The 288,358-nt window shown below is 46.1% G+C and overlaps 2 protein-coding genes across 5 annotated transcripts; both read left to right on the top strand.

The window, feature by feature from the left end:
- The first annotated feature begins 70,183 nt into the window (after positions 1-70,183).
- On the top strand, positions 70,184-196,273 carry golga5 (golgin A5). Of its 4 annotated transcripts, XM_059962843.1 has the most exons (14): positions 70,873-70,897; positions 71,061-71,119; positions 98,615-99,228; positions 112,608-112,835; positions 127,158-127,377; positions 133,109-133,232; positions 135,722-135,925; positions 139,086-139,256; positions 141,321-141,449; positions 168,141-168,239; positions 171,269-171,491; positions 172,354-172,456; positions 172,626-172,689; positions 195,907-196,273. In XM_059962843.1, exons 3-14 carry the CDS (start codon positions 98,655-98,657, stop codon positions 195,991-195,993), a joined length of 2,226 nt encoding a protein of 741 aa, XP_059818826.1. In that variant the 5' UTR covers positions 70,873-70,897; positions 71,061-71,119; positions 98,615-98,654; the 3' UTR covers positions 195,994-196,273. The 4 variants fall into 4 exon arrangements, with proteins under 4 accessions (XP_059818830.1, XP_059818841.1, XP_059818835.1 ...); XM_059962847.1 differs by lacking the exons at positions 70,873-70,897; positions 71,061-71,119 and adding an exon at positions 70,184-70,339; XM_059962858.1 differs by lacking the exons at positions 70,873-70,897; positions 71,061-71,119 and adding an exon at positions 70,343-70,425.
- A 17,925-nt stretch (positions 196,274-214,198) lies between these two features.
- On the top strand, positions 214,199-272,931 carry LOC132404146 (ice nucleation protein-like). Its single transcript, XM_059988211.1, has 2 exons — positions 214,199-214,392; positions 270,255-272,931. The coding sequence occupies exons 1-2, from the start codon at positions 214,199-214,201 to the stop codon at positions 272,929-272,931; spliced, it is 2,871 nt and encodes a 956-aa protein (XP_059844194.1).
- The last annotated feature ends 15,427 nt before the right edge of the window (positions 272,932-288,358 follow it).

Raw genomic sequence — 288,358 nt, 5'->3', positions numbered from 1 at the left:
CACCACAAACTTCCTCCGTCCAGACACTGACCAAATTAATAATCACCACAAACTCCCTCCGTCAGACACTGACCAAACTCATCATCACCACAAACTCCCTCCATCAGACACTGACCAAACTCATCATCACCACAAACTCCCTCCGTCCAGACACTGACCAAACTCATAATCACCTGAAACTCCCTCCGTCCAGACACTGACCAAACTCATCATCACCACAAACTCCCTCCGTACAGACACTGACCAAACTCATAACCAACACTAACTCCCTCCGTCCAGACACTGACCAAACTCATAATCACCACAAACTCCCTCCGTCCAGACACTGACCAAACTCATCATCACCACAAACTCCCTCCGTACAGACACTGACCAAACTCATAACCAACACTAACTACCTCCGTCCAGACACTAACCAAACTCATCATCACCACAAACTCACTCCGACCAGACACTGACCAAACTCATAACCACCACAACCTCCCTCCGTCCAGACACTGACCAAACTCATAATCACCACAAACTTCCTCCGTCCAGACACTGACCAAATTAATAATCACCACAAACTCCCTCCGTCAGACACTGACCAAACTCATCATCACCACAAACTCCCTCCATCAGACACTGACCAAACTCATCATCACCACAAACTCCCTCCGTCCAGACACTGACCAAACTCATAATCACCTGAAACTCCCTCCGTCCAGACACTGACCAAACTCATCATCACCACAAACTCCCTCCGTACAGACACTGACCAAACTCATAACCAACACTAACTCCCTCCGTCCAGACACTGACCAAACTCATAATCACCACAAACTCACTCCGACCAGACACTGACCAAACTCATAATCACCACAACCTCCCTCCATCCAGACACTGACCAAACTCATAATCACCACAAACTTCCTCCGTCCAGACACTGACCAAATTAATAATCACCACAAACTCCCTCCATCAGACACTGACCAAACTCATCATCACCACAAACTCCCTCCGTCCAGACACTGACCAAACTCATCATCACCACAAAGTCCCTCCGTCCAGACACTGACCAAACTCATCATCACCACAAACTCCCTCCGTCCAGACACTGACGAAACTCATCATCACCACAAACTCCCTACGTCTAGACATTGACAAAACACATAATCACCACAAACTCCCACCGTCCAGACACTGACCAAACTCATCATCACCACAAACTCCCTCCGTCCAGACACTGACCAAACTCATCATCACCACAAACTCCCACCGTCCAGATACTGACCAAACTCATAATCACCACAAACTTCCTCCATGCAGACACTGACCAAACTCATAATCACCACAAACTCCCTCCGTACAGACACTGACCAAACTGATAATCAACACTAACTCCCGCCGTCCAGACATTGACCAAACTCATCATCACCACAAACTCCCTCCGTCCAGACACTGACCAAACTCATAATCACCACAAACTCCCTCCGTCCAGACATTGACCAAACTCATCATCACCACAAACTCCCTCCGTCCAGACACTGGCCAAACTCATCATCACCACAAACTCCCTCCGTCCAGACACTGACTAAACTCATCATCACCACAATCTCCCTCCGTCCAGACACTGACCAAACTCATCATCACCACAAACTCCCTCCGTACAGACACTGACCAAACTCATAACCAACACTAACTCCCTCCATCCAGACAATGACCAAACTCATAATCACCACAAACTCACTCCGACCAGACACTGACCAAACTCATAATCACCACAACCTCCCACCGTCCAGACACTGACCAAACTCATACTCACCACAAACTCCCTCCGTCCAGACAATGACCAAAGTCATCAACACCACAAACACCCTCCGTCCAGACACTAACCAAACTCATAATCACCACAAACTCCCTCCGTCCAGACACTGACCAAACTCATCATCACCACAAACTCCCTCCGTACAGACACTGACCAAACTCATAACCAACACTAACTCCCTCCGTCCAGACACTGACCAAACTCATAATCACCACAATCTCCCTCCGTCCAGACTCTGACCAAACTCATCATCACCACAAACTCCCTCCGTCCAGACACTGACTAAACTCATCATCACCACAATCTCCCTCCGTCCAGACACTGACCAAACTCATCATCACCACAAACTCCCTCCGTACAGACACTGACCAAACTCATAACCAACACTAACTCCCTCCGTCCAGACAATGACCAAACTCATAATTACCACAAACTCACTCCGACCAGACACTGACCAAACTCATAATCACCACAACCTCCCTCCGTCCAGACATTGACCAAACTCATCATCACCACAAACTCCCACCGTCCAGATACTGACCAAACTCATAATCACCACAAACTCCCTCCATGCAGACACTGACCAAACTCATAATCACCACAAACTCCCTCCATGCAGACACTGACAAAACAGATAATCACCACAAACTCCCACCATCCAGACACTACCCAAACTCATGATCACCACAAACTCCCTCCGTCCAGACACTGACCAAACTCATAATCACCACAAACTCCCTCCGTCCAGACACTGACCAAACTCATCATCACCACAAACTCCCTCCGTACAGACACTGACCAAACTCATAACCAACACTAACTCCCTCCGTCCAGACACTGACCAAACTCATCATCACCCCAAACTCACTCCGACCAGACACTGACCAAACTCATAACCACCACAACCTCCCTCCGACCAGACACTGACCAAACTCATAATCACCACAAACTTCCTCCGTCCAGACACTGACCAAATTAATAATCACCACAAACTCCCTCCGTCAGACACTGACCAAACTCATCATCACCACAAACTCCCTCCATCAGACACTGACCAAACTCATCATCACCACAAACTCCCTCCGTCCAGACACTGACCAAACTCATAATCACCAGAAACTCCCTCCGTCCAGACACTGACCAAACTCATCATCACCACAAACTCCCTCCGTACAGACACTGACCAAACTCATAATCACCACAAACTCCCTCCGTACAGACACTGACCAAACTCATAATCACCACAAACTCCCTCCGTCCAGACAGTGATCAAACTCATCATCACCACAAACTCCCTCCGTCCAGACATTGACCAAACTCATCATCACCACAAACTCCCTCCGTCCAGACACTGGCCAAACTCATCATCACCACAAACTCCCTCCGTCCAGACACTGACTAAACTCATCATCACCACAATCTCCCTCCGTCTAGACACTGACCAAACTCATAATCACCACAAACTCACTACGACCAGACACTGACCAAACTGATAATCACCACAAACTCCCTCCGTCCACTGACCAAACTCATCATCACCACAAACTCCCTCTGTCCAGACATTGACCAAACTCATCATCACAACAAACTCCCTCCATCCAGACACTGACCAAACTCATAACCAACACTAACTCCCTCCGTCCAGACACTGACCAAACTCATCATCACCACAAACTCCCTCCGTCCAGACACTGACCAAACGCATCATCACCACAAACTCGCTCCGTCCGGACACTGACCAAACTCATAATCACCACAAACTCCCTCCGTCCAGACACTGACCAAACGCATCAACACCACAAACTCCCTCTGTCCAGACACTGACCAAACTCATAATCACCACAAACTCCCACCGTCCAGACACTGACCAAACTCATACTCACCACAAACTCCCTCCGTCCAGACACTGACCAAAGTCATCAACACCACAAACTCCCTCCGTCCAGACACTAACCAAACTGATAATCACCACAAACTGCCTCCGTCTAGACAGTGACCAAACTCATAATCACGACAAACTCCCTTCGTCCAGACACTGACCAAACTCATCATCACCACAAACTCCCGCCGTCCAGACTGACCAAACTCATCATCACCACAAACTCCCTCCGTCTAGACACTGACCAAACTAATAATCACCACAAACTCCCACCGTCCAGACAGTGACCAAACTCATACTCACCACAAACTCCCTCCGTCCAGACAATGACCAAAGTCATCAACACCACAAACACCCTCCGTCCAGACACTAACCAAACTCATAATCACCACAAACTCCCTCCGTCCAGACACTGACCAAACTCATAATCACCACAAACTCCCTCCGTCCAGACACTGACCAAACTCATCATCACCACAAACTCCCTCCGTACAGACACTGACCAAACTCATAACCAACACTAACTCCCTCCGTCCAGACACTGACCAAACTCATAATCACCACAAACTCACTCCGACCAGACACTGACCAAACTCATAATCACCACAACCTCCCTCCGTCCAGACACTGACCAAACTCATAATCACCACAAACTTCCTCCGTCCAGACACTGACCAAACTCATAATCACCACAAACTTCCTCCGTCCAGACACTGACCAAACTCATAATCACCACAAACTCCCTCCGTCCAGTCACTGACCAAACTCATAATCACCACAAAGTCCCTCCGTCCGGACACTGACCAAACTCATCATCACCACAAACTCACTCCGACCAGACACTGACCAAACTCATAATCACCACAACCTCCCTCCGTCCAGACACTGACCAAACTCATCATCACCACAAACTCTCTCCTTCCAGACACTGACCAAACTCATCATCACCACAAACTCCCTCCGTACAGACACTGACCAAAGTCATAACCAACACTAACTCCCTCCGTCCAGACACAGACCAAACGCATCATCACCACAAACTCCCTCTGTCCAGACACTGACCAAACTCATAATCACCACAAACTCCCTCCGTCCACACTGACCAAACGCATCAATACCACAAACTCCCTCCGTCCAGACACTGACCAAACTCATCATCACCACAAACTCTCTCCTTCCAGACACTGACCAAACTCATCATCACCACAAACTCCCTCCGTACAGACACTGACCAAACTCATAACCAACACTAACTCCCTCCGTCCAGACACTGACCAAACTGATCATCACCACAAACTCCCTCCGTCCAGACACTGACCAAACTCATCACCACCAACTCCCTCCGTCCAGACACTGACCAAACTCATCAACACCACAAAGTCCCTCCGTCCAGACACTGACCAAACTCATAATCACCACAAACCCCCTCCGTCCAGACATTGACCAAACTCATAATCAACACCATCAACTCCATCCATGAAGTCAGTGATTAACCTCAAACCAACTCACCTAATCTCCCATTTCGCATTTTACCCTCCCCCTCCTACTTTCAAATCTGTAACTATCTTTCCTTTCAGTTAGTCCTGACGAAGCGTCTCGGCCCAAGACGTCAACAGCACTTTTCCCTATAGATGCTGCCTGGCCTGTTGTGTTCCACCAGCATTTTGTGTGTGTTGCTTGAGTTTACAGCATGTGCAGATTTCCTCGTGTTCACCTAAACTCCCTCTGCCCATTCGCTGAACAACCTCCACACTGCAAACTCTCTGTGCAATCACTGACCAAAACCAACACCTCTCCCTCTCCAACCCCTCAGCCCTCTCCCCTCCCTCTCCAACCACCAGGTTCTTTACCCTTCTTCTCTCCATCAGTAACTTCTCAGCCCCTATCCTCTCCCCTACTCTGACCCCTTGGCCCTTCTGTTCTCCTCTCAACCCCTCGGCCCCCTCTCCCTTCCCTCTCAATTCCATGGGCCCTCCCCTGATCCCCTCGGCCCCTCTGCTCCACTCCCTCTTGGATCCCCTCGGCCCTTCTCCCCTGCCTCTCAGGCCCCTCAGCCTTTCTCCCCTCCCCTCCCCAACGCCTTCTCTCCCTCTTCACCAAAGCCTTGGTCACTCTCCCTTCCCCCTCCAACCCCTCGGCCCCCTCTCCCTTCCCTCTCAATTCCATGGGCCCTCCCCTGATCCCCTCAGCCCCTCTGCTCCACTCCCTCTTGGATCCCCTCGGCCCTTCTCCCCTGCCTCTCAGGCCCCTCAGCCTTTCTCCCCTCCCCTCCCCTCCCCAACGCCTTCTCTCCCTCTTCACCAAAGCCTTGGTCACTCTCCCCTCCCCCTCCAACCCCTCGGCCCCCCTCCCCTTCCCTCACCAACGCTTTGGCTCGTCTCCCCTCCCTCACTGACCACTCTGCCCTTCTTCTCTTCCCCCACCAACCACTCGGTCCCTCTCCTCTTCCCCTCCCCCACCAATCCCGAACGCTCCTCGCCCCCTTCCTTCCCTCAGTAACCTCTCAGCCCCTATCCTTTCCATCCCTGCCTTTCTCCCCTCCCTCTCCAACCCCTCGGCCCTCTCCCTCACCAGCCACTCTGCCCTCCCCCAGTAACTCCTCGGCCTCACACGACCCCTCGGCCCCTCTCCCCTCTCACTGCTCTCTCCTGTCTCTACCCGACTATGCAACGTCCCTCTCTCCGCCAATCCACGTTTGCAGCTCAGTTGCTAGGGGGACGGTGAGATCGACGTAGATATTATGCATCACCCCGTGTTGCCACGGATACTGTGACGTTCATGAACGGATGACGTCTGAACGCACCTCCCGGTTTAGCTGTTGTTAGGGTGCATGCGCGGTTGCTAGGGCTGGCGGTCTAAGGGTTGCTCGGGCAGTGAAACTGGGTGAAAATAGAGGGAAGGAGGGAGTAGAGACGGGGAAGGGATGCAGGCGAGAGGTTGATGTTAAGGGTGGAGGGGATGACTGAGGGAGCAAGGGAGGGGAGAGGTCGGGTGACTGGAATTCTGGAGTGTAAGGCTCGAATTCTGGAAATACGAAATAAAATCGGAAAGTGCTGATGTCGGGCAGTGTGTGTAAGAGAGTGGAGCAGAGTTCGTGTTTCAATCTCATGGCTTTCTCAGAACTGGATATCTGTGGGTTCCGCTGCAGAGAATATACTAGTTATGTTACTTCATTTAAGAAGAGCACAGGGAGGAAGCAAGAGAGCATAGCATTGCTGTAGAGTCATAGGAAAAGACAGCACAGAAACAGGCCCATATAGTCTGTGGTGAACCATTTAAACTGCCCACTCCCAACAACCTGCACTTGTATGTGCCCTCCATACCCCTACCATCCACGTGCCATACCAAACTTAAATGTTGAAATCAAGCTTGCGTGCGTCACTTGTGCTGGATCACATCTCATTTGATACTTTCACAAACTGAGTGAACAAGTTTTCCCACATCTTCTTAAATGGAGCTTAATGTGCACGGATACACTTTGTATCAAAAGGACAGGAAAGTAGGCAGAAGGGGTGGCATTGCTCTGTTGGTAAAAAAATGAAATCGAATCACTAGAAAGAGGTGGCATAGGACCGGAAGGTGTTGGATCATTGTGGATTGAGTTAAGGAACTGCAAGGGTAAAAAGGCTGATTGAAGTTGTATTCAGACCCCAAAAAGTAGCAAAGATGTGGCCTATAAATTACAACGGGAGATAGAAAATGCATGTCAAAAGGGCAATGTTACTATAAACATAGGGGGGTTCAATATGCAGGTAGATTGGAAAAATCAGGTTGGTGCTGGATTCAGGAGGGGGAATTTCTACAGCCTACGAGATGGCTTTTTAGATCAGCTTGTGGCTGAGCCCACTGGGGGATCAGCTATTCTGGATTGGGTGTTGTGCAATGAACCGGAATTGATTAGAGAGCTTAAAGTAAAAGACCCTTAAGGGACAGTGATCATAATGATAGAATTCACCCTGAAATCTGAGAAGAAGCTAAAGTTTAATATATCAGTATTACAGTGGAGTAAAGGGAATTACATAGGCATGAGAGAGGAGTTGGCCAGAACTGATTGGAAAGAAACACCAGCAGGGATGACAGCAGAGCAGCAATGGCTGGAATTTCTGAAAGCAATTCAGAAGGAACAGGATATATACATCCCAAAGAGGAAGAAAAGGAAAGGTGACACAACCATGGCTAACAAAAGAAGCCAACATAGAAGCCAAAGAGAGGGCAAATAATCGAGCAAAAATTAGTAGAAAGTTAGAGGGTTGGGAAGCTTTTAAACACCAATAGAGGGCAACTAAAAAAGTAAGAAGGTAAAGATGGAATATACTGTAAAAGTAAACTAGTCAATAATATTAAAGAGGATGCCAGAAGTTTCTTCAGATACATAATGTGTAAAAGAGAGGCAAGAGTGGATATTAGACCATTAGACATAGGAGCAGAATTAGGCCATCTGGCCTATCGAGTCTGCTCTGCCATTCAAGCATGAATGCAATGTTAGCATTCATTTCAAGAGGGCTAGAATATAAAAGCAAGGATGTGATGTTGAAACTTTATAAAGCACTGGTGAGGCTTTACTTGGAGTATTGTGAGCAGGATTGAGCCCCTTATCTTAGAAAGGATGTGCTGAAACTGGAAAGGGTTCAAAGGAGATTCATGAAAATTATTCCAGGATTGAATGGCTTGTCATATGAAGAGTGTCTGATGGCTCTGGGCCTGTATTCACTAGCATTCAGAAGAATGAGTGGTGACCTCATTGAAACCCATTAAATGGTGAAAGACCTTGATAGAGTGGATGTGGAGAGGATGTTTCCTATGGTGGAAGAGTCTAAGACCAGAGGACACAGCATCCTTTTAGAACAGAGATGAGGAGGAATTTCTTCAGCCAGAGGGTGGTGCATCTGTGGAATTTGTTGCCACAGGCAGTTGTGGAGGCCAGCTCTTTATGTGTATTTAAGGCAGTGATTGATCGATTCTTGATTGGTCAGGGTTTGAGGGTATATGGGGAGAAAACAGGAGATTGGGAAAATTATATCAGCCATGTTGAAATGACGGAACAGACAATAGGCCAAATTACCTAATTCTGCTTCTGTCTCTTATAGTCATTCGGTCTAAATATTTCTTAATCCAAGATCTTTGCAGTCCCACCCAATCTCAGTGGGAAAAACTCTGCTTGCATTTACCCTATCTATACCCTTCATAATTTTGTAAACCTCTATCAAATCTCCCCTCATTGTCCTACACTCTGGGGAATACAGTACTAACCTATTCAATCTTTACTGATAACCCAGGTTCTCCAGTCCCGGCAACATACTTGTAAATTTTCTTCTGTCCTCTTTCAACCTTGTTTACATCTTTCCAGTGGCTAGGTGATAAAAACTGCACACAATGTTCCAAATTAGGCCTCACCAACATCTTATTCACTTCAACATAACATCTCATTTCCTGTACTCAATACATTGATTTGTGTAGCAAGAGGTCCAGTACAGCAAATTTGTTTGAGTTTTTTGAGGAAGTCTTGATTATTATTGAGGGTTGAGTAAAGGATGTGGTCTTCATGAACTAGGTCTTCTCTGTAGCAGTTGACGAGCTCCCTCACGGTAGGTATCTGAAATGTTAAGTCACATGTTGGATACAATATTGGCTTGGCTGTAGAAGATAAAGGGAAGTGATGTGGTGACAAGAGGTCTGTGACCAGTGGTATTCTGCAGCGATGAGCACTGGGATTTCTGTTGTTTGTGATATATGATCTGAACAAAAATGTGAGCTGTTCAGTAAGTTTGCAGGCAACAGAAAAAATTGGCAGAGTTGTGGTTACTGAGGAAGGTTGCCAATTTTTATTGATACACCATAGAGAGCACTTTGTCTGAATGCATAATGTCCTGGTATGGCAACTGTTCTGAGCATGACTGCAAGAAACTGGAGAGTTATGGACAAAGCTCAGAACCTTCTGTCCATAGACTCTGACTACACTTCCCATTGGCTTGGTAAAGCAGCCAGCATAATGAAAGACCCTCCCCACCCCAGTCATTCTCTGTTCATCCCTCTCCCATTGGCCTGAAAGCATGTACCATTGGGCCCAAAGACAGCTTTTGTCCTTTGTTATGATCTTATATCTTTTGTTAACCCCTACTGCACTTTCTCTGTAGTTATTACTGTTTATTCTGACATCCTGATGAAGGGTCTTGGCCTAAAAGATTGACTGTTTATTTCCCTTCACTGTATTTTGATTCTTCTGACAATAATAAACCAATTTTCCCTGGGCAGATTATAATGGGGCTTCTGTGGTACAGTTGATAATGATGGAACAGGCTCTTTGGTCTCATCTATCCATACCTCTCCCATCTATGAACCTATCCAAATTTCTCTTCATGCTCGATTCCACACTCTCACTACCCTCTGAGTGAAAAGATTCCCCCTCATGTTCCCCTTAAATATTTCACTGTTCAACCTTTGACTTCCAGTTGTAGTCTCACCCAGCCTCAGGTGAAAAACTCTGCTTGCATTTACCCTATCTATACCCCTCATAATTTTGTAAACCTCTATCAAATCTCCCCTCAGTCTCCTACACTCCAGGGAACAAAGTCCCAACCTATTCAACCTTTCCCTATAACTCAGGTCCTCAAGTCCTAGTACCATCCTTGTAAATTTCCTCTGCACTCTTTCAATCTTATTGATATCTTTCCTGTAGATAGGTAACCAGAACTGCCCACAGTACTGCAAATTAAGCCACATCAACATCTTAGACACTTCAACATAACATTCCAACTTGTACTTAATATCAATGTTAAACAACAACAAACCCAGCACTGATCCCTGTGGCACACACACCACTAGTCCAGGGTCTACTCAGAGATAACCCTCTACTATCTCTCTGTCATCTTCTTGCTAAGCCAATGTTGAATACACCCTGAATGCTATATGATTTAACCTTCTGGACCAGCCTCCCATGATTAAAGATCTTGCTTAAGTCCATGTAGATCTTGGATTCTTCTTCCCCTTGTCTGCTAGAACAATTTCATGCCTTCTCGCCCCCATGAGTTCCCTATTGAAGTGCACTCTTACATTTGTTATATTCCTCAAGCAGCTGCTTGCACTTTCTTTTTCAAAATATTGTACATTTATTATCAAAATATCTATGTATTAAACAATCTTGAGATATTGCAGCCACAAACAAAGAAACCTTTAATAAAGAAGACCATTAAACACCCAGTTTGCAGAGGAAAACAAATCATGAAACAATAAACACAAGCAAATAACATTTAGAACTGAAGTCTGTCTGCCACAGAGCGGAGTAATGGTCATGAAGCAGTGACCTGTACTGGCCCATCCCTCGCCTTGGGCCCTGACACCTGGTGCCTAAATCGTTGTCCAAGCGTCCAGTTCAGTCACTTCAATACACACTTATCATCTGGCATTATCAATAGGATCACTTTATCTGATTGTAAAGCATTTTGAACTACATTGTTTGTATGAAAAGTGCTCAATTAATATTATTATTAATAGCCATTGTTAGGGTTAGTCTCTCGAAACCAAGGTTCCCTAAAGCTGTTATTCTTGCCTTTTATTCTAACAGGAACATACAAACTCTGTACTCTCAATATTTCACTGTTGAGGGCCTCATACTCACGAAGCATCCCTTCGCTGGAAGGCAGTCTGTCCCAATCCACATCTGCCGCCCAATTCAGATCATTGTTAAGACTCTCCTGATGCGAGTGCTGCCTGTTTGCCCATGTCTGATTGAAACATATAAGATTATTAAGGGATTGGACACGCTGGAGGCAGGAAGCATGTTCCCGCTGATGGGTGAGTCTAGAACTAGAGGCCAGAGTTTAAGAATAAGGGGTAGGCCATTTAGAACAGAGATGCTGAAAAACTTTTTCACCCAGAGAGTGGTGGATATGTGGAATGCTCTGCCCCAGAAGGCAGTGGAGGCCAAGTCTCTGGATGCATTCAAGGGAGAGTTAGATAGAGCTCTAATAGATAGCGGGGTCAAGGGATATGGGGAGAGGGCAGGAACAGGGTACTGATTGTGTATGATCAGCCATTATCACAGTGAATGGTTGTGCTGGCTAGAAGGGCCGAATGGCCTACTCTTGCACCTACTGTCTATTGTCTGCCTGTAGCCCAGGCCTTAAGGTGAGTGGGATGCATGGTGAGTTAGCCATGTGGGTTCAGAACTGGCTTGTCCGCATAAGACAGAGAGTAATTATTCTGGCTGGCTGCCTATGATCAATAGTGTTCCAAAGGGGTCTGTTCTAGGACTCTGCTGTTCTTTTGGAAGAAGACAGCAAGGCTTTGAGAGGAAGTGCGGTGGCGGCCATTTTCAAATTGCTTCTCAGATCGGAGTTCTGAGAGGTGGGACTGCGCAGGCGCATGAAGGAGGCCTGGGAAGGAGGGAAGATATAAAAAGAACGCAGCCTTATGTGGTTCCATTGTTTAAAAAGGGTTCTAGAAGTAAGCCTAACGATTATAGACCTGTCAGTTTGACATCAGTGGTGGGTAAGTTAATGGAAAGTATTCTTAGAGATAGTATTTATAATTATCTGGATAGACAGGTTCTGATTAGGAGTAGCCAGCATGGATTTGTGCATGGAAGGTCATGTTTGACAAACCTTATTGAATTTTTTGAAGAAGTTACGAGGAGTGTTGACGAGGGTAAGGCAGTGGATGTAGTCTATATGGACTTCAGCAAGGCCTTTGACAAAGTTCCACATGGAAGGTTAGTTAAGAAGGTTCAGTCGTTAGGTATTAATGCTGGAGTAATAAAATGGATTCAACAGTGGCTAGATGGGAGATGCCAGAGAGTAGTGGTGGATAATTGTTTATTGGGATGGAGGCCGGTGACTAGCGGGGTGCCTCAGGGATCTGTTTTGGGCCCAATGTTGTTTGTAATATACATAAATGATCTGGATGATGGGGTGGTAAATTGGATTAGTAAGTGTGCCGATGATACTAAGGTAGGCGGTGTTGTGGATAATGAGGTGGGTTTTCAAAGCTTGCAGGGAGATTTATGCCAGTTAGAAGAATGGGCTGAACGTTGGCAGATGGAGTTTAATGCTGAGAAGTGTGAGGTTCTACATTTTGGCAGGAATAATCCAAATAGAACATACAGGGTAAATGGTAGGGCATTGAGGAATGCAGTGGAACAAAGAGATCTAGGAATAACAGTGCATAGTTCCCTGAAGGTAGAGTCTCATGTAGATAGGGTGGTGAAGAAGGCTTTTGGAACGCTGGCATTGAGTACAGAAGTTGGGATGTAATGTTAAAATTGTACAGGGCATTGGTAAGGCCAAATTTGGAATATTGTGTACAGTTCTGGTCACTGAATTATAGGAAAGTTATCAATAAATTAGAGAGAGTGCAGAGACGATTTACTAGGATGTTACCTGGGTTTCAGCACTTAAGTTACAGAGAAAGGTTGAACAAGTTAGGTCTCTATTCATTGGAGCGTAGAAGGTTGAGGGGGGATTTGATCGAGGTATTTAAAATTTTGAGAGGGATAGATAGAGTTGACGTGAATAGGCTGTTTCCATTGAGAGTAGGGGAGATTCAAACGAGAGGACATGATTTGAGAGTTAGGGGGCAAAAGTTTAAGGGAAACACGAGGGTGTATTTCTTTACTCAGAGAGTGATAGCTGTGTGGAATGAGCTTCCTGTAGAAGTAGTAGAGGCCAGTTCAGTTGTGTCATTTAAGGTAAAATTGGATAGGTATATGGACAGGAAAGGAGTGGAGGATTATGGGCTGAGTGCGGGTAGGTGGGACTAGGTGAGATTAAGGGTTCGGCACGGACTAGGAGGGCCAAGATGGCCTGTTTCCATGCTGTGATTGTTATATGGTTATATATATAATTGTCCTAGATGAAAATGTTGATGGGTGGATTAGTAAGTTTGCAGGCAATGTAAACATTGGTGGTATTGTGGATAGTGTAAAAGACTGGCAAATAATACAGCATGATATAGATCAATTCAAGATATGGGCAGAGAAATGGCAGATGGCGTATAACACAGTCAATAATGAATGTGGCATTTTGGGAGATGAAATGTACACGGTTGCTCTCTGAATTAGAGGGCATGAGCTATAATGAGAGGCTAGACAAACTTGGGTTGTTTTCTCTGGAGTGGCAGAGGCTGACGGGCTATCTGATTGAGGCTTACAAGATTATGAGAGGCACAAATAGATTGGACAGTGGTGTCTCTTTCCTATGGTTGAAATGTCCAATAACAGAGGCCATGCATTGAAGATGAGAGGGGTCAAACCAAAGGAAATGTGAGAGGCGAGATTTTGACAGAGTGGTGGGTGTCTGGAATGCGGTGCCTGGGATTGTGTGAGAGGTAAAAACATAAGATGGAGGCATTTAAGATGCACATGAATGTGCAGAGAATGGAAGGATATGGACATTATATAGGATTAGTTGATTGGGCATTTAATTACTAATGTAAGTAAGTAGTTCAGCCCAACAACTGAAGGGCTTGTTCCTGTGCTGTATGTTGTAACTCAGTCGCCCTGCCCTGGGTCTGGTACAGCATCGACGTAACAGCAGATTGCGACTCAGCCCAGTGAGGGTGGTGAGCTAAAGAGGAAGGAAATCTCCCCTTGTGTAACGATGAACCAGCGTCAACCCCAGCTCCCTCTGGCCGGAAGTTTGCAAGCTGTGGGGGTTGTGTAATCAGTTAAGAGTGCTGTGCGTAGGATGCTGATATAACTTCACAACAACCGGGGCTGGTCAGCACCGTGAGTAGGGTCACCGTACGAAATGGGGCTGGACAGCACCGTGAGCCCACTCGTTTACAGCAATCCCTCCAGAATCTCCAACCCACTGACATCGTTCTGCAGATGCACAGTGCAGAGCACCCTCGCAAGCTGCATTACGGCCTGGTATGGATACTGCACTGCGGCAGCAGGAAAGCTCAGAACACATAGCCAGAACTGCCCAAAGCATCACCTGCACCAGCCTACCCACCATCAAGGGCATACATACAGAAAGGTGCCGGAAAAGGGCCAGTAACTTCATGAAGGATCCCTCCCACCCACCCGGCCCATGGACTGTTCCTTCCTTTCCATCAGGGAGGAGGCTATGAAGCATCCACACCAGGACCACCAGACTCAAAAACAGTTACTTCCCCCAGCCGTGAGGCTGATAAGTACCCCCATCCACTATATTATTTCCCATCTGTTACCTTATGTACAGCCTAGCATCACTTTATGGACATACAATCAATCTAAATGTTAAAGCTATCTTATGTATTTATATTTATTGTGTTCTTTATCTCGTTTTTTTTTGTGCTGCGTGGCCAAGTGGTTAAGGCTTTGGTCCAGTGATCTGAAAGTCGCTTGTTTGAGCCTCAGCTAAGGCAGCGTGTTGTGTCCTTGAGCCAGGCACTTAACCACACATTGCTCTACGACGACACCGGTGCCAAGCTGTATCGGCCCTTGCCCTTCCCTTGGACAATATCGGTGGCATGGAGGGGGAAGACTTGCAACTGCTGGTCTCCCATACAACCCCGCTCATGCCTGCGCCCTGGAAATCCATGGTCTCTCGAGATTAACAGAGGCCTAATTAGTGCTGCATTGGATCCAGAGTAACAATTATTTTGTTCTCCTTTACACTTGTGTGCTGGAAATGATAGTAAACAATATTGAACCTTGAACTCCCCATTTTCCAGCCCTCACCCACATACCAGGGACAATTTACTGCAGCCAATTAGCCCTACCCCTAGAACCCACGTATTTTTGGGACGTAGGATGAAGTGGAAGCAGCTGGGGTGCCCTCAGGGTAATTGGAAGAATGTTCATTCATTCTCCACACTGCCAATGCCTGATATTGGGATCAAATCGATGCCTCCAGGGCAGAGAGGTTGTGACTCTACTAACTGTGAGTTGGTCACTGTGCTGCCCTAGTGATGGAGGGTCACAGGGTTAGAGGGTAATGGGTTAACATCAGAGCGGATGGGGTGACTGGGGTAGGTTGAGGGTCACAAAGTCACCGGGGGCTAGTTGAAGGTCACAGGCTTACTGGGGTTAATGTCGGAGTGTACGGGGTTAGTTGTGGGGTCATAGGGTCACTTGGGTTAACTCCTTTGCCCTGACCCTGAGGACAGATGACACCTGATTCCTCAGACTGTGCTGACGTGCATTGTGCACTCTCTACAGGCATCCTCACAAGCTCCAGCCAGCCGGCCACTGCTACAGACGGGGAAATGTGTATCCCTGCACCATCCACTCCATTCAGGCACTCATCACTCACACAATGAAACGTCCACTTGGGTCTTCAAACACCGCTGAGCACCTGGGGTCTTGAACCAAAAGTGGACTCAGTACTGGACAGGGTGAGCTGCCTCAGTGACAGTTGCCCAGTAGCACTCACATCTACTGTGCTGAAGTGCTTCGAGAGGCTGGTTACGGCCAGAATCAACTCCTATCTGTTGCAATTTGCCTATCACCACAATGGGTCTACAACAGATGCAATCTCACTGGCTCCCAACTCAGTCTTCGATCACCTGGGTATTAGTAATACCTACATCAGACTGCTTTTTATTGATTCAACACAATCATACCCTCAAAACCTTGGCCTCTGGAGCTCCCTGTGCAACTGGATCCTCACCGGAAAACCACCATTTGTGTGAGTCAGAAATATCCTTGTTCCTCGCTGACAGTCAACACTGGCATACTGTACTTATTCCACAGCTTCACTCTCTCTACACCCACAACTGTGTGGCCAGGAACAACTGCACTAAAGCAAGCACAAGGAAAACTGCAGATGCTGGAAATTCAAACAACACACACAAAATGCTGGCGGAACGCAGCAGGCCAGGCAGCATCTATAGGAAGAAGTACAGTCGACGTTTCGGGCCGAGACCCTTTGTCAGGACTTCCTGACGAAGGGTCTCGGCCCGAAATGTTGACAGTGCTTCTCCCTATAGATACTGACAACTGTACTAAATGTCAGTGAGATCAAAGAACTTCAGGTAGGGGAAGTCAACGGAACACACAACAGTCCCCATTCAAAGGATCAGCAACGGAAAGTGTGAGCAGTTTCAAGTTCCTAGATGAAAGCATCTCTGAGGATCTATCCTGGGTCCGACACATCGATGCAGTTACAAAGAAGGCTATCTTTCATTAGGAGTGTAAGGAGATCTGGTATGTCACCAAAGACTCACGAATTTCTGAAGAGTTTGCTAACTGGTTGCTTTACTGACTGGTGTGGAGGGAAGGGGCCACTGCTGAGGATCAGCAAAAGCTGCAGAAAATTGCAAACTCAGCCAGCTCCACCCCAGAAGTAAGGACACCTTCAAAAAGTAATACCTTAAAAAGGCAGCATTCATCATTAGGCACCTCCATCACTCCGGTCAGCCACTCTTCTGATTGCTATCAACAAGGAAGTACGGGGTCTGCAGACACAAAGTAATTTATAGTTTTTATAGTTATGTACGCCAATGTACTTTTGCCACAAAATAACACATTTCACAACATATGCCTGTGATTCTGATTGACAAGTCCCTGTGGGTGCCAGACCGAAGCTGAGATTGGTGGAAAAGGTGCTGGAAATCCACACACAAAATGCTGGAGGAACTCAGCAGGTCAGGCAGACCTATAGACATGAATAAACAGTCGCCATTTCGGGCCCAGATCTTTCTCAGGATCGGAAAGGAAGTGGTGGGGGGAGGGGCAGGGAGATGCCGGGCTAGTTAGTGTGGATACTGCAGTTAAGCTCCTGGTGTTTGGCTGCAGGTTGGAAGGGAGAGGTATCTCTGGAAGGGAAGTTTAGAGGTAGTTTTCCAGGTACTGGGGAGAGATACGTGCGTTGCTGGCCATACATCCAGTGGAACTGCGTGGAACAGAAGCACTGACGCAGGAGTCACTGAACAAGTTGGGTCAGTTCCTTGCTGCAGTCTGGGCAGGCGTTGCAATTTTCACACACACACTTGTGACGGATCTGTTAGGGTGGGTTGTCCATTCCTGCCCCACTGCGTGGTGGGGTACAATCTGGGAGATCAGCACATTCCTGACAGGATCAGATTGACATAGTGTCCTGGGGGAGGGGGTGAGTGTGTCCCTGGGGTCAGAGTGCACAGTGTCCCAGTGTGGTGTGATTGTGACCCTGGGGTCAGAGTGCACAGTATCCCAGTGGGGTGTGAGTGTGACCCTGGGGTCAGAGTGCACTGTGTCCCGGGGATGTGATTGTGACCCTGTGGTCAGGGTGCACAGTGTCCCAGTGTGGTGTGAGTGTGACCCTGGGGTCAGAGTGCACAGTATCCCACTGGGATGATTAATTTATTGAGATTTAGCATGGAACAGGCCCTGCCAACTCTTTGAGTCGTACAGACCAGCAACCCACCGATTTAACCCTAGCCTAATCACAGAGCAATCTACAATGGCCAATTAACATACCAACCAGTATGTCTTTTGATTGTGGGAGGAAACCAAATTCAGAGAGGAAACTGATATGGTCACGGGGAGAACTTACCTTGTCCTTACAGACAGAATTGAACCCGGGTCAGGAATGAGGTACAGGAACCTGAAGACACACACAATGTTTCAGGAACAGCTTCTTCCCTTCCACCATCAGATTTCCGAATGCACCTCATCTAAGAAAAGATGTGCTGGCATTGCAGAGGGTCTGGAAGTGTTTCACAAGAATGATTCCAGGAATGAAAGGGTTAACGTATGAGGTGGCTCTGGGCCTGTATTAACTGGACTTCAGAAGAATGAGGGAATGTAATTGAAACTTTTCAATTTTGAAATTCCTGGACAGAGTAGATGTGGAAAGGATATTTCCCATGCTAGGAGAGTCTAGGAAAAGGTGGTACAGCCTCAGGATAGAGGGATGTCCATTTAAAACAAATGCAGAGAAATTTCTTTAGCCAGGGGCTGGTGAATTTGTTACCACAGACAGCTGTTGGATCTATTTAAGGCAGAACTTAATAGGTTCTTGATTGGACATGGCAAAAAAGCTACACAGGAATGTCTCAACAGCAAGAAAGTTAATGTCCTGGAGTGGCCAAGTCAGAGTCCAGACCTTAATCCAATTGAGAATTTGTAGCTGGACCTGGAAAGGATTATTCACTCCTGATCCCCATGTAATCTGGCAGAGCTTGAGCAGTTTTGTAAAGAAGAATGGGGAAAAAATTGCAGTGTCCAGATGTGCAAAGCTGATAGAGATCTATCCACACAGACTCAAGGCTGTAATTGCTGCCAAAGGCACATCTACTAAATACTGACTTGAAGGGAATGAATACTTAGGCAATCAATTATTTTGTATTTTACATTTGTAATTTATTTAGATCACTTTGTAGAGATCTGTTTTCACTTTGCCGTGAGTCTTTTTCTGTTGATCAGTGTCAAAAAAGCCAAATTAAATCCACTGTGCTTCAGTTGTAAAATAATAAAACAGGAAAACTAGCAAGGGGTTGAATACATTTTATAGACTCTGCATGCCAGTGGTATGAATCCTGACTTTGAGCCTGATTCTGTGGTGGGGGTGTGTCGCTGGTTGTGGACTGCCTGTGTTTCTGTAAGCTGCCACTGACTGTTGTCTGACGCTATCTGCACTCTGTGTTTTCCAATACATATCCGTGTTTGCAGAGGATGAGGGGAGGTGCCGTTCCGAGGGTTGGTCTGAGTACGTTCGCTCTCTGTTCCAGACGCGCCCTGTAGGCCATGACGTGAGTGTCTGAGGCTTCCGGTTTCCTGCAAACAATGTTTGTTCTCTCTCTCTGTGTCTCTTTCTCACTCTCTCTCTCTCTCTCTCTCTCACTCTCTCTCTCTCTCTCTCTCTCACTCTCTCTCTCACTCTCTCTCACTCACTCTCTCTCACTCTCTCTCACTCTCTCTCTCTCTCTCTCACTCTCTCTCTCTCTCTCACTCACTCTCTCTCTCACTCTCTCTCTCACTCTCACTCACTCTCTCTCACTCTCTCTCTCTCTCTCTCTCACTCTCTCTCTCACTCTCTCTCTCACTCTCTCTCTCACTCACTCTCTCTCTCACTCTCTCTCTCACTCTCTCTCACACTCTCTCTCTCACTCTCTCTCTCTCACTCTCTCTCACTCACTCTCTCACTCTCTCTCTCACACACACACCTGCACCTGTTACAGCACCAAACACATTCCTTGGCGTGAGCCCCATGGCTTGCCATCCAGCGATGTGCTTCTTGGGTTTTTGAGCATCTGAATTTACTCATCAGGATCTTACTTAGAGTTGTGAAGTCTGTGTTTTTGGTTCATTGTGACTGGCAGATGTTTCCCACATTCTGTGATTATTTAAAGATGACTGTCATTCAGTGCCTGAATGTTGGAGAGAATGAATTGTCTCGTGTCACACTTAGTTGCTCCATGGAGGCTCTGTTGGGATTCCCATGTTTAACCTCTTGTTTTAGCCTCTTCCCGGAGATCCTGCTGTTCCTCCACACCTGAGAGCAGTCCTCCAAGAGCGCAGCATGACATACCTGAACCTGTTACAACACACACCTGTTACATACCTGAACCTGTTACAACACACACCTGTTACATACCTGAACCAGATACAACACACACCTATTACATACCTGAACCAGATACAGCACACACATGTTACATACCTGAACCTGTTACAGCACACATCTGTTACATACCTGAACCAGATCAGCACACACCTGTTACATACCTGAACCAGATACAGCACACACCTGTTACATACCTGAATCTGTTCTTCTTCGGTTGTCCATTGGAATCCGATGACGATGTCCACTCCTTTAACGGTGAGATCTTTGATGACTATACAGTCCTATCCTGGACCCACAAGTTCTATTGCAGATGGGGCATGTATATGTGGTAGGGGTAGTAGTGATGGCAACCATGGCTGCATTTCTCCTGGCTCTCTTCTGCTGTCTTCTCGTTGTTCTTTCCATATCCAGAATATGAACCCCGTCCCTACACAGCTGTCGCCAAGTGTTACGGTCAGCAGCAACTTCCGCCAGGTCCTCAGGTCTGATCTTGCACTTCCTTAAAGCATTCTTCATCTAATCCTTATAGCTCTTCTTCGGCCCTCCAGCTGAGTGGCGACCATGATGTAGCTGGCTGTATAACACTCTGCAGGGTAGCCAACATAGGGGCATTACCCACACACACACCAACACCTGTTACACACCTGAACCTGTTACAGCACACAACTGTTAAATATCTGAACCTGTTACATCACACACCACACACTGCTGCCTGGCACAAGGAAAGGGTAGCCCTTGTGGGGCAGGGCTCTGACCTGCTGGTGTCTGGTTTGTCTTCCTGTGTTGAAGCTAATGAGGGCAGACTCACTGGATGTGGGAGAATGACCCAATCATAATGGTGGGCTGGGGAGCTCAGGGTCACCGGGTGGGGGTAGGGGTAAAGATCCCAGGGGAGAGGGTCATGGTCATGTGGAAGAAGTGAAAACTAATGTTAAGGTCACTGGGTCATGAGAAGGGAGTTGGGGAAGGTCAAAATCACAGGGAAGGGGAGGGAGGGAAGGTCAGGCTCACATAGAAACATAGAAAATAGGTGCAGGAGTAGGCCATTCGGCCCTTCAAGCCTGCACTGCCATTCAGTATGATCATGGCTGATCATCCAACTCAGAACCCTGTACCTGCTTTCTCTCCATACCCCCTGATTCCTTTAGCCACAAGGGCCATATCTAACTTCCTCTTAAATATAGCCAATGAATCGGCCTCAACTGTTTCCTGTGGCAGAGAATTCCACAGATTCACCACTCTCTGTGTGAAGAAGATTTTCCTCATCTTGGTCCTAAAAGGCTTCCCCTTTATCCTTAAACTGTGACTCCTCGTTCTGGACTTCCCCAACACCGGAAACAATCTTCCTGCATCTAACCTGTCCAATCCCTTTAGAATTTTATATGTTTCATTAAGATCCCCCCTCAATCTTCTAAATTCCAGTGAGTATAAGCCTAGTCGATCCAGTCTTTCTTCATATGAAAGTCCTGCCATTCCAGGAATCAATCTGGTGAACCTTCTCTGTACTCCCTCTATGGCAAGAATGTCTTTCCTCAGATTAGGGGACCAAAACTGCACACAATATTCTAGGTGCGGTCTCACCAAGGCCTTGTACAACTGCAGCAGAACCTCCCTGCTCCTGTACTCAAATCCTTTTGCTATGAATGCCAACATACGATTTGCCTTTTTCACTGCCTGCTGTACCTGCATGCCCACCTTCAATGACTGGTGTACAATGACACCCAGGTCTCGTTGCATCTTCCCTTTTCCTAATCGGCCACCGTTCAGATAATAATCTGTTTTCCTGTTCTTGCAACCAAAGTGGATAACCTCACATTTATCCACATTAAATTGCATCTGCCATGAATTTGCCCACTCACCTAACCTATCCAAGTCACCCTGCATCCTCTTAGCATCCTCCTCACAGCTAACACCGCCGCCCAGCTTCGTGTCATCCGCAATCTTGGAGATGCTGCATTTAATTCCCTTGTCTAAATCATTAATACATATATTGTAAACAACTGGGGTCCCAGTCACAGCGTTATAGGGAAGGGGAAGGTCAGGGTCATGGGGTTATAGGGAAGGGGAAGGTCAGGGTGTTATGTACACTCAACCCTGTAAAGGTATCATCAGCAATAGAACACACCTGGAGTCTGGTCCTGCTGTTAACAAAACACTGTTTTATTAGTAACTACATCATGTAGTAACTTAAACCAGGTAAATCAAGAGTAAACAGTGTTATGCATATGTAGGTGTAAATATATAAACCCACAAACTTCTTCAAGCTTAGGTGGTAAGTGATACAGTCTTAAGATGGTATGTCAGTAAAGTTCAGTTCAAATGTACAAGTTAATTAATGTGAGATGTTTGTATTCCAAAGGCGAGTGTTATGAGAAGGCAATTACGTCAATATTCCACAGATTCCATGACAGCAATACAAAATAACAATAGCAGTAGATTTTATCTCTGAAGTTGTTCCACTCCACACACAAAGTATCACCGACAGAGATCTTCAATGAATATCCTTTCAACACAAGTGGAACCACACCCGAATTCAGCTACGGGACATCTCAAAGTGGTGGCCACAGGATACTCAAACAGAATCCACGTATGGATTGTCACCAACAGTAGCTCATCACAAAAGGGACCCTCTTCAAGGGAGCCACCACCCAGACAAGGGTCGACACACCGGTAGATTCCACACGGTTACCTCAATCACACAACGTGATAGCCACTTATCCAGTTCCACGACATACAAAATAACTCCAACAGCAATTTGTCTCAGTGTCACACACACTTTCTTCAGTGAACTACCGCACCCAAACAAAGGGTAAACAAACACGTGGTATTCACAAAGGTTTTCCGCTCACCAGAGAATTCACCCCTGTGGGTTAACTAAGTGACAATCACACTTTTGTAGCCAAATGGAAACAAACTCACCCTCACGGGCTACTTAGAGAGAGAGTCCAAATAGCGATCTCTTTGTCACTAGGTTCCTTCTGTTTCAAACCTTTCTCTCCTCTCTCCTCTGCAAACAACTTCTAGTTGCAGAAACTTGTGAGAGTCATTTATCAATACTCTGGATCGATTGCAACTCACTCCTTTTGGGCTACTGAAAGTTTAAAACAGCAACCAACTCACTGGTGACTTTCATTGACCAAATGCATCTTGACTCCAACTATGTTTGCCCTTGTATATTCAAAACAAGCTGCAGAGAAACTAGAACATCCGATTGTCCATCAAATCTCTCACGGGGAAGGGGAAGGTCAGGGTCACTGGGTCACGGGGAAGGGTCAGTGATGGTCAGAATCACAGGGAAGGGGAAGGTCAGGGTCACTAGGTCACGGGGAAGGGTCAGAATCACAGGGAAGGGGAAGGTCAGGGTCATGGGGTCATGGGGAAGGTCAGGATCACAGGGAAGGGGAAGGTCAGGGTCACTGGGTCACGGGGAAGGGTCAGTGATGGTCAGAATCACAGGGAAGGGGAAGGTCAGGGTCACTAGGTCACGGGGAAGGGTCAGAATCACAGGGAAGGGGAAGGTCAGGGTCATGGGGTCATGGGGAAGGTCAGGATCACAGGGAAGGGGAAGGTCAGGGTCACTGGGTCACGGGGAAGGGTCAGTGATGGTCAGAATCACAGGGAAGGGGAAATCAGGGTCACGGGGAAGGGGAAGGTCAGGGTCACTGGATCACAGGGAAGGGGAAGGTCAGGGTCACTGGGTCACGGGGAAGGGTCAGTGATGGTCAGAATCACAGGGAAGGGGAAGGTCAGGGTCACTAGGTCACGGGGAAGGGTCAGAATCACAGGGAAGGGGAAGGTCAGGGTCATGGGGTCATGGGGAAGGTCAGGATCACAGGGAAGGGGAAGGTCAGGGTCACTGGGTCACGGGGAAGGGTCAGTGATGGTCAGAATCACAGGGAAGGGGAAATCAGGGTCACGGGGAAGGGGAAGGTCAGGGTCACTGGATCACAGGGAAGGGGAAGGTCAGGGTCACTGGGTCACGGGGAAGGGTCAGTGATGGTCAGAATCACAGGGAAGGGGAAGGTCAGGGTCACTAGGTCACGGGGAAGGGTCAGAATCACAGGGAAGGGGAAGGTCAGGGTCATGGGGTCATGGGGAAGGTCAGGATCACAGGGAAGGGGAAGGTCAGGGTCACTGGGTCACGGGGAAGGGTCAGTGATGGTCAGAATCACAGGGAAGGGGAAGGTCAGGGTCACTGGGTCACGGGGAAGGGTCAGTGATGGTCAGAATCACAGGGAAGGGGAAGGTCAGGGTCACTGGGTCGGGGAAGGGGAAGGTCAGGGTCACTGGGTCACGGGTCACAGGGAACTAATGTGAGGCCATTTGGCGTTCCATCATAATTGATTTATTATCCTCTCAGCCCCATTCTCCTGCCTTTACCTTGTAAACTTTGATGGGACCCATGTCCTCAGGGGCAGGTTTGCTAGAGCTGTTGGGAGTGGTTTAAACTGATATGGCAGGGGGATGGGAACCAGTACGATAGAACTGAGGATGGGCCAGCAGGTTTACAAGTAGATGATGGGTGCAACATGAATTTAAAGAAGGACATCCAATGATTAGATACAAATGCCGACAGAGCTGAGATAAATTGTACCACAGAGGCAAAATTCAAAAAGGCAAAGAACACAGGACTGAAGATGGTGTATTTAAATGCACGTGGCATTCAGAATAAGGTGGAAGAACTTGTGGTGCAGTTAGAGATTGGTCGGTATGACTTTGTGGGCATCGCTGAGTTGGGGCTGAAAGAAGGTCATAGTTGGGAGATAAACATCAAAGGATATACTTTGTATCGAAAGGACAGGCAGGAAGGCAGAGATGGTGGTGAGGCTCTGTTGGTAAGAGATGGGATTACATCTTTAGAAAGAGGTGACACAGGATCAGAGAATGTTGAATCTTTGTGAGTGGAGTGAAGTAACTGCAAGGGTAAAAGAACCATTATGGGAATCATATATATGCTTCCAAATAGTAGCCAACATGTGGGGTTGATATTGCAAAGGGAGCGGGAAAGGGTATTTAATAAGGGTAATGATGCAATTGTAAAGGGGGATTATAAAGTCGCAAAGAGTAGTGGGAGACTGGAGGATTGGGAAAACTTTAAAAAGCAACAGAGAACAACTAAACAAGAAATAAGGAAGGGGGAGATAGAGTATGAAAGTAAATTAGCACAAAATATTTAAAAACAGATAACAAAAGTGTTTATAAATATATAAAGCGGAAGAGGGTGGTAGGTCCCTTGGAAGATGATAAGGGGAAATTGATATTGGGTGATAAGGAAATGGCCGAGGCATTGAATGACTATTTTGTGTCGGTCTTCATGATGGAAGATGTGTCTAATGTGCCAAAGAAGGATGTTATGGATGAAATGGGAGGTGAGAACCTCGAAAAAATCACTGTCACTGAAGAGATAGTGATGAGCAAACTAGAGTGCCTGAAGGTGGATAAGTCCCCTGATCCTGATGGGATGCATCCCAGGGTGCTGAGGGAATTGGTGGAGGTTATAGTAGACGCGTTGGTAATCATTTACTAAAACTCTCTAGACTCTGGGCAGGTCCCAGTGGGTTGGAAGACAGCCAATGTCAGGCCACTTTTTAAAAAAGGACGTCGGCAAAAGATGGGCAACTATAGGCCAGTTAGCTTAACATCTGTAGTCGGGAAAATGCTTGAAGCTGTCATTAAGGAAGAAATTGCGAACCATTTAGAAAAGAGTGGTTCCATTAGACAGACGCAGCATGGATTCAGAAAGGGCAGGTCCTGTTTGACAAACTTACTGGAGTTCTTTGAGGACATAATGAGTGCAGTGGATAGAGGGGAACAGGTGGATGTCGCATACTTGGATTTCCAGAAGGCATCCGATAAGGTGCCAAACAAGAGACTTATAAATAAGATACGGATGCATGGAGTCAGAGGAAGTGTATTGGCATGGATAGTGGACTAGTTAACCAATAGAAGGCAGAAAGTTGATATAAATGTGTGTTTCTCCGGTTGGCAGTCAGTGGTGAGTGGGGTGTCGCAGGGTTCGGTGCTGCAGGTGCACCCTAATGCAGCTGTTCACCATTTACATTGATGATTTAGAAGAGGGGATTGAGTGTAGTGTAGCAAAATACGTTAATGACACTAAACTGAGTGGAAAAGCAAATTGCACAGAGGATATGGAGAGTCTGCAGAAGGATGTAGATAGGTTAGGTGAGTGGGCCAAGGTCTGGCAGATGGAATACAACATTGATAAATGCGAAATCATCCACTTTGGAAGGAATAAGAGAAGAGCAGATACTAATCTGCTGATTTAAATGGTGAAAGATTGTAGCATGCTGTTGTGCAGAGGGACTTGGGAGAGCTTGTTCATGAATCACAAAAAGTTGGTTGGCAGGTACAACAGGTGATTAAGGCGGCAAATGGAATGTTGGCCTTCATTGCTAGAGGGATTGAATCCAAGAGCAGGGAGGTCATGCTGCAACTATACAGGGTACAGGTGAGGCCACACCTGGAGTATATAACAATCACAGCATGGAAACAGGCCATCTCGGCCCTCCTAGTCCGTGCCGAACTCTTAATCTCACCTAATCCCACCTACCCGCACTCAGCCCATAACCCTCCACTCCTTTCCTGTCCATATACCTATCCAATTTTACCTTAAATGACACAACTGAACTGGCCTCTACTACTTCTACAGGAAGCTCATTCCACACAGCTATCACTCTTTGAGTAAAGAAATACCCCCTTGTGTTTCCCTTAAACTTCTGCCCCCTAACTCTCAAATCATGTCCTCTCGTTTGAATCTCCCCTACTCTCAATGGAAACAGCCTATTCACGTCAACTCTATCTATCCCTCTCAAAATTTTAAATACCTCTATCAAGTCCCCCCTCAACCTTCTACGCTCCAATGAATAGAGACCTAACTTGTTCAACCTTTCTCTGTAACTTAAGTGCTGAAACCCAGGTAACATCCTAGTAAATCGTCTCTGCACTCTCTCTAATTTATTGATATCTTTCCTATAATTCAGTGACCAGAACTGTACACAATATTCCAAATTTGGCCTTACCAATGCCCTGTACAATTTTAACATTACATCCCAACTTCTGTACTCAATGCTCTGATTTATAAAGGCCAGCGTTCCAAAAGCCTTCTTCACCACCCTATCTACATGAGACTCCACCTTCAGGGAACTATGCACTGTTATTCCTAGATCTCTCTGTTCCACTGCATTCCTCAATGCCCTACCATTTACCCTGTATGTTCTATTTGGATTATTCCTGCCAAAATGTAGAACCTCACACTTCTCAGCATTAAACTCCATCTGCCAACATTCAGCCCATTCTTCTAACTGGCATAAATCTCCCTGCAAGCTTTGAAAACCCACCTCATTATCCACAACACCTCCTACCTTAGTATCATTGGCATACTTACCAATGCAATTTACCACCCCATCATCCAGATCATTTATGTATATTACAAACAACATTGGGCCCAAAACAGATCCTTGAAGTACCCCGCTAGTCACCGGCCTCCATCCCGAAAAACAATTATCCACCACTACTCTCTGGCATCTCCCATCTAGCCACTGTTGAATCCATTTTATTACTCCAGCATTAATACCTAATGACTGAACCTTCTTAACTAACCTTCCGTGTGGAACTTTATCAAAGGCCTTGCTGAAGTCCATATAGACTACATCCACTGCCTTACCCTTGTCAACATTCCTCGTAACTTCTTCAAAAAATTCAATAAGGTTTGTCAAACAATTCAATAAGGTGTGCAGGTGTGCAATAAGGAGTACTGTGTGCAGTTCTGCTCTCCATACTTGAGGAAGGATATACTGGCTTTGGAGGCAGTGCAGAGGAGGTTCACCAGGTTGATCTGAGAGATGAAGGGGTTAACTTATGAGGAGAGATTGGGTCACCTGGGACTATACTCTCTGGAATTCAGAAGAATGAGAAGGGATCTTACAGAAATATACAAAATTTTGAAAGGGATAGTTAAGATAGAAGTAGGAAATTTGTTTCCACTGGTAGGTGAGACTAGAACTAGGGGACATAACCTCAAGATTCAGGGGAGTAGATTTAGGATGGAGATGAGGAGGAACTGTTTTTCCCAGAGTGGTGAATCTGTGGAATTCTCTGCCCAGGGAAGCAGTTGAGGCTTCTTCACTAAATATATTTAAAATACAGATAGATAAATTTTTACATAGTATGGGAATTAAGGGTTATGGGGAAAAGGCAGGTAGATGGAGCCGAGTTTACAAACAGATCAGCCATGATGTTATTGAATGGCAGGGCAGGCTCGATGGGCCTGATGGCCTACTCCTGCTCCTATTTCTTATGTTCGTATTTCAATATGCAAGGGGATTGGGAAAATCAACTTGGTGTTAGATTGCAAGAAAGGGATTCATTGAATGCCTACGAGATGGCTTTTTAGAGCAGATTGTGCTTGAACCTACTTGGGGAAAGGCCATCATAGATTGGGTGTTGTGCAATAATCCAGATCTTATTAGGGAGCTTAAGGTAAAGGAACCCTTAGGAGACAGCAATCATAATATCATTGAATTCATACTGCAATTTGAGAGGGGGAAGCACAAGACAGATGCAACTTAATAAGTGCTTTGCATCTGTCTTTCTTCACTGTGGAAGACACTAGCATTGTGCCAGAGGTCCGTGAGTGTCAGGGAGCAGGAGTGAGTGCCATTGCTATTACAAAGGAAAAAGTGCTAGGCAAACTGAAAGATCTTAAGGTGGATAGGTGACCTGGACCAGATTGTCTAGAACATAGAAATTTGCAGCACATTACAGGCCCTTCAGCCCAAAATGTTGTGCAGACCACGTAACCTGCTCTAGACACTGCTTAGAATTTCCCTAGCACATAGTCTATTTTCCTAAGCTCCATGTACCTATCTGAGATGTTCTTAAAAGACCCTATTTTATCTGCTACCACCACTGCCACCAGCAGTGCATTCCACGCACCCACCACTCTCTGTGTGTAAAACCTACCCCCGACATCCCCTAGGTACCTATTTCCAAGCACCTTAAAACTATCCCCCCTTGTGTTAGCCATTTCAGCCCTTGAAAAAGACTCTGATTATCCACATGCTCAATGCCTCTCATCATCTTATACACCTCTATCAGGTCACCTCTCATCCTCCGCAGCTCCAAGGAGAAGAGGCCAAGTTCACTCAACCTATTCTCACAATGCACACCCTCCAATCCAGGCAACATCCTTGTAAATCTCCTCTGTACTCTCTCTATAGTATTCACATCCTTCATGTAATGAGGTGACTAGAAGTGAGCACAGCACTCCAAGTGGGGTCTGACCAAGGTTTTATATAGCTGCAACATTACCTCTTGGCTCTTGAATGCAGTCCCATGGTTGATGAATGCCAATACACCATATGCCTTCTTAACAACACTGTCAACCTGCGCAGCAGCTTTGAGTGTCCTATTGACCTGGGTCCCAAGATCCCTCTGATCTCTACACTGTCAAGAGTCTTACCATTAATACTATATTCTGCCTTCATATTTGACCTACCAAAATGAACCACTTCATGCATGTCTGTGTTGAACTCCATCTGCCACTTTTCAGCCCAGTTCTGCATCCTGTTGATGTCCCACTGTAATCTCTGACAACCCTCCACACTATCCACCACACCCTCAATTTTTGCTTCATCAGCAAATTTACTAACTTGCCTTTCTACTTCCTCAACCAGATCGTTTATAAAAATCTCAAAGAGGAGGGGACCCAGAACAGATTTCTGTGGAACACCACTGCTCACTGTCCTCCATGTAGAATGTGAACCATCTACAACCACCCTTTGCCTTCTGTGGGCAAACCAATTCCGGATCCACAAAGCAAGGTCTCCTTGGATTCCACGCCTCCTAACTTTCTAAAGGAGCCTTGCAATGGGGAACCTTATCAAATGCCTTGCTGAAATCCATATGCACTACATTCCCAGAGTTCTGAAAGAGGTTGCTGAAGAGATAGCAGATGTATTGGTTATGATCTTTCAAGAGTCATTTGATTCAGGCATGGTCCCAGAGGACTGGAAGATTGCAAATATCACTCTAGTCTTTAAGATGGAAGGAAGGCAAAAGGGGAAACTATAGGCCGGTCAGCTGAACCTCAGTGGTTGGGAGAGTGTTGGAGTCGATTATTAAGGATGAGGTTTCGGGGTACTTGGAGACTAATGATAAAATAAATTAAATTCAGCATGGTTTCTGTAAAGGAAAAATTTGCCTAACAAATCTGTTAAGAGTTTTTTGAGGAAGTAGCAAGCAGGGTGGACAAAGGAGAGGCAGTGTGTGCCATTTACTTGGATTTTCAAAAGGCATTTGATAAGGTGCCACACAAGTCTCCATATAACAACATATAACCATATAACAATCACAACACGGAAACAGGCCATCTTGGCCCTCCTAGTCCGTGCCGAACTCTTAATCTCACCTAGTCCCACCTACCCACACTCAGCCCATAGCCCTCCACTCCTTTCCTGTCCATATACCAATCCAATTTTACCTTAAATGACACAACTGAACTGGCCTCTACTACTTCTACAGGAAGCTCATTCCACACAGCTATCACTCTCTGAATAAAGGAATACCCCCTCGTGTTTCCCTTAAACTTTTGCCCCCTAACTCTCAAATCATGTCCTCTCGTTTGAATCTCCCCTACTCTCAATGGAAACAGCCTATTCATGTTTAACAAGATAAAATCCTACAGTGCTACAGGGAAGATACTGGCATGGATAGAGGAATGGCTTAGAGGCAGGAGGCAGTGAGTGGGAATCAAGGGGGCCTTTTCTGTTTGGCTGTCAGTGATTAGTGGTGTTCCTCAGGGGTCACTACTTTGGGACCGCTACTTTACACATTGTTTGTCAATGATTTGGATCATGGAATTGATGGCTTTGTGGAAAGGTTTACAGATGATATGAAGATAGGTGGTGCTGAGGAAACAAAGTGATTGCAGCAGGAATTAGACAAATTGGAAGAATGGCCAAAAAAGTGGCAGATGGAATAGAGTGATGGGAATGTATGATAATGTATTTTAGTGAAACCTACCAAGGTGAAGCCTTTGATCTAAATAGGAAGAATGTTCAAATATCAGAGGTACTGAGGAACTTGGGAATCCTTGTGTAAGACTCTTAGAAGGTTAATTTACAGGTTTAGTCTGTGGTGAAGAAGGCAAATGTAATGTTGGCAGTTATTTCATGGGGAATAGAAAGAGTAAAAGGATAGTAAGGGACAGAATTGGTCCCCTAGAAGATCAGAGTGGTTGTCTATGTGCGGAGCCTCACAAGATGGAGGAGATCTTAAACAGTTTTTTTGTATCAGTATTTACTCAGGAAACTGGCATAGCGTATATGGAAGGAAGGGAAACAAGCTGCAATGTCATGGAACATATAGAGATGAAAGAGGAGGTGGTGCTTGCTGCTTTATAGAGAATAAAGGTAGATAAATCTCCTGGGCCTGACATGATATTTCCTAGGACTTTGAGAGAGATTAGTGTAGAAATTGCTGGGGCCCTGGCAGAAATATTTTAAATGTCCTTAGCCACGGGTGCGGTGCCGGAGGATTGGAGGGTAGCTCATGATGTTCCGTTGTTTAGGCAATAGACGATAGACAATAGGTGCAGGAGTAGGCCATTCGGCCCTTTGAGCCAGCACCACCATTCAATGTGATCATAGCTGATCATCCACAATCAGTACCCTGTTCTTGCCTTCTCCCCATGTCCCCTGACTCCGCTATCTTTAAGAGCTCTATCTAACTCTCTCTTGAAAGCATCTAGAGAATTGGCCTCCACTGCCTTCTGAGGCAGAGCATTCCACATATCCACCACTCTCTGGGTGAAAGTGTTTTTCCTCGGGGGTTCCGGTGATGTCATCGTTGAGAATGGCAGCTTAAGTCACTCGCTCCTCCGGAAAAATGCGTATTAAGTCCCGTTAACCCTCAAATATAATATTTTTCAAAAAATATTTGAACTGAAAAGAGGGGCAAGAATGGGGAGAAGAAATGGAAATTAAAAAAGCGACACTGCGAGCCTGTGTCTGAGAGAAGTGCAGCGAGCGGCTCCCCGACCCAAACGCGCGCGAGCGAGGTGGCTGCTGGGCCTCATTCAGGCGAAGTGGAGAATATCTTCGAAATCCTGAAAGAAATAATGGAGGTCCAGAAAGAAATAAAGCAGCAGCTCCGGGATATTAAGGCAGAGCTCGCCAGCGTCAATCAGAAAATAGTGGTGGCAGAGACTCGAATTGAGAATGTGGAAGATCGTGTTCAAAACATGGAATGGATACTGAGTAAGACAATAAAAATATTACATCACCAAGAAGGTAAACTGCTTGACCTGGAAGGAAGATCACGGCGGAAAAATATCAGAATCTACAACGTTCCCGAAGGAGCGGAGGGCTCGTCTATGATGGAGTTTGTCGAAAAGTTACTGTGGGATGCGCTGGATCTTCCCTCGGCTATGGAGCTGGAAGTCGAAAGAGCCCACCGCGTGTTAGTCCCAAAACCGACCCGGGATAGAAAACCACGCTCAATAATAATTAAATTCCTGCGGTACAGCACCAAGGTGCAGATTCTACAAAGGGCCTGGGGTAAGAAGAGAGAGTTTTACGATGATAAATTAATATATTTCGACCAAGATTACCCCCCCTCCCCCACGGTCCTGCAGAAACGCAAAGAATACTCTGAAGTAAAGCGAGTACTAAAGTAAAACAAGATTAGATTTCAAACTCTGTACCCTGCTAAACTTTGAATGTTTTATGACAACGGGACGCGGTTGTACCAGACAGTGGAAGAGGCGACTACAGACATGAGGCCCAGAGGGTTGCCCGTTAGCATGACCAAAATGAGGGAAAGCCTGACTGAGGAATTATCCTTCTCCTCTTGGGAAATAGTATGAGAATTGAGAAGGCAGGAGACAGGAGGCTGAGAGAAATATATCAGGAAGAGACCGGGAGTTTCCCAAAGACAGTCCTCACCCCCTTCAGAAGAGCCATAAGGTTTGGCCAACTTTAAAAATGTTGAGATGCTAAACTGAAGCAAAAGTAGACGGTGATATACCTATCTTGAGAAATACTTATTATAATGTGGATTTTATATTACTTAGTTGTTATTCCTTATTCTCTCACTTACTCCTTTTTTCCCAGCAAAATGAGAACAGATATATGTGTATGTAATGTGTGTGTGTGTGTGTGTGTGTGTGTGTGTGTATGTATGTATGTGTGTATATATATGTGTATGTGTGTGTGTGTATGTATGCATGTATGTATATAGGAGGAGTACACAGGGAAATCTTTTGTTCACTGACTTTTGTGAATACTGCATTGGGGTTCCTCAACTCACAAGTACGAGGGGTTATCCCCCACAGCTAGACATTTCCTCTAGCTCAATGCAGGGTTATCTACTAGAGACCTCAGCCTTGGAATCACACATTCGTTGCCATTTTTGTTGTTATTTGCGTTTCTTGGTTCTTATTTGTTCAGGGAGTAGATCGATTAAGTTTTATTCTAATTTCAATGGTACATCGACAGATAAATACAGATGGCTAAGGACAAGGTAAAATTCATTTCTTTTAATGTCAATGGGCTATTAAATCCAATCAAATGTAAGAGAATTTTATCCAATTTGGAACAATTTGATTCATACTGGGAAAATGGTTTAACTACATAATGCCTCATAGGCCTGATTTTATTCTCACAAATCAATGAATCTGTTGTAAAAAAACAGATCACTCCCTACTTGTACATAGTTCTTTCCTTTTGCTTGTTTTTTAATTTCCACTCTTTTCTATAAGTGAACACCTCAGATAAATACTTTGTGGAGAATTGTGATATATATGATTATATGATATATATGTACAATGTCTGAAATACATCTTATGGAAATGTTTGATGATGAACTTCAATAAAAAATAAATTACCAAAAAAAAAGTTTTTCCTCAACTCTGTTCTAAATGGCCTACCCCTTATTCTTAAACTGTGGCCTCTGGTTCTGGTCTCCCCCAACATCAGGAACAATTTTCCTGCCTCTAGCATGTCCAATCCCTTGATAATCTTATATGTTTCAATCAGATCCTCTCTCATCCTTCTAAATTCCAGTGTATACAAGCCCAGTCGCTCCAATCTTTCAACATATGACAGTCTCGCCATTCCGGGAATTAACCTTGTGAACCTACGCTGCACTCCCTCAATAGCAAGAATGTCCTTCCTCAAATTTGGAGACCAAATCTGAACACAATACTCCAGGTGTGGTCTCACCAGGGCTTTGTACAACTGCAGAAGGACCTCTTTGCTCCTATACTCAACTCCCCTTGTTTTGAAGGCCATTAGCTTTCTTCACTGCCTGCTGTACCTACATGCTCACTTTCTAGGACACCTAGATCTCATTGTACTTCCCCTTTTCCTAACGACACCATTCAGATAGTAATCTGCCTTCCTGTTCTTGCCACCAAAGTGGATGACCTCACATTTATCCACATTAAACTGCATTTGCCATGCATCTGCCCACTCACCCAACCTGTCCATGTCACCCTGCATTCTCCTAACATCCTCCTCATATTTCACACTGCCACCCAGCTTTGTGTCATCTGCAAATTTACTAATGTTACTTTTAATCTCTTCATCTAAATGATTAATGTATATTGTAAATAGCTGCGGTCCCAGCACTGAGCCTTGCGGTACCCCACTAGTCACTGCCTGCCATTCTGAAAAGGAACTGTTAATCCCCACTCTTTGCTTCCTGTCTGCCAACCAATTTTCTATCCATGTGAATACCCTACCCCCAATACCATGTGCTCTAATTTTGCCCACTAATCTCCTATGTGGGACCTTATCACAGGCTTTCTGAAAGTCCAGGTACACTATGGTTACTACATCCACTGGCTCTCCCTTGTCCATTTTCATAGTTACATCCTCAAAAAATTCCAGAAGATTAGTCAAGCATGATTTCCCCTTCATAAATCCATGCTGACTTGGACCAATCCTGTTACTGCTATCCAAATGTGCCGCTATTTCATCTTTTATAATTGACTCCAGCATCTTCCCCACCACTGATGTCAGGCTAACTGGTCTCCCTTTTTTCTCTCTCCCTCCTTTTTTAAAAAGTGGGATAACATTAGCTACCCTCCAATCCTCAGGAACTGATCTTGAATCTATAGAACATTGGAAAATGATTACCAATGTGTCCATGATTTCTAGAGCCACCTCCTTAAGTACCCTGGGATGAAGACCATCAGGCCCTGGGGATTTATCAGCCTTCAGTCCCATTAGTCTACCCAACACCATTTTCTGTCTAATGTGAATTTCCTTCAGTTCCTCCATTACCCTAGGTCCTCTGGCCACTATTACATCTGGGAGATTGTGTGTGTCTTCCCTAGTGAAGACAGATTCAAAGTACCTGTTCAACTCGTCTGCCATTTCCTTGTTCCCCATAATAAATTCAACCATTTCTGCCTTCAGGGGCCCAACTTTGGTCTTAACTAATTTTTTCCTCTTCATATACCTAAAGAAGCTTTTACTATCCTTCTTTATATTCTTGGCTAGCTTACCTTCGTACCTCACCTTTTCTCCCCGTATTGCCTTTTTAATAATTGTCACGTACCCCGTGACTGGGTTACTAAACCAGCAGAAATGGAATGATACGTTGGAGTCTGGTGGCACTGTAACTAAAGGTGTTTATTAGTAAACTGAGCAATACAGTATCAACAATGCAAATATACATATAAAACAGGTTAGCAATGATATATACAGAAGTATAGAAATAAGAATCAAAACCAAGCTCTATCGTAGTTTAGGGGTAAATGAATAGTCTTAGGATAATGCAGAGTTCAGTTCAGTGTAAGTCGAGGTAGTTGCTGTTGTGACGTTGGAGAGAGACAGAGAGAGAGAGAGTGAGAGAGAGAGAGAAAGAGTAATTGCTGTTGTGATGTTGGAGAGAGACAGAGAGAGAGAGTGAGAGAGAGAGAGAGAGAGAGAGAGAGAGTAATTGCTGTTATGACATTGGAGAGAGAGAGAGAGTGAGTGAGAGAGAGAGAGTGAGAGAGAGAGTAAATGCTGTTGTGACATTGGAGAGAGAGAGAGTGAGCAAGATGTGAGCAGCTGTAGCAGGCAAACCTTCCGTTGTCTTCTTGTTCTGTTGTACTGATGTGGTCATTCGGTTATGACCCCTCCGTTCTCAGCTAGACTGTTCTTCTGTGGTGGACTCGTCACTCTGGCGTGAGTGGACACACACAAACCCCTACCGGTCCTGCCATCCCACTGTGAGCTTTGTGACCGATCTCTGGATTCGGTCCTCCAAGCCCCCACCTTCCTGTGGGTGCACAACACTCTTGCAGTGTCTCGTGGTGTGTCTGCAGGTGTCTCAGCAGACCCGTCTTTCATCTCCCCTGATGGGGTATCAGCCATCCATTAACTCCATGGCCATCAAACTGACCACTCCCTCCTGCCTCCGCAGGCACCTGGCATCACTCTGCTGTGTCAGCAGGGATCCACACAAACAGGCCAAATGTCCTTGACATTAAAGTCAACAATTAATGAAGAAGCCATTTTACTAAATGATCATTTTAATCCTTCTCTCTCTCTCCCTCTCTCTCTCTCTCTCTCTCTCTCTCTCTCTCTCTCTCTCTCTCTCTCTCTCTCTCTCTCTCTCTCTCTCTCTCTCTCTCTCCCATCTGCAACAGGATGCCCCCACTCCTTTAGCTCTCTCTCTTGTTAGCAGCATAGTTCACAGGGGGGTCAACTCTGGTCCCCATCTCCAACTGGTTTTTTTCATCACACATAACATAATCTTCTGTTGCTCTTTAAAAGTTTCCCAATCATCTGGCATCCCGCTCATCTTTGCTATGTTATACTTCTCCTTTGTCTTTGACTTTCCTTGTCAGCCACGGTCGCCCCTTACTCCCTTTAGAATCTTTCTTCCTCTTTGGAATGAACTGATCCTGCTCCTTCTGAATTATTCCCAGAAATACCTGCCATTGTTGTTCCACTGTCATCCTGCGTTTAAAAAAAGGAATCAAAAGTAAACCAGGTAATTACAAGCCGGTGAGCCTGATATCAGTAGTAGGTAAATTGTCGGAAGCTGTTCTGAGAGATCAGATATACAAGTATTTGGACAGCCAAGTGCTGATTATGGATAGTCAGCATAGCTTTGTGCATGGTAGATCGTGTTTAATAAATCTTGTAGAGTTTTTTTGAGGATGTTACCAAGAAGGTAGATGAAGGAAAGAGCAAACACGAGTAAATCTGCAGATGCCGGAAATTCAAACAACAACACACACGCTGCCTCCTGCACACATGCTGAGCTCGTTGACTTCATTAACTTTGCCTCCAACTTTCACCCTGCCCTCAAATTTACCTGGTCCATTTCCGACATCTCCCTCCCCTTTCTTGATCTTTCTGTCTCCATCTGTGGAGACGGCTTATCTACTGATATCTACTATAAGCCTACAGACTCTCACAGCTACCTGGACTATTCCTCTTCCCACCCTGTCTCTTGTAAAAATGCTATCCCCTTCTCACAATTCCTCCATCTCCGCCGCATCTGCTCTCAGGATGAGGCTTTTCTTTCCAGGATGAAGGAGACGTCTTCCTTTTTTAAACAAAGGGGCTTCCCTTCTTCCACCATCAACTCTGCTCTCAAACGCATCTCTCCCATTTCCCTCACATCTGCCCTCACCCCATCCTCCCGCCACCCCACTCGGGATAGGGTTCCCCTTGTCCTCACCTACCACCCCACCAGCCTCCAGGTCCAACGTATAATTCTCCATAACTTCCACCACCTCCAATGAAATCCCACTACCAAGCACATTTTTCCCTCCCCCCCCTTCTGCTTTTCGCAGGGATCGCTCCCTACGCGACTTCCTTGTCCACTCTTTCCCCCCATCCCTTCCCACCGATCTCCCTCCAGGCACATCCTTATAAATGGAACAAGTGCTACACCTGCCCTTACACTTCCTCCCTCACCACCATTCAGGGCCCCAGACAGTCCTTCCAGGTGAGGCGACACTTCACCTGTGAGTCGGCTGGTGTGGTATACTGCGTCCGGTGCTCCCGGTGTGGCCTTTTATATAATGGTGAGACCTGACGCAGACTGGGAGACCGTTTCACTGAACACCTATGCTCGGTCTGCCAGAAAAAGCAGGAGCTCCCAGTGGCCACACATTTTAATTCCACGTCCAATTCCCATTCTGATATGTCTATCCATGGCCTCCTCTACTGTCAAAACAAATCCAAACACAGGTTGGAGGAACAACACCTTATATACTGGCTGGGTAGCCTCCAACCTGATGGCATGAACATTGACTTCTCTAACTTCCGTTAATGCCCCTTCTCCCCTTCTTACCCCATCCCTGACATATTTAGTTGTCTGCCTGTTCTCCATCTCCCTCTGGTGCTTCCCCCCTCCTTTCTTTCCCCCGAGGCCTCCTGTCCCACGATCCTTTCCCTTCACCAGCTCTGTATCACTTTCGCCAATCACCTTTCCAGCTCTTAGCTTCATCCCACCCCCTCCGGTCTTCTCCCATCATTTCGGATTTCCCCCTCCCCCCAACTACTTTCAAATCTCTTACCATCTTTCCTTTTGGTTAGTCCTGACGAAGGGTCTCGGCCTGAAACGTCGACAGTACTTCTCCTATAGATGCTGCCTGGTCTGCTGTGTTCCACCAGCATTTTGTCTGAGATGAAGGAAAGGTTGTGGATGTTGTCTACATGGACTTTAGCAAGGCCTTTGACAAGGTCCCACATGGGAGGTTAGTTCAGAAGGTTCAGACACTAGGTATCCATGGAGAGGTTGTAAACTGGATTTGAAATTGGCTGTGTGGGAGAAGACAGAGAGTGGTACTGGATGATTGCTTCTCAGACTGGAGGCCTGTGACTATTGGTGTGCCTCAGGGATCTGTGCTGGGACCATTGCTGTTTGTTGTCTATATCAATGATCTAAATGACAATGTGGTAAATTGGATCAGCAAGTTTGCTGATGACATTAAGATTGGAGACGTTGTAGACTGCAAGGAAGGCTTTTAAAGCTTGCGGATGGATCTGAACCAACTGGAAAAATGGGCCAGAAAATGGCAGATGGAATTTAATGCAGACAACTGTGAGGTGTTGCATTTTACCTTGACAAATCAAGGTAGGTCATTCACAGTAAATGATCGGGTACTAAGGAGTGCGGAGGAACAAAGTTGATCTGGGAGTTCAGATACATAATTCCCTGAAAGTGGCTTCACAGGTAGACAGGGTTGTAAAGAAGGCCTTTGACATCCTGGCATTCATAAATCAAAGTATTGAGTATAGGAGTTGGGATGTTATGGTGAGGTTGTATAAGACATTGGTGACTCCAAATTTGGAGTATTGTGCACAGTTCTGGTCACCTAACTATAGGAAGGATATCAGTAAGATTGAAAGAGTGCGGAGAAGATTTACTAGGTTGTTGCTGGGTCTTCAGGAGTTGAGTTACAGGGAAAGACTAAACAGGTTAGGACTTTATTCTTTGAAGTGTCGAAGAATGAGGGGGGATTTGATAGAGGTTTACAAAATTATGAGGGATATAGACAGAGTAAATGCGAATAGGCTCTTTCCACTTAGATTGGGAGAGATAAATAGGAGAGGACATGGCTTTAGGGTGAAAGGGGAAAGGTTTAGGGGGAACATTAGGGGGAACTTCTTCACTCAGAGAGTGGTGGGAGTGTGGAATGAGCTGCCATTTGACTTGGTAAATGTGGGCTCACTCTTATGTTTTAAGAATAAATTGGATAGATACATGGATGGGAGAGGTCTGGAGGGTTATGGACTGGGTGCAGGTCAATGGGACTAGCAGAATAAAGTTTCAGCACAGACTAGGAGGGCTGAATGGCCTGTTTTCTGTGCTGTAGTGTTCTATGGTTTTATTAAAGCAGGGACATAAAGCTGAGCCATCAGAAGACTCTAGTCAGCTGCACTTGGAGTATTGTCAATAGTTCTGGGTCCCAAATCTCAGAAAGGATGTGTCATTGGAGAGAATCCAGAGGAGGTTCACAAAGATGATTCCGGGAATAAAAGGGTTAACATATGAGGAGCGTTTGGCGGCTTTGTGCCTGTACACATTGGAATTTAGAAGAATGCAGTTTGAAACCTACCAAATATTGAAAGGGGGGATGTGGAGAGGTTGTTTGCTGTGGTGGGAGCGCCCAGAACGAGAGGGAACAGCCTCCAAATTGATGGGCAATCCTTTAGGCCCCAGGTAAAGAGGAATTTGTTTTAGCCAGAGAGTAGCGAATCTATGAATGCTCTGTCACAGACAGCTGTGGAAGCCAAGTCTGTGGGTATACTTAAAGCGAAAATTGATAGTTTCCTGTTTGGTCAGGGCATGTGCGAGGAGGCAGGTCTATGGGGTTGAGAGGGATCTGGGATCAGCTGTGGTGGAATGGCAGAGCAGGCTCAATGGGCTGAATGGCCTAATTCTGCTCCTATGTCTTATGGTGTTATGCCCCTGACTAATCAAGAACCTCTCAATCTCTGCCTTAAATATACCCAATGACTTGGCCTCCACAGCCGTCTGTGGCAATGAATTCCATAATTCACCACCCCCATGCTAAAAAAGTTACTTCTCATCACTAACAGCCAGAGGTCGTGGTATATATTGGTACCAATGACATGGGCAGGAAAAGGGAGGAGGTCCTGAAAGCAGACTACAGGGAGTTAGGAAGGAAGTTGAGAAACAGGACTGCAAAGGTAGTAATCTCAGGATTACTGCCTGTGCCACATGACAGTGAGAATAGGAATAGAGTGAGATGGAGGGTAAATGCGTGGCTGAGGGATTGGAGCAGGGGGCAGAGATTCAGATTTCTGGATCATTGGGACCTCTTTTGGTGCAGGTGTGACCTGTACAAAAAGGACGGGTTGCACTTGAATCCAAGGGGGACCAATATCCTGGTGGAGGGTTTGCCAAGGCTGCTGGGGAGAGTTTAAACTAGAATTGTTGGGGGGTGGGAACCAAACTGAAGTGTCTGGGGAAGAGGAGGTTGGCTCACAAATAGAGAAAGCTTGTAGATAGTGCAAGAGGGAGGATAGGCAGGTGATGGAGAAGGGATGCGCTCAGACCAATGGTTTGAGATGTGTCTATTTTAACGCAAGGAGTATTGTGAACAAAGCAGATGAGCTTAGAGTGTGGATCAGTACTTGGAGATATGATGTGGTGGCCATTACAGAGACTTGGATGGCTCAGGGACAGGAATGATTACTTCAAGTGCCGGGTTTTAGATGTTTCAGAAAGGACAGGGAAGGAGGCAAAAGAGGTGGGGGTGTGGCACTGTTATTCAGAGATAGTGTCACGGCTGCAGAAAAGGTGGACGCCATGGAGGGATTGTGTACAGAGTCTCTGTGGGTGGAGATTAGGAACAGGAAGGGGTCAATAACTTTACTGGGTGTTTTTTATAGGCCACCCAATAGTAACGGGATATCAAGGAGCAGATAGGGAAACAGATCCTGGAAAGGTGTAATAATGGGAGATTTTAATTTCCCAAATATCGATTGGCATCTACCTAGAGCGGGGGTCAGCAACCCGCGGCTCCGGAGCCACATGTGGCTCTTTTACGTCTGTGCTGCGGCTCCCTGTTGCTTTGGGAAATAATTGGTTGTGGCGACCCTTTTCCTGGCACATCCGAACCGACTCACAATTAGATAGCCTACGGGGGTTTGCGAGCACAGAGCTTTGGAGCCTCTGCGCCATGGGGGGCCGGTTGACAGAGGCTTAAAAGTGAGGCTGAAGATTTCGAATAAAGTTTTTTCCTTCGACTGCAGTTACCGACTCCGTGTCGTAATTTTAGCGCTGCGTGTAGCACACCGCTACATGGTCAGTATTTAATTAAAATGTATTTTATGTTAGTTTGTTAGTTTTTGAAATGTAAATCTAAATTCGAAGATTATGGTGATCTTGTACAATCTAAATAAGACGTTGTGGCGACCTATTTCCTGACACATCCGAACCGGCTCACAATTAGCCAGCGTTCAGGCTAAGGGAGATAGCCTACGGGTTTGTGAGTACGGGTTTGTGAGTACGTGTCTTTTGCAGCATCCGCGCCCATGGGGGGTGGGTTGAGGGAGGCTTAAAAGCAAGGCTGTTTAGTTCGAATAAAGCTATCTTTGACTGCAGTTTACTGACTGCGTGTAGCAACCGCTACAACGTGTTTTTATCGCTGGCTGTCCAGAGGGGAGGTGCTGAAACGCTTTGTCGCGTGTCTGGAAGAAGTGAAAACTTTCCTGGGCAGCAAAGGGCTCAACTTTCCTGAGCTGGAACAGCCAGAGTGGCTGGAAAAGCTACACTTCATGGTAGACATGACAGCGCACCTGAACACGCTGAACACAGCTCTTCAACGGGGTAAGGACGTACAGCCCTGCACATATTGGAGGATGTTTTGGCATTCGAGCGCAAGTTGACGTTGCTTGCCAGAGATTTACAGAAAGGCACATTGTCTCACTTCCCCAATTTGAGAGAGTTCAAACAATGTCACGACATGATAAATTCGGAGTATTTACATTCTGCAATCATCGCAATGCAAACATCGTTTGGGAAACGCTTCTGTGAGTTCAGAGAGGAAAAAAAACACATTATCCTTCCCGGTCACTCCCCTAAGCATCGATCCATCCCTACTGAATACGACTGCATTGTCAGGTGTGAGTCAACCTGAACAAGTATGATAAATATTTTAATTGCCTATTATTTTGTATATTAATATGTTTTCATTGTTCAGTGAAATAGTCCTTTTATTTTTCAGGTTGACAGCTGGCTGACGTTATTTTTGGTTTGCTCCTGGCGGCAAATTTAAGTTTGGCGTTTTTCATAAATACAAGAAGGACTCAAATAGACGTTGAGTATTTTACTTAAAAGTAACCTTCAACCCAACGTCTTTTTTTCGGAGTTCAAAATGTTTTTGTTGCATGCAGAAATGTAATTTCGTTTTCTCTGCAGGAGTTCATCAATTTCATAAATGCAACACATAGCATAAAGGCAAAACAAAACGTTGTATGCAGTGTTATTTCATTTTAAATGTCAAACGGGTTTTGCGGCTCCCAGTGTTTTCTTTTCTGTGGGAAACGGGTCCAAGTGGCTCTTTCAGTGGTAAAGGTTGCTGACCCCTGACCTAGAGCAAGGTTTTTAGATGCGGTGGAGTTTGTCAGGTGTCAGATCTCTTAGTGGGAGAGCATTTTGGAGATAGTGATCATAACTCTGTCTCCTTTACATTAGCATTGGAGAGAGATAAGAACAGACAAGTTAGAAAAGCGTTTGATTGGAGTAAGGGAATTATGAGGCTATCAGGCAGGAAATTGGAAGCTTAAATTGGAAACAGATGTTCTCAGGGAAAAGTATGGAAGAAATGTGGCAAATGTTCAGGGGATATTTGTGTGGAGTTCTGCATAGGTACAATCCAATGAGACAGGGAAGTTATGGTAGGGTACAGGAACCGTGGTGTATAAAGGCTGTAATAAATCTAGACAAGAAGAAAAGAAAAGCTTACGAAAGGTTCAGAGAGCTAGGTAAGGTTAGAGATTGAGAAGATTATAAGGCTAACAAGAAGGAGCTTAAGAAGGAAATTAGGAGAGCCAGAAGGGGCCATGAGAAGGCCTTGGTGGGCAGGATTAAGGAAAACCCTAAGGCATTCTACAAGTATGTGAAGAGCAAGATGGTAAGATGTGAAAGAATAGGACCTATCAAGTGTGACAGTGGGAAAGTGTGTCTGGAACCGGAGGAAATAGCAGAGGTACTTAATGTATACTTTACTTCAGTATTCACTATGTAAAAGGATCTTGGCGATTGTAGGGATGACTTTCAGCGGACTGAAAAGCTTGAGCATGTCGATATTAAGAAAGAGCATGTGCTGGAGCTTTTGGAAAGCATCAAGTTGGATAAGTCACCTGGACTGGATGAGATGTACCCCAGGCTACTGTGGGAGGTGAGGGAGGAGATTGCAGAGCCTCTGGCAATGATCTTTGAATCATCAATGGGGATGGGCGAGGTTCCAGAGGATTGGAGGGTTGCGGATGTTGTTCCTTTATTCCTGAAAGGGAGTAGAGATAGACCAGGAAATTATAGGCCAGTGAGTCTTGCTTCAGTGGTTGGTAAGTTGATGGAGGAAATCCTGAGAGGCAGGATTTTTTGAACATTTGGAGAGATATAATATGATTAGGAATAGTCAGCATGGCTTTGTCAAAGGCAGGTTGTGCCTTATGAGCCTGATCGAATTTTTTGAGGATGTGACTAAACACATTGATGAAGGTAGAGCGGTAGATGTAATGCATAAGGATTTTAGTAAGGCATTTGATAAGGTACCCCATACAAGGCTTATTGAGCAAGTAAGGAGACATAGGATCCAAGGGGACATTGCTTTGTGGATCCAGAACTGGCTTGCCCACAGAAGGCAAAGAGTGGTTGTTGACGGGTCATATTCTGTATGGAGGTCAGTCACCAGTGGACTGCCTCAGGGATCTGTTCTGGGACCCCTACTCTTCGTGATTTTTATAAATGACCTGGATGAGGATGTTGAGGGATGGGTTAGTAAATTTGCTGATGACACAAATGTTGGAGGTGTTGTGGATAGTGTGGAGGGCTGTCAGAGGTTACAGCGGGACATTGATAGGATGCAAAACTGGGCTCAGAAGTGGCAGATGGAGTTCAACCCAGATAAGTGTGGTGGTTAATTTTAGTAGGTCAAATATGATGGCAGAATATAGCATTAATGGTAAGAATCTTGGCAGTGTGGAGGATCAGAGGGATCTTGAGGTCCGAGTCCACAGGACACTCAAAGCAGCTGTACAGGTTGACTCTGTGGTTAAGAAGGCATACGTTGTATTGGTCTTCATCAATAGTGGAATAGAGTTTAATAGCCAAGAGGTAATGTTGCAGCTATATAGGACCCTGGTCAGACCCCACTTGGAGAATTGTGCTCAGTTCTGGTCGCCTCACTACAGGAAGGATATGGAAACCATAGAAAGGGTGCAGAGGAGATTTACAAGGCTGTTGCCTGGATTGGGGAGCATGCCTTATGAAAATAGGTTGAGTGAACTCGGCCTTTTCTCCTTGGAGCGATGGCGGATGAGAGGTGACCTGATAGAGGTGTGTAAGATGATGAGAGGCATTGATCGTGTGGATAGTCAGAGGCTTTTTCCCAGGGCTGAAATGGTTGCCACAAGAGGACACAGGTTTGAGGTGCTGGGGCGTAGGTACAGAGGAGATGTCAGAGGTAAGTTTTTTATTCAGAGAGTGGTGAGTGCGTGGAATGGGCTGCCGGTGGTGGTGGTGGTGGTGGTGGAGGTGGATACGATAGGGTCTTTTGGATAGGCACATAGAGCTTAGAAAAATAGAGGGCTATGAGTAAGCCTAGTAATTTCTAAGGTAGGGACATGTTCGGCACAACTTTATGGACTGAAGGGCCTGTATTGTGCTGTAGGCTTTCTATATTGTAAATGGACTTTCCTCTATTCTGATTCTATGCTTTCTGGTCCCAGACTCCCCTACTATAGGAAACATTTTCTCCTCTTCCACTCTGCTTAGGCCTTTCAATATTAGTGCATTAGTGCCATAGAAAAGTACAACACAGAACCAGGCCTTTTGGCTCATCTAGTCAATGCTGAACCATTTAAACGGTCGACTCTGATTGACCTGCACTGGCACCACCACGTGTAGGCAGTCGAACTTTTCTCAAATGATGAAGTCGAGCTCCTATGCATTACTTACGCTGGGAGCTTGTCCCACACTCTCACCATTGTCTGAATGAAGTTTCCTCCCATGTTCCCCTTAAATTCTTCAATGTTTACCCTTAACCCATGAACTCTAGTTATATCCCTACCCAAACTCAGTGAAAAAAGCCTGCTGGCATGTTTCTATCTTCTTGTGGCCTCTGTCGGTTGTGGTCGACCATAGGTTTTGTGATGCACCATCAATAACTCACACTGAGACGTAAGGCGAGATATCGGCTTTTATTGACTGGAAGAAGGAACCAGGAGTGAGTGTCCATCATACTACGTCCTGGAGACTGAGGCCGAGCGTCAGGCCTCAGATCGCCTTTATACAGGGGCCTGTGGGAGGAGCCACAGGAGCAGTCAGCAGGGGGCATGTCCAGACAGGCACATAGTTCACCACACTCTGGTAGTCACTGGTTTGTCGAGCAGCATCGACTCTGGCTACTGAGGCCGATCCTGGAACGATAGGCTCTGCCACAGTTGCTGCATGTGTAGGGCGCTGTGGAATTGTTATCCATTGTGCTCTCTGTTTAGCTCTCTGCTCCTCAAACTGACTCAGGATCACTCTTTTGCCTTGCTCTAGATGTTGCTGAAGAGTACCTCGCCATTTGTTGCGGTCATCTGCTATATCCTCTCAGCACTCTGTGTTGATTTTTAAGGCTTTCATGTTGCGCTTGCAGAGGTCCTTGAAGCCAAGCTTGGGTCTTCCAATGTTCCTTTTGCCTGTTGCTAGTTCTCTGTAGAGGATGTCCTTTGGCAGTCTACCATCCTTCATACGATGGACATGGTTCAGCCAGTGCAGTCTGCATTGTCTTAAAAGCGTGAATGTTGTGGGAAGTCCAGCGTGGGAGAGGACCTCAGAGTTTGGGACTTTGTCTCTCCAGGAGACACCGAGGATGCAGCAAAGGCTGCACAAGTGAAAACTATTGAGTTTCCTCTCCTGTTTGGAGTAGATTGTCCAAGTTTCGCTGCCAAACAGGAGAGTGCTGATAACGCATGCATTGTACAAGGCAGTCTTGGTCTTTGTAGCGAGTTTCAGATTCTCCCAGACCCACAAGGAGAGTCGAGCAAGGATTGATGTTGCTTTGCTGCTACGCCTATTGTTTTCAGCATCAAGGGAGAGAGTATCGCTAATGGTTGACCCCAAGTATGTGAACTTGTGGACTACTTCTAGATCGTAATTGTTGAAGGTAATGACTGGTGTCTTCACCACGTTCTGGGCAAGGACATTTGTTTCCTTTAGGCTGATGGTAAGCCCGAAGTCCTTACATGCCTTACAGAAGCGGTCCATGAGAGTTTATAGTTGCTGTTCCATGTGCAAGGTTATAGCAGCGTCATCGACAAAGAGCATGTCACATATCTTTCGCACCTTTGTTCTTGCTCTCAGGCATGCAGGGTCGAACAGACGCCCATCAGACCTGGTGTGCATGTAGATGCCTACTGTCAACGTCCCAAACGCGTGCTTCAATAGCATAGAGAAGAAGATGCAGAATAATGTTGGGGCCAACACGCATCCTTGTTTGACTCCACTATGAATAGCAAAGGGTTCTGATGAGCTCCCATCGTACTGACCAGTAGCCTCATGTCATCATGGAATGACTGATGACACTTTGGAGTTTTGGGGGACAGCCGATCTCGAGGAGAACCTGAAGCCTAAGGTAGTCACAGCCGGAGGGTGGTGGTGGGGACGAGTTCCCATGCTCCTCATGGCGTGTGTCTCAAACAGCCTCTGACAACCAAGTCCAACTCCTGGCCTTCACGTCTGGCATAGTTCTTATGCCCAGTGGAGCTGTTCTCACTGACAGGAGAAGGGGCAAAGGTGGGTCACTGGCACCTTAAAACCAGTTGCTCTGGGCAGATGGGGCTCATTAACCATGGATGGTAGCTCATCTAAGAGAGGGAAACTCCGATTACAAACCTACGCTGCCTTGCGGCTATACTCACTCACAGGAAAGGCTTTGGGAGTAAACCCCGAGGAAGAGTCTGGAGTCGGAGTCCCGAAGGCGGCTGACTGCTGTACCCAGCACCGGCACGGCAACTCCTGCGATGCACCAAACCTTATCGATTTTCGACGTTCCTTCGGACCTGGGGTGGGGGGGTCCTACCGCAGGGGCAACAGACAGATCTCCTCATCAATTCTGTCCTGGCTTGCGCCCTGGAGAGGCCACTCCAGCTTCGCTGGGAAAAGAAAAGAGTTGCTCATGAGGGGTGGCATTGGTGGACGTACATAACAGGGAGCGGATAGAGTGGAGTGCCTCTGGGAGGACCTCCTGCCAGTGAGAGACAGGCAGTCCCTTTGACCTGAGGGCTAAAAGTGTGGCATTCTCTCTCTCCACCTGGCCATTACCCCGGGGATTATAGCTCGTGGTCCGACTGGTAGCAATGCCCCTAGCCAGCAGGTACTGGCACAGCTCGTCACTCATAAAGGAGGACCCTCTATCACTGTGGATATAGCAGGGATATCTGAACAGAGTGAAGAGCTGGCGCGGGGCTTTTATGATTGACATGGCAGTGATGTCGGGGCAGGGGATGGCAAAGGGGAACCGCGAGTACTCGTCGATAATGTTGAGAAAGTAGACATTGCGGTCGGTGGAGGGAAGGGGGCCCTTAAAGTCAACACTCAGTCGCTCAAAGGGGCAGGTGGCCTTGATAAGTTGTGCCTTGTCAGGACGGTAGAAGTGCGGTTTGCGCTCAGCGCAGACTTGGCAGTCCCTGGTCATCGTCCTGATGTCCTCAAGGGAGTAAGGCAGGTTCCGGGCTTCCACAAAATGGTAAAATCGGGTTACCCCCGGGTGGCAAAGATCTGCATGGAGGGCATATAGCCAGTTGAGCTGCACGCTGGCACACGCTCCCCGGGATAGGGCATCAGGGGGCTCATTGAGCCTTCCAGGCCGGTACAGGATATCATAGTTGTAGGTGGAGAATTCTATTCTCCACCGCAAAATTTTATCATTTTTGATTTTGCCCCGCTGTTGGTTGCTGAACATGAACACAACCGAGCGCTGGTCGATCAGCAAGGTGAACCTTTTGCCGGCAAGATAGTGCCTCCAGTGCCTAATAGCTTCCACTATGGCCTGGGCTTCTTTCTCTACCGTGGAGTGCCGAATTTCAGGGCCTTGGAGGGTACGAGAAAAGAATGCTACTGGCCTGCCTTCCTGATTGAGGGTAGCAGCCAGCGCGAAGTCGGAGGTGTCACACTCCACTTGGAAGGGAATGGTCTCGTCCACCGCATGCATCGTTGCTTTGGCAATGTCCTCTTTAATGCAGCTGAAGGCCGCGCGGGCCTCAGCTGAGAGGGGAAAAGTGGTAGACTTGACCAGGGGGTGGGCTTTGTCTGCGTAATGAGGCAACCATTGGGTGTAATAGGAAAAGAAGCCCAGGCTCTGAGGGTGGTGGGAAGAGGGAGTTCTAACTGGGGGCACATACGGTCTGGATCAGGGCCAATGACCCCGTTCTCCTCAATATACCCAAGGATAGCGAGTCGGGTGGTTCCGAACACACACTTGTCCCTGTTATAAGTAAGGTTCAGGGCTTTGACCACTTGGAAAAATCGTTGGAGGTTGGCGTTGTGATCCTGCCAGTAGCGACCACAGATGGTGATGTTATCCAGATATGGGAAATGTGGCCTTCAGTCGGTACTGGTCCACTATCCGGTCCATTTCCCTCTGGAAGACAGAGACACCATTTGTGACACTGAAGGGGACGCGCAGGAAGTGATAGAGCCTGCTGCCCGCCTCGAAGGTGGTGTAGGGGCGGTCCTCTGGGCGAATGGGGAGCTGGTGATAAGTGGATTTCAGATCTATTGTCGAGTACACCTTGTACTGAGCTATCTGGTTGACCATATCCGCAATGCGGGGTAGGGGGTACGCGTCAAGCTGCGTGAACCTATTGATGGTCTGGCTATAGTCCACGACCATCCTATTTTTCTGCCCGGTCCGAACAACAACTACCTGGGCCCTCCAAGGGCTTGTGCTTGGCTCAATGATCCCCTCCCTGAGCAGCCGCTGCACCTCTGACTGAACGAAGGCCCTGTCCCCCGCGCTGTACCTCCTGTTTTAGTTGCCACAGGCTTACAGTCAGGGGTCAGGTTGGCTAACAGCGGTGGGGGAGGGATCTTGAGGGTGGAGAGGCTGCAAGTGGTGTCAGTAGCGTAGCTGTCGGCATGGCTTTCATTGGCTGGAAGAAAGAACAAGCAGCAAGAGACCACCACACAACATCCTGGAGACTGAGGGAGGAGCAGTGCCTCCAATCACCTTTATACCGGGGTCTGTGGGAGGAGCCACGGGAGCAGTCAGCCGGGGGGGGGGGGGGGGGCCCTGTCCAGACAGGTATATGTAGTTCACCACAGGACGGGAGGCCTCGGGAGAAAGAAGAGGGGAGGGGAGCACCAGAGGGAGATGGAGAACAGGCAAGCAGTGAGTGTGAGAGGGGCAGAGAGAGGGAAAAGAAGAAAAAAGGGGAAATAAATAAATAAATAGATAGATAGATAAACAAGGGATGGGGTAAGAAGGGGAGGAGGGGCATTAATGGAAGTTAGAGAAATCAATGTTCATGCCATCAGGTTGGAGGCTACCCAGCCAGTATATAAGGTGTTGTTCCTCCAACCTGAGTGTGGCTTCATCTTGACAGTAGAGGAGGCCATGGATAGACGTATCAGAATGGGAATGGGACGTGGAATTAAAAGGCCACTGGGAGATCCTGCTTTCTCTGGCGGACTGAGCGTAGGTGTTCAGCGAAATGGTCTCCCAGTCTGTGTCAGGTCTCACCATAATATAAAAGGCCACACCAGGAGCACCGGATGCAGTATACCACACCAGCCAACTCACAGGTGAGGTGTCGCCTCACCTGGAAGGACTGTCTGGGGCCCTGAATGGTGGTGAGGGAGGAAGTGTAAGGGCAGGTGTAGCACTTGCTCCACTTACAAGGATAAGTGCCAGGAGGGAGATCGGTGGGAAGGGAATGGGGGGGGGGGAAATGAGTGGACAAGGGAGTCGTGTAGGGAGAAAGCAGAGGGGGGGGGAGGGAAAGATGTGCTTGGTAGCGGGATCCCGTTGGAGGTGGCGGAAGTTACGGAGAATTATACGTTGGACCCGGTGGCTGGTGGGATGAGGACAAGGGGAACCCTATTCCGAGTTGGGTGGCGGGCGGATGGGGTGAGGGCAGATGTGCAGGAAATGGGAGAGATGCGTTTGGGAGAGGAGTTGATGGTGGAGGAAGGGAAGCCCCTTTCTGTAAAAAAGGAAGACATCTCCTTCATCCTGGAATGAAAAGCCTCAGCCTGAGAGCCGATGTGCCGGAGATGGAGGAATTGTGAGAAGGGGACAGCATTTTTGCAAGAGACAGGGTGGGAAGAGGAATAGTCCAGGTAGCTGTGAGAATCCGTAGGCTTATAGTAGATATCAGTAGATAAGCCATCTCCAGAGATAGAGACAGAAAGATACTTCATTAATCCCAAAGGAAATTTCAGTGTTACATTAGCCTTCCAAGTGCACAGATATCCAAATATTAGAAGAGAAGTAAGAAAGAATAAAAATTAACTTACCTCAAACATTCTAACAGGAGGGGTCATCACTTCCCCGGCTATAGGTTAACTGATTATAGAGTCTAGTGGCCGAGGGTAAGAATGACCTCATATAGCACTCTTTGGAGCAGTATAATTGATTTAGTCTATTACTGACCGTGCTCCTCTGTTCGGCCAAGGTGGCATGCAGAGGGTGAGAAACATTGTCCAGAATTGCCAGCATTTTCCAGAGGGTCCTTTGTTCTACCACAGCCTCCAGTGTGTCCAGTTTGACCCCTATAACAGAGCCAGCCTTTCTAATCAGTTTATTGAGCCTGTTGGCATCACCTGTGTTGATGCCATTGCCCCAGCACACCACTGCAGAGAAGATTGTACTGGTGACATATTATATCCTTGCTCCTATATTCCAGTCCTCTCAAGACGAATACTAACAATGACATACTCACCACTGATTCAACCTGCAAGTTAACCTTTATGGAATCCTGCATGAGGATTCCCTTTCCAGCATTGTGTTTGGAATTTTTTTCTGTTTAGAAAATATTCTTCACCTTTATTCCTTCCACCAAAGGTCATGTGCATACACTTCCCGACTCTATATTCCACCTGTCACTCCTTTGCCCATTCTGCAGTCTCTGCTTTCTCAACACTACCTGTCCCTCCACTTATATTCATATTGTCCGTAAACTTGGCCCCAAAGCCATCAGTTTCTTCACTTTGAACTACCCTGGTCCTTTACCCTGAACTACCGTGGTCCTTTACCCTGAACTACCCTGGTCCTTTACCCTGAATACCCTGGTCCTTTACCCTGAACTACCCTGGTCCTTTACCCTGAACTACCCTGGTCCTTTACCCTGAACTACCCTGGTCCTTTACCCTGAACTATCCTGGTCCTTTACCCTGAACTACCCTGGTCCTTTACCCTGAACTACCCTGGTCCTTTACCCTGAACTACCGTGGTCCTTTACCCTGAACTACCGTGGTCCTTTACCCTGAACTACCCTGGTCCTTTACCCTGAACTACCCTGGTCCTTTACCCTGAACTACCCTGGTTCTCTTCCCTCTATTCTCTTATTTCTGAGGCAGGTTTTCCACACGAAACACTGACAATTCCTCTCCCTGCACCAATACAGTGCTGAGGAACTTCCATTCAGTTTGTAACTAGCACTGCCCTCTGCTGTTTGAAACAGCAATAGCAGTTCTCTGTCTGTCCTCCCCTCTCGCTCACTCTCTCTATCCCACTCTCTCCCCCTCTCTCCCTCTCTTTCTCCCCCTCTCTCTCTCCCCCTCTCTTACCCACTGTCTCTCTTCAGAATCAGGTTTATTATCACCAGCATGTGTCGTGAAACTTGTTAACTTAGTAGCAGCAGTTCAATGCAATACATAATATAAAAGAAAAAAAGTAAAAATAAATAAATAAGTAAATCAATTAGAGCATACATATATTGAAGAGATTAAAAATTGTGCAAACAAACAGAAATAATCTATATTAAAAAGGTGAGGTGGTCTTCAAAGATTCAATGTCCATTTAGGAATCGGCTGGCAGAAGGGAACATAGAACATAGAATAGTACAGCACATTACAGGCCCTTCAGCCCACAATGTTGTGCGGACCCTCAAACACTGCCTCCCATATAACCCCCCACCTTAAATTCCTCCATATACCCGTCTAGTAGATTCTTAAATTTCACTAGTGTATCTGCCTCCACCACTGACTCAGGCAGTGCATTCCACGCACCAACCACTCTCTGAGTGAAAAACCTTCCTCTAATATCCCCCTTGAACTTCCCTCCCCTTACCTTAAAGCCATGTCCTCTTGTACTGAGCAGTGGTGCCCTGGGGAAGAGGCACTGGCTGTCCACTCTATCTATTCCTCTTAATATCTTGTACACCTCTATCATGTCTCCTCTCATCCTCCTTCTCTCCAAAGAGTAAAGCCCTAGCTCCCTTAATCTCTGATCATAATCCATACTCTCTAAACCAGGCAGCATCCTGGTATATCTCCTCTGTACCCTTTCCAATGCTTCCACATCCTTCCTATAGTGAGGTGACCAGAACTGGACAAAGTACTCCAAGTGTGGCTTAACCAGAGTTTTATAGAGCTGCATCATTACATCGCGTCTCTTAAACTCTATCCCTTGACTTATGAAAGCTAACACCCCATAAGCTTTCTTAACTACCCTATCTACCTGTGAGGCAACTTTCAGGGATTTGTGGACATGTAACCCCAGATCCCTCTGCTCCTCCACACTACCAAGTATCCTGTCATTTACTTTGTACTCTGCCTTGGAATTTGTCCTTCCAAAGTGTACCACCTCACACTTCTCTGGGTTGAACTCCATCTGCCAATTCTCAGTCTACTTCTGCATCCTATCAATGTCTCTCTGCAATCTTCGACAATCCTCTACACTATCTACAACACCACCAACCTTTGTGTCATCTGCAAACTTGTCAACCCACCTTTCTACCCCCACATCCAGGTCGTTAATAAAAATCTCGAAAAGTAGAGGTCCCAGAACAGATCCTTGTGGGACACCACTAGTCACAACCCTCCAATCTGAATGTACTCCCTTCACCACAACCCTCTGCCTTCTGCAGGCAAGCCAATTCTGAATCCACCTGGCCAAACTACCCTGGATCCCATGCCTTCTGACTTTCTGAATAAGCCTACCATGTGGAACCTTGTCAAATGCCTTACTAAAATCCATGTAGATCACATCCACTGCACTACCCTCATCTATATGCCTGGTCACATCCTCAAAGAACTCTTTCAGGCTTGTTAGACACGATCTGCCCTTCACAAAACCATGCTGACTGTCCCTGATCAGACCATGATTCTCTAAATGCCCATTGATCTTATCTCTAAGAATCTTTTCCAACAGCTTTCCTACCACAGATGTAAGGCTCACTGGTCTATAATTACCTGGACTATCCCTACTACCTTTTTTGAACAAGGGGACAAAATTCGCCTCTCTCCAATCTTCCGGTACCATTCCTGTGGACAACGAGGTTAAAGATCCTAGCCAGAGGTTCAGCAATCTCCTCCCTCGCCTCGTGGAGCAGCCTGGGGAATATTCCATCAGGCTCCAGGGACTTATCCGTCCTAATGTATTTTAACAACTCCAACACCTCCTCTCCCTTAATATCAACCTGCTCCAGAATATCAACCTCACTCATATTGTCCTCACTGTCATCAAGTTCCCTCTCAGTGGTGAATACCGAAGGGAAGTATTCATTGAGGACCTCACTCACTTCTACAGTCTCCAGGCACATCTTCCCACTTTTATCTCTAATCGGTCCTACCTTCACTCCTGTCATCCTTTTGTTCTTCACATAATTGAAGAATGCCTTGGGGTTTTCCTTTACCCTACTCGCCAAGGCCTTCTCATGCCCCCTTCTTGCTCTTCTCAGCCCCTTCTTAAGCTCCTTTCTTGCTACCCTATATTCCTCAATAGACCCATCTGATCCTTGCTTCCTAAACCTCATGTATGCTGCCTTCTTCCACCTGACTAGATTTTCCATTTCACTTGTCACCCATGGTTCCTTCACCCTACCATTCTTTATCTTCCTCACCGGGACAAATTTATCCCTAACATCTTGCAAGACATCCTTAAACATCGACCACATGTCCATAGTACATTTCCCTGCAAAAACATCATCCCAATTCACACCCGCTAGTTCTAGCCTTATAGCCTCATAATTTGCCCTTCCCCAATTAAAAATGTCCCTGTCCTCTCTGATTCTATCCTTTTCCATGATAATGCTAAAGGCCAGGGATTGGTGGTCACTGTCCCCCCGATGCTCACCCACTGAGAGATCTGTGACCTGACCCGGTTCGTTACCTCATACTAGATCTAGTATGGCATTCCCCCTAGTCAGCCTGTCAACACACTGTGACAGGAATCCATCCTGGACACACTTAACAAACTCTGCCCCATCTAAACCCTTGGAACTAATCAAGTGCCAATCAATATTGGGGAAGTTAAAGTCACCCATGATAACAACCCTGTTATTTTTGCACCTTTCCAAAATCTGCCTCCCAATCTGCTCCTCGGTATCTCTGCTGCTACCAGGGGGCCTATAGAATACCCCCAGTAGAGTAACTGCTCCCTTCCTGTTCCTGACTTCCACCCATACTGACTCAAAAGAGGATCCTGCTACATTACCCACCCTTTCTGCAGCTGTAATAGTATCCCTGACTAGTAATGCCACCCCTTCTCCCCTTTCCCCCCTCTCTATCCCTTTTAAAGCACTGAAATCCAGGAATATTGAGAATCCATTCCTGCCCTGGTGCCAGCCAAGTCTCCGTAATGGCCACTACATCATAATTCCATGTATGTGTCCAAGTTCTCAGTTCATCACCTTTGTTCCTGATGCTTCTTGCATTGAAGTACACACACTTTAGCCCTTCTACCTTACTACCTTTACACCCTTTATTCTGCTTCTCTTTCCTCAAAGCCTCTCTATATGTTAGATCTGGCTTTACTCCATGCACTTCTTTCACTGCTCTATCGCTCCGGTCCCATTCCCCTTGCAAATTAGTTTAAACCCACACGAACCATGCTAGCAAACCTACCAGCAAGGATATTGCTCTCCCTCGATTTCAGCTGCAACCCATCCAATCTGTACAGGTCCCACCTTGCCCAGAAGAGATCCCAATGATCCAAAAATCTAAAACCCTGCCCCCTGCACCAACTCCTCAGCCATGCATTCAACTGCCATCTCCTCCAATTCTTACCATCACTATCACGTAGCACTGGCAGCAATCCTGAGAACGCCACCCTTGAGGTCCTGTTCTTCAGCCTTCTGCCTAGTTCCTGAAACTCACACTTCAGGACCTCATCCCCCTTCCCTCCTATGTCGTTGGTACCAACATGTATCACGACTTCTGGTTGCTTTCCCTCTCATACCAGGATGTCCGGCACCTGGTCAGAGACATCCCAGACCCTGGCACCCGTGAGGCAATAAACCATGTGGGTATCCTTCTCACATCCACAAAATTGCCTTTCTGCTCCCCTGACTATTGAGTCTCCAATGACGACAGCTCTCCTCTTCTCTGTCCCGTCCTCCTGCACCACAGGGTCAGACAGTGCCAGAGGCCCTGCCACCTTGGCTCACACCTGGTCGGTCGTCCTCACCAACAGCATCCAGGACGGTATACTTATTATTCAGGGAAATGGCTACAGGGGTACTCTGCACTACCTGTCTACTTTCCTTCGCTTCCCCCCTCGGACTGTCACCCAACGACCTGCTTCCGGCAGCCTAGGTGTGACTACCTCCCTGTAGTTCTCATCTGTGTCTGCCTCATTCTCCCTTATGAGTCGAAGGTCATCCAGCTGCTGCTCCAGATTCCTCACACGGTCTTCCAGATCACCCAGCTGCATGCACTTCTGGCAGATGTGACTCTGCAGGAGAGGGGAGTTCCTCCAAGACTGCCACATCTCACAGGAGAGGCACATCACCATCTCAGGAGGCATTGTAAAGCCTAACTGGGAACAAGCTCATCCTCCGCCTCTTCTCATCGAAGCCTCAAAGCTCCACTCCTTCACTGGCCCACTCACTCACTGAAGAAGCTGTTCCTGTATCTTTGTGTGTACCTTCAGGCTTCTGTATCTCCTACCTGATGGTAACATTGAGAAAAGGGCTTGCCCTGGGTGCTGGAGGTCCTTAATAATGGACACTGCCTTTCTGAGACACCGCTCCCTGAAGATATCCTGGGTAATTTGTAGACTAGTACCCAAGATGGAGCTGACTAACTTTACAACCCTCTGCAGACTTCTTCAGTCCTGTGCAGTAGCCCTTCCATACCAGACAGTGACGCAGCCTGTCAGAATGCAGCAGCCCCTCCATACCAGACAGTGATGCAGCCCATCAGAATGCAGCAGCCCCTCCATACCAGACAGTGACGCAGCCTGTCAGAATGCAGCAGCCCCTCCATACCAGACAGTGATGCAGCCTGTCAGAATGCAGTAGCCCCTCCATACCAGACAGTGATGCAGCCCGTCAGAATGCAGCAGCCCCTCCATACCAGACAGTGATGCAGCCCGTCAGAATGCAGCAGCCCCTCCATACCAGACAGTGATGCAGCCCGTCAGAATGCAGCAGCCCCTCCATACCAGACAGTGATGCAGCCTGTCAGAATGCAGTAGCCCCTCCATACCAGACAGTGATGCAGCCTGTCAGAATGCAGCAGCCCCTCCATACCAGACAGTGATGCAGCCCGTCAGAATGCAGCAGCCCCTCCATACCAGACAGTGATGCAGCCTGTCAGAATGCAGCAGCCCCTCCATACCAGACAGTGATGCAACCTGTCAGAATGCAGCAGCCCCTCCATACCAGACAGTGATGCAACCTGTCAGAATGCAGCAGCCCCTCCATACCAGACAGTGATGCAGCCTGTCAGAATGCAGCAGCCCCTCCATACCAGACAGTGATGCAGCCTGTCAGAATGCAGCAGCCCCTCCATACCAGACAGTGATGCAGCCTGTCAGAATGCAGCAGCCCCTCCATACCAGACAGTGATGCAACCTGTCAGAATGTCTGCTCTCCACGGTACATCTATAGAAGTTTTGACTGTTTTTGTTGACGTACCAAATCCCTTCAAACTCCTAATGAAGTATAGCCGCTGTCTTGCCTCCTTTATAACTGCATTGATATGTTGGGACCAGGTTAGAATCTCAGAGATCTTGACACCCAGGAACTTGAAACTGCTCTCTCTCTCCACTTCTGATCCCTCTATGAGGACTGGTTCATGTTACCTCGTCTGACCCTTCCTGAAGTCTACAATCAACTCTTTCAACTTACTGACATTGAGTGCCTGGTTGTTGTGATACCAATCCACTAGCTGGCATATCTCACTCCTGTACACCCTCTCATCACCATCTGAGATTCTACCAACAATGGTTGTATAATCAGCAAATTTATAGATGGTATTTGAGCTATGCCTACCCACACAGTCATGGGTACAGAGAGAGTAGAGCAGTGGGCTAAGTACACACCCCTGAGGTGCACCAGTGTTGATCGTCAGTGAGGAGGAGATGTTATCATCAATCCACACAGATTGGTGCCGAAGAAGTCTTCAGTGTCCTGCCTCAATGACTCCCATCCTGTTGCACTTACATCCATCATCATGAAGTGTTTCGAGAGGCTCTTCATGAGGCACATCAAGACCCTGCTGCCCCCCTCACTGGATCCCCTGCAGTTTGAGTACCATCCCAACCGCTCAACAGATGACGCCATTGCCATCACCCTCTACCTGGACAATAAAGACACATACGTTCGGATGCTGTTCATAGACTTTAGTTCAGCATTCAACACAATCATCCCTCAGAAACTGATTGGAAAGCTGAGCCTACTGGGCCTGAACACCTCCCTCTGCAACTGGATCCTAGACTTCCTGACTGGGAGACCTCAGTCAGTCTGGATCAGGAGCAGCATCTCCAACACCATCACACCGAGCACGGGGGCTCCCCGGGGCTGTGTGCTCAGTCCACTGCTGTTCACTCTGCTGACCCACGACAGTGCAGCAACACACAGCTCGAACCACATCATCAAGTTCACCGATGACACGACCGTGGTGGGTCTCAAATCAAGTCAAGTCAAGTCACCTTTATTGTCATTTTGACCATAACTGCTGGTACAGTACACAATAAAAACGAGACAACGTTTTTCAGGACCATGGTGTTACATGACGCAGTACAAAAACTAGACTGAACTACGTAAAAAAAAACAACACAGAGAAAGCTACACTAGACTACAGACCTACCCAGGACTGCATAAAGTGCACAAAAACAGTGCAGGCATTACAATAAATAATAAACTGGACAATAGTCCAGGATCTGGGTTTTGAGAAGTCTGATAGCTTGGGGGAAGAAACTGTTACATAGTCTGGTCGTGAGAGCCCAAATGCTTCAGAGCCTTTTCCCAGACGGCAGGAGGGAGAAGAGATTGCATGAAGGGTGCATGGGGTCCTTCATAATGCTGTTTCCTTTGCGGATGCAGTGTTTAGTGTAAATGTCCGTGATGGCGGGAAGAGAGACCCCGATGATCTTCATCAGCAAGAACGAAGAGTCAGCTTACAGAGAGGAGGTGCACCAGCTAACGGACTGGTGCAGAGCCAACAACCTGTCTCTTAATGTGAACAAAACAAAAGAGATGGTTGTTGACTTCAGGAGGGCACGGAGCAACCACACCTCACTGAACATCGACGGCTCCTCGGTAGAGATCGTTAAGAGCACCAAATTTCTTGGTGTTCACCTGGTGGAGAATCTCACCTGGTCCCTCAACACCAACTCCATAGCAAAGAAAGCCCAGAAGCATCTCTATTTTCTGCGAAGGCTGAGGAAAGTCCATCTCCCACCCCCCATCCTCATCACATTCTACAGGAGTTGTATTGAGAGCATCCTGAGCAGCTGCATCACTGCCTGGTTCGGAAATTGCACCGTCTCGGATCAGAAGACCCTGCAGCGGATAGTGAGGTCAGCTGAGAAGATCATCGAGGTCTCTCTTCCCGCCATTACGGACATTTACACTACACACTGCATCTGCAAAGCAAACAGCATTATGAAGGACCCCACGCACCCCTCATGCAAACTCTTCTCCCTCCTGCTGTCTGGGAAAAGGCACCGAAGCATTCGGGCTCTCATAACCAGACTATGTAACAGTTTCTTCCCCCAAGCTATCAGACTCCTCAATACCCAGATCCTGGACTGACACCAACTTGCTGCCCTCTACTGTGCCTACTGTCTTGTCTATTATTTATTGTAATGCCTACACTGTTTTGTGCACTTTATGCAGTCCTGGGTAGGTCTGTAGTCTAGTGTAGTTTTTTTCTGTGCTGTTTTACATAGTTCAGTGTAGTTTTTGTACTGTTTCATGTCGCACCATGGTCCTGAAAAACGTTGTTTCATTTTTACTGAGTACTGTACCAGCAGTTATGTTCGAAATGACAATAAAAACTGACTTGACTTGACTTGACTTGAGATTATGGTCTTCTGGTTAGGAAGTCGAGGATCCAATTGCAGAGGTACAGAGGCCCAGGTTCTGTAACTTCTCAATCAGGATTGTGGGAACGATGGTGTTAAATGCTGAGCTATAGTTGATGAACAGCATCCTGACATAGGTGTTTATGTTGTCCAGGTGGTCTAAAGCCGTGTGAAGAGCCATTGAGATTGCATCTGCTGTTGATCTATTGCGGCGATAGGCAAATTGCAATGGGTCCAGATCCTTGCTGAGGCAGTTCAGTCTAGTCATGACCAACCTCTCCAAGCATTTCATCACTGTCGATGTGAGTGCTACCAGGTGATAGTCATTCAGGCAGCTCACATTAGTCTTCTTAGGCACTGGTACAATGGTTGCCTTTTTGAAGCAAGTGGGAACTTCTGCCCTCAGCAGTGAGAGGTTGAAAATGTCCTTGAATACCCCTGCTAATTGGTTTGCATAAGTTTTCAGAACCTCACCAGGTTCTCCATCAGGACCTTCTACCTTGTGAGGGTTCACTCTCTTTGAAGACAGTCTAACATCGGCCTCTGAGACAGAGATCACAGGGTCATCAGGTGCAGTAGCAACCATCACAGTGATAGTTCCGTTCTCCCTTTCAAAGCGGACGTAGAAGGCGTTGAGTTCATCTGGTAGTGAAGCATCGCTGCCATTCATGCTACTGGGTTTTGCTTTGTAGGAAGTAATACCTTGCAGTACCTGCCAGAGTTGTCGTGCATCTGATGTTCCCTCCAACTTGTTTGAAATTGTCCCTTCGCCCTTGAAATGGCCCTCTGCAAATCGTACCGGGTTTTCTGGTACAGACTTGGGTCACCAGACTTGAATGTCACAGATCTGGCTTCGGCAGATGGCGTATCTTCTGGTTCACCCACGGCTTTTGGTTTGGGAATGTACAGCGAGTCTTTGTAGGTACCCACTCACCCACACAGGTTTTAATGAAGTTGGTAACAACTACAACATACTCATCCAGATTCAAAGATGAATCCCTGAATACAGTCCAGTCCACTGGTTCAAAGCAGTCCTGTAGGTGCTCCTGTGCTTCCCTTGTCCAAACCTTCCTGGACCTCACTACTGGTGCCGCAGTCATCAGTCTCTGCCTATACTCAGGAGTAGAAGTTCGGCCAGGTATTGGCCACTCCCCACCCCGCACACTGACCCCCATAACTCCCCACCCCCCACACTGACCCCCATCACTCCCCACCCCCCACACTGACCCCCATCACTCCCAATGCTCACACTGACACTGAACCCCATCACTCCCCACCCCCCACACTGACCTCCATCACTCCCAATGCTCACACTGACACTGAACCCCATCACTCCCCACCCCCCACACTGACCCCCATCACTCCCACTGCTCACACTGACACTGAACCCCATCACTCCCCACCCCCCACACTGACCCCCATCACTCCCACTGCTCACACTGACACTGAACCCCATCACTCCCCACCCCCCACACTGACCCCCATCACTCCCCACCCCCCACACTGACCCCATCACTCCCCAACCCCCACACTGACCCCATCACTCCGCACCCCGCACACTGACCCCATCACTCCCCACCCCCCACACTGACCCCATCACTCCCCAACCCCCACACTGACCCCATCACTCCGCACCCCGCACACTGACCCCATCACTCCCCACCCCGCACACTGACCCCCATTACTCCCCACCCCCACACTGACCCCCATCACTCCCACTGCTCACACTGACACTGAACCCCATCACTCCCCACCCCCCACACTGACCCCCATCACTCCCCAACCCCCACACTGACCCCATCACTCCCCATCCCCCACACTGACCCCAAAACTCCCCAACCCCCACACTGACCCCCATCACTCTCCACCGCTCACACTGACTCTGACCCCCATCACTCCCCACCCCCCACACTGACCCCCATCACTCCCCAACCCCCACACTGACCCCCATCACTCCCCAACCCCCCACACTGTCCCCATCACTCCCCACCCCCCACACTGACCCACATCACTCCCCACCCCCCACACTGACCCCCATCACTCCCCACCGCTCACACTGACACTGAACCCCATCACTCCCCACCCCCCACACTGACCCCCATCACTCTCCACCGCTCACACTGACACTGAACCCCATCACTCCCCACCCCCACACTGACCCCCATAATTCCCCACCACTCACACTGACCCCCATCACTCCCCACCCCCCACACTGACCCCCATAATTCCCCACCCCCCACACTGACCCCATCACTCCCCACCACTCACACTGACCCCCATCACTCCCCACCCCCACACCGACCCCCATCACTCCCCAACCCCCCACACTGACCCCATCACACTCCACCCCCCACACTGACCCCATCACACTCCACCCCCCACACTGACCCCATCACTCCCCATCCCCCACACTGACCCCCATCACTCCCCAACCCCCCACACCGACCCCCCATCACTCCCCACCTCTCACACTGACCCCATCACACTCCACCCCCCACACTGACCCCATCACACTCCACCCCCCACACTGACCCCATCACTCCCCACCGCTCACACTGACACTGACCCCATCACTGAACCTGGTTTTCTGGTACAGACTTGGGTCACCAGACTTGAATGTCACAGATCTGGCTTCGGCAGATGGCGTATCTTCTGGTTCATCCACAGCTTTTGGTTTGGGAATGTACAGCGAGTCTTTGTAGGTACCCACTCATCCACACAGGTTTTAATGAAGCCAATAAAACTGCAACATACTCATCCGCTCCTGTGCTTCCCTTGTCCAAACCTTCATTACTAGTGCTGCAGTCTTCAGTCTCTGCCTATACTCAGGAGTAGAAGTACGGCCAAGTAGTCACACTTCTTGAACTGAGGGTGCGGAATAGCACGATAGGCATTCTCGATGGTGGTGTAACAGTGGTCCAGTGTTTTGTTACCTCTGATATTGCAAGTGATCTGTTCATGGTAATTGCTTAGTGATTTTTTTTCAGACTGGCCTAGTTAAAATCCCCCAAAATGATGGTGAAGGCGTTAGGGTGCGCTGTTTCATACATGTTGATCTCATTGCTCAGATCATCTGAAGCCTGATTGACATTGGCCTGAGGTGGAATGTATACTGCTACCAAAATGATCCCAGAAATCTCCAGTGGAAGGTAAAATGGGTGGCATTTAACTGTTAGATATTCCAGATCTGGTGAGCAGAATTGGGACAGCACCTGATATATTTGTGCATGAAGAATAGTTGATCATGAGGCATACCTCTGCTTTTGAGAGACTCTGTAGATCTATCTCTTTCTCTCCCTCTTCCTTATTTGTTCCCCTTCACTTCCATTCATCCGCACTCCCACACATCCTCTCTCTCTCTCCAATGCCTCTGCTTTCTGAGGAGGTTGAAGAAAGTTTGATTATGCACATCTATAATCATGTCCTCTGCAGATGTGCAGTACAGAGCTCCTAAACAAGCTGCATCACTGTCTGGCATGGAAACTGCAATTGTGCTGTATAGAAAGCTCAGTCAGATCTGCCCAACACGTCACTGTCACTGGCACCAGCCTACGCACCATCAAGGACACAAAGTGTATAGAGAAATGTATTGGAAAAGGGCCAGTAACATCTTAAAGGAGCTCAACCCCCTGCTCGGAATCAGGAAGGAGGCTACGTACCATCCACACCAGGACCACCAGACTCAAAAACAGTTACTTTTCCCAAGCACTGATCAAAACCTCCACCCACTAACCCACCCCTCCACAACCCCAACCACCACTACCTTAGCACTTCCTGTCAGTCACCTTATGTACTCCTGTGCTGAGCGTCACTTTATGGGTATACAATCAATCTGTGTGTATTGGCAGCATTGTTAGTTCTTCCCCTTGTAGGTCCTTCCAGCTCCAGTGGGCGGTGATATTGACCCTCTCAGCTCCAGTGGGCGGTGATATTGACCCTCCCAGCACCAGTAGGCGGTGATATTGACCCTCCCACCACCAGTGCGCGGTGATATTGACCCTCCCAGCTCCAGTGGGTGGTGATATTGACCTTCCCAGCTCCAGTGGGTGGTGATATTGACACTCCCAGCTCCAGTGGGTGGTGATATTGACCCTCCCAGCTCCAGTGGGCGGTGATATTGACCCTCCCACCACCAGTGGGCGGTGATATTGACCCTCCCACCACCAGTGGGCGGTGATATTGACCCTCTCAGCTCCAGTGGGCGGTGATATTGACCCTCCCACCCCCAATGGGCGGTGATATTGACCCTCCCAGCACCAGTGGACGGTGATATTGACCCTCCCAGCTCCAGGGGGCGGTGATATTGACCCTCCCAGCACCAGTGGGCGGTGATATTGACCCTCCCAGCTCCAGTGGGCGGTGATATTGTCCCTCCCACCACCAGTGGGCGGTGATATTGACCCTCCCACCACCAGTGGGCGGTGATATTGACCCTCCCAGCACCAGTGGGCGGTGATATTGACCCTCCCAGCACCATTGGGCGGTGATATTGACCCTCCCAGCACCAGTGGGTGGTGATATTGACCCTCCCAGCTCCAGTGGGCGGTGACATTGACTCTCCCACCACCAGTGGGTGGTGATATTGACTCTCCCACCAACAGTAGGCCATTGTATTGACCCTCCCACCACCAGTGGGCGATGATATTGACCCTCCCAGCTCCAGTAGGTGGTGATATTGACCCTCCCACCACCAGTAGGCCGTGATATTGACCCTCCCAGCTCCAGTGGGCAGTGATATTGACCCTCCCACCACCAGTGGGTGGTGATAATGACCCTCCCACCACCAGTGGGCGGTGATATTGACCCTCCCAGCTCCAGTGGGTGGTGATATTGACCCTCCCACCACCAGTGGGTGGTGATAATGACCCTCCCACCACCAGTGGGCGGTGATATTGACCCTCCCACCCCCAGTGGGCGATGATATTGACCCTCCCAGCTCCAGTGGGTGGTGATATTGACCCTTCCACCACCAGTAGGCCGTGATATTGACCCTCCCACCACCAGTGGGCGGTGATATTGACCCTCCCACCCCCAGTGGGCGATGATATTGACCCTCCCAGCTCCAGTGGGTGGTGATATTGACCCTCCCAGCTCCAGTGGGTGGCGATATTGACCCTTCCACCACCAGTAGGCCGTGATATTGACCCTCCCACCACCAGTGGGCGGTGATATTGACCCTCCCACCCCCAGTGGGCGATGATATTGACCCTCCCAGCTCCAGTGGGTGGTGATATTGACCCTCCCAGCTCCAGTGGGCAGTGATATTGACCCTCCCACCACCAGTGGGCGGTGATATTGACCCTCCCACCCCCAGTGGGCGATGATATTGACCCTCCCAGCTCCAGTGGGTGGTGATATTGACACTCCCAGCTCCAGTGGGCAGTGATATTGACCCTCCCACCACCAGTGGGCGGTGATATTGACCCTCTCAGCTCCAGTGGGCGGTGATATTGACCCTCCCAGCACCAGTGGGCGGTGATATTGACTCTCCCAGCTCCAGTGGGCAGTGATATTGACCCTCCCACCACCAGTGGGCGGTGATATTGACCCTCCCAGCACCAGTGGGCAGTGATATTGACCCTCCCACCACCAGTGGGCGGTGATATTGACCCTCCCAGCACCAGTGGGCAGTGATATTGACCCTCCCAGCTCCAGTGGGCGGCGATATTGACCCTCCCAGCACCAGTGGACGGTGATATTGACCCTCCCAGCTCCAGTGGGCGGTGATATTGACCCTCCCAGCACCAGTGGGCGGTGATATTGACTCTCCCACCCCCAGTGGGCGATGATATTGACCCTCCCAGCTCCAGTGGGCGGTGATATTGACCCTCCCAGCTCCAGTTGGCAGTGATATTGACCCTCCCACCACCAGTGGGCGGTGATATTGACCCTCCCAGCTCCATTGGGCGGTGATATTGACCCTCCCACCACCAGTGGGCGGTGATATTGACCCTCCCACCACCAGTGGGCGGTGATATTGACTCTCCCACCACCAGTGGGCGGTGATATTGACCCTCCCACCACCAGTGGGCGGTGATATTGACCCCCCCCAGCTCCAGTGGGCGGTGATATTGACCCTCCCAGCTCCAGTGGGCGGTGATATTGACCCTCCCACCACCAGTGGGCGGTGATATTGACTGTCCCACCACCAGTGGGCGGTGATATTGACTCTCCCAGCTCAAGTGGGCGGTGATATTGACTCTCCCACCACCAGTGGGCGGTGATATTGACTCTCCCAGCTCAAGTGGGCGGTGATATTGACTCTCCCACCACCAGTGGGCGGTGATATTGACCCTCCCAGCTCAAGTGGGCGGTGATATTGACTCTCCCACCACCAGTGGGCGGTGATATTGACCCTCCCAGCTCCAGTGGGCGGTGATATTGACCCTCCCACCACCAGTGGGAGGTGATATTGACCTTCCCACCACCAGTGGGCGGTGATATTGACCCCACCACCAGTGGGTGGTGATATTGACCCTCCCAGCTCCAGTGGGTGGTGATATTGACCCTCCCAGCACCAGTGGGCAGTGATATTGACCCTCCCAGCACCAGTGGGTGGTGATATTGACCCTCCCAGCTCCAGTGGCCTCTGATATTGACCCTCCCATCTCCAGTGGGCGGTGATATTGACCCTCCCACCACCAGTGGGCGGTGATATTGACCCTCCCAGCTCCAGTGGGCGGTGAGATTGACCCTCCCACCACTAGTGGGCGGTGATATTGACCCTCCCAGCACCAGTGGGCGGTGATATTGACCCTCTCAGCTGCAGTGGGCAGTGATATTGACCCTCCCACCACCAGTGTGTGGTGATATTGAGCTTCCCAGCTCCAGTGGGTGGTGATATTGACCCTCCCAGCTCCAGTGGGCGGTGATATTGACCCTCCCACCACCAGTGGGCGGTGATATTGACCCTCCTAGCTCCAGTGGGTGGTGATATTGTCCCTCCCAGCTCCAGCGGGCAGTGATATTGACCCTCCCACCCCCAGTGTGCGGTGATATTGACCCTCCCAGCTCCAGTGGGTGGTGATATTGACCCTCCCAGCTCCAGGGGTCAGTGATACTGACCCTCCCACCACCAGTGGGCGGTGATATTGACCCTCCCACCACCAGTTTGCGATGATATTGACCCTCCCACCAACAGTGGGCGGTGATATTGACTCTCCCAGCACCAGTCTGCGGTGATATTGACCCTCCCAGCTCCAGTGGGCGGTGATATTGACTCTCCCAGCTCCAGTGGGCGGTGATATTGACCCTCCCAGCAACAGTGGGCGATGATATTGACCCTCCCACCACCAGTGGGCAGTGATATGGACCTTCCCACCACCAGTGGGCGGTGATATTGTCCTTCCCACCACCAGTGGGCGGTGATATTGACCCTCCCACCACCAGTGGGCGATGATATTGACACTCCCAGCTCCAGTGGGTGGTGATATTGACCCTCCCAGCTCCAGTGGGCGGTGATATTGACCCTCCCACCACTAATGGGCGGTGATATTGACCCTCCCAGCACCAGTGGGCGATGATATTGACCCTCCCACCACCAGTGGGCGATGATATTGACCCTCCCACCACCAGTGGGTGGTGATATTGACCTTCCCAGCTCCAGTGGGCAGTAATATTGTCCCTCCCACCACCAGTGGGCGGTGATATTGACCCTCCCAGCTACAGTGGGCGGTGATATTGAGCCTGCCAGCTCCAGTGGGCGGTGATATTGAGCCTGCCAGCTCCAGTGGGCGGTGATATTGACCCTCCCACCACCAGTGGGCGGTGATATTGACCTTCCCACCACCAGTGGGCGATGATATTGACCCTCCCACCACCAGTGGGCGGTGATATTGACACTCCCAGCTCCAGTGGGTGGTGATATTGACCCTTCCACCACCAGTGGGCGGTGATATTGACCCTCCCACCACCAGTGGGCGATGATATTGACCTTCCCACCACCAGTGGGCGGTGATATTGACACTCCCAGCTCCAGTGGGTGGTGATATTGACCCTTCCAGCACCAGTGGGCGGTGCTATTGACTCTCCCACCACCAGTGGGCGGTGACATTGACTCTCCCACCACCAGTAGGCGGTGACATTGACCCTCCCAGCTCCAGTGGGCGGTGATATTGACCCTCCCAGCACCAGTGGGCGGTGATATTGACCCTCCCGCACCAGTGGGCGGTGATATTGATTCTCCCACCACCAGTGGGCGGTGATATTGACTCTCCCAGCTCCAGTGGGCGGTGATATTGACCCTCCCACCACCAGTGGGCGGTGATATTGACCCTCCCACCACCAGTGGGTGGTGATATTGTCCTTCCCACCACCAGTGGGCGGTGATATTGACCTTCCCACCACCAGTGGGCGGTGATATTGACCCTCCCAGCTCCAGTGGGTGGTGATATTGACCCTCCCAGCACCAGTGGGCAGTGATATTGACCCTCCCAGCACCAGTGGGTGGTGATATTGACCCTCCCATCTCCAGTGGGCGGTGATATTGACCCTCCCACCACCAGTGGGCGGTGATATTGACCCTCCCTGCTCCAGTGGGCGGTGATATTGACCCTCCCACCAACAGTGGGTGGTGATATTGTCCCTCCCAGCTGCAGTGGGCAGTGATATTGACCCTCCCACCACCAGTGTGTGGTGATATTGACCTTCCCAGCTCCAGTGGGCGGTGATATTGACCCTCCCAGCTCCAGTGGGCGGTGATATTGACCCTCCCACCGACAGTGGGCAGTGATATTGTCCCTCCCAGCTGCAGTGGGCAGTGATATTGACCCTCCCACCACCAGTGTGTGGTGATATTGACCTTCCCAGCTCCAGTGGGCGGTGATATTGACCCTCCCAGCTCCAGTGGGCGGTGATATTGACCCTCCCACCACCAGTGGGCGGTGATATTGACCCTCCTAGCTCCAGTGGGTGGTGATATTGACCCTCCCAGCTCCAGCGGGCGGTGATATTGACCCTCCCACCCGCAGTGGGCGGTGATATTGACCCTCCCAGCTCCAGTGGGTGGTGATATTGACCCTCCCAGCTCCAGCGGGCAGTGATATTGACCCTCCCAGCTCCAGCGGGCAGTGATATTGACCCTCCCACCACCAGTGGGCGGGGATATTGACCCTCCCACCACCAGTGGGCGATGATATTGACCCTCCCACCACCAGTGGGCGATGATATTGACTCTCCCAGCACCAGTCGGCGGTGATATTGACCCTCCCAGCAGCAGTGGGCGGTGATATTGACCCTCCCAGCTCCAGTGGGTGGCGATATTGACCTTCCCACCACCAGTGGGCGGTGATATTGACCCGACCACCACCAATGGGTGGTGATATTGACCCGCCCAGCTCCAGTGGGCGGTGATATTGACCCTCCCAACTCCATTGGGCCGTGATATTGACCTTCCCAGCTCCAGTGGGCGGTGATATTGACCCTCCCACCACCAGTGGGTGATGATATTGGTCCAAACAGTTGAAAATCTGCAGATGCTGAGCATTCAAGCTTCACACACAAAATGCTGGAGGAACTCAGCAGGACAGGCAACCTCTATGGAAAAAAGGACAGTCGATGTTTCAGGCCGAAATCTTCCAGCAGGAAACACTTAGGTTGGAGGAACAACACCTTACATTCCATTTGGGTAGCCTCTAACCTGATGGCATGAACATCAATTTATCAAACTCCTGGTAATGCCAAGGGAGGCGATGCTGGTCCTCCCACCAGCAGGGGCGGTGAAGTCGGTTCCCCAACCGGCTGGGGTGAGATTGTTGGTTCTCCCTGCAGCTGTAGCCGATGATGTCGGTCCTCCCACCAGTAGGGGCGGTCAACACCCTCACCGGCTCCATTTTAACCTGTCAGGCATTCTACATGGACGCCTTGCTGCGAGGTCCTGACTGAGCATTTCCGGGTTCAGCTCCACGTCTGCTGCCCCGCTCGGGCCGGGCCTGTGACAACTCAGTCCCCGTCCTGGTGTGTCCGTCTCCCCGGGCCGGGCCTGTCTGCACCCGGTGAGTGTGATCGTCGGCCGGGCCTGTGACAACTCAGTCCCCGTCCTGGTGTGTCCGTCTCCCCGGGCCGGGCCTGTCTGCACCCGGTGAGTGTGATCGTCGGCCGGGCCTGTGACAACTCAGTCCCCGTCCTGGTGTGTCCGTCTCCCCGGGCCGGGCCTGTGACAACTCAGTCCCCGTCCTGGTGTGTCCGTCTCCCCGGGCTGGGCCTGTGACAACTCAGTCCCCGTCCTGGTGTGTCCGTCTCCCCGGGCCGGGCCTGTCTGCACCCGGTGAGTGTGATCGTCGGCCGGGCCTGTGACAACTCAGTCCCCGTCCTGGTGTGTCCGTCTCCCCGGGCTGGGCCTGTGACAACTCAGTCCCCGTCCTGGTGTGTCCGTCTCCCCGGGCCGGGCCTGTCTGCACCCGGTGAGTGTGATCGTCGGCCGGGCCTGTGACAACTCAGTCCCCGTCCTGGTGTGTCCGTCTCCCCGGGCCGGGCCTGTGACAACTCAGTCCCCGTCCTGGTGTGTCCGTCTCCCCGGGCCGGGCCTGTCTGCACCCGGTGAGTGTGATCGTCGGCCGGGCCTGTGACAACTCAGTCCCCGTCCTGGTGTGTCCGTCTCCCCGGGCCGGGCCTGTGACAACTCAGTCCCCGTCCTGGTGTGTCCGTCTCCCCGGGCTGGGCCTGTGACAACTCAGTCCCCGTCCTGGTGTGTCCGTCTCCCCGGGCTGGGCCTGTGACAACTCAGTCCCCGTCCTGGTGTGTCCGTCTCCCCGGGCCGGGCCTGTCTGCACCCGGTGAGTGTGATCGTGACAACTCAGTCCCCGCTGAAGTTGCACCTCTTTCCCGCTTCCTGAGGCCCTTTTCAGTGTCCCTTAGCTTAATTTATAGGGGATCGCTGCGCGTTTATTATTCGCTGGAAGTTAGGTCCAGATTCACGGGCGAATTTCCTTTGTAAGTATTCTAGTGTGCCTGAATTCTGCAGGTTTCGGTTGAGGTGCCGGATAGATATTGTCATTGTGGTGTTGGAACTAGGCTGGTTTATTTAACACAAATAAACCCGCTGGAATGTGCAATGTGGCAGGATGTGTGGTGACTTGGTAAACACCTGCCAACCGCCTTCACTGGAGGAGTTTACATGTACTCACAGGAGACAACTGGATCACCACAAAGCTTGTCTCTCCACCAATTTATGGGAATCTCTGACCCACAACTCAGAATGGGTTTGAGAAAGTACTTTGCCTTTTCCAGGAGCACGCACGTCCAGCGGTTTTGGATCCCTTGTTTGCCATAAGATGTGTTGGCATCGGAAAGGATCCTGCGGAGATTGACGAGAATGATTTCGGTAATAAAAGGGTTAACAAATGAGGAGCATTTACAGCTCCGAGCTGTAGCTCTGGAGTTTAGAGAATGAGGAGGCAAGAAGACTCATTGAAATCTATCGAATATTGAAAGTGTGGTTGGGGAGAGGATGTTTACTACAGTGGGTGATGATGAGAATTTAGAAGACCATAAGATATAGGAGCAGAAGCAGGCCACTCGGCCCATCAAGTCTGTTCTGTCATTCAATCATGGGCTGATCCATTTCTTCCAGTCATCCCCACTCCCCTGTCTTCACTCCATACCATTTGATGCCCTGGCTAGGGTCATAAAGAGAACTTTGGGTACTTTGGCCTTTATAAATCAAGTATTGAGTATAAGAGTTGAAATGCATTGGTGAGACCGAATTTGGAGTATTGTGTGCAGTTTTGGTCACCTAATTACAGGAAGGGTATTAATGAGGTTGAAAGAGTGCAGAGAAGGTTTACAAGGATGTTGCTGGGACTTGAGAAACTGAGTTACAGAGAAAGGTTGAATAGGTTAGGACTTTATTCCCTGAAACGTAGAAGAATGAGGGGAGATTTGATAGAGATGTATAAAATTATGATGGGTAGCAGTGGTTCCCAATGTGGGGCGTACGCCCCACAGGGGGGTAATTTGATTTTTAAGGGGGGCAATTTGAGAATGAGTTATTAACAGTGAATTGTTTCTAGTAAGTCTGTGTGAGTATGAGTGTGTGTGCGAGTTAATACATATGTGTATACACAGTATGCATACATAAAAATACTTGTGTGTATGTACATGTGTAATTGCGTATGTACTGTATATATAGTGAATCACCATCATTACAACCATCAAATGGCTTTCATAATTAAATTAATGAATTGACTGATGTAGGAAGGAACGAATGAACGAGTCTAAACGCGTAAGAAACTCGTACGAGGTCGCGCCAATGCTGCTTTTTGCAGTAGCTTTCGGTTCTTGGTGGTGTGAAGGTGTGTACATTGCGTCATCTCTTTTAAACGGTGTATCTGTCTTTGTATGCTGTAGAAACGAATCGGCATTGTTTTATTTATTTATTATTATTTTAATATCACTTAATGTTTTTTTTACAATATCTTAGTAATTTCTTCCTCAGAACTTTAACAGTCCTTTGGTTCTTTTATTTTTCTCTTTCATGAATGCCATGTTCTTTGGAAGCTTGTTTAAACCAAGTTAATGGTCTTTTAGGCTTCCTCCAGGTGAATAGGAGTTCACTTTTTGAATAATAAGAATTATATATCACCACAGGGGGCATCAGGATTTTAGAGATGATTAGGTGGGGCATGGCCAAAAAAAGGATGGGAACCTCTGAGATAGGGTGAATGCAAGCAGGCTTTTTCCATTGAGGCCAGGGGAGGAAAAAACCAGAGGTCATGGGTTAAGCATGAAAAGGGAAAAGTTTAAAGGGAACATTAGGGGAAGCTTCTTCACACAGAGAGTAGTGGGAGTGTGGAATGAGCTGCTAGATGAAGTGGTGAATGCAGGCTCACTTTTAACATTTGAGAAAAACTTGGACAGGTATATGGATGAGAGGTATATGGAGGGATATGGTCCAGGTGCAGGTCAGTGAGACTAGGCAGAAAAATGGTTCTGCACAGCCAAGAAGGGCCAAAAGGCCTGTTTCTGTGCTGTAATGTTCTATGGTTCTAATCAAGAACCTATGTATCTCTGCCTTAAATGCACCCAATGACTTGGCCTCCACAGCCATTCGTGGCAACAAATTCCACAGATTTACCACCCTCTGATTAAAAGTAATTTCTCCACATCTCAATTCTAAAAAGACATCCTTCAATCCTGAAGTTGTGCCCTCTTATAACCATATAACAATTACAACACGGAAACAGGCCTTCTCGGCCCTTCTAGTCCGTGCTGACGCTTTCTCTCACCTAGTCCCACTGGCCCACACTCAGCCCATAACCCTCCATTCCTTTCCTGTCCATGTACCTATCCAATTTTACTTTAAATGACAATACCGAACCTGCCTCTACCACTTCTACTGGAAGCTCATTCCACACAGCTACCATTCTCTGAGTAAAGAAATTCCCCCTCGTGTTACCCTTATACTTTTGCCCCCTAACTCTCAAATCATGTCCTCTTGTTTGAATCTCCCCTACTCTCAATGGAAAAAGCCTATCCACATCAACTGTATCTATCCCCCTCATTATTTTAAATGCCTCTATCAAGTCTCCCCTCAACCTTCTATGCTCCAATGAATAGAGACCTAACTTGTTCAATCTTTCCCTGTAACTTAGGTGCTGAAACCCAGGTAACATTCTAGTAAATCTCCTCTGTACTCTCTCTATTTTGTTGACATCTTTCCTATAATTCGGTGACCAGAACTGTACACAATACTCCAAATTCAGCCTTACCAATGCCTTGTACAATTTTAACATTACATCCCAACTCCTGTACTCAATGCTCTGATTTATAAAGGCCAGCATACCAAAAGCTTTCTTCACCACCCTATCCACATGAGATTCCACCTTCAGGGAATTAAGCACCATTATTCCTAGATCACACTGTTCTACCGCATTGTTCAATGCCCTACCATTTACAATGTATGTCCTATTTGGATTATTCCTACCAAAATGTAGTACCTCACACTTATCAGTATTAAATTCCATCAGCCATCGTTCAGCCCACTCTCCTAACGGGCCTAAATCTCTCTGCAAGCTTTGAAAACCTACTTCATTATCTACAACACCAACTATCTGAGTATCATCTGCATATTTACTAATCCAATTTACCACCCAATCAGCCAGCCAGAATAGGATCCCTTTATTCCCACTCTCTGCTTTCTGCTGATCAACCAATGCTCCACCCATGCTAGTAACTCCACTGTAATTCCATGGGCTCTTATCTTGCTAAGCAGCCTCATGTGCGACAACTTGTCAAAGGCCTTCTGAAAATACAAGTACACCATGTCTACTGTATCTCCTTTGTCTACTCTGCATATAACTTCCTCAAAGAATTGCAGTAGGTTTGTCAGGCAGGATTTTCCTTTCAGGAAACCATGCTGGCTTTGGCCTATCTTGTCACGTGCCTCCGGGTATTCCGTAATCTCAGCCCTAACAATCGATTCCAACAACTTTTCAACCACTGATGTCAGGCTAACAGGTTATAGTTTCCTTTCTGCTGCCTCCCACCCTTCTTAAACAGTGGAGTAACATTTGCAATTTTCCAGTCATCTGGTACAATGCTAGAATCTATTGATTCTTGAAAGATCATTGTTAATGCCTCTGCAATCTCTCCAGCTCCTTCCTTCAGAACCCGAGGGTGCATTCCATCAGGTCCAGGAGATTTATCCACGCTCAGACCATTAAGCTTCCTGAGCACCTTCTCAGTCGTAATTTTCACTGCAAACTTCACTTCCCTGACAGTCTTGAATGCCCGGTATACTGCAGACCTCTTCCATTGTGAAGACTGATGCAAAATATGTATTCAGCTCCTCTATCATCTCTCATCACAATATCTCTAGCATCATTTTCTATTGGTCCTATATCTACCCTCAACTCTCTTTTATCCCTTATATACTTAAAAAAGCTTTTGGTATCTTCTTTGATATTAGTCGCCAGCTTCCTTTCATAATCCATCTTTTCCTTCCTAAGACCTTCTTAGTTTTCTTCTGCAAGTTTTTAAAAGTCTTCCCACTAGCTTTGGCTTCCTTGGACACCCTCTTTTTTGCTTTTACTTTGGCTCTGACTTCACTTGTTAGCCACAGTAGTGTCCTTCTTCCCTTTGAAAATTTCTTCTTATTTGGTATATATCTGTCTTTCTCTTCCCTCATTTTTCACAGAAACTCCACCCATTTCTGCTCTGCTGTCCTTCCTGCTAGTGTCCCTTTCCAGTCAACCTTGGCCAGTTCCCCTCTCATGCCGTTGTAATTTCCTTTCTTCCACTGAAATACTGACATACTGGATTTTAATTTTTCCCTCTGAAATTTCAGTGAACTCAATCATATTGTGATCACTGTTCCCTAAGGGTTCCTTTATCATAAGCTCTCTTATCACCTCCGGATCATTGCAAAACACCCAGTTCAGCACAGCTGATTCCCCAGTGGGCTCAACAACAAGCTATTCTTAAAAACCATCCCTTAGACATTCTACAAATTCTTTCTCTTGAGGTCCAGTACTGGCCTGGTTTTCCCAATCCACTTTCCTGTTAAAATCCCCAACGATTATCATGACATTGCCCTTCTGACACGCCTTTTCTGTCTCCTGCTGTAATTTGTAATCCACATCCTGGCTGCTGTTTGGTGGCCTGTATACAACTGCCATTAGGGTCCTTTTACCCTGGCCATTTGTTAACTCAACCCATAGAGGCTCTACACCTTCCGATCCTATGTCATCCCTCTCTAATGATTTAATATTATTTCTTATACACGGGGCCACACCACCCCCTCTGCCTACAAACCTATCTTTTCGATACACTATATTCTTGGACATTCAGCTCCCAATGGCAGCCATCCTTGAGCCAAGTTTCAGAGATGGCCACAATGTCATACTTGCCAGTCTGTAGCTGACTTTCTCGATTATGCATGTGTGTATATACACTGACTTGTCCGAGTATTTAACCCCCAGCCCTTTGTTCACATAAATAAGTATTACAACCAGGGGTTTTATCAATTGAACTGAGAAATTTTATTTGTGAATCACATGTTTCTTTTTTTCACAGCAGAGTTCAAAAATCAGGGAAGATTGTAAAGCATGAAAAACTGAAATGTCAGTAGTTTAAAAGTATTCATCCCCTTTTGATCAGTACCTAGTTGAACCATCTCTCACAGCTCTTACAGCCAGTAGTCTTTTTGATCAAATCTTTGCATAATATGAGCTTAAATCTCAGCTTTGCATAATATGATGGAGCTAGATTTGCCCAATTCTCCTTGCAAAATTGTTCAAGCTGCGCCAGGTTATTTGGGAGTAGTGGTGGACAGGAATCTTGAGGTCTTGCCAGAGATGTGCAGTTGGATTAAGGTCAGGACGCTGACTGGGCCACTCAAGGACGTCAAATTTCTATGGCAGTGTGGTTTGGATTGTTGTCCTGTTGAAAGACTAACTTCCTCCCCTGTTTAAGCTTTCAGGCAGAGGTGAGCAGGTTTTTATCCAGGATCTCTCTGTATTTAACAGCATTCATCTTCCCATAAACGCTGACCAGATTTCTAGTCCCTACTGCTGAAATATATCCTGTAGCATGATGCTACCTCCACCGTACTCTACAGTAGGGATGGTGTTAGCTGGCTGAAGCTCAGTATTAGACTTACACTACATGCCCCACTTCGTGATGAGGCCAAGAAGTTCCATCTTAGTCTCATCCTCCACAAGATCTTCTTGCACATCTTTACAGTATCTTCGAAGTGATGCTTTGTAAAGTCTTTATGGCAAGGATATGCTTTTTTTAAAGTTGGAGCTTCTTCCTTGCCACTCTTCCATGAATACTGTTTTTGTGTAAAGCCTTGGAGATTGTGGCACCATGAACTTCATCTCCTGTTGCAGCCGCTGACTTCCCCAGCTCACGTTAGTGACTGTTGGCATCATGGTAGCCTCTGTTACACGTGCCATTCTTTGGTGACTAATTGGGGGGGGGGGGGTGGTTGGTCTGATCATACTTTTTCACAATGATTTCACTGAGGTCTGAGGTATGTTCAGTGCCTTTGAGTTGGTTTTGTACACTTTCCCATATCTATGCTTCTCTCTCATTTCCTTGACTTGTCTTGAATACTTTTTTTGTCTTCATTTTGGTTTGTTCTGTTGAAAATCTACCATACTATTGGACTTTATAGACAGAGGGGGTATTTATTCTTATGAATTCATTGAAAACAGGCGATCCTCTAATTTTCTACATCAACAAATTGGGTGAGTTGGTAAGATGATATACTGTATGGTATCTGAAGAAAGTTAGCGTTGTAATTACAAAGAGGATGAATACTTTTTCAGCCTCGTGGACTTACTTGGTTTTTAAAATTTTAGTAAATTATTGACAGGTTTTGGAATTTTTCTTTTGATTTGACATGAGGCACAATGTTTTGTAGATTTGCTCAAAAATCCTACTTCAATTTTTTAAAATTTAGAAACTGAGGCAGTAAAATGTGGAAGTAGCTGTGGGGCTGAGTACCTTTACAAGGCACTGTGTGCGCATACAAACTAGAGAGCAACACATTAAGTAGTAGAGTTGAGACACATTGAATCGGAGTTTATAACTAAGCAGGGAAGAGCCTTATGCATTTAATGTTTGAGTAATATTGTAAATGTATTGTTTGAAGCATTCCTTGTTGTTACAGAATTCATTACAGGTTATATGTAAAAGTATGGGAATGGCATACGTCATTGTGACACCACGTCATATGTTTGCGCCTCACTAATGTAAAATGAAATTAACGTGTTTATCCCTGGCTCTGGTGTTTTTCTTTCTATTATATTTTGTAACTCCAAGAACTAACAGGAATCTAGGACAAGAGGGCATGACCTCAGAATAGAGGAACCTTTATTTAGAACAGAGTTGAGGAAGAATTTCTTTAGCCAAAGGGTAGTGAATCTGTGGAACTCATTGCCACAGATGGCCTTGGAGACCAGTCATTGCGTATATTTAAAGCAGAGGTTGATAGATTGCTGATTAGTCAGGGCATCAAAGGTTACGGGGAGAAGGCAGGAGAATGGGGTTGAGAGGGATCATAAATCAGCCATGATGGAATGGCGGAGCAAACTCAGTGGGCTGAAACATCGATTCGTTCAACGAAACATTCATTTCCATGGATGATGCTGCCTGACATGCTGAGTTCCTCGTGTATTTTGTGAGAGGAGCATCTATACACCTTGCTTTATTAGACTTTTGTTTTGCTATTGTAACCCTCTCACCGTGGCTCGTAACAAATTAGGCTTGTTAGCTATCTCTGGCTGACAGCCATGTGACTCAGCAATGCATGGGTAACAGTGAAACGGTCATCTCCAATAAGCAACACACGTTATGGTTCAAGTTCAACCAAGCAGGAAAGCTGGAATGTTCCCTTGAGGGAATGAAAATTATGGTGAATGTTGTGTAAATATTGTCTTCTGCGAAGTTATCATTTGCCAGGAAATGACAGAACATACACCAGCATAAACTTAAGGTGGAAGTATATTTACAAATATTTCAACTTAACAAACTGTTAACAGAGAAAGCACCCATTACAGTTAAACCAGTCTGTAATATGTACATAAACATTGGAGCTCATTGCCAGCTAGTTGGGTGCTTCGATTGAATTACTCCTGGCGCTGAACCTACGTTCTGCTTGAATGACACCAGCCACAATTCAAACTTCCTTCGAAGTTTTTGTCTGACTAACTGGCTAACTAATCGGCACTTCCTCTGTGGAACCATTTGCACAAAAAGCTTCGTACAACTGTGGCGGTGTTCCACAAGTGCTTGCCGCACCCACTAACTCCTGCCAGTGTGACCCCAAAACCAGCCAGTGTTCTCCTAGAAATCTGATGCAGCCAATCTCTCTCTCTTGTATGTTCTACGGCATCCCACTGGACAGAATGTTATCAAGACAAACCCCACTGGCTGACACAACATTCCTAAGCAGATCAAATGTCTCCTTATATTTTAATAAAAACCCAAATACTAGATGGTAAAGTTTGAACAGAACACTGCATTTTACAGAAAAGCTGTTTAAAATAAAATACTCGACAGCATAATTATAGCAATAGGACAACAGACCCCTCCAGTTCAGTTGCAAACTGTCTCTTCTGTGCAGGTCTTGCCTTCCCCGGAAGAGAGATCAATGATCCAAAAATCTTATGCTCTCCCTCCTACACCAACTTCTTAGCCAAGTGTTAAACTGTAATCTTCCTAGCACGTAGCATGAGTAGCAATCCTGTAATCACAACCCTGGAGGTCCTGTCCTTTAAATTAGCACCTAACTCCCTGAACTCCCTATGTAGAACCTCGTCATTTGTCCTTCCCAGTCATTGGTACCGACGTGAACCACAACTGTTCGAACTGAGAGCCAGAATTTCCTTGCAGCAGGAAACAAAGGAATGTAACGTTTTGTGCTTCATGGAGACCCGGCTGGCGGATGAGATACTGGATCATACCATTGAGTCCTCTGGGTTCTCCCTGTTCTGGGAGGACAGGTCTAAAAATCTCGGGGAAGAGTAAAGGAGTTGGGGTATGCTTCATGGTCAACAGTGCTCGGTGCGACCTGCGGAATGTGCATGCTGTTCCCCGGATCTGGAGTGCCTGGTGCTGCTGTGTAGACCTTTCTGGCTGCCGAGGGAGTTCATGGCTGTTATCACAGCGGTGTACATTCTGCCACAGACTGCTACTGACCTGGCTCTCAAGGAACTGTATGAGACTGTCAGCACCCTGGAGCCTGCACAGTTGGAGGCTGCCTTCATCGACACCAGAGACTTTAATAGAGAGTCACTGATTAAAGTCTCTCCGAAGTTTTGCCAACACATCCGGGTGAGCACTCGTGGAGGTAGCCTACTCCCCTGTTGCTACTCTCCCTTCTGCATTGCTTCACGTCGCCCCCCATTTGGAAAATCGGGTCACTCCTCCATCTGCTACTGCCAAAGTACAGGCGAAAGCTGAAACAATAGGTGGCCATAGTTAAAAACTGTCCACTGTTGGTCCAACAATCGGTCTCCATGTTACAGGATGGCTTTGATGACGTTGACTGGAATGCCTTCTGTGATGAGGATGTCTCTGAGTTCACGGAAGGGATCATGAGTGTCATCCAGAAGTACATCGAGGATATTGTCCCTCAGGAGTCGGTCAGGGTCTATCCAAACCAGAAACCCTAGATCAACAGTTCTGAGCGATCAGCACTAACCACGCGAGACAGAGCTTACGTTGCCGGTGTCCAACAGAAACTCAAGAAATACAGCTACGATCTGCGCAAAGTCATCAAGGCAGTGAAACAACAATCCACGGACAAGATTCAGAGTCAACTCTCCACCAAAAACACACGCAGCTTATGGCAAAGTCAACACACCATCGCAGACCTCAAAGATAAATGCAGTGGAATTTCTAACACTGCTGCCTTTCTCCCAGATGAGCTAAATCTTTTTTACACTCGATTTGATGTTGCCAACACTGAGCCCCTGAGGAGACCTACAGCTGATGTGACCTGCAGCTTGGTGATCTCTGAGGCTGAAGTATGCAAGTGTTTCCAACGAGTGGACAGTCACAAGGCTGTAGAACCCAACGGCATCCAAGAGTGAGTACTCAGAGTGTGTGTGGCACAACTGGCAGGTGTATTTACTGACATTTTTAACCTCTCCCTCTCCCAAAGTAGAGTGCCCTCCTGCTTCAAAACATCCACCATTGTTCCAGCACCTAAAAAGACCAAGGTAGTATATCTGAATGACTGGCATCCTGTCACACTCACCTCAATAATAAGCAAATGCTTTGAGAATCTGGTCAAGGACTACATCTGCAGCATGCTACCATCCACACTGGACTCCCTACAATTCACCTACCAACACAACCGATTGACAGATGACACAATAGCCACTGCTCCACACACCGTCCTTACACATCTGGAGAAGAGGGATGCTTATGTGAGAATGCTGTTCTTGGACTACAGTTCAGCATTCAACACCATAATTCCCTCCAGGCTCAACAAAAAGCTCAGAGACCTCAGCTTTGACCCTGACTTGTGTAGCTGGATCCTGGATTTCCTGTCAGATTGCTGGCAAATGGTAAGACTGGGCTCCTTCACCTCTGCCCCTCTGCACAGGTGCCCCTCAGGACTGTGTCCTAAGCCCCCTCCTTTACTCTCTATATACCCATGACTGTTGCCACCTACAGCTCCAATTTACTAATCAAATTTGCTGACAACACTACATTGATTGGCCTTATATTGAATAATAACGAGGCAGCCTACAGGGAAGTCATCACCCTGACACGGTGATGTCAAGAAAACAGCCTCCCCCTCAAAAACAAAGGAGCTGACTGTGGTCTACAGGAGGAATGGAGACAGGCTCACCCCTATTGATATCAGTGGATCTGGTGCTGAAAGGGTGAACAGCTTCAAGTTCCTTGTACACACATCATCGAGGATCTCACGTGGTCTGTACGCACTGGCTGTGTGGTGAAAACGGCACAACGGCACCTTTTTCACCTCAGACGGTTGAAGAAGTTTGGTATGGGCTTCCAAATCCTAAGAATTTTCGACAGGCACAATTGAATCAGAATCAGTTTTATTATCACCGGCATATGATGTGAAATTTGTTAACTTAGCAGCAGCAGTTCAATGCAATACATAATATAGAAGAAAAAAATCTTATTCTGTATACTTTATACCAGGGATAGGCAACCTTAAGCACAAATGATTTTCGAGCACGTGTTATTCACTAATTTGAGACAAAACATAACTAGATATATTTAAATGGATAGTTCCCATATTTCAAGTTTTTTAATTGCATATATCTGGCCCACTGTCCGCTCATTGATACGCGATCCAGCCCACAGAGGCAAAAAGGTAGCCGACCCCTGCTTTATACTGTATACGTATATTGAATAGATGAAAAACCGTGCAAAAACATAACTACTATGTACTTTAAAAAAAAGTGAGTTAGTGTCCAAGAGTTCAATGTCCATTTAGGAATCAGATGGCAGAGAGGAAGAAACACAGAAACAAAGAAAACCTGCAGCACAATACAGGCCCTTCGGTCCACAGTACTGTGCCGAACATGTACTTACCTCGGGTTACCCATAGCCCTCTAGATTTCTAAAACCCATGTACCTGTTCAGAAGTCTCTTAAAAGACCATATTGTATCTGCCTCCACCACTGTTGCCGGCAGATCATTCCACACACTCAACGCTCTCTGGTTTTACCCCTGACATCTCCTTTGTACCTACTTCAAAGCATTTTAAAACTGTGTCCTCTTATGTTAGCCATTTCAGCCCTGGGAAAAAGCCTCTGACTATCCACACGATCAATGCCTCTCATCATCTTATGCATCTCTATCAGGTCACCGCTCATCCTCCATTGCTGCAAGGAGAAAAGGTCAAGTTCACTCAACCTATTCTCATAAGGCATGCTCCCCAATCCAGGCAACATCCTTGTAAATTTCCTCTTCACCCTTTCTATGGTTTCTACATCCTTCCTGTAGTGAGGTGACCAGAACTGAGCACAGTACTCCAAGTGGGATCTGACCAGGGTCCTGTATAGCTGCAACATTACCTCTCGGCTCAATCCCACGATTGATGAAGGCCAATACACCGTATGCCTTCTTAACCACAGAGTCAACCTGCGCAGTCAACCTTTGGACTCGGACCCCAAGATCCCTGATTCTCCACACTGCCAAGAGACTTACCATTAATACATATTCTGCCATCATATTTGACCTACCAAAATGAACCAATTCACACTTAACTGGGTTGAACTCCATCTGCCACTTCCCAGCCCAGTTTTGCATCCTATCAATGTCCAGCTGTAACCTCTTGACAGCCCTCCACATTATCCACAACACCTCCAACCTTTGTGTCATCAGCAAATTTACTAACCTATCCCTCCACTTCCTCATCCAGGTCATTTATAAAGATCACGAAGAGTAGGAATCCCAGAACAAATCCCTGAGGCACACTACTGGTGACTGACCTCCATGCAGAATATGACCCGTCAACAACCACTCTTTGCCTTCTGTGGGCAAGCCAGTGATAATAGCACATTTGGAAAGAGGTGAAATCATCGGACAAAGTCAGCATGGATTTGTGAAAGGAAAATCATGTCTGACGAATCTTATAGAATTTTTTGAAGATGTAACTAGTAGAGTGGATAGGGGAGAGCCAGTGGATGTGGTATATTTAGATTTTCAAAAGGCTTTTGACAAGGTCCCACACAGGAGATTAGTGTGCAAACTTAAAGCACACGGTATTGGGGGTATGGTATTGATGTGGATAGAGAATTGGTTACCAGACAGGAAGCAAAGAGTGGGGGTAAACGGGACCTTTTCAGAATGGCAGGCAGTGACTAGTGGGGTACCGCAAGGCTCAATGCTGGGACCCCAGTTGTTTACAATATATATTAATGATTTAGACGAGGGAATTAAATGCAGCATCTCCAAGTTTGCGGATGACACGAAGCTGGGCGGCGGTGTTAGCTGTGAGGAGGATGCTCAGAGGATGCAGGGTGACTTGGATAGGTTAGGTGAGTGGGCAAATTCATGGCAGATGCAATTTAATGTGGATAAATGTGAGGTTATTCACTTTGGTTGCAAGAACAGGAAAACAGATTATTATCTGAATGGTGGCCGATTAGGAAAAGGGGAGGTGCAACGAGACCTGGGTGTCATTGTACACCAGTCATTGAAGGTGGGCATGCAGGTACAGCAGGCAGTGCAAAAGGCAAATGATATGTTGGCATTCATAGCAAAAGGACAGGGAGTACAGGACAAGGAGGTTTTACTGCAGTTGTACAAGGCCTTGGTGAGACCACACCTAGAATATTGTGTGCAGTTTTGGTCCCCTAATCTGAGGAAAGACATTCTTGCCATAGAGGGAGTACAGAGAAGGTTCACCAGATTGATTCCTGGGATTGCAGGACTTTCATATGAAGAAAGACTGGATCAACTAGGCTTATACTAACTAGAATTTAGAAGATTGAGGGGGGATCTTATTGAAACGTATAAAATTCTAAAGGGATTGGACAGGCTAGATGCAGGAAGATTGTTTCCGATGTTGGGGAAGTCCAGAACGAGGGGTCACAGTTTAAGGATAAAGGGGAAGCCTTTTAGGACCGAGATGAGGAAAAACTTCTTCACACAGAGAGTGGTGAATCTGTGGAATTCTCTGCCACAGGAAACAGTTGAGGCCGGTTCATTGGCTATATTTAAGAGGAAGTTAGATATGGCCCTTGTGGCTAAAGGGATCAGGGGGTATGGAGAGAAAGCAGGTACAGGGTTCTGAGTTGGATGATCAGCCATGATCATACTGAATGACAGTGCAGGCTCGAAGGGCTGAATGGCCTACTCCTGCACCTATTTTCTATGTTTCTATGACTTGGACAAATTGGACAAAAAGTAGCAGATGGAATACAGTGTTCGGTAATGTACCATAATGCATTTCGCTAGAAGGAAAAATAGTGCGTGCTATTATCTAAAATGGGAGAAAATTCAAACATTCGAGGTACAGAAGAATTTGGGAATCCTCGTGCAGGACTCCCAAAAGGCTAATTTTCCAGGTTGAGTCTGGGTTAAAGAAGGCTAAGCAACGTTGGCACTTATTTCAAGGGGAATAGAATATGAAAGAAACAAGATAATGCTGAGCCTTTATAAGACACTAGTCAGGATGCACTTGGAGTGTTGTCAACAGTTTTGGGCCCTATTCTCAGGATGTGTTGCCATTGGCGAGAGTCCAGAGGAGGTTCACGAGGATGATTCCAGGAATGAAGGGTTTAACATATGAGGAGCGTTTGGCAGCTTAGGGCCTGTACTCACTGGAATTTAGCAGAATATGGTGTGATCTCATTGAAATCTACTGAATGTTGAAAGAACTAGATAAGATGGGACATGGAGAGGATATTTCCTATAGTAGGTGTATCCAGAATGAGAGGGCACAGCCTGAAAATTAACCCTTTAGAACAGAGGTAAGTGAATTAGCCAGAGAAGAGCGGATCTGTGGAATGCTGTGCCACAGAATGTGGTGGAGGCCAAGTCCGTGGGTATATTTAAGGTGGAAGTTGATCATTTCCTGGTCAGTCAGGGCATCAAAGGATCTGGCAAGATGGTAGGTGTATGGGGTTGAATGGCATCTGCCGTGATGGAATGGTGGAGCAGACTTGATGGGCCGAATTTAATTCTGCTCCGATGTCGTATGGTCTTATGGAGTATTCTCAAAGTTCAAAAGTTCAAAGTAAAATTTAATATCAGAGTTCCTACATGGAACTCTAAGATACATTTTCCTGTGGACATACTCAGTAAATCTATAGAACAGTAACTCCAAACAGGATCAATGAAAGAGCAAGAGCATAGAAGACAACATACTGCAAGTGCAAACATAAATAAATAGCAATGAAATAACAAGTTAAAGTCCTTAAAGTGAGATCGTTGGTTGTGGAAACATCTCTGTATATGAGTGTCATTATCCTCCTTTGTTTAAGAGCCTGCTGGTTGTGGGGTAGTAATTGTTCTTGAACCAGGTGGTGTGAATTTTGGGTCTCCTGTACCTTCTACCAGCAAGAAAAGAGCATGGCTTCGGTGCGAAGGACCTTTGATGCTGAATGCTGCTTTACGACACAATGTTTCATGTAGATGTGCTCAATGTTTGGGAGGGTTTTACTGGGCCGTATCCACCACCTTTTGTAGGGTTTCCCTTCAAAGGCAGTGGTGTTCCCACACAAAGCGATGATGTTCCCGCACCAGGCGGTGATGCTCCCGCACCAGGCGGTGATGCTCCCTCACCAGGCGGTGATGCTCCCGCACCAGGCGGTGATGCTCCCGCAGCAGGCGGTGATGCTCCCGCACCAGGCGGTGATGCTCCCGCACCAGGCGGTGATGCTCCCGCAGCAGGCGGTGATGTTCCCACACCTGTTGGTTTGCCAAAGGTTTTGATGAAATGCTGAACTTTCCTAAGACTCAGAAGGAAATAGCTGTTGTGCTTTCTTAGCAATTACATTTATATGACAGGTCCAAGACAGGCGCTCTGAGATAGTGACATCTGGGAATTTAAAGTTACTGAGCTCTCTCATCCTCAGCCTCTGCTCGCGGAAACCTCTTGAGCCAAAGCCTTCCTACTCTGTCTCCCACTACTCCGTCACCTGCTCCGTTAATCTACTTGCTTTTTAAACTCTCCCGCTGCCTCAGGGGCTGACTTTCACACGCTTGTGCAGTCGCGCCCCCTTCAAACTGCTTCTCTGAATCTGTCAAAATCCTTCTGCCACCTCCCTGCTTCCTCCACACTACCTGTCTCTCTGCCTTGCTTTGTATCATCTACAAACTTGGCCATAAAGCCAGTTTCAGGTCTCTGGGGTGTAGACCATTTGGTACAGGTCACTTACCTATCTTCAGACCTTTCAGTTTCCCAAGAGCCTTCTCTCTAGTAATGGCAATTACATACACTTCTACCCCCTGACTCTCTGGACATGCTGCTTGTGTCTTCCTCTGTGAAAGCTGATGCAAAATACTTATTCAGTTCATCTGCCATTCTTTATCTCTCATGACTACCTCTCCAGCATCATTGCTTCCTACAAAGCGAAACCCAAAAGCATGAATGGCAGCAATGCTTCACTATCAGATGAACTCAACACAACTACGGCTGTGAAGATCCCTGCTGCACCTGATGACCCTGTGATCTCTGTCTCAGAGGCCAGTGTTAGGCTGTCTTCAAAGAGAGTGAACCCTTGCAAGGCGTAAGGTCTTGCTGGAGTACCTGGTAAGGCTCTGAAAACCTTTGCCAACCAAGTAGTGTGGGTATTCAGGACATTTTCAACCTCTCACTGCTACGGGCAGAAGTTCCCACGCACTTCAAAAAGGCAACAATTATACTGGTGCCTACGAAGAATTAATGTGAGATGCCTGAATGACTATCACCTGGTAGCACTCACATCTACAGTGATGAAATGCTTTGAGAGGTTGGTCATGACTAGACTGAACTCCAGCCTCAGCAAGGACCTGGACCCATTACAATTTGCCTATCGCCACAATAGGTCAACAGCAGATGCAATCTCAATGGCTTTTCACACGGCTTTAGACCATCTGGACAACACAAACTCCTACATCAGGTTGCTGTTCATCGACTAAAATACAGCATTTAATACCATCATTCCCTTTCTTTTTCAATCTTTTTATTGAATTTCATATATAAAAGAAACATAATATAATAATAAATAGGTTATAAATGCATAAGACTTGAAATTGAATTAATAGTAGGATAACAATACCTTATTAAAATATCAACAGAAAAACATAGTACATTATCAATCAAGCCTATAATAATTATATGAAAAAAATAAAAATAATCATCAAAAGAAAAAGAAAAAATTATAAAAATACAGGCAAAAAATATAAAAAAAATACTAAACTAAACTAACATGGGCAATAATAACAGTTTATTTGTATATGATAGTGCCAAAAACTCCGGAACTCCATACCTGAACAAGAATAAGTAAAGAGAAGGTCTGGAAGAGACCAAATTAATTCATATGAAAATGTCGAATGAACGGTCCCCAAGTTTCTTCAAATTTAATTGATGAGTCAAAAATAGTGCTTCTAATTTTTTCCAAGCTCAGAAAAGAAATAGTTTGAGAGAACCACTGGAATGTGGTAGGAGGATTTACTTCTTTCCAATTTTGTAATATAGACCTTCTGGCCATTAATGTTACAAAAGCAATCATTCGTCTGATTGAAGGGGAAAACTGATTATCATCCTCATTTGGTATATCAAAAATTGCAGTAATTAAATGAGGTTGTAAATCGATATTCCAAATTGAGGAAATGGTAGCAAATATGTCCTTCCAATAGTTATGTAAAGCGGGACATGACCAAAACATGTGGGTCAATGAAGCCACATCTGAATGACATCTGTCACATTGAGGGTTAATATGAGAATAGAATCGAGCAAGCTTATCTTTAGACATATGAGCTCTATGTACAATTTTAAATTGTATTAAAGCATGTTTAGCACATATAGAAGAAGAATTAACCATTTGTAAATTTTTTCCCATTTTTCTATTGATATATTATATTGAAGTTCTTTTTCCCATTCTTGTTTAATTCTACCTGATATTTCTGGTTGTATCTTCATAATCATATTATAAATAAAAGCCACTAATCCCTTCTGATAGGGATTTAAGGTAAAAATCATACCTAAAAAGTCCATTGAAGTTGAATTGGGGAAGGATGGTAGAATTTTATGTAAAAAAATTTCTAATTTGTAAATATCTAAAAAAGTTAGATTTAGGTAACTCAAATTTGTTGGAAAGTTGGTCGAAAGACATCAAACTACCTTCAAAGAAGAGATCACGAAAGCATTTTATACCTTTCCTTTTCCATATGCTAAAGGCTTGATCTGTCAAAGAAGGTTTGAAAAAAAAATTAAGTAAAATAGGGCTATCAAGAACAAAGTTTTTCAGAGTAAAAAATTTACGAAATTGAAACCAAATTCGTAATGTATGTTTGACAACAGGGTTGGATATCTGTTTATTGAATTTAACTAAATCAGCAGAAGGAGAAGAACCCAGAACGGAGAATAGAGAATATCCCTGTGCCTCATTGCATTCTAAATTTACCCACTGTGGGCACAATGGTGAATCCAAATCTGATTTCCAATAAATTAAGTTACGAATATTATTCGCCCAATAGTAAAATCTAAAGTTAGGTCGAGCTAAACCACCATCTTTTTTAGATTTTTGTAATTGCCTTTTACTTAACCTAGGGTTTTTATTTTGCCACACAAATGAAGAAATTTTTGAATCAATGTTATCAAAAAAAGATTTAGGAATAAAAATTGGTAAAGCTTGAAATAAATATAAAAATTTCGGTAGAATCATCATTTTAATAGCATTAATCCGACCAACTAATGATAAGGATAAGGGAGACCATCTTGTAGTAAGTTGTTGAATTTGATAAAGCATAGGTAGAAAATTCAATGTAAATAAATCTTTATATTTCTTAGTAATTTTTATACCTAAATAGATAAAGTTATCATCAACAACTTTAAATGGTGTCCTTTCATTCAATAAAGTTTGCGCGTTTAAAGGGAATAAATCACTCTTATCCAAGTTTAGTTTATAACCAGAAAAACTACCAAATTGAGCCAACAAGGATAAAATAGCGGGAATAGACCTGTCAGGATCAGAAATATATAACAACAAGTCATCAGCATAAAGTGATAACTTGTATAATTTCTCATTACGGGTAATACCAAAAATATTAGGAGATTCACGAATAGCAATGGCTAAAGGTTCTAATGCAATATTAAACAATAAAGGACTTAAGGGACAACCTTGTCTCGTACCACGAGATAATTGAAAAAAAGAAGATCTGTAATTATTTGTAAGAACAGAAGCAACAGGTTTATGATATATTAGTTTGATCCATGATATAAAATCAGGACTAAAATTAAAATATCTCAAAGTGTTAAATAAGTATACCCATTCAACTCTATCAAAAGCTTTTTCAGCATCTAATGAGATAACACATTCTGGAATTGTGGGTGATGAAGTATAAATTATATTAATCAATTTTCTAATATTAAAAAAGGAATACCGATTCCTAATAAAACCAATTTGGTCTTCTGAAATAATCTGTGATAATACCTTTTCTAACCTAATAGCTAAAATTTTTGTAAGAATCTTAGAATCTACATTTAATAGTGATATAGGGTGATAAGATGCACGTAAAGTGGGATCCTTATCTTTTTTAAGAATTAGAGAGATAGTAGCTTCATAAAAAGACTGAGGTAATCTCTTCTTAACAAATGCATCATTAAAAATTTCACATAACCAAGGGGAAAGCAAAGAAGAAAAAGTTTTAAAAAATTCTATAATATAACCATCAGGACCAGGAGCTTTCCCTGAATTCATTGATGAGATGGCCTCTCCTATTTCGGCCAGAGAGATAGGAGCATCAAACAAGCTACGATCTTCATCTGTCAGTTTGGGAATATTCAAATTGTTAAAGAAGTTATCCATCATGGACAGATCACCGTCAAATTCTGATTGATATAAAGATTTATAAAAATCTTGAAAAGTGTTATTGATTTCTTTATGATCAGTAGTCAGATTGCCGTCTTGTTTATGAATTTTAATAATTTGTCGCTTAGTCGAAATAGCTTTTAATTGGTTAGCTAATAATTTACCAGTTCGATCACTGTGGATATAAAATTGGCCCTGGTCCTAATTAATTGATTCTCAATTGAAGAAGATAATAATAAGCTATGCTCCATTTGAAGCTCAACTCTTTTCTTATAAAGTTCTTTGGTAGGAGTCACGGAATAAATCTTACAAATTTCTTTAATTTTATCCACTAATAAAGCAATATCTAAATATCTGTTTTCTTTTACCGACGGAATATGAGATAATTTGTCCACGGATAAAAGCCTTAAAAGAGTCCCAAAGTATTCCTCTGTTGATTTCTTCTGTATAGTTTGTTGAGAAAAACAAGTCAATTTGCTGTTTTATGTAGGTGATGAATTCTGGATCTTGAAGCAAAGTAGCGTTAAGTCTCCAAGATCTAGTATTATTAGAAAAGTCCGAAATCTTAATAGATAACTTCAAAGGTGCATGATCCGAAATAGCAATAGAATCATATTTACAATCAATAACATCTGTTAATAAACGATGATCAATAAGAAAATAATCAATTCTAGAATAACTGTGATATACATGTGAAAAAAATGAAAATTCTTTATCTTTAGGGTTCAAAAACCGCCATATTTCAGTAATTCCCGAATCAACCATAAAAGAATTAATAAGTGAGGCTGATCTATTCGGAAGAATTCGAATAGGTTTAGATCTATCCATTGAAGGATTCAAACAACAATTGAAATCTCCACCCATTATCAACATATATTCATTTAGATTAGGAAGGGAAGTAAATAAACGTTTAAAGAATTCAGGACAGTCAAAGTTTGGAGCATAAATATTAACTAGAATCACTTTTCGATTAAAAAGTGAACCAGTTATCAACAAAAATCTGCCCTGTGGATCAGAAATAATTTCATGATGTGTAAACGAAATTGAAGGGTCTATAAAAATAGACACACCCCTAATTTTGGTGGTAGAATTTGCATGAAATTGTTGACCTTTCCAGAACCTAAAAAAGCGTTGATTATCCTCCCTCCTAATATGGGTCTCCTGTGCAAAAATAATATTAGCATTTAGTCTATGGAATACTTTAAATATTTTTTTACGTTTAATCGGATGATTTAAACCATTAGTATTCCAGGAGATAAAGTTAACAGACTTATCCATCATACCAATATTAGTTGTGTATATCATAAAAGGTTAAAAAGACACATAACCCATAAATCAGGAAGAAGGAAAAATGATTCAGGAGCAACCGGAGAACATGACACCTCAACAATATTAATAATTTAAAGTCGGCCCATAAACTAAAAGCAAAAAAATAAAAAGCAAAAGCGTGAAAGAAGATCCCTACCCCCTCCCCCAACCCCACGGAAAAAAGCCAAGCGGCAGGCGCACAAACTAACACTAATATTAGCCCCATTTTCAAGATGGCGACTTCATGAAAAGAAAAGAGAAACTATATAACACCCAGACATAAATACAGGGTTGTAAACAAAAAGAATATGTATCAATCAAAATGAAAAAATAATATAAAAAAGCAAAAAATCATTAATAAAAAAAAGGATAACCATTGGTTTAAAATAGTGTAATATGCCTTTAAAAAAAATTCCATATTCAAATATAAGGAAATGACGTTTCAAAAACAAAGACTTATGGGAAGAAGAAACGACATTTTGAAAGGACCATATTACAAAATATAAATGTAAATTCACCAATCTTTTTTTTAAAAAAAAAGTTATCAAAATAGAATTAAAAAAGGGTTCAATAACCACTACAATATATATATAAAAAAAAAGGTTCAAAAATTCAAAACATTCATCCCATTCTCAAATACAGGCAAATAAACGCTTACGGAAAGCAAAGTCTTATGGGAAGAGGAAACAACATCTTAAAAAATAAATCATTATTACAAAGTCTTAACATGTATATCTAATCCAGAGGGAAAAAAATTAATGAAGAAAAAAGACATTATAGTAAAGTTAAAAAAGCATCTGTAAATCATGATAATAATAAAAAAACCAGGTCTACAGACCAAAATAAAAAGCTATACAGCAGCTTCATAAGTTAAAGCCGAAAACGGAATGGCGTCTTCTCTCCAAAAGTTCTTCCACATAACACATAGTTCAAGTTGGACTAGAAGAGCGATATTCTTCAACGAATTTCTTCGCTTCTTCCGGAGTATTAAAGAAACGCTGACTGTTGTCGCTCAACGTAATTCTGAGATTCGCTGGATATCTTAAAGCTTGTTTAAGTCCAATCGAATGAACCTCCGCCATCACCGGTTTAAAAGCAATTCGCGCCCTCATTACCTCGAATGAATAGTCCTCCACAATACGAAAGTTGTTGCTTCTGTGAGAAATCATACCTTTCTGACGAGCTAATCGAATTAAAAGCTCTTTCTCCCGAGGATAATGGAGACGGACAATCACAGCTCGTGGCTTGTCTTTCGCAGCCGAAAATCTCGAAACTCTGTGGGCACGATCAATAGTAGGTTTAACCCGCAAAGTGTCCTCGGCAAAAATTTCCCACAATAAATTAGAGAAATATTCAGTTAAGTCACCAGACTCGAGATTTTCGGGAAATCCAATAATACGCAAATTCTGTCTGCGAGACCAGTTTTCAAGATCGGTGATTTTAAACTTATACTGCTCCACTATTTTAGCGGTCGATCGTACCTTCTGCTCCAAAGTTTCGATTGTACGTATTTTTTCACAAATTATCTGTTCAAGAGCCGCAAACTTTTCTTCATGGCGTTCAATAACTGCTGCCTGCAATTGAAGCTTGATATCAAATGATTTAACAACTTCTTCAAGCTCCGACATTTTCGCAGTAAGTTTGTTTTCCAGACTTGCAAGTTTAGTATCCAGAAGACTGAAGATTGCATCGAGAGTTATAGGGTCTTTAGACGATTTCTTAGGTACAGACATTTTAAGTTTGAAAAAATTAAATCCAGTGTTATTTTTAAAAAGAGAAATAAATCATAAATATCAACCCATATGATTAAGTACGAAAAGATTTGATTAAAGGGTGGTTATAGCTTAAAAAATGAAGAGCGCCTAAAAGTTCAGATGTCTATGTCGCCATCTTGAAACTCCACCCCCCTAATACCATCATTCCCACGATCCTGATTGAGAAGTTGCAGAACCTGGGCCTCTGTACCTCCCTCTGCAATTGGATCCTTGACTTCCTAACCGGAAGACCACAATCTGTGTGGATTGATGATAACATATACTCCTTGCTGATGACCAACACTGGTGTACCTCAGGGGTGTGTACTTAGCCCACTGCTCTACTCTCTCTCTACCCATGACTGTGGCTAGGCATAGGTCAAATACCATCTACAAATTTGCTGATGATACAACCATTGTTGGTAGAATCTCAGGTGGTGACAAGAGAATGTACAGGAGTGAGATATGCCAACTAGTGGAGTGGTGCTGGAGCAACAACCTGGCCCTCAATGTCAGTAAGACAAAAGAGCTGATTGTGGACTTCAGGAAGGGCAAGATGAAGGAACACATACCAATCCTCATAGAGGGGAGACAGTGAGCAGTTTTAAGTTCTTGGGCATCAAGATCACTGAGGATCTAACCTGGTCCCAACATATCGATGTAATTATAATGAAAGCAAGACAGCAGCTATACTTTATTAGGAGTTTGAAGAGATTTGGCATGCCAGCAAATACACTCAAAATTTCTGTGGTTGTACCATGGAGAACATTCTAACAGGCTGCATCACTGTCTGGTATGGAGGGGCTATTGCACAGGACCGAAAGAAGCTGCAGAAGTTGTAAATTAGTCAGTCCCATCTTGGGTACTAACCTACAATGCCCTTTTCTCACTGTTACCTTGAGGTAGGAGGTACAGAAGTTTGAAAGCGCACACTCAGCGATTCAGGAACAGCTTCTTCCCCTCTGCCGTCTGATTCCTAAATGGACATTGAATCTTTGGACACTACCTCACTTTTTTTTACTATACAGTATTTCTGATTTTGTGCATTAAAAAAAAATCTATTCAATATACATAATTGATTTATTTGTTTATTTAAAAAATATATTTGTAGTTATTTCTTTCCCTGCAATATTATGTATTGCATTGAACTGCTGCTGCTAGGTTAACAAATTTCATGTCATGCCGGTGATATTAATTCTGATTTATTTTCCAGTAGTCCAATATATACTCTCACCTCTTTTACTCTTGATATATCTCAAAAAATATTTGGTATCCTTTTTAATATTATTGGCTAGCTTGCCTTAATTTTTCATCTCTTTTTTAATCCATGGCTTTTTTAATTGCCTTCTATTGTTTATAAGCTATGAAGAATCTAAAGGTATCAAAAATGTATAGCATTAAAGAAAAAGAAGTATGACAGGGCTAAGATGAGTGGGAATACAGATGATTGGGAAAGTTTTAAGGAACAGCAGACCTTAACTAAAAAAGCAATACGGAGAGAAAAAATCAGGTATGAGCTCAGTCTAGCCAGGAATATAAAAGGGGATAGCAAAAGCTTTTTTAGCTATGTGAAGAGAAAGAAGATAGTTAAGAACAATGTTGGCCCCTTGAAGAATGAATTGGGAGAAATTGTTATGGGAAATAGGGAAATGGCAACAGAATTTAATGCATACTTTAGATCTGTCTTCACCAGGGAGGACACAAGCAATCTCCCAGATGTATGGATGGGCCAGGGTCATAAGATATCAGAGGAATTGAGACAGATTGACATTAGGAAAGAAACTGTGATGAGTAGACTGGTAGGACTGAAGGCTAATAAATCCCCGGGTCCAGATGGTCTGCATCCGAGGGTTTTAAAAGAGGTGGCTCAGGAAATTGCGGATGCATTGGTAATCATTTTCCAATGTTCCTTAGATTCAGGATCAGTTCCTGAAGATTGGAGAGTGGCTAATGTTGTCCCACTTTTCAAGAAGGGAGGGAAGGAGAAAACGGAGAACTATCGCCCTGTTAGCCTAACGTCAGTCGTGGGGAAGATGCTTGAGTCCATTATTAAGGACGAAATAGTGGCACATCTAGATGGCAGAAATAGGATTAGGCCGAGCAAGCATGGATTTACCAAGGGCAAATCATGCTTGACTAATCTGTTGGAGTTTTTTGAGGGTGTAACAAGAATGTTAGACGAGGGTAAGCCAGTAGATGTTGTGTACCTAGATTTTCAGAAGGCATTCGATAAGGTGCCACATAGGAGATTGGTGAGTAAAATCAGAGCTCATGGCATTGGGGGCAGGATTTCAACATGGATAGAAAACTGGTTGGCAGATAGAAAGCAAAGGGTAGCAGTGAATGGGAGTTTCTCAGACTGGCTGGAGGTGACTAGTGGGGTACCACAGGGCTCTGTATTGGGACCACAGCTCTTTACGATTTATGTCAATGATTTAGATGAGGGCATTGAAAACTATATCAGCAAGTTTGCTGACGAAACTAAACTGGGTGGCAGTGTGACATGCGAAGAGGACGTTAGGAGAATACAGGGAGACTTGGATAGGCTGAGTGAGTGGGCAGATACTTGGCAGATGTCATTCAATGTGAATAAATGTGAAGTTATCCACTTTGGAAGCTGGAACAAGAGGGCAGAGTATTGTCTGAACGGTGTCGGAGTTAGGTAAGGGAGAAATGCAAAGAGACCTAGGAGTCCTAGTTCACCAGTCAATGAAGGTGAATGAACAAGTGCAACAGGCAGTGAAGAGGGCAAATGGAATGTTGGCCTTTGTTACAAGGGGAATTGAATACAAGAGCAAGGATGTTCTTTTGCATTTGTACAGGGCCCTGGTGAGACCACACCTGGAATATTGTGTACAGTTTTGGTCTCCAGGTTTAAGGAAGGACATTCTGGCAATTGAGGAAGTGCAGCGTAGATTCACTAGGTTGATTCCTGGGATGGCAGGGCTGTCTTACGCAGAGAGATTGGAGAGATTGGGCTTGTACACACTGGAATTGAGGAGATTGAGAGGGGATCTGATTGAAACGTTTAAGATAATTAAAGGATTTGATAGGATTGAGGCAGGAAATATGTTCCAGATGTTGGGAGAGTCCAGTACCAGAGGGCATGGATTGAGAATAAGAGGTCAGTTATTTAAAACAGAGTTGAGGAAGAGCTTCTTCTCCCAGAGAGTTGTGGAGGTGTGGAATGCACTGCCTCGGAAGACGGTGGAGGCCAATTCTCTGGATGCTTTCAAGAAGGAGCTGGATAGATATCTGATGGATAGGGGAATCAAGGGATATGGGGACAAGGCAGGGACTGGGTATTGATAGTGAATGATCAGCCATGATCTCAGAATGGCGGTGCAGACTCGAGGGGCCGAATGGTCTACTTCTGCACCTATTGTCTATTGTCTAAAAATCATTTTGAATATTACAATGAAAATCAAGATTTGGAGGATGCAATTGTCGCCTCTCATTGCTGCCATCAGGAAGGAGGTACAGGCGCCTCAGGACTCACACCAGCAAGTCCAGGAACAGTTATCACTTTTGAACCCAAGGGTATAACTTCACTCACCCCAACACTGATCTTTTCCCATAAACTCTGGGCTCAGTTTCAAGGATTCTTCATCTCGTGTTCTCAATATTTATTGTTCCTTTTTTTCTTTAGTATTACTGTTTTTCTAATCTTTCTAATTGTATATGCACAGTTTGTTGTTTTTTGCACACTCATTGTCTGCCCTGTTAGTGAGGTCTTTCATTGATTCTGTTATGGTTATTGGATTCATTACCTGCCTGCAAGAAAATGAATCTCAGGTTTGTATATGGTGACATGCATGTATTTGGAAAATAAATTTGCTTTGAACACATTGTGTGAAGCAGTCCATTACCTGTATTAGGTGTCTGATTTTGTTCATTTACAGTCATTCAAAAGAGCACAACGCAGAGAGAATTCCTCTGTTGATAAGTATTAGGAGCTAATACAGTTTCATATTACTGTAATAATATTGGTAGTGTTCTGATTTGTTCTATATTTCATTTAAATACATCATATAGTTTTTAAAAAATACTTTTGAACTACTTCCATGAAAATTTGCCTAATTGGGACAGCTGCTTACATTTGAGCCAAAATGTACTGGTGACGATATTATCCAAGTAACTGAAATCCATGGTAAGAAGATTTAAAATTAAATAGTGCAGAAAGAGATCAAACAAATGGAGTGTTCAAGGGTTCAATGTCCATTCAGAAATCTGATGGCAGAGAGGAAGAAACTGTCCCTGAAACGTTGAGTGTGCATCTTCTGCCTCCTCCTGATGGTAGCAATAAGAAGAGGGCATGTCCTGGGTGACAGAGGTCCTCAATGATGGTGCAGCATTGTTTGAGGCATTACCTTTTGAAGATGTGGGAGGGATGCTGTTATCCATGATGGTGCTGGCTGAGTTGGCAGCATTCATAAGCAAGAGGAAGTTTGCAGATGCTGAAAATCCAGAGCAACACACTCAAAATGCTGGAGGAACTCAGCAGGCCAGGCAGCATCTCTGGGAAAAAAAGTCAAAGTTTTGGTGTCTGAGACTCTTCTTCAGGACTGAGAAGGAAGGGGGAAGATGCCAGAATAAAAAGGTGGGGGGGGGGGGGAAGCAAAGGAGGCAGGCCGGAAGGTGCTAGGTGAAGCCAGGTCAAGGGCCGGAGAAGAAGGAATCTGGTAAGAGGGGAGTGAGGGAAGGACCCAGAACCCGGGGGAAATGATAGGAAGGTGAGAAGAGGTAAAATATGAAATGGTCCTATTTGTCGATTTGTTATGCAGTGCATTCCCGTTAATTGGGACCCATTGGCACCAGTATATTTTGGCCCAATTCAGCGGCTGCCCCAATTAGCAGAGGTTTCATGGAAGTAGTTAAAAAAGCATAAAAATGCAAACTATCATTAAACTCAGTAACAAATAATGTATTAGATCTAAAATTCATTATCAGAGTGCTTACACGTCACCACATACAACCCTGAGTGGGGAATGTGGTGGGAGGGGTTGCATTTGTTTACTGGAAGAGTCATTGATACTCATGCCATCAGGTTGGAAAATACCCAGATGGGATATAAGGTGTTGCTCCTCCACCCTGAGGGTGGCACGAGAGAAGGCTGTGGACTGACACATTGAAATGGGAATGGGAATTAAAATGTTTGGCCACTGGCTTTGTTTCACATCAGCTAATTAAGGTGTGTGTGGATTGTCAGTTTGTGGACTAAGATGTGCTTTTTGTTCTTTTGTTATCAGGTCATGTTATAAACCTTGTGGGCTTTCATCTCAGTTCAGAATGTCATGGTTTGCTGATTTGGCAGGGAAGGCAGAAACCTTCTTGAACAAAGTGGACCAGGGAGCAGCAGCCGCTCTGCAGAATGCACCCCTTAATGCCGCAACAGCCACACACCTGCACAGCGATGAGGCCAGTTCTCAGAGCGAGTATTCTGCCCTGAACCAGCTGAGCCGTAAATCTGATCAGCAGATCCACACAAACCCTGATTATGTCTCCTCCGCTGCCAGTAACATTAAGAGACAGAAGGCCACCCTTTTGGCTGGAGTTCCTAATGTGTCATCATCATCGAATGTTGTCACTATGGCTGGTGTACCTGCAAGCTCTTCGCAAAGCAGGCCCTCAATGCAGTTTGTACGACCAAAACGGAATGAGCCCAATGATGACCAACTTTTTGATTTTCTAAATAGTTCAGAAAAATTATTAAATGGAAAAGTGGACACTAAGCAAGAGGTAGCAAAGCCTGTCACGCCAAAGACTCATTCTCGGACATCTAGTCACAGTTCGGTAAAATTGGGCACCAATAATAAGACGGCTGAGGAGAGCTTGATCAAGGACAGTTCTGCTTCTGGATATGGTAAGAAAATGTTTCAATGAAAACAAATTATTGTTTGCTAATTTTCTACATACAATTTCAGTTATGCAGATAGAACATTTTATAGATATACTTTCTTTAGAGATACAGCACAGAAGGGGACCTTCGAGTCCAGTGAATCATGTCGTAGGGCAACCCACCTATTTAAATTTAGCCTAATCACAGAACAATTTACAATAAGAACGTAAGAAGTAGGGGCAGGAGTAAGCCATCTGGCTTGTCGAGCCTGCTCTGCCATTCAATAAGATCATGGCTGATCTGGCCATGAACTCATCTCCACCTACCTGCCTTTCCCCCATAACCCTTAATTCCCTTACTATGCAAAAATCTATCCAAACTTGCCTTGAATATATTTATTGAAGTAGTCTCCACTGCTTCATTGGGCAGAGAATTCCACAGATTCACCACTCTCTGGGAAAAGCAGTTCCTCCTTATTTCTGTCCTAAATCTACTCCCCTGAATCTTGAGGCTATGTTCCCTAGTTCTAGTCTCACCTACCAGTGGAAATAATTTTCCTGTTTCTATCTTAACTATCCCTTTCAACATTTTGTATGTTTTTATAAGATCTCCTCTCATCCTTCTGAGTTCCAGCAAGTACAGTCCTAGGTGACTCAATCTCTCCTCATAGTCTAACCCCCTCAACTCTGGAATCAACCTGGTGAACCTCCTCTGCACTGCCTTCAAAGCCAGTATATCCTTCTTCAAGTAAGGAGACTGGAACTGCACACAGTACTCCAGGTGTGGCCTCACCAGTACCCTGCACAGTTGCAGTATAACTTCCCTGCTCTTAAATTCAATCCCTCTAGCAATGAAGGCCAACATTCCATTTGCCTTGATAGCCTGCTGCACCTGCAAACCAACCTTTTGTGATTCATGCACAAGCACTCCCAAGTCCCTCTGCACAGCAGCATGCTGCAATTTTTTACTATTTAAATAATAATCTGCTCCAATTTTTCCTTCCTAAGTAGATGACCTCACATTTACGAACATTTTACTCCATCTGCCAGACCTTTGCCCACTCACTGAACTTATCTACATCTCTCTGCAGACTCTCCATAACTTTTGTACAATTTACTTTTCCACTCTGTGGGCCCAGCACCGACCCCTGCGGCACACCACTCACCACTGATTGCCAACCAGAGTAACACCCGTGTATCCTAACTACCGGTATCTGCTTTCTATTGGTTAACCAATTCTCCATCCATGCTAATCCATCACTCCCAACTCGATGCATCCTTATCTTATAGGTACTGTAAGTCTTTTATGTGGCACCTTATCAAACGCCTTCTGGAAATCCAGTAAATAACATCCATCTGTTCCCCACTATCCACTGCACTCATTATATCCTCAAAGAACTCCAGTAAGTTTGTCAAGCAGGACCTGCCTTTGCTGAATCCATGCTGCAACTTCCTGATGGATCCACTTCCTTCCAGATGCCTTGCTATTTCTTCTTTAATGATAACTTCAAACATTTTCCCAACTACTTATGTCAAACTAACTGGCCTATAGTTACCTACCTTTTGCCTACATCCTTTTTTGAACAGTGGCATGACATTCACCATCTTCCAATCTGCGGGACCTGCCCAGACTCCAGAGAATTTTGGTAAATTATCACCAAAGCCTCTACTATAACTTCTGCCATTTCATTCAGTACCTTGGGATACATTCCATCAGTTCCAGGGGACTTGTCTATCTTCAGGCCCACAAGTTTGTTCAGCACTATCTCTTTAGTGATAGCTATTGTATTAAGGTCTCCACCTCCCATTGCTTCCATATTATCTCTTCCTGGCATGTTAGATGTGTCCTCCACCTGAAGACCAACACAAAATATTCATTCAAAGCTTCTGTCATTTCCTCATGACCCAATATCAATTCCCCCTTCTCGTCCTCCAAGGGACCTACGTTCACTTTAGACACCCTTCTCCAGTTTATATAATTATAAAAACTTTTACTATCTGTTTTTTATATTTTGTGCTAGTTTATTTTCATAATTTAGCTTCCCTTTCTTTATTGTTCACTTTGTGGTTCTTTGTTGCTTTTTAGTTTTCCCAGTCTTCCAGTTTCCCACTACTCTTGGTGACTTTGTATGCACAAGCTTTTAGTTTGATGCCTTCCTTATGTTCTTATGAACCAGATATAAATAAACAGCAATGAATAATGAGCAGAGTCCTTAACTGAGTGTAGTTATACCCTTTTGTTCAAGAGCCTGATGTTTGAGGGTAGTAACTGGTGGTGTGAGTCCTGAGGCACTTGTACCTTCTATCTGCTGGCAGCAGCGAGAAAAGAGCCTGGCCTGGGTGCTGACGGCCTTTAGTGATGGATGCTGCTCTACTACAGTAACATTTCCTGTAGATGTGGTCAGTAGTTCAGAAGGCTTTACCTGTGATGTACTGGGCTGAATCCAATATTTTTTGTTGGATTTCGTGCTCAAAAGCATTGGTGTTTCCGTACCAGACTGTAGTGCAACCAGTCAGCACACTTTACGGCACACACTTTTAGAAGTTTCCCACGGTTTTTGGTGACATGCCGAATTTCCACAGACTCCCAAAGAAGAAGAGGCACTGTCGTGCTTTCTTCACAATAATATTTATATAATGGGTGCAGGACAGGTCCTCTGAGATAGTGACACCCAGGAATTTAAACTTACTGACCCTCTGATGAGTACCGGCTCATGGACCTCTGGTTTCCCTCTCCTGAAGTCTAAAATCAGTTCCTCAGTCTTATTGACACTGAGAGTGAAAGGTTTTTGTCAGCCAAATTTTCAATATCCCTCCTATGCTGATTCATCACCACTTTTGCTATGGCTTACGACAGTGCTGTTGTCAGCAAATTGGTATATAGTGTTGGAGATGTACTTAGCCCCCTGCTGCACTTGCTTTACACCTATAACTGTGTGGCTAAGTACACATCCTTGTGGTGGTCCTGTGTTAATGCAGATTGTGGAGAAGATGTTTTTGCCAATCCAAACTGACTGGATCAACAAGTGAGGAAATCCTGTATCCAGTTGCGCAAGGGGGTAAATGAAGTAGAGAACAAATTAAAACATGAATCCTGCTTCAGTATTATAAAACTACATTTTCTAATCGTTATCGAGGGAAGAATTCATCCAGTGCACACTGCCGTGTTCTTTTGATGGACTGTGAACATATCAGCTTGTGACTGTGAACAAATAATTTCAGAATCAGGTTTAAAAGTTCAAAGTAAAATTTATTATCCCAGTACATACATGTCACCACATACAACCCTGAGATTCTTTATCCTGCAGGCATACTCAGCAAATCTATAGAACAGTAACTGTAAACAGGATCAATGGACAACAAACTGTGCAAATGCAAATAACAAATAACGAGCATGGAATAACAAGATAGGGAGTCCTAAAAGTGAAACCATCGGTTGTGGAAACACCAGAAATAGAACGAATGTTGTTATCCCCTTTTTGTAGTTATCACAGGCATATGTCATGACATTTGTTGACATATATATATATATACATTCAACATTGGTTGAATGTACATTTAGGAATCGTATGGCAGAGGGGAAGAAACAGTCCCTGAATTGCTGAGTGTGTACATTCAGGCTTCTGTACCTCTTTCCTGAAGGTAGCAATGAGAACAAGGTGTCACCTGGGTGATGGGGTTCTTAATGATGCCTGTTGCCCTTTTGAGACATCGCTCCGTGATGTCCTAGATACTATGGAGACCAGTGCCTATGATGGAGCTGAGTAATTTTATCTGCAGCTTACTTTGATCCTGTGCAGTAGTCCCCCACCCCCCCACCCATACCAGATGGTGATGCAGCCAGTTAGAATGTTCTGTAGACATTTGTGAGTATTTTTGGTGTCATACTAAATCTTCTCAAACTCCTAATTGTATTCTCTGTGGCTGCATTGATATGTTGGGTTCAGGTTAGATCCTCAGAGAGAATAACTTGAAATTACTCACTCTTTCCACTCCTGATTCATAGAACATAGAAATCTACAGCACATTACAGGCCTTTTGGCCCACAATGTTGTCTGACCATGTAACCTACTCTAGAAACTGCCTAGAATTTTCCTACTGCATAGCCCTCTAGTTTTCTAAGCTCCATGTACCTATCCAAGAGTCTGTTAAAAGACCTTATTGTATCTGCCTCCACCACTGTGACTGGCAGTGCATTCCACTCAGCCACCACTCTGTGTGCGGAAAAACTTACCTCTGACACCCTCTTTAACTCACTTCCAAGCACCTTAAACTATGTCCCCTCTGAGAATTGGTATGTGTTCCTTCTCTACCATCTCTAAACCTGAATGCTTGAAACCCCAGTGAGCAAAGCAATTCAAAATTACCTTACCGCTTATTTCTCATCAACTATCAGTGACAAAAATCATGGCTTTTTGAACACAAGTACACACAACTGACGCTGTTTAAAACTGTTTGTTCTAAGCACAGTGCTTAATGGCCACACAAATGTCACAACAAACTATAGTTTGAAACTGTTCAACAATAGTCTTCTGTCCCAATTAAGTGGCATACTGTCCCAAATAAAAGTAGGGAATCCTCGCTATTTTCTTGATTAGCTTTTATTCTTTAAGAGTTGTCCCAAATAAGTGGTGTCAGATTAATTGATAGCCCAATTAACCAGAATCCACTGTATTTATAGAGCTCATATTGGAGAGGAGAGAATTCGGATGCTGCTTTAGATATATTTGTTTTCTCCTTTGGGGTGCTGTCCAGTTTAGCTGGGGTGCGCGGTCCATTGGAATTTAGGATTAAAGTGAAAGACACAAGGTAGTAATTGCCTCATTGACAGATTTGATGTATATAGTGTGGAATTGGTTCTATATTATCTGCTATTCTGACAATGTAGTCTGAAAGCTGTCAACTATGTATACATTTGCCACTTAAAATTTGGGAAAGACTTTACAAGTATTAATGAGTACCAATTCTTTGCATGTCTAATGTTACTAGTCCACAGTTTGAGTACCTTTGAGATAATTTCCATTTTGAATCCTGGCTCATTCAGAATCAGAATCAGACCAGAATCAGACATACTTTATTCAACCTGAGGGAAATTGGGTTTCATTACAGTCGCACCTACCAAGAATAGTGTAGAAATATAGCAATATAAAACCATAAATAATTAAATAATAATAAGTAAATTATTCCAAGTGGAAATAAGTCCAGGACCAGCCTATTGGCTCAGGGTGTCTGACACTCCGAGGGAGGAGTTGTAAAGTTTGAGTCCAAGATGGCATGCAACTTGGACAGCATCCTCTTTTCAGACGCCACCATCAGAGAGTCCAGTTCCACCCCCACAACATCACTGGCCTTACGAATGAGTTTGTTGATTCTGTTGGTGTCTGCTACCCTCAGCCTGCTGCCCCAGCACACAACAGCAAACATGATAGCACTGGCCACCACAGACTTGTAGAACATCCTCAGCATCGTCCGGTAGATGTTAAAGGACCTCAGTCTCCTCAGGAAATAGAGACAGCTCTGACCCTTCCTGTAGACAGCGTCAGTGTTCTTTGACCAGTCCAGTTTATTGTCAATTCGAATCGCCAGGTATCTGTAATCCTCCACCACCACCAGCTCCTTAGTCTTTTTCACATTAAGCTGCAGATGATTCTGCTCACACCACGTGACGAATTTCACATTCAGTGAACACAAACTTTGAACTTTGATTCAGTGAACATTGAATATCACATTCAGTGATATTATTCATTTGAGTAATGGGCTGTCTAATCCAGCTGGATTCTGTACTTACCAATTTGACCCTGACAGTTGCATAATTAGTTGCAAACAGAATCAGCAACAACAATAATCATATGTTGCTAAGGTTTTTTTATTCTTCGAAAAAAGCCGTAAAGCGTTAGACAGGTAACCAAAAAGAGGCAGATTGTGAAGAACATCCCCCATGGAATACGATTACGTGGGCAGTGGGCAAAATATCCGTCTATTTCATACTGGAGATGCAGTATCACTTCACCCTGCCACTTTGCTTTTGGCCCACGTTGTCATCATCCAGGACCCCCACTTACCTTAATTGGGATCTTCCTGCTCATTAACCTCCATTCTAGAGTTTAAATTACGATGGTGGGGTTATTGCGTATGGTTAGTGATTGGGGGGTGTTTGTAGGGAATGGGTGTTGTGATTGGGGGTTGTGCAGTAACTATTGGGGGGGGTGTAGGCGGGACAGGACCGGGGGTAGAGTTAGGTAATGGGGGCGGAGGTTTCACAGTGAAGGAAGGTGGGGTGGGAACTGGCAGTGGGGGGGGGAGGGGTTGGGTGGGAGGGCTAGTGCAGGACCTTGAGGTAGAGGGGATATTTCAAAGAGGAACCGAACTGCTGGTAATATTGGGTGAATTTGGCTCCCTGGGGGAGAGAGAGGGCTTGGGTTTATGGGGGTGTATTGGAGATGTCAGGTTTAGGGGTAGGGCTGAGGACTAGGGATGTGAGAGGGGACGATGGGGGCCCGTGTTACATAAGCCCCTTTGTGGGGTATGGCTTGGGTTTTTTGGGGTGCTGTCCGGTTTAGTTAGGGTGCGTGGTCCATTGGAAGTTAGGATTAGGGTGAAGGGTAGGGTTTGGGATGTCTCTTGTATTAAACTGGTGATGTGGGATGATCTTGGCTGCCTAGTGGGGAGAGGGCTCGGGTTTAGGGACGAAATTGCATTCTAACAAGCCGTATCTCAGATTAGTGTAGAGGTTGCACTGCAGCCAACGGTTAAGACTAGCCAAAGCATCAGCAGGCACGAGCCAACCCACTGAGGACAGTTATACAGAAAGATGCTGGAAAAGGGCCATTCACATCATGGGGACCCCACCTACCCTGCTCATGAACTGTTTGCGCCACTCTCATCAGGGAGGGATCTATGTGGTATCCACGTCAGGGCCATCAGACTTGGGAACAGTTACTTCTCTAAGCGGTGGGATTGTTTGGCAGAATCAGATTCTGTTCTTTACCTTTTGTGCTGCATTGGATCTGGAGTAACAATGATTTTGTTATTGACAGTTGTTTACTGGAAATGAGGTGAAACAATCTTGAACCCTGAAGTAGAATACAGTGTGACCATAAGATATAGGAGCAGAAGTAGGCCATTTGGCTCATCACATCTGCTCCACCATTCAGTCATGGGCTGATCCAATTCTTCCAGTTGTCGCCACTCCTACCTTCTCCCCATACACCTTGATGCCCTGGCTAATCAAGAACCTATCTGTCTCTGCCTTAAATGCACCCAATGACATGGCCTCCACAGTCACTCATGGCAACAGATTCCACAGATTTACCACACTCTGATTAAAGTAATTTCTTCGCATCTCTGTTCTAAATAGATGTCCTTCAATTGTGAAGTTGTGCCCTCTTGTCCTAGACTCCCCTACCATGGGAAATAATTTTGCCATATTATCTGTTTAGGCCTTTTAACATTCAGAATGTTTCTGTGAGATCCCCCTCAATCTCCTGAACTCCAGGGAATACAGCCCTTCTTTGATATTGGTTGCCAGCTTCATTCCATAATTCATCTTTTCCTTCCTAATAAACTTCTTAGTTTCCTTCAGCAAGTTTTTAAAAGCTTCCCAATCCTCTATCTTCCCACTAGCTTTTGCTTCCTTGTATGCCCTCTCTTTTGCTTTTACTTTGGCTTTGACTTCACTTGTCAGCCACGGTAGTGTCCTTCTTGCATTCGAAAATTTCTCCTCATTACCGTGTGGGGCGCCACAGTAGCACAGTGGTTATCGTCATGCTATTACATATCTGGGTGTCAGATTTCGGAGTTCAGTTCCAGCATCCACTGTAAGAAAGTTTGAACGTTCTTCCTGGGAGCATGTTTGGATTTCCTCCTCTGGTTTCCCTCTTAAAATAGTCTTCAGAGCATCCCATAGAATGGGAGGAGAAACCTCTCCACTATTATTGAATTCTGAGTAAAGACCAATTTCTTTTTTAATTTGTTCCTTAAAGTAGGGATCATTGAGTAGACTTGAATTTAGTTTCCAAATAGTATTCTTTGGTTGTGGGTCAAAATCAACAGATAAATATATAGGTGCATGGTCACTTACATCTATTGTCCCAATTCCACAGGTGTTTATTTTGTCTTTGTCTTTTCCAAATGTTATGAAATAGTCAATTCTTGTATATACAGAATGGGGGGCAGAATAATGAATGTAATCCCTTCTGTTGGGGAAAAGGTGCTTCCATCAGTTAGACCAACATCCTCAAGAAGTGTATTAAGTTTCTTATGTAAGGATTTTGTTTCATAGGCTTTGCTATTGGAAGAGTCTAACTTTGGTTGTAATTGTAAGTTTAAATCTCCCCCACATATCAGGAGACCTTCTGTTTCCGTTATCATAATATTAGTAATTTTCTGAAAGAAACTAATATCACTTCCTGGGGGTGCATACATGTTCAATAGAGTAATTGAATTTCCATCTATATTCCCTCTTACCAGAATATATCTACCCTCCTTATCTCCCATTTCGAATACTTTTTCAAAATTTAGCTTGCTTGAGGTAAGAATAGCAACTCTTCTCCTATGTCCTGATTTATATGAGGAGAAAAACAAATTAGTGAAGCCCATTCTCTTTAGTTTTCCATGCTTATTATCACAAGTGAGTTTCCTGTAAATATACTACATGGGCTTGTTCTTTTTCATTTTGGATAGAATTCTACTGCTTTTGATTGCATTTAACAGCCCATTGACATTAAAAGAAATGAGTTTTACTTTGTCCTTACCCATGTATATTTATCTGTCATTATATCATTGAAATTAGCAGAATAAAATTTAATCGATCTACTCCCTGAGCAAGTAAGAACCAAGAAACGCGAATAATAAAGAAAAAGGCAACAAAGGTGTGGTTCCAAGGCTGAGGCCTCTAGTAGATGACCCTGGGTTGAGCTGAAGGAAATGTATAGCTGTGGGGTATAGCCCCTCCTAACTGAGAGATGAGGGCCCCTAATAGCAGTACACATAAAAGTAAGTGAACAAATCTGTGTTCGTTACACAGAAAAGATTTCCCTGTGTATTCCGCCCATATATATATTCTCATTTAGGTGGGGAAAAAGGAGTGAATGAATGAATAAAAAAGAATAATTGAGTAATATAAAATCCACATTATAATAAGTATTTCTTGAGATAGGTATAGCACCATCTATTTTTGTTTCCATTTAGCTTATCAACATTTTTAAAATTAGCCAAACCGTATGGCTCTTATAGAGGGGTGAGGGCTGTCTTCGGAAAACTCACAGTCTCTTCCTGATGTATTTCTCTCGCCCTTCTCCCGTCCCCTGCTTTCTCGATTCTCTCACTATTTCCCAAGCAGTGCGGGATAACTGCTCAGCTTGGCTTTCCCTCGGTTTGATCTCGCTGACAGGCAACCCTCTGGCCTTCATGTCTGTAGTTGCCTGTTCCACTGTCTGATATATTTGCATCCTATCTTCATAAAACACTTGCAGTTTAGTAGGGTGCAGAGTTTGGAATCTAATCTTTCCTTGCTTTAATATTCGCTTTACTTCAGAGTATTCTTTATGTTTCTGCAGGACCGCCGGGGGTGGGGGGGGTAATCTTGATCAAAATATATTAATTTCCTGTCCAAAAATACCCTCTTCTTTCCCCAGGCCCTTCGTAGAATCTCCGCCTTGGTATTGATTCGAAGGAATTAATTTCAAGCTCTATAGTCGAGGGAAGCTCCAACGTGTCCCGCAGCAACTTTCGTACAAGCCCTGTCATAGACAAGCCCTCTGCTCCTTTGGGAACATTGTATATTCTGATATTTTTCCACCATGATCTTCCCTCCTGGTCAAGCAGTTTACTTTCTTGTCGATTTAATATTTTTATCAACTTACTTAGCATCCGTTTCACGTTTTGTACGCGATCTTCTACCTTCTCAGTTCATGTCTCTGCCACCGCTATTTTTTGATTGACGTTGGCGAGCTCTGACTTGATATCATTTAGATGCTGTTTTATTTATTTTTGGAATCCCCATATCTCTTCCAGAATTTTTATCATATTTGCTGCTTTGCCTGAATGAGGCCCATCGTCAGCCTTGCTACCAGGCGTTCAGGTAGGAGAGCTGCTCATTGTACCCTTCTCGTCCACAGGCTCCGCAGTGACACTTTTTTTGCCTCCATTCTTTTTCCCCAATCTTGCCTCCCTTATCAATTCAGATATTTTTGAAAGATCTTATATTTGATGGATTAACAGGGCAAGATATGTGTTTTTCCAGAGGAGCTATTGACTTAAGCTGCCATTCTGGACGATGATGTCATCGGAACCCTCTGCCATCATATTTGACCTACCAAAATGAACCACCTCACACTAATCTGGGTTGAACTCCATTTGCCACTTCTCAGCCCAGTTTTGCATTCTATCAATGTCCCGCTGTAACTTCTGACAGCCCTCTACACTATCCACAACACCTCCAACTTTTGTGCCATTAGCAAACTTGCTAACCCATCCCTCCAATTCCTCATCCAGGTCATTGAAAAAAATCACGAAGAGTAAGGGTCCCAGAACAAATCTCTGAGGCACACCACTAGGAACCGACCTCCATGCAGAATATTACCCATCTAGAACCACTCTTTGTCTTCTGTGGGCAAGCCAGTTCTGGACCCACAAAGCAATGTCCCCTTGGATCCCATGCCTCTTTACTTTCTCAATAAGCTTTGCATGGAATACCTTATCAAATGCCTTGCTGAAATCCATATACACTACATCTACAGCTCTACCTTCATGAATGTGTTTAGTCACATCTTCAAAAAATTCAGTCAGGCTCGTAAAGCAGGACTTGCCCTTGACAAAGTCTTGCTGACTACTCCTAATCATATTATACCTCTCCAAATGTTCATAAATCCTGCCTCTCAGGATCTTCTCCATCAACTTACCAACCACTGAGGTAAGACTCACTGATCCATAATTTCCTGGGCTATCTATACTCTCTTTCTTGAATAAAGGAACAATATTCGCAACCCTCCAATTCTCTGGAACCTCTCCTGTCCCCATTGATGATGCAGAGATCATCCCCAGAGGCTCAGCAATCTCCTCCCTTGCCTTCCACAGTAGCCTGGGGTACATCTCAGCCGGTCCCAGCGACTTATCCAACTTGATGCATTCCAAAAGCTCCAGCACATCCTCTTTCTTAATATCTATGTGCTCAAGCTTTTCAATCTGTTACAAGTCATCACTATTATCACCAAGAGTCTTTTCCATGGTGAATACTGAAGGAAAGTATTCATTTAGAATCTGTTGCCATAGAAGTAAAGCAGAGTAGAAGAAATTATTGATTGTGCTGTTCCGGGTGACCTATTTGCAATCTACACACGATTTGACTTATGTCAGAAATATTCTTTATTTTGCTGGATCTTGACACTTCAAACATAAATGGATTTGCATATTAGAGTATGGATTTATTTTCTAGTTGTGCAGTGGAGGAAAATAATTTGAGATCTTTCATTACATCCATAATATAGTATTAATATTGGCAGTGTGGAGGATCAGAGGAATCTTGGGGCCCGAGTCCACAGGACATTCAAAGCAGCCGCACAGGTTGACTCTGTGGTTAAGAAGGCATATGGTGTGTTGGCCTTCATCAATCATGGAATTGAATTTAGGAGCCGAGAGATAATGTTGCAGCTATATAGGACCCTGGTCAGACCCCACTTGGAGTACTGTGCTCAGTTCTGGTCACCTCACTACAGGAAGGATGTGGAAGCCATAGAAAGGGTGCAGAGGAGATTTACAAGGATGTTGCCTGGATTGGGGAGCGTGCCTTATGAGAATAGGTTGAATGAGCTCAGCCTTTTCTCCTTGGAGCGACGGAGGATGAGAGGTGACCTGATAGAGGTGTATAAGATGATGAGAGGCATTGATCGTGTGGATAGTCAGAGGCTTTTTCCCAGGGCTGAAATGGTTGCCACAAGAGGACACAGGTTGAAGGTGCTGGAGATTAGGTACAGAGGAGATGTCAGGGGTAAGTTTTTTTACTCAGAGAGGTGAGTGTGTGTAATGATCTGCCGGCAACGGTGGTGGAGGTGGATACGATAGGGTCTTTTAAGAGACTTTTGGATAGATACATGGAGCTTAGAAAAATAGAGGGCTATAGGTAAGCCTAGTAATTTCTAAGGTAGAGACATGTTCAGCACAACTTTGTGGGCTGAATGGCCTGTATTGTGCTGTAGGTTTTCTATGTTTCTAATCAGTGGGCCTCCTTGAACTAGACACTACGTTGGGCAATTGGGCACAAAGGTCAACTAACCCAAATTGGAGTCGCATACAATTTTTGATTGTTAAACTTAATTCTGTGGATACACAATGCTCTACAAGACATCTTTAAATGTGAAATACCCTTAGAGAGTAAGGCCATATATTTTGGGTATATACCTCAAGAATGGTTGAAAAGAGATAATTATTTAATGAATATACTGCTGGTGGCTGGTAAAAAGGCCCTTACCAGGAAATGGTTGTCACAGGAGAGCCCATCTTTAAATGTATGGATGGAAATTACAATGGACATTTACATAATGTAGAAGATAACAGCATCTGTTAATCATAAGTTGCAACAATTTGATTCATACTGGGAAAAATGGTTTAACTACATAACACCTCATAGGCCTGATTTTATTCTCACAAATCAATGAATATGCCATAAAAAAAATAACTCACTACTTGTACATAGTTTTCTTATTTCACTTGTTCTTTTTCTCCTCTCCTTTCTATAAGAGTATATCTCAGATAATTATTATGTGGAGATTTGTGACAAATATGATTATATGATATATATGTACAGTATCTGAAATATATCTTATAGAAATGTTTGATGATAAACTCCAATAAAAAATAAATTACAAAAAAAATTAATTCTGTCAATAATATTATTTAGTCACAAAGGCTTCCGGAACGACTGATCTGCAGTCCTAACGAGGGATGCTGTACACATAAAATCCTGAAGTATCTATCATAAATATTTTGCACTGGGAAGTTAGTAAGTTGATTCACTGAAACAGATTTTGAAATGGTAATAGCAAATAGCAGTTAGTGCTATGCTATTATAGCTCAGGATGTTGTAGTTCAGAGTTGAATTCCAGCGTTCTCCGTATGTTCTTCCCACGGTTTTTCCCGGACGCTTCAGTTTCCTCCCGCAGCTGGGTAGGTTAACTGGTCATTGGAAATTGTCCCGTGATTAAATCTGGATTAAATCAGGGTTGTCGGGTGATGCTGGGGTGAAGGCCTAGTGGGGCCTGTTCCTCATCACATAAAAGAAAAGTAACGTCTGCCGATTGGCAAATCTTTAACTTCCAATTTATTTATATAAGTATTAGAAAACTTGGAATTGTAAACTGAATTTCCAATTATACTACTGGTTTGATTTATTAATTATTATTTTAAAAGATTCGGAAAGGTCGGAAAGCTCCAGTGTGAATCAGAGTACCCAAATAGAACCGTCAAACGAGGAAGCATTGGGGAATGCAGGAGGCACAACTTTCTTGAATAAAGATGAGAATCAGTCACAAGAGCTATCAAACCTTCGGCTTGAAAACCAGTTGTTGCGGAATGAGGTCAACTCCTTAAACCAAGAAATGGCTTCAGTGATTCAGAAGTCAGTGCAGACTCAAGAAGGTAAGAAGGAAATTGAAGCTTTCAGTTTGTGGGAAGCGCTACTTCTCCTTTCCATAGTAAATACAAGAGATTCTGCAGGTGATGGAAATCTAACAAAACACGCTCAAATTGATAGAGGACTCAGCAGGGCAGGCATTTTGGAGAGGGGTAAAGTGTTGATGTTCTGGATTGCAAACTTCATCAGGTCATGATGGAGGGTTTTGGTCCAAAATGCCAACCACTTATTCCTCTGCATTAATACTGCCTGACCTGCTGAATTGCTCCAGCTTTTTGTGTGTGTTACAATAGATAACTGTTTCAGAGACGTGGTTCTAGAGGTTCTATTCAAAGAGGGGCAGAAAAATATCTTCACAAGTTCTGCAATTGATCAAAATCCTCATAGTCTGCACCACCAACGCTGTCAATCCCCAGGGTCTGTCCAACCACTTCTGTCACAGTCCCAGTTCAGTGTCACTCCCCACTGTCTGTCGTCTCAGTTCAGTGTCACTCCCCACTGTCTGTCGTCTCAGTTCAGTATCAATCACCACGGTCTGTCGTCCCAGTTCAGTGTCACTCCCCATGGTCTGTCGTCTCAGTTCAGTGTCAATCACCACGGTCTGTCGTCCCAGTTCAGTGTCACTCCCCATGGTCTGTCGTCTCAGTTCAGTGTCAATCCCCATGATCTGTCCAACCAGTTCAGTGTCACTCCCCACGGTCTGTCGTCCCAGTTCAATGTCACTTCCCACGGTCTGTCGTCCCAGTTCAGTGTCAATCCCCACGGTCTGTCGTCCCAGTTCAGTGTCACTTCCCACGATCTGTCCAACCAGTTCAGTGTCAATCCCCACGGTCTGTCATCCCAGTTCAGTGTCAATCCCCACGGTCTGTCGTCCCAGTTCAGTGTCACTTCCCATGGTCTGTCGTCTCAGTTCAGTGTCAATCACCACGGTCTGTCGTCCCAGTTCAGTGTCACTCCCCATGGTCTGTCGTCTCAGTTCAGTGTCAATCCCCATGATCTGTCCAACCAGTTCAGTGTCACTCCCCACGGTCTGTCGTCCCAGTTCAATGTCACTTCCCACGGTCTGTCGTCCCAGTTCAGTGTCAATCCCCACGGTCTGTCGTCCCAGTTCAGTGTCACTTCCCACGATCTGTCCAACCAGTTCAGTGTCAATCCCCACGGTCTGTCATCCCAGTTCAGTGTCAATCCCCACGGTCTGTCGTCCCAGTTCAGTGTCACTTCCCACGATCTGTCCAACCAGTTCAGTGTCACTCCCCACGGTCTGTCGTCTCAGTTCAGTATCACTCCCCACCATCTGTCGTCTCAGTTCAGTGTCACTCCCCACGGTCTGTCGTCTCAGTTCAGTATCACTCCCCACAGTCTGTCCAACCAGTTCAGTGTCAATCCCCACGGTCTGTCGTCTCAGTTCAGTGTCAATCCCCACGGTCTGTCGTCCCAGTTCAGTGTCAATCACCACGGTCTGTCGTCCCAGTTCAGTGTCACTCCCCATGGTCTGTCGTCTCAGTTCAGTGTCAATCCCCACGGTCTGTCATCCCAGTTCAGTGTCAATCCCCACGGTCTGTCGTCCCAGTTCAGTGTCACTTCCCACGATCTGTCATCTCAGTTCAGTATCACTCCCCACCATCTGTCGTCTCAGTTCAGTGTCACTCCCCACGGTCTGTCGCCTCAGTTCAGTATCAATCACCACGGTCTGTCGTCCCAGTTCAGTGTCACTCCCCATGGTCTGTCGTCTCAGTTCAGTGTCACTCCCCATGGTCTGTCGTCTCAGTTCAGTGTCAATCCCCATGATCTGTCCAACCAGTTCAGTGTCACTCCCCACGGTCTGTCGTCCCAGTTCAATGTCACTTCCCACGGTCTGTCGTCCCAGTCCGGTGTCAATCCCCACGGTCTGTCGTCCCAGTTCAGTGTCACTTCCCACGATCTGTCCAACCAGTTCAGTGTCAATCCCCACGGTCTGTCATCCCAGTTCAGTGTCAATCCCCACGGTCTGTCGTCCCAGTTCAGTGTCACTTCCCATGGTCTGTCGTCTCAGTTCAGTGTCAATCACCACGGTCTGTCGTCCCAGTTCAGTGTCACTCCCCATGGTCTGTCGTCTCAGTTCAGTGTCAATCCCCATGATCTGTCCAACCAGTTCAGTGTCACTCCCCACGGTCTGTCGTCCCAGTTCAATGTCACTTCCCACGGTCTGTCGTCCCAGTTCAGTGTCAATCCCCACGGTCTGTCGTCCCAGTTCAGTGTCACTTCCCACGATCTGTCCAACCAGTTCAGTGTCAATCCCCACGGTCTGTCATCCCAGTTCAGTGTCAATCCCCACGGTCTGTCGTCCCAGTTCAGTGTCACTTCCCACGGTCTGTCGTCTCAGTTCAGTATCACTCCCCACAGTCTGTCCAACCAGTTCAGTGTCAATCCCCACGGTCTGTCGTCTCAGTTCAGTGTCAATCCCCACGGTCTGTCGTCCCAGTTCAGTGTCAATCACCACGGTCTGTCGTCCCAGTTCAGTGTCACTCCCCATGGTCTGTCGTCTCAGTTCAGTGTCAATCCCCACGGTCTGTCATCCCAGTTCAGTGTCAATCCCCACGGTCTGTCGTCCCAGTTCAGTGTCACTTCCCACGATCTGTCGTCTCAGTTCAGTATCACTCCCCACCATCTGTCGTCTCAGTTCAGTGTCACTCCCCACGGTCTGTCGTCTCAGTTCAGTATCAATCACCACGGTCTGTCGTCCCAGTTCAGTGTCACTCCCCATGGTCTGTCGTCTCAGTTCAGTGTCAATCCCCACGGTCTGTCGTCTCAGTTCAGCGTCAATCCCACGGTCTGTCGTCCCAGTTCAGTGTCAATCCCCACGGTCTGTCGTCCCAGTTCAGTGTCAATCACCACGGTCTGTCGTCCCAGTTCATTGTCACGCCCCATGGTTTTGCTCTACTCATTCTCTCTTTTTCTTAAATCTTCCCATCACCGGGAGTTCAGTGAACTCCTCTCTCACTGCTCCTTCTCTGATCTCTGCAGCCCTCCGACATACCACTCACTTCCCATTCTTATTCCAGTATGTCAATCCATGGCCTGTTGTACTGTTGCAGTTTGGCCACACTCAGGTTGGAGGAACAACACCCTGTATTCTGTCTGGTTAGGCTCCAAACTGAAGTCGTGAACACTGATTTCCTGAACTTTTGATTATGCACCCCCCCCCCGCATCATTTCCCATCCCCTTTGTCCTCTTTCACCTTCAGCCCTTGCCCACCCATTGCCTCCCACAGTGCTCCTCCCCCTTTTGTTTCTTCCATGGCTTTCTGTTGCTTTCACCAATCAACTTCTCAGCTCTTTACTTCATCGCTCCCCCTCACCTACCACCTTGTGTTTCTCTCTCCCCTCCCCCACCTTTTAAATCTACTCATCTTTTTTCCTCCAGTTCTGCCGGTCTCGGCCCAAAACATCGACTGTACTATTTTCTGTAGACGCTGCCTGGCCTGCTGAGTTCCTCCAGCATGTGTTGCTGGGGTTTCCAGCAACTGCAGATTGTCTCTTGTTTGAATATCTTGAACTGTCTGAAGGATGTCGCCCGTGGTTGCTTTGTTTGCAGGCAAATCTTTAATGAAGGACAGCTTCACTGTTTCATACTGAAAATATTGACGTCTGTATTCCTGAGCTAAAGTAAGAGGAAAAAACACTGACGGGGCAACTGATTTTGACAGTAGTTCAGTACAAGTTTGGACCTTGTGAGAGAGACTGAACTCCCCTACATTCTTTCTTTACACAGCAGTTATTAACAGCTAATAAGCAGCTGAGGAATATCCGTCACAAGAGAGTCAGTGTCTCAGAGGGGAGGATGGAATCTATTTTTGGCAACTGCAGTCTGAAAAGAGATTATGAATGACGCAGAATTCCAGAGTCTGTTCTCGTCTCAAACGTGTGAATGAGAGTCGTTTGGATGTGGATATGCTCCACCAACACAAAGCCTGGCTGAAAACATGAAAAACAAAGAATTTGTTATCTGAAAGAATGGAAATTGCAATCTAGAACTTCACAGTGACAAATTATAAGACTATAAGACATTAGGCAGCATCATCCATGGAAATGAATGTTTCAGTGAATTAATCGATGTTTCAGCCCACTGAGTTTGCTCCGCCATTCCGTCATGGCTGATTTATTATCCCTCTCAACCCTGTTCTCCTGCCTTCTCCCCATAACCTTCGATATCCTTACTAATCAAGAACTTATCAACCTTTGCTTTAAATATACCTACCTACTTGGTCTCCACAGGTGTCTGTGGCAATGAATTGCACATATTCACTACCCTCTGGCTAAAGAAATTCCTCCTCTTCTCTGTTGTAAAGGGACATCTTTGCATTGTGATGCTGTGCTTTCTGGCCTTAGACTCCCCCTATAGGAAACATCTCCATGGCCACGCTATCTAGGTGTTCACTAGAACAGACATAAAAATAAGGCAGGGGTAAGCGGAGCAGCCTTGTTGGAGTGGCTTTGGCTCATTAAGCTTGTGTGAGCTAAGTATCTGATAAGTTTCTTCATCCTCTTCATTTTTCATTCCTCGTCTGTTGGTGCCTCCCGGATAACCACATCTACACCAGGTGCAGCTCCTCAGAGAACATTTCAAAGAACTGGAGCTGCAGCTCCTAGACCTTTGACTCATATGGGAGACTGAGGCAATGATAGGTGGGAGCTACAGGGAGGTAGTCATCCCAAGGTTGCAGGATGCAAGTAACTGGGTGACTGTCAGGAAAGGAAAGGGAGATAGACAGCTTGTGCAGAGTACCCCTGTGGCCGTTTCGCTCAATAATAAGTAGACAGTTTTGGACATTTGAGCAAGATGACCTACCAGAGGGTCTCTGGCACTGCGGCACAGAAGAGGAGGTGAAGCAGCTTGCAATAGTGATTGGAGATTCCATATTTTGAGGAACAGAGACGCAATTCTGTGGACATAGTTTAGAGACACCCAGATGGTATGTTGCCTTCCAGGTCCCAGGATCAGGACCACGGCATTCTTAAGGAGGAGGGTGAGCAGCCAGAAGGCTTGGTATATATTGGCAGTAATGACAAAGATAGGAAAGCTGAGGAGGTCCTGAAGAGTGATTTTAGGGAGCTGGGTAGAAAGTCCAGGGTGGTAATCTCTGGATTGCTGACTGTGCCACGCATCAGTGAGGGCAAGAATAGGATGATTTGGTTGAGGAGCTGGTGCGGGGGCAAGAGTTCAGATTTATGGATCTTTAGGATCTCGACTCCGGAAGGTACGACCTGTACAAAAGGGGCAGGTTACACCTGAACCCGAGGGAACCAAAATCCCTGTGGGCAGCTTAGCTGGAGTTGTTTGGGAGGGTTTAAGCTAATTTGGCAGAGGGGTGGGAACCAGAGTGAAGGGCTGAGGATGAGGTAGTTAGTTCACAAACAGAGGCATTGTATTGTGAGGCTGCTAGCAAGGAAAGGCTGATGATAGGGCAAAATTACAGTCAATGGGATGAGTTGCAATGTAAAAGGGGGACAAAATAAAAAGGGTGAATACAGGACTCGAGGTGTTACATTTGACCGTGCGCAGTATACAGAATAAGGTAGATGATCTTGTAGCACAGTTACAGATCGGCAAGTGTGACATGGACATCACTGAATTGTGGCTGAAAGAAGATTACAGCTGGGAGCTTAGTGTCCAAGTATACACAGTGTATCAAAAGAACAGGCAGGTAGGCTGAGGGATGGGGTGGCTGTGTGGGTAAAAAATGAAATCAAATCATTAGAAACAAGTGTCGTAGGATCAGAAGATGCAGACTCGTTGAGGGTAAAGCTAAGACACTGTGAGGGTAAGAAGACCCTGATTGGAGTTGTGTACAGACCTCTCAAACAATAGTAAGGATGTGGCCTACAAATTTCAATGGGCAATGGGAAATGTATGCCAAAAGAGCAATGTTACAATAGTCATGGAGGAATTCAGTAGGTTCAATAGTTACATTTAATGTCAGAGAAATGTGTAAAATATACGTCCTGGAACTCTTTTTCTTTGCAAATATCCACAAAAGCAGAGGAGAGCCCAACATGCAGGTAGATTGGGAAAATCAGTTTAGTGCTGGATTCCAAAAGGGGGACTTTTTAGAGTGCCACTGAAAAGGCTTTTTAGAGCTGTTCGTGGGCTGAGCCTACCAGGTGATCAGCTATTCTGAATTGGTTGTTATGCATGAACCAGAATTGATTAGAGAGCATGAGCTTAAGGGCTAGTGATCATAATATGATAAAATTCACCCTACAATTTGAGAAGAAGCTAAAGTCAGTATTAGAAAGGAGTAAAGGGCATTACAGAGGCACGAGAGAGGAGCTGGCCAAAATTGATTGGAAGGGAACACTAGCAGGGATGATGGCAGAGCAGCAATGGCTGTACTTTCTGGGAGCAAGTCAGGAGGCATAGGATAGATACTTCCCAAAAAAGTATTAGTATTTTAAAGGCAGGATGACGCAACCATGGCTGACAAGGGAAGTCAAAGTTAACATAAAAGCCAAAGAGAGGGCAAAAATTAGTGGGAAGTGAGAGAATTTGGAAGCTTTTAAAAATTAATAGAAAGCAACTAAAAAAGTCATAGAGAAGGAAAACATGGACTATGAAGGTAAGCTGGCCAATAATATTAAAAAGGATACAAAAAAGTTTCTTTAGATAGAAACAGTGTGAAAGAAAGGTGAGAATAGATATCAGATCAGTGGAAAACGATGCTGGAGAGGTTGTAATGGGGAATGAGGAAATGGCAGACAAACTGATTAATTATCTTGTATCAGTCTTCACTGTGGAAGACACTAATATATGTTACTAGGAAGAAGGTGTTTGGGAAATTGAACAGGCTGGAGGTAGTTGGGTCATCTGGACCAGATGGTATACATCCCAAGGTTCCGAAAGAGGTAACTGAAGAGATTATGGAGGCAATAGATTCTGGAATTGTTCCATAGGACTGGAAAATTGCAAGTGTCACTCCACTCTTCAAGAAGGAAGAAAAGCAGAAGAAAGGAAATTATAGGCCAGGTGAAGGAGAATCCTATGAGATACTGTAGGTATGTTGAGAGCAAAAGGATTGCTTGGGACAAAATTGGTCCTGTGGAAGACCAGAATGGAACCAAAACAAATGAGGGAGATCTTAAATGAATTTTTTGCTTCTGTATTTACTCAGGAGATGGATGCAGAGTCTATAAAAGTGAGGCAAAGAGGCACCAATTTCATGGAGTTTGTACAGATTACAGAGGAGGAGGTGTTTGCTACCCTGAGCCAAATTAGGTTGGCTAAATCCCCATGCCCTGACCAGTTGCTTCCTCTGACCCAATGGGAGGCAGAAATTGCTGAGGTCCTAGCAGAGATACTTAAAGCATCCTTAGCAACAGGTGAGGTACCAGAGGATTGGAGAATATCCGATGTTCACTGTTTAAAAAAGGCTCTGAACATAACAGGAAATTATAGGCCAGTGAGTCTGACGTCAGTGTGGGAAAGTTATTGGAAAGTATTCTAATGAACCGGATATATAAGTGTTTGGATAGAAATGGACTGATTAAGGATAGTCTGCATGGCTTCGCGCATGATACTCATGACTAACCAGCCATGCAGAATTTTTCGATGAAGTTACCAGGGAAGTTGATGAAGACAAGGCAGTGGATGTTCTAAAGCATGTGGACTTTAGAAAAGTATTTGACAAGGTCTCACATGGCAAGATGGTCAAGACCAGTTCAGTCACTCAGCATTCAGGATGAGGTAGTAAATTGGATTAGACATTAACATTGTGCGAGAAGCCAGAGAGTGGTGGTAAATAGCTGCTTCTCTGACGGGAGGTCTGTGACTTGTGGTGTGCTGCAGGGATTGATGCTGGGTCCTTTGTTGTTTGTCATCTATATCAATGATCTGGATGGTAATGTGGTTAACTTGTTCGGCACATTTGCAGATGACACCAAGGTTTGGGGGTGTAGTGGACACTGAGGAAGGCTATCATGGCTTGCAGCAGGATCTGATTCGGCTGGAAAAATGTGCTGAAAAGTGTCAGATGGAGTTTAATACAGAGAAGTGCGATGGTTTGCACTTTGGTGGGATCAACCAGGGAACGGTAGGCACTGAGGAGTGTTGTAGAACAAATGGTGCTGGGAATACAGGAACATGATTCATTGAGAGTGACATCACTGGTAGGTAGGGTTGTAAAGAAAACTTTTAGCACGTTGGTCTTAATGAATTAATGTATTGAGTACAGAGAAAATTTACAAGGATGTTGCTGGGACTCTATTTTTTATAATGTCCAAGGTTGAGAGGAGATTTGATAGAGGTATACAAAACTATAAGGGTAAAGTTAGATGTAACCAAGGTTAATTAAACCCAAAGGTGTAATGTTAGAAAGCTCCACCTGTGGAGGGATGAAAACGAGGTATTGTGGCGGCTCATTTCCTAGCGTATGCGAACCGACTCACAATTAGATAGCCTACGGGGGTTTGCGAGCACAGAGCTTTGGAGCCTCTTCGCCATGGGGGGCCGGTTGACAGAGGCTTAAAAGTGAGGCTGAAGTTTTCGAATAAAGTTTTTCCTTCGACTGCAGTTACCGACTCCGTGTCGTAATTTTAGCGCTGTTTGTAGCACACCGCTACAATTGGTGACCCCGACGGTCCAAACGATTTTTGGACCAGAAATGACCGACGCCGCCTCTGTTCATGCGGTTTCGTTGAAACTGCCGGGTTTCTGGACACAGCGCCCGGACCTATGGTTCCAGCAAGCCGAAGCCCAATTCCACGTTCGCCGGATCACCTCAGAAGACACCCGCTACTACTACGTGGTGGGCTCCCTCGACCAGGACACAGCTGCCCAGGTCGCGGAGTTCGTACAGTCGCCCCCGGCAGATGGCAAGTACACGGAATTCAAAGCCCTGCTCCTCAGGACTTTCGGACTCTCACGGCGCGAGCGGGCTGCCCGTTTACTGCACCTGGATGGCTTGGGCGACAGACCTCCATCGGCTTTAATGAACGAGATGTTGTCTCTGGCCGAGGGACACACAGGCCTCATGTTTGAGCAGGCATTCCTGGAGCAGCTGCCCGAGGACATACGCCTGCTGCTGTCCGACGCGGATTTCAGTGACCCCCGGAAGGTGGCAGCCCGGGCGGACTTGCTGTGGAACGCCAAAAAGGTGAGCGGGGCGTCCATCGCACAGATCTCCCAGCCACGCTCCCGGCAGCAAACCAGTCCAGGCCCGGCCGCAGAGCCCACTAACCCCCGGCCCAATGACCACTGGTGCTTCTACCACCAGCGGTGGGGCGCAGAAGCCCGCCGTTGTCGCCCGCCCTGCAAGTTCCCGGGAAACGCCAGGGCCAGCCGCCGCTGATGGCTACGGCGGCTGGCCATCGGGATAGCCTCCTGTATGTGTGGGATAGCAGGTCGGGACGCCGCTTTTTAGTCGATACTGGGGCTGAGGTCAGCGTTTTACCTCCGACAAGTTACGACACTCGCAGCAGGGCACCGGGTCCCCCCCTGAGGGCCGTGAATGGCAGCACAGTAAGGACCTATGGCACCCGTCAGGTGCAGCTACAGTTCGGCCCCAGCCAGTTCACGTGGGACTTCACACTGGCCGCCGTAGCCCAACCGCTTCTGGGTGCGGATTTTTTGCGAGCTCACAGCCTGCTGGTTGACCTGCCCAGGAAGAGACTGGTACACGCCGAGACCTTTCAGCCGTTCTCCCTGGGCGCGGCCCAGTTGCCAGCCCCTCACCTCGGCTCCATCACGCTGTCCGACAACGACTTCACCAGGGTCCTGGCGGAGTTCCCATCGGTTCTGGCACCGCAGTTCACAGCAGCCATGCCCAGGCACGGCGTACAGCACCACATCCCGACACAGGGACCACCCCTCCATGCCCGTGCTCGGCGGCTTCCCCCGGACAAGCTCCGACTGGCGAAGGAGGAGTTCCAGAGAATGGAGGAATTGGGGATCATCCGGCGGTCCGACAGCCCCTGGGCTTCCCCCCTGCACATGGTGCCCAAAGCGACGGGGGGCTGGAGACCGTGCGGCGACTACCGCAGGCTGAACGAGGCTACCACACCGGACCGCTACCCTGTGCCGCACATTCAGGACTTTGCGGCAAACCTGCACGGCGCCCGGATCTTCTCCAAGGTCGACCTTGTCCGAGGGTACCATCAAATCCCGATGCATCCTGACGACGTCCCCAAGACGGCTCTCATCACCCCGTTTGGCCTCTTCGAGTTCCTCCGCATGCCGTTCGGCCTGAAGAATGCCGCACAGACGTTCCAGCGGTTAATGGACGCGGTGGGACGGGACCTGGACTTCGCGTTCATCTATTTGGATGACATCCTCATAGCCAGCGGCAGTCGTCAGGAGCATCTGTCCCACCTCCGTCAACTCTGCGCCCGACTGAGTGAGTACGGTCTTACAATTAACCCTGCCAAATGCCAGTTCGGACTTGATACCATTGACTTCCTGGGCCACAGGATTACTAAAGACGGGGCAACCCCTCTGCCCGCTAAGGTAGATGCGGTCCGCCACTTCCCCCGACCCACCACGGTCAAAGGCCTTCAGGAATTCGTAGGTATGGTCAATTTCTACCGCCGCTTCCTCCCTTCAGCTGCCCGGATCATGCGCCCCCTGTTCGCCCTGATGTCGGGTCCGAGCAAGGACATTACCTGGGACGAGGAGTCCGCCGCCGCTTTCGTTCAAACGAAGGAAGCTTTGGCTGACGCCGCAATGCTAGTACATCCCAGAATGGACACCCCTACCGCCCTCACAGTGGACGCATCAAACACGGCAGTCGGTGGGGTGCTGGAGCAGCTCATCGCAGGTCGCTGGCAACCCCTGGCGTTTTTCAGCAAACACCTGCGGCCACCCGAGCTCAAGTACAGTGCTTTTGACCGGGAACTGTTGGCGCTCTACCTGGCAATCCGGCATTTCAGGTACTTCCTAGAAGGTCGGCCCTTCACCGCGTTCACGGACCACAAACCGCTTACCTTTGCGTTTACGAAAGCATCCGACCCCTGGTCATCCCGCCAGCAACGCCACCTGTCCTACATCTCTGAATACACAACGGATGTCCGGCACGTCTCGGGTAAGGACAATGTCGTGGCGGATGCGCTCTCTCGCCCTACCGTTCATGCCCTTTCCCAAGGGGTAGACTTTGAGGCACTGGCAGAGGCACAGCAGGTAGATGAGGAGATTCCGAGTTACAGGACTGCAGTCTCTGGTTTGCAGCTCCAGGACTTCCCCGTGGGCCCAGGTGAGAGGACCCTACTCTGTGACGTCGCCACCAACCAGCCCCGTCCGGTCGTCCCCGCAGCCTGGCGGCGACGGGTTTTCGACTCCATTCATAACTTGGCGCATCCCTCCATCCGGACAACTGTCCGGATGGTTTCCAGCAGGTTCGTTTGGCACGGACTCCGCAAACAGGTCAGTGAATGGGCCAGGACGTGCATGCACTGCCAGACGGCCAAGGTGCAGCGGCACACCAAAGCCCCACCGCAGCAGTTCCATCCCGCCCACCGGCGTTTCGACCACATTCATGTGGATATCGTGGGCCCCCTGCCAGTGTCGCGCGGAGCGCGTTACCTCCTGACTATCGTGGACCGGTTCACAAGATGGCCAGAGGCGGTCCCGCTCACCGACACCACCTCCGAATCTTGCGCCCGAGCCCTGATCGCCACCTGGATATCCCGCTTTGGTGTACCAGCCCACATTACCTCCGACAGAGGCGCCCAGTTCACCTCCAGCCTGTGGTCAGCTATGGCCAGCCTTTTGGGGACTCAGCTGCACCACACCACTGCCTACCACCCACAGTCGAACGGGCTAGTGGAGCGTTTCCACCGTCACCTGAAGTCGGCCCTCATGGCCCGCCTGCGAGGAGCCAACTGGGCGGACGAGCTTCCCTGGGTCCTTCTCGGCATCCGCACAGCGCCCAAGGACGACCTGCACGCCTCGTCGGCCGAGTTGGTATACGGCGCGCCCCTGGCCGTCCCCGGGGAGTTCCTACCAGCCCCGAGGGGGCAAGAGGAAGAACCCGCTGCAGTCCTGGGCAGACTTCGCGAGAAGCTCGGTAACCTGGCCCCCATACCCACTTCACAGCATGGGCGGCACCCGACCTGCGTACCCAAAGACCTACGGAACTGTAAGTTTGTGTTTGTACGAAGGGGCGGGCATCGGCCACCGCTGCAGCGGCCATATGAGGGGCCGTTTACGGTGCTCCGGAACAACGGGTCCACGTTCGTGCTGGACGTTGGGGGGAAGGAGGAGGTTTTCACGGTGGACCGCCTCAAGCCGGCCCATGTGGACCTGGCGCAACCGGCCGAGTTTCCGGCGCCTCGGCGCAGAGGCCGACCTCCCAAGCAGGTTCTGGCCCAGGCTGTGGACATTGGGGGGTGTATCGCCGGTTCTGGGGGGGGGTTATGTGGCGGCTCATTTCCTAGCGTATGCGAACCGACTCACAATTAGATAGCCTACGGGGGTTTGCGAGCACAGAGCTTTGGAGCCTCTTCGCCATGGGGGGCCGGTTGACAGAGGCTTAAAAGTGAGGCTGAAGTTTTCGAATAAAGTTTTTCCTTCGACTGCAGTTACCGACTCCGTGTCGTAATTTTAGCGCTGTTTGTAGCACACCGCTACAGTATTACCGAATTTTAAAAAAAGGACTTGGGGGATGGGGGTGGGGGGAAGCTATGAGAGAACAAGGCGTGACTGACACACACATGGGAAAGCAAGACAAATGCAGCAGACTATTAGAAACTAAAGATATAAACTGTTAAAAGTGGAATTAGTAGTGAGTATCTCTACTTTACTTACTTGAAAACCTCAGAGTGAAACCCCTGGAGGAGAGACAATATCGATAAAAGAGCTATTGAAGCTACAGTTATAACAAGTAGCAGCTGTAACAAGACAACATTGGCAGAGAAGCGTGTCCAAGATCTCTACTGTATAACCAGGAATTAGTTCTGTTAAATCACACCAAGGGAAATGGTCAAGTTTTTTTTGTATTGGTTTTTGAATCGACTTTATGTGGATGATCAACTATTTCATCCAACAAAACAAGAAACAAGATGGCGAACCACCCAAGGTCAAAGCGCCTACGCGGGAACAAAATGTTTAATGACGTAGAAGATTTAATGCAGTTGGATGTACAAGTTTATTTTCGTTTGAAGGACCTGAATTTGATTTTCTGCAAGAATTGATTATTTGCAAAGACTTTAATAATTTACTGAAGAAGATTTACTTTGTTTATAAGTTGTGATGTTGGAGAATTGCTGTGAAAGAAGTTAAGCTGTTTATATATAATCTTTGAATTTAAATTTGTAGACATACTGACTAGAACTGAAACTGAAGCTAACCATTATGCTTAAGAATAGGAAGTCAATAAGTTTTTTAACTAGAGATAAATAAAAAGGAAAGGTTAGTCTGTAAACCTTTAAATAGGGAATAATAATTTGGCATCCGTCGGTCTCGAGAGACCATGGATCTGCGCCTGGAGTTTCCAGGGCTCAGGCCTGGGCAGGGTTGTATGGGAGACCGGCAGTTGCTCAAGCTGCAGGCCTTCCCCTCTCCACACCACCGATGTTGTCCGAGGGAAGGGCACTAGGACCCATGCAGCTTGGCACCAGTGTCGTCGCAGAGCAATGTGTTGTTAAGTGCCTTGCTCAAGGACACAAACACGCTGCCTCAGCTGAGGAAATAGGGAATAACACTGGATCTAATTAGAGAAATTAGAGTAATAAAGGTTATTCTAATGAATCTTACTGATTCTAACTGAAAAGGAATTTGGTAGATTTGGAACCTAACATAATGTTGGAATTTTGAATTGTTCTTATTCATGTAAATATTTTGTATATTCTGTTTTTTTTATAAACAAAACTTACCTCCAGAAGTGTGTGTTCTCTATTCACTGCCTCCTTCTGCTATGTAGAGCTTCTGATGGCCCACCAGCACCTAGTGTAGAGCTATGTAATATGATTTTCTCATAAGAGTGTGGCAATCAGTCACACCAGATAAGACGAGTGCTTCACATGGAGAACGTGCAAGCAGTGTTTTACTACTGAGGTTGGGTGGGACTATGACCAGAGGTCATGGTTTAAGGGTGAGAAGTGAAAAGTTTAAGGGGAACAAGAGGGGAAACTTCTTCACTTAGAGGAAAGATTGCAATTTTTCTGGCACTTTTCCACTAGAAAGGATTAAACAACTAAGAGAAGCCAAAGAGCTCGAGAACCATGATAATTTGTTTTACAATAGTCCTTTAAGTTGGAAATATGCGCAAAAAAACAATTGCATTATTCCAGGTGCAATTGGTTGGGGTGAACAGCCTCTTGTGATCTGTACTTTCATGTCATTGTAATTTGTGTGTTTGTAGAGTTAAATAAATCCAGGAAACAGATTGAGAAATGGAACACGGAAAACTCGAAGACAGACAGGATCGGTCGGGAGCTGCGCTCGCAGGTGGATGATCTGAACGAGGTGCTGAGCGCCAAGGATTCTCAGCTGGCTGTGCTCAAAGTGAGATTGGAAGAGGCAGATCAACTGCTGAAGACACGTACCGAGGTGATAGACATGCTGCAGAGCGAGAAAAACAGGTAAAAATTACTCTGTTGGCATGCATGTTGTTCATTGGATACTGACTTCCATACAGCTTCTAAAAGGGACTGAATTTGGGTGAGAAACAGACTGAAAAAGGATTTTAACACTTGTTCCTTTCATGAAATTTTTATTTATTTCATGGTGCTTGGAAAGGGAAAAACATGCAGCTCTTATTTATAACATTTAGTGAAATCAAGGATGCAGTTCACAGTGAGGGTCCTTATCGGTCAGAGTTGACCATGGTTATTGTTCCTTAGCTGTCTAAATGCACAAGCTTGGGCAGTACAATATGGAGAGCAAGCTGTAGCTCCCTCTCTCCACACAGCTAATGAACCCAAAGGAATGGTAGAGACCAATACAGTTTGGTACCAGCAGCATCACAGGAGTTGCCAGTCAACATTGAACTCAATGTAGGACTCCAGCTCTGGATTTTTCCCTCGTGGTTTACTCCTGAAGCCTTCCCCATGAGTGGGTACAGCCACAAGGCCAACGGAGGTTTGAGATCAGAGTTTTCCTCCTTCTTGATGAGCTGCCAGCCATAGAACATTACAGCACAGAAACAGGCCTTTTGGCCCTTCTTGGCTGTGCCGAACCATTTTTCTGCCTAGTCCCACTGACCTGCACCTGGACCATATCCCCCCCATACACCTTTCATCCATGTACCTGTCCAACTTTTTCTTAAATGTCAAAAGTGAGTCCGCATTCACCATTTCATCTGTCAGCTCATTCTACACTCCCACCACTCTCTGTGTGAAGAAGCCCCCCCCAATGTTCCCTTTAAACTTTTCTCCTTCACCCTTAACCCATGACCTCTGTTTTTTTTCTCCCCTGGCCTCAGTGGAAAAAGCCTGCTTGCATTCACTCTATCTATACCCATCATAATTTTATACACCTCTATCAAATCACCCCTCATTCTCCTACGCTCCAGGGAATAAAGTCCTAACCTATTCAACCTTTCTCTGTAACTTAGTTTCTCAAGTCCCAGCAACATCCTTGTAAACCTTCTCTGCACTCTATCAACCTTATTAATACCCTTCCTGTAATTCACAGACCAAAACTGCACACAATACTCCAAATTCAGCTTCACCAATGTCTTATACAACCTCACCATTACATTCCAACTCTTAATCTCAATACTTTGATTTACAAAAGCCAATGTTACCAAAAGCTTTCTTTACAACCCTATCTACTTGTGACGCCTCTTTTAGGGAATTATGTATCTGTACTCCCAGATCCCTCTGTTCTACTGCACTCCTCAATGTCCTACCATTTACCTTGTATGTTCTACCTTGGTTTGACCTCCCAAAGTGCAATACCTCGCACTTGGCTGTATTAAACTCCATCTGCCATTTTTCAGCCCATTTTTCCAACTGGTCCAAATCCCTCTGCAAGCTTTGAAAACCTTCCTCACTGTCCACTACACCTCCAATCTTTATATCATCAGCAAATTTGCTGATCCAATTTGCCACATTATCATCCAGATCATTGATATAGATGACAAATAACAATGGACCCAGCACTGATCCCTGTGGCACACCACTAGTCACAGGCCTCCATTCAGAGTAGCAATCCTCCACTACCACTCTCTGGCTTCTCCCATTGAGCCAATGTCTAATCCAATTTACTACCTCTCCATTTATACCTAGTGACTGAATCTTCCTAACTAATCTCCCATGCGGGATCTTGTCAAAGGCCTTACTGAAGTCCATGTATACAATATCCACTGCCTTCCCTTCATCCACTTTTCTGGTAACTTCCTCAAAAAACTCTAATAGATTGGTTAAACATGACCTACCACGCACAAGCCATGCTGACTTTTTCTAATAAGTCCCTGTCTATCCAAATACTTGTAGATCCTATCTCTTAGTATTCCTTCCAATAATTTACCTACTACCAATGTCAAACTTACCGGCCTATAATTTCCCGGCTTACTTTTTGAGCCTTTTTAAAACAACGGAACTACATGAGCTATCGTCCAATCCTTCAGCACCTGACCCATGGACATCGAAATTTTAAGTATTTCTGCCAGGGCCCCTGCAATTTCAACACTAAAAACCATGGCTGATGAGTCCCACCTGCCCAAAACAACTGGCTTTAAGGTGCCAGTAATCTGCGCCATTGGGAGCATTGGTAGTGGGAGCTTGTCCCCATTACCACTCCCGGCAATAACAGCCTTAAGGGACCAGTTCACAGCAGTAGAATATAAAACAGAACAGTATAGCACAGGAACAGGCCTTTAGGCCCACAATGCTGTGCTGAACCAGGTGGATTAGTAATCCCGTGGTTAACTGAATTAATCCCTCTTCATACACAATGTCCCTATCCCTCCATTTTCCTCACATTCATGTGCCCATCTAAACATCTATTAAAAGTCCCTAATGTATCTGCCCCAGTACCACCCCCAGCAGCGCGTTCCATGCACCCTCTAACCTTATATTTAAATAAAAACACCCACAACAACTTCCCCCTCACATCTGCTTTGAAATTACCGTCTCTCACTTTAAATGCTTGTCTTCTGGTATTAGACATTTCAGCCCTGGGAAAAAGATACTGTCTGCCTATGCTATCTCTGCCTCTCATAATTTTAAAAACCTTCAAGAGATCTCCCCACAGCCTTCACTCCAGAGAAAACAACCCAAGCTTGTCCAGTCTCTCCTGAGAGCACATCCAGGCAACATCCTGGTAAGCCTTTTCTCCACTTTCTTCCTAAACGGAGGCAACTAGAATTGTATGCAATACTCCCGCTGTGGCCTCACTCGAGTTCTGTAAAGTTGTGGCGTAACTTCCTAACTTTTGAGCTCAGTGTCTCGACTAATATAGGCAAACATACCATATGCCTTCTTAATAACCCTATCAGCCTGCATTGCCACTTTTAGAGAGTTAGGAACTTGGACCTCATCAACACTTGTCCATAACAGTGTACTGTCTCTTTACACTTGACCTGCCAAGGTGCAACACTTCACGTTTGGCTGGGTAGCATGGTGGGTAGCTTAGCCCTTCACAGTACCAGTGACACGGGTTCACTTCCCGCTGCTGCCTGTAAGGAGTTTGTACGCTCTCCCCGTGACTGCGTGGGTTTCCTCTGGGTGCTCTGGTTACTTCCCACAGTCTCACAGTTGGTAGGTTCATTGGACATTGTAAATTGTCCTGTGATTGGGCTAGGGTTCAATTGGGGTTTGCTGGCTGCTGTGGCTCAGAGGGCCCAGAGGGCTTACTCCCCACTCTATCTTAATAATAATAAAAACCACCCAAGTTTGCCCAATCTCTCATTATAACATGCCCTCTAATCCAGGAGGTATCCTGGTAAACCTTTTCTACACCTCTCTAAAACATCAAAATCCTTCCTATAAAAGGGTGACCAGAACTGTATGCAATACTGCAGACACAGCCTAGCTGGAGTTTTATAAAGCGGCAACATAACTTCCTTACTTTTGAGCTGCAGGCCTGTACTAATATTGGTAGATTTGCAGACGCAGTGTCAGATGGGTTGACTTGCTTTTCATTCTATTTCTGCTTCATTCAAAGGTTCAAAGGTACATTTAATGTCAGAGAAATGTATACAATCTACATCCTGAAACCATCTTCGCAACCATCCACAAAAACAGAGGGGTGCTCCAAAGATTGAACGACAGTTAAATGTTAGAACCCCAAAGTCCCCCCATCTCTCCCCTCCCGCGTTAAAATAAGCATCGGCACCGCCACCGAGCACCCAAGCGTGAGCAAAGCGATAGCAAAGACACAGACTTGCAGTTACCACAGAGACTTTGCGTTTCACCCGGTATTCGACATACCACAGGTTCTCTCTTTCCCTAATAAGGGAGGAAGAGGTGTCTCCATTTTCCCAGTGAGTGGAGAGATATCACAAACAACTCGCTGGTTTACGATGTTAAAAGTCCGTTACGTCACTTTTCTCGAGCTCTGTGCCTGAAGATTGCAAAGATCCCGGGTCTCCAGGCACAGTCGCAGATAACCTGACTCCACCGAAGACACACGGGTCTCCTGTTGTGACATCGACCCTTGATCCGCCCGTCTCCAGAGCCGCAAGATCTTAGGCTTCCAATGCCAGGCCGGGCCCTTGGCTTGCCAAACAACAATGGCTAGATATAAAACCTCGAGAGTGGGTCCCATTCCCGCAAAGAACCGTAGTCAGCCTGTAACTCCAGGTCAGGGTCTTCAAAAGAACCCAGAAAGGGAAAAATAAAGATATTAAAGATGGAAGTAGAGCTGTTTACGAAGATGCAAGCAAAGGAGTCACTGTTTGGAGCCATTAACCCTCCTAATCTCACCTGCATTGCATATCATAGCTCAGTGTGGTGCAACTTGAGTGAAATGTGGTTTTACATAATTGTGAAAGTTGTTTTTTTAAATGAAATTGAGCCTATTATCTCTCTGTTCCTACTGTTATGTTTTGGAGTTGAGCTGAGCCTCTCTCGACCGCTTTTCCAGCTTGATCGTGAAGAGTGGTCCTGTGATCTGCACAGCTCCTGAGTAATCAGCTGGGCAACAACCTACCATGTTGTTGGGAATTTGACATAATTTTATTTGTTGCTGCCTTTTAAATGTACAGATTTTTAAATGACTTCTTAAAATGGATAGAGCTGAAGTAGATACTTCATAGTGTGAAATTAGCAACGTAGAATATTTAAAAATCACAAAGATTATTTGTTGACCTTGCAAGGCTCCTGAACACTCAGGCAAGTGTACTAGATTTGGGTGGAAAGCTGAGAACCAGGATCTCCAGAATAGCAATCTCTGGATTGCTGCTTGTGCCACACACCAGTGAGGACAGGAATAGGATGATTTGGCAGATGAATGCATGGCTGAGGGGCTGGTGCAGGGGGCAGGGGTTCTGATTTCTGGATCATGGAGATCTCTCCTGCGGACGGTACGAGCTGTACTAAAAGGATGGTTACACCTGAACCCAAGGGGGCTAATGTCCTTGCAGGCTGGTTTGCTGGAGCTGTTGGGGAGGGTTTAAACTAAATTGGCAGAGAGATGGGAACTGGAGTGATAGGGCTGAGAATGAAGCAGTTGGCGTGCAATTAGAGTGTATAGCGAGATTGGGAAAGGACAGGCAGGTGACAGGGCAAAATCGAAGTCCGTCGGATGAATTGAAGTGTATCATGGGGGTAAAATCAAAAAGGGTGATGAATACAAGAGTGAAGGTGTTATGTATATTAGAGTTTACTACTTAAAGCACAAATGTTTATGCTACTATTTGTGATGTCAGTTTGCGGAATAAATGCGTTACAGTTGTTGTATGCCCAAGGTTTATCATTACAATTTAACATATTTCACACCAAGGATAATCCATTCTAATCAGTTATGTCAAAGAATGCGCTAGTTTCCTGATTTAATTTGTCTCATTAAGCTAGCATAACTGTATAACTCCTGTTCTTCTATATCCAAAGTGTTGTTTTTTCCACATTTAAAGTATTGAGACATTCCTCATTATGCATGTTGGAGCTTCAGTTTAATTACCCATTTACTGGAGGTTAAGTAAGTTTTGCTGTTGACATACATCCTTCTTGATGTAATAAGATGATTGTTAGTGCCTCTAATTGGCAGTATTAAACGGTGACCAAATTGAAAATTCCTATATGTTATGGAAGTGAGATAATGGGGAATATGAATAGACTAATCCATGTCATTGTGCTGTGTATTTACACATTGCATCTATAAAATCCCAAGGCGAGTTTTATAATGACACTCCTGTTTTACTGAAAGGATTCTGCAAGATCATAATGAAGGCAGCAGCTTGCATAACCAAGCCTACCAGACAATGCAAGAGAGGCTTCTGGATGCTGAATCAACCCTTAAAAGAGAACAAGAGAATTATACTCAGATGCAGGTTGGTCTGAACAAAAGGTACCCAGAACGTGAAGCTGAATACTGATGACTCTTTCCAGTTAGAATTAACTTGGTCTGATTTGTAATTTGCATTAAATCAGATTATGGACCTGGTTTGTTGGACGATGCACTTTCGAAGCTGCCTGGCTTACAGGGCCTGTGCTGTAACGTGAGGTTGGGCAGACCAGTGAAGGCTGATGGGAGACTGGATAGATGTTTATATAGTTAGGAGAGGTATGGATAGAGTAGACAAACTGTATCTTTTTCCAGGGTTGAAATGTCTAATATCAGAGAGCGTGAATTTAAGGTGAAAGGTCATTTTAAAGATGTGAGGGGAAAGTTTTTCACACAGACTGGTGGGTGCCTGGAATGTGCTCCCTGGGGGGGGGGGGGGGTGATGGAGGCAGTAATGGCAGAGGCATTTAAGAGGCTCTTAGATAAACACATGGATGTGAGCAAAATGGAAGGATATTGACATTGTTGAGGCAGAAGAGATTAAGTTAGTTGGCAATTTGATTACTAATTGAATTGGTTTAGCACAGCCTTGTGGGTGGAAGGGCCTGTTCCTGTGATGTACTGTTCTATGTTCTATGAAACTGAAATGGACAAAAGCATTTTTATTTTGTGTCCCATTTGCTTTACAAGCAATTAAGAGAGGAAAGATTAAATATGTAAATCTTAGAATAAAGTGTGAAGACTTTTATAAGTAGTTAATTCTCAAATTATTTGTGTCTGTACCCTAAGCATCGTTATATAAAAAAGCGCAAATATCACACGATGGATTTTGTTTGTCACACACTTCCCTCAGCAGAATAAATGCAGGTTTCATTGGCTGGTGCAGTCATAAAACTTGTTATGGTGACAAGTGGTATTTTATCATTATGCTATAGCACATGGAGGCAAATGTAATTTTTTTTCCTGTAACAGTTTAAAACAAACTTCATTGATTGTGATTAGTAAGAATTTGCCTGTGATGCAGAGAAGTTCAATAAGGTAGAAATTTGTCCTTAGCAGCACATAGCAAAAGTACGATCAAATTGGCTCTCCATCTCTGAAACTCAATTCCACTGGAAATCTGCAGTACAATTCCCAGCTATGAATATATAGTTACTGTACATAATTGAGGATTTGTTTCTATCCTTGGACTGAAATAGTGTACAGTCCATGACAGCTGACATGCAGAACATCTGTATTTAACCTTTCATTGTGTTTTATGGAATTCCACCAGAGTTGACCCTTGCCCCAGTTTCACCTCTTCTTTATTCTCAACTGATGATGTTTGTATCTTTAGTTTAAAATTAATACAGTGGATTCTGGTTAATTGGGACATGTTGGAACCAGTATATTTTGGCTCAGTTAACATTTTGGCTGCCCCAATTAGATGAAATTTCATGGAAATAGTTAAAAAGGTATAAAAAGATAAATTACCATTTAACTGAGTAACAAATTATGTATTTAAATAAAATACAGAGCAAATTAAAACAGTACAAATAGATCAACTGTACTATAAAACTATTATTAATTGCAAATAGTTATTGATGGAGGAATTCATCCAGTGTACATTGCCGTGTTCTTTTGATTAACTGCAGAAACATACCTAAGGCAATTTTTTGGCTTGAGTCAAATATTTTAGTGACTTCTTGGCAAGTGTCTGAAGTTTTCTAAAGTCAAAATAAATGAATAACATTATCAAAAAATCACTATGTTTTGTATTGCAGTCCATTGGCCCAAGTAGATACACAAATGCACACAACTGATGCTATTTAAAAACTATTTGTCCTAAACACAATGTAGAGTGTTAATGACCACACAAGTGCATGTAACTGATGCTAGTTAGAAACTATTCGGTAATAGTCTGCTGTCCCAATAAGGCAGCATAGTGTCCCAAATAAACAAAGGGAATCCTATTTTCTTGATTAGTTTTTGCTCTTTAAGAGATGTCCCAGATAAACAGCTGCCCCAATTGACCAATTAACCAGAGTCCACTGTATTTTTTCTCATCTAGGTGAAGAGGGCATTTGAGTGTACTGTCCAAGACGGTCAGTCATTTATGAGACTGGACAGTAAAGAAGAAGTAGGTAAACATGAGTGGGAAATTCTTATAATTGAATGTGCTGAAAAGCTGTTATTAAGCTATACGGCTCCTTCCCAGAATCTGTTTAGCAATAAGACTTGCAGTTGCTCAAAAATCAAAAATCAAGAACAAGGTTGTCAGGGTAGCACAGCGGTTAGTGCAATGCTATTACAGCTTGTGGTGTTGGAGTTTGGGATTCAGTTCCAGTGTCCTCTGTACGTTCTCCCTGTGAGTGTGGGTCTCTTCTGAGTTCTCTGGTTGCTTCCCACAGTCCAAGGATGCGCCGGTTGGTATGGCATTGTAAATTGTCTGTGATTAAGGTAGGGTCAGTGGGTCAGAAAGGACTGTTCTGTGCTGTATCTCTGAAGAAAATAAAAGATATATTTAAATAAAACACTTCTGTTCTTTCTGTTAAGAATGAATTTGCAGCTCGCCTCAGTAAGATGGAGTGTGAGCGTCAGAGTCTAGCAGAAGCACTGACAGCAGCTGAGAGAAAGGCGATTGAAGAGAAGAGGAAGGCAGAAGATCATCAGCAGCAGCTCAAACTTGCCAAGACCAGCTTGGATTCTGCTAAACAGGAGCTGGCGGAGTACAAGCAAAAGGCCTCCCGAATCCTGCAAGTGAGGACAAAGTTATGAAGAAGTACAACAAACTTGTATGTTTAGCTAAGTAATGTCAAATGGATAATTTATTACGTGGAACATACTTTGAGCCATGAGGGTCCCAAGTCAGCAATGGAGACAATTTACAGCCTATAAACCCTGTACAATACATAATAACATAACATTGAGCACTACAACATAGCAACAGTCTCTGCCCCATCTAGTCCACACCAAAGTATCAATCTATCTAGTCGCATAAACCTGCACCCAGGCCATAGCACTCCAAACCCTTCCCTTCCATGTACTTAAACATAGAAAACCTACAGTGCAATACAGGCCATTCAGCCCACGATGCTGTGCTGAACATGTCCTTACCTTAGAAATTACCTAGGGTTACCCATAGCCCTCTATTTTTCCAAACTCCATGTACCCATCCAGGAGTCTCTTAAAGGACCCTATTGTATCCGCCTCCACCACTGTCACCAGCAGCCCATTCCACGCACTCACCACTCTGCATAAAAAAAAACTTATCCCTGACATCTCCTCTGTACCTACTCCCAAGCATCTTAAAACTGTGCTCTCTCGAGTTAGCCATTTCAGCCCTGGGAAGAAGCCTCTGACTATCCACACAATCAGTGCCTCGCATCATCTTATACACATTTCTCCTAAACGTTTGAGATCAGCACTGCTTCCACGCTTGTTCCATACTTTTACCACTCTCTAAATGGCCAAGTTCCCCTCATATTCCCCTTAAACATTTCACCTTTCACCCTTAACCCATGACATTTGCATTTACCCTATCTATACTCTGCATAATTCTGTATACCCCTATCAAACCTCTCTCGTTCTCCTATGTTTCAGGGAATGAAGCCCTAACCCTAACCAGCATTTTCCTATAACTCGGGTCCTCAAGTCCTGGCAACATCCTTGTCATTTTTTTTAGATAAGTAATTTCTGATTATCACTCTGGGAATAAAGAGAGTGCTGTATGGCTAGAAAGCATTGAGGGAGAGGATAAAGCACCTAGAGAATCTTGAATTGCTCTTGGAGAAGGTAATGAAAGTAGCTTAGCAACAATGAACTAATCAAAAATTCCGATGGTTCAGCATCTGGCTCACCGCTCGGAGCGTCGGAGATTGGAGTTCAAATCCGGCATCCCCTTTCAGAAAGCGGGTTTGCTCCTACAGTTCAAAGATGTACCAGTTAATAGGTTAAATGGTCATTGTAAATTGTCCTGTGGAGTTAAACCAATGGGTTGCTGGGTGCTGCAGGTTGAAGGACCACGAGAGTATGTTCCACACTGCATGTCTAAGTAAGTAAATAAAATGGTACTTGGCACTCGCTGACTTCTCTTGCTGGGGCTCAGGTTCCTCTGTTCCACTCAAATCACCAGATTCATTTTTGTAACATCTTAAATAAAGCTGAATTAAAGTGAAGCATCTTACTGTCTAAAACATAGGCTAGTTCAGCACCAGCAAAGTCCCCAGCATGGCAGGTTAACAGAACGTTGCTGTTAAAGGGAAGAACTGAACAACAGGTTTAGGCTCCTTTGCACTTCTTTCTCAGGGGGGCACAAATGTTCATCTAAACTTGAATGTTTTTCACTGGTGCATTGCAATACTGGAATGTGGTCACTAGGTGACAGCAACGAGCTTAATTTAATGTAGTAATTTTTATATTTACCTTATCCCATCATGAGATGCTTTTGCAATTTCCCAGCAGAAAATGTTCATCTTAGATTAGACAATCGAGGTGTTTTAATTTGATATTATGTTTGGAACTTAGGAGACTGAAGGGAGATTTGATAGAGGTTTACAAAATTATGAGGGGCATAGATAGGGTAAATGCAAGCAGAGTTTTTTCCCGCTGGACTTGGGTGGGACCACCACTAGAAATTATGGGTTAAGGGGGAAAGGTGAAATATTTAAAGTTCAAAGTACAACCCTGAGATTTGTTTTCTTGCATACATACTCACTAATCCTAGAAAGGAAATAGAATCAATGAAAGACTGCACCCAACAGGGGAACATGAGGAGGATTTCTTCACTTGAGGATGTTGAGGGTGTGGAACGAGCTGCCAGCGCAGCTGGTGGATATGGAGTCAGTTTCAACATTTAAGAGAGATTTGGATAGGCACATGGATTGGAGGGGCACGGAGGGCTGTGGAATGGGAATAGGCAGAGTAGTGGTTCAGGAAGGAAAGGCATATTTCTGTGCTGGAGTGTTCCATGACTAATGAATGGTTCACTTTGAGTAGGGCATCAAAATTGCATCAAAGACGAGCAATTGTAGTCCAGGTGATCCCCAGATTACATCTGTTTGGGTGTCAGAAATTTGCTTTAGAGTTCACAAACCACTACCCAAGTTCTGCTCTTACAGATTTGTGTGAGGAGGTTTGTATTAAGGAAAATCACTTGTAGACCATTTTCTTGAAAGCAGTTGCCCCTCCCATAACATGGGTTTGCCAGTTGTTGATAAACTTCTATTGATGTGCAGTGGAGACTGAATAGACTGATTGCATCATGACCTGGTATGGAAACATCAATGCCTTTGAACAGAAAATCCTATGAAAGGTACTGGATTTGGCCCAGTACATCACGAGCAAAGCCCTCTCAACCTTTGAGCACATCTACATAAAATGCTGTTGAAGAAAAGCAGAATCCATCATCAGAGATCCTCCCCACCCAGGCCGTGCTCTTTTCTCACTGCTGCCATCGGGTAGAAGATACAGGAGCCTCAGGACTTAAACCACCAGATTACTATCCCACAAACATCAGGCTCTTGAACAAGAGAGGATAATGACACTCATCTATTGAGGTGTTCCCACAACCAATGATCTCGCTTTAAGCACTCTTTATCTTGTTATTTCATGCTCTCGTTTTTTATTGCTATTTATTTATGTTTACATTTGCAGTTTGTGGTCTTCTATGTTCTAGCTCTTTCATTGATCCTGTTTACAGTTACTATTCTATAGATTTTCTGAATATGCCCGCAGGAAAAAGAATCTGAGGGTTGTATGTGGTGACATGTATACACTGTGATAATAATTTTACTTTGAACTTTGAACAATGGAGGTGTCAACAGGCCTATATAAGGAATGTTCATCGTTTTTCTCAGTTACCATTCTAAAATTACTTAACACAAACTTGTTATCAACTCTTTACACTGTTCTTCCACAGTCCAAAGAGAAACTGATTAACAGCCTAAAGGAGGGTTCAGGGATTGAAGGTATTGAAAGCCATATGATTAACACATTGGAGCTGGAGGAGGTGCGGCATGAACGTGACATGCAGCGGGAAGAGATCCAAAGACTATTGGGTCAGATCCAAACACTGAGGACAGAACTGCAGGTATGTACATCTTGTCATCAGCTGTAAAACTCTTCTTCAAGTGATGTATTTTATTGCTTGCTTTAGCTGTGACTGAACAAAACGCCACAAGATAGAAACGGCTGTCACAGGAAAACCTGGCATTTTGGCTCGGCATTTCTCCGTGGCGTGCTTTTTGGGTGGGATCTTAAATGGGAGCGCTGTGTTCTAGAGTTGAGAGACCATAAGACAGAAATAGGCCATAAGCAGAAATAGGCCATTCGGCCCATCAAGTTTTTCTCTGTCATTCCATCACGGCTGATTTATTATCCCTCTCAACCCCGTTCTTCTGCTTTCTCCCCGTACCCTTTGATGCCCTGACTAATCAATAAGCTGTCAAACTCTGCTTTATATATACCCGGTGATTTGGTCTCCACAGCTGTCTGTGGCAATGAGATTCACCACCCTCTGGCTAAAGAAATTCATATTCATAGAACACCTACAGCACAGGAATAAACCCTTCGACCCATCAAGTCCAAGCCTAGTCCTGTGGACTTGCACCCTGACCATCGCCTTCCACACCTCTCCCATCCAAATTTCCCTTTAATATTAAAATCAATGCGCATCCACCACTGGCACTGGCAGCTTGTTCCACACTCTCACTACCCTCTGAGAGAAGAAGTTGCCCTTCATGTTCCCAGTAGACTTTTCACCTTTCGCCCTTAACCCACAAACACCGTCTACTCTGGCTCTCCGGTTCCCATCCCCTTGCAACTCTAGTTTAACATCCCACCACCCCCCGCCAGTGCAGCTTTGGCAAACCTTCCACTGGGATATTAGTAATCTGCCTTCTGTTGAGGTGCAAACCATCTTTTCTGTACAGGTTTACAGGTTCCATCTCGCCTAGCAGAGAGCCCAATGATCCAAAAATCTAAAGCCCTCTCTCCTGCAACAACTTCTTAGCTACGTGTTAAACTGTATGATTTTCCTGTTTCCTTTTATATCCTTGCTTTTATATTCTTTTCCTCTGGAAGTGAATGCTAATGTTGCATTTGCCTTCTTTACCACCAGCTCAACCTGCAAGTTAACCTTTAAGGAATCCTGCACAAGGATCCCAAAGTCCCTCTGTACCTCTGATTCTTGAACTATCTCCCCATTCGGGAAATAGTTTACGTCTTTATTCCTTCTGCCAAAATGCCTGATCAAACATCTCCCTACACTATTTTCCATCTGCCACTTTGCCCTTTCTCTCAATCTTTCTGCAGACTTCCTACTTCCTCAACACTGCCTACCTCATTCACCTATCTTTGTATTGTCCCAACACAGCTCCCTGGGGAACACCACTTGGTCCGTCGTTTGGATGGGGTTTGAAATGGGAGCCCAGCATTCTAGTGAAGGATTGTCCAGAGGTTGTTGGGAACTCAGGAGATTGGTGTGTTCTCAAAAAATCCCCTCTATTAACTGTGAATTGCAAAAGGGTGATATTTGCTACTGAATTGAATATTTGTCTATCTACCAGTGGTCCATTGATAGGTCAGGAAGGGGCAATTATCTTAAGCTCTTCTTGATCTGGATCAGGGTTCCAACCTGTTTATGCCATGGACTCCTGCCATTAACCAAAGGGTCTGTGGACTCTGGTTGGGAACCCCTGATCTAGATTCTTGTCAATTTGCCCTAAAACCATTAAGAACTATTCTCCCTCTGTGACAAATAAAGAAGACTGATCTCATCTTTAGAATAATTAATACTGAGATTCCCCTATCTCAGACCTACCACAGTCTGACAGATATTGTTTTAATTTTAAAAAATCCCTGTACAGGTTATTGTACATGCATGACGTAAATATTTTGGCAAATGTAAATGCAGTTGTTAATTATCATTGCTGTGTTTAATGGGTGGGGATTTATTTTGCGACACAGAGGTAAATTTGTAATTCCATTCTGATATGAAGCATATACCTTACAGTGAAATGAACTGAAATTAACCCTATGTAAATTTATTTAAAGAAGTCCTGAGCAATTTGGAAGAAGCTGCATGCATGGAATGGTCTGTTACAAATGAAACATTGCTGACTGATTTATCTTCGACACTTGAATTTGATTGTAGGATACTGAGGCTCAACAGTTAGGTGAGGCAGAATCGTTCAGGGAACAAATTCAAGAACTACAAGAACAAATCCATTCACTACTGACATCCAAAAAGGAAATGGAAGCTGAACTAGAACGTCAGAAACAGGTATGTATATTAACCTTCGTAAATCAAAGTAAAATCAAGTTCAAGGCCAAGTTTATTGTCATTGACTGTACAGAAATACAACAAAATTCCTCCAGGCTGTGGTGACTCACAATACGTATCACACACAGCCGATAAAACAAAATATTAACTCAAATAACTTCATACAATATAAAATACTAAATATTAACTGTTCTGATAAAGCTTTGACTGTATGATGGACCGCAGGAGGTGCAGATGCAGTTTGGTGGAATGCAGCAGGTTAAGCGGCATCAAAGTGAGGACGTGAATTGCTGTGGCTTTGGGTAGAAACCCTGCAGAAGAGAGGATGAAAGGCCTGAAGAGTTCTCCACTTTTTACTTGGATGTTTTGAATCAACAAGTCGGTAATTCCATTCCTTATACAAACGCTGCTCCATCCACCAAGTTCCTTCAGCAGATTGTTGAGCACCATCCAATGTGCAGCCTCTAGTTGTTTCTAGAAAAAGGTGCAATCATTATTGTGAGTATTGTTACGAACCCCGTAACTGGGTCACTTACCAGCAAAGATAGAGAGGTCCGTTGAAGTCTGATGGTACTATTTTTAACAGTATTTATTGATAAAAATACACAAAAATAATATCAATGCAAACATACAGATAATATACATCGTCAATACTAAATCTAAAAGCGCGGGTATAATAATAATCAATAAGGAATAGCTCTATCATTGTCTAGGGGATAATGTATTGGAAATATAAAAGTCACTTTAGTTCATTCAAGCTCCAGCTTTTTGGTTGGAGAGAAAGACGGGTTAAAACTTGCCCATTCCTTTTATGATGTCAATCCTTCGAGAGTCGTTGGGAGTTGATTTCCCCGTTGTTAGCTAAAAACCGTTCTTCCGTGGTAAAGGCCCACCGATTCCGGGGCAAATGGAAACGGACGCACGTGGCCTTCCCGCCGGCTTTTGCTATTACGGGATCACTAGCGTTTCTTCTGGTGCGTCTGAGGGGCTGTTCCCACAGACCCTCTTTTATCCTGACTCACGGGGTCTCAGATGTCAATCAGGTTGGGATGATGCCATCCCTCCACCAACCCCCCTCGGTTCATTGCCTGGGGGCTTCGATACATCGTACAGGATTCAATACACAATTCCGTCTCCAAGAGACTGTAGCCGGTATCAAGGGTTCCACCTTTTGGAGGCCAGGACACATTCCAAATTCTTTGTGGATTCTGCATGTCTTTCTCTCATTTCCTGGGTCTCCTGAACTGACTCAATAGTGATCTTGCGATTCTCAAAAAGGAGAGGGCCACGGACGTAACAGTATCAACAAAATAAAATCGTTTCTGACTTTTTCAATGATGTGACATGGTATCTAGAGGTATTTAAAGCTATTAAATCATAGTTCTTTAGCCTCTCAGTAATGGGCATAATGTTCAATGTATTTTAACATTTCTTGAATCCTGTTAAAAATGGACACAGAAACATAGAAAATCTACAGCACAATACAGGCCATTCAGCCCACAAAGTTGTGCCGAACATGCCCCTACCTTAGAAATTACCTAGGGTTACCCATAGCCCTCTATTTTTCTAAGCTTCATGTAGCTATCCAAAAGTCTCTTAAAAGACCCTACTGTAACCATCACCACCACCGTTGCTGGCAGCCCATTCCACGCACTCACCACTCTCTGAGTAAAAATTTACCCCTGACATCTCCTCTGTACCTACTCCCCAGCACCTTAAACCTGCGTCCTCTTGTGGCAACCATTTCAGCCCTGGGAAAAAGCCTCTGACTATCCACAATCAATGCCTCTCAACATCTTATACACCCTCTATCAGGTCACCTCTCATCCTCCGTCGCTCCAAGGAGAAAAGGCTGAGTTCACTCAACCTATTCTCATAAGATATGCTCCCCAATCCAGGCAACATCCTTGTAAATCTCCTCTGCACCCTTTCTATGGCTTCCACATCCTTCCTGTAGTGAGGCAACCAGAACTGAGCACAGTACTCCAAGTGGGGTCTGACCAGGGTCCTATATAGCTGCAACATTATCTCTCGGCTCCTAAATTCAATTCCATGATTGATGAAGGCCAATGCACCGTATGCCTTCTTAACCACAGTGTCAACCTGCGCAGCTGCTTTGAGCGTCCTATGGACTCGGACCCCAAGATCCCTCTGATCCTCCACACTGTCAAGAGTCCTACCATTAATACTAAATTCTGCCATCAGATTTGACCTACCAAAATGAACCACTTCACACTTATCTGGGTTGAACTCCATCTGCCACTTCTCAGCCCGGATGTATCAGTATTACAGTGGAGTAAAGGGAATTGCTGAGGCATGAGAGGGAACCTGGCCAAAGTTGATTGTAAGGGGACACTGGCAGGAATGGTAGCTACACAGCAATGGTTGGTGTTTCTAGGGGCAATTTGGAAGATGCAGGATAGATACCTATTCTAAAGGGAGGATATAGCAACCAGGGCTGTTGAGGGCATGTAATATTGCAAAAATTAGTGTGACTTTAGAGGTTTGAAAAATATTTAAAAACCAACAGAAAGTAATTATAAAAGCCATAAGGAGAGAAAAAATGAAATATGATGGTATTCTAGCCAATAATATTAAAAAAGGATACCAAAAGTTTTTCCAGATATATAAAAAGTTAAATATTTATGAGAGAGGAAATGACTAACACGAGAGGGCACAAGTTTGAGGTGCTGGGGAGTAGGTACAGAGGAGATGTCAGGGGTAATTTTTTTTACTCAGAGAGTGGTGAGTGCATGGAATGGGCTGCCGACAATGGTGGTGGAGGCAGATACAATAGGGTCTTTTAAGAGACTCCTGGATAAGTACATGGAGCTTAGACAAATAGAGGGCTTTGGGTCACCCTATGTGAATTCTAAAGTAAGTACGTTTAGCGCAGTATTGTGCTGTAGGTTTTCGATATTTTTTTTCTATGATGTTGACAAGATAGTAATGAGGAACAAAGAGATGGTAAACAAACTTAGTAAGGATTTTGCTTCAATCTTCACTGTGGAAGTACCAGCGTATGTCAGAAATCCGTGAGTGTCAGGGCAAGAGTGAGTATAGCTGCTGTTACCAAGCAGAAGGTGTTCAGAAAGCTGAAATGTCTGAAGTTAGATAAGTCACCTGGGCCAGATGGACTATACCACTGGGTCTGAAAGAGGAATCTGAAGAGATTGTGGAGGCATTAGTGATGATCTTTCATCAAGAATCACTAGATTCTGGAATGTTTCCAGAGAAAAATTGTGCATGTCACTCTACTCTTTAAGAAGGGAGGGAGGAAGAAGAAAGGAAACTGTAGGCCAAAACTAAGATGTCCTCCTCCTTCAAAGAAAGGGGCTTTCCTTCCTCCACCACCACTGCTGCTCTCATCCACATCTCACACACAACTGCCCTCACGTCATCCTCCCGCCACGCCACCAGGGTTCCTCTTTTCCTCACCTACAACACCACCAACCTCCGCATCCAGTACGTAATTCTCCGAAACTTCCACCATCTCCAACAGGATCCCACCACCAAGCACATCCTTCCCTCTCCTCCACGTTCTGCTTCCTACGTGACTCCCTTATCCATTCATCCCTCCCCACTGATCTCCCTCCTGGCACTTATCCTTGCAAGCAGAACAAGTGCTACACCTGCTCTTACACCTCCTCCTTCACTACCATTCAGGGCCCCGGACAGTCCTTCCAAGTGAGGCGACATTTCACCGGTTTGTCTCTTGGGGTAATCTACTGAATCCGGTGCTTCCTGAATATCCATGAGACCCGAGGTAGATTGGGAATCCGTGTCACTGAGCATCTGTGCTCCATCCGCCAGAAAAAGCAGGATTACCCAGTAGCCACCTGTTTTAATTTCTCTTACTATTCCCATTTGAACATGTCCGTCCATGGCCACCACTACATCGTGACGTGTCCGTCTATGGCCACCTCTACGTTGTGACATGTCCGTCCATGGCCTCCTCTACATTGTGACGTGTCCGTCCATGGCTCTTCTACGTTGTGACGTGTCCGTCCATGGCCTCCTCTACATTGTGACATGTCATCCATGGCTCCTCTACATTGTGACTTGTCCGTCCATGGCTCCTCTACATTGTGACGTGTCCGTCCATGGCTCTTCTACGTTGTGACTTGTCCGTCCATGGCCTCCTCTACATTGTGACGTGTCCGTCCATGGCCTCCTCTACGTTGTGACGTGTCCGTCCATGGCCTCCTCTACATTGTGACGTGTCCGTCCATGGCTCCTCTACATAGTGACGTGTCCGTCCATGGCTCCTCTACATTGTGACGTGTCCATCCATGGCTCCTCTACGTCGTGACATGTCCGTCCATGGCTCCTCTACATCGTGACGTGTCCGTCCATGGCCTCCTCTACGTTGTGACATGTCATCCATGGCTCCTCTACATTGTGACGTGTCCGTCCATGGCTCCTCTACATGGTGACATGTCCGTCCATAGCTCCTCTACATTGTGACATGTCATCCATGGCTCCTCTACATTGTGACGTGTCCGTCCATGGCTCCTCTACATTGTGACGTGTCCGTCCATGGCTCCTCTACATGGTGACATGTCCGTCCATGCCTCCTCTACGTTGTGACGTGTCCGTCCATGGCTCCTCTACATCGTGACATGTCCGTCCATGGCTCCTCTACATTGTGACGTGTCCGTCCATGGCTCCTCTACATCGTGACGTGTCCGTCCATGGCTCCTCTACATTGTGACGTGTCCGTCCATGGCTCCTCTACATCGTGACATGTCATCCATGGCTCCTCTACATTGTGACGTGTCCGTCCATGGCTCCTCTACATTGTGACATGTCCGTCCATGGCTCCTCTACATTGTGACGTGTCCGTCCATGGCTCCTCTACATTGTGACATGTCATCCATGGCTCCTCTACATTGTGACATGTCCGTCCATGCTTCCTCTACATTGTGACATGTCCGTCCATAGCTCCTCTACATTGTGACGTGTCCGTCCATGGATCCTCTACATTGTGACATGTCCGTCCATGGCTCCTCTACATTGTGACATGTCCGTCCATGGCTCCTCTACATTGTGACGTGTCCGTCCATGGCTCCTCTACATTGTGACATGTCATCCATGGCTCCTCTACATTGTGACATGTCCGTCCATGGCTCCTCTACATTGTGACATGTCCGTCCATAGCTCCTCTACATTGTGACGTGTCCGTCCATGGATCCTCTACATTGTGACGTGTCCGTCCATGGCTCCTCAACATTGTGACGTGTCCGTCCATGGCTCCTCTACATTGTGACGTGTCCGTCCATGGATCCTCTACATTGTGACGTGTCCGTCCATGGCTCCTCTACATTGTGACGTGTCCGTCCTTGGCTCCTCTACATTGTGACGTGTCCGTCCTTGGCTCCTCTACATTGTGACCTGTCCGTCCTTGGCTCCTCTACATTGTGACGTGTCCGTCCTTGGCTCCTCTACATTGTGACGTGTCCGTCCTTGGCTCCTCTACATTGTGACCTGTCCGTCCATGGCCGCCTCTACATTGTGACCTGTCCGTCCATGGCCTCCTCTACGTTGTGACCTGTCCGTCCATGGCCTCCTCTACGTTGTGACGTGTCCGTCCATGGCTCCTCTACATTGTGACGTGTCCGTCCATGGATCCTTTACATTGTGACGTGTCCGTCCATGGCTCCTCTACATTGTGACGTATCCGTCCATGGATCCTGTACATTGTGACATGTCCGTCCATGGGCTCCTCTACGTTGTGACGTGTCCGTCCATGGCTCCTCTACATTGTGACGTGTCCGTCCATGGATCCTCTACATTGTGACGTGTCCGTCCTTGGCTCCTCTACATTGTGACATGTCCGTCCATGGGCTCCTCTACATTGTGACGTGTCCGTCCATGGCTCCTCTACATTGTGACATGTCCGTCCATGACCTCCTCTACATTGTGACGTGTCCGTCCATGGCCTCCTCTACGTTGTGACGTGTCCGTCCGTGGCCTCCTCTACGTTGTGACGTGTCCGTCCGTGGCCTCCTCTACATTGTGACGTGTCCGTCCGTGGCCTCCTCTACATTGTGACGTGTCCGTCCGTGGCTCCTCTACATTGTGACATGTCATCCATGGCTCCTCTACATTGTGACGTGTCCGTCCATGGCCTCCTCTACATTGTGACGTGTCCGTCCATGGGCTCCTCTACATTGTGACATGTACGTCCATGGGCTCCTCTACATTGTGACGTGTCCGTCCATGGCCTCCTCTACATTGTGACGTGTCCGTCCATGGCCTCCTCTACATTGTGACGTGTCCGTCCATGGGCTCCTCTACATTGTGACATGTCCGTCCATGGCTCCTCTACATTGTGACGTGTCCGTCCATGGCTCCTCTACATTGTGACGTGTCCGTCCATGGCCTCCTCTACATTGTGACGTGTCCGTCCATGGCTCCTCTACATTGTGACGTGTCCGTCCATGGCCTCCTCTACATTGTGACGTGTCCGTCCATGGATCCTCTACATTGTGACGTGTCCGTCCATGGCTCCTCTACATTGTGACGTATCCGTCCATGGATCCTCTACATTGTGACGTGTCCGTCCATGGCTCCTCTACATTGTGACGTATCCGTCCATGGATCCTCTACGTTGTGACGTGTCCGTCCATGGCCTCCTCTACATTGTGACGTGTCCGTCCGTGGCCTCCTCTACGTTGTGACGTGTCCGTCCGTGGCCTCCTCTACATTGTGACGTGTCCGTCCGTGGCCACCTCTACATTGTGACGTGTCCGTCCGTGGCTCCTCTACATTGTGACATGTCATCCATGGCTCCTCTACATTGTGACGTGTCCGTCCATGGCCTCCTCTACATTGTGACGTGTCCGTCCATGGCCTCCTCTACATTGTGACATGTACGTCCATGGGCTCCTCTACATTGTGACGTGTCCGTCCATGGCCTCCTCTACATTGTGACGTGTCTGTCCATGGCCTCCTCTACATTGTGACATGTACGTCCATGGGCTCCTCTACATTGTGACATGTCCGTCCATGGCTCCTCTACATTGTGACGTGTCCGTCCATGGCTCCTCTACATTGTGACGTGTCCGTCCATGGCCTCCTCTACATTGTGACGTGTCCGTCCATGGCCTCCTCTACATTGTGACGTGTCCGTCCATGGATCCTCTACATTGTGACGTGTCCGTCCATAGCTCCTCTACATTGTGACGTGTCCGTCCATGGATCCTCTACATTGTGACATGTCCGTCCATGGGCTCCTCTACATTGTGACGTGTCCGTCCATGGGCTCCTCTACATTGTGACATGTCCGTCCATGGGCTCCTCTACATTGTGACGTGTCCGTCCATGACCTCCTCTACATTGTGACGTGTCCGTCCATGACCTCCTCTACATTGTGACGTGTCCGTCCATGGCCTCCTCTACGTTGTGACGTGTCCGTCCGTGGCCTCCTCTACGTTGTGACGTGTCCGTCCGTGGCCTCCTCTACATTGTGACGTGTCCGTCCGTGGCCTCCTCTACATTGTGACGTGTCCGTCCGTGGCTCCTCTACATTGTGACATGTCATCCATGGCTCCTCTACATTGTGACGTGTCCGTCCATGGCCTCCTCTACATTGTGACGTGTCCGTCCATGGCCTCCTCTACATTGTGACATGTACGTCCATGGGCTCCACTACATTGTGACGTGTCCGTCCATGGCCTCCTCTACATTGTGACGTGTCCGTCCATGGGCTCCTCTACATTGTGACGTGTCCGTCCATGGGCTCCTCTACATTGTGACATGTCCGTCCATGGCTCCTCTACATTGTGACGTGTCCGTCCATGGCTCCTCTACATTGTGACGTGTCCGTCCATGGCCTCCTCTACATTGTGACGTGTCCGTCCATGGCCTCCTCTACATTGTGACGTGTCCGTCCATGGATCCTCTACATTGTGACGTGTCCGTCCATGGCTCCTCTACATTGTGACGTATCCGTCCATGGATCCTGTACATTGTGACGTGTCCGTCCATGGCTCCTCTACATTGTGACGTATCCGTCCATGGATCCTCTACGTTGTGACGTGTCCGTCCGTGGCTCCTCTACGTTGTGACGTGTCCGTCCGTGGCTCCTCTACGTTGTGACGTGTCCGTCCATGGCCTCCTCTACGTTGTGACGTGTCCGTCCATGGATCCTCTACATTGTGACGTGTCCGTCCATGGATCCTCTACATTGTGACGTGTCCGTCCATGGCTCCTCTACATTGTGACGTATCCGTCCATGGCCTCCTCTACGTTGTGACGTATCCGTCCATGGCCTCCTCTACGTTGTGACGTGTCCGTCCATGGATCCTCTACATTGTGACGTGTCCGTCCATGGATCCTCTACATCGTGACGTGTCCGTCCATGGATCCTCTACATCGTGACGTGTCCGTCCATGGCTCCTCTACGTTGTGACGTGTCCGTCCATGGCCTCCTCTACGTTGTGACGTGTCCGTCCATGGCTCCTCTACATCGTGACGTGTCCGTCCATGGCTCCTCTACATCGTGACGTGTCCGTCCATAGCTCCTCTACGTTGTGACGTGTCCGTCCATGGCCTCCTCTACGTTGTGACGTGTCCGTCCATGGCTCCTCTACATTGTGACATGTCCGTCCATGGCTCCTCTACATTGTGACGTGTCCGTCCATGGATCCTCTACATTGTGACGTGTCCGTCCATGGCTCCTCTACATTGTGACGTATCCGTCCATGGCCTCCTCTACATTGTGACGTATCCGTCCATGGCCTCCTCTACGTTGTGACGTGTCCGTCCATGGATCCTCTACATCGTGACGTGTCCGTCCATGGCTCCACTACATCGTGACGTGTCCGTCCAGAGCTCCTCTACGTTGTGACGTGTCCGTCCATGGCCTCCTCTACGTTGTGACGTGTCCGTCCATGGCTCCTCTACATCGTGACGTGTCCGTCCATGGCTCCTCTACATTGTGACGTGTCCGTCCATAGCTCCTCTACATTGTGACGTGTCCGTCCATGGCTCCTCTACGTTGTGACGTGTCCGTCCATGGATCCTCTACGTTGTGACGTGTCCGTCCATGGCTCCTCTACGTTGTGACGTGTCCGTCCATGGCTCCTCTACATTGTGACGTGTCCGTCCATGGCCTCCTCTACATTGTGACGTGTCTGTCCATGGCCTCCTCTACATTGTGACGTGTCTGTCCATGGCCTCCTCTACATTGTGACATGTACGTCCATGGGCTCCTCTACATTGTGACATGTCCGTCCATGGCTCCTCTACATTGTGACGTGTCCGTCCATGGCTCCTCTACATTGTGACGTGTCCGTCCATGGCCTCCTCTACATTGTGACGTGTCCGTCCATGGCCTCCTCTACATTGTGACGTGTCCGTCCATGGATCCTCTACATTGTGACGTGTCCGTCCATAGCTCCACTACATTGTGACGTGTCCGTCCATGGATCCTCTACATTGTGACATGTCCGTCCATGGGCTCCTCTACATTGTGACGTGTCCGTCCATGGGCTCCTCTACATTGTGACATGTCCGTCCATGGGCTCCTCTACATTGTGACGTGTCCGTCCATGACCTCCTCTACATTGTGACGTGTCCGTCCATGACCTCCTCTACATTGTGACGTGTCCGTCCATGGCCTCCTCTACGTTGTGACGTGTCCGTCCGTGGCCTCCTCTACGTTGTGACGTGTCCGTCCGTGGCCTCCTCTACATTGTGACGTGTCCGTCCGTGGCCTCCTCTACATTGTGACGTGTCCGTCCGTGGCTCCTCTACATTGTGACATGTCATCCATGGCTCCTCTACATTGTGACGTGTCCGTCCATGGCCTCCTCTACATTGTGACGTGTCCGTCCATGGCCTCCTCTACATTGTGACATGTACGTCCATGGGCTCCACTACATTGTGACGTGTCCGTCCATGGCCTCCTCTACATTGTGACGTGTCCGTCCATGGGCTCCTCTACATTGTGACATGTCCGTCCATGGGCTCCTCTACATTGTGACATGTCCGTCCATGGCTCCTCTACATTGTGACGTGTCCGTCCATGGCTCCTCTACATTGTGACGTGTCCGTCCATGGCCTCCTCTACATTGTGACGTGTCCGTCCATGGCCTCCTCTACATTGTGACGTGTCCGTCCATGGCTCCTCTACATTGTGACGTGTCCGTCCATGGCCTCCTCTACATTGTGACGTGTCCGTCCATGGCCTCCTCTACATTGTGACGTGTCCGTCCATGGCCTCCTCTACATTGTGACGTGTCCGTCCATGGGCTCCTCTACATTGTGACATGTCCGTCCATGGGCTCCTCTACATTGTGACATGTCCGTCCATGGCTCCTCTACATTGTGACGTGTCCGTCCATGGCTCCTCTACATTGTGACGTGTCCGTCCATGGCCTCCTCTACATTGTGACGTGTCCGTCCATGGCCTCCTCTACATTGTGACGTGTCCGTCCATGGCTCCTCTACATTGTGACGTGTCCGTCCATGGCTCCTCTACATTGTGACGTGTCCGTCCATGGATCCTCTACATTGTGACGTGTCCGTCCATGGATCCTCTACATTGTGACGTGTCCGTCCATGGCTCCTCTACATTGTGACGTGTCCGTCCATGGCTCCTCTACATTGTGACGTGTCCGTCCATGGCTCCTCTACATTGTGACGTGTCCGTCCATGCCTCCTCTACATTGTGACGTGTCCGTCCATGGCTCCTCTACATTGTGACGTGTCCGTCCATGGCTCCTCTACGTTGTGACGTGTCCGTCCATGGCTCCTCTACGTTGTGACGTGTCCGTCCATGGATCCTCTACATTGTGACGTGTCCGTCCATGGCTCCTCTACATTGTGACGTGTCCGTCCATGGCTCCTCTACATTGTGACGTGTCCGTCCATGGCTCCTCTACGTTGTGACGTGTCCGTCCATGGCCTCCTCTACGTTGTGACGTGTCCGTCCATGGCTCCACTACATCGTGACGTGTCCGTCCATGGCTCCTCTACGTTGTGACATGTACGTCCATGGGCTCCTCTACATTGTGACGTGTCCGTCCATGGCTCCTCTACATTGTGACATGTCCGTCCATGGCTCCTCTACATTGTGACATGTCCGTCCATGGCTCCTCTACGTTGTGACGTGTCCGTCCATGGCCTCCTCTACATTGTGACGTGTCCGTCCATGGCCTCCTCTACATTGTGACATGTACGTCCATGGGCTCCTCTACATTGTGACGTGTCCGTCCATAGCTCCTCTACATTGTGACGTGTCCGTCCATGGCTCCTCTACATTGTGACGTGTCCGTCCATGGCTCCTCTACATTGTGACGTGTCCGTCCATGGCTCCTCTACATTGTGACGTGTCCGTCCATGGCCTCCTCTACATTGTGACGTGTCCGTCCGTGGCTCCTCTACATTGTGACCTGTCCGTCCTTGGCCTCCTCTACATTGTGAGGTGTACGTCCATGGCTCCTCTACATTGTGACCTGTCCGTCCATGGCCGCCTCTACATAGTGACCTGTCCGTCCATGGCCTCCTCTACGTTGTGACCTGTCCGTCCATGGCCTCCTCTACGTTGTGACGTGTCCTTCCATGGCTCCTCTACATTGTGACGTGTCCGTCCATGGATCCTCTACATTGTGACGTGTCCGTCCATAGCTCCTCTACATTGTGACGTGTCCTTCCATGGATCCTCTACATTGTGACGTGTCCGTCCATGGGCTCCTCTACATTGTGACGTGTCCGTCCATGGGCTCCTCTACATTGTGACGTGTCCGTCCTTGGCTCCTCTACATTGTGACATGTCCGTCCATGGGCTCCTCTACATTGTGACGTGTCCGTCCATGGCTCCTCTACATTGTGACATGTCCGTCCATGACCTCCTCTACATTGTGACGTGTCCGTCCATGGCCTCCTCTACGTTGTGACGTGTCCGTCCGTGGCCTCCTCTACGTTGTGACGTGTCCGTCCGTGGCCTCCTCTACATTGTGACGTGTCCGTCCGTGGCTCCTCTACATTGTGACATGTCATCCATGGCTCCTCTACATTGTGACGTGTCCGTCCATGGCCTCCTCTACATTGTGACGTGTCCGTCCATGGCCTCCTCTACATTGTGACATGTACGTCCATGGGCTCCTCTACATTGTGACGTGTCCGTCCATGGCCTCCTCTACATTGTGACGTGTCCGTCCATGGCCTCCTCTACATTGTGACATGTACGTCCATGGGCTCCTCTACATTGTGACATGTCCGTCCATGGCTCCTCTACATTGTGACGTGTCCGTCCATGGCTCCTCTACATTGTGACGTGTCCGTCCATGGCCTCCTCTACATTGTGACGTGTCCGTCCATGGCTCCTCTACATTGTGACGTGTCCGTCCATGGCCTCCTCTACATTGTGACGTGTCCGTCCATGGATCCTCTACATTGTGACGTGTCCGTCCATGGCTCCTCTACATTGTGACGTATCCGTCCATGGATCCTGTACATTGTGACGTGTCCGTCCATGGCTCCTCTACATTGTGACGTATCCGTCCATGGATCCTCTACGTTGTGACGTGTCCGTCCGTGGCTCCTCTACGTTGTGACGTGTCCGTCCATGGCCTCCTCTACGTTGTGACGTGTCCGTCCATGGATCCTCTACATTGTGACGTGTCCGTCCATGGCTCCTCTACATGGTGACGTATCCGTCCATGGCCTCCTCTACATTGTGACGTATCCGTCCATGGCCTCCTCTACATCGTGACGTGTCCGTCCATGGATCCTCTACGTTGTGACGTGTCCGTCCATGGCCTCCTCTACGTTGTGACGTGTCCGTCCATGGCTCCTCTACATCGTGACGTGTCCGTCCATGGCTCCTCTACATCGTGACGTGTCCGTCCATGGCTCCTCTACGTTGTGACGTGTCCGTCCATGGCCTCCTCTACGTTGTGACGTGTCCGTCCATGGCTCCTCTACATTGTGACGTGTCCGTCCATGGCTCCTCTACATTGTGACGTGTCCGTCCATGGCTCCTCTACATTGTGACATGTCCGTCCATGGCTCCTCTACATTGTGACGTGTCCGTCCATGGATCCTCTACGTTGTGACGTGTCCGTCCATGGCTCCTCTACATTGTGACGTATCCGTCCATGGATCCTCTACATTGTGACGTGTCCGTCCATGGCCTCCTCTACATTGTGACGTGTCCGTCCATGGCCTCCTCTACATTGTGACGTGTCCGTCCATGGCTCCTCTACGTTGTGACGTATCCGTCCATGGCTCCTCTACATTGTGACATGTCCGTCCATGGATCCTCTACATTGTGACGTGTCCGTCCATGGCCTCCTCTACATTGTGACGTATCCGTCCATGGCCTCCTCTACGTTGTGACGTGTCCGTCCATGGCCTCCTCTACATTGTGACGTGTCCGTCCATGGCCTCCTCTACATTGTGACGTGTCCGTCCATGGCTCCTCTACGTTGTGACGTATCCGTCCATGGCTCCTCTACATTGTGACATGTCCGTCCATGGATCCTCTACATTGTGACGTGTCCGTCCATGGCCTCCTCTACATTGTGACGTATCCGTCCATGGCCTCCTCTACGTTGTGACGTGTCCGTCCATGGATCCTCTACATCGTGACGTGTCCGTCCATGGCTCCTCTACATCGTGACGTGTCCGTCCATGGCTCCTCTACATCGTGACGTGTCCGTCCATGGATCCTCTACATTGTGACGTGTCCGTCCATGGCTCCTCTACATTGTGACGTATCCGTCCATGGCCTCCTCTACATTGTGACGTATCCGTCCATGGCCTCCTCTACGTTGTGACGTGTCCGTCCATGGATCCTCTACATCGTGACGTGTCCGTCCATGGCTCCTCTACATCGTGACGTGTCCGTCCATAGCTCCTCTACGTTGTGACGTGTCCGTCCATGGCCTCCTCTACGTCGTGACGTGTCCGTCCATGGCTCCTCTACATCGTGACATGTCCGTCCATGGCTCCTCTACATTGTGACGTGTCCGTCCATGGATCCTCTACATTGTGACGTGTCCGTCCGTGGCTCCTCTACATTGTGACGTGTCCGTCCATGGCTCCTCTACATTGTGACGTGTCCGTCCATGGCTCCTCTACATTGTGACGTATCCGTCCATGGATCCTCTACATTGTGACCTGTCCATCCATGGATCCTCTATGTTGTGACATGTCCGTCCATAGCTCCTCTACGTTGTGACGTGTCCGTCCATGGATCCTCTACATTGTGACGTGTCCGTCCATGGATCCTCTACATTGTGACGTGTCCGTCCATGGATCCTCTACATTGTGACGTATCCGTCCATGGATCCTGTACATTGTGACGTGTCCGTCCATGGCTCCCCTACATTGTGACGTATCCGTCCATGGATCCTCTACGTTGTGACGTGTCCGTCCGTGGCTCCTCTACGTTGTGACGTGTCCGTCCATGGATCCTCTACATTGTGACGTGTCCGTCCATGGATCCTCTACATTGTGACGTGTCCGTCCATGGCTCCTCTACATTGTGACGTATCCGTCCATGGCCTCCTCTACATTGTGACGTGTCCGTCCATGGCTCCTCTACATTGTGACATGTCCGTCCATGGGCTCCTCTACATTGTGACGTGTCCGTCCATGGCTCCTCTACATTGTGACGTGTCCGTCCATGGGCTCCTCTACATTGTGACGTGTCCGTCCATGGCCTCCTCTACATTGTGACGTGTCCGTCCATGGCTCCTCGACGTTGTGACGTGTCCGTCCATGGCTCCTCTACATTGTGACGTGTCCGTCCATGGGCTCCTCTACGTTGTGACGTGTCCGTCCATGGATCCTCTACATTGTGACGTGTCCGTCCATGGCTCCTCTACATTGTGACGTGTCCGTCCATGGCCTCCTCTACGTTGTGACGTGTCCGTCCATGGCCTCCTCTACGTCGTGACGTATCCGTCCATGGCTCCTCTACATTGTGACCTGTACGTCCATGGCCTCCTCTACGTCGTGACGTATCCGTCCATGGCTCCTCTACATTGTGACATGTCCGCCCATGGCTCCTCTACATTGTGACATGTCCGTCCGTGGCCTCCTCTACGTTGTGACGTGTCCGTCCATGGCTCCTCTACATTGTGACGTGTCCGTCCCTGGCTCCTCTACATTGTGACGTGTCCGTCCATGTCTCCTCTACATTGTGACATGTCCGTCCTTGGCTCCTCTACATTGTGACGTGTCCGTCCATGGCTCCTCTACATTGTGACGTGTCCGCCCTTGGCTCCTCTACATTGTGACGTGTCCGTCCATGGCTCCTCTACATTGTGACATGTCCGTCCATGGCTCCTCTACATTGTGACGTGTCCGTCCATGGCCTCCTCTACATTGTGACGTGTCCGTCCGTGGCTCCTCTACATTGTGAGGTGTACGTCCATGGCCGCCTCTACATTGTGACCGGTCCGTCCATGGCCTCCTCTACGTTGTGACCTGTCCGTCCATGGCTCCTCTACGTTGTGACGTGTCCGTCCATGGATCCTCTACATTGTGACGTGTCCGTCCATAGCTCCTCTACATTGTGACGTGTCCGTCCATGGATCCTCTACATTGTGACGTGTCCGTCCATGGATCCTCTACATTGTGACGTGTCCGTCCTTGGCTCCTCTACATTGTGACATGTCCGTCCATGGGCTCCTCTACATTGTGACATGTCCGTCCATGGGCTCCTCTACATTGTGACGTGTCCGTCCATGGCTCCTCTACATTGAGACATGTCCGTCCATGACCTCCTCTACGTTGTGACGTGTCCGTCCATGGCCTCCTCTACATTGTGACGTGTCCGTCCATGGCCTCCTCTACATTGTGACATGTACGTCCATGGGCTCCTCTACATTGTGACGTGTCCGTCCATGGCCTCCTCTACATTGTGACGTGTCCGTCCATGGCCTCCTCTACATTGTGACATGTACGTCCATGGGCTCCTCTACATTGTGACATGTCCGTCCATGGCTCCTCTACATTGTGACGTGTCCGTCCATGGCTCCTCTACATTGTGACGTGTCCGTCCATGGCCTCCTCTACATTGTGACGTGTCCGTCCATGGCTCCTCTACATTGTGACGTGTCCGTCCATGGCCTCCTCTACATTGTGACATGTCCGTCCATGGATCCTCTACATTGTGACGTGTCCGTCCATGGCTCCTCTACATTGTGACGTATCCGTCCATGGATCCTGTACATTGTGACGTGTCCGTCCATGGCTCCTCTACATTGTGACGTATCCGTCCATGGATCCTCTACGTTGTGACGTGTCCGTCCGTGGCTCCTCTACGTTGTGACGTGTCCGTCCATGGCCACCTCTACGTTGTGACGTGTCCGTCCATGGATCCTCTACATTGTGACGTGTCCGTCCATGGATCCTCTACATTGTGACGTGTCCGTCCATGGCTCCTCTACATTGTGACGTATCCGTCCATGGCCTCCTCTACATTGTGACGTATCCGTCCATGGCCTCCTGTACGTTGTGACGTGTCCGTCCATGGATCCTCTACATCGTGACGTGTCCGTCCATGGCTCCTCTACATCGTGACGTGTCCGTCCATGGCTCCTCTACATCGTGACGTGTCCGTCCATAGCTCCTCTACGTTGTGACGTGTCCGTCCATGGCCTCCTCTACGTTGTGACGTTTCCGTCCATGGCTCCTCTAGATTGTGACGTGTCCGTCCATGGATCCTCTACATTGTGACGTGTCCGTCCATGGCTCCTCTACATTGTGACGTATCCGTCCATGGATCCTCTACATTGTGACGTGTCCGTCCATGGCTCCTCTACATGGTGACGTGTCCGTCCATGGCTGCTCTACGTCGTGACGTGTCCGTCCATGGCTCCTCTACATGGTGACGTGTCCGTCCATGGCTCCTCTACATTGTGACGTGTCCGTCCATGGATCCTCTACATTGTGACGTGTCCGTCCATGGATCCTCTACATTGTGACGTGTCCGTCCTTGGCTCCTCTACATTGTGACATGTCCGTCCATGGGCTCCTCTACATTGTGACATGTCCGTCCATGGGCTCCTCTACATTGTGACGTGTCCGTCCATGGCTCCTCTACATTGAGACATGTCCGTCCATGACCTCCTCTACGTTGTGACGTGTCCGTCCATGGCCTCCTCTACATTGTGACGTGTCCGTCCATGGCCTCCTCTACATTGTGACATGTACGTCCATGGGCTCCTCTACATTGTGACGTGTCCGTCCATGGCCTCCTCTACATTGTGACGTGTCCGTCCATGGCCTCCTCTACATTGTGACATGTACGTCCATGGGCTCCTCTACATTGTGACATGTCCGTCCATGGCTCCTCTACATTGTGACGTGTCCGTCCATGGCTCCTCTACATTGTGACGTGTCCGTCCATGGCCTCCTCTACATTGTGACGTGTCCGTCCATGGCTCCTCTACATTGTGACGTGTCCGTCCATGGCCTCCTCTACATTGTGACGTGTCCGTCCATGGATCCTCTACATTGTGACGTGTCCGTCCATGGCTCCTCTACATTGTGACGTATCCGTCCATGGATCCTGTACATTGTGACGTGTCCGTCCATGGCTCCTCTACATTGTGACGTATCCGTCCATGGATCCTCTACGTTGTGACGTGTCCGTCCGTGGCTCCTCTACGTTGTGACGTGTCCGTCCATGGCCACCTCTACGTTGTGACGTGTCCGTCCATGGATCCTCTACATTGTGACGTGTCCGTCCATGGATCCTCTACATTGTGACGTGTCCGTCCATGGCTCCTCTACATTGTGACGTATCCGTCCATGGCCTCCTCTACATTGTGACGTATCCGTCCATGGCCTCTTCTACGTTGTGACGTGTCCGTCCATGGATCCTCTACATCGTGACGTGTCCGTCCATGGCTCCTCTACATCGTGACGTGTCCGTCCATGGCTCCTCTACATCGTGACGTGTCCGTCCATAGCTCCTCTACGTTGTGACGTGTCCGTCCATGGCCTCCTCTACGTTGTGACGTGTCCGTCCATGGCTCCTCTAGATTGTGATGTGTCCGTCCATGGATCCTCTACATTGTGACGTGTCCGTCCATGGCTCCTCTACATTGTGACGTATCCGTCCATGGATCCTCTACATTGTGACGTGTCCGTCCATGGCTCCTCTACATGGTGACGTGTCCGTCCATGGCTGCTCTACGTCGTGACGTGTCCGTCCATGGCTCCTCTACATGGTGACGTGTCCGTCCATGGCTCCTCTACATTGTGACGTGTCCGTCCATGGCTCCTCTACATGGTGACATGTCCGTCCATGCCTCCTCTACATTGTGACATGTCCGTCCATGGCTCCTCTACATTGTGACGTGTCCGTCCATGGCTCCTCTACATTGTGACGTGTCCGTCCATGGATCCTCTACATTGTGACATGTCATTCCATGGCCGCCTGTACGTCGTGACGTATCCGTCCATGGCTCCTCTACATTGTGACATGTCCGTCCATGGCTCCTCTGCATTGTGACGTGTCCGTCCATGGCTCCTCTACATTGTGACATGTCCGTCCATGGATCCTCTACATTGTGACATGTTATTCCATGGCCGCCTCTACGTCGTGACGTATCCGTCCATGGCTCCTCTACATTGTGACGTGTCCGTCCATGACCTCCTCTACATTGTGACATGTCCGTCCATGGCTCCTCTACATTGTGACGTGTCCGTCCATGGCTCCTCTACATTGTGACGTGTCCGTCCATGGATCCTCTACATTGTGACATGTCATTCCATGGCCGCCTGTACGTCGTGACGTATCCGTCCATGGCTCCTCTACATTGTGACATGTCCGTCCATGGCTCCTCTGCATTGTGACGTGTCCGTCCATGGCTCCTCTACATTGTGACATGTCCGTCCATGGATCCTCTACATTGTGACATGTTATTGCATGGCCGCCTCTACGTCGTGACGTATCCGTCCATGGCTCCTCTACATTGTGACATGTCCGTCCATGGCTCCTCTACGTTGTGACGTGTCCGTCCATAGCTACTCTACATTGTGACCTGTCCGTCCATGCCTCCTCTACATTGTGACGTGTCCGTCCATGGATCCTCTACATTGTGACATGTCATTCCATGGCCGCCTCTACGTCGTGACGTATCCGTCCATGGCTCCAGTACATTGTGACATGTCCGTCCATGGCTCATCTACATTGTGACATGTCCGTCCATGGCTCCTCTACATTGTGACATGTCCGTCCATGGCTCCTCTACATTGTGACGTGTCCGTCCATGGCCTCCTCTACATTGTGACGTGTCCGTCCTTGGCTCCTCTACATTGTGACGTGTCCGTCCATGGATCCTCTACATTGTGACGTGTCCGTCCATGGCTCCTTTACATTGTGACGTATCCGTCCATGGATCCTCTACATTGTGACGTGTCCGTCCATGGCTCCTCTACATGGTGACGTGTCCGTCCATGGCTGCTCTACGTCGTGACGTGTCCGTCCATGGCTCCTCTACATGGTGACGTGTCCGTCCATGGCTCCTCTACATTGTGACGTGTCCGTCCATGGATCCTCTACATTGTGACGTGTCCGTCCATGGATCCTCTACATTGTGACGTGTCCGTCCTTGGCTCCTCTACATTGTGACATGTCCGTCCATGGGCTCCTCTACATTGTGACATGTCCGTCCATGGGCTCCTCTACATTGTGACGTGTCCGTCCATGGCTCCTCTACATTGAGACATGTCCGTCCATGACCTCCTCTACGTTGTGACGTGTCCGTCCATGGCCTCCTCTACATTGTGACGTGTCCGTCCATGGCCTCCTCTACATTGTGACATGTACGTCCATGGGCTCCTCTACATTGTGACGTGTCCGTCCATGGCCTCCTCTACATTGTGACGTGTCCGTCCATGGCCTCCTCTACATTGTGACATGTACGTCCATGGGCTCCTCTACATTGTGACATGTCCGTCCATGGCTCCTCTACATTGTGACGTGTCCGTCCATGGCTCCTCTACATTGTGACGTGTCCGTCCATGGCCGCCTCTACGTCGTGACGTATCCGTCCATGGCTCCAGTACATTGTGACATGTCCGTCCATGGCTCATCTACATTGTGACATGTCCGTCCATGGCTCCTCTACATTGTGACATGTCCGTCCATGGCTCCTCTACATTGTGACGTGTCCGTCCATGGCCTCCTCTACATTGTGACGTGTCCGTCCATGGCCTCCTCTACATTGTGACGTGTCCGTCCGTGGATCCTCTACATTGTGACATGTCCGTCCGTGGCCTCCTCTACATTGTGACGTGTCCGTCCATGGCTCCTCTACATTGTGACGTGTCTGTCCATGGCCGCCTCTACATCGTGACGTGTCCGTCCATAGCTCCTCTACATTGTGACATGTCATCCATGGCTCCTCTACATCGTGACGTGTCTGTCCATGACCTCCTCTACATTGTGACGTGTCCGTCCATGGCCTCCTCTACATTGTGACGTGTCCGTCCATGGCTCCTCTACATTGTGACGTGTCCGTCCATGGCTCCTCTACATTGTGACGTGTCCGTCCATGGGCTCCTCTACATTGTGACGTGTCCGTCCATGGCTCCTCTACATTGTGACGTGTCCGTCCATGGGCTCCTCTACATTGTGACGTGTCCGTCCATGGCCTCCTCTACATTGTGACGTGTCCGTCCATGGCTCCTCTACATTGTGACGTGTCCGTCCATGGCTCCTCTACGTTGTGACGTGTCCGTCCATGGCTCCTCTACATTGTGACGTGTCCGTCCATGGGCTCCTCTACGTTGTGACGTGTCCGTCCATGGGCTCCTCTACGTTGTGACGTGTCCGTCCATGGCCTCCTCTACGTCGTGACGTATCCGTCCATGGCTCCTCTACATTGTGACATGTACGTCCATGGCCTCCTCTACGTCGTGACGTATCCGTCCATGGCTCCTCTACATTGTGACATGTCCGTCCATGGCTCCTCTACGTTGTGACGTGTCCGTCCATAGCTCCTCTACATTGTGACGTGTCCGTCCATGCCTCCTCTACATTGTGACGTGTCCGTCCATGGATCCTCTACATTGTGACATGTCATTCCATGGCCGCCTCTACGTCGTGACGTATCCGTCCATGGCTCCTCTACATTGTGACATGTCCGTCCATGGCTCCTCTACATTGTGACATGTCCGTCCATGGCTCCTCTACATTGTGACGTGTCCGTCCATGGCCTCCTCTACATTGTGACGTGTCCGTCCATGGCCTCCTCTACATTGTGACGTGTCCGTCCGTGGATCCTCTACATTGTGACATGTCCGTCCGTGGCCTCCTCTACATTGTGACGTGTCCGTCCATGGCTCCTCTACATTGTGACGTGTCTGTCCATGGCCGCCTCTACATCGTGACGTGTCCGTCCATGGCTCCTCTACATCGTGACATGTCATCCATGGCTCCTCTACATCGTGACGTGTCTGTCCATGACCTCCTCTACATTGTGACGTGTCCGTCCATGGCCTCCTCTACATTGTGACGTGTCCGTCCATGGCTCCTCTACATTGTGACATGTCCGTCCATGGCTCCTCTACATTGTGACGTGTCCGTCCATGGCCTCCTCTACATTGTGACGTGTCCGTCCATGGCCTCCTCTACATTGTGACGTGTCCGTCCGTGGATCCTCTACATTGTGACATGTCCGTCCGTGGCCTCCTCTACATTGTGACGTGTCCGTCCATGGCTCCTCTACATTGTGACGTGTCTGTCCATGGCCGCCTCTACATCGTGACGTGTCCGTCCATGGCTCCTCTACATCGTGACATGTCATCCATGGCTCCTCTACATCGTGACGTGTCTGTCCATGACCTCCTCTACATTGTGACGTGTCCGTCCATGGCCTCCTCTACATTGTGACGTGTCCGTCCATGGCTCCTCTACATTGTAACGTGTCCGTCCATGGCCTCCTCTACGTCGTGACGTGTCTGTCCATGACCTCCTCTACATTGTGACGTGTCCGTCCATGGCCTCCTCTACATTGTGACGTGTCCGTCCATGGGCTCCTCTACATTGTGACGTGTCCGTCCATGGCTCCTCTACATTGTGACGTGTCCGTCCATGGGCTCCTCTACATTGTGACGTGTCCGTCCATGGCCTCCTCTACATTGTGACGTGTCCGTCCATGGCTCCTCTACGTTGTGACGTGTCCGTCCATGGCTCCTCTACATTGTGACGTGTCCGTCCATGGGCTCCTCTACGTTGTGACGTGTCCGTCCATGGGCTCCTCTACATTGTGACGTGTCCGTCCATGGCCTCCTCTACGTTGTGACGTATCCGTCCATGGCTCCTCTACATTGTGACGTGTCCGTCCGTGGCCTCCTCTACATTGTGACGTGTCCGTCCGTGGCCTCCTCTACGTTGTGACGTGTACGTCCATGGCTCCTCTACGTTGTGACGTGTCCGTCCATGGATCCTCTACATTGTGACGTGTCCGTCCATGGCTCCTCTACATTGTGACGTGTCCGTCCATGGCTCCTCTACGTTGTGACGTGTCCGTCCATGGCTCCTCTACGTTGTGTCGTGTCCGTCCATGGCTCCTGTACGTTGTGACGTGTCCGTCCATGGATCCTCTACATTGTGACGTGTCCGTCCATGGCTCCTCTACGTTGTGACGTGTCCGTCCGTGGATCCTCTACATCGTGACGTGTCCGTCCATGGATCCTCTACATCGTGACGTGTCTGTCCATGGCTCCTCTACATCGTGACTTGTCTGTCCATGGCTCCTCTACATTGTGACGTGTCTGTCCATGGCTCCTCTACATTGTGACGTGTCCGTCCATGGCTCCTCTTCATCGTGACGTGTCCGTCCATGGCTCCTCTTCATCGTGACGTGTCCGTCCATGGCTCCTCTACATTGTGACGTGTCCGTCCATGGCTCCTCTACGTTGTGACGTGTCCGTCCATGGCCTCCTCTACATTGTGACGTGTCCGTCCATGGCTTCTCTACATTGTGACGTGTCCGTCCATGGCCGCCTCTACATCGTGACGTGTCCGTCCATGGCCTCCTCTACGTTGTGACATGTCTGTCCATGGCCAGTTGCTGCGATGAGGCCACACTCAGGCTGGAGGAGCAACACTTTATGTTCTGTGTGAGTAGTCACCAACCTGATAGCATGAGCATCGATTTCTTAGGCGAGTTATACTGACCTGAGTGGCTGGGAAGGTGGTGGAGATGATCATTAAGGATGAGGTCTCAGGGCAGTTGGAGGCAAATGATAAAATAGGCCATAGTCAGCCTATTTTATGGTTTCCATAAGGGAAATTCTTGCAGACAAATCTCTTGGAATTCTTTGAGGAAATAACAAAGGAGAGTCAGTGGATGTTGTTTACGGTGATATGCAGGTGGAACAGGTCAAAAGCTTTAAGTTCCTTGGGGTGAATATCACAAATGACCTGACTTGGTCTAACCAAGCAGTCCACTGCCAAGAAGGCCCACCAGCACCTTTACTTCCTGAGAAAGCTGAAGAAATTTGGCCTGTCCCCTAAAACCATCACTAATTTTTATAGGTGCACCATAGAAAGCATTCTTCTAGGGTGCATCACAACCTGGTATGGAAGTTGTCCTGTCCAAGAGCTGAAGAAGCTGCAGAAGATCGTGAACATAGCCCAGCACATCACACAAAACAATCTTCCAACCTTGGACTCACTTTACACCGCACGCTGTCGGAGCAGTGCTGCCAGAATAAGTCCCACCCAGCCAACACACTTTTTGTCCCACTTCCCTCTGGGAGAAGGTTCAGGAGCATGAAGATTCGTATGGCCAGATTTGGGAACAGCTTCTTTCCAGCTGTGATAAGACTGCTGAACGGATCCTGACCCGGATCTGGGTCGTACCTTCCAAATATCCGGACCTGACTTGCACTACCTTACTTTCCCTTTTCCATTTTCTAATTATGATCTATAATTTAAATTTTTATTATATTTACTTTGATTTGTACTTCAGGGAGTGCGAAGCACAGAAACAAATATCACTGTGATGATTGTACACTAGTATCAATTGTTTGGAGACAATAAAGTATTTGTATTTGGATTTTCAGATGGCCTTTGACAAGGTACCACACAGGATGCTGTTTAACAAGATAAGAGCCTGTGGTTTTACAGGAAATATTCTAACATGGACAAATGACTGGTTGACTCGTAGCAGGCAAAGAGTGGGAATAAAAGGGCCTATTCCAGTTGATTTCCACTGACAAGTGTTGTTCTTCAGATGTTGGTATTGGGACCGTTTTCTTCATGGTATATGTCAGCGATTTGGATGATGGTAGTGGTGGCTTTGTGGTCAAGTTTGCAGATGATACAAAGATAGGTGGAGGAAGTGTTGAGGAAGTAGAAGGTTTTGAACAGATTGGGAGAATTGACAAAGGAGTGGCAGATGGAATAGAGTGTCGGGAAGTGTAATGTCATGCATTTTGGTAGAAGGAATAAAGGCACAGACTATTTTCAAAATGTGTAGAAAATTCAAAATTCAAAAATTAGACATGTGAAAGGACTTGAGAGTCCTTGTGCAGGATTCCCTAAAGGTTAACATGCAGGTTGAGCTGGTGGTAAGGAAGGCAAATACAATGTTAGCATTCATTCCGAGAGAACTCAGCGTGCAGTGCTGAGGCTTTATAAGGCATTGGTCAGACTGCACTGGGAGTATTGTGAGCAGTTTTGAATCCCTTACTATGAAAGTGTGCTGGCATTGGAGAGGGTCCAGGGGAGATTTATGAGAATGATTACTGGAATGAAAGAGTTAATGTATGAGAAGCATTTGGCTCTGGGCCTGTACTTGGAATTTATTATCCAAGTACATATATGTCAACATTCATTGTCTGTGTAAATCCAAGAAACAGAGCAGAATCAATGAAGGACCATACCCAACAGCGGTCTCGTACATTATGCATTTCATTCCCAGAATCATTCACGCAAACCTCCTCTGGACCTTCTCGGATGCCAGCACATCTTTTGTTAGATAAAGGCCCGAAACAAAAGGCCCGGTGAGGACAATATGAGTGAGGTTGATGTTCTAGAGCATGTTGATATTAAGAGAGAGGAGGTGTTGGAGTTGTTAAAATATATTAGGATGGATAAGTCCCCGGGGCCTGATGGAATATTCCCCAGGCTGTTCCACGAGGCGAGGGAAGAGATTGCTGAACCTCTGGCTAGGATCTTTATGTCCTCGTTGTCCACGGGAATGGTACCGGAGGATTGGAGGGAGGTGAATGTTGTCCCCTTGTTTGAAAAAGGTAGTAAGGATAGTCCAGGTAATTATAGACCAGTAAGCCTTATGTCTGTGATGGGAAAGCTGTTGGAAAAGATTCTTAGAGATAGGATCTATGGGCATTTAGAGAATCATGGTCTGATCAGGGACAGTCAGCATGGCTTTGTGAAGGACAGATTGTGCCTACCAAGCCTGATAGAGTTCTTTGAGGAGGTGACCAGGCATATAGATGAGGGTAGTGCAGTGGATGTGGTCTACATGGATTTTAGTAAGGCATTTGACAAGGTTCCACACAGCAGGCTTATTCAGGAAGTCAGAAGACATGGGATCCAGGGAAGTTTGACCAGGTGGATTCAGAATTGGCTTGCCTGCAGAAGGCAGAGGGTCATGGTGGAGGAGTACATTCAGATTGGAGGGTTGTGACTAGTGGTGTCCCACAAGGATCAGTTCGGGGACTCCTACTTTTTGTGATTTTTATTAACGACCTGGATGTGGGGGTAGAAGGGTGGGGTGGCAAGTTTGCAGACGACACAAAGGTTGGTGGTGTTGTAGATAGTGTAGAGGATTGTTGAAGATTGCAGAGAGACATTGATAGGATGCAGAAGTGGGCTGAGAATTGGCAGATGGAGTTCAACCCAGAGAAGTGTGAGGTGGTACACTTTGGAAGGACAAACTCCAAGGCAGAGTACAAAGTAAATGGCAGGATACTTGGTAGTGTGGAGGAGCAGAGGGATCTGGGGGTACATGTCCACAGATCCCTGAAAGTTGCCTCACAGGTAGATAGGGTAGAAAGCTTATGGGGTATTAGCTTTCATAAGTCGAGGGATAGAGTTTAAGAGACGCGATGTAATGATGCAGCTCTATAAAACTCTAGTTAGGCCACACTTGGAGTACTGTGTCCAGTTCTGGTCGCCTCACTATAGGAAGGATGTGGAAGCATTGGAAAAGGTACAGAGGAGATTTACCAGGATGTTGCTTGGTTTAGAGAGTATGGATTATGATCAGAGATTAAGGGAGCTCGGGCTTTACTATTTGGAGAGAAGGAGGATGAGAGGAGACATGATAGAGGTGTACAAGATATTAAGAGGAATAGACAGAGTGGACAGCCAGCGCCTCTTCCCTAGGGCACCACTGCTCAGTACAAGAGGACATGGCTTTAAGTGAAGGGGAGGGAAGTTCAAGGGGGATATTAGAGGAAGGTTTTTCAGTCAGAGAGTGGTTGGTGCATGGAATGCACTGCCTGAGTCAGTGGTGGAGGCAGACACAGTAGTGAAGTTTAAGAGACTATTTCATAAATATCAAAATAGTTGACGACAATTAGTTAAGAGCTGTTTCTAATGGAATTCATATTTAACCGCATGAAAGGATAACTACAATATTGGTGTGTGTAAGTATCATCAGTCTGTGAGGGATTAAGTTCCTGTGCATTTTTAGTTAGTAAGTACTTGTATTTTTCCCTCCCTGTTGAATTCAGGAGTTTCAATATATAGAAGATGAACTTCACCGTACAAAGAACACACTGCAGATGAGAGTGAAGGATCGAGAGGATGAAATTCAGAAACTCCGGAATCAGGTAGTGCTCAGATGATTGGTTTTTATTCACATGAAGTAGTTTTATTCTCTCTTTCAAAAGTTCTATTGTAATGTAGTAAGTACTCTTTAATTTTGTAATGCAAGTGTAGATGGCAAAGGCAGTATTAATACTCATCCCCAGGAGGAGCTGATCACTGACGCGTAGACTGGCAACACTGCTTGACAGAATCCTCTGTCCTGGGCCAGTCTTTCACCTTTCTGCAGCTTGGTAAGGTCCTTCCTGTCCCAAGGATGACGTCTCTGGGGCTTCAGCTGGCATTTCAATCTCCTCAGGAAGTAGAGACGGCTCTGACCCTTCTTGTAGACAGCCTCAGTGTTCTTTGACCAGTCCAGTTTATTGTCCATTCGTATCCCCAGGGATCTGTAATCCTCCACCATGTCCACACTGACCCCTTGGATGGAAACAGGGGTCATCGGTGCCTTAGCCTCCTCAGGTCCACCACCAGCTCCTTAGTCTTTTTCACATTAAGCTGCAGATGATTCTGCTCGCACCATGTGACAGAGTTTCCCACCGTAGCCCTGTACTCAGCCTCATCTCCCTTGCTGATGCATCCAACTATGGCAGAGTCATCAGAAAACTTCTGAAAATGGCAAGACTCTGTGCAGTAGTTGAAGTCCGAGGTGTAGATGGTGAAGAGAAAGGGAGACAGGACAGTCCCCTGTGGAGTCCCAGTGCTGCTGACCACTCTGTCTGACACACAGTGTTGCAAGCATATGTACTGTGGTCTGCCAGTCAGGTAATCAATAATCCATGACACCAGGGAAGCATCCACCTGCATCACTGTCAGCTTCTCACCCAGCAGAGCAGGGCGGATGGTGTTGAATGCACTGGAAAAGTCAAAAAACATGACCCTCACAGTGTTCGCCGACTTGTCCAGGTGGGCATAGACATGGTTCAGCGGGTAGACGATGGCATCCTCAACTCCTAGTCAGGGTTGGTAGGTGAATTGGAGGGGGTCTAAGCGTGGCCTAACCATAGGCTGGAGCTGCTCTAGAACAAGTCTCTCCAGCGTCTTCATGATATGGGAGGTCAATGCCACTGGTCTGTAGTCATTGGAGCCACTGGGGCACGGTGTCTTCAGTACAGGGACGAGGTAGGATGTCTTCCACAGCACAGGAACCCTCTGGAGACTCAAGCTCAGGTTGAGGACATGGTGAAGTACTCCACATAACTGGGGGCAAGTTACGTAAGTTACAAAGTAAACAGTATAGCACCACTGGCGCCTTATACGTGGCAAGACCTGTGTGGTGACAGGGAGTTCAGTAGTCACACAGGCCTGGGGAAGAAGCCATTTCCCATCCTGACATGCTAATGCTCCAGTTCCTCCTGTCAGAGAGATTGTTGGATGGATGTGAGGGATCATTGACAATAAGTACATATTTGAAGTTATTCAAGAAATAAGTAATATGATAGAGAGATGAGAGGAGTGGGTTTCCTTTTCAGAATCAGGTTTAATATCACTGGTAGATTTCTTGAAACCTGATAACCTTGTGGTAGCAGTACAATGCAACAATGATAATATAAGAGTTAAATAAGTGGTACAAAAATAGAAATAAAATCGTAGAGAGGTAGTGGCCATGGGTTCATTGCACATTCAGAAATCTGATGAGAGAGTGGAGGAAGCTGTTCCTGAATTGTTGAATCGCTGAGTGTGTACCTTTGGGATTCTGTACCTGGTAACAATGAGAAGAGAGCATGTCCTGGATGGCAGGGTCCTTAATGACGACTGCCACCTTTTTGAGGCATTGCACCTTGAAAATGGCCTGGATACTATGGAGGGAACGGACTAATTTTACAACTCCTTGTGGCTTGCTTCAGTCCTGTCAGACCCTGTCAGAATGCTCTTCACAGTACATCTGTAGAAGTTTTCCAGTGTTTTCGGTGGCAAACCTGATGTCCTCAAACTTCTAATGAAATATAGCCACAGTCTTGACTTCTTTATAACTGCGTTGCTATGTTAGGACCAGATTAGATCCTCAGAGATCTTGACACCCAGAAACTTGAAACTGCTCACTCTCTCCACTTCTGATCCCTCTATGAGGATTGGTGTGTGTTCCCTCATCTTACCCTTCCTGAAGTCCATAATCAGCTCTTTGCTCTGACTGACACTGAGTGCTAGGTTGTTGCTGTGATACCATTCAGCTCAATAGTACATCTCACTCCTGTACGCCCTCTCTCATTACCTTCTGAGGTTCTGCCAGTAAAGGTTGTGTTATCTGCAAATTTGGTAGAAGGAAAAAAGCATTGAATATTTTCCAAATGGTGAGAAAGTTCCATATTCAGAGCTGTAAAGGGACTTGCAAGTCTTGTGGGGGATTTCCCAAAGGACAGTTTACAGCTTGAGTTGGTGGTGAGGAAGGGAAAAGTAATGTTAGCATTCATTTGAATATAAAAGAGAGGATGTAATGTTAAGGCTTTATAAGGCATTAGTCAGACCCCACTTGGGGTATTGTCAGCAGCTTGGCGTCCCTTACCTGAGAAAAGATGTGCTGGAATTGGAGAGGATCTGGAGGAGATTCATAGGAATGATCCCAGGGATAAAAGGGTTAACATATATGGACTGTTTGATGGCTCTGATGCTGTACTCGCTGGATCTCATTGAAATGTATCGAACAGTGAAAGGTCTAGATAGAGTGAATGTGGAGAGCGTGTTTTGTATAGTGGGGGAAGTCTAGGACAACCTTAGAATAGAGAGGGCCATTTAGAACAGAGGGGTGGGAGATTTCTTTAGCCAGAGGGTAGTGAATCTGTGGAATTCATTGCCACAAACAGCTGTGCAGACCAAGTAATTGGGAGTGTTTAATGTGGAGGTTGATTGGTTCTTGATTAGTTAAGGGATCAAAGGTTATGGGGAGAAGGCAGGAGAATGGGGTTGAGAGGGGTAATAAATCAGCCATGATGGAATAGTGGAGCTGGCTTGATGGGCTGAATGGCCTATTTCTGCTCCTATGTCTTATGGATAGTTTTATCAAAGAGCTGGCATTACTCTGTTGTTGTTTTACCTTCAGCTTACAAACAAAACCTTGAGTAGCAGCCACACTGAACTGGAGAATCGCCTGCACCAGCTGACTGAAACTCTGATCCAGAAGCAGACTATGTTAGAGGCTCTCAGTACTGAGAAGAACTCACTTTGCTTCCAACTGGAACGTCTTGAGCAGCAACTGAAAAATAGCCAGGGCAGCAATGTTAACGGCCCTGTTATTAATGTATCAGCATTGGAAGCTAGCGAAGGTATGCAGGTAGTCATTGCTTCCATTTTCTTGCTTTTGGGGTTCTTGTCTGGAGGGTGGCATGTTTCCTCAGATTCAGATGAACTTTATTTGTCACAAATACATCAAAACAGTGTCAAGTGCTGTTTGCATCACATCAGATCAGTGGCGATTGTGCTGGGCATCCCGACAGGGTCACTATGCTTCCGGCAGCAGAGTGGCATATGTACAACTTGCACTGGATTGTGTGAGGAAGCCAGTGTGATCAGAGAGAGCCCCTACAAAGTCCTTACAGGCAGCAATTGGAAACGGATCCCAATTTGGCGATCGCTGGAACCATGAAGTGTTACACTAATAGCTATACAACCGTGCCACCCCTAACATTAATATTAAACCCTTGGTTTGAATGGATTTACTTGCAAGGCACGCATCTGTAATTGAATTCACTGAGGTTAAATTTACTATTATATTTCCATGACACAGCATGAATAATTACCAAAAAAAACATAAAATGATAATAATGTAGCCCAAGTCCCTGAGAGTCATGGCCTGTGGGTTGATGGTGTGTTAGATGTTGTCCTGGAGCCACATTTCTACAAGAATGAGCCCGCGTGAGTTCCTCATCCTGTGTAAGAACAGCTGCAGATATTACAATCCAGCTTGTCTTGCACTGAGCTAACACTGGAGGGCAGCACCAGCATTTCACCCATGCATCATGTTGGTTTGTCAGAGAGTGGATGGCCTGTTGTATTGGTGCAGTGTGCCGTTAATCAATGGTCCACAGAGATCTCACAACATTTTCATTCAGTTTTGCTTTACTTTGAAAAAGACACAAATGTCTGGATTGCTGAAATATTTTAATGAATAAGTTGTACTTGAACTAGGTGCTCGTTTGAGAAGCGTCCCAGTTCTTTTTGGTGAACCAGACGGTTCAGTAGGAATGTATGGGAGAGTTCGCAAAGCTGCAAATACAATTGATCGATTCAGGTAAGTGTCTTCCACTAACTATTTGTTCTGCCCTTTTCATTACGGAATCTGCAGTAATTGTGTACTTTTTCAGCACATTTGTTTGGAACTTTATATTTCATAAGGTGATTTAATGTTTTATTTTCATTTTATTGATGGCATTCGAAATAACACCTCATGTCTTTCACAGCATCCGGTTAGGAATTTTTCTGAGGCGATATCCAATCGCAAGGGTATTTGTAATTATTTATATGGTGAGTTTATTCTTTTACCAGTTACAATGTATGACTGAAGTATTATAGTATGTCATAGTGTTTAGGGTTTGATTTAGCTTAAAGCATCCGCTAGAATTAGTGATCTCTGCCAGGCCGATGAGTTAATAGCACCAAGGTAAACCTTTAATGGCACACCGAGTTCAGACCTGCACTTCCAACTGCTCCATCTACACTGAACCGGGGTTGTTGGGGGGAGGAGGATAGTCACGAGGCGACTGTCTACACTGAACCGGGGTTGTTGGGGGGAGGGGGATAGTCACGAGGCGACTGTCTACACTGAACCGGGGTTGTTGGGGGGAGGAGGATAGTCACGAGGCGACTGTCTACACTGAACCGGGGTTGTTGGGGGGAGGAGGATAGTCACGAGGCGACTGTCTACACTGAACCGGGGTTGTTGGGGGGGAGGAGGATAGTCACGAGGCGACTGTGAACCGGGGTTGTTGGGGGGAGGAGGATAGTCACGAGGCGACTGTCTACACTGAACCGGGGTTGTTGGGGGGAGGAGGATAGTCACGAGGCGACTGTCTACACTGAACCGGGGTTGTTGGGGGGAGGAGGATAGTCACGAGGCGACTGTCTACACTGAACCGGGGTTGTTGGGGGGAGGAGGATAGTCACGAGGCGACTGTCTACACTGAACCGGGGTTGTTGGGGGGAGGAGGATAGTCACGAGGCGACTGTCTACACTGAACCGGGGTTGTTGGGGGGAGGAGGATAGTCACGAGGCGACTGTCTACACTGAACCGGGGTTGTTGGGGGGAGGAGGATAGTCACGAGGCGACTGTGAACCGGGGTTGTTGGGGGGGGGAGGAGGATAGTCACGAGGCGACTGAGAACCGGGGTTGTTGGGGGGGGAGGAGGATAGTCACGAGGCGACTGAGAACCGGGGTTGTTGGGGGGGAGGAGGATAGTCACGAGGCGACTGTGAACCGGGGTTGTTGGGGGGAGGAGGATAGTCACGAGGCGACTGTCTACACTGAACCGGGGTTGTTGGGGGGAGGAGGATAGTCACGAGGCGACTGTGAACCGGGGTTGTTGGGGGGGAGGAGGATAGTCACGAGGCGACTGTGAACCGGGGTTGTTGGGGGGGAGGAGGATAGTCACGAGGCGACTGTGAACCGGGGTTGTTGGGGGGAGGGGGATAGTCACGAGGCGACTGTCTACACTGAACCGGGGTTGTTGGGGGGAGGAGGATAGTCACGAGGCGACTGTCTACACTGAACCGGGGTTGTTGGGGGGGAGGAGGATAGTCACGAGGCGACTGTGAACCGGGGTTGTTGGGGGGAGGAGGATAGTCACGAGGCGACTGTGAACCGGGGTTGTTGGGGAGAGGAGGATAGTCACGAGGCGACTGTCTACACTGAACCGGGGTTGTTGGGGGGGGAGGAGGATAGTCACGAGGCGACTGTGAACCGGGGTTGTTGGGGGGGAGGAGGATAGTCACGAGGCGACTGTGAACCGGGGTTGTTGGGGGGGAGGAGGATAGTCACGAGGCGACTGTCTACACTGAACCGGGGTTGTTGGGGGGAGGAGGATAGTCACGAGGCGACTGTGAACCGGGGTTGTTGGGGGGGGAGGAGGATAGTCACGAGGCGACTGTGAACCGGGGTTGTTGGGGGGAGGAGGATAGTCACGAGGCGACTGTCTACACTGAACCGGGGTTGTTGGGGGGGAGGAGGATAGTCACGAGGCGACTGTCTACACTGAACCGGGGTTGTTGGGGGGAGGAGGATAGTCACGAGGCGACTGTGAACCGGGGTTGTTGGGGGGAGGAGGATAGTCACGAGGCGACTGTGAACCGGGGTTGTTGGGGAGAGGAGGATAGTCACGAGGCGACTGACTACACTGAACCGGGGTTGTTGGGGGGGGAGGAGGATAGTCACGAGGCGACTGTGAACCGGGGTTGTTGGGGGGAGGAGGATAGTCACGAGGCGACTGTCTACACTGAACCGGGGTTTTTGGGGGGAGGAGGATAGCCACGAGGCGACTGTCTACACTGAACTGGGGTTGTTGGGGGGAGGAGGATAGTCACGAGGCGACTGTGAACCGGGGTTGTTGGGGGGGAGGAGGATAGTCACGAGGCGACTGTCTACACTGAACCGGGGTTGTTGGGGGGGAGGAGGATAGTCACGAGGCGACTGTCTACACTGAACCAGGGTTGTTGGGGGGAGGAGTATAGTCACGAGGCGACTGTGAACCGGGGTTGTTGGGGGGGAGGAGGATAGTCACGAGGCGACTGTCTACACTGAACCGGGGTTGTTGGGGGGAGGAGGATAGTCACGAGGCGACTGTCTACACTGAACCGGGGTTGTTGGGGGCGAGGAGGATAGTCACGAGGCGACTGTGAACCGGGGTTGTTGGGGGGAGGAGGATAGTCACGAGGCGACTGTGAACCGGGGTTGTTGGGGGGGAGGAGGATAGTCACGAGGCGACTGTGAACCGGGGTTGTTGGCGGGACGAGGATAGTCACGAGGCGACTGTGAACCGGGGTTGTTGGGGGGGAGGAGGATAGTCACGAGGCGACTGTCTACACTGAACCGGGGTTGTTGGGGGGGGGGGAGGAGGATAGTCACGAGGCGACTGTGAACCGGGGTTGTTGGGGGGGGAGGAGGATAGTCACGAGGCGACTGAGAACCGGGGTTGTTGGGGGGGAGGAGGATAGTCACGAGTCGACTGTCTACACTGAACCGGGGTTGTTTGGGGGAGGAGGATAGTCACGAGGCGACTGTCTACACTGAACCGGGGTTGTTTGGGGGAGGAGGATAGTCACGAGGCGACTGTGAACCGGGGTTGTTGGGGGGAAGGAGGATAGTCACGAGGCGACTGTGAACCGGGGTTGTTGGGGGGGAGGAGGATAGTCACGAGGCGACTGTGAACTGGGGTTGTTGGGGGGAGGAGGATAGTCACGAGTCGACTGTCTACACTGAACCGGGGTTGTTTGGGGGAGGAGTATAGTCACGAGGCGACTGTGAACGGGGGTTGTTGGGGGGAGGAGGATAGTCACGAGGCGACTGTCTACACTGATCCGGGGTTGTTGGGGTGGGGGGGGGGGTCACACAACGACCGTCTACACTGAACCGGGGTTGTTGGGGGGGAGGAGGATAGTCACGAGGCGACTGTCTACACTGAACCGGGGTTGTTGGGGGGAGGAGGATAGTCACGAGGCGACTGTCTACACTGAACCGGGGTTGTTTGGGGGAGGAAGATAGTCACGAGGCGACTGTGAACCGGGGTTGTTGGGGGGGAGGAGGATAGTCACGAGTCGACTGTCTACACTGAACCGGGGTTGTTTGGGGGAGGAGGATAGTCACGAGGCGACTGTCTACACTGAACCGGGGTTGTTTGGGGGAGGAGGATAGTCACGAGGCGACTGTGAACCGGGGTTGTTGGGGGGAAGGAGGATAGTCACGAGGCGACTGTGAACCGGGGTTGTTGGGGGGGAGGAGGATAGTCACGAGGCGACTGTGAACTGGGGTTGTTGGGGGGAGGAGGATAGTCACGAGTCGACTGTCTACACTGAACCGGGGTTGTTTGGGGGAGGAGTATAGTCACGAGGCGACTGTGAACCGGGGTTGTTGGGGGGAGGAGGATAGTCACGAGGCGACTGTCTACACTGATCCGGGGTTGTTGGGGTGGGGGGGGGGGTCACACAACGACCGTCTACACTGAACCGGGGTTGTTGGGGGGGAGGAGGATAGTCACGAGGCGACTGTCTACACTGAACCGGGGTTGTTGGGGGGGAGGAGGATAGTCACGAGGCGACTGTCTACACTGAACCAGGGTTGTTGGGGGGAGGAGTATAGTCACGAGGCGACTGTGAACCGGGGTTGTTGGGGGGGAGGAGGATAGTCACGAGGCGACTGTGAACCGGGGTTGTTGGGGGGAGGAGGATAGTCACGAGGCGACTGTCTACACTGAACCGGGGTTGTTGGGGTGGGGGGGGTCACACAACGACCGTCTACACTGAACCGAGGTGGGGGGGGTAGTCACTAGTCGACCGTCTACACTGAACCGGGGTTGTTGGGGGGAGGAGGATAGTCACGAGGCGACTGTCTACACTGAACCGGGGTTGTTGAGGGGAGGAGGATAGTCACGAGGCGACTGTGAACCGGGTTTGTTGGGGGGAGGAGGATAGTCACGAGGCGACTGTCTACACTGAACCGGGGTTTTTGGGGGGAGGAGGATAGTCACGAGGCGACTGTCTACACTGAACCGGGGTTGTTGGGGAGGAGGAGGATAGTCACGAGGCGACTGTGAACCGGGGTTGTTTGGGGGAGGAGGATAGTCAGGAGGCGACTGTCTACACTGAACCGGGGTTGTTGGGGGGAGGAGGATAGTCACGAGTCGACTGTCTACACTGAACCGGGGTTGTTTGGGGGAGGAGGATAGTCACGAGGCGACTGTCTACACTGAACTGGGGTTGTTGGGGGGAGGAGGATAGTCACGAGGCGACTGTCTACACTGAACCGGGGTTGTTGGGGGGAGGAGGATAGTCACGAGGCGACTGTCTACACTGAACCGGGGTTGTTGGGGGGGGAGGAGGATAGTCACGAGGCGACTGTGAACCGGGGTTGTTGGGGGGGAGGAGGATAGTCACGAGGCGACTGTGAACCGGGGTTGTTGGGGGGGAGGAGGATAGTCACGAGGCGACTGTGAACCGGGGTTGTTGGGGGGAGGGGGATAGTCACGAGGCGACTGTCTACACTGAACCGGGGTTGTTGGTGGGAGGAGGATAGTCACGAGGCGACTGTCTACACTGAACCGGGGTTGTTGGGGGGGAGGAGGATAGTCACGAGGCGACTGTCTACACTGAACCGGGGTTGTTGGGGGGAGGAGGATAGTCACGAGGCGACTGTGAACCTGGGTTGTTGGGGGGGAGGAGGATAGTCACTAGGCGACTGTCTACACTGAACCGGGGTTGTTGGGGGGAGGAGGATAGTCACGAGGCGACTGTGAACCGGGGTTGTTGGGGGGAGGAGGATAGTCACGAGGCGACTGTCTACACTGAACCGGGGTTGTTGTGGGGAGGAGGATAGTCACGAGGCGACTGTCTACACTGAACCGGGGTTGTTGGGGGGGGAGGAGGATAGTCACGAGGCGACTGTGAACCGGGGTTGTTGGGGGGGAGGAGGATAGTCACGAGGCGACTGTGAACCGGGGTTGTTGGGGGGGAGGAGGATAGTCACGAGGCGACTGTGAACCGGGGTTGTTGGGGGGAGGGGGATAGTCACGAGGCGACTGTCTACACTGAACCGGGGTTGTTGGTGGGAGGAGGATAGTCACGAGGCGACTGTCTACACTGAACCGGGGTTGTTGGGGGGGAGGAGGATAGTCACGAGGCGACTGTCTACACTGAACCGGGGTTGTTGGGGGGAGGAGGATAGTCACGAGGCGACTGTCTACACTGAACCGGGGTTGTTGGGGGGGGAGGAGGATAGTCACGAGGCGACTGTGAACCGGGGTTGTTGGGGGGGAGGAGGATAGTCACGAGGCGACTGTGAACCGGGGTTGTTGGGGGGGAGGAGGATAGTCACGAGGCGACTGTGAACCGGGGTTGTTGGGGGGAGGGGGATAGTCACGAGGCGACTGTCTACACTGAACCGGGGTTGTTGGTGGGAGGAGGATAGTCACGAGGCGACTGTCTACACTGAACCGGGGTTGTTGGGGGGGAGGAGGATAGTCACGAGGCGACTGTCTACACTGAACCGGGGTTGTTGGGGGGAGGAGGATAGTCACGAGGCGACTGTGAACCGGGGTTGTTGGGGGGAGGAGGATAGTCACGAGGCGACTGTCTACACTGAACCGGGGTTGTTGGGGTGGGGGGGGTCACACAACGACCGTCTACACTGAACCGAGGTGGGGGGGGTAGTCACTAGACGACTGTCCACACTGAACCGGGGTTGGCGGGGGGTGGGGGGGAGTCACGAGGCGACTGTGAACTGGGGTTGTTGGGGGGAGGAGGATAGTCACGAGGCGACTGTGAACCGGGGTTGTTGGGGGGAGGAGGATAGTCACGAGGCGACTGTCTACACTGAACCTGGGTTGTTGGGGGGGAGGAGGATAGTCACGAGGCGACTGTCTACACTGAACCGGGGTTGTTGGGGGGAGTAGGATAGTCACGAGGCGACTGTGAACCGGGGTTGTTGGGGGGAGGAGGATAGTCACGAGGCGACTGTCTACACTGAACCGGGGTTGTTGTGGGGAGGAGGATAGTCACGAGGCGACTGTCTACACTGAACCGGGGTTGTTGGGGTGGGGGGGGTCACACAACGACCGTCTACACTGAACCGAGGTGGGGGGGGTAGTCACTAGACGACCGTCTACACTGAACCGGGGTGGGGGCTCATGATGACTGTCCATACTGAACCGGGGTTGGCGGGGGGGGGGGAGTCACAAGGCGACTGTGAACTGGGGTTGTTGGGGGGAGGAGGATAGTCACGAGGCGACTGTGAACCGGGGTTGTTGGGGGGAAGGAGGATAGTCACGAGGCGACTGTGAACCGGGGTTGTTGGGGGGGAGGAGGATAGTCACGAGGCGACTGTGAACCGGGGTTGTTGGGGGGAGGAGGATAGTCACGAGTCGACTGTCTACACTGAACCGGGGTTGTTTGGGGGAGGGGGATAGTCACGAGGCGACTGTCTACACTGAACCGGGGTTGTTGGGGGGAGGAGGATAGTCACGAGGCGACTGTCTACACTGAACCGGGGTTGTTGGGGGGAGGAGGATAGTCACGAGGCGACTGTCTACACTGAACCGGGGTTGTTGGGGGGAGGAGGATAGTCACGAGGAGACTGTGAACCGGGGTTGTTGGGGGGAGGAGGATAGTCACGAGGCGACTGTCTACACTGAACCGGGGTTTTTGGGGGGAGGAGGATAGTCACGAGGCGACTGTCTACACTGAACCGGGGTTGTTGGGGAGGAGGAGGATAGTCACGAGGCGACTGTGAACCGGGGTTGTTTGGGGGAGGAGGATAGTCAGGAGGCGACTGTCTACACTGAACCGGGGTTGTTGGGGGGAGGAGGATAGTCACGAGTCGACTGTCTACACTGAACCGGGGTTGTTTGGGTGAGGAGGATAGTCACGAGGCGACTGTCTACACTGAACTGGGGTTGTTGGGGGGAGGAGGATAGTCACGAGGCGACTGTCTACACTGAACCGGGGTTGTTGGGGGGAGGAGGATAGTCACGAGGCGACTGTCTACACTGAACCGGGGTTGTTGGGGGGGGAGGAGGATAGTCACGAGGCGACTGTGAACCGGGGTTGTTGGGGGGGAGGAGGATAGTCACGAGGCGACTGTGAACCGGGGTTGTTGGGGGGGAGGAGGATAGTCACGAGGCGACTGTGAACCGGGGTTGTTGGGGGGAGGGGGATAGTCATGAGGCGACTGTCTACACTGAACCGGGGTTGTTGGTGGGAGGAGGATAGTCACGAGGCGACTGTCTACACTGAACCGGGGTTGTTGGGGGGGAGGAGGATAGTCACGAGGCGACTGTCTACACTGAACCGGGGTTGTTGGGGGGAGGAGGATAGTCACGAGGCGACTGTGAACCGGGGTTGTTGGGGGGAGTAGGATAGTCACGAGGCGACTGTCTACACTGAACCGGTGTTGTTGGGGGGAGGAGGATAGTCACGAGGCGACTGTCTACACTGAACCGGGGTTGTTGGGGTGGGGGGGGTCACACAACGACCGTCTACACTGAACCGAGGTGGGGGGGGTAGTCACTAGACGACTGTCCACACTGAACCGGGGTTGGCGGGGGGTGGGGGGGAGTCACGAGGCGACTGTGAACTGGGGTTGTTGGGGGGAGGAGGATAGTCACGAGGCGACTGTGAACCGGGGTTGTTGGGGGGAGGAGGATAGTCACGAGGCGACTGTCTACACTGAACCTGGGTTGTTGGGGGGGAGGAGGATAGTCACGAGGCGACTGTCTACACTGAACCGGGGTTGTTGGGGGGAGGAGGATAGTCACGAGGCGACTGTGAACCGGGGTTGTTGGGGGGAGGAGGATAGTCACGAGGCGACTGTCTACACTGAACCGGGGTTGTTGTGGGGAGGAGGATAGTCACGAGGCGACTGTCTACACTGAACCGGGGTTGTTGGGGTGGGGGGGGTCACACAACGACCGTCTACACTGAACCGAGGTGGGGGGGGTAGTCACTAGTCGACCGTCTACACTGAACCGGGGTGGGGGCTCATGATGACTGTCCATACTGAACCGGGGTTGGCGGGGGGGGGGAGTCACAAGGCGACTGTGAACTGGGGTTGTTGGGGGGAGGAGGATAGTCACGATGCGACTGTGAACCGGGGTTGTTGGGGGGAGGAGGATAGTCACAAGGCGACTGTGAACCGGGGTTGTTGGGGGGAGGAGGATAGTCACGAGGCGACTGTCTACACTGAACCGGGGTTGTTGTGGGGAGGAGGATAGTCACGAGGCGACTGTCTACACTGAACCGGGGTTGTTGGGGTGGGGGGGGTCACACAACGACCGTCTACACTGAACCGAGGTGGGGGGGGTAGTCACTAGTCGACCGTCTACACTGAACCGGGGTGGGGGCTCATGATGACTGTCCACACTGAACCGGGGTTGGCGGGGGGGGGGGGGGGGAGTCACGAGGCGACTGTGAACAGGGGTTGTTGGGGGGAGGAGGATAGTCACGAGGCGACTGTGAACCGGGGTTGTTGGGGGGAGGAGGATAGTCACAAGGCGACTGTGAACCGGGGTTGTTGGGGGGAGGAGGATAGTCACGAGGCGACTGTCTACACTGAACCGGGGTTGTTGGGGGGGAGGAGGATAGTCACGAGGCGACTGTGAACCGGGGTTGTTGGGGGGAGGAGGATAGTCACGAGGCAACTGTGATCCGGGGTTGTTGGGGTGGGGGGTGATAGTCACGAGGCGACTGTCTACACTGAACCGGGGTTGTTGGTGGGAGGAGGATAGTCACGAGGCGACTGTCTACACTGAACCGGGGTTGTTGGGGGGGAGGAGGATAGTCACGAGGCGACTGTCTACACTGAACCGGGGTTGTTGGGGGGAGGAGGATAGTCACGAGGCGACTGTGAACCGGGGTTGTTGGGATGGGGGGGGTCACACAACGACCGTCTACACTGAACCGGGGTTGTTGGGGGGAGTAGGATAGTCACGAGGCAACTGTCTACACTGAACCGGGGTTGTTGGGGGGAGGAGGATAGTCACGAGGCGACTGTCTACACTGAACCGGGGTTGTTGGGGTGGGGGGGGTCACACAACGACCGTCTACACTGAACCGAGGTGGGGGGGTAGTCACGAGACGACCGTCTACACTGAACCGGGGTGGGGGCTCATGATGACTGTCCACACTGAACCGGGGTTGGCGGGGGGGGGGGGGGAGTCATGACGACCATCTACACTGAACCGGGGTGGGGGGGGTCACCACACAACAAATATTCCGACTGCACTGAACTCTTCATCGATGTTCCTGCTGCTGATGTCACACTGAATGAAATGGAGATTGAAAAATCTGATCTGAAAATGCAGCTGCATAAAACACAGATTGATGTGCTGGCTCCTGAGAAGTCTGAGGAATTCCCGTCAGTCCCTGTTGAATCAACCCCCTTCCATGGTCGGTCTGTCTGATTGAAATTATTCTCATGAGCTACTGGATGAGAGTGAGATAAATTCTAAATGCTCTTTATAAATAGCACTCTTTTATTCCAGTCTTGCTGAACCGAGGTTTAGAACATAGAGCATCGAACAGTCCAGCATGGGAACAGGCCCCTCAGCCTACCATGTTCTAACCAAACACTTTAATTAGTGATCAAATGGCCAATTAAACCGATCCCTTCTGGCTAAACAACGTCCATATCCCTCTATTTTCCTCATGTACATGTGCCTATGTAAACATCTCTTAAAATTCTCTAATGTAGTGGTCGCCAATTGGTCAATCTTTGAGACTTTCCCAGTAGATCCTGAAAAAAAAGTGAAAATAAATACACAAATACATTATACCTGATAAACCTTTTGATGCAAAAGCAAATTTTACCCCGATAGCGCATATGTGAGTCATATGTAGTAACTTCTATTTTGAAAAAGGACCACTCGACAACTTCATGTCCAAAGAGCAACTTTATCTGGGATGGCAAAATCAATATTTAACATACGGAGGTTTTCACTGAACAGCGGTGCATGGCGGAGGGGCTATACACACATGCGCACCGGGCAGAAAGAACGCCCCGCAGTGCCTGAAACAACCTCTCAACATTCAGCGCTCCGTAGTGGGAGCATTGCTATATTACCATTATCCTAATTGGTATTAACTTAACTTTATAATGTTCACGTTACAACTCTTCTCCCCCTTTAAACTCCAACATTCCCCAAATGTACAAGAAATGGGAAACAAAAACACTGGTGTCATTAGCTTGCATACCCCAGAAACTTATACTAGTGTCTCAGTATCAGTTTACCAATACAAAACACCTGAAAAATGTGGCAGATTTAACACTTAGTCCAACAATGGAAACTGTCAGCAGGTTTGCGAGTGCGCCGTGCTGCAACGATTTGTTGACTTGCTGCCTGAGATAAAGAAACGAGGAGCACGAGGATCTGTCAGATGATGCGTGGCTACTGGATTTAGGGTTTCTGACAGACTTAATGGCTAAATGAAACGCACTTAACAACAAGCTCATGGGAAAAGACCGACACCTGCCCCACACGATAAGCGCAGTAAATATGTTTAAGGCCAAGCTCAGTGTTTGGATTTCAAATTTAAAGAATGGGAGGTTGTCACACTTCCCCAACTTGGAGAAAATGTTACAGTCCATCAAGAAAAAAAAATGCTTTTCGCCCTGAGCAGTACTGTGCTTACCTGGACAAACTGGCAATAGAGTTCGATCGGCATTTTGGGGAGTTAAACATCATGAAAGATACTGCTGCATTTATTTCAAACCCATTTCTGCCAATTGATATAGAACAGATAGCAGCCAAATTCCAGCAAGTATTTGGTGTGCCAAGTGATACTGAAATGGAAATAATTGATTTGCAAAATGACATCGAGCTTAAAACAAGATCAAGGATGGTGACTTTTGGGGGCTTGTCAGCAGGGAGAAGTTTCCTCGTCTCACCACATGTGCACTAAAAGTCAGTGCCTACTTCCAGTCAACTTATCTGTGTGAAATTGCATTTTCACAAATGAAAATTATTAAATCTAAGTACAGGAGCTGTCTTACTGACAGACGCCTCACAGACTGTCTCAGTCTGGTTGTCTGTAGTTATGAGCCAAATTTCAGGGAACTAGCGGAAAGTATTCAGCCCCAGTCATCAAACTGAGTGCAACAGTCAATTTTCATTCATTTATTTTTTGTGTTGAAATAAAATTAAATAATGAAACTTAGAATTAAAGGTATTGTAATGTGAGCATTATAAAAATAAATTAGGATAATGGTAATATAGCAATGCTCCCGCTACGGAAAGCTGTTTTTTTAAGAGAGGTTGTTCCAGGCGTGGCGGGGTTTTACTTCCATTCTTTCTGCCCGGTGCGCATGTGTGTATAGCCCGTCCGCCATGCACCGCTGTTCAGTGAAAACCTCCGTATGTTAAATATCGGTTTTGCCGTCCCAGATAAAGTTGTTCCTTTGGACATAAGGTTGTTGAGTGGTCCTTTTTCAAAGTAGAAGTTACTACAAAAGGAATGACAGAAAGACAGCTATGGCCTGTTTGATATGCTAGTTGAATTAATTTGAAAGTTTGACATAAGCATTTGATGTAATTCAAATACAATTAGCCCAAATAAAAGGCCTCAAGTTGGAAGTACAATCTGAGCTGTTTTTTCTCTAAGCTATTTGGTGGGTCGATCTTGCCTTTCACTAAGGCCGAGGTAGGGGATCTTGGGCTTAAAAGGTTGGCGACCACTACTCTATCTGCCTCTACCACCACCCCCAGAGGCGTATTCCAGGCAGCCACTACTCTCTGTTTGTCAAAACATTGCTCCTCAGATCTCCTTTGAGGTTACCCTCTCTGACCTTTGCCCTCTGATATTATATCTTTTTAGACTGGGAAAAAAATTACTGTCAACTCTCTGTCTTTCATAATCTTATAAACCTCCATCAGATCTGCCCTCAGCCTGTTAGTAGCTATATGTCCGTTCCAGTATCTCTTAGTATCTTTCCTTTCAGTTAGTCCTGAGGAGGTGTCTCGGCCCAAAACGTCAACAGCACTTCTCCCTGTAGATGCTGCCTGGCCTGCTGTGTTCCACCAGCATTTTGTGTGTGTTGTCCGTTCCAGTCTCTGTTTCCCAGCATTCTGCACTGAAGGACCCAGGAAATGAGGTTATTTTGCATGGCCACATCTCAGTAAAGCAGCAGAAGTGTAGTCTGTTATTCGTTATAAATTGACAAGTGTTTGAAACTGAGAAATTCAATACTATTGATCCTGAAGGGCTGTGATATTAGATCGTTCAGAGTACCAACATGCAATGCTCTGGAATTCATTACTGAGGAAGGTACAGCTGGCAAGAGAAGTTCCATTTGTCTCCACGTCTGGACAATTGAGTGTGAGGAAGCATAGAGTCTTTTCTGACTAAAGCCTACCCTGGCAATTACCTGCTCATTGCAGACAGGTTCAATCACTTTTTGTTTGGCTCACATAGCTGGCTACTAATTTAAAGGAAAAAAATGTGAGATTAAATGTGTATTAAAATCACAATACAGAACTCAGTTTAGACCATCAGACAATAAGCCATAGGAGCAGAATTAGGCCATTCAGCCTATCGAGTCTGCTCCGCCATTCCATCATGGCTGATCCTGGATCTCACTCAACCCCGTACACCAGCCTTCTTGCCGTATCCTTTGATGCCCTGACTGATCAGGAAACTAACAACTTCCGCCTTAAATATACCCATGGGTTCGGCCTCCACTGCAGTCTGTGGCAGAGCATTCCATAGATTCACTACCCTCCAGCTAAAAAAAATTCCTCCATACCTCTGTTCTAAAGGGTAGCCCCTCAATTTTGAGGCTGTGCCTTCTAGTTCTGGATACCCCCACCATAGGAAACGTACTCTCCATGTCCACCCTATCGAGACCTTTCAATATTCAGTAGGTTTCAATGAGATCCCCCGGCAGTCTTCTAAATTCCAGTGAGTACAGGTCTAAAGCTGCCAAACACTCCTCATATGTTATCCCTTCGTTCCTGGAATCATCCTCGTGAACCTCCTCTGGACTCTCCCAATGACAACACTTCCCTTCTGAGATTTGGGGTCCACAACTGTTGACAATACTCCGAAGTGTGGCCTGACTCGTGTCTTATAAAGGCTCAGCATTATCTCCTTGCTTCCCCTTAAAATAAATGCCAACATTGCATTTGTCTTCTTTACCAGAGACTCAATCTGTGAATTAACCTTCTGAGAGTCTTGCATGAGGGCTGATAAGTCCCTCTGCACCTCTGATGTTTGAACCTTCTCCTCATTTAGACAATAGTCTACACAATTGTTTCTTTTACCAAAATGCATTACCATAATTTCCCAACACTGTATTCCATCTGCCACTTTTTTGCCCATTCTTCCAATTTGTCTAAGTCCTGCTGCAATAGTATTGCTTCCTCAGCACCACTTACCCCTCCACCTATCTTCGTATCATCTGCAAACTTTGCCACAAAGCCTTCAATTCCATTATCTAAATCATTGACAAACAATGTGAAAAGTAGTAGTCCCAATACTTGGATGGTATCCGTTAGTCTCGCAAGACCATGGATCTGTGCCTGTCCTCTCCAGGGCGCAGGCCTGGGTAAGGTTGTATGGGAGACCAGCAGTTGCCCAAGCAGCAAGTCTCCCCTCTCCATGCCACCGATGTTGTCCAAGGGAAGGGCAAGGGCAGATACAGCTTGGCACCGGTGTCGTCGCAGGAGTTGCCAGACTGAGGTTGAAGGCAACGTCGGACTGCCTTAGGGACTCCAGCTCCGGATTTGTGTTCAGGGTTTACTCCCGAAGCCTTTCCCATGAGTGGATATGGCCGCAAGGCAGCGGAGGTTTGAAATCGGAGTTTTCCCTCTCTCAGATGGACTGCCTTCCCCGGCTGACAAGCTCCATCTATCCAAAGCACTGGTTTTAAGGCACCAGGACCTGCCTTTGTCCCTTCTCCTGTCAGTAGAAACAGTTCCGCTGGGCTTAGGGGCTAAGCCACACGAGAAGGCCAGGAGTTGGACTTGGTTGTCAGAGGCTCTTTGAGGTGCATGCCTTTTAGGTAGTGGGAGCTTGTCCCCACTACCACTCCTCGGCTTGACAACCTTGGAACCTCCCAATACTGACCCCTGAGGAACATCACTAGTCACTGGCAGCCAACCAGAAAAGGACACATTTATTTCCACTCACTGCCTCCTGCCTGTTAGCCATTCCTCTATCCATGCCAGTATCTAAGATAGGATTTTATCTTGTTAAGCAGCCTCGTGTGACACCTTATCAAATACCTTCTGAAAATCCAAGTAAAATGACATCCACTGCCTCTCCTTTGTCCACCCTGCTTGTTACTTCTTTGAAGAACTCTTAACAGATTTGTCAGGCAAGATTTCCCTGTACAGGAACCATGCTGACTTTGACTTATTTTATCATTACTCTCCAAGTACCTCGAAACCTCATCCTTAATAACAGACTCCAACACTTCCCCAACCACTGAGGTTGGGCTAACTGGCCTATAATTTCCTTTCTTTTATTTTCCTCCCTCCTTAAAGAGTGGAATGACATTTGTAGTCTTCCAGTCCTCTGGGACCATGCCAGAATCAAGAGAATCTTGAAAGCCATGACCAATGCATCCGTTATCTCTTCAGTAACCTCTCTCAGGACTTGGCCCAGCTGACTTATCCACCTTACTAATTTTCAGTTTGCCTAGCAAACAGCAACAGCATTCTCTCCTCTCCCTGACACTCAACGAACCTTTGACACACTACTAGTGTTGTCCATAGTGAAGCCAGATACAAAGTACCCATTAAGTTCATCAGCCATAAATGGGTGGCTGAGGGATTGGAGCAGGGGGTAAGGATTCAGATTTCTGGATCATTGGGTCCTCTTTTGGGGCAGGTGTGACCTGTACTAAAAGGACAGGTCACACTTGAATCCCAGGGGGACCAATATCCTGGCGGGGAGGTTTGCTCAGGCTACTGGGGAGAGTTTAAACTAGAATTGCTGGGGAGTGGGAACCGAACTGAAGAGACTGGGGAAGAGGATGTTGGCTCACAAATAGAGAAAGCTTGTAGACAGTGCAAGAGGGACTTGATAAGGTACCCAATGCAAGGCTTATTGAGAAAGTAAGGAGGCATAGGATCCGAGGGGACATTGCTTTGTGGATCCAGAACTGGCTTGCTCACAGAAGGCAAAGTGTAGTTGTAGATGGATCACATTCTGCATGGAGATCGGTCACCAGTAGTGTGCCTCAGGGATCTGTTCTGGGACCCTTACTCCTTGAGATTTTTATAAATGACCTGGATGAGGTAGTGGAGAGATGGGTTAGTAAGTTTGCTGATGACACAAAGGTTGGGCTTGTTGTGGGTAGTGTGGAGGGCTGTCAGAGGTTACAGTGGGACATCAATAGAATGCAAAACTGGGCTGAGAAGTGACAGATGGGGTAGGTCAAATATGATGGCAGAATATAGTATTAATGGTAAGTCTCTTGGCAGTGTGGAGGATCAGAGGGATCTTGGGGTCCAAGTCCATAAGACTCTCAAAGGTGCTGCGCAGGTTGACTCTGTGGTTAAGAAGGTGTACACTGTATTGGCCTTCATCAATCGTGGAATTGAATTTAAGAGCCGAGAAGTAAAGTTGCAGCTATATAGGACCCTGGTCAGACCCCAAGTGGAGTACTGTGCTCAGTCCTGGTTGCCTCACTATAGGAAGGATGTGGAAGCCATAGAAAGAATGCAGAGGAGATTTACAAGGATGTTGCCTGCATTGGGGAGCATGCCTTATGAGAATAGGTTGAGTGAACTCGGCCTTTTCTCCTTGGAGTGACAGGAGCAGAGGTGACCTGATTTTGGTGTATAAGATGATGAGAGGCATTGATCGTGTGGATAGTCAGAGGCTTTTTCCCAGGGCTGAAATGGTTGCCACAAGAGGACACAGGTTTAAGGTGCTGGAGAGTAGGTACAGAGATGTCAGGGGTAAGTTTTTTTTACTCAGAGTGGTGAGTGTGTGTAATGAGCTGCCGGCAACGGTGGTGGAGGCAGATACGATAGGGTCTTTTAAGAGACTTTTGGATAGATACATGGAGCTTAGAAAATTAGAGGGCTATAGGTAAGCCTAGTAATTTCTAAGGTAAGGACATGTTCCGCACAACTTTGTGGGCCAAAGGGCCTGTATTGTGCTGTAGGTTTTCTATGTTTCTGTTTCAACAAATTCCCTCTCTTGCCAACCGACACCATCCCAATTTTCCTAATCCCCTTGCATATTGAAGTTCCCCTATTACAATTGTGTCATTACCCTTATTACATGCCTTTTCCAGCTCCCTTTGCAACATCAACCCCACATCTTGGCTACTATTTGGAAGCCTAAATATGATTCCCATAATGGTTTTTTTGCTCTTGCAGTGTCTTAACTCTATCCACAATGATTCAACATTCTCGTACTATGTCACCTCTTCCTAAAGGTGTAATTTCATCTCTTGCCAACAGAGCTACACCACCATCTATAACATCCTGCCTGTCCTTTTGATACAAAATATAACCTTTGATATTAAGCTTGCAGCTATGACCTTCTTTCAGCCACGACTCAGCGATGCCCCCTGTGTCATACCGACCAATCTCTAATTGCACCATGAGTTCATCCACCTTATTCAGAATGCTACGCGCATTTAAATTCAGCACCATCTGTCCTACGTTTGTAGCTCTTTTGAATTTTGCCTCTGTGGTACAATTTAACCCTTTTTTCTGTCTGCATTTATACCCAATCATTGACTTCTCCTTCCTTACCTTCATGTTATACCCATTATCTACTTATAAACCCATTGGCTCAGCCTCAGCCCTAACATACTGGTTCCCATCCCATGCCATATTAGTTTAAGCCACTACTAACAGCTTTAGTAAACCTGCCTGCAAGAATATTGGTCCTACTCGGATTCAAGTGCAACCCGTCCCTTTTATACAGGACGCACCTGCCCCAGAAGTGGTCCCAATGATCCTGAATTCTGAATCCCTACCCCAGCTCCAGTTCTTCAGCTATGCATTTACCTGCCACCTCATTCTATTCCAAGACTATTACCTTTGAAGTCCTGCTTCTCATCTTCCTTTCTAACTCCCTGTATTCTTTATTCAGGACCTCCTCCCTTTTTTTCCTTATGTCGTTGGTACCAATATGTACCAGGACTTCCAGCTGTTTACCCTCTCTTTTCAGGATATTGTGGATGTTTCATAAAAATCTTGGACCCTGGATCCTGGGAGGCAAACTACTATCCATGTTTTCTTTTTGCATCTACAGAATTGCCTATCTGTCCCCCTGTCTGTAGAGTCCCCTGTTACTGCTACCATCCTGTTCAGTTCTTCATTTCCCTACTCTTCTGAGCCACAAGGCCAAACTCAGTGCCAGAGACAGGGCAGCTGTCTTCGCCCCCCCCCCCCCCCACTCCGCAACATTACTTAAAATGGAGTACCAGTAGTTGATGGGGATGAGCACAGGGGTGCTCTCCCTGTTTCCTCTCCTGAGGGTCACCCATTATCTGCCTCCTGTAACCTTGGGGTGACTACCTCCCTGTAGCTCCTGTCTATCACTGTTTCAGTTTCCGTAACAAGCCGATGGTCATCAAGCTGCAGCTCCAGTTCCCTAACTCGGTCTCTAAGGAGCTGCATCTCGATGCTCCTGGTGAAGATGTGGCCATTGGGGAGGCTGGGTATCTCCTGGAAATCCCATTTCTGACACCCAGAACAGAACACTGGCTTTGTAGACGTACCCCCTATTCTCTGAAGAGTTGAATAAGGAACAAACTTATCGAGTCTCCGCATGTTCTTGCCGAAGCTTTTCATTAACAGGTTGAATTTGTCAACTTGTTAATGAGAAGCAGAAAGTATAACTTTCGGGCTTCAAACCTACTTACTATCGTTTTGCCTTATTTGCTTAGAATAAGATTAATGTTGACGAGTGGCAACAACATAAAACACCTGTTGGCTTGCTGCTGTCGAGTGACGTGAAAAGATTATCCATCTTTTCAATTGAATTTCCTCTGTTCCCAAACCGAGATGTTCCAAGGATGCTGTGAAGATGGCAGAAAGTCAGGCATTGGCCTGTGCTGTGTTTTGTTGTTGATAACCGTCTGGGGAAACGGCTTTTACTCATCACCCTCCTCCTCATGAACAACAACTCCTCTAAATATTAATGATGCCAGGATTGAATTTGAATATCTGTTGCTGCCTGGGATTGTTAACATGGTACCTCCACCTATTTGACTATGACAGCTGGAAACTTTCTGTTGCTATCAAAGGAATAGATAGATTATATCTGTAGTTAGTGGCAGGAAGACTCCTGTTTATAACAGCAAACTGAAGTAAACCAGAAAAATACTCAGCTATTGAGGCATCTTCTTCAAGAATGAGTTCAGAGTGGGATGTGCCACGTCAGTCTCTTTTCAGAGATGCCACCTGATTGATTTAACTCCTAATCTTTTAGGTTTCTAAAGAAAACCAATTTAAGTTGCTAATGCTGTTCATTTAAATAACCTGAGACAGAAGAACACATGGTTTGATTTCTGAAATCTTGTCTTTAAGGATGCATACTGGCTTGAATGGATAATTCCATTGACTGTCCTGCCGAAGGGTTTTGGCCTGAAACGTTGGCTGTTTTTTTTTCGTAGACACTGCCTGACCTGCTGAGCTCCCAGCATTGTTTGTGTGTTGATCAGATTTCCATCATCTGCAGAATTTCTCTTGTTCACCTCTTTCCTTATTTTGTTCTAAACATCTTCACTGCAGGAGAGTACTCTTTCCAAAAGTCTGTTTAATTTATTTAGAGATACAGAGCAGAACTGGCCCTTCTTGCCCAATGAACAGCACTGCCAGTAACCCACTGATTTAACTCTATCCTAATCACAGGACAATTTACAGTGACCAGTTAACCTATCTTTGGACTGTGAGAGGAAATCTGAGCAGCTGGACTAAACTCACGTAGTCACGGGGAGAATGTGCAGCGGAAATTGAACCCTAAATTCCAACAGTCCAAGCTGTGACAGTGTTCTGCTAATCACTATGCTTAGGCCTTCAGAGTCACGTTTACGGTAAAAGCTGAGATATTCGAGTTGCTCTCTGGAAAATCCACTCTTTTGTTGTTCTGATTCTCTGCATTGGATTGATTGTAACTAGCCTCAAGTACAAATAATAACTACAGATGCTGCTGGAGTTCCCAATGCTACCCTTTAGCTTTTGCTTTATCGATGAACCTGAGCAATTTTAGTTTACCTGGTATCAGAGTAGACCTTTGTAACAGAACTGTACCTCTGGTTTACTCTTACAATTCTGAATCAGAATCAGGTTTAATATCACCAGCATATGTTGTGAAATTTGTTGTTTTGTGTCAGCATTACATTGCAATACATAATTTAAAAACAAATTACAATAAGAAAAAATATTTTTTTAAATATATATATATGCAAAAGGAGAGAAAAATACTGAGATAGTGTTCATAGGTTCATTGTCCATTCAGAAACCTGATGGTAGAGGGGAAGAAACTGTTCCTGAATCAGTGAGTGAGTGAGTGTCTTCAGGCTCCTGTATCTCCTCCTCGATGGTAGCGATGAGAAGGGGGCCTGTCCTGGGTGATGGGGTCCTTACAATCCACACCCTAAGTACGTGAAAAGAGCTCCCTTTTAATCAGGAAGGCAAGCAAGGTTTCAAAGGCAGAGTTTTGCCGCAGCAATCAGCAGGAGGGGGTCATTAGAAAGGGCCAGTAAAAATAATTCAGATGCAAGTGGAGCAGTCATTCTTTGAGTGGCTATTTTTGTGAGTGTGTCAGTGTTTAGAGTAGCTTTGACTCATCAGGCTTCGGTGAGGTACATTGTCTTGTGAGTTACTTTCTTTTTCTCTCTATCTCTCTCCCACTCTCTATATCTCCATCTCTCTCTCTCCCTCTCCCTTTCCCCCTCTCTCCATCCATCTCTCTATCTTTCTATATGAGATGGCTCCAGTGGTGGTGATTTGAACTCTGTGTGGGATTTGGGGAAAAAGGTTAATTTGCAGGATGAGTTTGTGAGAGGAAGGAAAATGCAACGTTAGCATTAATTTCAAATGGACCATAAGACATGGGAGCAGAATTAGGCCATTCATCCCATTGAGTCTGCTCCTCAACTCCATCGTGACTGATCCCAGATCCCACTCGACCCCATCGACCTGCCCTCTCAAAGTACCCCTTGATGCCCTGACCAATCAGGAAACTATCAATTTCCATGTTGAATATATCCACTGACCTGGCCTCCATAGCTGTCTATGCAGAGCATACCACAGATTCATCACTCTTTGCCTAAAAAAAAATTCTTCCAACTTCTGTTCTAAAAGGTTTCCCCTCAATTTTGAAGCTGTGTCTGTAGTTCTGGATACCAGCACCATCCTCTCCACATCCACCCTATCTAGCCCTTTCACCATTCAGTAGGTTGCAGTGAGATCCCTCCACATTATTCTAAATTCTAGTGTGTACAGGCCCAAAGTTGCCAAATATACCTTGTATGTTAACCCCTTCATTCCCAGAATCATCCTTGTGAATCTCCTCTGGGCTTTCTCCAATGAAAATACATCCTTTCTGAGATATGACAACACTCTAAGTGCAGCCTGACTAGTGTCTGATAAAGCCTCAGCATTATCTCCTTGCTTTTATATTCTATTTCCTTGAAATAAATGTCAACATTGCATTTGCCTTTTTACCACAGACTCAACCTGTGAATTAACTTTCTGGGAGTCTTGCACGAGGACTGATAAGACCCTTTGCATGTCTGACAGTTGAAATTTCTTCCTATTTAGATAATAATCTGCACTATTTTTCTTTTACCAAAATACATTATTATACATTTCCCAACACTGTATTCCATCTGCCACTTTTTTGCCCATTCTTCCAATTTGTCTAAGTCCTGATGCAATCACATTGCTTCCTTAGCACCACCTACCCCCCCCCCCCACCTATCTTCGTATCATTCGCAAACTTTGCCTCAAAGCCATTATCTAAATCATTAACAAACAATGTGAAAAGTAGTGGTCCCAATACTGATGCCTGAGGAACATCACTAGTCACTGGCAGCCAACCAGAAAAGGCCCCTTTTATTCCCACTCACTGCCTCCTGCCCGTCAGCCATTCCTCTATCCATGCCAGTATCTCTCCTGTAACACCATAGGGTTTTATCTTGTTAAGTAGCCTCATGTGAGGCTCCTAATCAAATGCCTTCTGAAAATCCAAGTAAACAACATCCCCTCTGTCCACCCTATTTGTTATTTCCTCAAAGAACTCCATTTGTCAGGGAAGATTTCCCTTTACAGAAACCATGCTGACTTCGGCTTATTTTGTCATTAGTCTCCAAGTACCTCGAAACCGCATCCTTAATGTAGACTCCAACACTTTCCCAACCACTGAGGTTAGGCTAACTGGCCTACAATTTCTTTTCTTTTCCCTTCCTCCCTTCTTAAAGAGTGGAATGACATTTGCAATCTTCAGTCTGCCAGGACCTTGCCAGAATCACGTGACTTTTGAAAGATCATGACCAAGATTATCTCTTCAGGACTCTGGGATGTAGTCCATCTGGTCCAGAATCAGAATCAGAATCAGACTTTAATCGCCAAGTACCTGTGCACATACAAGGAATTTACTTCCTTGTCCAGATCACCTATCCACCTTTAGACCTTGGAGTTTGCCTCATACTTTTTCCTTTGTAATAGCAATGGCACTCACTCCTGCTCCCTGACACTCACGGACCTCTGGCACAATGCTAGTGTCTTCCACTTTAAAGACTGAAGCAAAGTATTAAGTTCATCTGCCGTTTCTTTGTCACTGTTACTTCCTCACCAGCATCATTTTCCAGTGGTCCAATTTTAACTCTTGCCTCCCTTTTATTCTTTATATAACTGAAAAAACTTTAGTATCCTGCTTTATATTATCAGCTAGTTTGCCCTCATTTCATCTTTTCCCTTGTAGCTTTTTCAGTTCTTTTTTTTAAGATTTTTAAAGCTTCTCAATCATCCAACTTCCCACTCACTTTTGCTACATTATATGCCCTTTCCTTGGCTTTTATGCAGTCAGCCATTTGAGAACTACTTCTTCAGTGGAACACATCTATCCTGCGCCTTGTGAACCGTTCCCAGAAACTTCAGCCACCTCTATTCTGCTGTCATCTCCGTTAGTATCATCCTCCTATCCACCTGGGCAAGCTCCTCTCTCATGCCTCTGTAATACCCTCTATTGCATTTCGATACTGATACATGTGAGTTATGCTTCCCCCTCTTAAACTGCAGTATGAATTCAATCATATGATGAATATAAAAGCAAAGATGTAATGATGTGACTTTATAAAGCACAGGTGAGACCTCATTGTGAATGGTTTTGGGGTCTCTTATCTTAGACAGGATGTGCTGAGACTGGAGAGGGTTCAAAGGAGGTTCATGAAAATGATTCCAGGATTGAATGGCTTGTCATATGAAGAGCATTTGATGTATTTGGGCCTGTATTCACTGGAATGGCTAACGGATAATTCTGCTCCTACGTCTTATGGTCTTGTCTTTTTGAGGTATGAGCTTTTGAAGATGTCGTCGATGCTGGGGAGACTAGTGCCTGTGATGGGCCTATTTGAGTTTATAACTTCTCTGAGCCTCTCCATACCAGACGCTGCAGCAGCCAGTTAGAATGCTCTCCGTGGTACATCTGTAGAAAACTTGTGAGTGCCTTTGGTGGCATTCCAAATTCCTGACGAAACGTACCACTGTCACACCTTCTTTGTAATTGCATTGATATGTTGGGCTCAGGAACTGAAAAGTAAGTTGGTGTGTTTTTCTGAACAGTCACGTCTGATATTTAGAAGCTCTTAACCGTTTGGGCCTGTTGGTATGACATAGCTTAGCCACAGGGTGTGAATGGTGAAGAGGCCTCCAATAAATTCTGCAGCCCAAACTACTGAAAACTCTGATCGTTAGTGAAACTTTATCTCTGATTTTCTCAAAACCATTGAGTAGATGCTTCTCTAAACATTTCCTTACCTTTGTTTGGTTAAAAGATTATTTCTCTTGTAGGTGCTGCTGCACTTGTGGGTGATGATAGTGCTTCTGACTTACACCCCGGAGATCCACCACGGTTCCTCACAACCGGGCGGCAAGTGAGAAGAAATGGACATCAAGCCATCAGAGAGGGATTTGAATTGCTCTGTACACACATAATATACCAATATCTTGATGCAAACTGCACAACCAGTTAACTATTGGCTTTAATCACCAAATCGGTAGTTTGAGAGTTTTAATTTTCAGCCTCTTATCTTGGCATTTTCACAATCGCCATACACATTAGAACCTGTACATATATATAGTGGTTATGTAGTTATACTGAGGGACAGAAGCAACTTGATTGTGCAATATCTTTTAATAAACTCATTCCAAAAGTGTTGATTCTTCAATATATGTTCAGCATTATTCCATAACACAGGAATGAGAAAAGTCATCAGGTTCTGTTCTGTAATCTGACCTGAATAGACCATAAGGTATAGGAGCAGAAGTAGGCCATTTGGCCCATCGAGTCTGCTCTGCCATTCAATCATGGAGTGATCCAATTCTTCCAGTCATCCCCACTCCCCTGCTTTCACCCCATACCCTTTGATGCCCTGGCTAATCAAGAACCTATCTATCTCTGCTTTAAATACACCCAATGACTTGGCCTCCACAGCTGCTCGTGGCAACAAATTCCACAGATTTACCACCCTCTGACTAAAGTAATTTTTCTGCATCTCTGTTCTAAATGGACGTCCTTCAATCCTGAAGTCGTGGCCTCTTGTCCTGGACTCCCCGACCATGAGAAATAACTTTGTTAATCTGTTCAGGCCTTTTAACATTGGGAATGTTTCTATGAGATCCCTCCTCATTCTCCTGAACATGTGGGAATACAGCCCAGGAGCTGCCAGATGTAACCCTTTAATTCCTGGAATTCCTGGAGCCTCAGCATCACATCCCTGCTCCTATACTCTATTCCTCTAGAAATGAATGCCAACATTGCATTCGCCTTCTTCACCACCGACCCAACCTGGAGGTTAACCTTTAGGGTATCTTGCCCATGGACTCCCAAGACCCTTTGTACTTCTGCATTTTGAATTCTCTCCCCATCTAAATAATAATCTGCCTGCCCATCTAAATAATAATCTGCCTGTTTATTCCCTCCACTAAAATATATGACCACACACTTTTCAACATTGTATTTCATTTGTCACTTCTTTGCCCATTCCCCTAAACTATCTAAGACTCTTTGCAGGTTGTCTGTTTCCTCAACATTACCCGCTCCTTCACCTATCTTTGTATCATTGGCAAATTTAGTCACAAATCCATTAATCCCATAGTCCAAGTTGTTGACATATGTCATAAGTGCAGTATTTTATCTGTTCCTTCATTAGCGAATTTCCAGGGAGAAAGGAACTGTCGCCAGCACAATCTAAAGGGGGGAGTGAGAGGGGAGACAAAGGCCTGTAGATAATAATAGGTCAGAGAGTGATAATGGACAGTTGGAGCACGAGCAGGAGGAGAGAAGCTGTGGAGCTGGGAGACGAAGGCAGGTGTGTGAAAGATGAAATCAGACGAGGGTTTTTAAAAAAGGGATGTGGAAGCAAGTGGGAGAGGAAAGTCAGGTTTAATGTCACTGGCACGTTGTGAAATCTGTTCTGTGGCAGCTATACAGTGCCATATATAATAAAATCTATAAAGTACAATAATCGCCACCCACAGCTCCAGTCTGCTAATTAAATTTGCTGACAACACTACATAGATTGGCCTAATCTCAAACAATAACAAGGTGGCCTACAGGGTAGAAGTCATCTCTCTGACACCGTGGTGTCAAGCAAACAATCTCTCCCTCAATGTCACAAAAACAAAGGAGTTGGTTGTGGATTACAGGAGGAATGGAGACAGGCTCACCCCTATTGACATCAATGGATCTGGGGTTGAGAGGGTAAACAGCTTCAAGTTTCTCGGCATCCACATCACAGAGGACCTCACGTGTTCTGTACACACCAGCTGTGTGGTGAAAAACACAACAATGCCTCGTTCACCTCAGATGATTGAGGAAGTTTGGTATGGGCCCCCAAATCATAAGAACTTTCTACAGGGCACGATTGAGAGCATCCTGACTGGCTGCATCACTGTCTGGTATGGGAACTGTACCTCCCTTAATCGCAGGACTCTGTGCAGAGAGTGGCGCGGACAGCCCAGCGCATCTGTAGTTGTGAACTTCCCACTATTCAGGATATTTACAAGGACAGGTGTGTAAAAAGGGCCTGTAGGATCACTGGGGACCCGAGTCACCCCAACCACAATCTATTCCAGCTGCTACCATCTGGGAAACGGTACCGCAGTATAAAAGCCAGGACCAACAGGCTCCAGGACAGCTTCTTCCACCAGGCCATCAGAATGATGAACTCAAGCTGATTTGAATGTACTCTATATTGACTATGCTATCTATTATAGATTATGATAAATTACTATGCTTGCACATTGCAAATTTAGACGGAGATGTAACGTAAAGATTTTTACTGATGTATGTAAAAAATAAAGTCAATTCAATAAAAAATAGAATAAGTAGTGCAAAAATGAGCAAGAAAAATGGGTATCGTTGATGGGTTCATTGTCCATTCAGAAATCTGATAGCGGAGGGGAAGAAACTGTTCCTGAAATGTTGAGTGTGTTTTCAGGCTCCTGTCGCTCCTCCTCAACAGTCGCAGGGATAATGCAACAAAGATGGGAGGAGGATTGCAGAGATAGAGAGGGAGACACCAGGGAGAGAGTTACCTGTAAGCCCAGATAACTCAGGAGCGTGAGCCGTTTAATCTCAGAGTTGTGCATTTGAGCACTCCGTTGGGTAAGGTATTTTCTCGGAGTGCCATGGGAATGTAGCTGTTAGCCTGAGAGAATTACAGATCGTGGCTTCAGAGTTCAATTCCAACATCCTCTGTAAGCGAGTTTGTACGCTGCTTCCCACGAGCGTCTGGGCTTTCTCCGGGGGCTCTGGTTTCCTCCCATAGTCCGAAGACATGCTGGTTAGTAGGTTAAGTAGGCTGTTGGGGAGGCTTTAAACTAATATGGCAGGGGGAGGGGAACCCACAAAGAAAAGAAGAGGGAAGTGATGCAGACCAAAGCTAGAGTTAGTGAAGAAAAAAGTAAGAGTGCATAAATGTACAAAGCAAAAATGGCATAGGTCACTAGATTCTAAAAGGACAATGAGTATCAGGGCACTTTATCTAAATGCCTGTAGTATTAGAAACAAAGTTAGTGAACTTGTGGCTCAGATCAGTACCAAGGCATATGATTTAGTGGCCATTACAGAAACCTGGTTGCAAGGTGGAGATGACTGGGAGTTAAATATCCAAGGGTATCAGGTAGTATGGAAAGATAGGCAGGAAGACAGAGGAGGTGGAGTGGCGCTTTTGATTAGGGATGAGATCAGGGTGATTGTGAGAGACGATATAAGATCTATGGAGCAGAATGCTGAGTCCATCTGGGTAGAGATTACGAATAGTAAAGGGAATAAAATCACTGGTGGGAGTTGTCTATCGGCCACCTAATAAAAATATTGCAGTGGCAGAGGTGATTAACCAAGAAATAACAGGCTTGTAAGAACGGAACGGCAATTGTCATGGGGATTTTAACTTCCACATAGATTGGGTGAATGAGGTTGGTCAAGGAAGTCTTGGGGAGGACTTCATAGAACACATCTGGGATTTCTTGAGCAGCATGTTAGTGAAACTACAAGGGAAAATGCTATCTTAGATCCAGTCCTGTGCAATGAGACAGGTAAGATTAACAACCTTGTAGTCAGGCATCCTCTTGGAAAGCGTGATCATAGTATGATTGAATTTCGCATACAGATGGAGGATGAAATAGTTAGATCTAAAACTAGTGTATTCTGCTTGAACAAGAGAGACTGCAATGGGATGAGGGAGGAGTTGGCTGATGTGGATTGGGAGCACAGGCAATTTGGTAGGACAGTTGAGGAACAGTGGAATACTTTCAAAGAGATTTTTCACAGTGCTCAACAAAAGTATTCCAGTCAAAAGTAAGGATGGTAAGTGTGGGGAGAGCCAGCCTTGGATAACTAAAGAAATAAAAGATAGTATCAAATTAAAAGCTCATGTGTACAAAGTCGCAAAGAGTAGTGGGAGACTGGAGGATTGGGAAAACTTTAAAAAGCAACAGAGAACAACTAAACACAAAATAAGGAAACTGAAGATAAAGTATGAAAGTAAATTAGCCCAAAATATAAAAAGATTGCAAAAGTTTTTATAAATATATAAAGTGGAAGAGGGTGGCTAAAGTCAACGTAGGTTCCTTGGAAGATGATAAGGGGAAATTGATATTAGACAGACAGACATACTTTATTGATCCCGAGGGAAATTGGGTTTCATTACAGTCGCACAGACCAAGAATAGTACAGAGATGTAGCAATATAAAACCATAAATAATTAAATAATAATAATGATAATAATAATAATAAATAAATTATGACAAGTGGAAATAAGTCCAGGACCAGCCTATTGGCTCAGGGTGTCTGACACTCCAAGGGAGGAGTTGTAAAGTTTGATGGCCACAGGCAGGAATGACTTCCTATGACGCTCAGTGTTACATCTCGGTGGAATGAGTCTGGCTGAATGTACTCCTGTGCCTAACCAGTACACTATGGGGTGGATGGGAGACATTGTCCAAGATGGCATGCAAGTTGGACAGCATCCTCTTTTCAGACGCCACTCAGGGAGTCCAGTTCCACCAGTGATAAGGAAATGGCTGAGGCATTGAACGACTGTTTTGTGTTGGTCTTCACGGTGGAGGTTGCATCTAATCTGCCAAAGAATGATGTTATGGATGAAATGGGAGGTGAGGACCTCGATAAAATCACTGTCACTAAAGAGATAGTGATGAGCAAACTAGATGGCCTGAAGGCAGGTAAGTCCCCTGGTCCTGATGGGATGCATCCCAGGGTGCTGAGGGAATTGGTTATGGTAATCATTTACCAAAATTCTCCAGACTCAGGGCAGGTCCCGGCGGATTGGAAGACGGCAAATGTCACGCCACTTTTTAAGAAAGGATGTAGGCAAAGAACGGGCAACTATAGGCCAGTTAGTTTAAAATCTGTAGTTGGGAAAATGCTTGAAGCTGTCATTAAGTAAGAAATAGTGTAACATTTAAAAAGGAGTGGGTCCATTAGACGCAGCATGGGTTCAGAAAGGGCAGGTCCTGTTTGACAAACTTGCTGGAGTTTTTTGAGGACATAATGAGTGCAGTGGATAGAGGGGAACAGATGGATGTTGTATACACGGATTTCCAGAAGATGTTCGATAAGGTGCTGCATAACAAACATAAATACTTTGTAAGATATGGATGAATGGAGTCAGAGAAAGTGTATTGGCATGGATAGTGGACTAGTTAACCAATAGAAGGCAGAGAGTTAGTATAAATGGGTGTTTCTCCGGTTGACAGTCAGTGGTGAGTGGGGTGTCGCAGGGTTCGGTGCTGGGCCCACAGCTGTTTACCATTTACACTGATGATTTGGAAGAGGGGACTGAGTGTAGCGTAGCAAAATTTGCTGATGACACTAAACTGAGTGGAAAAGCAAATTGTACAGAAGATGTGGAGAGTCTGCAGAGGATGTGGATATAGATAGGTTAAGTGAGTGGGCCAAGGTCTGGCAGATGGAATACAACGTTGGTAAATGCGAGATCATCTACTTTGGAAGGAATAAGAGACAAGCAGATTATTATTTAAATGGTGAAAGATTGCAGCATGCTGTTGTGCAGAGGAGTTTGGGACTGCTTGTTCATGAATTGTAAAAGGTTGGCTTGCAGGTACAACAGGTGATTAAGGCAGATGGAATATTGGCCTTCATTGCTAGAGGGATTGAATTCAAGAGCAGGAAGGTCATGCTGCAACTATACAGGGTACTGGAGAGGCCGCACCTGGAGTACTGTGTGCAGTTCTGGTCTCCATACTTGAGGAAGGATATACTGACTTTGGAGGGAGTGCAGAGGAGGTTCACCAGGTTGATTCCAGAGATGAGGGGGTTAATTTATGAGGAGAGATTCAGTCACCTGGGACTATACTCTGGAATTCAGAAGAATGAGAGGGGATCTTATAGAAACATTAAAAAATTTTGAAAGGGATAGATAAGGTAGAAGTAGGAAATCTGTTTCCACTAGTAAGTGAGACTAGAACTAGGGGGCGTTGCCTCAAGATTCGGGGAGAAGATTTAGGATGGAGATGAGGAGTAACTGTTTTTCCCAGAGAGTGGTGAATCTGTGGAATTCTCTGCCCAGGGAAGCAGTTGAGGCTTCTTCACTAAATATATTTAAGATACAGTTTGATAGATTTTTACATATTAGGGGAATTAAGGGTTATGGGGAAAAGGCAGGTAGATGGAGCTGAGTTTACGGCAGATCAGCCACGATCTTATTGAATGGCGGGGCAGGCTCAATGGGCCTGATGGTCTACTCCTGCTCCTATTTCTTCTGTTGTTATGTTAATTGGTCATTGTAAATTGTCCTGTGATTAGGCCCAGGTTAAATAGGTGGGGAGCTGGGTGGCAAGGCTTGGTGGGCTGGAAAGTCCTCATCTCCAAATAAATAAGTATATAACAAATTCAATGTTCATACCACTGGCTTGTACACTGCCCTGGTGGAATATGAGGCAGTGGAGAAGACCAAAGGCTGGTAGGTCAGGGTGTAGAAACAGAGTTGAAATGGCGCATGCCTGGGAACTTGGGGTGGCCATTCCAGACAGAGTGCACACTTGGTCTCACTAGGAGAGCTAAATCCAGTGGGGGAGTTCAGAGGGGATGTACAGATGGTTAGTTTAAATCAAAAATGTTGGCAAAACTCATCAGGTCAGGCAGTTTCTGTGGAAAGAGTAATGGATTTGTGTCTTCAGCCTTCGTTAGGAGAGTCTTCCTGTCATTGCTAGTAATTTAATCACTAACAAGAGAAAATCTGCAGATCCTGGAAATGCAAGCAACACACACAAAATGCCGGAGGAACTCTTTAGGAGGCTTGCTGAGTTCCTTCAGCATTTTGTGCCGATTGTCAGTCATTTCGTGTTCCTGTCCTCACGTGGGCAATGATGGTACTACTGTTGGATTCACAGTTGTGTGCAAGTTCCAATGGGTTCCAATTTTACACTGATCTGTAATCTGAAAAATAAACAAAAACACTCAATGTGGTAACCGTGCCTCCACCTGATTGGAGATAATCAGAATCCAGTTTACTATCACTGGCATATGTTGTGAAGTTTGTTTTCTGACAGCAGCGCAGTGTAATACATAAAAACTATAAATTACAATAAATACATATTTAGAAATTTAAAAATTAGCGCAAAAAGAGAGTAAAAGAAAGATTTTCTCCGAGTTTCCCTTGCCCATTCATCCAATGCCTCCAACCTTCCCCTTCACAAAATATTTAATAATTTTCTGCTGTAATTGTCTCTATAATCTTTGACTAGATTTATTTTTAATCATTTGGTTTTTTATACGTTTGTAAATATGATACAACTTCCTCAATCTAGAACATAGAATAGTACAGCACAGTACAGGCCTTCGGCCCACAATGTTGTGCCAACCCTCAAACCCTGCCTCCCATATAACCCCCCACCTTAAATTCCTCCATATACCTGTCTAGTAGTCTCTTAAACTTCACTAGTGTATCTGCCTCCACCACTGATTCAGGCAGTGCATTCCACGCACCAACCACTCTCTGACTGAAAAACCTTCCTCTAATATCCCCCTTGAACTTCCCTCCCCTTACCTTAAAGCAATGTGCTCTTGTACTGAGCAGTGGTGCCCTGGGGAAGAGGCACTGGCTGTCCACTCTATCTATTCCTGTTAATATCCTGTACACCTCTATCATGTCTCCTCTCATCCTCCTTCCCTCCAGAGAGTAAAGCCCCAGCTCCCTTGATCTCTGATCATAATCCATACTCTCTAAACCAGGCAGCATCCTGGTAAATCTCCTCTGTACCCTTTCCAATGCTTCCACATCCTTCCTATAGTGAGGCGACCAGAACTGGACACAGTACTCCAAGTGTGGCCTAACTAGAGTTTTATAGAGCTGCATCATTACATTGCATCTCTTAAGCTCTATCCCTCGACTTATGGATAATGTTGTGGATAATGAGGTGGATTTTCAAAGCTTGCAGGGAGATTTATGCCGGTTAGAAGAATGGGCTGAACGTTGGCAGATGGAGTTTAATGCTGAGAAGTGTGAGGTTCTACATTTTGGCAGGAATAATCCAAATAGAACATACAGAGTAAATGGTAGGGCATTGAGGAATGTAGAGGAACAGAGAGATCTAGGAATAACTGTGCATAGTTCCCTGAAAGTGGAGTCTCATGTAGATAGGGTGGTGAAGAGGGCTTTTGGAACACTGGCCTTTATAAATCAAAGCATTGAGTACAGAAGTTGGGATGTAATGCTAAAGTTGTACAAGGCATTGGTAAGGCCAAATTTGGAATATTGTGTGCAGTTCTGGTCACCGAATTATAGGAAAGATATCAATAAATTAGAGAGAGTGCAGAGACGATTTACTAGGATGTTACCTGGGTTTCAGCAATTAAGTTACAGAGAAAGGTTGAACAAGTTAGGTCTCTATCCATTGGAGCGTAGAAGGTTGAGGGGGGATTTGATCGAGGTATTTAAAATTTTGAGAGGGATAGATAGAGTTGACGTGAACAGGCTGTTTCCATTGAGAGTAGGGGAGATTCAAACTAGAGGATATGATTTGAGAGTTAGGGGGCAGAAGTTTAAGGGAAACACGAGGGGGTATTTCTTTACTCAAAGAGTGATAGCTGTGTGGAATGAGCTTCCTGTAGAAGTAGTAGAGGCCAGTTCAGTTGTGTCATTTAAGGTAAAATTGGATAGGTATATGGACAGGAAAGGAGTGGAGGATTATGGGCTGAGTGCGGGTAGGTGGGACTAGGTGAGATTAAGGGTTCGGCACGGACTAGGAGGGCCAAGATGGCCTGTTTCCATGCTGTGATTGTTATATGGTTATATATGGTTATATGGTTATGAAAGCTAACACCCCATAAGCTTTCTTAACTACCCTATCTACCTGTGAGGCAACTTTCAGGGATCTGTGGACATGTACCCCCAGATCTCTCTGCTCCTCGACACTACCAAGTATCCTGCCATTTACTTTGTACTCTGCCTTGGAGTTTGTCCTTCCAAAGTGTACCACCTCACACTTCTCTGGGTTGAACTCCATCTGCCACTTCTCAGCCCACTTCTGCATCCTATCAATGTCTCTCTGCAATCTTCAACAATCCTCTACACTATCTACAACACCACCAACCTTTGTGTCATCTGCAAACTTGCTAACCCACCCTTCTACCCCCACATCCAGGTTGTTAATAAAAATCACGAAAAGTAGAGCTCCCAGAAAAGATCCTTGTGGGACACCACTAGTCACAACCCTCCAATCTGAATGTACTCCCTTCACCACGACCCTCTGCCTTCTGCAGGCAAGCCAATTCTGAATCCACCTGGTCAAACTTCCCTGGATCCCATGCCTTCTGACTTCCTGAATAAGCCTACCGTGTGGAACCTTGTCAAATGCCTTACTAAAATCTCCATAGATTATATCCACTATACTACCCTCATCTATATGCCTGGTCACCTCCTCAAAGAACTCTATCAGGCTTGTTAGACACGATCTGCCCTTCACAAAGCCATGCTGACTGTCCCTGATCAGACCATGATTCTCTAAATGCCCATAGATCCTATCTCTAAGAATCTTTTCCAACAGCATTCCCACCACAGATGTAAGGCTCACTGGTCTATAATTACCTGGACTATCCCTACTACTTTTTTTGAACAAGGGGACAACATTTGCCTCCCTCCAATCCTCCGGTACCATTCCCGTGGACAATGAGGACATAAAGATCTTAGCCAGAGGCTCAGCAATCTCTCCCCTCGCCTCATGGAGCAGCCTGGGGAATATTCCGTCAGGCCCCGGGGACTTATCCGTCCTAATGTATTTTAACAACTCCAACACCTCCTCTCCCTTAATATCAACATGCTCTAGAACATCAACCTCACTCATATTGTCCTCACCGTCATCAAGTTCCCTCTCATTGGTGAATACTGAAGAGAAGTATTCATTGAGGACCTTGCTCACTTCCACAGCCTCCAGGCACATCTTCCCACTTTTATCTCTAATCAGTCCTACCTTCACTCCTGTCATCCTTTTGTTCTTCACATAATTGAAGAATGCCTTGGGGTTTTCCTTTACCCTACTCGCCAAGGCCTGAAGTCCTCATCTTGCTCTTCTCAGCCCCTTCTTAAGCTCCTTTCTTGCTACCCTATATTCCTCAATACACCTATCTGATCCTTGCTTCCTAAACCTCATGTATGCTGCCTTCTTCCACCTGATTAGATTTTCCACTTCACTTGTCACCCATGGTTCCTTCACCCTACCATTCTTTATCTTCCTGACTGGGACAAGTTTATCCCTAACATCCTGCAAGAGATCCCTAAGCATCAACCACATGTCCATAGTACATTTCCCTGCAAAAACATCATCCCAATTCAAACCTGCAAGTTCTAGCCTTATAGCCTCATAATTTGCCCTTCCCCAATTAAAATTTTTCCTGTCCTCTCTGATTCTATCCTTTTCCATGTTAATGCTAAAGGCCAGGGATCGGTGGTCACTGTCCCCCCGATGCTCACCGACTGACAGATCTGTGACCTGACCCGGTTTGTTACCTAACACTGGATCTAGTATGGCATTCCCCCTAGTCGGCCTGTCAACATACTGTGACAGGAATCCATCCTGGACACATTTAACAAACTCTGCCCTTTCTAAACCATTGGAACTAATCAGGTGCCAATCAATATTAGGGAAGTTAAAAGTCACCCATGATAACAACCCCTTAATTTTTGCACCTTTCCAAAATCTGCCTCCCAATCTGTTCCTCAGTATCTCTGCTGCTACCAGGGGGCCTATAGAATACCCCCAGTAGAGTAACTGCTCCCTTCCTGTTCCTGACTTCCACCCATACTGACTCAAAAGAGGATCCTGCTACATTGCCCACCCTTTCTGTAGCTGTAATAGTATCCCTGACCAGTATTGCCACCCCTTCTCCCCTTTTCCCCCCTCTATATCCCTTTTAAAGAACTGAAATCCAGGAATATTGAGAATCCATTCCTGCCCTGGTGCCAGCCAAATCTCCGTAATGGCCACTACATCATAATTCCATGTATGTATCCAAGCTCTCAGTTCATCACCTTTGTTCCTGATGCTTCTTGCATTGAAGTACACACACTTTAGCCCTTCTACCTTACTACCTTAACACCCTTTATTCTGCTTCTCTTTCTTCAAAACCTCTCTGTATGTTAGATCCGGCTTTACTCCATGCACTTCTTTCACTGCTCTATCACTCCAGGTCCTATTCCCCTTGCAAATTAGTTTAAACCCTCCCGAACCATGCTAGCAAACCTACCTGCAAGGATATTGCTCCCCCTCGAGTTCAGGTGCAACCCATCCAATCAGTACAGGTCCCACCTTGCCCAGAAGAGATCCCAATGATCCAAAAATCTAAAACCCTGCCCCCTGCACCAAATCCTCAGCCATGCATTCAACTGCCATCTCCTCCAATTCTTACCATCACGATCACGTAGCACTGGCAGGAATCCTGAGAACACCACCCTTGAGGTCCTGTTCTTCAGCCTTCTGCTTAGTTCCCGAAACTCACACTTCAGGACCTCATCCCTCTTCCTGCCTATGTCGTTGGTACCAGCATGTATATATACACCCCTTACACCTGCCTTCCCGCCCTATAATATCTGCTGGACGTTTTTTTAAATCTCCTTTTGCAGTTGTCCTGCACTAATTAAACATAATTTCACTGTGTAACATTTGTGAGCCAATACAGAATCCAGACAGAGGCCATATAATTGAGCAACAATCAGTGGGAAGCTTGAGGATTGGGAAGGTTTTAAAAACCAACAGAAGACAACTAAAAAAGCCATTAAAAAGGTTAAAATGGAATAAAAAAGTAAGCCAGCCAATAATATTAAAGGGGATACTGAAAGTTTCTTCAGATAAATAAAGTGTAAAAGAGAGGCGAGAGTAAGACTACAAGACATAGGAGTGGAATTAGGGCATTCAGCCCATTGAATCTTCTCTGCCATCCCATCATGGCTGATCCTGGATCCTGCATCATACACCTGCCTTCCTTTGATGCCCTGACTGACCAGGAAATAATCAATTTCTGTCTTAAATATATCCATGGACTTGGTCCCCACCACAGTCTGTGGCAGAGCATTCCACAGATACACTACTCTCTGGCTAAAAAAATCCTCCTTACCTCTGTTCTAAAGGGTTGCCCCTCAATTTTGAGGCTGTGCCCTCTAGTTCAGGACACATAGGGCAGATACAGAGAGGATGTTTCCTTTCTAGTCCTTTTTAAAATTTGGTAGGTTTCAATGCGAAATCCCCCCCCCCCCCACATTCTTCTAAATTCCAGTGAGTACAGGCGCAAAGCTAAGCTGCCAAATGCTCCTCATATGGAATTATCCCTGTGACCCCCCCCCCCCCGGACTGTCTTCAATGACATCACATTCTTTCTGAGATATGGGGCCTAAAACTGTTGACAATACTCCCAAGCAGTGTCTCAGAAAGGCAGCGTCCATTATTAAGGACCTCCAGCACCCAGGGCATGCCCTTTTCTCACTGTTACCATCAGATAGGAGGTACAGAAGCCTGAAGACGCACACTCAGTGATTCAGGAACAGCTTCTTCCTCTCTGCCATCCAATTTCTGAATGGGCATTGAACCCGTGGACACTATCTCACTTCTTGAAAATATATTTTTCTGTTGTTGCACAATTTTAATCTATTCAATATACGTATACTGTAATTTATTCATTTATATTTACTTTCTTCTGTATATATATTGCAATGAACTGCTAAAGCTAAGTTAAAAAAGTTCACGTCGTACCGGTGATAATAAACCTGATTCTGATTCTGAAGTGTGGCCTGACTTGTCTCTTATGATCCTCAGCATTATCTCCTTGCTTTTATATTCTATTCCACTTGAAATAAATGCCAACATTGCATTTGCCTTCTTTACTCAGAATTAAGCTGTAAATTCACCTTCTGGGAGTCTTGTACAAGGACTCCTAAATCCCTCTGCACCTCTGCTGTTTGAACCATTTAGATAATAGTCCGCACTTCTGTTCCTTTTACCAAAATGTATTATCATGCATTGCCCAAAACACTATTCCATCTGCCACATTTTTTGCCCATTCTTCCAATTTGTCCAAGTCCTGCTGCAATTGCCTTGCTTCCTCAGCACCACTTACCCCTCCACCTATCTCCATATCATCCACAAACTTTGTCACAAAGCCATCAACTCCACTATCTAAACCATTACGATGTGAAAAGTAGCGGTCCCAATACTGACCCCTGAGGAACACCACTAGTCACCGGCAGCCAACCAGAGAAGGTCCCTTTTATTCCCACTCGCTGCCTCCTGCCTGTCAGACTTTCCTCTATCCACGCCAGTATCTATTCTGTAACACCATAGGATATTTTTCTTGTTAAGCAGCCTCATGTGTGGCACCTCTCCCTGACACTCACGGACCTTTGGCACTCTGCTAGTGTCTTCCACAGAGAAAGATGCAAAGTACCCATTAAGTTCATCTCCATTTCTTTGTTCCCCATCACTACCTCACCAGCATCATTTTTCAATATCAACTCTTGCCTCCCTTTTACTCTTTATATAACTAAAACAACTTTGTGTCCTGCTTTATATTATTGGCTTTGCTGCCTTCATATTCATCTTGTCTCTTCTTACAGCTTTTTTAGTTGCCATTTGTTGGATTTCCCCAATCATCCAACTTCCCACTCACTTTTGCTACCTTATGTGCCCTTTCCTTGGCTTTTATACGATCCATAACTTCCCTGTCAGTCACAGTTCCTACCACTGCTATCCATCCTGCACCTTGCGAGCTATTCCCAGAAACTTCAGCCATCTCTGCTCTGCCGTCACCCCCACCAGTATCCTCCTCCAGTCCACCTGGACAAGCTCCTCTCCCATGTCTCTGTGAATCCTTGATTCCATTGCAATGCTGATACATCTGACTTGTGCTTCTCCCTCTCAAATTGCAAACGAATTGAAAATACACGTGGACTGAGATGTTAACTGTCCTGTGCTATCATCAGTGGGGTCATCCGTTGATCTGCCACCTGTCCTCAGGAATTTCCGCCCGCTTATGATCAGGACTCCCTCGAGGTGGTGGGCCAGCACTACCTCCCACTGATGACCTTAACAACTTGGCATCTGCCTCTATCAGAGTTGTTAGTTGCTTCCATCCAACAGATAGTCTACTCTTCAGGTGTCCAAGCATCTACTGAAGGGTTTACAAAAGATGGATACACTGTCCGACTATCTGCCCCTCTGGACGTACTTGGTCCACACCCGTGATGATCCTGTCTCCCCTGCCTCAGCTACAGCCCTGCTGGTTGACTTGATCTCTCTTCTAGTGAAGCCAGGGTCACGCAGCCACTTCTGGAAAGTGAACGCAATAAAGCCACGGCAACCTACTTCGAATGGATAGAATGAGACCTTCCACCCTCTGTCTCTGCACTCTGATCTTAATTCTGCATACTTGGTTAACTTGCGCTCATGGGCGTCATCGGTGCTGTCTTCCCAGGGGACCGTGAGTTCACCAATAACCACTTCTCTGCTGGTGTCAGACCAGATGATTATATCTGGATGCAATATGGTGAAAACTATTTGCTCCGGGAAAATGCCTTTCCCATCCAGGTCGGCCTTGACACACCAATCACTGGCTGAAGAAAGTATGCTTGATCGTGGGCTTGTGCTTTACACCCTTGACTTGGAGCCTTCTTTCACAAGTGATATGCGTTCCTCTGTGCAGCATGGGGCATGAGATAAGTTGTGCTGCAGTACTCTCTGCTCAACCGCTCTTTTACAACTTTGAGAACGTTGTTTTGTCTCCAAGTGTACATGCCGCTGGAAAGACTGACTCTGCATGCACTCAGAGTATGCTGAAGAGTTCCCTCCTTGCACAAGCAGCACATCTGTCTGTCTTATCTTCACACCAGGTGCTGAGGTTGGCAGGTCATACACTGCTCTGTATAGAAAAGAAATGTGGAGCGGTTCCATCTGCCACAGAACATTCCAAGATAGATGTCGTTGTTCAACACTTTCCACCAGGACCAAGCCCATTGTTTGGTCAGGCCAGCTGCTATAGCTAACCTCTTCTCCTCTTCTACCTCTTGTATTTCTTACGTTACAAGCTCACGGCGCTCCTTACCTGTAGAAGATGACCACCACTTGTGGGTTGTTCATCCAAGTCCCTGGTGGCCTAGCTGGGTAGCCCCAACCGTCTCCTTGTGCTTCAATCTAGACTCTGCCTCATCGACTGCCCGGGCTGACCACTTCCTGTCTGATCTCTCATCCGGCTGGGTATTCTTGATGACAGGGTCTTTTGAGTCTCGAAGCATCAAGAATGATCTTACCTTGGCTACCTTGACCTCTTCAACAAGGGATTGCACTGGGATGGTAAGCTTTGTCTGGCTACTGTGGATTGCAACATTAGTGAGGCTGCTCGGTACTCCAAGCCACTTCTTCACATATAACCATATAACAATTACAGCACGGAAACAGGCCATCTCAGCCCTTCTAGTCCGTGCCGACGTTTACACTCACCTAGTCCCACTGGCCTGCACTCAGCCCATAACCCTCCATTCCTTTCCTGTCCATATACCTATCCAATTTTACTTTAAGTGACAATACCAAACCTGCCTCTACCACTTCTACTGGAAGCTCATTCCATACAGCTACCACTCTCTGAGTAAAGAAATTCCCCCTCTTGCCCCCTAACTTTTGCCCCCTAACTCTCAACTCATGTCCTCTTGTTTGAATCTCCCCTGCTCTCAATGGAAAAAGCCTATCCACGTCAACTCAATCTATCCCCCTCATTATTTTAAATACCTTTATCAAGTCCCCCCTCAACCTTCTACACTCCAAAGAATAAAGACCTAACTTATTCAATCTTTCCCTGTAACTTAGGTGCTGAAACCCAGGTAACATTCTATTAAATCTTCTCTGTACTCTCACTATTTTGTTGTTATCTTTCCTATAATAAACATACTTGTTGATCTTCCGTTCCATTGCCTCAACGTGGGACATTGCCACCTCATAGACAGTTAGTGGCCACATTATCCGTGGCATCAGTCCGTACTGCAGCACCACAACTTCAACTTGCCAGGCAAGCCACACTTGTCGACAGACATCAGACCTCTGCTGATCTGTTCTCCTGTCTCTTGAACCCTCTTGCTGTCTCTCAGCTCCTCTGTGTACCATCGCACGAGGCTCTTAACTGGTTGATCCTGAATGGATGGAATTTCCTCGCCACAAAAGGTGAAATGAAAGTCAACCAGCTTTCCTCTCCTAAGAACAAGGCTCCTTGACTTCTTGGTCTTGAACTTCATTCTTTCCCAATCCATTAGCTCCTCGAGTCTAGATAGTACACATTCCACTGCCTCCGTGCTAGGACCCAAAAGGGTGAGATCGTCCGTGAACGCTCGTATTGGTGGCAACTCCCCTCGGCCATCAAGTGCGTCACCTGGTCCCACTGATTCTGCAGCCCTCACAATGACCTCCATGGCTAACACAAAAAGAATGGGTGAAATCGCACATCCCATTGGGATACCAATGTCCAAGCTCTGCCACCCAGTTGTAAACTGCTGAGTGGAAAACCTCATCCGGAAATCATTGTAGTACTGCATAACAAAGTTCCTCACCTTAGCAGGAATCCATAGGAATTCCAGCGCACTCTCAATCAAGACATGGGGAACGGAACCATATGCATTTGCAAGATCAAGCCAAACTACAGCCAGATTTCTGCTCAACCTTTTCAACTCCTGGATGGTATGCCATATCATACCAGTATGTTCAAGGCATCCCAGGAAGCCTGGTATTCCTGCCTTCTGCACAGATATATTTACCAATCCATTCTCTATCACAAATGAAGATATTCTTTCTGCTAGAATGCCAAACATAATCTTCCCCTCTCCATTCAGGAGTGAAGTTGGTCAGAACTGATTCAATGTAATAGAAATCTCTTCCTTCGGGATGCATACTCCTTCAGCCTCACTCCATGACAAAGGAACAACACCTTGTCTCCACACCACCTTTAACAATCTCCTCAGCTCTTCACACTTCTTGAACACCTTATAAGGCACTCCATTAGGTCCTGGCACTGAACCTGACCTTGTCTTTTTGATGAACCGCTCGACTTCTGCCAGTTTGGGTTCTGACAGATCGAACTTCACTCCTGGCTCGGTAGGTTTCACAAGCCCAGGAATATCAAGCAGAGGAGCCTCCTGCTGTTCGTTAGAGTCAGGGCTTGCCAGGTGATCCTTACGTTCTTGTTGAGAGATGTTAAGCTGCCCGCTCTTACTTTGTTCAAACAATCTCTTTGTGAACTGGTGACGGTTCTCAAAGAACGCCTTTCTTGCCTTCTCTCTCTTCTTTCTCTTTTTACATTGTGACTCTGCACAACAGAGTGATGCTAACTTTATTCGAAACTGCTCTCAGAGATCAGCAGGCCCTGGCTTGTCACCCTCACTTGCTACCTTCCACCTCTGTCTCAACGATCTAAGCTCTCTCCTCAACCTACTAATCTCCTTCTGGCGCCTGCTTGGTTGCTGTGTAGGCTTTGTGTTCAACTCAATTAAACAAAACTTGTACTTTCCAACATCATAAATCATATCGTCCATCACTTCCAACTTTCTCTTTGATGTTCCCCTGAGAGTGTTCTCCCACATCATACTGATGTCCTCATCAAACACACGCCAAGCCTTCTCATCGGCCATTGCTGGCCACTTGACCTTCCTCGTCTTCTCTACCACCTCACCACCGCCATCATGTGACGGATCTACCTGGGGACTGTGGTCTGCCACCTGACCTGGGTTATCTCTCGTCTGACCTGGAGTATGATGGCCCTCTCCAGAGTGAATCGCTGTGGCTTGTGTATCAGTGGTTAAAAAGATCACAACTTCTGTGCTTGGTGAAGTAATTTCATCTTCATCCACTGGGATGGAATAGCACTTCAACTTTGCTTGGTGGGCACGTAATCCTTTAATGCTGGAAAATGCTCTCCCACACCAACACATTGGACACTCATAACCTCTTATCCTAGCTCCTGGTCATAGTCATTCCCTGTAGTTAACTGTATCCGTCCAGTTGGGTCCATCATCCTTCCTCCCTCTCGGATGACCCCAAGGGTATGTTTCTCCATGTAAACTAGAAGCTTCAAGAAATGGGTGCTCTTCTGAGCTGGTGCCCGGACTGCCAATCCCAACACCCCTGGTGCCAGTCTTTCCTGGCTGTCCGCTGTCTCTCCACGTTGCCAGCCGGACTATTCCCGGTTGCCAGCCGGACTATTCCCGGTTGCCACCGGACTATTCCCGGTTGCCAGCCGGACTATTCCTGGTTGCCACTGGACTATTCCCGGTAGTCACCAGTGTCCAGAACTATACACGTGGACTAAGATGTTAACTGTCCTGTGCTATCATCAGTGGGGTCATCCGTTGACCTGCCACCTGTCCTCAGGAGTTAGTATGAGTTCAATCATATTATGATCACTGTCTCCTAAGGGTTCCTTCACGTTAAGCTGACTAATAAGATCTGGTTATTACACAACACCCAATCTAGGATAGTTTTTCCCCTAGCTGGCTGGAGCAAAAGCTGCTCTGAAAAGCCATCTCGTAGGCATTGAACAAATTCCCTCTTGTGATCCGAAACAACCTGATTTTCCCAATCCCCTTGCATTTGTGTCATTACTCTTATTACATGCCTTTTCCAGCTCCCTTTGCAATCTCAACCCCACATCTTGGCTTCTATTGGGAGGCCTATATATGATCCCCATAATGATTACATTATCCTTGCAGCTTCTTCATTGGCAGCCATGCCTTCATTTGCTTATCGTATGCTTCCAATCTTGTACTTGTGAAAACACAGACAGAAATCTTTCAGCACACTTGGACCATGCCAGATTCCAAAGAACAACTCTCTGAGTCTTTTTCCCGGTCTCTGCATTTCTCTGTACCCTTGTAACTTACCCCCCTCACTTGTGCTCATTCATTCTTTTCCCTGACAAACCACACCAATGGGTGTTTTACAGGATGTCTTTAATCCACCAGCACGTCCTCTGGATGTTGGAGCTGAATGGAGCACTGGGAGGAAAGGCACGTCATCAGAAGGAGAATGAGCACATTGGACGCTGACAACACCTGAGGGTTAGGATTGAAGGCAAGTCAATTGCAGCTGAGAGGTAATGTTACAGCTATATCGGACCCTGGTCAGACCCCAAGTGGAGTACTGTGCTCAGTTCTGGTCGCCTCACTACAGGAAGGACGTGGAAACCATGGAAAGGGTGCAGAGGAGATTTACAAAGATGTTGCCTGGATTGGGGAGCATGCCTTATGAGAATAGGTTAAGTGAACTCGGCCTTTTCTCCTTGGAGCGACGGAGGATGAGAGATGACCTGACAGATTTGCTGTTAGTTTTATAGCAATTAGGATATTTGCTGGAGATAATACAGCATACTGACATCAATGGATCTGGGGTTGAGAGGGTTAACAACTTTAAGTTTCTCGGCATCCACATCACAGAGGACCTCACGTGGTCTGTACACACCAGCTGAGTGGTGAAAAAGGCACAACAGCGTCTCTTTCACTTCAGACAGTTAAGGAAGTTTGGTATAGGCCCCTAAATCCTAAGGAATTTCTACAGGGGTACAATTGACAGCATCCTGACTGTCTGCATCACTGCCTGGTATGGGAACTGTACCTCCCTCAATCACAGGACTCTACAGAGAGTGGTGCGGACAGCCCAGCACATCTGTAGATGTGAACTTCCCACTATGCAGGACAGTTACAAAATCAGGTGTGTAGGAAGGGCCTGAAGGATCATTGGGGACCTGAGTCACCCCAACCACAAACTGTTCCAGCTGCTAACATCTGGGAAATGGCACCACAGCACAAAAGCCAGGACCAACAGGCTCCAGGACAGCTTCTTCCACCAGGCTATCAGACTGATTAATTCATGCTGATACAACTGTATCTCTGTTTTAATGATTATCCTGTTGTACATAATATTCATTATAAATTTCCATAAATTGCACATTGCACATTTAGATGGTGATGTAAAGGTTTTTACTCCTCATGTAAGTAATAAAGTCAATTCAATTCAATATAAGTGTCATTTATAACAGAGGCTGATAGATTCTTGATTAGTCATTAATGAAGGGATATGGGGAGAAGGCAGGAGACTGGAGCTGAGAGGGAAATGGATCAACCATGATGAATGGCAAAGCAGACTCGATGGGCCAGATGGTCTAATTCTGCTCCTATATCTGATGGTCTTGTACTAATTGCTGATCCAAGTAACGTATGGTCAAGATCCCAAGATATTGTTCAAAGAATTTTTACTGATGCCCCAGTTAATATTCCACCTTTAATGAATGAGGTGAGGGCCTCTGTTGGTCAGAGTTGACCATGGATATTGCATCCTAGCTGTCTAGATACGCAAGCCTGGATAGTATGACGTGGGCCAGCTGTTGCTCATGTAGCAAGCTCCCCCTCTTCACACAGCTAATGAAGCCAAAGGAATGACAGAGACTGATACAGTTTGGTACCAGCAGCATCACAGGAGTTATCAGTCAGCATCGAGCTCAATGTAGGACTGCCTTAGGGACTCCAGCGCTGGATTTTTCCCTCGTGGTTTACTCCCGAAGCCTTCCCCATGAGTGGGTACAGCCACAAGGTAATGGAGGTTCGAGATCGCAGCTTTCATCTCCTAGATGAGCTACCAACAACAGCTAACAAGCCCCATCTGCCTGAAGTGACTGGATTTAAGGTGCCAGTAACCCGTCTTTGCTTAACCCTTCTCCTCTCAGTTCCTCCAGGCTGAGCAGCTAAGCCACACGTGGATCCAGAACCGGCTTGCCCATAGAAGCAAGGAGTGGTTGTAGACGGGTGATATTCTGCATGGAGGTCGGTCACCAGTGGAGTGCCTCAGGGATCTGTTCTGGGACCCTTACTCTTTGTGATTTTTATAAATGACCTGGATGAGGAAGTGGAGGGATGGGTTAGTAAATTTGCTGATGACACAAAGGTTGGAGGTGTTGTGAATAGTGTGGAGGGCTGACAGAGGTTACAGTGGAGCATCAATAGGATGCAAAACTGGGCTGAGAAGTGACAGATGGGGTAGGTCAAATATGATGGCAGAATATAGTATTAATGGTAAGACTCTTGGCAGTGTGGAGGATCAGAGGGATCTTGGGGTCCGAGTCCATAGGACACTCAAAGCTGCTACACAGGTTGACTCTGTAGTTAAGAAGGCGTATGGTGTATTGGCTTTCATCAATCGTGGAATTGAATTTAGGAGCTGAGAGGTAATGTTACAGCTATATAGGACCCTGGTCAGACCCCACTTGGAGTACTGTGCTCAGTTCTGGTCGCCTCACTACAGGAAGGATGTGGAAACTATAGTAAGGATGCAGAGGAGATTTACAAGGATGTTTCCCGGATTGGGGAGCATGCCGTATGAGAATAGGTTGAGTGAACTTGGCCTTTTCTCCTTGGAGCGACGGCGGATGAGAGGTGACCTGATAGAGGTGTGTAAGATAATGAGAGGCATTGATCATGTGGAAAGTCAGAGGCTTTTTCCCAGGGCTGAAATGGCTAACATGAGAGGGCACAATTTTTAACATGCTTGGATGTAGGTGCAGAGAAGATGTCAGGGGTAAGTTTTTTACTGAGAGACTGGTGAGTACGTGGAATGGGCTGTCAGCAATGGTGGTGGAGACGGATACAATAGGGTCTTTTAAGAGACTCCTGGATAGGTACATGGAGCTTAGAAAAACAGAGGGCTATGGGTAACCCGAGGTAACTTCTCAAGTAAGGACATGTTCGGCACAGCTTTGTGGACCAAAGGGCCTGTATTGTGCTGTAGGTTTTCTATGTTTCTATGTGAAGGCCAGGAGCTGGACTTGGTTGTCAGAGGTTATTTGAGACACACGCCATTGGGCGCATTTAATAGGTAGTTTTTGCTTATTCCCATGAAGGGACCATAACGAATACCAGTAATAAAAGTCACGTTGTTGTTGTTAACTCTCATACAGGATGTCTACTGTTTTCACATTAATAAATACCATTATCCGAAATCAGTCATTTACTGAGATACAGTGCAGAATATCTCCTTCGAACTGCAATGCTGAACAACCCCCGGTTTAACCCTAGTCTAACTGGACAATTTACAATGACCAATTACCTACCAACCAGTATGTCTTTGGACTATGGGAGGAAACCAGAGCCCCCAGTGGAAACCAGAGCCCCCAGTGGAAACCAGAGCCCCCAGTGGAAACCAGAGCACCCAGTGGAAACCAGAGCCCCCAGTGGAAACCAGAGCACCCAGTGGAAACCAGAGCCCCCAGTGGAAACCAGAGCCCCCAGTGGAAACCAGGAGGACGTACAGGCTCCTTACAGATGGCGTCAGAATTGAACTCTGAACTCCAGCGGCCCGAGCTGAAATAACCGCTATGCTACCATGGAGCAGCATGAGTTTCTGCACAAGCTGTGGCCAGGCTGAGACATTAATTACTTCTGTCAAAAACCTCTTGATTACAGTGTCTGATATGTAACTGATTGATAGAAAATATGACAATTTGCCAAAATTTTACCCAATTGATCTTCCCAAGAAGCCTCCATTCCATCTCGGAATTGTTATTATTTGTAGCTTCAAAACATAAAAGTTAATTGCAATAAAACTAGGGACTGAAATGCTCTGAGTCTTTGTTTGTGTTTAGTCCAAGCGAGGGGCACAGATATCATGTGATGGTGTTATGGTTTTTGCATGCAGCCATAATGAATCAAAGAATGCTTTATCAATCAATAGATTTACAACAGTATTCAAATATTAATGAAATATTAAATACACAAGAGCAATCAAAGTGGGAATTTGGCGCAATTATTCTTTCTGACAAATAGCTTCTCTGAAACATTTTAGAGCACTCCCTTTCCTCATAGGCTGAATTCGGTTTAAGTGATTTGGTATTGCACGCTGTCACCCCTCCTCCCCCACCCCCAGAAACAAGTTCTGAGAACTTTAAGGTCAAGTTTGATAGTCATTCAATCACACAGTTTAGCCAAACAGTTATCCTCCAGGGCTAATGTGGAAAACCCAGTACCAACAGCCAGACAAAGTGCATATAATCGCGCTAGCAGTAAAAATATAGTTACACAGAAACTACTAATAATATAGGCCAATCCCTGAGAGATGAGGTTGATGGTGCATGGGATGCATTCAGCAAGAACAAGACCAGGGTAGTCAGATCATCCATCACCTGCCAGTGTAGCCAGTGTAACCAGCTGCTCTTCCACCAAGTGAACACTGGAGGGCAGCACCGTCCAGTGCACCTGTCATGCCTCTGCCCTCTCTCTCCATGTTCTTATAATATTGTGGTAATTGTTGCACTACCAGCTTTTCAGTGTGAACTAGGAAATCTTGTAAATCTTATAATCTTTGATTTGTAAATCTTGTACATTTTGTTTTTAAGGTAACTTTTTAATTCTTTCTTACTTCTTTCTAATATTTGTATATCAGTGCACTTGCAATGCTACTGTGACACAGTAATTTCCTTTGGGATCAATAAAGTGTCTATCTATTATTTTGTTTTATGTGCTGTGTTTTGTGGGTGGACTGTGTCCGGGGGAACATTGTTTCATTCGGTTGTCTATATGTACATTCAGTTGACAATAAGCTTGATCTTGAAGTTAAAGAACAGGTGCAGGACTGTTTTTTTTAACAAAGACTGCCAACTGTATGGAATGTATTTCCTGGAGTGATTTTGGAAGCAGATACTATCTCTAAATGCTTTTAGATAGGCTCATGAATATCCAGGGAATGGAGGGAGATGGACAGAACAGGCAAACAGGAATGGGTTCTCCTCCTACACTGTAGTCAGAGATTCAAACTACATTTATTATCAGAGTGTGTATGCACAACTCTATATTGCATTGCCATTTCTTTGCCCATTCTCCTAATTTTTCTAAGTCCTTCTGTAGCCTCTCTACTTCCTCAAAACTACCTGCCCCTCCACCCATCTTCACATGATCTGCAAACTTTGCAGCAAAGCCGTCAATTCCAGCATCGAATCAGTCCGGACACAGACCCCTGTGGAACCCCACTAGTCACCCGGCAACCAACCAGAAAAGGCTCCCTTTATTCCCACTCTTTGCCTCCTGCCAATGAGCCACTGCTTTATCCATGCTAGAATCTTTCCTGTAATACCACGGGCTCATACCTTGTTAAGCAGCCTCATGTGTGGCACCTTGTCACAGGCCTTCTGAAATTGTACAATTGTACAGTGAGGAACTGGAGGCGATGCTGAGTTGTCCTGGCCACGGGGTCGAAAGTAATCATTCGACAGGAATTTGGCTCTATCTGCCTTGGTTCTGGTGATTGTTCTGAAATAAATAAGTGAAAATGGATTAAACATAATGGACAAACTGAAACTCTTTTACTTTGACACTATAAAATACTGTGCTTCATATATTTGACCACTTGCTGAAACAGATGCTACAATCCATATCAACCTGATATTGTTAAAATTGTAATCAAGTATTTTCTTTAAGTGTCAGAAGTTCGCCTTCATTATCAGAGTGTGTATGCCATACACAACCTTAAGATTTGTCTTCTCGCAGGCAGCCATCAAACAAAGAAACAGAGTAGAATCCACAAAGAAACCCACACAATTAAATCTAATGTGCAAAAGAGGATGAATCATACAAATAAAAATAAATATATAGAACATGAGCTGAAGATTGTCGGAAAGCAAGTCCACAGGCTGTGAAACCAGGACAGGAGCCTGACGGCTTCAGAGCAACAACTCCTCCCAGACTTGGTGTCACAGGACCCAAGACTCCAGTACCTCCCACCACAGAGCCCCAGAGATGCCACCGGGGCGCTTACTGTGTTCTCACAAGTCAAGTTTGCCAAATCCTTCAGGAGACCATTAGACATAGGAACAGAATTAGGCCATTCAGCCCATCAAGTCTGCTCCACCATTCCATCAGGGCTGATCCCGGATCCCACTCAACCCCATACACCTGCCTTCTTGCCATATCCTTTGAAGTCCTGACCAATCAGGAAACTATCAACTTCTACCTTAAACACACCCATAGACTTTGCCTTTACCATAGACTGTTCACTGCTCTCTGGCTAAAAAGTTCCTCCTAAGTGGTCATCCCTCAATTTTGAGGCTGTGCCCTCTAGTTCTGGATACCCTCAGTATAGAAAACATCCTCTCCACATCCACCCTATCTAGTCCTTTCAACATTTGGTAGGTTTCAATACAAGTACATATCACCTCATTCTCCTGTGTCTATCCCGCTTATTTCTTCAAAGAATTCCAACAGATTTGTTGGGCAAGATTTTTCCTTGAAGAATTCACACTGACTACAGTCTACTTTATCATCATGTGCTTCCTGAGATGTCATTGTTAATAATCAACTCCACCATCTTCCCAACCACTGAGGTCAGACTAACTGGCCTATAGTTTCCTTTCTTCTGCCTCTCTGCCCTCTTGAGGAGTGGAAAGACATTTGAAATTTTCCAGTCACAGGAACCATTCCAGAATCTAGTGATTCTTGAAAGATCATTACTAATGTCTCCATGATCTCTTCAGCCACTTCTTTCAGAACTCTGGAGTGTACTTCATCTGGTCCAGGTGACTTATCTACTGTCAGACATTTCAGTTTCCCAAGACCCTTCTCTATAGTCTTGGTAACTTCACACACTTCATGACCCTGACTCTGAAATTCCACCAAACTGTTAGTGTCTTCCACAGTCAAGACTAAAGTAAAATGCTTATTCAGTTCATCCACCATTTCTTCTCACCCCGTACTACCTCCCCAGCATTGTTTTCAGTACTCCAATGCCCAAGAGGCTGCTTTTTAGGGCAGCTTGTTCTTGAGCCTACTCAGGGAAAGGCTGTCTTAAATCGGGTGTTGTTTAATAACCCAGATCTTATTGGGAGTTTACTGTAAAGGAATCTTTATGAGACAGTGACCATAATGTGATTGAATTCATACTGCAATTTGAGAGGGAGAAGTACAAGTCACATGTATCAGTATCGCAATGAAATTAGGGGAATAACAGAGGCATGAGAGAGGAGCTTGTCCAGGTGGACTGGAGGAGGATACTGGTGGGGATGACAGCAGAGCAGAGGTGGCTGAAGTTTCTGGGAATAGTTCATAAGGTGTTGTCATTGGAGAGAGTCCAGAGGAGGTTCACGAGGATGATTCTGGGAACGAAGGGGTTAACATATGAAGAGCGTTTGGCAGATTTGGGCCTATACTCACTGGATTTTAAAGACTGTCGGGGGATATTGAAACCTACTGAATGTTGAAAGGTCTAGATAGGGTGGATGTGAAGAGGATGTTTCTTATGGTGGGGGTATCCAGAACTAGAGGGCTCAGCCTTTAGGAGAGAGGAAAAGAGGAATATTTTTAGCCAGAGAGGAGTATATGGACAGGAAAGGAATGGAGGGTTATGGGCTGAGTGCGGGTCAGTGGGACTAGGTGAGTGTAAGCGTTCGACATGGATTAGAAGGGCTGACATGGCCTGTTTCTGTGCTGTAATTGTTGTATGATTATATGGTTATAAATCTGTGGAATGCTCTACAGCAGACTGTGGTGGAGGCCAAGTCCGTGTGTATATTTAAGGCAGAAGTTGATAGTTCCCTGATCGATCAGGGCATCAAAGGATACGGCAAGAAGGCAGGTGTATGGAGTTGAGTGGGATCCGAGATCAGCCATGATTGAATGGTGGAGCAGACTCCATGGGCTGAATGGCCTAATTCTGCTCCTATGTCTCATGGTTTTTTGCTATTGGTACTCTATGTACCCAGCAGGGATGATGGGCATAAGAAAAAGAAGACCTGGAAGATCATCGGGGACACCAGTCACCCCGACCATGAACTGTTCTAGCTGTTTCTGTCTGGCAAACGGTGCTGCAGCATTAATGCCAGGACCAACAGACAACGGGACAGCATCTGTATACAAGGCATTAGGCTTTTAAATTCACGTCTGTACATTGCGACAGAGTCATAACACAAAGATTTTTACCCCCTCACCTTGTGAGATGGATGTAAGATTTAAATAAATTCTGATTCAAATGATAAAATTAGAGTAGAAGTGGGAATGTATACCACGTCTAGCTATTGGTACATTTGAATTAAAGAGTCAGGGTAATTTCATTGCTGATTCCATTCAATCATCTGCTTTAAAATATAAATGTTAGCAACAAAAGCAATATTCATCTGCCTTGTATTTTTTTGGTATTTCGTAGGAGCATCTGAATTGATTTACTTACACCAGGATGAGAAATGTTTCTAAATGATTCACTCCCATGGACAATGATAATGTCCACATATCTAGCTTTGTTTAATAATGAGACAGCACACAGCTTTCACAGACAGATGAACGTCATCTGCAGAATATTCTATTCCCTTCATTTGCCCTATTTAGTTTCAACTCACTGGGCTATCTGAATTGACTCATTGTCAATCGCCAGACTGATTGAACAGAAATATGAACACAGATTGAATTATCCGCACTGTCATAAACACAAACAATACTGCAGATGCTGCAAATCCAGATCAAAGCGGAAAGCAAGGAAGGCTTGGATTGTCTGAAAGCTCATTGCCGTCGTATTTTAAACAACCTTTCATTAGAAAAACATGCTTGCTGAATAATAACAGGAGGGATTATGCAGATGCTGGAAATCCAGAGCAATACACATAAAATACTGGAGGAACTCAGCCGGTCAGGCAGCATCTATGGAGAGGAATACTTGATGTTTCAGGCCAAGACCCTTCCTTCTTCAGGATTGGAAAGGAAGGGGGATGGAAGTGAGGGGACGGAAGGAGGACATGCTAGATGGTGATAGGTGAAGCCAGGAAGGTGGGGGAGGGCAGGGGTGTAAAGTAAGAAGCTGGAACGTGATAGGTGGAAAAGGTAAAGGGCTGAAGAAGAAGAATCTGATTGGAAAGGAAAGTGGATGATGGGAGAAATGGAAGGAGGAGGAGCACTGGCAGGTGAGAGGCCTCTCCCTTCCTTTCAAAGTATAATAATGCTCTGACTGAGTTTTATTTAGTTCTGAAGAAACACAGCAAGGAGAGTTTCAGAGCTGATTGCCGTCTGTTAAATAGTTCAAAAGTTGTTAGCAATGAATGTGTCAGGTGAAAACATTTTACACTTCCTTAAAGCTTTGAAACAATTACTTAAAGGGAAAATAGCACAGGCCAGAGGTTGGGTTGGGACCTGGACTCCACGGGCCCCTCAGTTAATGGTAGGGTCCATGGCATAAAGAAGGTTGGAAACTCCTGCCATAGATACTGAGAATTTGAGATAAACACAGAGAATGCTGGAGATCATTTGCAGGTCAAGCATCATTGTGGAGTGAGAAACAAGAGCTGGTATCTTGTGTTCCTTGATCCCAGTGGATGGATATTCAGTCTGGGACATTAATTCCATTTCCTTTTCAAACAGCCAAGGATCCACTGATCCCATGCCTCATGACTTTCTGGATGAGTCTCTCATGAGGGACCTTGTCAAATGCCTTGCTAAAGTCCATATAGATCACATCCACTGCCCTACCCTCATCAATTTCTTTTGTTACCTCTTCAAAAAACTCAATCAGGCTCGTGAGGCACAATCTTCCCTTCACAAAGCCATGTTGACTATCCGTGAGTAGACTGCACTTCTCCAAATGCTCGTAGATCCTATCCTTAAGAATCCTATCCAGACCACCGACGTAAGACTCACCAGTCTATAGTTCCCAGGTTTCTCCCTATTACCTTTTTTAAACAAAGGAACTAAATTTGCCATTCTCCAGTCCTCCGGCACTTCCCCTGTAGCCAAAGAGGATTCAAAGATCATAGCTAATGCTCTAGCGATCTCTTCTCTAAATTTCCACAACCTGTGGTGTATCATATCCGGCCCTGAGCATTTATCAATCTTGATGTTTTTAAGAAGATCCAGCACTTCTTCCTTAATCTCCACATTGTCCAGCACACAGGCCCACTCTACTTCGACCTCATCCTGATCGAGATCCTTTTCACTTGTGAATACTGAAGCAAGGTATTCATTTAGGACCTCCCCAACCTCCTCCGCCTCCAGGCATATGTTTATCCTTTAGCGGTCCCAGCTTTGTTCTCGTCATCCTCCTATTCTTCACATACCCATAGAACGCCTTGGGGTTCTCCTTTATCCTACATGCCAAGGCCTTCTCATGCCCCCTTCGAGCTCTCCTAAGTCCTTTCTTTAGCTCCTTCCTGGCTACCCTATATTTCTCATAAGCCCCTCCTGCTTCTTATATTTAACATATGCTTCTTTTTTCCTCTTGATGAGTTGCCTCACGTGTTTCGTCAGCCATGGTTCCCTTCTCATACCATTTTTTCCATGCCTCGGTGGGACAAACCTATCCTGAACCCAGCTCAAGTGGTCCCTAAACTTCTCCCACATTAATTCTGTGCTTTCCCCTTTGAACATTGGTAACCTTGGACATTCAGCTTAAAATTACAACCATCCTTCAGCCATGATTCAGCGATGGCCACAACATCATACTCGACAATCTGTAATGGAGCAACAGGATCATCCACCTTATTTCTTACACTCCATGCATTGAGATATAACACTTTGATACTGTATTTATTACCCTTTATGACTGCATCTCTAATGCATTGATATTCACCCTGCTGGCTGCAATTTTGTCCTGTCATCTGCCTGCCCTTCCTGACAGTCTGACTGCACCCTATCTTTGCTATTTACCTTCCATCCTACCCTGAGTCCTTTCACTCTGGTTCCCACCCCCTGTCAAATTAGTTTAAACCCTCCTCAATAGCTCTAACAAACCTGCCCACGAGAATATTGCTCCCCCTCAGGTTCAGGTGCAACTCGTCCCTTTTGAACAGGTTATACCTCCCCCAGAAGAGATCCCGATGATCCAAGAACCTGAAGCCCTGCCCCTGCACCAGCTTCCCTGCAATACATTTATTTGCCAAATCACCCTGTTTCTACCCTCACTGGTGCATGGCACAGGCAGCAATCAGAAATTACTACCCAGGAAGTCCTGCTTCTCAGCTTTCTGCCTAGCTCTCTTTGCTTTTCATTCCTATGTCATTGGTACCAATACGTACCAAGACATCCGGCTGCCATCCCTCTCCAAAAGAAAACAATAAGACATGGGAGCAGAACTAGGCCATCTGGCCCATCGAGTCTGCTCCGCCATTCAGTCATGGCTGATCCTTTTTTTTTCTTCTCCTCAATCCTAGTTCCCGGCCTTCTCCCCGTAACCTTTGATGCCATGTCCAATCAATAACCTATCAATCTCACACGAGCTTATCATACGAGGAACCTATCAAATGTTCCTCGTATGATCACCCTTTCAGTCCTGGAATCATCCTTGTGAACCTCCTCTGGACCCTCTCCAATGTCTGCACATCTTTTCCAAGGTGAGGGGCCCAAAACTGTTTCACACTACTCAAGGTGAGGCCTCACCAGTGTCTTATAAAGCCTCAGCATCACATCCCTGCTCTTGTATTCAAGACCTCTTGAAATGAATGCCAACATTGCATTTGCCTTCCTCACAGAATGTTGTGGATGTAATCTGCAATGTCCCTGACCCTGGCATCTGGGACGCAACATACTATCCAGGTGTCCCATTCACACCCACAGAATCATCTGTCTGTTCCCTCAAAGTCCATCACTACCACTCCCCTCTTCTCCTGCTTTTCCTTCTGTACCATGGACCCATGCTCAGTGCCAGTGACTCAGTCTCCGTGTCATTTTCCTGGGAGGTCATCCCCCTCACCAGAATACAAAACAGTATGCTTGTTATTGAGGGGAACAGCCCCAGGTCGTGCCTGTCTAAGCCTCTCTTAGAAGTCTCTAATATATAGTTTTTCTCTCTCTTATATATATATATATATATATAGTCTAATATATGTATATAATAGAAACATAGAAAACCTACAGCACAATACAGGCCCTTCAGCCCACAAAGCTGTGCTGAACATGTCCCTACCTTAGAAATTACTAGGCTTACCTATAGCCCTCTATTTTACTAAGCTCCATGTACCTATCCAGGAGTCTCTTAAAAGACCCTATCGTATCCGCCTCCACCACTGTTGCTGGCAGCCCATTCCACGCACTCACCACTCTCTGAGTTAAAAACTTACCCCTGACATCTCCTCTGTACCTACTCCCCAGCACCTTAAACCTGCGTCCTCTTGTGGCAACCATTTCAGCCCTGGGAAAAGGCCTCTGATTATCCACGTGATCAATGCCTCTGATCACCTTACACACCTCTATCAGGTCACCTCTGCTCCTCTGTCACTCCAAGGAGAAAAGGCCGAGTTCACTCAACCTATTCTCATAAGGTATGCTCCCCAATCCAGGCAACATCCTTGTAAATCTCCTCTGCACCCTTTCTATGGCTTCCACATCCTTCCTGTAGTGAGGCGACCAGAACTGAGCACAGTAGTCCAAGCGGGGTCTGACCAGGGTCCTATATAGCTGCAACATTAGCTCCCGGCTCCTAAATTCAGTTCCATGATTGATGAAAGCCAATATACCATATGCCTTCATAACCACTGAGTCAACATACACAGCTGATTTGAGCGTCCTGTGGACTCGGACCCCAAGCTCCCTCTGATCCTCCACACTGCCAAGAGTCTTACCATTAATACTATATTCTGCCATCATATTTGACCTACCAAAATGAACCACTTCACACTTATCTGGGTTGAACTCCATCTGCCACTTCTGAGCCCAGTTTTGCATCCTATCAATGTCCCACTGTAACCTCTGACAGCTCTCCACACTATCCACAACACCTCCAACATTTGTGTCAACAGCAAACTTAATTACCCATCCCTCCACTTCCTCATTAAGGTCATTTATAAAAATCACGAAGAGAGGGGGTCCCAGAACAGATCCCTGGCACACCACTGGTCACCGATCTCCATGCAGAATGTGACCTGTCTACAACCACTCTTTGGTTTCTGTGGGCAAGCCAGTTCTGGATCCACAAAGCAATGTCCCCTTGGATCCCATGTCTCCTTACTTTCTCAATAAGCCTTGGACGGAGTACCTTATCAAATGCCTTTCTGAAACCCATATACACTACATCTACTGCTCTTCCTTCATCAATGTGTTTAGTCACATCCTCAAAAAATTCAATCAGGCTCATAAGGCATGAGCTGCCTTTGACAAAGCCTTGTTGACTATTTCTAATCATATTATGCCTCTCAAAATGTTCATAAATCTGCCTCTCAGGATCTTCTCCATCAACTTACCAACCACTGAGGTAAGACTCGCTGGTCTTTTTTTCCCAGAGAGCGGTGAATCTGTGGAATTCTCCGCCCAGGGAAGCAGGTTTGCAGATGATAAGAAGATTGGCGGTGGGGCAGGTAGTGTTGAAGAAACAGGTAGGATGCAGAAGGACTTAGACAGATTAGGAGAATGGGCAAGTAAGTGGCAATTGAAATACAATGTTGGAAAATGCATGGTTACGAACTTTGGGAGTAGAAATAAATGTGCAGACTATTTTCTAAACGGAGAAAATCCAGGAATCTGAGATGCTGGGGGACTTGGGAGTCCTTGTGCAGAACATTCTAAAGGTTAACTTGCAGGATGAGTTGGTGGTGAGGAAGGTAAATGCCATGTTAGCATTCATTTCAAGAGGTCTAGAATACAAGAGCAAGGATGTGATGCTGAGGAAAAAAAGAATCAGCCATGATTGAATGGCAGAGCAGACTCGATGAGCTAAATGAACTAATTCTGCTTCTATTTCTTATGGTCTAAGTATCACTTTCTAGTTGCTAATTAACGATGAGCCGACAGTACATTTATGCGGTGACTTTTGTGTGTTAGAGTGTGATGGGACAGACTCAGGTTGCTCACAGTCAAAGTCACCTGCACAATATCTGTACGAACAGCTGCATCGGATATACAATATTCACAAGAAAGATTAAGTTGTATGGAAAACTACAGATAATATGGTTAGTGATGTGGAAAGGGTGAAGTAAGCACTACATGATTGTTGTTTTACTACAATATGATTCGTGAACAAGGCCTTAACTGAAGAAGCATCTAGTGCTTTCCCAGCGCAATGATGAATAAACTCTTCTCAGACTTCCTGCCAGGTAGAGGTATTGATTATAACTGATGTTTTGATGACAGACTCTGCCATCTTCATCAGGGAAGATACCTGGGCATGTCCAGTCTGGTGGTATTTATACCCTCATAGTCCATCCCTCCTGATTGGTTAGTTCTCATCCAATCAGGATTCTGTTCTCCCTCCTTCTTTACAATCAAATGCCAGTTCTTACTTAGAGTGAGACCTTTGACTTTGTTAAAATTCTTTTCCTCTAGTTTTATTTCAATTGCTTCCTTTACCAGGTGGTCCCAAAAGCCATTGGCTTAGCACAGTAGTTTTGTGCTGTTGAAATCAATCCTATGATCATCACAAATGTAGTGTTCTGCTGCCTCTGATTTCTCCAGGTAACAGAAACAGATAAACCTCCTGTGCCCTTTGATGCGTGTTTCCCCAATACGTACCATCTGGCTGATATACACCACTCCACATCACAGGGAATCCTGTAAATGCAAGCTGACCTGAGTCCTAGGTGATCTTTGACTCACATAAGCTGTGATTTGAGCTTCCTTACGGGTTTGTGTATAGTATTAAATCTGGTATTTCTTCAGCATCTTGGCTATCAATCCTTACAGAAACCGTGGAAATAAAGGGAAGATAGGTGGGAGTGACAGGTTTCTCATCATTGTTAGTTTTCCTGTCAGTCCTTTTGAGGGCCTGATTGACTTCCTTCACCTTGTAGCCATTCTGTAGGAATGTCATGCGTAATTGCCTTATTTCGACGGGGAAACTGGCCAGGTTCGAAATAGTTTTCACATGGTTAATCAAAGTAGAAAGAACTGTTCTATGTTAGGAGGTGTGATGGTGGCTGTTATTGTTGAGGTATAAGTCTGGGTGGGGTGTATGGGGTGTCTAGGGAGGGGCAACCCCTCTGGTGGCAGGCTTGTCGTGCTCCACCCGGGACAGCTTGTCCACCTTTGGTCCCTACGTGCCACCCGGCTCTCACCTGTGGCTCCAAGTAACCGCTTACACGCGACAGTGGCCACACCCAGGTGCACCATTTTGACAGGCAGTGAGGGCAGCTGTGACCCTCCAATGCCAGTGAGATGGGGATAAGCCTGCCCCAGCAGACGAGGCCAGTTCTGGTGGACTGGGCAGATTAGAACAACTACAAGATCCAACAGCGCTGTAACGCTTCATGGAGAGCCAAGCGCATGACAAGGCACTGAAGGTGTCATGGCTACCCACTGCAGCTGAGGAAGCCTCTAGTCGTGACAAATTTTCGTACCTTTGGTCCAAGATTATTGAAGATGAGAGAATGGAATTGCCCCGGTGCAATGGCTTTCTCTCTATGAAACTCCTCCCACACAGGTTACGTCGCTGTCAAAAACGACAGCCAACCAACGTAGGTCCATGTGAATGGGTTCCGATAGATAGAATGTCTGAAGCTACCATCTGGTTTCAGTCGTATTAGAATGTCCAGGAACGGGAGGCAACCATTCTTCTCCATCCCTGTGGTAACTTGGTAAGTCTGTATGTACACTGTTCAGATAGTCTGGCCTTTGACAAGGTGCCACACGTGGGGCTTCTTACCAAGTTAAGAGCCGATGGTATTGCAGGGAAGTTACTAACGCAGTTAGAGCATTGGCTGATTGGCTGCCAGTGCTAGGTCTGCAGGCGTTGGTGTTGGGGCCGCTCCTTTCTATGCTGTATATCAATGATGGCTTTGTTGCCAAGTTTGCAGATGATACAAAGGTTGGTGGAGGGGCAGATAGTGTTGAGGAAACAGATAGACAGATTAGGAGAATGGGCAAGAAAGTGACAAAATAATACACAATGTTAGAAATAAATGTGCAGACTGTAGCCTCCAACTTTATGGCATGAACATCAATCTCTCAAACTTCCGGCAATGCCCCCCACCTCCCTCTCCTTCACCATTCCCCATCCCCTTTTCCCTCTCTCACCTTATCTCCTTGCCCACCATTGCTTCCCTCTGGTGCTCCTTCCCCCGCTTTTTCTTTCTTCTATGGCCTTCTGCATCTTTCATTAATCAACTTCCCAGCTCTACTTCATCCCTCCCCCTCCAGGCTTCACCTGTCACCTCCCCTCCCCCTCCAGGTTTCACCTGTCACCTGGTGATTCTCTCCCCTCCCCCTCCAGGTTTCACCTGTCACCTGGTGATTCTCTCCCCTCCCCCTCCAGGTTTCACCTGTCACCTGGTGATTCTCTCCCCTCCCCCTCCAGGCTTCACCTGTCACCTGGTGATTCTCTCCCCTTCCCCTCCAGGCTTCACCTGTCACCTCCCCTCCCCCTCCAGGTTTCACCTGTCACCTCCCCTCCCCCTCCAGGCTCCATCTGTCACCTCCCCTCCCCCTCCAGGTTTCACCTGTCACCTGGTGATTCTCTCCCCTCCCCCTCCAGGCTTCACCTGTCACCTGGTGATTCTCTCCCCTCCCCCTCCAGGCTTCACCTGTCACCTGGTGATTCTCTCCCCTCCCCCTCCAGGCTTCACCTGTCACCTGGTGATTCTCTCCCCTTCCCCTCCAGGCTTCACCTGTCACCTCCCCTCCCCCTCCAGGTTTCACCTGTCACCTCCCCTCCCCCTCCAGGCTCCACCTGTCACTGCCCCTCCCCCTCCAGGTTTCACCTGTCACCTCCCCTCCCCCTCCAGGCTCCACCTGTCACCTGGTGATTCTCTCCCCTCCCCCTCCAGGCTCCACCTGTCACCTCCCCTCCCCCTCCAGGTTTCACCTGTCACCTGGTGATTCTCTCCCCTCCCCCTCCAGGCTTCACCTGTCACCTGGTGATTCTCTCCCCTCCCCCTCCAGGCTCCAATGTCACCTGGTGATTCTCTCCCCTCCCCCTCCAGGCTTCACCTGTCACCTGGTGATTCTCTCCCCTCCCCCTCCAGGTTCCACCTGTCACCTCCCCTCCCCCTCCAGGGTTCACCTGTCACCTCCCCTCCCCCTCCAGGCTCCACCTGTCACGGTGATTCTCTCCCCTCCCCCTCCAGGGTTCATCTGTCACCTGGTGATTCTCTCCCCTCCCCCTCCAGGTTCCACCTGTCACCTGGTGATTCTCTCCCCTCCCCCTCCAGGCTCCACCTGTCACCTGGTGATTCTCTCCCCTCCCCCTCCAGGGTTCACCTGTCACCTCCCCTCCCCCTCCAGGCTCCACCTGTCACCTGGTGATTCTCTCCCCTCCCCCTCCAGGTTCCACCTGTCACCTCCCCTTCCCCTCCAGGGTTCACCTGTCACCTCCCCTCCCCCTCCAGGTTCCACCTGTCACCTCCCCTTCCCCTCCAGGGTTCACCTGTCACCTCCCCTCCCCCTCCAGGTTCCACCTGTCACCTGGTGATTCTCTCCCCTCCCCCTCCAGGCTCCACCTGTCACCTGGTGGTTCTCTCCCCTCCAACCACCTCTTAAATCTACCCCTCAGCTTTTTTTCTCCAGTCCTGCTGAAGGGTTTTGGCCCGAAACATCAACTGTACTTTTTTCCATCGATGCTGTCTGGCCTGCTGAGTTCCTCTAACATTTTGTGTGTGTTGAAAGGGTATAGAAGGTAGCAAAAGTAGTGGAAAATTGGATGACTGGGAAGCTTCTAAAATCCTACAAAGGGCACTAAAAAGCTATAAGGGAAATGATGAAATATGAGGACAAACTACCCAATAATATAAAGCAAGATACTAAAAAGTTTTTTTCATTTACATAAAGAGACAACTGATATTGGATCGCTGGAAGATAATTCTGGTGAGGTAGTAATGGGGGGCAAAGAAATGGCAGATGAACTTAATGAGTACTTTGCATCTGCCTTCACTGTGGAAAACATTAGCAGCGTGCCAGAGGTCCATGAGTGTCCAGACTTTAAAAAAGGAGGAAAGCAAAATAAAGGAAGTTATAGGCCGGTTAGCCTAACCTTGGGAACGTTTGGACTCTGTTATTAAGGATAAGTTTTCGAGGTACTTGGAGACTAATAATAATATAAGCTAAAGTCAGCACAGTTTCTGTAAATGGGAAATCTTGCCTGACAAATCTGTTAAAGTTCTTTGAGGAAGTAACAAGCAGGGTGGACAAAGGAGAGGCAGTGGATGTCATTTACTTGGATTTTCAGAAGGCGTTTGATAAGGAGCCACACATGAGGCTGCTTAACAAGATAAAATCTTTTGGCTTTACAGGAGAGATACTGGTGTGGATAGAGGAATAGCTGACAGGCAGGAGGCAGTGAGTGGGAATAAAAGGGGCCTTTTCTAGTCGTCTGCCAGTGACTAGTGGTGTTCCTCGGGAGTCAGTATTGAGGCCGTTACTTTTCACATTGTTTGTCAGTGATTTAGATAATGGAATTGAGGGCTTTGTGGCAAAGTTTGTGAATGATACAAAGATAGGTAGAGGGATAAGTGGTGCTGAGGAAGCAAGGCAATTGCAGCAGAACTTAGACAAATTGGAAGAAGGGGCAAAAAAGTGGCAGATGGAATACAGTGTTGGGAAATGTACGATATTGCATTATGATAAAAGGAACAATCATGCGGACTGTTGTCTAAATGAGGGGAGGTTCAAACATCAGAGGTGCAGAAGGACTTAGGAGTCCTCGTGCAAGACTCCCAGAAGGTTAATTTACAGGTTGAATCTGTGGTAAAGAAGGCAAATGCAATGTTGGCATTTATTTCAAGGGGAACAGAATATAAAAGCAAGGGGATAATGCTGAGCCTTTATAAGATTCTAGTCAGGCCGCACTTGGAATATTATCAACTGTTTTGGTCCCCACATCTCAGAAAGGATGTGTTGTCATTGGAGAGAGTCCAGAGGAGGTTCACGAGGACGGTTCCAGGAATGAAGGGGTTAACATATGAGGCGGGTGTTTGGCAGCTTTGGGCCTGTACTCACTGGAATTTAGAAGAATACCGGGGATCTCACTGAAACCTACCAAATGTTGGAAGGACTAAATAGGGTGATGTGGTGAGGATGTTTCCTATGATGGGGGTATTCGGAACTAGAGGGCACAGCCTCAGAATTGAGGGGTGACCCTTTAGAACAGAGGTAAGGAGGAATTTTTTTTGCCAGAGTGTTGTGTGTCTGTGGAATGCTCTTCCGTAGGCTGAGGTGGAAGACAAATCCCTGGACTTACTTAAGGCAGAAGTTGTTCATTTCCTGATCGGTCAGGGCATCAAAGAATATGGTGAGAAGGCAGGTGTATAGGGTTGAGTGGGATCCGGGATCAGCCATGATTGAATGCTGGAGCAGATTTGATGGGCTGAGTGGTCTAGTTCTGCTTCTGTGTCTTATGGTCTTATTTGGCATTGGACTTTAACCAGCATAATTGCCACTGAGCTCTGCTTCTCGTTATCACTGGAATGCACTGCTCCTGGTTCTCAATGATCTGAGCTAGGAATCACTTTCCAACGTTGGACTTCTGATACAGTGTCTGAAGCAAATGACTGAAATCTGGGTGCAAAAGGCCCATCATCTTTCACCTGGTATTGGGGAGGGTTGCAAGAATGATTCCAGGATGAGAGAGTTATCATTTGAGGAGTGTTGGAGTTTAACAACACTTGGCATCTGTTGGAGTTTAGTAGAATGAGAGGGGATCTCATTGAAAACTCTTGAATATTGAGAGGCCTGGATAGAGTGGATGTGGACAGGATGTTTTCTATCATGGGGGAATCGAAGATCAGAGGGCAAAAACTTAGAATAGAGAGATGTTCATCTCTTCAGAGATGAAGAGGAATTTCTTTAGCCAGAGCATGATGAATCTGTGGAATTCATTGACAAAGACGGCTGTGGAAACCAACTTATTGAATATTTTTAGAGAAAGAATTGACAGGTTCTTGATTAGTCAGGGTGTTAAAGGTTATGGGGAGGAGGCAGGAGAATGGCATTGAGAGGGATAGTAAATCAGTATTGATTGAATGGCAGAGTAGACTCGATGAGCCCAATGGCCTAAATCTGCTCCTATGTCTGACTGTCTGATTCTGATGAATGAATTTGTTCAAATTTTGCTGCCTGTTCCATGGGTGGTGCAGCTTCTGAGCTTTCTAAACTAGACAGCCATTAAACAATATATACTGCTTGAGTGGAAAGTTGATATAGAGGAGTCATCTACTCTAAAACCTTGTTCCCTGAAAATAGTTGCATTGAACTAAAGAATGCATCTGCAAAGATCCTTCAGGGTTATAAATATAAAATGCTGGAGGAACTCAGGTCAGGTAGCACCTATGGAAATGAATAAAATTCAATGTGTAGGGCCAAGACCCTTCATCAGGACAGGAAAGGAAGGGGGAAGAAAGGTGGGAAGGGGAAGGGGGTGAGAGTTGAAACCAGGTGGTTAGGGGATGGGATGAGGTAGAAGCTAGGAGGTGATAGGTGGAAAAGGTAAAGGGCTGGAGAAGAAGGAATCTGGTAGGAGAAAAGAGTGGACCATAGGAGAAAGGGAAAGAGGAGGAGCACCATGGGAAATGACAGGCAGCTGAGGAGAAAAGATGAGAGGTCAGAGTGGGAAATTGAAGAAGAGGGAAGTGGAGGGGAACGATCACCAGAAGATGGAAAAATTGATGTTCATGCCATCAGGTTGGAGGCTACCTAGACAGAATATGAAGCATTGGTCCTCCACCCTGAGTGAGGACCTCGTGGCAGGAGAGGAGACTACAGACCGACATGCTGGAATAAGAATTAAAATGTTTATGTTTGGATCAGTGCACAAGGTAGTTTGTTTGCAGAACTACTGCATCATATGACAGTAATCATTTCCCTGAGAACAATGTGTGTGTTGAATCACCTTCTGCGGTTGGTTGGTAATATTTAATAAGAGTTGCAATAACAGCTACACAAAACAGCAAATACTTTTGTTTAAATTCAAATGCAATTATGCCTGATTCTGATAAGCCTGTTTATGGGAACATCTGTTCAGACTCCATTTGGTTGATTCTCATAAGCATGAACATGTTGATAAGAATATTTTCAAAGCCTTCAGATAAAGGGCCGTACACAGATTCTGTTAACAAAAAACCTGACTAACGAAAAGGCAGCTCACTAAATAAAGAACATTTCTCATCATCTCAACAATGGCCGTCATCATATTACAAGTTTCTGCCTCTAGTCCTCAAATCTACCTCGTCAAGGTCATGTATTTTTCAAAGAAATCCTTTGTAAACTCCTGTGGTTAAAACCAAAATTACATGATCCACATAGGATCATCCTAGGAATTAACCTGATGAATCTGCTCTGTGCTGTTCCTCATGCAAGAACTTCAGCTAATGACTGGACCAATCTGCACTCATTTCCACTGTACAATTCACATATAAAGAGGAAAACTAGGCTAGAACTCCAACATGGACAGTCCCAAGCCCGGCTGCAAAAGGAGCTAGTAACCTCATCCGGTAAAATCCCAGAGCTGTAGAAACCCCTGAGGAAGGATCCACCCCTCTGACTCTCAACACAGGAGCCCCTCAGGGCTGTGTACTGAGCCCCTCCTTTACTCCCTGTATACCCACAGCTCCAGTCTGTTAATTAAATTTGCCAATGACACTACATAGATTGGCCTTATCTCAAACAATAACGAGGGGGCCTACAGGGAAGAAGTCATCTCTCTGACACAGTGGTGTCAAGAAAACAACCTCTCCCTCAATGTCACAAAAACAAAGGAGCTGGTTGTGGATTACAGGAGGAATGGAGACGGGCTAACCCATATAAACATCAATGGATCTGGGGTTGAGAGGGTAAACAGCTTCAAGTTTCTCAGCATCCACACCACTGAGGACCTCACGTGGTCTATACACACCAGCTGTGTGATGAAAAAGGCACAACAGCGCTTCTTTCACCTCACAGTTGAAGAAGTTTGGTGTGGGCTCCCAAATCCTAAGAACTTTCTACAGGGACACATTTGAGAGCATCCTGACTGGCTGCATCACTGCCTGGTATGGGAGCTGTACCTCCCTTAATTGCAGAACTCTGCAGAGAGTGGTGTGGTCAGCCCAGTGCATCTGCAGTTGTGAACTTCCCATGATTCAGGACAAAAACAGGTGTGTACAAAGGGCCTGAAGGATCATAGGGGACCCGAGACACGCCAACCACAATCTATTCCAGCTGCTACCATCCGGGAAATGGTACCGCAGTATAAAAGCCAGGACCAACAGGCTCCGGGACAGCTTCTTCCACCAGGCCATCAGAATGATGAACTCACTGATTTGAGTGTACTCTATGTTACATTGACTGTTCTATTTATCATAAATTACTACGATTGCACATTGCACATTTAGACAGAGATGTAACATAAAGATTTTTACTCCTCATGCATGTGAAGGATGTAAAAAATAAAGACAATTCAATTCAATTCAAAGATGGGCTACACCTGGGGAGAACTTGGCCCAGAACAAATCGCTGATGGAGGTATGTGTTGGGGAGCACTTCAGGTCCAGTGGTCACAATACCATTAGTTTCAATATAATTATGGAGAAGGATAGGACTGGACCCAGGGTTGAGATTTTTGATTGGAGAAAGGCTAACTTTGAGGACATATGAAAGGATTTAGAAGGAGTGGATTGGGACAATTTGTTTTATGGGAAGGATGTAATAGAGAAATGGAGGTCATTTAAGGGTGAAATTTTGAGGGTACAGAATCTTTATGTTTCTGTTAGGTTGAAAGGAAAGGTTAAAAGTTTGAGAGAGCCCTGATTTTCAAGGGATATTGGAAACTTGGTTCGGAAAAAGAGTGAGATCTACAATAAATATAGGCAGCATGCAGTAAATGAGGTGCTCGAGGAATGTAATGAATGTAAAAAGAATCTTAAAAAAGAAATTAGAAAAGCTAAAAGAAGATATGAGGTTGCTTTGGCAAGTAAGGTGAAAATAAATCCAAAGAGTTTCTACAGTTATATTAATAGCAAAAGGATAGTGAGGGATAAAATTGGTCCCTTAGAGAATCAGAGTGGACAGCTATGTGTGGAGCCAAAAGAGATGGGGGAGATTTTGAACAATTTCTTTTCATTGGTATTCACTAAGCAGAAGGATATTGAATTGTGTAAGGTAAGGGAAACAAGTAGGGTAGTTATGGAAACTATGATGATTAAAGAAGAGGAAGTACTAGAGCTTTTAAAGAATATAAAAGTGGATAAGTCTGCATATCCTGACAGGATATTCCCTAGGACCTTGAGGGAGGTTAGTGTAGAAATAGCAGGGACTCTGACAAAAATTTTTTTTCAAATGTCGTTAGAAATGGGGATGGTGCCGGAGGATTGGCGTATTGCTCATGTGGTTCCATTGTTTAAAAAGGTTTGTAAGAGTAAACCTAGCAACTATCAGCCTGTAAGTTTGAAGTCAGTGGTGGGTAAATTAATTGAAAGTATTCTTAGAGATGGTATATATAATTATCTGGATAGACAGGGTCTAATTAGGAGCAGTCAACATGGATTTGTGCGTGGAAGGTCAAGTTTGACAAATCTTATTGAATTTTTTGAAGAGGTTACAAGGAAAGTTGACGAGGGTAAAGAAGTGGATGTTGTCTATATGGACTTCAGTAAGGCCTTTGACAAGGTTCCACACAGAAGGTTAGTTAGGAAGGTTCAATCGTTAAGTATTAATATTGAAGTAGTAAAATGGATTCAACAGTGGCTGGATGGGAGATGCCAGAGAGTAATGGTGGATAACTATTTGTCAGGTTGGAGGCCGGTGACTAGTGGTGTGCCTCAGGGATCTGTACTGGGTCCAATGTTGTTTGTCATATACATTAATGATCTGGATGATGGGGTGGTAAATTGGATTAGTAAGTATGCAGATGATACTAAGGTAGGTGGCATTGTGGATAATGAAGTAGGTTTTCAAAGCTTGCCGAGAGATTTAGGCCAGTTAGAAAAGTGGGCTGAAAGATGGCTGATGGAGTTTAATGCTGATAAGTGTGAGGTGCTACATTTTGGTAGGACTAATCAAAATAGGACATACATGGTAAATGGTAGGGCATTGAAGAATGCAGTAGAACAGAGTGACCTAGGAATAATGGTGCATAATTCCCTGAAGGTGGAATTTCATGTGGATAGGGTGGTGAAGAAAGCTTTTGGTACGCTGGCCTTTATAAATCAGAGCATTGAGTATAGGAGTTGGGATGTAATGTTAAAATTGTACAAGGCATTGGTGAGGCCAAATTTGGAGTATTGTGTACAGTTCTGGTCACCGAGTTATAGGAAAGATGTCAACAAAATAGAGAGAGTACAGAGAAGATTTACTAAAACGTTACCTGGGTTTCAGCACCTGAGTTACAGTGAAAGGTTGGACAAATTATGTCTTTATTCTATGGAGCATAGAAGGTTGAGGGGGGACTTGATAGAGGTATTTAAAATTATGAGGGGGACAGATAGAGTTGATGTGGATAGGCTTTTTCCATTGAGAGTAGGGGAGGTTCAAACAAGAGGACATGAGTTGAGAGTTAAGGGGCAAAAGTTTAGGGGTAACACAAGGGGGATCTTCTTTACTCAGAGAGTGGTAGCTGTGTGGAACGAGCTTCCAGTAGAAGTGGTAGAGGCAGGATCGATTTTGTCATTAAAAAAAAAATTGGATAGGTATATGGACAGGAAAGAAATGGAGGATTATGGGCTGAGGGTGGGTCAGCGGGACTAGGTGAGAGTAAGCATTCGGCACAGACTAGAAGGGCGGAGATGACCTGTTTCCATGCTGTAATTGTTATATGACAGAGGAACCTGGTGAGCTGCTGTCAGTGGCCATGCCCCAGTAGGGGTGATGGGATTAGTTTACTTTTTGAAGAGGGGCCTTGGCCTGAAACATCGACTGTAGTTTTTTCCATAGATGCTACCTGATCTGCTGAGTTCCTGTGTTGCTCGGATTTCCAGCATCTGCAGATTTTCTCATGTTTGTGATTACTTTCTGATGAAATCACAGTCAAAGTGAAATTAGCTTCTTGCACCTTAGCACAGCTGACAATGGCCTGGCACTTAATTAACGAGCAATGTTGTGGTTTCCTTGTGGTGTGCAGACCACAAGGCCAGACCTGCAGGCTGCTTGGATGTACAGGATGAATATCAGTGAATTTCTGGAAGAAAAGTCATGTTTGACAAGGGTTACGGTGTTAAGGGTTAGGCTACGATGGGACGCGAGGGAGGAGATTGCTGAGCCTCTGGCGATGATCTTTGCATCATCAGTGGGGACGGGAGAGGTTCCAGAGGATTGGAGGGTTGCGGATGTTGTTCCCTTATTCAAGAAAGGGAGTAGAGATAGCCCAGGAAATTATAGACCAGTGAGTATTACTTCAGTGGTTGGTAAGTTGATGGAGAAGATCCTGAGAGACAGGATTTATGAAGATTTGGAGAGGTATAATATGATCAGGAATAGTCAGCATGGCTTTGTCAAGGGCAGGTCGTGCCTTACGAGCCTGATTGAATTTTTTGAGGATGTGACTAAACACATTGATGAAGGTAGAGTAGTAGATGTAGTGTATATGGATTCCAGCAAGGCATTTGATAAGGAATCCCATGCAAGGCTTATTGAGAAAGTAAGGAGGTATGGGATCCAAGGGGACATTGCTTGTGGACCCAGAACTGGCTTTGCCCACAGAAGGCAAAGAGTGATTGTAGATGGGTCATATTCTGCATGGAGGTCGGTGACCAGTGGTGTTCCTCAGGGATCTGTTCTGGAATACTTATCCGTGATATTTATAAATGATCTGGATGAGAAAGTGGAGGGATGGGTTAGTAAGTTTGCTGATGATACAAAGGTTGGAAATGTTGTAGATAGTGTAGAGGGCTGTCAGTTCTGGTCACCTCACTACAGGAAGGATGTGGAAAATATAGAAAGGGTGCAGAGGAGATTTACAAGGATGTTGTCTGGATTGGGGAGCATGCATTATGAGAATAGGTTGAGTGAACTCGGCCTTTTCTCCTTGGAGAGCTGGAGGATGAGAGATGACCTGACAGAGGTGTATAAGATGATGAGAGGCCTTGATCACGTGGATAGTCAGAGGCTTTTTTCCCAGGGCTGAAATGGCTAACACAAGAGGACACAGGTTTAAGGTGCTGGGGAGTAGGTACAGAGGAGATGTCAGGGGTAAGTTTTTATTACGCAGAGAGTGGTGAGTGCGTGGAATGGGCTGCCAGCGATGGTAGTGGAGACGGATATGGTAGGGTCTTTTAAGAGACTCCTGGATAGCTACATGGAGCTTAGAAAAATGGGTAACCTGAGGTAATTCCGGCACATGTTCGGCACAGCATTGTGGGCCGAAGGGCCTGTATTGTGTTGTAGGTTTTCTATGTTTCTTTGTTATGTGTACAGAATATTATACAACTTACCAGCATCGTAAATGTTTAAGTTGTCCCATTTACGATTTAATTGCTATGGAGACTTTCTTATTATTGTGGGATAATGTCTTTCCTGATGGGATGTCACTTTTCTTGGCAGGTGAGACTTGTGGCCGTGAAAGAATCTCAGTTTCTGGGGCCTCCTCGATGTTGATTCTGAGACTGCAGGAAGTGGTCCTGACAGTGGTACTCATCTTTCTTCTGCTTTGTGCATCTTGATGTTTGGAAGGTGCATTTAGCTCACTGGAGTACTCTCTTATTAATCCGCCTCTTGCTCCCTTTATGATCTGATCTCATCTCTTGGTTGCCTCATCCGCAGCATCTGGGGAATCCTCTGTTTTTGTATCTCAATTGACTCCTCCCTTCTTGGCCCTGCATTCATCCAGCTAGGCCTTGGCCTTTGCATCTACTTTTACACGCAGTTTTTAGTCTCTCTCTTGAAGTTCATGCAATAACCTTAATGCACGTAGAGTAGATTCCTGTTCTTTGTACTCACAAAAGCTGAATACAAATTTTCCTCAAGATCCTTGGACCCTCTTCCATCTTAAAACCAAGCCAGATTTTGCAAGTAACTGCCCGATTAACATATCAGAAGCTTTTCAGTTTTGTTAGTCAGACCAAAGCTTTCGTCACTTACACAATTCCTCTGAGCAGCACGGTCCTTCCTTGCTCCAATATGCTTTCTGAGCAGAGGCACAGAGGTTGGCACCAAGCCCTGTTCATCCTCTGTTCATGGTGTTTGGCATGGGGGACAGTTGTGGCATTATCCAGTACGGTTCTTAATTCACTTTCAGTTGGCTTCATTGCAGGGGGTGTGGCATGCAAATTGTGGATGGATCTCCAATCAAGTTGTAAGCGAATCACATCCCCACAATGCTGCCCTCCTGTTTTTATGACATACAAGCTCAATGTAGCCTGTTGGTTGTTGTAGTTCTCTGTTCTGAAAGTCATTCTCGTTGGAGTTATCTTTTCTCCAGTATAGGTTCTTAGATGTATATCTGCAGGCTTCAGTTCATTCAAACTCATTTTGTGGAATGAATGAAACAGCTGAACCAGAGTCTAATTCCATTTTAATTAATTTGCCATTCACTTCTGGTGTTCACTTTGTTGCATTTTCCGGGTTTTGCCCTTCACCCTGCATTGGTCTGGTGTCTGAGCCCTTGCCACAATGGCAACACAATGTGTTTGGCCAGGCACATTTCCGGTTAGATGTTGCAATTTTGTTCACACTCCCTCTCATTCCTGACCACAACTCAATTGTGTCTCTTTGGCTTCCATTGAAACAGTGATCTCAACTGCTCTTTTAAATGTAAGTGAGAAGCCATTTTTGAATGCTTTCTTGTAAGATTCCACAGACTAAAAAATCTCTCAGTGCATCATTAAGACCATTATTGAACTGACAATGCTCAAACAATTTCATCAATTCAGCCACATACACTGAAATAGAAACATAGAAAACCTACAGCACAATACAGGCCCTTCAGCCCACAAAGCTGTGCTGAACATGTCCCTACCTTAGAAATTACCTAGGTTTACCCATAGCCCTCTATTTTTCCAAGCTCCTTGTACCTATCCAGGAGTCTTTTAAAAGACCCTATCATTCCTGCCTCCACCACCATTGCTGGCAGCCCATTCCACACACTAACCAAACTCTGCGTTTAAAAAAAACTTAGCCCTGACATCTCCTCTGTACCTGCTTCCAAGCACATTAAAACTGTGCCCTCTCGTACTAGCCATTTCAGCCCTGGGAAAATGCCTCTGACTATCTACACAATCAATGCCTCTCATCATCTTATACACCTCTATCAGGTCACCTCTCATCCTCCGTCACTCCAAGGGGAAAAGGCCGAGTTCACTCAATCTATACTCATAAGGCATGCTCCCCAATCCAGGCAACCTCTGCACCCTTTCTATGGTTTCCACATCTTTCCTGTAGTGAGGTGACCAGAACTGAGCACAGTACTCCAAGTGGGGTCTGACCAGGGTCCGATGAAGCTGCAACATTACCTCTCAGCTACGAAACTCAATCCCACGAGACTCACCTTCCTTTTGAAACCTAAAGCATTCTGCAATCAACAGTGGCTTCAGTTCTAAATGTTCCTACATTACTTTGACAATATCAGCAAAGCTCATTTCTGTTCGTTTGGTTGAAGCAGCCAAACTTCAAAGCAAACTGTATGCCTTTAAACCCAATATACTCAGTAAAATTCGTACTTGTTTTTCACTGGCTATTTCATTTGCTTCAAAATATTGTTGAATTAGCTCAGTGCACATCAGCCAGTTACCCATTGTGTAATCAAACATTAATATTTCCTATGTAGCCAGCCATTTGAGTATTTTTTATGATTATTATCACTTTAATTCACGCTTTGTGAACCTGTGAATTGTTCTGTTTTCTGTCTTGTTTTAAACTTGATTGCGTTTTCCCTTCTGAAGAACACATGCTGCTTTGCTTCACCGTCCCTCACTGTGCTTTCTTTAAATTCTTGACTGCTTTGCTGCGCTTGAACAGGTCGTTAGACACCTTGGGTTTGTTTTAAAAATACCTTGTCGCCAGGTTTATGTTTTGTAACTTCAAAACATTAAAATAATTCAAAGGAAGACATGGGAGTCCAAAATGTGAGCCCAGCTTTGAGCTTACGTGGCAGCATGGCGATGTATGAAATTCACGTATTTATATATATATATATATATGTAACTCATAATAAATTATTTAAATGAGATGTTGCACTCAATAGGTCCTACACAGTGAATGGTCTGGCACTGAGGAGTGTTGTAGAACAAAAGAAACATAGAAAACCTACAGCACAATACAGGCCCTTCAGCCCACAATGCTGTACCGAACATGTACTTAACTTACAAATTACTAAGGTTTCACATAGCCCTCTAGTTTTTTAAGCTCCAAGGTCCTATTGTATTTGCCTCCACCACTGTCACTGGCAGCCCATTCCATGTACTCACCACTGTTCCGTACCCCGTAACAGGTTTAAAAGGACCAGAAGAAATGGACACACCTGGAGTCTGAGTCTTCTGTTATAAACTCTATTTTATTAGTAACTACGTGAATAAAGGAATATAAAACAAGATAATGTAAACAGGTTAACAGAGTATATGCATATATATAGGTGAGTAGATAAGGTTCCCAAGCTTACCCAGCTCGGGTGACTAGGTGATACAGTCTCACAGTGGTATGGTAAGTAATCAGCTCAGTTCTGGAATTTGATTTGAGTAGAGTTGGAGACAGAGAGATAGAGAGTTGGTTTGTCTTCCAATGCCGATCCTCCACATCGTCCTCCTGCTCCCGAAACTTACAGTCACTGACCGTGACCACAAAAATGGGATGCCGTCTTCCATGGTGGAGTTATCAACCCCAGACCAGGGTTAACACACCGATAGCTCCCCACCGGTCTCCCCTTCATCCACACTGAGCAAAAACCCCACCCTTGTCGTGGGCACACGAAGCTCACCAGTGTCCTCCTTGCCTCTGGTGACGTGTCTCCTGTGTGTCTGATTAAAAAGTCAACTGACCTAGTATATATCTCAGTAGTGTAGAACATGCTGTCCAGCATAGAACTCTGCCTTTCAGTTTCCAAGGCAACTCTCTCTCCCTGCTGCTGCTGAATTAGCACACAAGCTGTTCGCTCCCTCTCTCTCTCGTTTAAAGGAACAGTCCACTTTAGAATAATCCTTCCGTTCTCGTCACACCACCCTCTGCGTAAAAAAAAACTTACCCTTGACATCTCCTCTGTACCTATTTCCAGCCTCCTTAAACTGTGCCTTCTCGTGTTAGCCATTTCAGCCCTGGGAAAAAGCCTCTGACTATCCACACGATCAATGCCTCTCATCATCTTATACTCCTCTATCAGGTCACCTCTCATCCTCCGTCGCCCCAAGAAGAAAGGCCGAGTTCATTCAATCTATTAATGGTAAGACTCTTGGCAGTGTGGAGGATCAGAGGGATCTTGGGGTCTGAGTCCATAGGACACTCAAAGCAGCTGCACAGGTTGACTCTGTGGTTAAGAAGGTATACAATGTATTGGCCTCCATCAATTGTGGAATTAAATTTAGGAGCTGAGAGGTTTAGTTACAGCTATATAGGACCCTGGTCAGACCCCACTTGAAGTACTGAGCTCAGTTCTGGTCGCCTCACTACGGGAACAAAGTGGAAACCATAGAAAGGGTGCAGAGGAGATTTACAAGGATGTTGCCTGGATTGGGGAGCATGCCTTATGAGAATAGGTTGAGTGAACTCGACCTTTTCTCCTTGGAGCGATGGAGGATGAGAGGTGACCTGATAGAGGTGTATAAGATGATGAGAGGCATTGATCGTGTGGATAGTCAGGGGCTTTTTCCCAGGGCTGAAATGGTTGCCACAAGAGGACACAGGTTTCAGGTGCTGGGGAGTAGGTACAGAGGAGATGTCAGGGGTAAGTTTTTTACTCAGAGTGGTGAGTACGTGGACTGGGCTGCTGGCAATGGTGGTGAAGGCAGATACGATAGGGTCTTTTAAGAGACTTTTGGATAGGTACATGGAGCTTAGAAAAATAGAGAGTTATGGGTAACCCTAGGTAATTTCTAAGGTAAGGACATGTTCAGCACAACTTTGTGGGTAGGTTTTCTATATTTCTATTCTCATAAGGCATGCTCCCCAATCCAGGTGATTTTAAAAGCTTCCCAATCATCCAAATTCCCATTCACTTTTTGCTCCCTCATATGCCCTTTCCTTGGTTTGTATGCAGTCCTCAACTTGCTTCATCAGCCACGATGGCCTACACCTGCCTTTTGAGAACAACTTCCTCAGTTGCACACATCTATCCTGCACCTTGTGAACTATTCCCAGAATCTTCAGCCATCTCTGCTCTGCCGTCACCCCCACCAGTATCCTCCTCCAGTCCTCCTGGGGGAAGCTCCTCTCTTGTGCCTCTGTAATTCCCTTTATTCCATTGCAATGCTGATACATGTGACTTGTGATTCTCCTTCTCAAATTGCAGTATGCGTTCAATCTTATTTTGATCACTCACTCCTAAGGGTTCCTTTACATTAAGCTCCCTAATAAGATCTGGGTTATTACACAACACCCAATCTAAGTCGGCCTTTCCCAGAGTAGGCTCAAGCACAAGCTGCTCTAAAAAGCCATCTTATAGGCATTCAACTAATTCCCTCTTGTGATCCGAAACAACCTGATTTTCCCAATCCCCTTGCATTTTGAAGTCCTCCATTACAATTGTGACATTACCCTTATTACATGCCTTTTTCAGCTCCTTTTGCAACATCAACCCCACATCTTCAATTCTTCAGCCGCGCTGGAGAAGTTATAGGATGAATCTTGAGTGGACCCTGAACCCATAACACCAACTCAGCACTCCTCCTTTTACACTCTTCAGGTATCTTTGTACTGATAGATTTTTATGTCTTTCTGCTGCTGCTACAGGATGACAACGTTAATGTCATATCATATGGCAGTGCTGATGAATTAGATTTTAATCGTCTCCTTCTATAATGGGTGACAATGGTTGTGTTACCTTTATGGCAGTTATTTAGTTTATAATATTTTCGCTTAGTAATTTGTTTGTTAGCATTCTAGTTAAAGTTAGGATTGTTTAAAGTAAATTCATTGTCTGTGAGATATTGCTGCATGCGATGATGTCACATCCGGTTTCGCTGCGTCCTGTGGGAAAATACCGGTTTGGAGAAACGGGAAGGTGGTGGTCGAGACATGTGCGAGCGCGAGCAGCAGCAGCAAAGTTTTCTCTCTATGCACCAGAAACATAGTGAAGGCAACGCTGTAAGTCATGAGATAATCGATATGTTGAATTAAAATGTTAATGCCGATCCTGTTAAAAGTAACGACGGTCGATAAGGTTTATGTTTTCGTTATTAAAGAGTTGCGGATAGTTTGCGTTGAAGTGTATTTAAAGCAGTCAATGGCATAGGTAGATTCTGACTGTATGCTGCACTTTAATGTAATGTAGTAGTTGTAGTTTTACTTTTGCAAGTATTTACGATGTAAATGTAATATCAAGAAGGAAACAAATGCTGTACAAATCTTGTATTGTTTTATCAACAGTTTTCACCATACGTTAATGAGGAAGAGTGAACAGTAAACGGTTAATCTTACTGTGATCCTGTCGTCATTGACAAAGGTTTAACTCAGTGTTTAGTTCGGCGTTCCATTACACCCGAGCGAGAACACTACAATGGTGTTAAGTTATGATTGTCAAAACACTAGATCGAGGAGCAATGAAGTGGTGTTCACTGGTTCAGGGACCGTTTGAAGTCTGATCACAGAGGGTCAAAAGCTGTTTCTGAATCGTTGAGCATGGGGCTTCAGTCTCCCTCCTCCCTGATGGTAGTAGCGAGAAGAGGACGTGTCTGGACAATGTCTCATTGAGGGAGGGTTGTGCCTTTAATGGAACTCAGTGAGTCTATAGCCCTCTGCAGCCTCTTGTTATTCTGTCCATACCAGACTGTGATGCAACCATTCAGAATGTTTTTTCACTGTCCATCTATAGAAATCTGTAAGAGTCTTTGGTGACATACCAAATCTCTTCAAACATTTAACTCAAACTTGGGTGTTGCTGGACCAGGCCCTCATGCCATGGGGTCACTTTCTGTAGATACCCAGGCAGGAGATGCCAGAAGCGGTGTGCGAGAGAACAAAAATATTCTTCTGTATGTTTTGTTTTGTCCTTTCTTTTGGGAAGGTGATTTTCTGTTGTTGTGACTATATGTGCTATGAGCTGTGTGTGACTGTTGGTATTGTGTTTTGCAACTTGGCTTTGGAAGAACACCATCTTGTCTGGCTGTATTCAATGTATGATTGAACGACCATTGAACTTGAACTTCAACTTGCAGTTGAGCTGCTGGAGTTACCTTCTTCGTGATTGCAGGATATTAGCATTTCTCTGAAAACTTGTGCCAACCAACTGGTGGGAGTATTCAAGGACATTTTCAACCTCTCACTGCTAGGGGCCGAAGTTCCCACTTGCTTCGAAAAGGCAACAATTATACCTGTGCCTAAGAAGAATAATGTGAGCTGCCTTAATGACTATCACCCAGTAGCACTCACATCGACAGTGATGAAATGCTTTGAGAGGTTGGTCATGACTAGACTGAACTCCAGCCTCAGCAAGGACCTGGACCCATTGCAATTTGCCTATCACCACAATAGGTCAACAGCAGAATCAATCTTAATGGCTTTTCACACAGCTTTAGACCACCTGGACAGCACAAACACCTATGTCAGGATGCTGTTCATCGACTATAGCTCAGCATTTAATACCATCATTCCCACAATCCTGATTGAGAAGTTGCAAAACCTGGGCCTCTGTTCCTCCTTCTGTAATTGGATCCTCAACTTCCTAACCGGAAGACCACAGTCTGTGTGGATTAGTGATAACATATCCTCTTCACTGACAATCAAAACTGGTGCACCTCAGGGGTGTGTGCTTAGCCCACTGCTCTACTGTCTGTATACACATGACTGAGTGGCTAGGCATAGCTCAAATACCATCTACAAATTTGCTGATGATACAACCATTGTGGCAGAACCTCAGGTGGTGACAAGAGGGCATAATAGAGTGAGATATGCCGACTAGTGGAGTGGTGTCGCAGCAACAACCTGGCACTCAACGTCAGTAAGATGGAAGAGCTGATTGTGGACTTCAGGAAGGGTAAGATGAAGGAACACATACCAATCCTCAGAGGGATCAGAAGTGGAGAGAGTGAGCAGCTTCAAGTTCCTGGGTGTCAAGAGCTCTGAGGATCTAACCTGGTCCCAACATATCGATGTAGTTATAAAGAAGGCAAGACAGTGGCTATACTTTGTTAGGAGTTTGAAGAGATTTGGCATGTCAACAAATACACTCAAAAACTTTTATAATTGTACAGTGGAGAGCATTCTGACAGGCTGCATCACTGTCTGGTATGGAGGGGCTACTGCACAGGACCGAAAGAAGCTGCAGAAGGTTGTAAATCTAGTCAGCTCCATCTTGGGCACTAGCCTACAAAGTACCCAGGACATCTTTAGGGAGCGGTGTCTCAGAAAGGCAGTGTCCATTATTAAAGACCTCCAGCGTTCAGGACATGCCCTTTTCTCACTGTTACCATTAGGTAGGAGGTACAGAAGTTTGAAGGCGCACACTCAGTGATTCAGGAACAGCTTCTTCCCCTCTGCCATATGATTCCTAAATGGACATTGAAGCTTTGGACACTACCTCAGTTTTTTAAAATATACAGCGTTTCTGTTTATGCACATTTTTAATAATCTATTCAATATATGTAATTGATTTACTTGTTTATTTATTATTATGTTTTACTTATTTATTGTTATTATTTTTTTCTCTCTGCTAGATCATGTATTGCATTGAACTGCTGCTGCTAAGTTAACCAATTTCACAACACATGCTGGTGATAATAAACCTGATTCTGATTCTTTGAGTGTGGCTTCCCACTTGGAACAGAAACCATAGTACTGATTCATGCAGGGTAAAGGTTGTGCATATTTAAAATGCTCTGTGAGTGTGGTTCATCAAGAAATAGAATAAGATCAATGAAGTGTTTATACAGTTCAGAATAACTTGTGGTGGACTGTTATAACATTGTCCATAAATATCTGACATTGCCAGACCGCAGTCCTTAAAAAAAATTAACGAACCATCAGTATTTAATCTCCTACCACCTCAACCCAACACTGATTCATTCCTGGAACTTCCTGATTTTTTTTCATTATTATCACAGAGAGATGCACAAAACTGGTAATAATGAAAGGATAGGTGAAATGTTGAAATATTTCTTTCCTACAGTTTCTAGCAGAGCTAATAGAAGCATTCCACAATAATAAGGTTTTAATATTAAAATTACTTCTAAGGACGACATAGTGACAGACAGTCAGGTTTCTCCATGCACTCTGTTTACACACTGGTTCACTTCATGTTCTGGAAAAGAGCTCAATTTTAAACAGTTTTGCCCCTCATAGTGGACCGGTAATAGGCTCAAAATGGGATTGTGCTACCCCACTAATCTCTTTCCCGGCACTTTATTTCTGCAAGTGGTAGAAGTGCTAACCCTGCCCCTTCATGTCCTCCCTTACCCCTGTTCAAACAGTCCTTCCAGGTGAGGCAACCTGTGAATCTGCCCGGGTTGTCTGTTGTGCCTGGTGCTCCCGATGTAGTTTCTTCCACGTCAGTGAGACCTGAGGCTGAAGGGGCACTGCTTTGTTGTTTTTCTCTGCTCCATCTGCAAAAAGTGGAATCTCCCGGTGGTCAGACTTCAATCCCTACCCCCATTCACGTTCCAACATGTTGGCCCGTCGCCGCCTCTTCTGCCGTGATGAGGATACGTTCATTTTTTCCCATCTGTTTTACCAGAGCCCCAATCAAATTGGGAGTGACTGAGGAGGCAATTCACAGGTCCGTGAGAGAGATGTAAAAAGGTGCTTTCAGTAGTTTCTCGTGGCCCAATCAAATCGCAATTCATTAGCAAGAGCAAATAAAAACAAGGCATCAACAAGTGGAGTGGACCAGTGTTAGACTGGGGAGGCTTTGGATCATCGGGCTTCGGTGAGGATGGGCTTGAGCGAGGTCGATATCTGGTAGGTTTCTTCATTCGTCATCTATTAGTGCATGGTTGGAGCAGTGAGAATGGCTCCAGGTGCTGCGTTGTGTCCTTCGTGTGAGATGTGAGGACTCTGAGAGATCTCCAACCTCCCAGATACACCGGGTTACACCACGTAGTTACACTACGCTCCTCAGGGAACGTACTAAGGAAAAGGAACTGACCTTGGGCTGATACAGGAACCAGAAGGTAAGGGAGGGGAAGAATGCCGCAGTAGTGACGGGGATTCTCTAGTTAGAGGACTAGATGCAAGATTGTGGTTCCATTGTTTAAAAAGGGTTCTAGAAGGAAGCCGAGCAATTATAGACCTGTCAGTTTGACATCAGTGGTGGGTAAATTAATGAAAGTATTCTTAGAGATAGTATTTATAATTATCTGGATAGACGGGATCTGATTAGAAGTAGCCAGCATGGATTTGTGCATGGAAGGTCATGTTTGACAAACCTTATTGAATTTTTTGAAGAAGTTACGAGGAATGTTGACGAGGGTAAGGCAGTGGATGTAGTCTATATGGACTTCAGCAAAGCCTTTGACAAAGTTCCACATGGAAGGTTAGTTAAGAAGGTTCAGTCGTTAGGTATTAATGCTGGAGTAATAAAATGGATTCAACAGTGGCTAGATGGGAGATGCCAGAGAGTAGTGGTGGATAATTGTTTATCGGGATGGAGGCCGGTGACTAGCGGGGTGCCTCAGGGATCTGTTTTGGGCCCAATGTTGTTTGTAATATACATAAATGATCTGGATGATGGGGTGGTAAATTGGATTAGTAAGTATGCCGATGATACTAAGGTAGGAGGTGTTGTGGATAATGAGGTGGATTTTCAAAGCTTGCAGGGAGATTTATGCCGGTTAGAAGAATGGGCTGTACGTTGGCAGATGGAGTTTAATGCTGAGAAGTGTGAGGTTCTACATTTTGGCAGGATAAATCCAAATAGAACATACAGAGTAAATGGTAGGGCATTGAGGAATGCAGAGGAACAGAGAGATCTAGGAATAACTGTGCATAGTTCCCTGAAAGTGGAGTCTCATGTAGATAGGGTGGTGAAGAGGGCTTTTGGAACGCTGGCCTTTATAAATCAAAGCATTGAGTACAGAAGTTGGGATGTAATGTTAAAATTGTACAGGGCATTGGTAAGGCCAAATTTGGAATATTGTGTGCAGTTCTGGTCACCGAATTATAGGAAAGATATCAATAAATTAGAGAGAGTGCAGAGACGATTTACTAGGATGTTACCTGGGTTTCAGCAATTAAGTTACAGAGAAAGGTTGAACAAGTTAGGTCTTTATTCATTGGAGCGTAGAAGGTTGAGGGGGGATTTGATCGAGGTATTTAAAATTTTGAGAGGGATAGATAGAGTTGACGTGAACAGGCTGTTTCCATTGAGAGTAGGGGAGATTCAAACTAGAGGACATGATTTGAGAGTTAGGGGGCAGAAGTTTAAGGGAAACACGAGGGGGTATTTCTTTACTCAAAGAGTGATAGCTGTGTGGAATGAGCTTCCTGTAGAAGTAGTAGAGGCCAGTTCAGTTGTGTCATTTAAGGTAAAATTGGATAGATATATGGACAGGAAAGGAGTGGAGGGTTATGGGCTGAGTGCGGGTAGGTGGGACTAGGTGAGATTAAGGGTTCGGCACGGACTAGGAGGGCCAAGATGGCCTGTTTCCGTGCTGTGATTGTTATATGGTTATATATGGTTATTCTGTGGACGTAATAGAGACACCCATATTGTATGTTGCCATCCTGATGCCAGGGTCTTGGACTGGATCCACGGTAATCTAAGTGACAGAGTTAGGAAAGGAGAGGAGGCCCTTCAGAGAAAATTCTTCATCAAGGGAGGAAAAAAGCTGAAAGCTGAAAACAAGACCTCCACACACCAGTGTGGGATGATCTGGCAGAGGAATGTGTGGCTGAGCAACAGGTGCAGGGGGGAGGAGTTCAGATTTCCGGATCATTGGAATCTCTGTGGGAGAAGGTATGAGCTGTACAAGCTGAGCTTCAGGGGAAAGGATCCTTGCAGGCAGGTTTGCTGGAGTTGTTTTACAGGAACCAGAGTGTCAGGGCTGAGGAAGGGGCGGTTTGGTATTCAAACAGAGGAAATGTGCAGTGAGACTGTGAGGACAGACAGGCAGGTGCCCAGACAAAGTTGCAGTGTAATGGGGACAAAATCGAAAAGGGTGATGAGCACAGGACTGAAGGTGTTATATTTGAATGCACACAGTTTACAGAATAAGGTGGATGAACTCGTGGCGCAGTTAGAGATTGGCAGGGATGACATTGTGGGCATCACTGAGTCGTGGCTGAAGGAAGATTTTGGTTGGGAGCTTAACATCCAATGTTATGCATTGTACTGAAAGGAAAGGTGGGGGTGAGGTGGCTCTGTTGGTAAAAAAATTAAACCGAATCCTTAGAAGAGGTGACATAGGATCCAAAGGTGTCAAATTGTTGTGGGCAGAGTTAAAAAACTGAAAAAGTTATATACTGGGAGTTATATACTGTATAGGCCTCTGAACAGTAGCCTGGATGTGGGATACAAATTACAATCGGAGATTGAAAAGGCATGTGAAAAGGCCAATGTTAGGATTGTCATGGGGGATTTCAGTACATAGAAAGATTGGGAAAATCAGGTTAGTGCTGGATCTCAAGAGAGAACATTTGTAAACTGCTTTGTAGGGCAGCTCATGGCCGAGCCCATTAGGGAATCAGTTATTCTGGATTGGTGTTGTGTAACTGGATTTAATTAAAGAGTTTAAAGTAAAGGATTCAGAGGCAGTAATCATAAAATTTTGGCAAAAATTTAGACCATGATGACAAATGACAAAGCTCATTTAACTCAACAACTGTTTTTATAGTGATAAGCACAGAAAGAGACAAGGCTCTATGACCCTGGGAGAGAACCACCCAGTCTCATACAGACAGGGGAGATGATTATCACACACTTTGGTTACAGTCAGGGTGACCCATAAACACACAAGCAAATAACTATATAATCCAAGCTAAAATGTGACAACAAGCGAATTTGAACAGGTCACCATGATCCCACAAACACATTTTAAACAAGAACAGTAAATAACACTGGCCGCCAGGATGCAGGGTTGAGCTGTCGGCCAACCCTGGAGTCCCCCCCACTCCCTCTCCCCCCAGATCAGCCCACTGCCCCCACCTAAAGGGACGAGCCATCCCTGGCAACCCCCTCGTCCCCCCCATTCCCTCTCCCCCCGGAGCAGCACATTGCCCCCACCTAAAGGGACTAACCATCCCTGGCAACCCCAGAGTCCCCCCCACTCCCTCCCCCCGGAGCAGCACACTGCCCCCACCTAAAGGGACGAGCCATCCCTGGCAACCCCAGTCCCCCCCACTCCCTCCCCCCGGAGCAGCACACTGCCCCCACCTAAAGGGATGAGCCATCCCTGGCAACCCCCTTGTCCCCCCCACTCCCTCCCCCCGGAGCAGCACACTGCCCCCACCTAAAGGGACGAGCCATCCCTGGCAACCCCCTTGTCCCCCCCACTCCGTCTCCCCCCGGAGCAGCACACTGCCCCCACCTAAAGGGACGAGCCATCCCTGGCAACCCCCTCGTCCCCCCCACTCCCTCTCCCCCCGGAGCAGCACATTGCCCCCACCTAAAGGGACGAGCCATCCCTGGCACCCCCTCGTCCCCCCCACTCCCTCCCCCCGGAGCAGCACACTGCCCCCACCTAAAGGGACGAGCCATCCCTGGCAACCCCCTTGTCCCCCCCACTCCCTCCCCCCGGAGCAGCACACTGCCCCCACCTAAAGGGACGAGCCATCCCTGGCACCTCCTCGTCCCCCCCACTCCCTCTCCCCCCGGAGTAGCACACTGTCCCCACCTAAAGGGACGAGCCATCCCTGGCAACCCCCTTGTCCCCCCCACTCCCTCTCCCCCCGGAGCAGCACACTGCCCCCACCTAAAGGGACGAGCCAACCCTGGCAACCCCCTTGTCCCCCCCACTCCCTCTCCCCCCGGAGTAGCACACTGTCCCCACCTAAAGGGACGAGCCATCCCTGGCAACCCCAGAGTCCCCCCCACTCCCTCCCCCCGGAGCAGCACACTGCCCCCACCTAAAGGGATGAGCCATCCCTGGCACCCCCTCGTCCCCCCCACTCCCTCCCCCCGGAGCAGCACATTGCCCCCACCTAAAGGGACGAGCCATCCCTGGCACCTCCTCGTCCCCCCCACTCCCTCCCCCCGGAGCAGCACATTGCCCCCACCTAAAGGGACGAGCCATCCCTGGCAACCCCAGAGTCCCCCCCACTCCCTCCCCCCCCGGAGCAGCCCATTGCCCCCACCTAAAGGGACGAGCCATCCCTGGCACCCCCTCGTCCCCCCCACTCCCTCCCCCCGGAGTAGCACATTGCCCCCACCTAAAGGGACGAGCCATCCCTGGCAACCCCAGTACCCCCCACTCCCTCCCCCCGGAGCAGCACACTGCCCCCACCTAAAGGGACGAGCCATCCCTGGCAACCCCCTCGTCCCCCCCACTCCCTCCCCCCGGAGCAGCCCACTGCCCCCACCTAAAGGGACGAGCCATCCCTGGCAACCCCCTCGTCCCCCCCACTCCCTCCCCCCAGAGCAGCACCTTGCCCCCACCTAAAGGGACGAGCCATCCCTGGCACCCCCTCGTCCCCCCCCCACTCCGTCTCTCCCCGGAGCAGCACCTTGCCCCCACCTAAAGGGACGAGCCATCCCTGGCACCCCCTCGTCCCCCCCACTCCCTCCCCCCGGAGCAGCACACTGCCCCCACCTAAAGGGACGAGCCATCCCTGGCAACCCCCTCGTCCCCCCCACTCCCTCTCCCCCCGGAGCAGCACATTGCCCCCACCTAAAGGGACGAGCCATCCCTGGCAACCCCAGCGTCCCCCCCACTCCCTCTCCCCCCGGAGTAGCACACTGCCCCCACCTAAAGGGACGAGCCATCCCTGGCAACCCCCTCGTCCCCCCCACTCCCTCTCCCCCCGGAGTAGCACACTGTCCCCACCTAAAGGGACGAGCCATCCCTGGCAACCCCCTTGTCCCCCCCACTCCCTCTCCCCCCGGAGCAGCACATTGCCCCCACCTAAAGGGACGAGCCATCCCTGGCAACCCCCTTGTCCCCCCCACTCCCTCTCCCCCCGGAGCAGCACACTGCCCCCACCTAAAGGGACGAGCCATCCCTGGCAACCCCAGTACCCCCCACTCCCTCCCCCAGGAGCAGCACACTGCCCCCACCTAAAGGGACGAGCCATCCCTGGCAACCCCAGAGTCCCCCCCACTCCCTCTCCCCCCGGAGCAGCACATTGCCCCCACCTAAAGGGATGAGCCATCCCTGGCACCCCCTCGTCCCCCCCACTCCCTCCCCCCGGAGCAGCACATTGCCCCCACCTAAAGGGACGAGCCATCCCTGGCAACCCCAGAGTCCCCCCCACTCCCTCTCCCCCCGGAGCAGCACATTGCCCCCACCTAAAGGGACGAGCCATCCCTGGCACCTCCTCGTCCCCCCCACTCCCTCCCCCCGGAGCAGCACATTGCCCCCACCTAAAGGGACGAGCCATCCCTGGCAACCCCAGAGTCCCCCCCACTCCCTCCCCCCCCAGAGCAGCCCATTGCCCCCACCTAAAGGGACGAGCCATCCCTGACACCCCCTCGTCCCCCCCACTCCCTCCCCCCGGAGCAGCACACTGCCCCCACCTAAAGGGACGAGCCATCCCTGGCAACCCCAGAGTCCCCCCCACTCCCTCCCCCCCCAGAGCAGCCCATTGCCCCCACCTAAAGGGACGAGCCATCCCTGACACCCCCTCGTCCCCCCCACTCCCTCCCCCCGGAGCAGCACCTTGCCCCCACCTAAAAGGACGAGCCATCCCTGGCAACCCCAGAGTCTTCAACAAAGTCCAAGAGTCCTGGTGGTGGTTGACACACCTGCCTGGGTTACAGGGAGGTATCTGTAGGCCCCCCACCCCCAGGGGAGGCACTGTTTGGTGAGGTCACTTCCTTCCTTCAGCCCCACTGGATCTTTGGTGGCCAAAACAGTGCCAGCCGCTCCTGGTGCAGCACAGCTGTCTACCGCATCTACTATACCACATAGGAGATACGGACCAGCATGTCTCCCAGCCCCTTCCAGTGGCTTCCCATCTTGGGGTTAGTCCTTTCTTGCATTGCATTTGCCTTCTTTACCACAGACTCAACCCTTCAATTAACCTTCTGAGAATATAGCAGGAGGACTCCTAAAATTTAAAAGTATGGATGCAATGTTGAGGCTTTGTAAAGCACTGATGAGGCCTCATGAGTATTGTGAATAGTTATGGGCCTCTTATTTCAGAAAGTACATGTTGACCTTGGAGAGGGAGAGGGAAGGAGAACGGGGCTGAAGAGGGAAAATGGATCAAACAGAGGAGGAGACTCGATGGGCCAAATGGCCTAGCTCTTCTCCTATGTCTCATGGTCTCATGTTCCATCTAGGGAGCCTCCAACCAGAGCTGAAATGGGTGGCCACTGGGAGATCCTGCTTTTTCTGGCCAAACATTTTAATTCTACTTTCCATGATTGGTTTACTGTTGAACTTCAGAGGGCAATTTTAATGGGTCTGGAGCCACAAAATGTGTAGGGAACTACACCTTTCCTTTGCTAAAGGACATTCGTGAGTCACATGTAGACTTATGATCATCTGATAGTTTCAAAATTTAAATGACAGATGTTAGCTTTGAACTCCAGTAGAGAGTAGAAAGATAATTCCTGTGTGTGCAAGGGTTTCCTCCCACATTCCAAAGATGTGCCAGTTAGTAGGTTAATTGGTCATTGTAAATTGTCTGTGATTAGGCTCGTGTTAAGTAGATGGGTTGCTGGGTGTTGGGCTGGAAGGGCCTGTTCTGTGTTGTATCTCCAAATAAAATAAATTCTGCATTTCAAAATGTTCTTTCCTGCATCACTGATATCCCACAACTTGAGGAGCACAATGATTCACAAAGACAAAACAGGTAACGTTTTAAGAAAGGGCATTATGGAATAATTCAGCTGTGTGATTCACAAGGCATAAAAGCTAAACTAGAAGGCAGTTGGAAAGAAAGCAGTTTCTATTATAATATCAAAGAAAATATTATCATCAGGCACCTAACTCAGGCTTGGATTAACTTTCAATCACTTTTTTGCTATCCCATATATAAATAATAGATGTAATAACTTTTTGAAAGTTATTGATTTTGTCAACTTTAAAATTTTAGTTGATGCTTATTTAATTCATAATATTAGTGCAAAAGGAAACATACAGTGTGTGCAAAACATTTTAAATTAAGGTTATTTCATTTTGAAAGTCATGTGAGATTTGTGCAGCCAATAAGATTGTGTTTATTCTTTAACAAAAAATGTACATCCATTACTCAGAGAAAAGATTATTTTCACTTAATGTTGTATACGCTGCTTTTTTCTACAGTGGGATAAACTGCGCAGTTATAAAGTATATACTCACATTTGAGAATGTCTTATGTCATTTCCTGCACATAGATGTAAGAAGAAAAATATAATTGTTACTTCGAATCCAATGCAGTGCAAGAAAACACAGTAAGATAAAGAACAGAGTAATTTAAAAAGCACATTAAATACAAATACTTAAGATAGTTTACATACAGTGCCCCCTAAAAGTATTCAACCCCCAATTGGAGGCTTTCATGGTTTATTTTACAACATGGATCACAGTGGATTTAATTTGGCTGTTTTTGATACTGATCAACAGAAAATACTCCTTTGTGTCAAAGTGGAAAAAGATTTTTACAAATTACGATTACAGTTATTAACCTCAAAATAATTGATTGCATGATTTCTTACCCCTTTAGTAGATGCACCTTTGTCAGCATTTACAGCCTTGAGTCTGTGTGGATAGGTCTTCATCAGCTTTGCACATCTGGACACTGCAGTTTTTCCCCATTCTTCTTTACAAAACTGCTCAAGCTCTGCCAGATTGCATGGGGTTGTGAATGACCAGCCCTTTTCTTTTTTTTTTGTAATCTATTTTTTATTGAAGTTCATCATCAAACAAACATTTCCATAAGATGTATTTCAGATATTGTACATATATATCATATAGTCTATATATGTCACAAATATCCACATAATATTTATCTGAGATATATACTTATAGAGAAGAGAGGAAAGAAAGATCAAGTGAAAGGAAAGAGCTAAGTACAAGTAGGGAGTGATCTTTTTTTTAACAACAGATTCATTGATTTGTGAGGATAAAATCAGGCCTATGAGGTGTTATGTAGTTAAACCATTTTTCCCAGTATGAATCAAATTGTTCCAGCTTATGATTAACAGATGCTGTTATCTTCTCCATTTTGTAAATGTCCATTGTAATTTCCATCCATACATTTAAGGTTGGGCTCTTCTGTGATAACCATTTTCTAGTAAGAGTCTTTTTACCAGCCACTAACAGTATATTCATTAAATATTTATCTCTTTTCAACCATTCTTGAGGTATATATCCAAAATATATGGTCTTACTCTCTAAGGGTATTTCACATTTAAAGATGTCTTGTAGGGCATTGTGTATCCCCCTCCAATAGTCTTTGATAACAGGGCAGTTCCAAAAAAAATGATAATGATTTGCATGTTGATTTCCAGAATTTCTCCAGCAAACAGGGAGGTTACTAACACAATGAGATTTCGGAGAGGGTGTAATAAAATATCTTACCAAATTTTTCCACCCAAACTCCCTCCATTTCTGTGAACTGGTACACTTCCATTGATACCTCCATATTATTGTCCGTTCTTCCTCAGATATAATAATCTCTCCTTCCTTCTCCCATTTTGTTTTAATGTATGAAGTCGAATGTGTTTTAAGATTTGACAAACCCTTATACATGCTTGAAATGTTTCTACTACCGTTATCTGAATTAAATGCTTTTCTAAATAGCTCTATCAAACATGTACTTGACTTGGTTACATTTTTAACCGTCCTTTTAACATATTGTTGCATTAGTAAATACCGATAAAAGTCTTGTTTTTCTAGTAAGTGTTTCTCTTTAAGCATTTCAAAACTGAACAGTGTTCCTTCTTTCATTATGTTGCAAAGAACTGTTATTCCTTTAGCTGTCCAGTCCTTAAATCTAGTATCCAGTTTATTCGGTGTAAAATCAGAGTCATATGCACACCATTTAAGAATTGCAATATCTCCCTCTAGATTATATTTTTTATAACAGTTTTCCATATTTTAAAAGTCCATTTCACCCCTGGGTTATCAATAGTATTTATGTACCTCTGTCGGTTATATCAGCCAGAATTGCCTGTATGGGGATGGGAAGTACCCGCTCCTCAATGTTTTACCATTGAGTGTCATATGATGGGTTGCACCAACATATCACAGCTCAACAGTGCTGCAAAATAATAATCTCTAAGAGCAGGTAGGCCTCGTCCCCCCTCTTCCTTGGCTAATTGCAAAGTTTTGAGATGAACTCTAAGCCTTTTACCTTGCCAAATGTACCTTGATAACATCTTGTTCCATTCATTGAATTGATTTTGATTAATCTCTATTGGTAGGGTTTGAAAGAGTCTGGCAGTATATTCATTTTAATAGATTCAATCCTTGAACTGAAACTAAAAAAAGGAATTGGGTTCCATCTTGTTATATCTTCCTTAACTTTTAATATATAGGCTGATAATTGCATTCTGATAATCTTGCCAAATCTTTTGGCATAATGATGCCCAAATATTTAAAAGACTGTTTGCCATGCCCAGGGATATCTACTTTCAATTTCTCTTGGTGGGCTATAGTTATATGAAAGTAATTGGGTTTTATCTATGTTGATCTTGTATCCTGATAATTGACCATATTGTTCAAAGGATTGCATCAATTTAGGTAAAGAGTATGTTGGTTGCCCTAGATAGATCAAAATGTCATCCGCTTAACAAACCAATTTATGCTCTGTCCCTTTAATAGTAATTCCCCTGATAGCTTCATTTTGTCTGATGTATTGAGCTAATGGTTCCAGTTATAATGCAAAGAGTAGCAGTGACCATGCACAACCCTGCCTTGTGCCCCTTTCTAGGGTAAGACTATTTGATAAATATCCATTGATTTTAATCCTAGCAGTAGGGTTGTCATATAGTGCCTGTATAGTTTTAATAATTGTGTCATGGAAACCAAATCTATGTAAAACTCTGTAAAGAAAATTCCAATTAACCAAATCAAATGCCTTTTCAGTGTCCACACTTATCACTATTGCTTCGATTTTATTTTTTTTGTATATGATCCATAATGTGAAGTGTCCTTCGTATATTGTCTTGTGTTTGGTGTTGTTGTATAAAACCTGTCTGATCGTTATGTATCAGTATGGGTTCTAATGCCCTTCCCTTGGATAACATCGGTGGTGTGGAGAGAGGAGACTTGCAGCTTGGGCAACTGCCGGTCTTCCATTAAAAAAACCTTGCCCAGGCTTGCGCCCTGGATACTTTCCAAGGCGCAAATCCATGGTCCATTGAGACTAACGGAGACCTTCACACACGTACATCAGTATGGGTAGAAACTCTTCTAATCGTTTGGCCATGATGGAGGTAACTAATCTATAATCTACATTCGGAATGGATATTGTTCTAAATGACCCACATTCCATCTTATCCTTGCCTTCTTTCGGTTTAGCTGAGATTATCGCTTCCTTCCAGCTGGGTGGCATTTGTGCCTTTTTTAGAGTGAACAGCCTTTTTCAAGTCCAGCCCAAATTCTCAATTGGATTGAGGTCTGGACTCAGATTTGGCCACACCAAGACATTAACTTAGTTGTTTTTAAGCCATTCCTGTGTAGTTTTGGTTTTATGTTTGGGATCACTGTCTTGCTGGAAAATAAATCTTCTCCCAAGTCGCAGTTCTCTTACAGACTCGATCGGGTTTTCCTCCAGGATTCCCCATATTTTGCTGCATTCATTTTACCTTCTACCTTCACAAGCCTTCCAGGGCCTGCTGCAGTGAACCATCCCCACAGCACGATGCAGCCACCACCATGCTTCACGGTAGGGATTGTGTGTTTTTGATGATGTGTGGTGTTTGGCTCACACCAAACATTGTGTTTAGTCTGATGGCCAAAAAGCTCAATTTGGTTTCATCAGACCATAGAACCTTCTTCAAGCTGGCTTCAGAGTCTCCCACATGCCTTCTGACAAGCTCTAGCCGAGATTCCATGCGTTTTTTTTCCCAACAGTGGCTTTTCCTTTGCCGTGCTTCCATAAAGTGGCAATTGGTGAAGCACCCGGGCAACAGTTGTTCTACGTGGGGGTGGAGTTTCAAGATGGCGGCGTAAGCATCTGCCTTTTAGGTGCTCTTTATTTTTTTAACTATAATCACCCTTTAATTAGATCTTTTCGAACTTAATCATATGAGTTGCTACCTTTGATTGACCCTTTTTTCTTAAAATAATAGTTGATCTAATCTTGTCAAACCTAAAATGGCTACAAGTAAGAAATCGGCTAAGGATCCTGTATCCATCGACGCAATTTCTGATCTTTTGGACATTAAACTGGATGTTAAATTTGCGGGTATGGAAGGTAAATTGGACAATAAACTGGATGCTAAATTTGCGGGTCTGGAAGGCAGACTAGAAGGTAAATTGGACAGTAAACTGTTAAGTTTGGAAAGGAGGATTACTACGAAAATATCCGATTTTGAAGGAGTTGTTAAATCGCTTGAAACTAAGTTTCAGTCGCAGGCGTTAGTGGTTCAGCAGCTTGGAAATAAGATCACGACTCTTGAACAATCAATTTGTGAAAAAGCACGTACAATTGAAGTGTTAGAGAAGAAGATAGAGTCGACTGCTAAAACTTTAGATCAGTATAAGTTTAAAATTACTGATCTTGAAAATCGTTCTCGCAGACAAAATTTGCGCATCATCGGAATTCCCGAAAAAGTTGAGTCCGGTGATTTAACTGAATTTTTCTCTAAATTACTGTGGGAAATTTTCAGTGGTGAAGGTTTGAAAAATGAACCTGTTATCGACCGCGCTCACAGAGTTGCGAGGCTTTCGTCTGTGTCTGATAAACCACGAGCGGTGATTGTTCGCCTTCATTATCCTCGTGAGAAAGAGCTTCTAATTCGGTTAGCTCGTAAAAAAGGTATGATCTCCTTCAAAAATTACTCATTTCGAATTGTTGAGGACTATTCGTATGAAGTAATGAAAGCCAGGATCGCTTTTAAACCAGTGATGGCAGAGATTCATTCGATTGGATTTAAACAAGCTTTAATGTATCCAGCGAAGCTTAGAATGGTGCTGCCCGACAACAGTCTACACTTTTTTAACACTCCTGAAGAAGCGAAGAAATTTGTTGAAGAATATCGATCCTCTAGTGCAACTTGAACTATGAGTTACATTGAAGATTTTTTTTTTGGAGAGAGGATGCCATTTCATTTTAAGTTTTAACCCTGGAAGTTGGGTTATAACTTTTTATTTTGAACTATGGGTCTGGGTCTTTTTTTTTACTACTATTATTATTGCTTATAGATGCTGTTTTAATTTTTATAATATCCTTCTTTATACACGTTTGTATTTTGTAATAATGAATTATTTTTTCAAAATGTCGTTTCTTCTTCCCATAAGTCTACTTTTTATAAGCGTTTATTTGCTTGCCTGTATTTAGAAATGGAACAAAGGTTTTGAATTCTTTTTTTTAGTCTTTTCTTTTATATATGTTGTAGTGTCTATTAAATCCTTTTTTTTAAAAAAAAATTCTATTTTGATAACTTTTTTTTACTAAATTTTCTTATTAGATTGCTGAATTTATATTCATATTTTGTAATATGGCTTTCTCAAAATGTCGTTTCTTCTTCCCATAAGTCTTGGCTTGTGAAACGTCATCTTTGTATCTGAATATGGAATTTCTTTTTTAAAGGTGTATCACATTTTTAAACTTTAATGGTCATTTTTTTTATTATTAATGATTTTTCTGGTTTTACTATTTTAGTTTTTTTTTTGACTTGTCTGATATGTGTGTGTATGTGTATGTATATATATGTAGGTATATATATATATATATATTTTTTTTTTTTTGCAACTCTATATTTTAATTAGGGTGTTATATAGTTTTTTCTTAAAAAATTTTCTTATGGAGCTGCCATCTTGAAATGGGGGTAATATTAGTATTAGATTATGCGCCTGCCGCTTGGCTTTCTTTCAAAGGGTGGGGGGAGGGGGGAGGGATCTTTTTTCATGCTTTTGCTTTTTATTTTTTTGCTTTTAGTTTATGGGCTGACTTTAAATTGTTAATATTGTTGAGGTGTCAGGATCTCCGGTTGCTCCTGAATCAATTTTCCTTCTTCCTGATTTATGGGTTATGTGTCTTTTTAACCTTTTATGATACACACAATTAATATTGGTATGATGGATAGATCTATTAACTTTATCTCGTGGAATACTAATGGTTTAAATCATCCGATTAAACGTAAAAAAATATTTAAAGTATTCCATAGATTGAACGCTAATATTATTTTTGCACAGGAGACCCATATTAGGAGGGAGGATAATCAACGTTTTTTTAGGTTCTGGAAAGAGCAACAATTTCACTCAAATTGTACCGCTAAAATTAGGGGTGTGTCTATTTTTATAGACGCCTCAATTTTGTTTACACATTATGAAATTATTTCTGATCCACAGGGTAGATTTTTGTTGATAACTGGTTCACTTTTTAATCGGAAAGTTGTTTTAGTTAATATTTATGCTCCAAACTTTGATTGTCCTGAATTTTTTAAACGTTTATTTACTTCTCTTCCTAATTTGAATGAATATATGTTGATTATGGGTGGAGACTTTAATTGTTGTTTGAATCCTTCGATGGATAGATCTAAACCTATTCGAACTCTTCCGAATAGATCAGCTTTACTTATTAATTCTTTTATGGTTGATTCTGGAATTACTGAAATATGGCGGTTTTTGAACCCTAAAGATAAAGAATTTTCATTTTTTTCACATGTATATCATAGTTATTCTAGAATTGATTATTTCCTTATTGATCATCGTTTATTAACAGATGTTATTGATTGTAAATACGATTCTATTGCTATTTCGGATCATGCGCCTTTGAAGTTATCTATTAAGATTCCGGACTCTTCTATCAATACTAGATCTTGGAGACTTAATGCTACTTTGCTTCAAGATCCAGAATTTATTACCTTCATAAAACAACAAATTGACTTATTTTTTTCAACAAACTATAATGAAGAGATTGACAAAGGAATACTTTGGGACTCTTTCAAGGCTTTTATTCGTGGACAAATTATTTCATATTCCGCTGGTAAAAGAAAACAAAGATATTCAGATATAGCTTTATTGGTGGATAAAATTAAAGAAATTGATAAGATTTATTCCGTTACTCCTACCAAAGAACTTTATAAGAAGAGAGTTGAGCTTCAAATGGAACATAGTTTATTATTATCTTCTTCAATTGAGAATCAATTAATTAAGACTAGGGCTCAATTTTATATTCATAGTGATCGAACTGGTAAATTGTTAGCTAATCAATTAAAAGCTATTTCGACTAAGCGACAAATTATTAAAATTCGTAAACAAGACGGTAATTTAACTACTGATTATAAAGAAATCAATAACACTTTTCAAGATTTTTATAAATCTTTATATCAATCAGAATTTGACGGTGACCGGTTTACGATGGATAATTTTTTTAATAACTTGAATATTCCTAAACTGATAGATGAAGATTGTAGCTTGCTTGATGCTCCTATTTCTATGGATGAAATAAGAGAGGCTATCTCATCAATGAATTCAGGGAAAGCTCCTGGTCCTGATGGTTTTATTGTAGAATTTTTTAAAACTTTTTCTTTATTGCTTTCTCCTTGGCTATGTGAAATCTTTAATGATGCGTTTGTTAAGAAGAGATTACCTCAATCGTTTTATGAAGCTACTATCTCTCTAATTCTTAAAAAAGATAAAGATCCTACTTTATGTGCATCTTATCGCCCTATATCATTATTAAATGTAGACTCTAAGATTCTTACAAAAATTTTAGCCATTAGATTAGAAGAGGTATTACCACAGATTATTTCAGAAGATCAAACTGGTTTTATTAGGAATCGGTATTCCTTTTTTAATATTAGAAAATTGATTAACATAATTTATACTTCATCACCTACAACCCCAGAATGTGTTATCTCATTAGATGCTGAAAAAGCCTTTGATAGAGTTGAATGGACATATTTATTTAATGCATTGAGAAACTTTAATTTTAGTCCTAATTTTATATCATGGATTAAATTAATATATTATAAACCTGTTGCTTCTGTTCTTACAAATAATTATAGATCCTCTTTTTTTCAATTATCTCGTGGTACGAGACAAGGTTGTCCTTTAAGTCCTTTATTATTTAATATTGCATTAGAACCTTTAGCTATTGCTATTCGTGAGTCTCCTAATATTTTTGGTATTACCCGTAATGAGAAGTTATACAAATTATCGCTTTATGCTGATGATTTGTTGTTATATATTTCTAATCCTAGTAGGTCTATTCCTGCTATTTTATCCTTGTTGGCTCAATTTGGTAGCTTTTCTGGTTATAAGTTAAACTTAGATAAGAGTGAGTTATTCCCTTTAAACGCGCAAACTTTATTGAGTGATAGGATGCCATTTAAAGTTGTTACTGATAACTTTATCTATTTAGGTATAAAAATCACCAAGAAATATAAAGATTTATTTGGACTGAATTTTTTACCTATGCTTCATCAAATTCAGCAACTTACTACAAGATGGTCTCCCTTATTTTTATCATTAGTTGGTCGGATTAATGCTATTAAAATGATGATTTTACTGAAATTTTTATATTTATTCCAAGCTTTACCAATTTTTATTCCTAAATCTTTTTTTGATAATATTGATTCAAAAATTTCCTCATTTGTGTGGCAAAATAAAAATCCTAGGTTAAGCAAAAGGCAATTACAAAAGTCTAAAAAAGATGGTGGTCTAGCTTTACCTAACTTTAGATTTTATTATTGGGCGAATAATATTCGTAATCTAATGTACTGGAAACTAGATTTGGATTCACCTGTGTGCCCACAGTGGGTAAATTTGGAATGTAGTGAGGTTAAGGGATATTCTATATTTTCCGTTCTTGGTTCTTTTCTTCCTATTGATTTAGCCAAATTCAATAAACAGATATCTAACCCTGTTGTTAAACATACACTACGAATTTGGTTTCAATTTCGCAAATTTTTTAATCTGAAAAACTTTGCTCTGGACAGCCCTATTTTATGTAATTTTTTTTTAAACCTTCATTGACAGATCAAGCTTTTAGTATATGGAAAAGGAAAGGTATAAAATGTTTTCGTGATCTTTTTTTTGAAGGTAATTTGATGTCTTTTGATCAACTATCCAACAAATTTGAATTACCTAAATCTAATTTTTTTAGATACTTACAAATTAGAAATTTCTTACATAAAATTCTTCCATCTTTTCCTAATTCAACTCCATCGGATTTTTCAGATTTGATTTTTACTTTTAATCCTTGTCAGAAGGGATTAGTATTTATAACATGATTATGAAGATACAGCCAGAAATATCGGATAGAATTAGACAAGAATGGGAAAAAGAACTTCGATGTAATATATCAACAGATAAATGGGAAAAAATTTTACAAATGGTTAATTCCTCCTCTATTTGTGCTAAACATGCTTTAATACAATTTAAAATTGTACATAGAGCTTATATGTCTAAAGATAAGCTTGCCCGATTTTATTCGCATATTAATCCTCAATGTGACAGATGTCACTTAGAAGTGGCTTCATTGACTCACATGTTTTGGACGTGTCCCACTTTACATAACTATTGGAAGGACATTTTTGATGTCATTTCCTCAGTATGGAATATCGATTTACAACCCCATTTTATTACTGCAATTTTCGGTATACCAAATGAAGATGGCAATCAGCTTTCCCCTTCAATCAGACGAATGATTGCCTTTGTAACATTAATGGCCAGAAGGTCTATATTACAAAACTGGAAAGAAGTAAATCCTCCTACTATATTTCAGTGGTTCTCCCAAACTATTTCTTATTTGAGTTTGGAAAAAATCAGAAGCACTATCTTTGATTCTTCAATTAAATTTGAAGAAACCTGGGGACCATTTATTCGACACTTTCATATGAATTAATTTGGCCTATTTCAGATCCTTTTCTCTACTTATCCTTGTTCAGGTATGGAGTTCCGGAGTTCTTTTCTTGACACCTTCATATATTTATAAAGTACTATTATTGCCCATGTTAGTTATAGTTTAGTATTTTTTTAATATATATTTTTTCTCATATATAATCTCAATTTTTTTTTCTTTTTTTGATGATTATTTTTGTTTTTTTTTCATATATATTTATATAGACTTGATTGATTTATGTACCTTTTGTTGATGGATGTTTTAATAGGATATTAATATCCTATTACTAATGTAATCTCGTTTATTGAATCTGTAATCTATTCATTATTATGTGTTGTTTTTTTTTATATATGAAATTTAATAAAAAGATTGAAAAAGAAAGAACAGTTGTTCTACGTGCATTCTCTCCCATCTCAGCCACTGAAGCTTTTAATTCCTCCAGAGTTGTCGTAGGACCCTTGGTGGCCTCCCTCACTTGTCCCCTTCTTGCACAGTCACTCAGTTCTTGAGGATATCTGCTCCAGTCGGGTTTACAGCTGTGCCATATTCTTTCCATTTCTTGATGATTGACTTAACTGTTCTCCAAGGGATATTCAGTGACTTGGAAATTTTCTTGTATCCATCTTCTGACTTGTGCTTTTCAATAACCTTTTCACGGAGTTGCTTGGAGTGCTCTTTTGTCTTCATGGTGTATTTTTTGCCAGGATACTGACTCACCAGCAGTTGGACTTTCCAGAAACAGGTGTATTTTTACTACAATCAATTGAAACACCTGGACTGCACACAGGTCTCCAAAACAGGTCTCCATTTAACCAGTTATGTGACTCCTAAAACCAATTGGCTGGACCAGTGATGACATATTAAAAGGGGTGATACTTATGCCATCAATAATTTTGTGTTTTATATTTGTAATTAATTTAGATCACATCATAGAAATCTGCTTTTATTTTGACATGGAAGTCTTTTTCTGTTGATCAATATCAAAAAATACCAAATTAGATCCACTGCGATTCAATGTTGTTAAACAATAAAACATGAAAACTTTTTTGGGGGTGGGGTTGAATACTTTTTATAGGTACTGTACATAGATTGATTGTATTCAAGTTTATTGTCATTCAACCATACATGAACACCCATGAATACAGCCAAACGAGACAGCATTACTCTAGAGTCAAGGAGCAAAACACAGTACCAACAGTTGCACACAGCACAAGGTACAATAGGCACCTATAAGATAGCAAGCACATACTGTATAAGATATCAGTAACATACAATCACACAAAAAAATATAGCCTATGTCTCTGAGTCCATGAATGTTGCAGCAGTCTGCAATCAAAGACAACGAGGCTTGTCATCTGTTGAGTGAACACGGGGCAGCAGCAACTCTCGCCTTGAAGCTGTGCCACACCTCCCACCGGCAATCTGGTGGAGCACAGCAAATCTGATGCCTTCCTCCTGGGTGGCAGTAAATTGGACGACACTACAGCTCTTTGGTCTAATCCTCATAAGACTGAGGCCACACCGCACCCAGCCCATCTGCCAATAAACCAACGAATCTCACTTGCAGCATTCCACAGTAACAATGTCCACAGGGTCTTACGATCAAAAGAGAAAAGGTGATCAGTTGCTGTCACACTGCACACCTTGACACTGATTCTGAAATGGACAGGTGATCAGTCTCTGTCACACTGCACACCTTGACACTGATTCTGAAATGGACAGGTGATCAGTCTCTGTCACACTGCACACCTTGACACTGATTCTGAAATGGACAGCTGTCACACTGCACACCTTCACACTGTTTCCGAAGCAGGCAGGAACATCGTCTGAAAACAAGTTGAGCTCCTTCAGTTTTTCTACCAACAAGCAACTCACAGCAGGTTCTACCTGAGTGAACTTGGGGCTGGACTGAAGGAATGGTGCCCAGGCCCAGGAGTGCAAAACAAACTGATGTATGGCTGATTTAACTGCCAAAGGAGTTAGGCATTATGTGGATAACACATTTAGTGAGTTGGTCACACCACAGTTGAAGGATCTAAGGAAAGACAGGGAATGGGTGACCAACAGGAAGAGAAGTAGCAGGAATATAGTATAGGAATCTCCTGCAGTCATCTTCCTGCAAAACAGATATACCGCTTCGGAGTCTGCCGGGGGATTCATCTTCCTGCAAAACAGATATACCGCTTCGGAGTCTGCCGGGGGATTCATCTTCCTGCAAAACAGATATACCGCTTCGGAGTCTGCCGGGGGATTCATCTTCCTGCAAAACAGATATACCGCTTCGGAGTCTGCCGGGGGATTCATCTTCCTGCAAAACAGATATACCGCTTCGGAGTCTGCCGGGGGATTCATCTTCCTGCAAAACAGATATACCGCTTCGGAGTCTGCCGGGGGATTCATCTTCCTGCAAAACAGATATACCGCTTCGGAGTCTGCCGGGGGATTCATCTTCCTGCAAAACAGATATACCGCTTCGGAGTCTGCCGGGGGATTCATCTTCCTGCAAAACAGATATACCGCTTCGGAGTCTGCCGGGGGATTCATCTTCCTGCAAAACAGATATATCGCTTCGGAGTCTGCCGGGGGATTCATCTTCCTGCAAAACAGATATACCGCTTCGGAGTCTGCCGGGGGATTCATCTTCCTGCAAAACAGATATATCGCTTCGGAGTCTGCCGGGGGATTCATCTTCCTGCAAAACAGATATACCGCTTCGGAGTCTGCCGGGGGATTCATCTTCCTGCAAAACAGATATACCGCTTCGGAGTCTGCCGGGGGATTCATCTTCCTGCAAAACAGATATACCGCTTTGGAGTCTGCCGGGGGATTCATCTTCCTGCAAAACAGATATACCGCTTCGGAGTCTGCCGGGGGATTCATCTTCCTGCAAAACAGATATACCGCTTCGGAGTCTGCCGGGGGATTCATCTTCCTGCAAAACAGATATACCGCTTCGGAGTCTGCCGGGGGATTCATCTTCCTGCAAAACAGATATACCGCTTCGGAGTCTGCCGGGGGATTCATCTTCCTGCAAAACAGATATACCGCTTCGGAGTCTGCCGGGGGATTCATCTTCCTGCAAAACAGATATACCGCTTCGGAGTCTGCCGGGGGATTCATCTTCCTGCAAAACAGATATACCGCTTCGGAGTCTGCCGGGGGATTCATCTTCCTGCAAAACAGATATACCGCTTCGGAGTCTGCCGGGGGATTCATCTTCCTGCAAAACAGATATACCGCTTCGGAGTCTGCCGGGGGATTCATCTTCCTGCAAAACAGATATATCGCTTCGGAGTCTGCCGGGGGATTCATCTTCCTGCAAAACAGATATACCGCTTCGGAGTCTGCCGGGGGATTCATCTTCCTGCAAAACAGATATATCGCTTCGGAGTCTGCCGGGGGATTCATCTTCCTGCAAAACAGATATACCGCTTCGGAGTCTGCCGGGGGATTCATCTTCCTGCAAAACAGATATACCGCTTCGGAGTCTGCCGGGGGATTCATCTTCCTGCAAAACAGATATACCGCTTTGGAGTCTGCCGGGGGATTCATCTTCCTGCAAAACAGATATACCGCTTCGGAGTCTGCCGGGGGATTCATCTTCCTGCAAAACAGATATACCGCTTCGGAGTCTGCCGGGGGATTCATCTTCCTGCAAAACAGATATACCGCTTCGGAGTCTGCCGGGGGATTCATCTTCCTGCAAAACAGATATATCGCTTCGGAGTCTGCCGGGGGATTCATCTTGCTGCAAAACAGATATATCGCTTCGGAGTCTGCCGGGGGATTCATCTTCCTGCAAAACAGATATACCGCTTCGGAGTCTGCCGGGGGATTCATCTTCCTGCAAAACAGATATACCGCTTCGGAGTCTGCCGGGGGATTCATCTTCCTGCAAAACAGATATACCGCTTCGGAGTCTGCCGGGGGATTCATCTTCCTGCAAAACAGATATACCGCTTCGGAGTCTGCCGGGGGATTCATCTTCCTGCAAAACAGATATATCGCTTCGGAGTCTGCCGGGGGATTCATCTTCCTGCAAAACAGATATATCGCTTCGGAGTCTGCCGGGGGATTCATCTTCCTGCAAAACAGATATACCGCTTCGGAGTCTGCCGGGGGATTCATCTTCCTGCAAAACAGATATACCGCTTCGGAGTCTGCCGGGGGATTCATCTTCCTGCAAAACAGATATACCGCTTCGGAGTCTGCCGGGGGATTCATCTTCCTGCAAAACAGATATACCGCTTCGGAGTCTGCCGGGGGATTCATCTTCCTGCAATACAGATATATCGCTTCGGAGTCTGCCGGGGGATTCATCTTCCTGCAAAACAGATATACCGCTTCGGAGTCTGCCGGGGGATTCATCTTCCTGCAAAACAGATATACCGCTTCGGAGTCTGCCGGGGGATTCATCTTCCTGCAAAACAGATATACCGCTTCGGAGTCTGCCGGGGGATTCATCTTCCTGCAAAACAGATATACCGCTTCGGAGTCTGCCGGGGGATTCATCTTCCTGCAAAACAGATATACCGCTTCGGAGTCTGCCGGGGGATTCATCTTCCTGCAAAACAGATATACCGCTTCGGAGTCTGCCGGGGGATTCATCTTCCTGCAAAACAGATATACCGCTTCGGAGTCTGCCGGGGGATTCATCTTCCTGCAAAACAGATATACCGCTTCGGAGTCTGCCGGGGGATTCATCTTCCTGCAAAACAGATATACCGCTTCGGAGTCTGCTGGGGGAGGTGAAGGCAGCAGTAGCCAGGATCATAGAACCGTGGGTGGCTCTGCTGCACATTAGGGCAAGAAAAAGAGTGGCGGAGCTGTTGTGGAAGGGGATTAGAGAGGAGCTTCTGTGGCCACAGACAGGACTCCTGGGTGCAAGGGTCAGAGTAGAAATAGGAGGATATTTCAGATGAATACATACGTGGCTTAAAAAATGGTGCAAGGGAGAGGGATTCAAATTTCTGGGGCATTGGAACCAGTTCTGGGGGTGGTGGGACCGGTATAAACAGGATGATCTGCACCTGGGCTGGACTGGAATCAATGTCCTAGAGGGAGCGTTTGCTACTGCTGTTCAGGAGGATTTAAACTAATGTGACAGGGGGATGGGAACAAGTGCAGAGAGACAGAGGGGTGTAAAATGAGGGTAGAAGCAAAAAGTAGTAAGGTGAAAAGTAAAAGTGGCAGACAGGCAAATCCAGGGCAAAAAGCAAAAAGGGCCAATTTTCAACATAATTGTATAAGACTAAGAGTATTGTAAAAACAAGCCTGAAGGCTTTGTGTGTCAATGTGAGGAGCATTTGTAACAAGGTGGATGAATTGAATGTGCAGATAGTTATTAATGAATATGATATAGTTGGGATCACAGAGACATGGCTCCAGGGTGACCAAGGATGGGAGCTCAACATCCAGGGATATTCAATATTCAGGAGGGATAGACAGGAAAGAAAAGGAGGTGAGTTAGCATTGCTGGTTAGAGAGGAGATTAATGCAATAGAAAGGAAGGACATTAGCCTGGAGGATGTGGAATCGACATGGGTACAGCTGCATAACACTAAGGGGCAGAAAACGCTGGTGGGAGTTGTGTACAGGCCACCTAACAGTAGTAGTGAGGTTGGAGATGGCATTAAACAGGAAATTAGAAATGCCTGCAATAAAGGAACAGTAGTTATAATGGGTGACTTCAATCTACATATAGATTGGGTGAACCAAATTGGTAAGGGTGCTGAGGAAGAAGATTTCTTGGAATGTATGCGGGATGGTTTTCTGAACCAACATGTTGAGGAACCAACTAAAGAGCAGGCCATTCTAGATTGGGTATTGAGCAATGAGGAAGGGTTAGTTAGCAATCTTATCGTGTGAGGCCCCTTGGGTAAGAGTGACCAAAATATGGTGGAATTCTTCATTAAGATGGAGAGTGACATAGTTAATTCAGAAACAAAGGTTCTGAACTTAAAGAAGGGTAACTTTAAAGGTATGAGACGTGAATTAGCTAAGATAGACTGGCAAATGATACTTAAAGGTTGACGGTGGATATGCAATGACAAGCATTTAAAGATCGTATGGATGAACTACAACAATTGTTCATCCCAGTTTGGCAAAAGAATAAACCAGGGAAGGTAGTGCACCCGTGGCTGACAAGGGAAATTAGGGAGTAGTATCAAGTCCAAAGAAGAAACATATAAATTAGCAAAAAAAAGCGGCACACCTGACGACTGGGAGAAATTCAGAGACCAGCAGAGGAGGACAAAGGGCTTAATTAGGAAAGGGAAAAAAGATTATGAGAGAACATAGGCAGGGAACATAAAAACTGACTGTAAAAGCTTTTATAGATATGTGAAAAGAAAAAGATTGCTCAAGACAAATGGAGGTCCTTTACAGTCAGAAACAGGTGAATTGATCACAGGGAACAAAGACACGGCAGACCAATTGAATAACTACTTTGGTTCTGCCTTCACTAAGGAGGACATAAATAATCTTCTGGAAATAGTAAGGGACCGAAGGTCTAGTGAGATGGAGGAGCTGAGGGAAATACATGTTAGTAGGGAAGTGGTGTTAGGAAAATTGAAGGGATTAAAGGCAGATAAATCCCCAGGACCAGACGGTCTGCATCCCAGAGTGCTTAAGGAAGTAGCCCAAGAAATAGTGGACGCACTAGTGATAATTTTTCAAAACTCCTTAGATTCTGGATTAGTTCCTGAGGATTGGAGGGTGGCTAATGTAACCCCACTTTTTAAAAAAGGAGGGAGAGAGAAACCGGGGAATTATAGACTGGTTAGTCTGACATCGGTGGTGGGGAAAATGCTAGAGTCGGTTATCAAAGATATGATAACAGCATATTTGGAAAGAGGTGAAATCATTGGACAAAGTCAGCATGGATTTGTGAAAGGAAAATCATGTCTGACGAATCTTATAGAATTTTTTGAAGATGTAACTAGTAGAGTGGATAGGGGAGAGCCAGTGGATGGGGTATATTTAGATTCTCAAAAGGCTTTTGACAAGGTCCCACACAGAAGATTAGTGTGCAAACTTAAAGCACATGGTATTGGGGGGTATGGTATTGATGTGGATAGAGAATTGGTTGGCAGACAGGAAGCAAAGAGTGGGAGTAAACGGGACCTTTTCAGAATGGCAGGCAGTGACTAGTGGGGTACTGCAAGGCTCAGTGCTGGGACCCCAGTTGTTTACAATATATATTAATGATTTAGATGAGGGAATTAAATGCAGCATCTCCAAGTTTGCGGATGACACGAAGCTGGGCGGCGGTGTTAGCTGTGAGGAGGATGCTAAGAGGATGCAGGGTGACTTGGATAGGTTAGGTGAGTGGGCAAATTCATGGCAGATGCAATTTAACATGGATAAATGTGAGGTTATCCACTTTGGTTGCAAGAACAGGAAAACAGATTATTATCTGAACTGTGGCCGATTAGGAAAAGGGGAGATGCAACGAGACCTGGGTGTCATTGTGCACCAGTCATTGAAGGTGGGCATGTAGGTACAGCAGGTGGTGAAAAAGGCAAATGGTATGTTGGCATTCATAGCAAAAGGATTTGAGTACAGGAGCAGGGAGGTTCTACTGCTGTCGTACAAGGCCTTGGTGACACCGCACCTAGAATATTGTGTGCAGTTTCGGTCCCCTAATCTGAGGAAAGACATTCTTGCCATAGAGGAAGTAGAGAGAAGGTTCGCCAGATTGATTCCTGGGATAGAAGACTTTCATATGAAGAAAGACTGGATCAACTAGGCTTATACTCACTGGAATTTAGAAGATTGAGGGGGGATCTTATTGATACATATAAAATTCTAAAGAGATTGGACAGGCTAGCTGCAGGAAGATTGTTTCCGATGTTGGGGAAGTCCAGAATGAGGGGTCACAGTTTAAGGATAAAGGGGAAGCCTTTTAGGACCAAGTTGAGGAAAAACTTCTTCACACAGAGAGTGGTGAATCTGTGGAATTCTCTGCCACAGGAAACAGTTGAGGCCGGTTCATTGGCTATATTTAAGAGGAAGTTAGATATGGCCCTTGTGGCTAAAGGGATCGGGGGTATGGAGAGAAAGCAGGTACAGGGTTCTGAGTTGGATGATCAGCCATGATCATACTGAATGGTGGTGCAGGCTTGAAGGGCCGAATGGCCTACTCCTGCACCTATTTTCTATGTTTCTATGTTTCTATGTCTCGGAGAGGCTGCAGGGCATTCTGAAAGGGGAGGGTGAGCAGCCAGCTGTCGTGGTGCATGTAGGTACTAACGATATAGGAAGAAAGCGGGATGAGGTCCTACAAGCTGAATTTAGGGAGCTAGGAGATAAAGAGTAGGACCTCAAAGGTAATCATTTCAGGACTATTACCATTTCTGTGTGCTAGCCAGAGTTGGAATAGCAGGAGGGCTAGAATGAATATGTGCCTCGAGCAGTGGTGCAGGAGGGAGGGCTTCAGATTCTTGGGGCATTGGAACCACTTCTGGAGGAGGTAGGACCAATACCGTCCAGATGGTCTACATCTGGGCAGGGCTAGGATCAATGTCCTAGGGATAGTGTTTGCTAGTGCTGTTGGGGAAGCTTTAAACTAATATGACAGGGGAGGGGAACCCACACAGAAGAGGGAAATGATGCAGAGACCAAAGCTAGAGTTAGTGAAGAAAAAAGTAAGAGTGCATAAAAGTAAAAAGCTAAAATAGCATAGGTCACTCGATTCTAAAAGGACAATGAGTATAAGGGCACTTTATCTAAATGCCTGTAGTATTAGAATCAAGATTAGTGAGCTTGTGACAGGATCAGGACCAAGGCATATGATTTAGTGGCCATTACAGAAACTTGGTTGCATGGTGGAGATGACTGGGAATTAAATATCCAAGGATATCAGGTAGTATGGAAAGATAGGCAGGAAGGCAGAGGAGGTGCTCTTGATTAGGGATGAGATCAGGGTGATTGTGAGAGACGATATAAGATCTATGGAGCAGAATGCTGAGTCCATCTGGGTAGAGATTAAGAATAGTAAAGGGAATAAAATCACTGGTGGGAGTTGTCTATCGGCCACCTAATAAAAATATTGCAGTGGCATAGGTGATTAACCAAGAAATAACTGAGGCTTGTAAGAACGGAACGGCAATTGTCATGGGGATTTTAACTTCCACATAGATTGGGTGAATGAGTTTATCAAGGTAGTCTTGAGGAGGACTTCATAGAATGCATCTGTGATGGCTTTCCTTAGTAGCATGTTAGTGAAACTACAAGGGAAAATGCTATCTTAGATCTAGTCCTGTGCAATGAGACAGGTAAGATTAACAATCTTGTAGTCAGGCATCCTCTTGGAAAGAGTGATCATAGTATGATTGAATTTCGCATACAGATGGAGGATGAAATGGTTAGATCTAAAACTAGTGTATTCTGCTTGAACAAGAGAGACTACAACAGGCTGAGGGAGGAGTTGGCTAATGTGGATTGGGAGCACAGGCTATTTGGTAGTTGAGGAACAGGGGAATACTTTCAAAGAGATTTTTCACAGTGCTCAACAAAAGCATATTCCAGTCAAAAGTAAGGACAGTAAGTGTGGGGAGAGCCAGCCTTGGATAACTAAGGAAATAAAAGATAGTATCAAATTAAAAGCTCATGTGTACAAAGTCGCAAGGAGTAGTGGGAGACTGGAGGATTGGGAAAACTTTAAAAAGCAACAGAGAACAACTAAACAAGAAATAAGGAAAGGGAAGATAGAGTATATAAGTAAATTAGCACAAAATGTAAAAAGATTGCAAAAGTTTTTATAAATATATAAAGCGGAAGAGGGTGGCTAAAGTCAACGTAGGTCCCTTGGAGGACAAGAAGGGAAAATTGATACTGGGTGATAGGGAAAAGACTGAGGCATTGAAGAGCTATTTTGTGTTGGTCTTCAAGGTGGAGAACATGTTAAATATGCCAAAGAAGGATGTTACGGACAAAATGGGAGGTGAGGACCTCGATTAAAATCACTGTCACTAAAGAGATAGTGATGAGCAAACTAGAGGGCCTGAAGGTAGATAAGTCCCCTGGTCCTGATGCTGAGGGAATTGGCGGAGGTTATAGTAGACGAGTTGGTAATCATTTATCAAAACTCTCTTGACTCTGGGCAGGTCCCGGCGGATTGGAAGACAGCCAATGCCACGTCACTTTTTAAAAAAGGACGTCGGCAAAAGATGGGCAACTGTAGGCCAGTTAGCTTAACATCTGTAGTCGGGAAAATGCTTGAAGCTGTCATTAAGGAAGAAATTGCGAAACATTTAGAAAAGAGTGGTTCCATTAGACAGACGCAGCATGGATTCAGAAAGGGTAAGTCCCGTTTGACAAACTTTCTGGAGTTCTTTGAGGACATAATGATGCAGTGGATAGAGGGGAACAGGTGGATATCATATACTTGGATTTCCAGAAGGCGTTTGACAAGGTGCCGCACCAGAGACTTATAAATAAGATATGGATACATGGAGTCGGAGGAAGTGTATTGACATGGATAGTGGACTAGTTAACCAATAGAAGGCAGAGAGTTAGTATAAATGGGTGTTTCTCCGGTTGACAGTCAGTGGTGAGTGGGGTGTCACAGGGTTCGGTGCTGGGCCCACAGCTGTTTACCATTTACACTGATGATTTGGAAGAGGGGACTGAGTGTAGCGTAGCAAAATTTGCTGATGACACTAAACTGAGTGGAAAAGCAAATTGTACAGAGGATGTGGAGAGTCTGCAGAGGGATATAGATAGGTTCAGTGAGTGGGCCAAGGTCTGGCAGATGGAATACAACGTTGGTAAATACAAGATCATCCACTTTGGAAGGAATAAGAGAAGAGCAGATTAGTATTTAAATGGTGAAAGATTGCAGCATGCTGTTGTACAGAGGAACTTGGGAGTGCTTGTTCATGAATCGCAAAAAGTTGGTTGGCAGGTACAACAGGTGATTAAGAAGGCAAACAGAATGTTAGCCATTGCTAGAGGGATTGAATCCAAGAGCAGGGAGGTCATGCTGCAACTATACAGAGTACTGGTGAGGCCACACCTGGAGTACTGTGTGCAGTTCTGGTCTCCACACTTGAGGAAGGATATACTGACTTTGGAGGGAGTGCAGAGGAGGTTCACCAGGTTGATTCCAGAGATGAAGGGGTTAACCTATGAGGAGAGATTGAGTCGCCTGGGACTATACTCTCTGGAATTCAGAAGAATGAGAGGGGATCTTATAGAAACATACAAAATTTTGAAAGGGATAGATAAGGTAGAAGTAGGAAATCTGTTTCCACTAGTAGGTGAGACTAGAACTAGGGGACGTTGCCTCAAGATTCGGGGAGAAGATTTAGGACGGAGATGAGGAGTAACTGTTTTTCCCAGAGAGTGGTGAATCTGTGGAATTCTCTGCCCAGGGAAGCAGTTGAGGCTTCTTCACTAAGTATACTTAAGAAACAGTTAGATAGATTTTTACATAGTAGGGGTATTAAGGGGTATGGGGAAAAGGCAGGTAGATGGAGCTGAGTTTATGGACTGATCAGCCATGATCTAAATGAATGGAGGGGAAGGCTCAATGGGCCGAATGGCCTACTCCTGCTCCTATTTCTTATGTTCGTATGTAGGCATCGAGGCTGGTGCCAGAGGATGAAGTGGTATTCAGCTCACTATTCTGTCAGACTTTATGCACCTCAGTGCTGAACCTGCTCTGGGGCTGTGGCCTGCAGTCAGCAGTCATCGGGCTCCTGGACTGGTATCACTCACCTCGGTGCTGAATTGGTTCCGGGGCTGTGGCCTGCAGTCAGCAGTCATCGGGCTCCTGGACTGGTATCACTCACCTCAGTGCTGAACCAGCTCTGGGGCTGTGGCCTGCAGTCAGCAGTCATCGGGCTCCTGGACTGGTATCACTCACCTCAGTGCTGAACCAGCTCTGGGGCTGTGTCCTGCAGTCAGCAGTCATCGGGCTCCTGGACTGGTATCACTCACCTCGGTGCTGAATTGGTTCCAGGGCTGTGGCCTGCAATTAGCAGTCATCGGGCTCCTGGACTGGTATCACTCACCTCAGTGCTGAATTGGTTCCGGGGCTGTGGCCTGCAGTCAGCAGTCAATAGACAATAGAAAATAGGTGCAGAAGTAGACCATTCGGCCCCTCGAGTCTGCACCGCCATTCTGAGATCATGGCTGATCATTCACTATCAATACCCAGTCCCTGCCTTGTCCCCATATCCCTTGATTCCCCTATCCATCAGATATCTATCCAGCTCCTTCTTGAAAGCATCCAGAGAATTGGCCTCCACCGTCTTCCGAGGCAGTGCATTCCACACCTCCACAACTCTTTGGGAGAAGAAGCTCTTCCTCAACTCTGTTTTAAATAACTGACCTCTTATTCTCAATCCATGCCCTCTGGTACTGGACTCTCCCAACATCTGGAACATATTTCCTGCCTCAATCCTATCAAATCCTTTAATTATCTTAAACCTTTCAATCAGATTCCCTCTCAATCTCCTCAATTCCAGCGTGTACAAGCCCAATCTCTCCAATCTCTCTGCGTAAGACAGCCCTGCCATCCCAGGAATCTACGCTGCACTTCCTCAATTGCCAGAATGTCCTTCCTTAAACCTGGAGACCAAAACTGTACACAATATTCCAGGTGTGGTCTCACCAGGGCCCTGTACAAATGCAAAAGAACATCCTTGCTCTTGTATTCAATTCCCCTTGTAACAAAGGCCAACATTCCATTTGCCCTCTTCACTGCCTGTTGCACTTGCTCATTCACCTTCATTGACTGGTGAACTAGGACTCCTAGGTCTCTTTGCATTTCTCCCTTACCTAACTCAACACCGTTCAGACAATACTCTGCCCTCTTGTTCCAGCTTCCAAAGTGGATAACTTCACATTTATTCACATTGAATGACATCTGCCAAGTATCTGCCCACTCACTCAGCCTATCCAAGTCTCCCTGTATTCTCCTAACGTCCTCTTCGCATGTCACACTGCCACCCAGTTTAGAATCGTCAGCAAACTTGCTGATATAGTTTTCAATGCCCTCATCTAAATCATTGACATAAATCGTAAAGAGCTGTGGTCCCAATACAGAGCTCTGTGGTACCCCACTAGTCACCTCCAGCCAGTTCGAGAAACACCCATTCACTGCTACCCTTTGCTTTCTATCTGCCAACCAGTTTTCTATCCATGTTGAAACCCTGCCCCCAATGCCATGAGCTCTGATTTTACTCACCAATCTCCTATGTGGCACCTTATCGAATGCCTTCTGAAAATCTAGGTACACAACATCTACTGGCTTACCCTCGTCTAACATCCTTGTTACACCCTCAAAAAACTCCAACAGATTAGTCAAGCATGATTTGCCCTTGGTAAATCCATGCTGGCTCGGCCTAATCCTATTTCTGCCATCTAGATGTGCCACTATTTCATCCTTAATAATGGACTCAAGCATCTTCCCCACGACTGACGTTAGGCTAACAGGGCGATAGTTCTCCGTTTTCTCCTTTCCTCCCTTCTTGAAAAGTGGGACAACATTAGCCACTCTCCAATCTTCAGGAACTGATCCTGAATCTAAGGAACATTGGAAAATGATTACCAATGCATCCGCAATTTCCTGAGCCACCTCTTTTAGAACCCTCGGATGCAGACCATCTGGACCCGGGGATTTATTAGCCTTCAGTCCTACCAGTCTACTCATCACAGTTTCTTTCCTAATGTCAATCTGTCTCAATTCCTCTGATATCTTATGACCCTGGCCCATCCATACATCTGGGAGATTGCTTGTGTCCTCCCTGGTGAAGACAGATCTAAAGTACGCATTAAATTCTGTTGCCATTTCCCTGTTTCCCATAACAATTTCTCCCAATTCATTCTTCAAGGGGCCAACATTGTTCTTAACTATCTTCTTTCTCTTCACATAGCTAAAAAAGCTTTTGCTATCCCCTTTTATATTCCTGGCTGGACTGAGCTCATACCTGATTTTTTCTCTCCATATTGCTTTTTTAGTTAAGATCTGCTGTTCCTTAAAACTTTCCCAATCATCTGTATTCCCACTCATCTTAGCCCTGTCATACTTCTTTTTCTTTAATGCTATACAATCTCTGACTTCCTTTGTCAACCACTGTGGCCCCTTCCCTCTCTTTGAATCCTTCCTTCTCATTGGAATGAACTGCATTTGCATCTTTTGTATTATGCCCAAGAATATCTGCCACTGCTGATCCACTGTCTTTCCTGTCAGGGCATCCGCCCATTTAACTTTGGCCAGCTCTTCCCTCATGGCTCCGTAGTCTCCTTTATTTAATTGCAACACTGACACCTCTGATCTGCCCTTATCCCTCTCAAATTGTAGATAAAAACTTATCATGTTATGATCACTACTTCCTAATGGCTCCTTTACTTCAAGATCACTTATCAATTCCTGTTCATTACACATCACCAAGTCCAAAATAGCCTCGTTCCTGGTTGGCTCAAGCACAAGCTGTTCCAAAAACACATCCCTTAGACACTCCACAAACTCCCTATCCTGGGGTCCAGCACCTACCTGATTCTCCCAGTCCACCTGCATGTTGAAATCTCCCATAACGACTGCATTACTTTAGCACATGCCAATGTTAACTCCCTAATCAACTTGTACCCAATATCCACGCTACTGTTTGGGGGCCTGTACACAACACCCATTAGGGTCTTTTTACCCTTACTGTTCCTCAGCTCAATCCACACAGACTCTACTTCCCCTGTTCCCAAGTCACCTCTTGCTAAGGACTGAATCTCATTCCTCACCAACAGGGCCACCCCACCCCCTCTTCCCATATTTCTGTCTCTACGATAGCACGTATACACTGGTACACTCAATTCCCAGGCCTGATCCCCTTGCAGCCATGTCTCCGTTATCCCAACAATATCGCAGTCATCGGGCTCCTGGACTGGTATCACTCACCTCGGTGGTGAACCGGCTCCGGAGCTGTGTCCTGCAGTCAGCAGTCATCGGGCTCCTGGACTGGTATCACTCACCTCGGTGGTAAACCAGCTCCGGGGCTGTGAGCTCACTCTCGGGGTCTCTGCATTTCACGTTCTGTGTGGTATTTGTTTACTTGTTTATTGTTTGTACAATTTGCTCTTTTTTCACACAATGAGTGTTTGACGGTTTGTTCTGCATGGGGGGGAAGGGGTTTTCAGGGATTCTATTGTGTCCCTTTGTTTTGTGGCTGCCACCAAGAAGACAAATCTCAAGCTGCATATAGTGTGTGTACTTTGATAATGGATGTACTTTGAACTTGTTACTTTGGGGCTGCAAGTGACTGATCAGGTTTGAAGGGCCGGATGCTCCTGATCCACATCAGACTGCAGAGGCTCACTCTGAAGCAACACACCATCAGGACTGAGTGACACCCAAAGTGCAGGAGGATCCCTGCAGGGCAGGCAGCTTCAACGGAATTTAATAAACAGGCCGAGACCCTTCAGCAGGATTGGAAAGGAAAGGTGGAATGTGAGTGAGGGTAATTATGACAGGCTAGTAGATAGGTGAAGGCCGTGTGGGTGAGGAGGGGGACGTAGTGAGAAGCTGCAGGTGATAGGTGGAAAGGTTCAGGCATATAGCAGGTAGCCTGGATTGAAACCTGTTGGCAAGAACCCGTCAACGTGACCTCATTTTCCCTCCTTTCACCATTCGTTTAATTTTCGCAACTTTATGTTCTTTGCACTGCCGCATAATCAATGGTTTCTGATTCTTCTCACTTCCATTTGAATTCACATTTTAGTGAATGAGTCTTTAAAATGATGAGAAGTTTTGTTTGAGAGGGTATGTTTATGCTTGAGTAAACTAAAAATAGGGGCCATTAATTCATGACAGTCATCTAAAAAAAGTAAGGAGTTTTGCCGGGAGTGGTGTTAATGTGGAAATTGCAAACGAAAGTTAATTTAGATGTATTGGCCAAGAGACAGTGACAGAGAGGGAGTGAATGGCCAGCTCCAGGGTGTAAATTCTACATGAGAGTCATAGGAAAGCACAACACAAGAGCAAGTCCCTCAGCCCATCCAGGTCATGCTGAACCAGTTAGTCCCATCAACCACAGCCCTCCATGCCCCTACCATCCATGTACCTCTCCAGTCTTCTCTTAAACATCCAAATCAAGCTCACATGCACAATGACCCGCTGAGTGAAAAAAATTGTTTTGTCAGAACACACAGAAGTAACATGAGAAAGTCTGCTGATGCTGGAAATCCAGAGCAACACACACAAAATGTTGGAGGAGATGAGAAATCATGCAGCATCATGTTTTGGGCCAAGACCCTTCACCAGGACTTATTGATTAATTAATTGATTGATGGAGCTATGGGAAGAAACTGCAGTCGGCCCTACATGTGAGCCCAGGGGCCCAGGTAATGTACTTACGTCCTAACAAAGGTAACTAGGAAGCTAATAATTTTGACCTTGTCAATGATACTTGTGTTCTTCTGATTAATGTAAAAGATGAAAATAGTTCCTATTTACATCCCAGAGTGGAGTTAATTTAACCAGAAACAGCTCTTGCATCCAATGTATTAATTAACTATTAGAAAAATCTCATAAAATAAAGCAGCAAGAAGACATTGAACTATTACAGCAGAAGAAATTATTCAGGACAGAGCCCAAACCAGCATGGTGAAGCTCCTTCGCTCTGATCTCAGTGCCTGCATCTTGTGTCAGGTCAGTCCAGACCTACCTGGCAATCCGACTATGACTAAAAGTATTTGTTATTCACCGAGCAGTGGGGTGAGAAGGGTAGAATTCTGTACCAGCTCACAGCATTCATCACAATATGTTAGGATTGTAACTTTTGAATTCTAGTTCACTGAGGACCAGGTAATGCTATTTACTGGTATGTGGTGTTGCTTGCTCTAAAGAGTGCCCCACTGGAATCTTCAAGTTGTCTGACAGATGGCTATGCTGACATCGGTAACAAGTCTTGTTTGATCAGTAAAGGGGCTCACGAGCCAATAGGACACAGGTCTGTGTGGAACCTTCCTGGATGAGTGCTACTCGTACACATCCAGGAATAGAGTCAAGTCAACCTTTACTGTCATTTCGACCATAACTGCTGGTACGGTGCATAGTAATAATGAGACAACGTTTTTCAGGACCGTGGTGTTACATGACACAGTACAAAAACTAGACTGAACTACGTAAAAAAAAACAACACAGAGAAAGCTACACTAGACTACAGACCTACACTGGACTGCATAACGTGCACAAAAACAGCGCAGGTATTACAATAAATAATAAACAGGACAGTAGGGCAAGGTGTCAGTCCAGGCTTCGGAGATTGAGGAATCTGATAGCTTGGGGGAAGAAACAGTTACATAGTCTGGTCGTGAGAGCCCGAATGCTTCAGAGCCTTTTCCCAGATGGCAGGAGGGAGAAGAGATTGTATGAGGGGTACATGGGGTCCTTCATCATGCTGTTTCCTTTGTGGATGCAGTGTGTAGTGTAAATGTCTGTGATGGCGGGAAGAGAGACCCTGCTGATCTTCTCAGCTGACCTCACTATCTGCTGCAGGGTCTTGCGATCCGAGATGGTACAATTTCTGAACTGGGCAGTTGTGCAGCTGCTCAGGATGCTCTCAATACAACCCATGTAGAATGTGATGAGGATGGGGGGTTCCTCAGCCTTCTCAAAAAGTACAGATGCTGCTGGGCTTTCTTTGCTATGGAGCTGGTGTTGAGGGACCAGGTGAGATTCTCTGTCAGGTGAACTCCAAGAAATTTGGTGCTCTTAACGATCTCTACCGAGGAGCCGTCGATGTTCAGCGGTGCAAGCTGATTTGTAGCTCTTGCTGATGAGACCCACCACAGTCATGTCATTGGCGAACTTGATGATGTGGTTCGAGCTGTGTGTTGCAGCACAGTCGTGGATCAGCAGTGGACTGAGCACGCAACCCTGGGTCGCCCCCGTGCTCAGTGTGATGGTGTTTGAGATGCTGCTCCCGATCCGGATTGACTGAGGTCTCCCAGTCAGGAAGTCTAGGATCCAGTTGCAGAGGGAGGTGTTCAGGCCCAGTAGGCTCAGATTTCCAACCAGTTTCTGAGGGATGATTGTGTTGAATGCTGAACTAAAGTCTATGAACAGCATCCGAACGTATGTGTCTTTTTTGTCCAGGTAGAGGGTGATGGCAATGAAGTCATCTGTTGAGCGGTTGGGACGGAACACAAACTGCAGGGGGATCCAGTGAGGGGGGCAGCAGGGTCTTGATATGCCTCATGACGAGCCTCTCGAAACACTTCATGATGATGGATGTAAGTGCAACAGGATGGGAGTCATTTAGGCAGGACACTGAAGACTTCTTCGGCACAGGGACGATGGTGGCAGCATTGAAGCACGTTGGAATGGTGGTGCTGCTCAGGGAGATGTTGAAGATGTCAGTGAGAACATCTGCTAGCTGGTCTGCACATCCTCTGAGCACTCTACCAGGGATGTTGTCTGGTCCAGCAGCTTTCCGTGGGTCGACCCTGCACAGGGTTCTCACGTCGCCCACGGAGAGACACAGCACCTGGTCATTTGTAGGAGGGGTGGACTTCCTCGCCGCCACGTCATTTTCCACCTCAAACCGGGCGTAGAAGTTATTCAGCGCATTTGGGAGGGAGGCATCACCCACACAGTCAGGTGATGTTGTCTTGTAATTGGTGATGTCCTGGATGCCCTTCCACATGCGCCGTGTGACACCACTGTCCTGGAAGTGACTGTGGATTAACTGGGCGTGTGCACGCTTTGCCTCTCTGATGGCTCGGGACAGTTTGGCCCTCGCTGTTGTTAGAGCTTCCTTGTCGCCTGCTCTGAAGGCGGAGTCGCGGGATCTCAGCAGTGCACGCACCTCTGTGGTCATCCATGGCTTCCGGTTGGCACGTATAGTGATAGTCTTGGACAGAGTAACATCATCATTGCACTTGCTAATGTAGCTGGTCACTGATGCTGTGTACTCCTCTAAGTTGGTAGAGTCGTCATTGATTGCAGGCCTACACACACGTACATTGTTTAATTGTTTAATTTAAAAACATCTAATTGGAGTAAGGGGAAACATGAGGCTATCAGGCCAGAACTTGGAAGCATAAATTGGAAACAGATGATCTCAGGGAAACATATGGAAGAAATGTGCCAAACGTTCAGGGGATATTTACGTGGAGTTCTGAGTAGGTACGTTCCAATTAGACATGGAAAGGATGGTAGGGTACAGGTGTACAAAGGCTGTTGTAAATCTAGTCAAGAAGAAAAGAAAAGGTTATAAAAGGTTCAAAAGACTAGATAATGATAGGAATTTAGAAGGTTATAAGGCCAGCAGGAAGGAGCTTAAGAATGACAAATTAGGAGAGCCAGAAGGGGCCCTGAGAAGGCCTTGGCGGATGGGATTAAGGACAACTCCAAGGCATTCTACAATTACACAAGTGAAGAGCAAGAGGATAAGGCGTGAGAGAATAGGACCAATCAAGTGTGACAGTGGAAAAGCGTGTATGGAACCGGAGGAAATAACAGAGGTACTTAATGAATACTTTGCTTCAGTATTCACTACGAAAAGGATCTTGATGATTGCAGGGATGACTTGCAGTGGACTGAAAAGTTTGAGCATGTAGCTATTAAGTTAAAAGATGTGCTGGAGATTTTGGAAAGCATCAGGTTGGATAAGTCACCGGGACCGGATGAGATGTACCCCAGGCTACTGTGGGAGGTGAGGGAGGAGATTGCTGAGCCTCTAGCAATGATCTTTGCATCATCAATGGGGATGGGAGAGGTTCCAGAGGATTGGAGGGTTGCAGATGTTGTTCCCTTATTCAAGAAAGGGAGTAGAGATAGCTCAGGAAATTATAGACCAGAGTCTTACTTCAGTGGTTGGTAAGTTGATGGAAAAGATCTTGAGAGGCAAGATTTATGAACTTATTAGAGAGGTATAACATAATTCAGAGTAGTCAGCATGGCTTTGTCAATCACAGGTCGTGCCTTACAAGCCTGACTGAATTTTTTGAGGATGTGACTCAACATACTGATGAAGGAAGAGCAGTAGATGTAGTGTATATGGATTTCAGCAAGGCATTTGATAAGGTACCCCTTGCAAAGCTTATTGGAAAGTAAAGAGGCATGGGATCCAAGGGGACATTGCTTTGTGGATCTGAACTGGCTTGCCCACAGAAGGCAAAGAGTGGTTGTAGATGGGTCATATTCTGCATGGAGGTCGGACACCAGTGAAGTGCCTCAGAGATCTGTTCTGGTACCCTTACCCTTTGTGATTTTTATAAATGAC

Source organism: Hypanus sabinus, chromosome 2, assembly GCF_030144855.1.
Source record: "Hypanus sabinus isolate sHypSab1 chromosome 2, sHypSab1.hap1, whole genome shotgun sequence".
Lineage (NCBI taxonomy): Eukaryota > Metazoa > Chordata > Chondrichthyes > Myliobatiformes > Dasyatidae > Hypanus > Hypanus sabinus.
The sequence above is the reverse complement of the archived record's forward strand: the minus strand, read 5'-3'. Positions and strand labels throughout refer to the sequence as shown.

Bases quoted from the DNA above. Each gene is read 5' to 3' on its own strand.
- LOC132404146 (XM_059988211.1), top strand. From the start codon at position 214,199: ATGGGTGCTCTTCTGAGCTGGTGCCCGGACTGCCAATCCCAACACCCC. The intron at 214,393-270,254 runs GTAGTCACCAGT...CCTGCAAAACAG, and splicing joins TTGCCACTGGACTATTCCCG to ATATACCGCTTCGGAGTCTG.
- golga5 (XM_059962847.1), top strand. From the start codon at position 98,655: ATGTCATGGTTTGCTGATTTGGCAGGGAAGGCAGAAACCTTCTTGAAC. The intron at 99,229-112,607 runs GTAAGAAAATGT...TTATTTTAAAAG, and splicing joins CAGTTCTGCTTCTGGATATG to ATTCGGAAAGGTCGGAAAGC. The intron at 112,836-127,157 runs GTAAGAAGGAAA...GTGTGTTTGTAG, and splicing joins GTCAGTGCAGACTCAAGAAG to AGTTAAATAAATCCAGGAAA.